This window comes from Glandiceps talaboti, chromosome 8 (genome assembly GCF_964340395.1).
Source record: "Glandiceps talaboti chromosome 8, keGlaTala1.1, whole genome shotgun sequence".
NCBI lineage: Eukaryota > Metazoa > Hemichordata > Enteropneusta > Spengelidae > Glandiceps > Glandiceps talaboti.
Window position 1 is genome coordinate 21,950,223 of NC_135556.1, and position 260,000 is coordinate 22,210,222.

At 35.5% G+C, this 260,000-nt stretch overlaps 11 protein-coding genes and 1 long non-coding RNA gene across 13 annotated transcripts in view; 6 read left to right on the top strand and 6 right to left on the bottom strand.

Moving 5' to 3' along the window:
- The first annotated feature begins 47,179 nt into the window (after positions 1-47,179).
- On the top strand, positions 47,180-48,025 carry LOC144439374 (1-phosphatidylinositol phosphodiesterase-like). The gene has a single exon (XM_078128660.1). It carries the CDS (start codon positions 47,180-47,182, stop codon positions 48,023-48,025), a length of 846 nt encoding a protein of 281 aa, XP_077984786.1.
- A 4,494-nt stretch (positions 48,026-52,519) lies between these two features.
- Positions 52,520-56,451, bottom strand: LOC144439375 (stAR-related lipid transfer protein 5-like). Its single transcript, XM_078128661.1, has 6 exons — positions 56,356-56,451; positions 55,635-55,732; positions 54,971-55,097; positions 54,340-54,466; positions 53,779-53,872; positions 52,520-52,658 (listed from the first exon to the last, which is right to left on the bottom strand). The coding sequence occupies exons 1-6, from the start codon at positions 56,449-56,451 to the stop codon at positions 52,520-52,522; spliced, it is 681 nt and encodes a 226-aa protein (XP_077984787.1).
- Positions 56,452-57,087: 636 nt separating this feature from the next.
- Positions 57,088-68,084, top strand: LOC144438553 (UNC5C-like protein). 2 transcript variants are annotated; one of them, XM_078127632.1, is made up of 11 exons: positions 57,088-57,219; positions 59,626-59,677; positions 60,441-60,533; positions 61,041-61,169; positions 61,313-61,485; positions 61,961-62,047; positions 63,073-63,195; positions 63,862-64,502; positions 65,018-65,161; positions 65,342-65,506; positions 66,053-68,084. In XM_078127632.1, exons 1-11 carry the CDS (start codon positions 57,189-57,191, stop codon positions 66,464-66,466), a joined length of 2,052 nt encoding a protein of 683 aa, XP_077983758.1. In that variant the 5' UTR covers positions 57,088-57,188; the 3' UTR covers positions 66,467-68,084. The 2 variants fall into 2 exon arrangements, with proteins under 2 accessions (XP_077983758.1, XP_077983759.1); XM_078127633.1 differs by having other exon boundaries at positions 63,097-63,195.
- LOC144438555 (uncharacterized) lies at positions 67,177-71,994 on the bottom strand. The gene is made up of 2 exons (XR_013481067.1): positions 71,759-71,994; positions 67,177-67,696 (listed from the first exon to the last, which is right to left on the bottom strand). It is a non-coding gene; the product is annotated as an uncharacterized LOC144438555 (long non-coding RNA).
- A 2,897-nt stretch (positions 71,995-74,891) lies between these two features.
- Positions 74,892-79,157, bottom strand: LOC144438660 (uncharacterized protein y4mH-like). Its single transcript, XM_078127808.1, has 2 exons — positions 79,024-79,157; positions 74,892-78,912 (listed from the first exon to the last, which is right to left on the bottom strand). The coding sequence occupies exon 2, from the start codon at positions 78,862-78,864 to the stop codon at positions 77,923-77,925; it is 942 nt and encodes a 313-aa protein (XP_077983934.1). The 5' UTR covers positions 78,865-78,912; positions 79,024-79,157; the 3' UTR covers positions 74,892-77,922.
- A 1,401-nt stretch (positions 79,158-80,558) lies between these two features.
- On the top strand, positions 80,559-89,334 carry LOC144438450 (dolichyl pyrophosphate Glc1Man9GlcNAc2 alpha-1,3-glucosyltransferase-like). The gene is made up of 13 exons (XM_078127476.1): positions 80,559-80,634; positions 81,250-81,328; positions 82,396-82,589; positions 83,477-83,586; positions 84,484-84,551; positions 85,003-85,129; positions 85,301-85,404; positions 86,168-86,288; positions 86,485-86,606; positions 87,046-87,185; positions 87,432-87,529; positions 87,930-88,002; positions 88,688-89,334. The coding sequence occupies exons 1-13, from the start codon at positions 80,561-80,563 to the stop codon at positions 88,968-88,970; spliced, it is 1,593 nt and encodes a 530-aa protein (XP_077983602.1). The 5' UTR covers positions 80,559-80,560; the 3' UTR covers positions 88,971-89,334.
- Positions 89,335-99,462: 10,128 nt separating this feature from the next.
- On the bottom strand, positions 99,463-100,308 carry LOC144439376 (1-phosphatidylinositol phosphodiesterase-like). The gene has a single exon (XM_078128662.1). The coding sequence runs from the start codon at positions 100,306-100,308 to the stop codon at positions 99,463-99,465; it is 846 nt and encodes a 281-aa protein (XP_077984788.1).
- A 7,199-nt stretch (positions 100,309-107,507) lies between these two features.
- On the top strand, positions 107,508-126,390 carry LOC144439377 (protein mesh-like). The gene is made up of 22 exons (XM_078128664.1): positions 107,508-107,512; positions 108,143-108,528; positions 108,896-109,149; positions 109,615-109,843; positions 111,150-111,245; positions 111,894-112,021; positions 112,334-112,630; positions 113,288-113,425; positions 114,013-114,178; positions 114,744-115,001; positions 115,289-115,595; positions 115,904-116,176; positions 117,615-117,889; positions 118,585-118,728; positions 119,160-119,348; positions 121,155-121,421; positions 122,280-122,522; positions 123,305-123,478; positions 123,851-124,024; positions 125,089-125,242; positions 125,598-125,661; positions 126,180-126,390. The coding sequence occupies exons 1-22, from the start codon at positions 107,508-107,510 to the stop codon at positions 126,201-126,203; spliced, it is 4,245 nt and encodes a 1,414-aa protein (XP_077984790.1). The 3' UTR covers positions 126,204-126,390.
- Positions 126,391-133,554: 7,164 nt separating this feature from the next.
- On the top strand, positions 133,555-135,096 carry LOC144439378 (beta-1,4 N-acetylgalactosaminyltransferase 1-like). The gene has a single exon (XM_078128665.1). The coding sequence runs from the start codon at positions 133,555-133,557 to the stop codon at positions 135,094-135,096; it is 1,542 nt and encodes a 513-aa protein (XP_077984791.1).
- A 3,991-nt stretch (positions 135,097-139,087) lies between these two features.
- LOC144439379 (beta-1,4 N-acetylgalactosaminyltransferase 1-like) lies at positions 139,088-140,596 on the top strand. Its single transcript, XM_078128666.1, has one exon. The coding sequence runs from the start codon at positions 139,088-139,090 to the stop codon at positions 140,594-140,596; it is 1,509 nt and encodes a 502-aa protein (XP_077984792.1).
- An 11,788-nt stretch (positions 140,597-152,384) lies between these two features.
- On the bottom strand, positions 152,385-156,851 carry LOC144439380 (stAR-related lipid transfer protein 5-like). The gene is made up of 6 exons (XM_078128667.1): positions 156,756-156,851; positions 155,893-155,942; positions 155,406-155,532; positions 154,691-154,817; positions 153,185-153,278; positions 152,385-152,529 (listed from the first exon to the last, which is right to left on the bottom strand). The coding sequence occupies exons 1-6, from the start codon at positions 156,849-156,851 to the stop codon at positions 152,385-152,387; spliced, it is 639 nt and encodes a 212-aa protein (XP_077984793.1).
- A 7,099-nt stretch (positions 156,852-163,950) lies between these two features.
- LOC144439381 (uncharacterized) overlaps positions 163,951-260,000 on the bottom strand; it is a 177,060-nt gene continuing 81,010 nt past the window's right edge. Inside the window, exons 8-19 of the mRNA XM_078128668.1 lie at positions 228,528-228,567; positions 225,936-225,988; positions 181,661-181,805; positions 179,969-181,258; positions 173,682-173,812; positions 170,218-170,604; positions 169,728-169,791; positions 169,349-169,485; positions 168,922-168,990; positions 168,507-168,662; positions 167,638-167,924; positions 163,951-166,815 (exon numbers count right to left, since the gene is read on the bottom strand). Of these exons, the coding sequence (XP_077984794.1) occupies positions 166,694-166,815; positions 167,638-167,924; positions 168,507-168,662; positions 168,922-168,990; positions 169,349-169,485; positions 169,728-169,791; positions 170,218-170,604; positions 173,682-173,812; positions 179,969-181,258; positions 181,661-181,805; positions 225,936-225,988; positions 228,528-228,567 (2,881 nt within the window). The 3' untranslated portion in view covers positions 163,951-166,693. The remainder of the gene's footprint in view (positions 166,816-167,637; positions 167,925-168,506; positions 168,663-168,921; positions 168,991-169,348; positions 169,486-169,727; positions 169,792-170,217; positions 170,605-173,681; positions 173,813-179,968; positions 181,259-181,660; positions 181,806-225,935; positions 225,989-228,527; positions 228,568-260,000) is intronic.

Here is a 260,000-nt window from a genome sequence, read left to right on the forward strand (position 1 = left end):
TCTAATTCTTTTTAAATATAGAATTCATGTAAACATATGTTAGAATTAGTTATCAAAGTAATTCGAACACGTGCTCCAGGGAATTGTCGTGAGAAAATGGCCGGGTGCGGACGTGTTATCCGGGTTCCTGTGACACGTACCGAACGTCAATTGATTTTGGAAGCTATGGGTCCGTATGCTAACAATTATCAACTGATAGCAGATCATGTCCGTGCAAATTTATGCATTCTTTCTCGGGATGTGCAAGACATTTACATTATTCGTTCTGCTACTGTAGTAAGACGTAGAATAAGGGATGTTGTCCAACGTCAACAGAACAGGTAATTGTTTGCACAAATAGGAAACGACCAGAATTTATGACAGTGGTGGACTCGGAATATTGTGATCATGTTGAACACGTTACGATTATTAATAGTTTTAAAGGATGTATAGTAGGTTTCATAATGGTGCTGGTCGACCCGGTCGTCGAATACATACGTCATGACTACATCAACATTTGTTAAAGTTTCACAGCTTTTTGCAACACTTTTGGACTAGAGATCGATTATTTACTTGACTGTGCAGACAGGGAAAAAAATAGAAACAAAAATATGATATCCTTATGCAAATAAAATGCGACGTATAAATCGACGAAACTCATTATTTTTTTGACAATATTTAACGTCGACGAAAGTGGACGTATGCAAATTTTAGAACGAAAACAGACGAAAACACACTTTAATACGAAAGCCGACGAAAATATATTGTTATGCAAATACAGTGACTTATAAATCGACTTGGCCGACGAAAAGCTCATTAATCTATTGATAATATTTAACGTCGACGAAAGTGGAGGTATGCAAATTTTAGAACGAAAACACCTTTTAGAACGAAAGCCGACAAAAATCTATTGTTATACAAATACAGAGCGACGTATAAATCGACATGGCCGACGAAAAGCTCATTAATCTGTTGACAATATTTAACGTCGACGAAAGTGGACGTATGCAAATTTTAGAACGAAAACACATTTTATAACGAAAGCCGACGAAAATATATTGTTATGCAAATACAGAGTGACATATAAATCGACATGGCCGACGAAAAGCTCATTGATCTAATAGTTGGTTTTAACCTAAGCACTTATACCGACGGTCAACTACGATCCACTCGTTAATGAGATATTCAGATGCAAATACGGACGTTAACCTGAATGAACACGACCTAAACAACAATACAGACTCATTAGTCTTTTGACAATATTTAACGTCATTGAAACCATCTGTAATTCTATATGCAAATCTTTAGATTCCACCAATCAAAAATTGTAGTATTGCTCATAGCTGGCGGTTTCAGAAACAGGAGTTCTCTCAACTTGAGAACATTGTATCGTCATTGGCTAACGTTGGAAGACGCTGGCATGCAAATTATAATGAGATGTCCATTGAAATATTGAAGTATCAGGTTAAATCATCCTTAACGGAAGACAAACTTTGCACTGTATCTAGACAAAGAGTAGAACTGTGTTGATTGGCAAGGGCATTCAGAGAGTTCTCTCTAAGATCTAATATTTTACTGACTTAATAATTAGAAAGTACGAATCATGAAAATTAAAAGGTCGAAATATTCACGGAAATAAACCGTTAATCCTCATTCTGCATGCGTTCGTAGGTTGTCTAGCCTGGTTGCTTTCAAAGTGGAAGTGAAGAACGGTAATGGTGCTACTTATGTTCTGCTTTAATTCCATGAATTTGACAAGACATTTTTGTGGCAACCTTTATTTGTGGCAACCTTTATTTGTCAGAGGTGAAACTCCAGAGTAAAAGTAGTAAAACATAGTTATAGTTATAGCTCACCAGAGCTTGTTGAATTCCAAGTACATGTATAATATACATGTACTTGGAATTCAACAAGCTCTGGTGATTCTCCCCAGTACGTAGTCGAGCAGCACAGTTACGCAACCATATCATACCATTACTTGTACTTACTCTTTGTCATGTTAATTTCCATACATCAACTTTCGTTGGCGACAAATATGTCAATTGATTATTGACCTTTTCGTTGGACATTTCGATTTATCCGTTGCATGTATTAGCTTAACAATGGATTTTCGTCGGCTTTCGTTCTAAATGTATTCGTTCTGTAAATTTGCATACGTCCACTTTCATCGACGTTAAATATTATCAATAGATTAATGAGCTTTTCGTCGGCCATGTCGATTTATACGTCACTCTGTCTTTGCATAACAATATATTTTCGTCAGCTTTCGCTCTAAAATGTGCTTTCGTTCTAAAATTTGCATACGTCCACTTTCGTCGATGTTAATATTGTCAATAGATTAATGAGCTTTTCGTTGGCCATGTCGATTTATATGTCGCTCTGTATTTGTATAACAATAGATTTTCGTCGGCTTTTGTTCTAAATGTTTTCGTTCTAAAATTTGCATACGTCCACTTTCGTCGACGTTAAATATTATCAATAGATTAATGAGCTTTACGTCGGCCAAGTCGATTTATAAGTCACAGTATTTGCATAACAATATATTTTCGTCGGCTTTCGTTCTAAAATGTGTTTTCGTCTGTTTTCGTTCTAAAATTTGCATACGTCCACTTTCGTCGACGTTAAATATTGTCAAAAGATAATGAGTTTCGTCGTTTATATGTCGCATTTTATTTGCATAAAGATATCCTATTTTTGTTTCTATTTGTTTTCCCTGTCTGCACAGTCAAGTAACTTGTTTTGTGAATGCATGAAGCCAATGAGGCGAAGGAGCCGGGGAACAAATAACCGATCATCAGTCCAAAAGTGTTGCAAAAAGCTGTGAAACTTTAACAAACGTTGATGTAGTCATGACTTATGTATTCGACGATCGGGTTGTTGTGTTATTGTCGACCAGCACCATTATGAAACCCACTATACATCCTTTATAACTGGCTATCAAGGTATCAATAATCATAACGTGTTCAACATGATCACAATATTCCGCGAGTCCACCCTGTCATAAATTCTGGTCGTTTCCTATTTGTGCGAACAATTACTTTTCTGATGACGTTGGACAACATCCCTTATTCTAATTTCTACGTCTTACTACAGTAGCAGAACGAATAATGTAAATGTCCTGCACATCTCGAGAAAGAATGCGTAAATTTGCACGGACATGATCTGCTATCAGTTGCATACTGACCCATAGCTTCCAAAATCGGACGTTCGGTACGTGTCACAGGAACCGGGATAACACGTCCGCACCCGGCCATTTTTTCACAATTCCCTGGAGCACGTGTTCGAATTACTTTGATAACTAATTCTAACATATTACATGAATTCTATATTTAAAAAGAATTAGAAGGAAAGTGAACAGATGGTTCAAATCATGCAAAATCAATACGTTCTCGTCTCAAGCTTGCAATTCCAAGCCCATCAACCAATCGCCATGTTCTTTTAATTCATCAAACAGGTGTACAAGAAATGTATTGACAAATCTGTAAGCTTGTGATAATGAAATGCAAGTTACTTGACAAAGGAAACATTCTCTTTCACCCACTCGAGCTGAAGACGTTAAATATTGTCAATAGATTAATGAGGTTTCAGTCGATTTATATGTGGCATCTATTCATGCTTACGTTCGTATTTGCATATCAATAGTTTGCCGTCTGCATATATCGTTCGTCTACGCTTAGGTGAAAACCCACTAATGATACTGTATTTACCGTCGACGAAAGTGGACGTATGTAAATTTTAGAACGAAAACATTTAGAATGAAAGCCGACGAAAATCCATTGTTCTGCAAATACAGTGAAACGGATAAATCGAAATGACCAACGAAAAGGTCATTAATCAATTGACATATTTGTCTCCAACGGAAGTTGATGTATGACAAAGAGTAAGTACAAATAACGGTAAAGGAAGGTTGAGTAACTGTGCTGCTCGACAACCTACTGGGGGGTGACTCCAAGCTTGTCGAATTCGGTACTTATCCTCTCCAGTTTCACCTGCGGCAAAAAAAAGGTTATCATAAAATGTCCTGTCCAATCCGTTGAACAAACACAAAACCTTGATACTAGTAGCACTCAGTTAAAACAGTTTTTAAGGCTCCATTTGAAAGTAGTCAGGGTAGATAACTGATAAATGCAAGTCAAAATGAGGAATACTCGTTAATTGCCGCAAATATTTCAACATTATAAGGTGAGGGGCAGTACATTCTAATTATTAAAACAGTACAATCACAGGCGTTAGAGAAGTCTCCAGCGTATATAGTAAAATACAGATATTTTGGAAAGTTAAATTAGAAACGAATGCGACGTTTTGACCAGGACCATGATTTCATTTTTAGAAGCTGGGTCGAAATATCGCATTTGTTTCAAAATTAGCCTTTTCAAAATAACTGTATTGTACTGTCCTATTGATTCTCGGAACAATTAACAATACGTTTTTTATTCTAATTATTGTTTTTCGCTTGGCTATTTCATAATTGTAAATGCACCGTGTGTATTCGGCAGTTCTACCAATATATAGCTCTTGTCATATATATAGAAATAATTTTTGGTGAATTCCACCCCAAACATTTCAACTTGTTTTGATAAACTGCATAGTTTCTTTTCCGTTAAAGATGGTTAAACTGGTTAAAAATGACACTTCAATATTTCAACTGACATGACATTAATTTGCATACCAACTTGTACAACGTCAGCTAATGATGTCACAATGTTATCAGGTTGAGAGTTTTATAAAACTATGATAATGCCGTAGAAGTGTATTCACTTGTGATTTAGACTGGGGCAAACATTTTGTAATTATGTTATCGCAAAGCATGCGCTCTTACGAGAAAGTCGTGAGAAGAATGCTCACATTCAGGTGCACACGAGGAAATATTCACTCTTGGCCAAAATTATCACACGCGCTAGATATTTGGCTCACGGCCGCGACTGACTAAAATCTCAACAAAATCTGAGAGGAATTGGCATGGGGAAATTGTCAGCAGTGAAATTTTACTCAACTGATTGTTCTAGTGTGCTCCTGGCTAAATGAGTGCTTTTAAAGGTGAAAACCCACTAAGTAATTTATTGACAATAGTTAACGTCTTCGACGAAAGTCAACTTATGGAAATTAACATGACAAAGAGTGTGGTACGATATCGTTGCATAACTGTGCTGCTCGACTACGTTCTGAGGAGAATCACTAGAGCTATTTGAATTCCAAGTACATGTATAACTATGTTTTACTACTTTTACTCTCGAGTTCACCTCTGACAAATAAAGATTGCCACAAAAATGGCTTGTCAAATCCATGGAATTAATACAGAACATAAGTAGCACCATTACCGTTCTTCACTTTCAAAGCAACCAGGCTAGACAACCTACGAACGCATGTCGAATGATGATTAACGGTTCATTTCCGTGAATATTTTGACCTTTTATTTTTCATGGTTCGTACTTTCTAATTATTAGGTCAGTAAAATATTAGATCTTAGAGAGAAGTCTCTAAACGCCCTTCCCAATCAACACATTTCTACTCTTATCTAGATACAGTGATTTGTCTTCTGTTAAGGATGATTTAACCTGATACTTAATATTTCAATGGACATCTCATTATAATTTGCATGCCAGCGTCTTACAATGTTAGCCAATGACGCTACAATGTTCTCAAATTGAGAGAGAACACCTGTTTCTAAAACCGCCGGCTACTGCTGCAGTGTCTGGGCAATACCACATTTTTTTATTGATGGAATCTAAAGATTTGCATATAGAATTACAGATGGTTTTAATGACGTTAAATATTGTCAAAAGACTAATGAGTCTGTATTGTTGTTTAGGTCGTGTTCATTCAGGTTAACGTCCGTATTTGCATCTGAATATCTCATTAACGAGTGGATCGTAGTTGACCGTCGGTATAAGTGCTTAGGTGAAAACCCACTATTGAGTGGTCAGTTAGTGAAAAATCTTTACCTCGGGGAAAAATGTCAAAATTCCGTACACTTCCGTACTTTTCAAAGAATGGTAGATAACATTATAGAATCTAGAACTTCGTCTTTCTATATTTATTGCCATTTTTAGTATAATTGTGATATAACTGAATCTTAGGCACCTTCAGGCAAGTTTCTATTTAACGCAATGTTTGTGACAATTTCATCAACCTGCGTCACAACTTCTGTTTATTCATAAATGATTTACTTTTTAAGTAAACAAGTATGTTACGAATGGTTAACTTTCAGGTGTCGCGTATATTTGTCGGCATGTTACTCACGACTGACTATTAATGTCAAATGCTGGTATGAGTATGAATTCTATACACTTACCAGATTTATTCTGAATGCCTTCTGCAAGGTTAAAGTCTCTAGATTTTCGTTCCTACACACAATAATTGTTAGAATGCCAACTAAACTACTATATATAATACACCTCTTAGTTGTTTTTGACAAACTCTAAGAAATCTGAAGGTTGTATACTTGTGTATATATAACATTGCCGTATTATTGATTATCATAAATCATGCAAATGAATAATCTAGCTTTATAGGACGTATGCTATTGTTATCATTAACGAGTGCACCATTTATATGGCATTCTAAAATTGTTATTTATGCAAATGACTGATTGCAGTTAAAACCATCATCAGCAACTATATGCATGTACCAAATTATATGAAATATGAAAGTATGCATTCTTTAAATATAATTACTGAAAATGATTTATCATGCAAATGAGTAGTCTTGCTGCTAGACGTTCGGGCTTTCTTTCGATGCTATAACTATAAACGAACGAAGTTCGCATGTGAGGGCTTGCCCGAACACTCGGATGTTCCATCCTCGATAGCGTTGTTCGGCTGTGTGTCGTATTTTATCGGAAGAACATCCGAGGGCTAGCTGATAGACTAGCAAATGAGATATTACAGCTAACCTTACATCAACAACCATTTTAGGACAACAAAATTGGAGCACATATTGATGATAAAAATTGCATGTGTACGTTTTTACAAATTTTAGATTTCTTATAGTTCCAGTCTATTAAATGGTGCACGAATTTTAATATGTTAATGAGATTTACCTTCAAATCCGAGACGCCATGCAGTGCACTGCAGTGACCGTTGGAGAGCCTGACGTGTTTTTTTTTCGCTCAAGAAATAGAGGATTTTATCAGTCGTTACAGCATTTTAGGTTATTGACTGTCGTTTTTATGAAGGTGGGTATGTTGTTATGTAATTAAATTTGATGTGAATAGAGTGTTTTAGTGACCTTTACATGATCTGTTCCGTGTGTGCTAACTCAATTTTCTGTGTTTCAAAATTAGAATTTTTTGAACATTTACATCATATATTTATTGATTTTGTTTGATTTTGGTCGTTTCAAGGCATAATTCCATGAAAACCGGCCAATACAAATCACTATAGTATAGTTCACACTTGTAATAATTAATATGGCCGTCAACCTCGCGTATATTACACTGTGCCACTGACATATTTTCCGGAGGAAAAAAAGAGCTAGATTTTAGCACAGAATCTCATGTAATCAACATCTTATTTTTTGTAAATTTACACGCAATACCAACGACCAAGAATTATATTTTAAAACACCCAAACAAGCCCTGAATGCATGTGTTTGTGAAGTTTCTTATTTGGGCGGGAAAATACAACGTGACTCGTTTACATTACATGCACGCCAATCACTGGATCGGGGCAAAAATGACATCGAAGTTCATGTATCACTGTATTATCTAGTTCGAGAGAAAATACAACATCGTCACTCCACACACACTCGTTTGGCAGTTTTGGTATAAGTTTTTGCTCTTCCTTTTTTCAGGAATGGATACTGTGGGGAGGCTGTGATCCCGTTGTTGACTTACGTTGACTTACTCAAAACACAAAAACAGAAATTACTAAACAGAAGGAAAACACACACCCACGTACACCACAGAAAAAAAAATCAGCGAGTGTATATTGTATGAGTAGTCATATGAAGAGAGAAAATCAAAATCAATAAAAATTAGTTTGACAAGTTCAATACAGTATTTTACGATCCCTTATTGATGCTTACAAATACATTCAAGGCTATGGAAGCCCAACCCATACTATCGTACGTAAGCACACGGTACACTGATACATCATATGGTCTATGGGTTACACCAAAGTCTAAGTAATTTTCTAACTACACGTCAAATTGAAATCCGTACGATTTATGGACCACATAAGGTAAAGACTCCAAATTTGGCACAGATAATGGATATAAACTGAAATTTTTAGTCTTGAAAATTTTGTGTTGTTTCGAGCGTTATGAACCTATTTTGTCAGCCACGGTAAATTCAACACAGACGTACGTATGTACCCACACTCATTAATTTGAGAACTTGCAAGGTCAGATTGAAATCTGTACGAAAATAGACCACACGAGGTAGAGACACCAAATTTGGCACAGATAATGAATATAAACTAAAATTTTAGTCCCGAAACTTTTGTATTGTTTCAAGCATCGCAACGCACCTTGCCGGCAGGACAAAGTTTGACACATACACAACACAGCTACAATCATTAGCATCGACCGCAATTTGACAACTTGCAAATTTCCTGCTATAACATTTATTCAATATAAATACGCATTGTAAGGGTTTATTAATACATAATAAGAAAACTTTATTGGAAATTTAGTGAAAAAATGATTTAGGGGGTTGTAAGCCATGGAAACTTCCGTGTAGTCCTCACACAATGTTGACAAGGCCGCCATCGTGAAAGCGTACGCCAGAAGGAGGATCTGCAGCAAGCCATTCTTGCTACCCAGTCTTTAGACTGGTTCGGCATACCAATTTAGAATTTTGTATACTTAATTTGTCAATTAAAGGGGTAGACCATGTGTGATTGCTATAACTAAGATATTTGCTTATCAACAATTATTGTGTGTAGGAACGAAAATGTAATCTAAAGACTTTGCCCTTTTACATGAGTTGGTCTTCAATGTCTATATAGCTTCCCTCAATATACATTGTAATTGTATTAAGATATAGCCAAAAACCACAATGCTCCCAACACTTCATGCAGAACAATTTTTTATTGTGAGGACGACGAATTGAATTGAATTAAAATACAAATTGTCCGTTCAAATAGCAGTTAAAGTGCTATGTTTACTGATCAATATCCCGTAGTGAATTCAATGAACTTAGGGAGATTGAAAGATGTGTTAACCCTAATAACCAGATATACAACTAGCCATTCTTACATACTATATTCGATATATGATTGACTTCCTTATATATATGGTAATATGAGTGGGGAGAAGGTACGGGAGGGGAATTGAAAGTTGAATATTTTGACAAGTTACAGTTGTTAAGGAATCATTTCACAACACTAAAATGACAAATACACTTACATATCTTGTTGTTTTCCAAAAATGACCCCCCCCCCCTTCAAGTGGTCTTTTAAAAAATGACCTTCCCTCCATTACCACCACTTCAAGTGGTATTCTTTACCCAACCACCAAAATAATTATTTATAAAAAACACCACCCGCAGTATGTAATATTAATAAGCTGTTTCTTTACTCAATAATGTCAGCTTCTAACAACGTTTACAATTGTATAGAAATGACATAGGGACATGCCTCAAAATAAAAATGCCTCAAAGCATCAGTTCGAACTACGTATTATAGTACGTGTGTACGCATTATTTTCAGTTTACGTACTGATCTGAACTGATATGGAGGCTATGCGTGTGCGAAACAAACTGGAAAAAAACAAAAGAGTAACATTGTGAAATAAAATTTTTGTACAAAAAATTGTTTGTGGTAATATCCATTTTCTTGAGGAATTTTCTAATGCAGTTGTGGTGAGACGGGGGATCAAGTGTACTTCTCAGCAACGATAACATTAACGCCATGTTGTGTACACTGGGGTGGAAAGGATACTGGCTACTCAATTGAGAGACTAAGCAGTTGTAGATATATTGTTCAGACTAGTGTAAGACTAGTGAGTGGCATGAAAGCTATGAGTCATCTTGTGCGTACGTGGGTTTTTATCAGTACGCATGCATTAGGGTGACCCATTTTTTTTCTGTTTCTCAGTACCTGACCTACCCAAAGTGTCAGCTCCTACATCAAAAATTTGCGGAACAGCTTCCTCTCTAGCAAAAATAAACGAGTGTCTGGACTGACGACGTCATCTACAGTCATGGCGGTGATGACGACACTTGTTCACAGAGTATTTCTTTCCTGATGGACGTTGTTCAAGTGGGGGGAGTAGGTTGAGAATATGCCAATGTGGGAAATGGGGTTGTTACCAGGAATCCTATTAGAAAAGATAGAAAGGAGGAAAAGGAGAGGCAGAGAAACTTGAAGAAGATGATTTTTTAATTTTTTTTACTTTTAAAACAAATCGGCCGACAGACCCATAGTTGCCATGAAAAAGTAATGAGAAACATAACAAATGAATAGGGTCACCCTCACACGTATATGTATTTCAGATCATGATGTAATTAGTGGTTGCAGATTTTATCTATTGATATCACTGATCTATGAACCACTGGTACTTTATTCTGTCAAAGTCAATCGTCTGATCAGGGTGATCCTATTTTTTTCTGTTTCTCATTACCCGACCGATGCAAATTCTCAACTCCGACATCAAAATCGAAGTAAATTATTTTCACATGCCTCTAATATTTTGTGTAGCAGTACCCTCATTGTCAAGAATTAATTGCAAGAATACGCAAGTTTCTGGAATGTCTTCATCATTTACAGTCATGGTAGTGGCAACGACGTTTGTTCACGAACAGAGCATTTCCTTCATGGTAGTAGTTATTGAAATAGGGGAGAGGGGTTTAGGGCTAGAGGTGAAGCAATGCCAATTGTATAGAGGAGCTGGGAAAGGGCGTGTTATCAGAAATCCAATAAAAAGCAGATAGAGAGGAGGAAAAGGAGAGCCTGAGAAACATGGACAAGATTATTTTTTTAATTTTTCTTTAAATAGATCGACCGACCCATAGTTTCTAAGAAAAAGTGATGAGAAACAAGAAAAATATTAGGGTCACCCTTAAGTACTTCACTCCTAAAAATAAGTTTGACTCAGCCAATTGCAACACTATAGCAAAGTAGATTATTGTTTCAAGTGAAATGTATTGTTTTGGGATTTATGATTATTTAGTAGTGATGGGAGATTTATTAATCGAATTAACAAACAAAAGATATACCGATACACAGACAGACAGACAGACAGACGGACGGACGGACGGACGGACGGACGGACAGACAGACAGACAGACAGACAGACAGACAGACAGACAGACAGACAGACAGACAGACAGACAGACAGACAGACAGACAGACAGATCTCAGATGTAAAAGTGATCAACATACAAGCCTAATATAAATAAGGCTGCCATTGTTACGGTCGTACTATAATCTTGTTGTCCACTTAGAATTTGATGTACACATGCACAATTGATATTTACATTCACAACTCGATCATTCATTGAACTATACAGGTGTGCTATTTGACAAATCAGGAGAACACTTGTAACATTTGCTGCTAAAGTGCGTCGAACCATTTGTGGCAATTAAGAATTCAGCTGAACGTGTCTTACTCAAATAATTATTGACGGTATTTTTTATCACGCCATGTGAATAACACGGTATGCCTGTTCAGAAGTGATAATAAAATTACCAAACTTAGCTAATATTATTTTCTGTTTCGCAATTAGGACAGACCCCCTATTCAAGGAAGTGGGAGAGTGACGGTGTATACTTAAGGTAATTAAGTTAGATTCTTTTGATAATAATATTATCCACAGGATTACTATAGTCACCAAAAGTAGATGTTTTTCTACAAATAAATCAAGACTTTGTAGTGCCCCGAAATTCGTGAATACATTCTTGCTTTAAATCTGATTCCTCAGGTCTTAATCACATCCAAAGGACTAAAGTTGAAAGCCAGAATTTGTTCGAGAATTTTGGTGCAGTACAGAGTTTTTATTTATTTGTAACTATTCACCTACACGTTTGAGTCTTCATCATACTATGTTCCTTATGTTTAATCTATCTACCCATTCTGTGTTAACAATCCACCCGTTTGACGCTTCACACTGCAATATCCCATACTCTCATTTTTTTTACAATACAAAATAACAAGAGATAACATATGCAAAACTTTAGGGATGACTATTACACTGGTCTGATGTTAGCATCCCCGTTCACTATTGAGTTGTTATAACAATTGGCAACTACTTTTAGTATCCAACTTTGGCAAAATCAGTTACTCATGTAGTTGTGCTTGCTAAAGTGCATGTACCACTATGGTTTAGAGTTTTATGTACAGCCAGTAGTGTCATAATTGCTGGCACGTGTGTACAAATCGATTTCGTAATATGGTACCTGGTATAAATTGCTACTATCACACATTCTACTACTTTCATTTTTGACATTATATTGGTGTGTGTATGTGTATGGGGGTAAATGTTGATTTTATCTGTACGAAAATTTATAGTTACACTAATTGGAAGCTGACAGTCCTTATCTTCAGAGTTGCACGGCTAAAACAAACATCATATTATAGATCGTTTCACCATTTTTCTACGAGACAAAGTACATTATCATATTTTCTATAGTCAGTGAGTGTACATATACATATTCATACGAATACATACAATCATGGCACTTGATAGACCTTTCTGTGTTCTAAATGCTCTTCGTCAAGCCATTCAGCTCATCGTGATAAATGTTCAATCTACTATGTGTCTTATTCTGAACCAGTCAAAGTGGGTGAAAGTTCGAAGTTGGGGACTAGTGAATTTCTTCGATGGTGGGGGGTGTGAATCAGTGTATTTTGGATTTATCCATTGGTCATCAAATAGACTCTGAACCTGACACATTTGTAGAAACCAAAACAGGCTGATCCAATCTTTGGCCAGTAGTTGACTATTTTATTCTCCATGGTTGCACAAAATACATTCTAAGATCGGGCTGTCCATGGAGCTTGTACGAAATACATTTATGAGACATATTTAATACTTTTCAATTACTAATTCGCCTGTTAACCAAAACATGTCAAAATAACGAGCAGCCCAAAAGAAAGGCCGAGAATTATATTTTTGATGAGGAGTGCAATGATTAAGATTCCCTTGGGTGTAAAACGGAGAATCAAAACAGAAAGGACAGAAACATATATGACAGCAAGGATTTGTAAAGCAGTGTTTAGGTGTGAGATAGTATTTGGTTAAATTATGTCAATTTTTCGGATCAGAGACACTATCAGATGTTTACTGTTTCTTGATTTGGTTATTGTGCCATAGTGAAAGTTTTTCGAACTATCTCAATTAGGACGATGGTTGTCGTTTTCATAAATTTGTGAAAAAAATCCGGAACGCAGTTCCTCTACATCATAGAGATAGAAGGTCCTTCCTACCTCCATGTCTACATCGAGTGCACTAGCTATAGCTTTGAATTTTTGTAACAATTGTGGTTGATAGAATGCATTTTCAAATCGTGTATCAGCTCGATGTAAAAAGAACATGAATCCTAACAAGCTTCGAAGCTTTCCAGGGAATTAACACCACAGCCTTTTTGGTTAGGATGATTCAAAAATACTGTTTGTCATATCACAGAGTCCCTGTGGTCATATAAACTCTGTAAGATTTACGTGTAAAATGTTCCTCATCTCAATCTTTGTCCCTCTCCCCTCGGATCCCATCCCAATTTTGCGCCACCTGTACTAGTAGTCGTAGTAGTAGTACAATATTTAATTTATTTTCACACGGAAATGTTTTCAAAGCCTTATTAAGTTCCTACGCTGCTAGTGTACACAAAAAGTGGTGTTAACATAGTGTTAATATGCTCTTTGTTTGAATGATAATACAATTCATCAAGTGTCATTATTATAGTATAGCATAGTACATATACACGAATTTCATATGGAAGTTCACTTACACAAGCGAGTCACACTACCCGCTAGGAAAAATACAAACACTTCGACATGCTCATATAAATATATTTCAAATATAAACATATTGAACGTAGTGAATACATTTCAAGTTCCTCGGACGATCACCCGACGGTGCATTCATTTAATGCATTGAATGTATTAAATGTACTTCATCCAAGCTTCCTTCAGAAAAAAATGCAAATTCAAAATGTTCTTTTGGCCTACTAGGCTTGCACGTCATAGTTGATACTCACTCTACAGTTATGAATTAAATGAATGGTACATGTGTGTCTCGAGTAACTAGACTTCAAGTTCTATTTTCGTCCAATGGCTAGCTATCCAATTATTACCAGTGATGATAAACACTCGACACCTAAAAATGTTCAAAAACAAGTTTCTGAAGATAAAACAAGAAAGGGCCTACTAGACCGCCTTGCAATGCATCCGTAAGTATTTAGTTATATCTTTTGATTTTGACTGTTCTTCCGGTACAATATAGTTTTGTTGTGTACCACTTTAGGCTACAAATACGGCGTGTCGAAGACAACATGAATGAAACCTGTATTGGGCATGCTATCAGAGTGATTTCAGGAAAGACGTCTTAGAGATCGGTCAGTTTCCCAAGCCCCTGGGGGAGGTCGGTGGATTCTTCCATTGGGCCCACAAAAAGTCACTGACCCCCCCCCCCCCATCTGTAAAACCGAAAACAGGCTGACCCCAACCCACCCCCATCACTTAATTCTAAAACATAATGACCCCCCCTCCCCCCATATATCATATTCACATGACAGGTATTTTGTAATCGTGACTCAGTATAGACTGCTTGACCGTCTTGCAAATACTTATAAGATCCCGGGATAGGACTATCATATAATTATTGACTACACAGGGTAAATATATTCCAAAAAGAGTTTAAGAGCATCTTGACGGTGAAAGGTAGGAAAAAGCTTGAGAAGGTAATATGTACACCTCTCATGGGGGTCCGAGGGGGGTCTCCCCCTAGAAGACCTGGAAGAATTTTACTCTTAAGAGTCAATTTTGAGACTATTCAGACACTTTCAAACAATAATTTCCAAGCATTCCAAGACAACACCAACACGTATTTTAAAGCAAATATTTATGACTGTAAGAGGTAGTGGGAAGAGCTTGACTGTAAGAGGTAGTGGGAAGAGCTTCAGACTGGCATATGTCCATCTCTTGGGGGGTCCTAGGGATTACCTCCTAGAAGCCCTGGGGTTTTTTTACTCTGAAAAGTCAATTTTGAGACTATTCAGATCCTTTCAGACAATTTCCAAGCTTTACAAGACAACACCAAGATGTATAAACAACTACTTGGGGTTGAAATATATTTGAAATATAGTTTGATAGCATCTTGACAGTAAGAGGTAGGGGGAAGAGCTTGAGACTGGGATATATCGACCTCATGTGGGGTCCGAGGGGGTCTCCCCCATGAAGCCCTGGAGGTCTTTTACTCTTAAAGCCAACTTTAGGCTATTCAGACCCTTCAAGCAATAACCTCCAAGCTTTACAAGACAGCACCATCAACTTACATAGGCTTGAAATATGTTCTTAAAAAGTTAAATGGTCGGCACATCTAATTTGAGTTTTAAAGCAATTTTAGACTTTCTTCGCAGACATTTCCACATCTTTAAAAGACTATCATCTCAAATTAGAATAGGGTGAAAATATTTAAGAAAAGTTTAATACATCATGACAGTGAAAAGGTTGGTGCATCTGATTGTTGGTTGAATGCATGCATGAGTGACCTCTGGGGGTGAGGGAGTCCTTGGGGTTTCCTCCTGGCAGATCTGGAGTTTTTTTGTTTCTATTAAGGCAATTAAGGTTATTCATAGCCTTTGAGGTAATATTTCCAAGCTCTGAAAAGTTAACGTAAATGTAACTTTTAAATTACTTTCCTATGTCACATACATAAAAATGGGCCTGCAACATTGGTATAGGGGCATTAATATTGCATAATAGTAAAGTCACTGGTATGTTAGAGAACCTTAGGTGGTCATACCTGGTGTATAATAGAAACTGGAATCTGATGGGATGTATTGATTTGTATTGTCGATACTATGTAGTGTCCGAAATAGAAAGTGTATTTATCCTTTCTGACAAGTTCATACTGAAGAGTAGAACATTTTAGATTAACTTCTTTTATAAATCATCTATGAAGATTGCCATTACGAAACGTTCAAGTTCACTTTTGCCCCAAAGTGCAATATACATGAAGCACTGATTGTGAAACAACCAAGCATTTACATGACATGTTCTGTAACTAGTGTGGTAGCTAAGTAATACATGTATATGTATAGTTATGTTTGAACTCTTACGTGAATTAATATTAAAGATTTGGTGTAAGAAACAGAGACAAGAAAAAATATTTACATGTACGGCATTTCAGACAAGGCTATATGCCATTGTAGAAAAGGATTTTTTTTTCATCATCACAATCCAAAACACAATAAACCCCCCCCCCGCATCCACAATTTTCAAAACAGCATGAACCCCCCGCCAATTTCAAAAACATGGTGACCCCCCCCCCCCAATCTACCGCCCTCCCACCCCCGGCCGAATAAATTGACCGGTCCCTTAAATCTACTTCTCAACAAGGAAGAATATCAAAGCGTCTTAGTCTATCGAATAAATTTGGTGCAAATTGTAATGCAGCTTTGTGTATATACGTACTGATTCATTCAATTTTAGCATGTTTGTGTTTTTATATATTGTTTTCATTTTTTGGTTGAAAAGATTGTGAAGCGCATGTAACATGAACGGGCGTAGAGCATAAGTGGATCAAAATACTAGTAGATATTAAATGCAATTTAGTAATTTTGAAGACGAGAGATTTTAAGGATGAGAATATAATACATATGTTCAAAGAGGCAGAGCATTAATACACCAGCGATGTCCTCTCATAGTGTAACACAGCGGCAACACCGTTGTCTACGTTGGGTACATAGTCCATTGGTACCAATCTTTTATGAAGTCTGCGACATCTCCTTATCTTCGTGACACTAAGGAAACGTTATGTCCAATTGTTATACAGGTGGTATTTTGGAAAATATAATAAGTCTAAGGCGGAACAAATACTTCGGAGGGAAACTGAAAATGGTTGTTTCATTGTCAGAACTGAAGGAAACGCACACTTTCTGTCGTGGCGAGTTAACAAGTAGGTACTGTAAAACTAAACACAGGGGGCTAGACATAAATTATGCCTTTGGTTCCCTTATTCCGTTCTAACTTCATAAATTAACGAGAGGAGATCGTTCAACGTCATAACACTACTTCTTATGCTTTATCAAATAGTATATATATTGAGTCAGGATGTCTTACCTACTTTCATAAAAACATTTTTTATATCTTGCCTTGGTGTCCTTTGTAAAAGAATATTTATTGAAACGTCGGGACTGCATGTATTGATCAGGTCTGTTATATATATATATATATATATATATATATATATGTTTAATTCTTATGAAATTTACACACTGTTTCATTTTAAACAGGAAAGGGGGACCATTGATACAACATCAACAATTCAGTCAAGGAAACCAGTCCGGCATTCCTCTGGTAGATGACCAATCTAAAGAACGGCATATTTTAGCCCATATGCCTGGACATATAAAAAGGCTGCAGAAAAGTGAGTAGCTCATATAAATTAACGTGTATGACCAATACGCAGTATCACCCTTTTTGGCGCATTAGAAATAATTGCCGAAATTTGCAATAATTTCTAGATCTGTGGACGATGGATGTAACAAAAACTGTAAACATTTGTAATACATTTCATAACAAAACAGGTTACAAATTTAAAATTGCCGAAGGTTTCGGTTACAGATGCAATGTTTTAGATAGTTCTATTTCGTTAATTTATTGTTCGCTCTTCATGATTACCACTCTATTTATTTATTTCATTCATTCATTCAATCCATCAGTCTTTCTGTCAGTCAGTGTGAGAGAAACAGTCGATCAATAATAATAATAATCTTATCTTTCGTTTTACAGGTGGCCAAATATCAACTCCTCCTATGCTTGAAAACTCACCGTTGGTTGCAACTAAATTGGGTTCGTCCATTTTGTGATTTAATGATGATTTAATTGATAGTACACTAAATGTCAGTATAGTGTCGGTGATAGCATGGGAGCGTTAGGTGGGTGGATGAGAGTGAGTGAGTGAGTGAGTGAGTATATATATATATATATATATATATATATATATATATATATATATATATATATATATATATATATATATATATATATATAATTACAAATGATCTCAATGTTCACGTTTCAAATGAACGTAGCGTTGGGGTCGAGACTAGCAGTCAAGGCACATTATGCATAAAGTTGAAATAATATCTAGAGTTACTTGTTGTTCAACTCAAACAAATTGTCGTTGCAAAAGGCATCTCCTAAAATACTTGTTACATGTATGACATCAAGCTCGTTAAATTTGAACAAAGCCACAGAAGTGTCTCTATCAATCAATCAATCAATCAATCAATCAATCAATCAATCAATCAAATCAAAAGAATTTGTATTGAGCCAAAATCCAATACGACAAAATGCTCTATGGCGCTGAACAGGAACAATAGTAGATCAATGTAAAAAGTTGGAGAAAGCTCTTGCAACTATACGCGCCTTGATGTCCTTGAATTTATCGACAGTCATGATAGTTGACGAAGAACGAAGTTCAAGTGGTATACTGTTCCATAAGACTGGTGCTGCTCACGAGAACGCACGTTCACCTTTGAATTACAATGGGGTATATGAAGTAGACTTCTTATTTGAGTGAAATAAACAAGTTGCGGGTGTATTGTTAATCAAGTCTGCGATGTAACCAGGAGTAGTGTTATTGAGTGCCTTGCAGGTGATCAGTAGTACTTTGTTTTGAATCCTGTAATGGACAGGTAGCCAGTGAAGATCAGAAAAGAACCGGTGTGATATGATCTGTTTTCTTTGTGCATGACCCAATCAAAGCTAATGTGTTTAGGACATGTTGAAGGGCATACAGAAGGGCATTGCAGTAGTCAAGTTCTGATGATATACGTGGATGTAGTGCTGCGTCACGTCCTGCATTTCTGACGTCAGCCGTACCGGAAAATAACCAGCATAATCTGTATAATAAACTCTTCATTAGAGTCTCAGGAATATGAAAATCTATGACGACAGAGCCAAAAGCTATTACAAATTAAGTTAGAACGCAATGTGTAACATGGTGTAGGAAGACTAAGACCAACATTTGGAATATAATGAATGTCGATAACAGTCTTTATTTGTGGTTATCACTTTAAATTGTATTTATGAATGCCTGATTGCCTGGTATGTACTTAATGTGAAGTATTTGATGACTGAAGGTATTCGGTAATGTTGTTTGGTGTGAATCCATGAGTCTCTTTATATATTGTCATTAAGTGTGCATTAGTCCGTCAGTCCTAAAGTGATTCGAGTTTGTTCAATATAGCAGTGATACTTGATTCCCTCCTGTAGTCTCCAACAGCAAAACGAGCAGCACGATGATGTATTCTTTCAATTTTAATACATTGTACTATCTGACTTATGATGGGGGTCCCAAATAGCAGAGCAATATTCCAGTCGGGATCTGACCAACGATTTCTAGGCTATGTCTTTGCTATGTGTATTACAATGATAGATGTTTCTCTTCAGGAGACCGAGAGCACTTTATTAGCCTTGGTGGTGATGTTATTATATGAGTAGACCATTTCAGGTCACTAAAACATTGGGATGCGTTGAAAGACATTTGCCAGATTTTTTTCCCATTGAACAAGAGTGTTGGGGCCATTTTAGAGTGTGTCTACATGACATTGAGTAGAAATTACTGTGTATAGAATGCAATCATCAGCGAAAGGTCTAACTTTAGAAGAGATGTTGCAAGGCAAGTCGTTGATATATGCAAGGAAAAGAAGTGGGCCAAGAACGGTGTCTTGTGGTACCCCAGATATTACTCTTGCTTTAGTAGATGACTCTCCCTCAAGGATTATTTGTTGATGCCGATTAGTAAGGAAGGAACTGATTCATTTCAAGGTGTTGCCTCTAATGCTAATGTTGTTAAGCTTCATCAGGAGTCGTTGGTGGGGTCATATGGTCGAATGCCTTACTAATATCCATAATGATAAGATCTACTTGGCTTTTGCTGTCGAGAATCTTAGCAAAGTCATGAACTAAAGCTGCAAGTTGGGTGTCACATGAGCGGCCCTTGCGGAAACCATGTTGTACGTCTACTAATATCAATTTATTGATCGATTGCATTTTACACATTGTGTTATCTTTCATTTGTCTCTTAAAACAAGGTTTGAGTGTTCCCAATTCGAATTTTTCACATATATGTCTCATTATGGGGGTTTTCGTGAAGTTTGTTATAAGATGCAACAATGGACGCCATAGAGTGAGCAAGTCGAAAGAACATATCTGCAAAGTTACAGTAGTAATACACTCTTCACACTCAACAAAATGAAATGTAATGACTGACTGTGAAACTACCAAAGGTGTGCGCCTTGCCCAAGGTGACCTACATTTATGTAGGAAATGCGAAGGCAAGCGTTTTCCACATGAGAAGGTGGACAACAACAAAGACAAGATGGCCGAAGGTGCAACTGGTACATCAAAATTGAAAGAAGACTCGATCCTTTATGTCAGAAAGTGGACCGGTTATCATTGATGGTAGTTATAATAGAACAACTTCAACAATCAGTCACATACATGAATACATTTTTCGAAGATTTTAGAAATCAACTGCAAGACCTCCTGGAAGAAAACAAAGTCCTACATCAGAAATTAGAAGAGACAGACAGACAACTCAAAGATAAAGACAACGAAATAATCTAGAAATACATGGAGTACCAGAATCACGGGACGAAAACACTGATGACATCGTGATAAAGGTGGCAGAAGCTATTGGTGTACCACTATTAGTGAGTGAGATCTACATCAGCCATCGCCTCCCAAAGAAAAAAGATCAAGCTACACCCGCCATAATTGTACGGTTCACTAGAAGAAGTGTTCGTAACAGAATATACAAAACAAAGAAACTCTTTTACAACAAGAAAACATCAGACATGGGATTATCAGCTGCAAGACAGGAAAATCACAGAGTCTACATAAATGACCAGTTAACCATCATGAGTAAGAAGTTATTTCACAGAGCGAACAGAATGCGTAAAGAAGCAAGATGGAAGTATCTATGGACTCAGAATGGTAAAATATTTGTTCGGAAAGAAAATGAGTCGCCGGTCATAAAGATAAATTCTGAAGAAGATATTCACTGCATAAATTAATATGTACTGCTGTAGTTAACGGTCATTTGACATTTATAAACTTTATTTTCCCCATGGACACGAGTTCACAAGGATCTGTCATTGAATCAAATTGTACTTCACTTTCCGTAGATGACTTCAACCAAGGTACATGTGTAAATAGCAATCACCCAGCTTTCTCAGCTTTTCATTTGAACATGAGGTCCATTAACAAGCATTTCGATGTCAGATGACATTCGTCATAAATTTTCCATTATCGCACTTTCAGAAACATGATTGTATGATAGTGTTGATTGCTCTCACTTTGATTTGCCATCGTACCAATTGCACACCTGTAATCGAGAGTATTCAAAGGGTGGTGGTGTTGCTTTGTATGTGAATACGTCATTGCCACATTCCCAAATTAATGATCTAAAGATTGCAAACTGTGAGTCACTGTTTGTAGAAATCGTTGTTGATAAGAAAGCAGTTGTAGTCAGCATCATTTACAGAAAGCCAAACACTTCAATCAATGAATGTCTTGAGAGTTTTGAAATTTGTTTGAATTGCCTTTCATCTAAAAAGAGGAATAATTATTGTGTTATTCTTGGGGATTTAAATATTGATGTCAAGTCTAATTCAAATGTAACTAATTCCTACACAAGTCTTTTGCATTCATCCAACTTTGAACAAACCATCAACATTCCAACAAAGGTCAGTGACGTCACGAGCACTACGATTGACCACCTGCTGCTGCTTACAAATATAACTGATTATTATTTAGAATGTGGTTGCATTGAAACTGATATAACCGAACACTTATCAACATTTGTAATTGTCAAAAATATGAGGCGCATGTCTTTAATGAAAACAGCTCTTTTACCAGTTTAAATTTCTCCACGCTACAATCGTGAATCGTTTCTTACTGATCTGAGTAACGTCTCCTGGCAGAAAGTTTTCGACAGCACAGACCCAAATGGGGCATACAATTTTTTCTATGCTAAATTCCAAAGTATAGCCTCTAAACACGTCCCTCTTAATGCGCAAAATGGTCGAAAATAGTCTTTCCGTAAACCCTGGTTGACAAGGGGAATTCTCATTTCGATAAAAAAGAAACACTCTCTGTTTTCTAAAACGAAACGGTCACCAATGAACACTGATTTATAAGAATACTAAAAAACTTACAGAAACATTTTAACACACGTCATGAGAGCTGCTAAGAAACGTCACTTCTATCATAAATTCACTTCTGTAGCGGGAAATTCTTCTAAAACCTGGAAAGTTATTAATGAAATTGTAAATAGGAATGTGAACAAGAATACTACACCCAATAAGTTACATTTGCAAGACAGGGATGAGATCGAAACAAACCCTACAAAAGTAGCTGACACATTTGTGAGTATTTCACAAGTATTGGTCCTAACTTAGCATCTAAAATATCATCCGATATCGATTTTGAACAATTCGTCACAGGAAACTACAACAACTCCTTCTTTTTTCGACCAGTTGTGGCAGAAGATGTTGCCGAAGAAATAATATCCCTTGACACAAATAAAGCTTTTGGTTACGATCTCATCCATCCCTTGTTGGCCTTTCTCATATTATTAATCTTTTGCTTACCAAATAGAGTGTTCCCTGAGGCACTTAAGTATGCAAAAGGTACACCATTTTGCAAAAAAGGATCCCTTTTGACGTTGGAAATTACAAACCAATTTCAGTACTACCCGTTTTCAGCAAAATCTTCGAAACTAACGTTAATAAGCAAATTGTTTCCTATTTAGACAAATTCAACATTCTGTCAGATATTCACTATGTTTTTCGGAAACGCTACAGCACTAAATTGCCCCTTATCGACATTGTCGCAGAATTAACTAGTATAATGGACAAAGAAAATACAACACTTTGGAATATTCATTGATTTCAAAAAAGCTTTTGACACCATCAACCACGAAATTTTATTGCGTAAGTTACATATCTATGGGATTAGGGGTGAACTGCTAAGCTGGATTCGTAGCTACCTTTATAAACGTCAGCAATCCGTAAATGTTGGCGGAAAATCTTCAAGTCCAAAGCAAATCCAGTGTGGAGTGCCTCAGGGATCAATTCTCGGCCCGACCCTTTTTCTTATTTATATTAATGACATTTGCAACTCCAGTAACTATTTCAATTTCAGACTTTTTGCCGATGATACAAATTTGTTTCAATCATTGAATTCCAAAACTTAACCTCAGTATTATCAATGAAGAGTTCAGACATGTGATTAGATGCTGCATGGCTAACAAACTTACTATTAATGAAGGGAAAACTAATTTCATGTTGATTAAGACGCCACAGAGAAATATAACTTTGGAAGGTAATCTTTATGTTGGTAATATGGCAATAGAGCGCGTTTCATCTGCAAGTTACCTTGGTGTTTCTATTGATCCCTCTCTTTCTTGGAAGTCCCATACAGAAAATGTCATTAAAGTTGTAAACAGAAAAGTAGGAATTTTTTCACGTTTACGCCACTATGTTCCCAGATCGGCCCTAATTATGATTTATAACTCATTTATTCTACAACACTTTACATACTGTTTAGAAATTTGGGGCAATACTTATCAAACTCTTCTAGAACCAGTATTCCGGCTAGAAAAGAAATTTGTCCACTTGATCACATTCACTCACTTCAATGCACACTCTGAACCCCTTTTAAACCAACTTAATGTTCTAAATATCTTTCAACTCAGTAAATTTTACTCCTGTATTTTTGTTTTTGATCTTAGAAATAATCGTTATCCCACAATATAGAACAATATTTTGACCGTCCAATTCATATATATCAAACCGTTCAGCTGCCAGTGGTAACTTCCGTCCACCATCAACAAAATTGAATATCACCCAACATAATTTTAAATATGCAGTGACAAAGCATTAGAATTTTTACCATGCCCCCTTAAAAGTAAAATGTCAAGGCAAAAATTCAAGATGGAACTAAGAAATTATATTTTAAGTATATTTTAAGTATTCCGTGACTTACAAATTCCAACCCTTGCATTCATATGTATCGTTTCTCTTTGGCGTTTTCAGTAACATTTCTTGATTTTGTTGTATTTGTATCGCTTCTCACTTCATCCGTACAATTATGTATATAGAGGTGTATGCATGTGTGTGTGTGTGTGTGTATTTTGATTCACTTTTCTTCTGCGTCCCATTATCGATTTGAAATGTAGAAAAATGTACGGGCCATGGACAAGACTAGTTCCGCTGAACTATTTCCATGGTCCACATCAGATAACAATTGTCAATTTCTTTTGTATTCATTTTGTATATTTGAATCATGTGTTTCTTTGAAAGTGTAGCTTATTTTTGTTATCTGGTGAAATAAATTTCATTCATTCATTCATTCATTCATTCATTCATGCTATAAATCCAGTATACCATATCCTATGTATAAAAAACGAAACAAATGAGACTGGATTCTTAAGAAATATTCATTAATAAGTCATATAATCTGACAAGAAAAGTGATAGAAGACATAATAGTAGTTCAGATGTACATTTCTTATTCTATTTAAATGCCATCTCGCTTCACACTGGGCATGCTGTCGAGTCAAGACCAGGTGATATCTACCCACCAGATAAAGGTATAATCTGTACGATTTCACTTGACCATCGTAAACATTGTGTTAGTGTACCCAGCACAGGTGTCTTGGTTGTAATACCGGAAGGAGCAATTAGCGAAGGTGAAAAGAAAACAATTCATGTCGCAGTTAGTTGGGAAGATACTGATAGACAAACAATCATAAATAAACAGAGGAGAGTCAGCCATGTCGTTACATGCGGACCACCCGGTACCTTGTTCGCCGTCCCAATCATCCTGTCCTTCCCTCACTGTATCTCAACATCAAGGAAAGTACCACAATCTATGTCCGTATTTCGAAGAGAGGATAACCAAACTTCCTGGGCTAAGTGCAGCGACAAAACAACAAAATGCGTTGTTACACATGGACGATGTCTTGTCTTCACAAATCATTTCACGAAATATACATGTGCCTGTTGCAGCATCAAGAGGAAACACCAATGTTTGAGGTTAGCCGTGGCGGCCTATCATACTACGTCCAAATTCGACGCTCAATTATATGGCAAGCCGTTCGGCCAAAAGTATTATGCTTATTTTAGCTGTAGTATTTTGTATTTTTCGGGGTTACAAACTAATTTTAACCATTCATGTGTGGTTTGTCTATGAATCCATACTTTTATTCCATGTTGTTAAAAAATTCCTTTTTATTTTTTCGTCTGAAAAATTGTGGAACCAAATGTATGCGCTCTGGTGACATGTTCGACAAACTGGGTTGAAGCATCATTTAATGTGACCTGTACTTCAGTACAACGTTTTGTGGCTCTAACTCTGAGTGTCGAACACCATCACGATGAGTGTTTTTTCCGACGAATATGTGTGATGCGAACTCTGACACGCTGGTGATTTTATCGAACGTCGTGTTTTTGCAATATTGTCATACTTCCTCAAGAATCAGTGAAGCGGTCATATTATGAGATGACTATCAACTACCTACCTCATCGATTATTTCAATAATTTCTAATTCAGCAAGATGGTTGATAATCATTTTTAACATTTTGTAAATTTGATGAGAAATTCAAGACCCTTGCTAGTGATAAGTGTCAGCCCACAATTCCCACATTAAATATAGTGATGGCGTGAGCCTACACGTCAACAAGTGGTCGTATCAGATGTTCGTTATATATTAAAATGTACAGCTATGTTTATTTGACGACAGAGGCATCAATCAATAATGTAACCAACTGAGTGATAGAAGTAATGTTAAAGGTCATGGCACTACAGTCTCGTGTCAAAGGTTACACACATTCTTGAGTATTGATTAATATTGACCATGGGGACAGGCAACTGCTAAACGGCCCTTTCCAGAATTACCACACATGGTATGAAAGACAGTTGCGACAAACATCTCAATCTGTCAGTATGTTGAATATGTACATGTGTATTGTTTTTTTTAGGATACATTCTGTATTTATCCAAATTACTTCGAGTACTTTTTGACATCACTCAAGTCCTATCTAGTTGAATGAGGAAGGGTCGGGCCTGCATACTTAATACATGTATGCAGTGTTGTTTGTCACTGGGTGGGACATGGACATGCAAAGTGTAGAACAGTTTCACGAAAAATTCTACTCGCCCAAATTCAACGGGTTTCTTAATCTGGCTCATTAAAGAAATGCATTTTCGCAATATAGTACCAGACCGTGTAGCTTGGTGGGATCGCGTATAAAAGCCCATAGACTTGAGAACCTTCCGGACTTCTGGTTGTTTGGTGAGAACAAATGCGAAGCAAAAATTCAGAGCGGTCGCACCACTGGTACTATATTGCGAAAATGGATTTAGACCTAAAGCGCCAAGCAGCTAGTGAAATAGTGACATATTATTCATCAGGCATTGACTGAAGGTGTCAAGCATGTCTTCGACACTCGACTTGAAGGTGTCAATCATGTCTTAGACATGCGACTTGAACTGTCAGTCATGTCAGAGATGTTGGGTGGTGTCAATTTCACAAACATTGTGATCTTTTGTCCCACTTGATCGGTAGTTTATTTAGTCTCTGGGTGGTCATAAGCCATTAATTCGGTAACGCGGAATTTGTCCGCATTCAAGGGATTAGCCCTGATACATGGTTTGTGCCGACCAATCCCGTCGGCGGCTGGGAGTGAGAAATGTCGTACTTGTTGTCGCAGTATAAGTGCGAGACATGTAAGTTTGGTAGGGCAAATATCCCCTCAGGAAAGATCTAGACTTTGGATGGCAAAAGCATATTTTGTAACATGTGTTGACGCCAACTGAAGTTGATGTGTTGTGTCTGTCAATATTGATCAATGCTCAAAGAATGTGTGTAACCTTTGACACGAGACTGTAGTGCCATGACCTTTAACATTACTGCTATAACTCTGTTGGTTACATTATTGATTGATGCCTCTGTCGTCAAATAAACATAGCTGTACATTTTAATATATAACGAACATCTGATACGACCACTTGTTGACGTGTAGGCTCACGCCATCACTATATTTAATGTGCGAATTGTGGGCTGACACTTACCACCAGAAAGGGTCTTGAATTTCTCATCAAATTTACAAAATGTTAAAAAGATTAACAACCATCTTGCTGAATAGGAAATTAATGGAATAATCGATGAGGTAGGTAGTTGATAGTCGTCTCATAATATGACCGTTTAACTGATTCTTGAGGAAGTATGACAATATTGCAAAAACACGACGTTCGATAAAATCACCAGCATGTCAGAGTTCGCATCACACATATTCGTCGGAAAAAACACTCATCGTGTTGGTGTTCGACACTCAGAGTTAGAGCCACAAAACGTTGTACTGAAGTACAGGTCACATTAAATGATGCTTCAACCCAGTTTGTCGAAAATGTCACCAGAGCGCATACATTTGGTTCCACAATTTTTCAGACGAAAAAATAAAAAGGAAATAAAGCCTGTAAAACAACAATAATCTCAAATAAATGAAAACTTGTTTGAATTTTTAACAACATGGAATAAAAGTATGGATTCATAGACAAACCACACATGAATGGTTAAAATTAGTTTGTAACCCCGAAAAATACAAAATACTACAGCTAAAATAAGCATAATACTTTTGGCCGAACGGCTTGCCATGATTGAGCGTCGAATTTGGACGAAGTATGATAGGCCGCCACGGCTAACCTCAAACATTGGTGTTTCCTCTTGATGCTGCAACAGGCACATGTATATTTCGTGAAATGATTTGTGAAGACAAGACATCGTCCATGCGTAACAGCGCATTTTGTTGTTTTGTCGCTGCACTTAGCCCAGGAAGTTTGGTTATCCTCTCTTCGAAATACGGACATAGATTGTGGTACTTTCCTTGATGTTGAGATACAGTGAGGGAAGGACAGGATGATTGGGACGGCGAACAAGGTACCGGGTGGTCCGCATGTAACGACATGGCTGACTCTCCTCTGTTTATTTATGATTGTTTGTCTATCAGTATCTTCCCAACTAACTGCGACATGAATTGTTTTCTTTTCACCTTCGCTAATTGCTCCTTCCGGTATTACAACCAAGACACCTGTGCTGGGTACACTAACACAATGTTTACGATGGTCAAGTGAAATCGTACAGATTATACCTTTATCTGGTGGGTAGATATCACCTGGTCTTGACTCGACAGCATGCCCAGTGTGAAGCGAGATGGCATTTAAATAGAATAAGAAATGTACATCTGAACTACTATTATGTCTTCTATCACTTTTCTTGTCAGATTATATGACTTATTAATGAATATTTCTTAAGAATCCAGTCTCATTTGTTTCGTTTTTTATACATAGGATATGGTATACTGGATTTATAGCATGAATGAATGAATGAATGAATGAATGAATGAAATTTATTTCACCAGATAACAAAAATAAGCTACACTTTCAAAGAAACACATGATTCAAATATACAAAATGAATACAAAAGAAATTGACAATTGTTATCTGATGTGGACCATGGAAATAGTTCAGCGGAACTAGTCTTGTCCATGGCCCGTACATTTTTCTACATTTCAAATCGATAATGGGACGCAGAAGAAAAGTGAATCAAAATACACACACACACACACACATGCATACACCTCTATATACATAATTGTACGGATGAAGTGAGAAGCGATACAAATACAACAAAATCAAGAAATGTTACTGAAAACGCCAAAGAGAAACGATACATATGAATGCAAGGGTTGGAATTTGTAAGTCACGGAATACTTAAAATATACTTAAAATATAATTTCTTAGTTCCATCTTGAATTTTTGCCTTGACATTTTAGTTTTAAGGGGGCATGGTAAAAATTCTAATACTTTGTCACTGCATATGTAAAATTATGTTGGGTAATATTCAATTTTGCTGATGGTGGACGGAAGTTACCACTGGCAGCTGAACGGGTTTGATATATATGAATTGGACGGTCAAAATATTTTTTTCTATATTGTGGGGATAACGATTATTTCTAAGACCAAAAACAAAAATACAGGAGTAAAATTTACTGAGTTGAAAGATATTTAGAACTTTAAGTTGGTTTAAAAGGGGTTCAGAGTGTGCACTGAAGTGAGTGAATGTGATCAAGTGGACACATTTCTTTTCTAGCCGGAATACTGGTTCTAGAAGAGTTTGATAAGTATTGCCCCAAATTTCTAAACAATATGTAAAGTGTTGTAGAATAAATGAGTTATAAATCATAATTAGGGCCGATCTGGGAACATAGTGGCGTAAACGTGAAAAAATTCCTACTTTTCTGCTTACAACTTTAATGACATTTTCTATATGGGACTTCCTAGAAAGAGAGGGATCAATAGAAACACCAAGGTAACTTGCAGATAAAACGCGCTCTATTGCCATATTACCAACATAAAGATTACCTTCCAAAGTTATATTTCTCTGTAGCGTCTTAATCAACATGAAATTAGTTTTCCCTTCATTAATAGTAAGTTTGTTAGCCATGTACCATCTAATCACATGTCTGAACTCTTCATTGATAATACTGAGGTTAAGTTTTGGGGAATTCAATGATCGAAACAAATTTGTATCATCGGCAAAAAGTCTGAAATTGAATAGTTGCTGGCCGGAGTTGCAAATGTCATTGATATAAATAAGAAAAAGGGTCGGGCCGAGAATTGATCCCTGAGGCACTCCACACTGGATTTGCTTTGGACTTGAAGATTTTCCGCCAACATTTACGGATTGCTGACGTTTATAAAGGTAGCTACGAATCCAGTTTAGCAGTTCACCCCTAATCCCATAGATATGTAACTTACGCAATAAAATTTCGTGGTTGATGGTGTCGAAAGCTTTTTTGAAATCAATGAATATTCCAAAGGTTGTATTTCCTTTGTCCATTATATTAGTTAATTCTGCGACAATGTCGATAAGGGGCAATTTAGTGCTGTAGCGTTTCCGAAAAAACATAGTGAATATCTGACAGAATGTTGAATTTGTCTAAATAGGAAACAATTTGCTTATTAACGTTAGTTTCGAAGATTTTGCTGAAAACGGATAGTACTGAAATTGGTTTGTAATTTCCAACGTCAAAGGGGACCCTGTTTTGTACAATGGTGTAACTTTTGCATGCTTAAGTGCCTCGGGGAACATTCCTTTGGTAAGCGAAAGATTAATAATATGAGAAAGGTGACTAGAAATGCAATTAGATGCATGCTTGGCCACCAAAAGCTTTATTTGTGTCAAGGGATATTATTTCTTCGGCAACATCTTCTGCCACAACTGGTCGAAAAAAGAAGGAGTTGTTGTAGTTTCCTGTGACGAATTGTTCAAAATCGATATCGAATGATATTTTAGATGCTAAGTTAGGACCAATACTTGTGAAATACTCACAAATGTGTCAGCTACTTTTGTAGGGTTTGTTTCGATCTCATCCCTGTCTGGCAAATGTAACTTATTGGGTGTAGTATTCTTGTTCACATTCCTATTTACAATTTCATTAATAACTTTCCAGGTTTTAGAAGAATTTCCCGCTACAGAAGTGAATTTATGATAGAAGTGACGTTTCTTAGCAGCTCTCATGACGCGTGTTAAAATGTTTCTGTAAGTTTTATAGTATTCTTATAAATCAGTGTTCATTGGTGACCGTTTCGTTTTAGAAAACAGAGAGTGTTTCTTTTTTATCGAAATGAGAATTCCCCTTGTCAACCAGGGTTTACGGAAAGACTATTTTCGACCATTTTGCGCATTAAGAGGGACGTGTTTAGAGGCTATACTTTGGAATTTAGCATAGAAAAAATTGTATGCCTCATTTGGGTCTGTGCTGTCGAAAACTGTCTGCCAGGAGACGTTACTCAGAACAGTAAGAAACGATTCACGATTGTAGCGGAAGAAATTTAAACTGGTAAAAGAGCTGTTTTCAATCTATCATTCCAGATCCCATTCGCAAAGCTACATCGATCATTAAAGGTGATTCAAAATGCTCACAATCACTAATGCTACTTTCCTAGACGACATGTTTGTGAAACATATTCTGGTTTTAAAACTTTAAAAAAGCGTCTGCAAACACCTTAAAATGACCTTTTTTCAGTCAGTTCCCTTCGGATTTACTTCGAGAGTTTTCGGGTATTTCCGGTCCCACCTAGACCACGGGATTTTATGACGTCATAGAGAGACATCGTTAGCACGTAGCCTATGATGAGCGTAGTCAACAAGTGAATAAAACTCAACAGCATTGTGAAAAAATACATTGCCGGTGGTTGTAATAGACATCAGTAAACAAAAACTACAGTCTACATGTCTTATTAACCAACATTTACTGATATTTACTCACATTTCCTGACTAATTGTCAGTGTCTGTGGGTATAAATGCTAAAATATTATGTTCCCATATTATGGAAAAATAAATCAAAACGGCTAGACTAGATATACATATACATTTATTTATCTCATGTTTTATTATTTGCCAATAAGAAGCATCACAATACCATCAACACACAAGACACATCGACGGCATATTTTAGCCTACTATACTTGTACTCGCTGATGTCGCCTTTTGAACGGCGCATTTAGTAACAAAGTAAACATATTTCATCTTGAATAGATATATTAGCTATTAGAATACCCATATCATCAGCAATAAAAATTGTAAAGAATTACGAAATTTCGTGAGTTTCGTGTTGTCTTTATGACTTTAGCAACTCGTCTGGAAGAAAACTGGTATGGTTTCCCTTGTTGCAATATCACCTGTTGACTACGCTCGTCATATGCTACGTGCTAAATATGTCTCTCTATGACGTCATGCGCGTCTAGGTGGGACCGGAAATACCCGAAAACTCTCGAAGTAAATCCGAAGGGAACTGACTGAAAAAGGGTCATTCTGAGGTGTTTGCCGATGCTTTTTTAAAGTTTTAAAACCAGTATACATTTCACAAACATGTCGTCTAGGAAAATAGCAATAGTGAATGTGAGCATTTTGAATCACCTTTAAGGATCCCAGTCATTCGGCACATACATTGTTTGAACTGCTACCCTCGGTACGAGGTACAGGAGTATCAAAACGAAATCAGAACGTTTTAGAAAGAGCTTGTATCCATCTGTGATTCGCATTTTAAACCAGACCTAGGCTTTTTCACCATTTGTTTTAGTTTCCTGATTTTGTCTCTGCATTTGTATCTTTTTAACATCATGTGTGTTTTAAATCGTTTGATGTGTCAGAATAATTTTATCTCTTGCTTTACTTTCCACTCGCATTTTCTATCCAATGTTTCATTCAATTGTTGTTTTCTTTCCAATCTTCAGTTTTCAATGTATTCACCTTTTTGTATGATTCCACGTGGAAAGCCAATTTCCAATGCATGTTATGCAATGGCAATAAAGTTATATATAATAATAAAGTTATTATATCATGGTTAGGCAAGTGGATAAACGTCTAAAAATTGACTGTACATATGTCTAACAACAAGACCACGCCCATAGCAACAGTGAAATGGTGATGTTTATAGCACAAATAACAACATTGATGGATTAGCATGTCGATAAATAGTTGTAAGAATGTATCACAAACTGTAGTTATGCTACAATACCTGTTGCGCTATTTTTGTATAATTTCATATATATGCTTGTATATAAAGTTTCTTTCGCTTGGTCAATATACCATTGTCCTGATGAAGAGGTGTATTAGGTTTAATAAAAACATTCCATCTCTTTTTATTTTCTTGTTCGTTTACCAGAATCTTTATATCCAATCGGTTTGAGTTATGATGATGATGATGATGATGATGATGGTGATGATGATGATGATGATGATATTTTTACAACAACATCGACCGTTCTTGCAGGTGAGAATATTTGCATATGTGTGTCTCAAGCATTCAAATGCTAAGCCGTTATGACAATGTGTAATTCAATATCAAATATATAAATAATCATTCGTTGTCGGTACTCTTACTTTTTTGTATTTTATTAATATTTAAGTTCACCCAAGGCTATACATTGGAAATTTAAAATTTGAATTACTACGCAGAGAATCTGCAACAGACATCTGCATGAGTTCAAATGCGTTTTATGACTTAAGAAACACACTTTAAACTTTGTCATGTAAAAGTTCTAGGTTATGAATATCTCTTGTAGGGTCATATGACGTTGAGAGTGTATTCAGTAATTTACCGACAGGTTAGTACTTTCTGAGATTGGATTTTCAAATCCAAATTTAGAATAATTAACACATTTACTATGACATTAGTTACCCAAGCCGAGCTGAAATCTTAAATCATCTGGTATTTTTAATTGGGAATATATTTAGAAAATCGGAGCACTATTTTGTCACAATTTTCACTTCTTTTGTCTAAAATTGCGTTTTCCATTTTTTTGAAGTTGAGATGCCTTTCACTTACACTGTCAGCGTGCGTTATGAAAATTATCAGAAATTCGAGTGAAGCATGTGTTTCCGATGACAGAATACACAAGTTTCATATTCCCAAAGTTTTGATGTGACACAGTCACAGTGAACTCTCAGCTATCATGAATTAATGCTTAGAATAAATGTTTGCATTTCGCGAATAGTATTCTGAGATGACAACAATACAAGTTATTATAAGATCAACAGTGTCAAATACTTACTAATTACAAGCAGCTGGAAAAGCAATGGCACCATCAAATTGTTTAGCAGCTTTTCATATTTGTCAATATTATTTGCATTAAATTAAGGCAACAACACTCTGTTTATTCACTTATGGTGTTGATTGATATTGATCAATGCAGAGCCGATTTCACACACAAATACACTCCGGTGGTAGTAGCTAGAAATAACTACATGTAATACCCTTAAAACTTTCAATGTGGTGGCAGCGGTGGGATTAAGTCCTTTAAATCATTGGTTATGGGACACTATCTGACAGCATTCAAACCACGTGTTTTAGGGGAGGGTAATGTTTTGGAGAACAGAAATTGAGGGATTTAAATATTCATGGTAGAGAACTTGAAATTGTCAGTTTTTTCAAATTGCTTGAATTGAATTGCCTACCTTGGCAAACAAATACTGAACATCTTGTAAAGAAAGCACAACAGCGTCTTTATTTTCTGAGACGTTTAAAGAAAGTTGGAATGAGTCATAGTATTTGAGTCAATTTTTACGGGACTGTCATAAAGAGTATTTTAACGTATTCCATCACTATCTGGTTTAACAACATCACCAACTGTGAGTTGAATGCACTTGAGAGAGTCGTCCGGACAGCACAGAGAATCATCGGCACAAAATTACCATCCTTGAAATCAATCTATCATTCCAGATCCCATTCGCAAAGATACATCGATCATTAAGGATCCCAGTCATCCGGCACCTACAATGTCTAAACTGTTACCCTCAGGTACGAGGTACAAGAGTATCAAAACGAAATCAGAACATTTTAGAAAGAGCTTTTTTCCATCTGTGAATAATAAAGGTGAGAATACTTGCATTTTTGTGTCCCAAGCACCCGAATGCTATTATAACAAAGTGTATATCAGTATATATATATATATATATATATATATATATATATATATATATATATATATATATATATATATATATATATATATATATATATATATATATATACACTTTGTTATAATAGCATTCGGGTGCTTGGGATATAGAATCAATCATTCGTTGTCGCTATTTTCATTTTTTGTATTTTAATAGCTTTATTAATAAACAAGACCATGCTTGTGAACGATATTAAGTTTACCCAAGGCTACATATTTGAAATTTTAAAATTTGAACTACTCCGCAGAGCATCTGCAACAGACATCTGCACGAGTTCAAATGCGTTATATGACTTACGAAGCACACTTTAAGATTGTTCATGTAAACGTTTTGTGTTATAAATATCTTTTGTAGGGTCATATGACGTGGAAAGTGCATCCCATAGTTTGCCGACAGGTTAGTACTCTCTGAGAATGGATTATCAAATACAAGTTTAGAATAATGAACATTGTAGTTCCCATATACATTACGGGGATCAGACCTCATTAATTGAAGGTGAGCCTATCTTTTCTCATTAACTGGAACATTATAACCCTTGGCAATAAGTTGCTTAATATGATGGCTGTCATTGCCAGGATGTCACTTTCCAGGGACACTCTCAGATGACATTTTTAAAAATAACTTTGTGAGTAGTTGGAGAAGGAAAACTTTCTTGTTTGTGTGTATTCGAAACAAGTCTTTCATGCGGTAAATACCGAGGTTTCTGTTTTGAGCATGTTTTTACCTCCCGTATGGGTACGGGAGGTATTAAAAGGGGAAGGTGTGTCTGTGTGTCTGTCTGTCTGTCTGTCTGTCTGTCTGTCTGTCTGTGTCATCATTTTCTAAAAATCGGCTGGCTCGATTGTAATGAAATTTGGGATATATAATCTTTAGGGTAATAGCTAGACCTGATTAGGTTTTGAGTCAGATCTGTTAATGTTTAATTAGAGAAATTTGCATATTAATGAAATCAACTAATTACACAATATCTTAAGATCGCATGATTCAATTTCAATATAATTTAGTATATTCATTCAACATAACAACATACATTTGTCCTATAAAATTCGTTGATGTATCTTACATTGTTAATGAATAATTTGCATAATTAATTATTTTTGGTAATTAGGCTTAAGAATACATACTTCAAATTCAACATAATTTAGTACATACGTTAACCATAAGAAAACAAATATGTCCTATCAATTTTGTTGATGCACCATACAGTGTTAATGAATAATTTGCATAATTAATGATTTTCAGTAATTAGGCTATATCGTAAGAATACATACTTCAATTCCAATATAATTCAGTACACACGTTAACCATAACAATCACATGTGTCCTGTAAAGCTTGTTGGTGTACCTTTCAGTGTTAATGAATAATTTGCATAATTAATGATTCTTGATAATTAGGCTATATCTTACGACTGCATACTTCAATTTCAATACAATTCAGTACATACATTAACTATAACAATTGTGTATGTCCTATAAAGTTAGTTGATGTACCTTACAGTGTTAATGAATAATTTGCATAATTAATGATTTTCGGTAATTAGGCTATATCTTAAGACTGCATACTTCAATTTCAATACAATTTAGTACATACGTTAACCATAACAAAGTGGATATGTCCTATAAAATCTTTTATATAGCTTAGTTTTAATGAAAATTTTGCATAATTAATGATTTTAGGTAACTAGGTTGTATCTTAAAAATACAAGCTTCAAATTTCGTATAATATGATACGTACATCATAATAATACGCACCTGTTCTATGAAGTTTGTTGCTACAACTTTTTCTTTAATGAGTATTTTGAATAATGAATGATATTCAGTAATTAAGCAGTATCATACACTCTTACATACATTAACCTAAGAAAGCACGCTTGTCCAAAAAACAAAGCCTGTTACCATAGCTTTTTAGTTTAATGAGTTATTTACATAATTAGTGATTCCCTTACGGGAGGCATTCAGTTTAAATCTGGTTATTTGTTACTTTAAAACCATTGAAACCAATAATACGTGTTTCATTTATTTCTTTATCAACAGATAAAAAACATAACATTATTCCATCTACCAGCTCTGACATTACACTTGTGGGTACGTTTATGTATTTTCAGATTCTTTTAAGATAGTGTTAAATAATGTAAATTACTGTAAATTCTGCATGTGATTGAGCACAACTGAAGTGAGGTTCAGTAGTGCTATGGGCATGGCGAAATATATGTGTGTATGTATGTATGTATGTATGTATGTATGTATGTATGTATGTATGTATGTATGCATGTGTGTGTGTGTATGTGTGTGTGCAGATGGGTGAGTGCACACGTGTGTGTATGTGTGTGGATTAATGCGCAAGTGAATAAATATACAAAAAATGTTTGCAAATATACCAAGCAACAGGACCACGCCATAGCAACAGCCAAAGATCGTGATGGTTAGGCAAGTAGATAAACATCCAAAAACTGAATGCACATTATATATATATATATATATATATATATATATATATATATATATATATATATATATATATATATATATATATATATATATATATATATATATATATATATATTTATATAGCGCCTAGTATCCATCAAATGATGCTCACTGGCGCTTTACAAAAGATGCCATCACAAATAGCCTCCCTCAAAAAGGTATGTCTTTAGTCTTAATTTGAAAGTCATAGTAATCGGTGCCGAGCAGATAGTGTTTGGCAGTTGGCTCCACAGAATTGCAGCAGCGTAGCCGAAAGATCGATCTCCATACGACTTAAGTCTTGTTCCGGGAACCTTGAGTGATGACTCGAGAGTAAAGATCTTATAGGGTTTTTAACTACGATATACGATAAGTAAGTTCAGCAAGATATTGAGGAACGAGACCATTTAATGATTATCGGTGAGAAATAAATATATTATACTGGATTCTGAAACCAATGGAGATGCATCAGGATTGGTGTGACATGATCACGTTTCCTTGACTGTGTTCAAAGTCGGACGGCTGAGTTCTGTGCTCTTTGCAAAAGACTAATGTGCGCATGTAGTAGTCCTAGCAAAATGGCATTGGCAGTCTCGCTGTGAAGAGAAGATAGAGTATACGAGTTTCCTGCAGGTATCGTGAGAGCGGTGTTTCCGAACGAACCCAATACAACGTACATGTAGATACATATTCATACAGGTTCTAATGATGTGTTGCTTAAAATCGTGTGTGATATCGAACGTAAACCCGATGTTGCGAGCGGAGGTGGGTGGTTGATCCAACATGTATACTGTTAATGGTGGAAGGGGAGCGGTCAAATCTTGAACGAATTTGCAGTATTTCAGTTTCCTCGTCTTTCAGCTGTAACTTGTTTTATAGGGTCATCCAATTTTTAATGTCTACCAGACAGTCCTCGATGCTTGAAACTGCAGTTGAGGTGTTGGCCCTATTTGATAGACTTGGTTGTCGTCGGCGTATTGGTGGAATTTAAGATCATGGTCACGTGGTGAATAAGTTGTCCAAGTAGTTCTATGTAAAGAGAGAATAAGAGTGGGCCGAGTACTGAACCTTATCATATCATACCATATCATATCATACCATATCATATCATATCATGTCTTATCATATCATATCATATCATATCATATCATATCATATCATATCATATCATAATAACAGCTGGGTAAGGCTAAGAGCCTAGAAGCTGGTCTGCAAAACAAATTAAATTAAAATAGTGTCAATACATGTCCTTATGGTTGTAGTGAGAAGTCAATGTTCGTAGAATATTTCCAGTGTTCCCAGAGAAAGTCCAGATTGTTCTTAAAACAGTTCAGTGAATTTGATGTGACAAGCGAAACAGGTAAACTATTCCATGTGTTGATGACACTGTTTGCAAAGAAGTGAGCACACATAGATTTGGAAAGTCCAAATTCTTAAGTTTCAATGGATGACCTCTCGTGACCCCAGTAGTGTCAAGTTGGAATAAATGGTGATTTGTATTGTATTTAATTTTCCGTGAGTATATTTCCATAATTCTATCATGTCTCCTCTGGCCCTCATGTATGCCACACTGTGTAAATCAAGGTGTGTAAGGCAGTCTTCATAATCTAAATTCCGTAATTGAGCAAGTAACTTGGTAGCTCTCCTTTGTGCACTTTCAATTAAATTGATGTCTTTGATGAATATGGGCGACCATACTGTGTTAGTATATTCAAGATGTGGACGAGCTAGGGCTATAAACAGTTTTTTCAGTGACTCTTCCTCAAGGTAAGTGAATGACCGACGTATCAGACCTAAGATCTGGTTTGCTTAAATGCGTTGGCCTGTTTCTCCACATGACTTGAGAACTTCAGTTCAGAGTTCACATGCACACCAAGGTCGTTTTCAAGTTATGTTACCTGAAGGTGTTTTTTTACATTATTGCTGTTCATGGTATACCCAGCATTGGTATTTTTATTTCCAATATGCATGATTTTACACTTGGTTGCATCAAATTTCAAATGCTAGAGATCAGACCAGATCAGACCAGACCATGTCTTCCTGTAGTAGTTAACAGTCTTGTACTGATTGCACGGTTCTGTATACTTTGGTGTCATCTGCGACCATTAGTGTTGTGCATAATTGAGTCTGGAAGGTCATTAATGAAGCAGATAGACAATGCTGGACCAAGTACTTGTGAGATTCCACTTAGTACTTGAGACCACCCTGATGGTGATCCCTTGACTATAACCCGTTGTTTTCTGTTTGATAAAAATGAATTTATCAATGTTAGAATCTTGCCATCAATTCCATATGCCTTTAACTTAATATAATGAGCAATCTAGTATGTGGTTCTGTGTCAAACGCCTTGGCAAAGTCCAGGTAAACAACGTCTACTGGTTTATTTTCATCAATTGCTTGTGTCCAATGATCAAGTGCTTCCAGCAGGTTAGTAGAAGAACCTTGAAACACGCCGAACTGACGTGGACTTGGTGATGAAAATTAACCATTAATGGTGACTGAAACCTGTGAGATAGATAAGATAAGAGCCAGTCTAAGACAGTACCTTGTATACCAAGATCTTCCAAACGAGCGAGGAGGATGCGATGGTCAATTGTGTCAAAGGCTGCCGATAGATCTAATAGAACAAGGAAGACATCATGTCCTGTATCAAGTAAGAATGTAATATCATTGTGGACTTCGACAAGTGCAGTCTCAGAACTGTGGAATTTGCGATAGGCAGACTGGAGGGGTTCTACTGGTGAACTGTCTTGCAACAAGACCATGCCCACCTCAACAGTGAAATGGTGATATATATTGCAAAAATTACAACATTGATGGATTAGCATGTCGATAAACATTTTTAAGCATTCATCACAAACGTTACAGTTGTGCTGCAATGCCTGTGGCGCCATTTTTATATATGCTTGCACGTTTCTTTCGCTTGGTCAATGTATCATTATCACGACGACGACGACGACGACGACGATGATGATGATGATGATGATGATGATGTTTGAGTTATGATGATGATTATGATGATGATGATGATGATGGGAATATATTTAGAAAATCGGAGCACTATTTTGTCACAATTATCACCTCTTTTGTCAAAGATTGTGATTTCCATTTTTTTGAAGGTGAGATGCCTTTCACTTCCATTGTCAGCGTGCGTTATGAAATTTATCGGAAATTCGAGTTACGATATTCAACATATAGAATTTACTATTGTATTGTTGCCTATTTGTTTTCATAGTTACTGTAAAGAGATGAGTATGTGTAAATATCAAATATCAAGTTCAATTCTTTTACTTACACAACATTTCAATGTTTTAACTTGCTAGCCATTTGCTTTACATTGTGAACTTGAAATGGAAAACTGACTTTACAAGCATTTTGCCCAAGTGAAACTACTGATATGAAACCTCAACTAAATCGAACTATTGTAGTATAATGATATAGAGGTAGATGCAGGCCTCTATGAAATTACTATTGTTTCCTTGTATTTTCAGCATTTTTATCTAAATGCATAATAGGAATGTCCTTGTGATTATTTACATATATACTAAATTATGTCATCGTTTATAAGTTATATCTTAATACCAGATTTTAGTTCAGTCAATTCCAAGTGATGGTTAATACTTTAGCAAGCATACTCCGATTGCGTATTGAATATGCAGAAAGTGTTACCTCTAAAAACGCATAAACTCAGTTTGTGTTCCTTTAACACCAATGGGTCAGTGTACTTGCCAAGAAAGTTAAAATATATCATGGGTGGTACACTACTCTTTAAATCTTTTTAGCCATGCCCAAGTCAACGGAAAGTAGACCGTTACATGGTATGTAATCCTATAATATTCGTTTCATTTCAGAATTGCCGTTAAATACAACCTATAAGGAGTCCTACGCACACGAGCTCCTACCAGACCAAGCAAAGGGTGTGTATTACATATTTGAGATAGGCAGGGAAAACAAGACCGTGTGCATTCCAAACACTGGTGTAAAAATCATTATACCCGAAGGAGCAATTTCCGAGGAAAAAAAGATCTGCGTTGGAGTCAGCTGGGAAGAAACTGACAGAATGACCTCAATAAAAGGAGAAAGAAGGGTTAGCCCTGTCGTCGCCTGTGGTCCAAATGGTACAAAATTTGATATCCCGGTCGTTCTGTTCATTCCTCATTGTGTAAATACAACCAACAACCGTAATCCACCACCAATAGCTGTAATGAAGAGCGAGAGCTATGTTGGAGAGGAAAACAGTTGGTCACCACATACGGCAACAAACACCATTATCACTGACACACAGTGCATCATATTTACCCAACACTTCACAAAATATACATGCATTTGTAACCTGCAAAAAGCTCAGCACTTGTGCCTACGACTGTTTGTCTCAGTTTACCATACAACAACATCGACTAGTGGAACACTCAGTCTGAGGGTCCACGTTGCAGATGACACCCAAGATAATATCATGGTAAGCATGGATAAATTGCGTCGCGTTAAGTATAATATTTCTAAGTTGGAAAATCAAGATTTGCCGCAGAAATGATAGCCCGTGAGTTTACTACTCCCTACAAGTTTGGATAGTTCAAATATCGACAGAGCAAAATTAAAGACGAACCTTGGGTGTCGTTGATTAAGGTATTCCTAGGATTAGTAAACTAGATATGCCAAATTAGTATACATACATGCATGTATGCACGCGCGCGCACGCACACAAACACACACACACACACACACACACACGTACGTACGTACGTACGTACGTACATGCATACATGCATACATACATACATACATACATACATACATACATACATACACACACACACACACACATACATACATACATACATACATACATACATACATACATACATACATACATACATACATACATACATACATACATACATACATACATACATACCTTCGATCAAGACGACCAATTGAACTCGCTAAGAATGTGAACTGTGTTCCATTTTTATAAGTTGCTCGAGAATATTTAAATGCAGGTCATTCTGAAAAAATGGAGAATACCTCTTTTTAATGACATCGTGAAATGGTCTAATAAACAGTCCAAACTTTACCTAACAACATGTTAGTTTAAGTTGGACGTCCTTGTGGCATTTTTGTGAAAGTAACTTTTAGAAGTGAAGTAAAAAAAGATTCACCCCCTCCTTACAGTCTAAAGTATTCATGCCGTCAATTTTAAGAGGGTGGTATTCTTTTCATTTTTATTTAGTTTATAAAAGGCGAAGAAAGGGAACTTCATGGAAAGTTAAGTGACTCAACAAAACACTTTCTTCTACACGACAATAAACAGGATGTAAAGATATTAGTGGCTTTACTATCTACACCCCGCTGGCAATGTGTTGGTGATAACAAACAGGTAGGAAATGTGGTTTGATAATCAAAGACTATAAGAATAGGAATTACAAGCTATGATGGTGCCCTTGAAGAACTGTGTAAGCGTTTAGATTCTCTAATTGAGACTTTTGCACCAGATTGTCTGGATTTGGTACCCTTTTTGAAAAGTCCCATTTCCGTAAAGGTAATGATTACTCTAATTTTACTGTCACAAACGAATCATTAGATAATTTGACTTGTTTGGTGAGAAGTATTTGTAGCATTTTCGATAGCTCTATTACAAAATTAACGAACGAATTTTAATGACACACACGTACACAACATTGATGTGTTGAGATATACATATAGAAAACAATTCTATATTTTAACACCAAGCAAGCAAATGCATACCTGCCAAAAATATGTTCCTTGCACACACGATTGCATCCTTGCTTTTCTGAGTGATTTAAAGATGCAGAAAAGCTGCACTGTGTTAGGTGTTCGTCCACAACACAAGACCAATTTGATAATGAAATAATGTCACTGGACTACAAACATCGGTGCACAACAACGCAATATTAGGCCAAAAATGAATTGTTTCTGATCAGCGCATCACTTAAATACCCTCGCGTCGGTCTTTTCTTTTCGTGTTTGTCCAGTCCATGCATCTGCAGATCCGGGGGACACAAAAATATCCCTCCCTACTTCAGATAAGACAACTGCAGAACCAATCATGAACAAGCAAATAACATCTGCCCCACATACACATTTGCTCAAAGTACTAAGTAAAAAAAAACAGTAACTTCCATAAATATTAGATTGAGTGACAGGTTTGTTGAATAAAAATCGTGTCGTTGCAAAACTTTAGACAAAATATCCTGACAAGAAACAATTCTTTTTTGGCCAAATATCACAAATGCATAAGACTGTTGTAATACAGTTTACTCTGTTATTTGTTCGTGAGTAGCTCACATCATTTGTTTTTAAGTATTTCACTATTGTTAAATTCCTGTAAGTAATTCATTCAAGCAATTACACTACGTACTGTGACATCACTGATGAGAAACTATGAGGATGGTGTTAACCTGTATTCTTTGTGTTTACTGAAGACATTTTAATTCACTGTCATTCCATTCACAGAAAATAAATTTCAACCTTCTGAAGTTCGAAAAATGCAGAGAAAGTAAAACATTTCTTATTCAAAGGCGAGAGGATGGTGATGGTGACGTGTGTTTGTCTGTCAAAGTGTATCAAGGACAACATAAATTGGCCCAACAAGAGGGAAATCTGGTTGACATGGTGGTAAATATCGACACTTGTATTCAACCACAGGTGAGTAGTCCATACACATGTGTATGGAAATTCCCCAAAACGCCTGAATGGATGCACATCGTTGGATGTTGTAACATTCCCTTTCCATAACTATCACCAGAGCAAATTAGTGTTTATGTTTTCAATCCGAGTCGAATACCAATAACCATGTAATCTCCTTCTTTAAATAGTTCTGCTTGTTTAAACTTCAATGTTAGGAAAGTTCTATACAAACGTGCAACACATTTGTTCTACCAATTTCAGGGTCAAAATATTGGTGCCGACAGCTATATTGATGACAGAGGATCCAGCATAGCAACGGGTGTTCAGGATTCTGAGCCACCTAATGTCTCCGACTTTGTGAATTCTCAAAAACAACACATCTATACCAATGGAATTCTGAATCTCGACCGAAATTATGATTTAGACAGATCAGTTGAACAGAAACTCGCTGATATCCTGGATTGCAGTAATGAAGATGGAAAGCAGTATTGGGAAGAACTGGCGTTAGCTCTCAACAGTCAATTGCTCCCCTCAATTGTTGCGCAGTGTCGCCCTCAATCTTCCAGTAGCAGTTACACAAAAGTTCTATTCCAGGCCATAAAAGGTGATGAAATTAAATTGAATGTGGTCTATGAAAAGCTATTACAAATTAAACAGATAGAAGCTGCCGATGTACTGAAAGACTACTTGCAACAGCATAATGTATTTGAGGACATGTCTCCTCCAGTACAGGTACGTACACAATATATGTGCTTAAAAAGTGATTACATGGAGATTGGGAAAATATTCCTCATGGGACACTTCTTATCTGAGTGTATGGAGTAATAAAACTGGAGCAAGGTTTGAAATCAACAATCAGTACTCGAACTTGGTGAACTGACCAGGTATAAATATCTTGAAAAGGTACAGTTGGCATTTGTAGATCTATCCCTTTACAACAGTGGAGCAATGCATGCCTTACCCCATCGATATCAAAAATGAAGTTGAAATAACCGCCATAGTCAAGAAATACGTTTTTGCATGCTTCGTAATTTGCCATCATAAACTTGATATAGATCTGTAATCCATTGATAACAAATTCAGATTACCTTGTTTGCTGTGACCACTGCTGTAATGCATTTTTTTCTTTTGCAACAGGTTGCTCCTAACAGTAAATAGACGAAAATTTGAACGGGATCGTCATTGTCATCCCACTGAAAGAAATGAGAAGAGCGCCCACAACGGCTGATCATTCAGTCTACGGTGTATACAACTGAGAAGAAACTTGATATTCCATTCAACAATGTCACGCGTTGGCATAAAATGAAAAAGTACTCAATTTTGTCGCTATGCCATATTTTCCAATATTTCGAATACCTCTATAATGTAAATATAACACTAATCTTCATTCATTGGTTCTTCAATTAAGTATAAAAATTGCACATATTGTTTTTATTAATAGAGCTGCTTTTGATAGTGATACATACGTGTCTAATAATTGTTTAAAAAATAGTCAAATAGTTGCAAGTTTGATTATATTTTATGAGCTGGTTCTTCCAGCACCCTGCGTCATTTACCTATGCATAATGATCGATTCATAATGGCATACAGATAGATCCATATATATAGAAATAAAATACGCATACTATACTCGGTTTTATAGAGAGACAAAAATATACAATTAGATGTTATTTCCCAATACTCAATATTTTACTTCGTTAAGCCAAATACGAGTGATCTAAGGGACCTTTGTCACTACAAGTTGCTAGACGAGTAATGACAACCCCTAGGTCACGAGTATTTTCCAGCCGAATAAAGAAACATATTGGAGAATAACATAATTATACCAACGCCAGTAACACCAAAGAAAAATCGGGGGGAATAATGGAAATTTTCAACGTTTTGACTCATATTTCGAACACAACAGAACACTGACGTAGACACGGGGTGTCATGACGTAGAACAGCCAGAGTATATATCCATATTTTTGTTCAACTATAAAAAAATGGCACAGTGGCATAAATATTTTAATTGTGAATAATTATCGGAAATATTACCTACATCACGGGTTTACTTGTATACCAAATTGATATTAGCAATTTGGTGTTTCGGTGTAGATTTGAACAGGTCAAAAATATGTAATCTTGAATTATATTCGCTATATTCATTGATAGGAAGAGACAAATTATCATCACAAATTAGTATTTTATCGTTGGCCCGTTCATACCGGTCTTTCTTAGTGTCTGTGACCAGTAACGAGAAAGAGCGCCACCATAAGCGCAGCTAAGAAAGTTGCAGCTCCAGCTGTACAACTGTCATTATCAAATGCAACAACCTTTCTTTGTTATTGTGTTCATTTCAGTTTAGATAGATAGTACAATTGAAATATGGAATTCATTTTAAAGTGCTGAAAAGATTATATGAAATTGTTCCAATGTGTATGTATGTATTCAATATTTTGAGTATCTAGTTATCAATGACTAAATTAGGTATGATAGGTTATACGTTTTAAAAGTCATTTTCTGCCAGCTCTCAGTTATAATTCCTTTATAAACATTCCACTTTCAAGTTTCATCATATATTGACCCAAATGACCTTTACATACAACAGAGTTTAATATAAATGATAATGTATGTGAGGTAGATGATGAATTTCATTTTATTTTGACATGCCTCTACTCTGAGAAATTACGAACCAAATATAGTTTACCCCATCATCTAGAAAATAGAACCTATTACACTTTTATTAAACTTATGCAGACAAAAGACAGATATGAAACCATTGGACTGGCTAAAATTTATTTTCAAAAGCTTTAAGAAAAGACAAAATAATAGAGAAATATAATTTTTGTTTTGTATTACTACCGATGTGTACAGTGATCTTATTTGTGAAATTTCTTCTTTTTTTTGTAAAGTAACCTTTGAACCTATGAAGCTTATGAGACTGTGAAATGTAACGAAAGGCCAGTGGCCTAGTTTATGCAAATAAACCTTAATTGAAATTGAAAATTGATAATGTATGTGTCATCCAGCTGACTATGTTCACAACCCCTTTGTATAATGGAATGTTCCTGGCATTACACCAGTTTAAATTTATCCATTTTTCACCCCCCCCCCCAAAAAAAAAAAAAAAAAAATTAAAAACCCACAACACCTACACACACACGCGCGCGCGCGTCGAGAAGAGAAGATTGATATTAATATGTAATAAATGTGTAAATACAACAACTGTATAGTTAAACGAAGACAGGAAATCACGATGGCGTTTCTATTTAGTAGTCTGTCACTTTAACGTATTCAAATCCGCAACCGAAGCCATTGTTAATTATTTACTATTTGTGAAACCACAGAGCACCACTTTATGTATGTTTGCTAGCCGCATGTATTTCTAACTTCCTGTTGCAAAATGGGGGCTACTACATCCAGTGAACGCTTTGGTGATATTGATATTCAATTTCCAACAACTAACTGGCCAGATTGGATGGCCCAACTATCAGACGAGTTATCAGTTTCTAACCTGTCCATACCGGGTACCAACGGCTCTATGAACTACTACGGAACTAATGTACAGCGTCAAACATGGCCTCTTTACTGCCAACTTGAAGCCGGGGTGCGATTTCTCGATATCGGCTGTAAACTGCAAGCAGGTAAACTTGAAGTTTACGAAGGTGAATATACCCAGTATGCGAATTTCGAAGATATCTTAGATGAAGTTAGCGAATTCCTAACGAGTTTCCGAAGTGAGGTTGTGCTGCTGCATGTTCGGAACATATCGGAAGGCTCATCAAGTACTTCAGAGTTCGTTGACGTTCTAACAGATAAATATCTAGTACAGTCTAGGTATAAAGATCGTATATATAAAGGAGGTGAGACCTGTGCCCTAAAGCTTGGTGAAGTACGAGGTAAGATTCTTGTTCTCCACAACTTCGGCAAGGCACCCGGTATACCGTACCGTTCTATCGACGTGGTAAATGTCGAATTCGAACTACGAGAGATAATATCAGAAAGGGTAGAAGAACATCTGTCTCGAGCTTCTACTGCGACAACAAGTACGACATTTCTCACACACTTTAGTGGCAAACGTGGCTCTTCAGACCATTCTCTACCATTCAGAATCGCTGAAGAAATCAATGACTGTTTGTACAAATTTATTGGAGAACGGAAAAGTCGATTTGGAATAATTACCATAGACTTCCCTCGATCAGAACTGGTGGAAAGAATAATTGCATCAAATCGCATTAGGAAATATTAGCTCTTACGCAAAATGTCTGTGACATCATAAACCGTTTTTAAGCCAACACTAAATTTTATATGGATCGTGACCCTAATTTATATTGAAATGATTTCTTTATGATGGTGAATATAAATCATGTTTTATTTACAAAGTATTGACATTTGTACTTTGTGTTGTTCTTAAGCCATACGAATGAGAGTGATCTGCTCTATGCATCCAATTTAACTGAAAGTCACTTCACTCGTAATACATCAGGCAAACACTTGCTTCGAAGGATCGATGCTATATATGATAGAATCAATCAATACTTTTTCAAACAAGTCATGCAGTACTTTTGTAAATACCTTTAAAGTGTTATCACTACTTTCATTGCAAGTAGACTAGAGTGGCTAATCCGTGCCAAATTGCGTCCACCCCTTCTGAAACCCCTAACACTCTTACTTAGGGTTTCAAAATGGGTGGACGCAATTTGTCACGGATTGTGACTTATCTCTAAAGGATACGAATTATATCTTGACTTGAGAGAAATACACTGGCATTCAGTGATACTTACCGTTTGAAATCTTCTAGAGCTACCTGAGAAGTGTCCATGTTACATACCAGACTGTGTACTTTTGTTTGTTTTTGTTTGCACAGTGCTTATTTCGGCGTAAGAATTAGACTATTGTTCGCTATGGAATGTATTCACTTTTCTGTAATACTTAGCATGCCTTACCACATCGATATCGATAATAAACTTTAAATAATCGCCTTAGTCAAAAAGAATTACACTTTTGTATGTATGCTTCGTAATTTCCTATGGTAAACTTGATATCGACCTGTAGTCCATTGATAATAAATTCAGAATACCTAGTTTGGTGTGACCACTGCTATAACGCATTTTTTTCTGCAATAGGTTGATCTTGACAGTAAATAGACGAACAATTTAGATACACTCAAGTACAGTGTTTTGAGTGCGAAGTACACCTCCAGGATCGTCATCGTCATCCCTCCGAAAGAAATGAGAAGAGCGCCCACAACGGCTGATCTTTCAGTCTACAGTGTGTACAACTGTTTCATTCAGCAATGTCTAGGGTTGGCATAACATAAAAAGTATTTAATAATGGCTTCAAAATATTTTTCCAACATTTTGAAAACCTCTGTAATGTAAATATAACACTTATCTTCACTGATTAGCCAGTCCTTCAGTTAAGTACAACAATTACACGAACTGTTGTTGTGAAAAGAATCGCCTTTGATAGCAATATATACGTGTTTGATCTATTGTATGTATTCCTATAGGTATGGCCGCTTGATATTACCATCCTCGATACTAGTATATAATTAAACTAGAAAACAATTCCTTTTATCATTCCATTGGTCAAAATTAGAAAATATTTCGACAAAGTAGTTATTCCGTATATTGTGCCTTGATGATGTTTAATTTACTCTCAGTAATTTCAGTACATGGTGCAAATGTTGAATATATTTCGACGTTTTCTATTCACCATGATGGATAACGCTCCAGATATTTTCAATAGCAAGTTACGAATTCGTCTGCAAAACCTCCATAATGTAACTTCCAGGTAAATGAGGTCGCAGGTCATAATCTGACACAAAATGTTGATAAAATCTGACACTAATATCAGCCAGTCGTCAAAATCACCATGGGGCAGTGGCCCAGTGCAGTTAGACTCTCAAATGTACCACAATATACACATCACAGGCTACAGTTTGCGAGAAATGGTCATGAACAGACAGAGATACAAGGTAAGCTCCATTTTAACCAGTGAATGTCCCATACAAATTATGTTGTTGTGGTGGTGGTGGTGGTGGTGGTGGTGGTGGTGGTGGTAAAAGTTGACGCAAACTAAAAAGGCGTATCTGAGAGCAAAGTTATTATAATATAGAAATTGATCATGAAATCAGATGATTTGTCGCGATGATTTCTATATTGTATGTAAACTGGTTTGTTTTTTGGCGATTGTAGTGATCATGGAAACTTGACAATAGGTCATACTTAAAACATTGACTAAGAAGCTATATATAACGTGGGTTTATTCAAACAATCACAGATATCAGCCTGAGTGTGTGCACAAAGTCTAATGTCCGCTTTAGTAGATTCCAACACATATAACTTATATAATTGTGTGTGTGTGTGTGTGTGTGTGTGTGTGTGTGTGTGTCTACGTATTTAATAGCTTGGATATCTTTTCGCAAAGGTTAACTTAAAAATGATGGACAACATATGTTATAGTACATAGACTCTGGATGTCGACCAGAATGTTACTCTGTGAGTGACGTCGGTCAGGCTGTCAACATGTTGTACTTGATTTCTTTTTGTAAACTATATCAGTCAGTTAGACAGGCGACGAGTTCCCAGAGTATATAAATACAGTGAGATACTGATAGCTAATATTGTAACCGGTTCGTTTGTTTTTTGCCTGCCTGTTTACCTGGAAATGTATGTTTGCATGGCTATCTGTATGCATGTGTGTTATTTGCGAGTACTTGCCATTGAGTAAGTTGTTGTTGTTGTTGTTGTTGTTGTTGTTGTTGTTGTGGTGGTGGTGGTGGTGGTGGTGGTGGTGGTGGTGGTGGTGGTGGTGGTGGTGGTGGTGGTGGTGGTGGTGGTGGTGGTGGTGGTGGTGGTGGTGGTGGTGATGTTCTTTCTTCCTCCTTAAGGAAAGGGGGTATGTTGAAATAGCATTAGCAGTAATCATAATTACCAGGAAGATGGAGTTACAATAATGGAGTAGATGTGCATATGTCCTCATTGTCTGTTTTGTGTTCCTACTTGTCATGATTGTTTCTTTATCCCCTTTCCTTTGTGTCACCTTAATATCAACATATACATGTCATTTTGATCTCTCCTTCCGCATATGTAATAGAAACCGTCATTCAAGAGTGGTCCATACAAGCTACTGAGATAGAAGAACATAATGCTGCGGTAGGATTGATTTACTACAATAGCTAGGCTAGCAATATTTTATTATTATATGGGTATCGCTCGGCCACCATTGGGAATGTGTGAGGGGATACCGAAGTAGCTGTACACGGGAAGTAAACTATTTGCCGTGCATCATGACACAGTCTGAAGACGACAAAGTTTGCCATAGTATCACTATAAAAAATAATTGAATGTGATCGCCAGCAAATTCAAATCGGTTGGTTATTATCACAGACCACTTTTCAATAACGTATCTAAACTCTATTTCATCTATATATGTTTTGATATTCTGCTAAAAACAGACAGACGTACAAGCAAGGCCTCCGTCGAACTTAACCTTAAACTTGTCGGTGGAGATTAAATTTGAGTCTACTAGGCTAATTATTTACTATAAAACATCTCTCCGTTGAGGGCGGTATTCATTGAATACTACTACACGAATTTCGTAGTGTATAATTTTGTCTTTTCCGCGTTGAAATTCGTGTAATATTGGGGAAGGAATAAGCCTTAATCTTCGTAACTGTTGTGATATCATAACTGAAATGATTTGCTAAACCCCAGATAACATGATGATGGAGCATCTCTCTCTCTCTCTCTCTCTCTCTCTCTCTCTCTCTCTCTCTCTCTCTCTCTCTCTCTCTCTCTCTCTCTCTCTCTCTCTCTCTCTCTCTCTCTCTCTCTCTCTCTCTCTCTCTCTCTCTCTCTCTCTCTCTCTCTCTCTCTCTCTCTCTCTCTCTCTCTCTCTCTCTCTCTCTCTCTCTCTCTCTCTCTCTCTCTCTCTCTCTCTCTCTCTCTCTCTCTCTCTCTCTCTCTCTCTCTCCCATGTGTTGTCACTGCAAATGATATGGCTAATTAACATATCTTGGTACAAATATGCTAAAATGAATTTCTTATTTCATTAATTTATATTGTTATTTGAAATCAGTTGACTAATATGGCTGTCTTCTAAATCAAAACAGCTGTTATGTTTGAAAATGAATGTAAACAGTTCATATTTTTATTTTTATTGAAAGCGGGTACGAACACTTCCAGGATCGTGGTCTGCAACAACATTAACATTCGGCGAGATGAAGATGACGGAGAACCCAAAATACACAACGAACGACAGGACGGTGGACCCTGTGTCTTATCAGCCATTGCATGTCATACAACAATCAAAAATTCACAATTTTCTCTTACACTCAAGGAGTGAAAAACATAGAAATAGACGTGCTACCAGACATATAATAGAAACGGTTGACTTATGAATTTTAGCAACCATTGCCATGGAAACGAAACATTTAGTAAGCATAGCCCTGCTATGAGATATACACGAGAGATAATATAATGAGCGAGGTATATTTAAATAATCCACGGGGTATAAGTAAACTTGTTGGTTGTTTGGGAGACTTCTACCACTGACAATATAGAAGGACTACTTTTAAATTTATCATCGTCTGCGGATGGAGGCTGACAACTGTTTCTTTCCAAAAGCTTAGAGCAATTGGTGCCAAACTTTGGTTTGAAAATATATAATGTCATTTTATTTTTCACGAATTTGAGTGTCCCTCTTGTTAACATAACTTGTTGTGGTGTGGTCGATATTACTCTTCAGACATCAAGTTAATGCTCGTCTTGATGTGGGATACAATTGTCTTCGGTGTTAGTTTCTCCACCAGCGTCTGAGGAAACAGTTTGACGTCACTTTGTGATATTCCAATGACAGAACTTTTGTTTGGCTCTCTAGTAAGAAAAGAGAAATATTGTTAATATCTATTTGCACAAAATTATCTTGCACGTGTTTACAAAGTATATGAAACTTAAATAAATATATTCAGACAGTAGCGGTAGTGCACTTCATGATGATGGAATTATGTACTGTAGAGTATGTTGATTTAAAACAGACATTCAGGAGGAAAAACAGACGGATGACAGACGGACGGACGGACAGACAGACAGACAGACAGACAGACAGACAGACAGACATACATACACAGACATACACAGACAGACAGACAGACAGACAGACCGACAGACAGACAGACAGACAGACAGACAGACAGACAGACAGACAGACAGACAGACAGACAGACAGACAGACAGACAGACAGACAGACCCAAACACAAAGATGATATTAATTGGTGTCTAGAATAAAATCGTACACTTAGCTGAAAACCCGGGGCTGGCAATCTAATAGGATTGAAATATGTGAAATCTATTGTACATTACTTTATTAACTAATATTATCTACTCACAACAGACGTTTTGTAACATGATGACCTGGTCATTGACTTTATGACAGGAGAATTTAGACGTAAACTATCCATAGTATATTGATACATGAGACAAAATCAATCTGACTAGACAGATGTTGTCAGCTTATAAGAATTGCAGACACTTTTAATTAATGGCCTCTGATGAAACTAAAATCCATTTTTTTAAAACTATAATTTGAAGAAGGTGGTCATTTTGACAACAATAGACTGGCATCGGTCCTCGTTAGATTTGTGTATGTATGTAACATATTCTTCAAATGTTTGGAGTTTGTTACTCATTTCTAGTTTTGTAAAGGGAAATATCCTCAACTGTTTTTTTCCAAATTACTAGAAGTCTCCCAGTGTTGTTCACCTAACTGTCTCACTGTCACTCAGTCAGGTTGAGTTATCATATGCATTTCACACAGTCACATCGTTTTTGTTTTAGTGTTGTTGTCTTTTCAGTTTTTTTTTTTAATATAAAGAATAAAACCAGCTGGAGACTTGAGTAAGTCAAACAAATACGTAGACATTCCTGATATCTGAGTTAAGATAGCTGTGAAATTTCAGGTATCTTACATTACCCCTTACCAAGTAAAACACTCACCCTTCTACTGGGTAGATAAATCGACCTGACGGATACGGAATACCCCGGATGTACTCATCTACGACGGGGCATTTAGGATGGTCGACGTGCCCATCTGATTAGGAATTATAAATGTATACAATATTCAAAAGTTGAAGGCAAAATGCACAATTAATGAATAATATTAGTATAAAAGTGTATAAATTTTCGTAAAACGGTGTTGAACTTTACTGGGTTCGTTAGTACAAAAAGCTAATGGGGATTATTCCGACCACGGAATTTGATCATTTCTATAAAGTCCACTCAAAACATATCAGCTGACATTCTTCCGTAACCACGAAAATAACTTTTAATAGCGACATACGAACACAGTTCGAAAAGCAAACGTATATTTTGCGTATACAAAATAATTTACAACATTATGGTATGTACACCATCAAAGTTCACGAAGTCTGTCTGTCCTGTCGATGACCTCTGGAGAAATGGAAAAACATTAATTTAATATGTTTCGCTTATGATACCAGTCTGTGTTACGTCTAACACTCATATTTCGTAATATTGTTCAAAAACATGTATACTTACGATATATGAGGTAGTAGTAATTGTTTGAATCCGAAATTTGGGTACACCGCAGGATGGTAATGAGTTCTCTAGGAGAGATGAGACCCATCATTAAGTTCTTTGATATGGTTTGAAATACCCTAGTATTCTGTTGACGAAAGGGGGAAATACCAGAGATGTAAATTGTCTTGAATGTACGCAACCGAAAGTGTGTATGCTGTATGAAGTATACAAGATATAGTCTTTTTTAGTTCCGTGAATGGAAGGAACGCCAATAAAGGATATTCAAATTTATAACCATTACGTGTAGACTCCTTGTCACAAAAAGCTCAGTATTTCAGAGTTCGGTTCGAGGAGTGTAGCTGTTTTGGTCACTCAGGTGTGTGTGTTAAAGAGAGTGTACAATTAATTTGTCATTCAATTTAAGCCCTGCAACACAATACCGTGACATTTTCGACAAACTGGGTCGAGGCATCATTTGACTCGGGTGTCGAACACCAAACGATGTGTTTTTACGACGAATATATGTGATGCGAACTCTTACCCGCTGGGGGTTTTATCGAACGTCGTGTGTAAACTTGCAATAATATTGTCATACTTCCTCAAGAATCAGTGAAGCGGTCATATTATGAGACGACTATTAACTACCTACCTCATCGATTACTTCAATAATTTCTAATTCTGCAAGATGGTTGTTAATCCTTTTAACATGTTCTAAATTTGATGAGAAATTGAAAACCCTTTCTGGCGATGCATTCACTGTGTATTCAGACCGATATCTGAAATCATAACGTTAAATTATTTCAATAGGACTCTCGGATCACGTAAGGTCATTTTCTTATATACACGGAAAAAGAAATATTTGATGCGAAAAAACGTGTACATGGCATACTATACTGTGACCTTCATTGTCCACGTTGATTTTCACCTGCAACAAGATATTCGAGGAAAAAAATTGAAATACAAAGTTCACTAAAATCGAAAAAGTGAATGGCTGGTGACTTCTTTGAATTTCAAAAAGGACGTAATTGACTAGAATACACTGTCAAGTTCAAATAAGTATACTTACACCATTCCATCGAATTCTCGTGATTGCTTACAGAATAACTTTACTCCATCCTAATAAGGTAAAACAGGTCATTCTATATTTACATATATACTAAACTAATATAGCCTGCTTCATACGACACTGATGTGTGACTCCGTTTTATAGCTCTCATATTGGGGAATAAGGGGGGGGGGGCTAACATGAGTAACAGCGCCGTCAACGGGCTAAAGCTAATATGGAATATGGATTAATCTGATAGCTTTTCAACGCTCGCCATTTGGGGGATGTTTGCGCATTGAGTTCCAGTACTTTTACTGAGGTGGCTCTTTCACGAGATGCTTCATAGAAACGCTTTCCTGTGTATAACTATATGATGAATCAACCAAACCAACACATTCAATTTTTTTGTATAAATTTAATGTATCTATTGAAGCGTTTATCTATCTATCAACCTGTCTATCTTATCCATCCTTCCTTCCTTCTATCTATCTATATATCTATACAACCCTCTGTATGTATGTGTCAGACTGTCTATCCATCCGTCTATAAAGGTATATATCAATATTTTTATTGATTGATCAATCCATTGAGTGATCTATACCTAACTAATATATATCCAACCATCTATTCGTACCCCGTCTTCAAGTTTCTTCCGTCAAAACATTATTTTATCTTATTGGATCTACATGTGTATGGGTGTGTTAATGTACCAGGACGGTGTTGAATAATTTAGATAACATGTACATGTAGTTGGCCGGCCTTGATGTAGCACTTTACTGTCAGCTACAATCGTGTGTGTGTGTGTGTGTGTGTGTGAGTGTTTGTGTGTGTGTCTGTCTGTCTGTCTGTCTGTCTGTCTGTCTGTCTGTCTTATCCCTCTGTCTAGTCTGTCTGTCTGTTTGTTTGTCTGTATCTGTTAAAGTACATGTAAATAACAGTACGTCGTCATGATTGGCAAGTCTGATAAAAGATCATGTCAGAATACTAACCGACTCTATACTCAGCTTCCAATCATTGTCATTTCTATACACCAGGACCTTTTCTAGACAGTCGTCCAGGATGGCCTGGTAGTCTATGTCTGCCATTGTTCTCTGACCTGTAACGAATAAACGAACGACGATGGACATCTGATCACATATAGATGATTTTGCCACCAGCACATTTCAATGGAAACTTAGTGATATCGAGAAAACTTGGGTAGACTTGAATAACACTTTATCTCTTGGTGATACGATATGTCGAACTTCACGACCCCATGAGAAAATAACACAGATCGGATGGTCGTACCGTTGTCTTACCTGTATCACGGCATGTGTACTTCGATCTACGTTTTAATATATTACATAATTAATTATCTACCGAGCTTTGGCTTTAATCGTAACGATAACATTGTGTACATACTGTCGATTAAATCTTGTTCAGATCAAAGCTAAATTTCAAGATCATATATTGATATGCTGTGAGTTTCTTCTGCTATAAAATTGACTAAGGATTCGATATGTTTTGAAGTATGTGATTTTCGTCAAATATCTGACCGACATATATAGCTGGTCATTAAAATGTAAAATCTTGAAAACTTCTTTTCTGTGAGATAACCAGTACAAGTATACTTGTGTCATTATGACTCAATAATCAGGTTTGATTTGGAGGTGACGTCGTACACTACCTGTCTTTCACAACAACTGAAAGTCAACCACGCCCTATCAGATCAAAGCAGTGCATCATTGTACTTACTTACATTTGTACGTAGTTGGGGTTCCCGGATGACGAAGTTTAAAAGAGTATACACATAATAAGGTCACTCTAGGTCACTGGTTGTAAAATGGCAGACACAGAGGAAGTAGAAGAGTTTGGTAAGCCATTTTTTATTTCATTTAGTCATGAACTAAGAGTATTATTCTTAATCAGTAGCCATGTACTCTACATGAATTAGAACAGTTTCAGTTATTCGAATTAATATAGTTAAAGAAACCACTCTCATACAACTAGTAGTTCCTATAGTAAGCGGGAGGTACAGGCCTAAGGCCTAGGCATACTGGCATTGTGCGAATGCTGCTCACATTCAAATACTACATACTACATAGATCATAGTAACTTTGTTATAACAGTTTTCGTTCGATGTTTATCCTCGTAATGGCCAACATATATTCATGTACTTGTGTCATGGTTCACAGTAATCGGACCATGGTTTCAAAAGTGACTAAAGCTAGTACTGTTTAGTTACGTAAAACCTAGCGAAAAACTACAACCGATTTCCGTTTAGGTCAACGCCCCTGTTTCTTGACTTCTCTCGTAGTAGCGAAATTGTCGTCAAAATACGTCGTATCTGTCACTGTTTTTGGTGCTACATCTTCTTATTCGATGGACAGTGCTTTTACAGCTGAAACAGGTTTCTTCAATAGTCTGGAATGTTGCAGCAACTCTTCAATTTACAAGTCCCACACCATGTATGTTCTTTATAAGTGTCTCGGCTCTCTGCAATAAGTATTAAACCTCATATACATGTATTTACATTCCCTTGACAAGTATTTAAATTTCATCGACAAGTTTGTTTGTTTGGGTTTTCGGGGGGTTTATTGTGTTTCACGCAACTTTCACAACCTGAATACGACAGTTTCCTTGTTCACCCTTGACCCTTGATCCAGGGGCCATGTAAAAGGCATTGTATTGTCACACGGTTTTGCGAAAAATACTCGAGTGATTTAGTGCTTTGCTCTGTGATTCAAAACATATTTTCTCTTAACTTAATTCATAAATCAAAAGAAGTTTACGTATTTCATTCCACAACAAGCCTATTTCAACAGTTGGTACATATTTATATATTGGTCATAACAACAAATGTGGGTTTCACTAAATTTCCACATTCCAATAGCAATCAGTAACGTCTTTATTTCGTAACATGCATAGAGTAAAATCTGCAATAATTCATAGAAAATGTATTATGTGTATTTATGTCCTTAGTTGCGGTTTTAAATTCATAACATTATTTTCAATGACAACTTCATACATTTGTCTACATGTAGCACACCTTGAATGCATTCTTGCTATGACCAAAACCAAAACCTCTAAACTTGCCCGTATCTGAATCCATGAATTGAGAAACTACAGATTTATTTTGGATATTTTGATTTTCCATGAGATAAACAGTATATAAGACCTGAACAAAAAATTGTGTGGTTCCGATTACGCTCAATTTTAGAATAGGTGGGGTAGGTAGATTTTTTATTTTTTATTTTTATATCTATATTTTTTTTTCATAGTTATGTTTTCCGTTGTTTTCCATATGGTGTCTGTGTTATTGGTTTCTTCTCATTAGATGTACAGCCATTACAGATTGGAAGACCCCTTTTAAATTTGTATTCTCTTTTTAAGCTGATGTCAGTTTCCGCATCCACTAATTCTTGCGAGACTTCACACAATGTTCGCAATTTTATTATTTTTTATTCTCGAATACGTTAAAAAAAGTTTAGAGTCGGCGTGAAAAACTATTTTGGGTCGGGTAACCTGAACCAAATATTGTTAGGCCTTTAAATGAACATATTTAAGAATATATAGATTCAGGATTCCAAATAAATTTTAAGTTAGTTCCTCTATCAATTTCCTTATATATATCTCTTTTATCATACTTTTGTTGTCGTGGTGTGTCAATGAGACACATGTCTTTCACCTCAATAGAGTTGAGTTGAGTTTGTACATGTGTATCAAGTTATTAGTATTATATGACATGTTCGTTTGACAAGTAAGTCTAATTTATTGCTAGTTAATAATAATAATAATAATTATAATAATAATTAATGGTTTATTGTTCGTAGCAGTCAGTCATTTAAAATATAGCAAACATTAAAACCTTTACATTTCATGTTAAGACAGAATCAAAATAACTTTACACAATTACAACAAACAAAAGGGCACGGCAACGGACACACACGAAGACACTAACCACTGAACCATTTAAAATGCTTCTAACAAGTGTGTTTGTCATCATTCCATAGTTTAATCATGTAAGGAATTGCACTTTTAGCATATCTCTGTGTACGTATCCTAGGTAGAGATAGTTGACGAGAATTACGTAATTCAAGGCTGATTTCATCGCTACGTTCCTTAGTAAGCCAGTCACTGTGTAATCTAGACTTTTTGAGTGATTTCGCAAAGTTTAAACATATATATAATCGCGTCTCTGTTTTAAATCAAAAGTTTAGAAGTTCGTATTTTTCTGTCTTTGATATCCGTACCCTGACAAGTATAATTTCACCCATTAGGAATCCGTGGCTATAGAAGTATATCAGTTACACGTAGAAGTTTCAGGAGAAGGTAAGGAGACTGTATACAGTTACTGGTAAAGATATGCTTTGCTCATAATACTTTGACCCTACCTTTGAATATTTCAACAATTGTCGAATAGCCCAATTTAGAAGTAGGTAAATACATCACTGACAAAGGTATGCTGTTCCATTGTAAATCATACAGTATACATTGTCCCTTAGTTGTTGAAAACTGTCACGTTTAGTTGCTATTGTTGCTTTAATCAGTGCAAAGATATGTTTATTCCGTATATTTTTAAGATTTACATATCACCAATTTCCCGGTTTTTTGTGTTTCATTTTCATGTTTGTTTTGTATTGCTCAGTCTGCATATACTTATGCCTAGACTGTAAGACACAATATGTTGTTCACCCCTCAGGCTATTCACAGCCCTAATCGGACGTCTCCCAACCCTGATAGGACTTCTCCCAGCCCTAATCAGATTTCTCCCAGCCCTAATCGGACTTCTCCCAGCCCTAATCAGATTTCTCCCAGCCCTAATCAGATTTCTCCCAGCCCCAATCGGACATCTCCCAGCCCTGCTCGGACTTCTTCCAGCCGAAATAGGGCTTGTCTTGAATGCTGGTCGATAGGATGGCAAAACGTGCCCAGACTGCATAAATCTGTATTGTTGTCGAATAAACCTGTCTGTGTATTGTAAAACGCTAATCATGCATGAACACCATACACCGTTATGTCGACATTGCAACGACCTATGTTGTGTCTAAAAACAACTTTCTCTTTCGTCTCTACCATATTCTATCTTTTATAGGGCAAGGTCAGTCCCTACGAGTCTAGCTTTTGGACTGAAAGGGAGAAGGGCAGATGAATCAAAAGATGAATTACCTTCGATTGAAAATTTTAGGCAAGTAGTTCCTCTGATCATTCTGATTTTCCTAGATATAATTCATTCTTATTTTAACACCTTTGTTGAGTGATTTGATATATGACTATTGGTTGGTTGGTTGGTTGGTTGGTTGGTTGGTTGGTTGGTTGGTTGGTTGGTTGGTTGGTTGGTTGGTTGGTTGGTTGGTTGGTTGGTCGGCTGGCTGGCTGGCTGGCTTGGATGGATGGATGGTTGGTGGGTGGGTGGGTGGGTTGTTTATTTGGGTGGTCTGGCTGGCTGGCTGGCTGGCTGACTGGCTGGCTGGCTGGTTGGCTGATTGATTGATTGATTGATTGATTGATTGATTGCTTGCTTGATTGATTGATTGATTGATTGATTGATTGATTGATTGATTGATTGATTGATTGATTGATTGATTGATTGATTGATTGATTGATTGATTGATTGATTGATTGATTGATTGATTGATTGATTGATTGATTGATTGATTGATTGATTGATTGATTGATCGTTTACTCCTAACAGTTGGTATGTTGGATACTGTCCTGCTAGTGAAGCTGAAGAATTACTAAACCTTGAAAACAAAAATGGGTGTTTTATCGTCCGGAAAGAGAAACAGAACTATGTCTTGTCTGTTTTTCGGAAGCCTAAGGGGTAAGTTAATTCCTTATTTGTCATGGCACACCTATGTCCATGTCTAATGTCAATCTTATCCCACTTTGTCATCATGTGTTAATTGTTTTTATGTATTAAGTAATGTATGCTGTTTGACCAATGTGTTGCATTCATATCTGTAGACATAGAACGCTTTTACGAAAAAGTGTTGGGAAAACTAAGAAGCCGAAAATCGAACACTACATCCTAAACATAGACTGCAAAGAAACACCGATGCGACATTCCATGTACGTGAACGAAGAGCTTAACATTGGCCTGTATATCAAGGAACTACAGAGCCGTGGAGATAAAGCAGGTAAGGGAATCCATTTTTACCACAAAATTGTCAAAGTAAGGGTAAATGTCGGTGTGACGGGGATACTTGAAAACACATGACTTTATGATTCTCATTAAAATTGTCCCTTGTGTTGTTTTTCAAGTATGGGTGGGTTTGTTGTTATAAATATTCTCGTCCATTGTCAGACTGGGGAGTCAGTAAATAGTGAAATTAAAATTGAACGTGACAGTCCTGAATTGCTGTATGGTGGCGATAAAAGTTATGTTTGACAGTGTATGCCCTGTGACACCAGTCGTATCATATTAGACAGACAGTGTGATGATGGCCAGTCATCATGAACTTACTAGGGCGACGATGTCTTGAATTCCGTAGATCATTAATTCATATATTCTATTTATTTTTTTTTAATCATCTAAAACTTGATGTTGCAATTAGTTACTTTAATTTTGATATAAAATGTAAACTGACACTGTTTTTTTAATCTTATTTACAGCTAATGTTAAAAAGTTATCGCGGTCACCAAACGAACAATTACTAAAAGAACTGAAACAGAAACTAAACGCTATCAGCTTGGATGAAGGTAGAAACAACACTTTCCAGATCTTATCTGCTTAACACACACTGGTTACACTTGTAAAGTATTTGTAGTCTCAAATGTGGTCTGCGGTAATTAGTCAAATCTATGAAATCTTGTCGAATGCGTCCAGCATCATCAGATATGTGAGGAAATATTTGAAATGTTTAAATTGAAACAATATATAATAGATAAAGCTAGTGAAAACGCATCAGGGTAATTACCCTATTTCTTTTATGTTTCTCATTATTTTTTCATGACAAGTATGCGTCGGTCGGTCGATTTTTTTTAATTGAAAAATAAAAAAAACACCTTCTTCACGTTTCTCTGCCGCTTTTTCTCCTCTCTATCTTCTTTTTTATTGGATTCCTAGTAACAAACCCTTTCCCAGCTTCTCTACACAATTGGCATGTTCTCAGCCATCCTACTTTACTTGAATAACTTCGTCATGAAAGAAATGCGCTGTTCGTGAACAAGTGTCGTTGTCGCCGCCATGACTGTAGATGACCGGACACTTGCTTCTTCCTGCCAGAGAGGGCACTTTCCTGCAAGATATTAAGGGCGGGCGAAAATAAAAAAAAATTCTTCTTTTGATGTCAGAGCTGAAAAGCTTGGTCGGTCGGGTAATGAGAAACAGAAAAAAATAGGGTCACCCTCGGCCTCAAAATATTTCATTGCGAAAGAGTTTCAGTGATCAACTCGAAGACTTGATGATCAAATGAGACACTTTTTTGATACAAAAGTAACAAGATTACGCGGAAGAACGTTATAATAGTATGAGATAGCACTGTATCTGCTGTACACAAAAGGCAACATTTTACATGTAATTTGTACGACAATTGGACAAATTTAAATCTCATTTTAAACCTTTCATCAGTCGCAAGGGGAGATGCATGCATAGTATGTCAGAGCCACTTTGAACTGAGTTTTAACCCTATAGCAATGTGCCACCGCAAAGGAAAATAGGCAAATTTTAACCTTACTTGCCTAGCGCCTGACGCCAACCCTTAAACTTTTGCGACTTTTCTCAGGATTTGAATCGATATCGCAAACAGAAATGGTTATGCTTCGACCAGATCGATTGAGACCAACGGTACCGGTATATTCAGAAATTATGGAAAGTGAAAAAAGAGGCATAGATATACAGAAAATAGGTAGGTAGTGGTGTCAGGTCATATTGTGAAGACACCATAGTGACCAAAGTGAAGCAATATCTGTAAGGGAGCACTGTTGTATATTTATTACACATACGACTTACAATTATGAAAAACTGATAATAACATGCAGTATTATGACGCAACCGGACTACAAGATGTCAAAGAATAGTATTAAGTTACAGATGACTGGTTAAAGATTAAAGATGGCGGGATGTTGGTTGGTTGGTTGGTTGGTTGGTTGGTTGGTTGGTCGATCGGTCGGTCAGTTGGTGGGTGTTTGGATGGATGGGTGAGTGAGTGAGTGAGTGAGTGAGTGAGTGAGTGAGTGAGTGAGTGAGTGAGTGAGTGAGTGAGTGAGTTGTTGTTGTTGTTGTTGTTGTTGTTGTTGTTTCTGCATTCCTCCTCAAAGAGAAGAGTTACAACACAGTTAACAAATATACAAATAAACCAATGAATAAGTAAGTATAGAGAGCATGACTTCATAAGTCATTCAAACGATAAATTTAAAGGTTTTATCTTGAATATTTCCTATTTCTGAAATACATACTATCTTCTAAAATATTCATAGTAAAATCGACTTCATAGGTGACAATTGAATTTAATGAAATTAAAATCCAATTTTAACAGTATACTCAAAACAATCATCTGATTTCCTGTATGCAGGTGATGAGTTGTTACTGAACCGAAAAGACAAGATGGAAATTCAGAAAGACGTCATGTTGCCAAATAAGGGAGTCTTCTCCATCATTACTCTTGATCATCACGGTACTTCAATAGAAGTTCCTAACACTGGCGTAACGCTAGTTGTACCACAAAATGCCGTGAATGAAGGCCAAACCAAGACAGTGTACATCGGTGTCAGCTGGCAAGAGAAAGACAGAGAGGTGTGGACTGACTACGGACGTAAAATTAGTCCAACAGTAGCATGCGGTCCCGTTGATACCTTATTTAATGTTCCGGTTGTGATATCTTTCCCGCACTGCATACGTGGTTGTCAAGGCAAAGTCGATGAATTCTTTACTGTCCTTAAGAGTGAGACAGGCATAGATGAGCGTACCGAATGGGAGAAAGCTCCAATCACTGACAAGGATCATCCCGACAAGGATATTTACGCCAATGTGGTTGAAAACAGATGCTTGATTTTTACACGGCACTTCACCAAATTTACCTGTACATGTAACTTACTCAATGGAAGTCACGAATTCATGTCTCTATGTGTAATGTCATATCATTCAAAATTAATCCCAGGTGGGGATTTAAAATTAAGAATCTACATTGGAGATAATAACCAAGACAACACAGCAGTAAGTACCCATAGGGTCCGATGTAAAGTAACGTAGGGGAGGGGCAACAACGATCTTTTTAACGATTTTATTTTTACAATTAAATCACCCTTTAATCAGATTTTGTTGGGAAAGATTGTTGAGCTGTAGTAAGGTATAATTTCATTCCTTCATCGATATTTTCATAGAATTGTACAGGCGATTGATCTGAGCTGTACAAAAAATGGCATCACGACAAAGGTTGACCATCGGTAGGGAGGAAGCCGTGTGTGTGTGGGTGGGTGTGTGTGTGTGTGTGTGTGTGAATTGTTGTTTGAGTCTCAGTCATTTTAGTGGTCTGAGTTTTGAGTGTACAACACCTGAATATTAATATATAACAGAACATCGTGCACTTAAGGGGGCAGTGTGGCACACTCGCACTAGTGTTTGCGCTAGCTTTTCTCTGCGACCATTCTTTCAAGAGTGGGGCTAATAATAGAAAAGTGTTTCATTTTATGAGAAATGACTTGGTTCTTTCTGTTCTAATACTGTAACAGTACATTAAGCAGGAGGAAAGTACACTTGATGGAATACAATGCGATTCCAAGAAATTGATCCGACTTCATGGGAATGCAGAGAATGTGAATATCGTCCTCAGTAATATCAGCGAAGGATGGGGTTGTTTGGGAGCAAGACACAAGGTAAACAATATAGTGGGATATAGATCGTATCAAAGATAAAATCGAACGATTCTTCGATGTTCTGGAGATGACTTTTGTCGCTCGAATGTTGGTTATATGGATAGTCACTTTACAATTATCCAGACAGATACTTGATTTAGTTTAATTTAATTTCTTTTTCTTCTGTCCGTTTTATTACAGGTCATGAGTTATTATTCGTTGTGGTCAGAAAACTGTATAGACAGTAAATCTTTTCTTCTTGAGCCAAAAGACAGCCATCAATCCAAGTGTCACTGCATCATTAATGTTTGCCAGGGAAACTTTGAGCAAGATAAAGAAGCCGAGATATGTTTATCCGTCATGCTGGTAAATATGGTGGCGTAGTTTTCATTCTATATCTACTCTCCTCTTACTACTCCAATCATCCCCTGTCTTTTCTCCTTCTGCACTTTAATTGTGCTGCTGTTTGATCATAGTACCGTTGTTGTTGTTGTTGTTGTTGTTGTTGTTGTTGTTGTTGTTGTTGTTGTTGTTACGGAGATGTGTGGCGGAGCAATTAACCCATAGTATTAGAAGACAGCTGAAGATAGACATTAGAAATAAAATGCAGTCAACAGTTAATAATCGAACGTAGAAGTGGCAAAAAATTGGGCAAATCTTCACATGTATACCTCTTACTCTCTGTGACATTGTTGTTGTCGGTGGTGGTGGTGGTGGTGGTGGTGGTGGTGATGATGATGATGATGATGATGATGATGACGATGATGATGATGATGATGATGATGATGATGATGATGATGATGATGATGATGATGATGATGATGATGATGATGATGATGATGATGAGTAAATATTTGATTTTGGGTATTCATTATTGACTTTTGAGTATGCGTTTCTGTATCATCTTGACAGAATCAACATAACAACAACACTGGATGTGGCGTCGCAGAAGCAGACGTAACGAGTACAAGTACAACACTGCCAAAACAAAACAACAAGACGACAAGACAGATTCTTGAACCTTCCAAACTTGACCAAAGTTATGAAGTGAACAGAGAACTAGAAGTTCAGTTACTATTGTTACTGGACCCGCCCCATCCAACACACGTAGACTGGAAGATGCTGGCGAGTAAGATGGAACTATCATCGACTGACATTAACTATATTGGCAAGTCAGACAGTCCAACAACGGCGCTATTACAAATTTTCAGATCCAGGAAAATTCCAGTGTCAGCTTGGTGTGCTAAATTGAGGGAAATGGGGCGGTTCGATGCTGTTAGTTTGTTGGAAAAACATTACGGTGATTTCAATGCTAACACTGCGTGACAAAGTAATGGCGAACGAAATAGCACCATCTAAAGGCTATTAATACTTCAAGAAAGACAGTCATATAAACAGAATAGTTTGACAAAACTAAAAAAGAAATGAAGCCGAAGCCCTCCAAGTTAGACACATTTACTAGTAATAATGTTTTCCTCACTTTTTCAAGATTTGAGTGGAGTGAATGTGGTCAATGTGACCTAAGACAGTTTGGTTTTAGCGACTTTATGTAATTTCGGACTCCGAATTGTTCTACGTAGTAAGTAGTCCAAGTAGTAAAAGGTTAATTTTTAAAAAGTACACTTTGTTGGATTCCTACTGATCAGTATGCTCAGGTTAAGTCGAAATTATGGTAGCAAACCAATTAACTAATTCAGTGCTATCGAATGATTCAACTTAATATATTTCACTTTTTATTTGCATCGGATCCAGATATGCATTTAGTTGTCAATGAACAATAGTTCATTGAACCATGTAATTAAAATGAAATGATTCACATAGTGAATAAATTAGATTAACCAAATTTTATGCTGTGCCATAAAAAGTAACGAAAAGCCTGACATTACTGTGGATTCAGTAGAAATACTTTCAACATCCTAATGAAACAGTTTAATTAATAAGTGATTCGTTGCAACGCTACACACGCGAGAATTCAAAATGGTTTCACCATTCTAGATACAATTATCATATATTTTATCTTTTTGATGAGCATCATTGATTTTTATCAACTTTCTGTGATATTTTTTTCGTGACTTCTCATGAAACATAACATTCAATGTAGTATAACGGCATCGAATCGGTAACCATGGGTACTTAAGTAAAACGAATATTTCGATACTTGTTTACTAACGCTTCCCATATTTATTTCATTATTGGTACATATATTTTCGGGATTAAATTGAATGCTATTCTTTCAAATATATATAAAATTCGGAAAAAAAGACAGTGCAGGCTTGGGTCGATGTTATAATTCTATAAATTGAGACAACGAATAATCTCTAAATACTGCTCAAAGAAGCTCAAGAAGTTGGTTTCCATGTCGACTCAGCCATATGTGAAGACATCAAGTCCGCCACCTGGAGCCCGACAGTACATGTTGATACAACGTTCGTTTTCGTCACAATGTTCGTCTTTGCCACATGAGTTGGACTTGAAGGAAGACTCGCAATAGAATCCCATACACACACCTCCAAACTTGTCACAATCCCTGTCGTTGTAACAAGGTACTCTAAAGAACTGACAACAAAAAATAAGAACAGTTTAGTCTTGCAAGAAAAGTCACAGTATGAGATTGTAAATAGAAATATGCACGTAAGCAGTTAGGTAACAAACACACACACACACACACACACACATACTCCTGTGATGTTTTTTATAGTAATTATGATGCAATATCATGCCATGACGTATCGTGTCGTGGTCGTATCATGTCATGTGACATCGTGTCATGTCATGCCATGTCATGTCATGTCATATCATACCATGTCATGTTATGCCATGTCATGTCATGTTATGTAATACCATATCATGTCATGTCATGTCATATCATGTCATGTCATGTCATGTCGTGTCGTGCAAATTCTGGTTTATGAAATTGAACCGTCTTCACGGGACAACTTATTTTACTTGCCATCTTAAAGTTTTCTGTTTGTAACCTCACAGGGTTCCAATAAAATTGCAATTTTTCATGCCAGTTAAGGCTAGTTCATTTATGACTTTAAGAGCTTTGATCAAATTTGTTTTACCACGAGATTTAAAGGGGAACACGGGTGAAGTGGGTTTTATCCTACCTACACTTAGGAGACACAGAAAAAAAAACATCTACCATCGTGCATAGCGCGGCCTCTCTAAAATAGAAATGTGAATCATATAATTCTAAAATTTTCTGCCGGTAGATATTTAGGACCTAATATTTTGGTCACTGCTATCACTGCTCGCCTATCGATTCGTAGTGACAAGGCCCTTTAGAACGGAGAAAAATATTGCTCAACTTAGTCCCCTTTAATGAATGACGTAAGAAGTGTGATTTTCTGTTCTTTGGAGACTTCAACACAAGTACTCCGGTTGGACTGACGGTTCTTGCTTTACGATATCCCTTTAATGTGTTTCGTTTTAGCACTGAATTTATCTTGTCCCTTTGATAAATCGATAAAAACGTTTACAGCAGCTCAATTACAGATAGCTTGTACTTTTATTATCTCCATTTCGTTATCATTTGTACAGCCCACAGTAAATAATGCAGAAAACGTGTTCAAAATGTCAAGATCTGATTTGAATTTTTTTTTTGAAAGCAGGAATAAGCTCTGATAAATGATAGAAAGTGTATAGAGTAGCAAATAAAGTCATTTACATAGATGTGACAGTGATGCAGTAATGTCCATTCAGTTGGTGACCTAACTTCATAAGAAGCCGTATCCGGGAGTTGCATAAAAAGCAGGAAAGCAGGTATTTTTACGTCGACTCCTGGGTAGTTTTCTTTGTCGTAGAGTTCACAGGTCATGTCGACTACTCACCTAACGTGTACGTCAAGCAGTTGATTAGAATGCAAAATGCTGCGTTTTGATTTTACTGGGTGCTCTCAGAAATCCCAATTTCATTGATCGGATACAATTCATTAAATTGGTCTCGAATGAAGGATTTCAACGATTCCATTAGATTACAAAATGTAATTGATGACTACAGTGTGGAAATACACTCAAGTAGATAGTTAGGGTCAAAAGGTCAACCATTAATAAAGATTACAGTGGCCGGGTTTTCAAGTCCTAAGTGGGGGTTATCTCGAGATCCTGTTCTCTCTAATTGGAAGTATTTCATTGATGAAAAGCTAGGAAACGGGAACGAAGCAGAAAATCAAAAGTAATTCACTCTTGTTATGTATGGCGTGACCTTCGTATAGTTACGACGCTAATAAACTAAACGGGCTCGTACTAAGTGGTCGATATACTATCTGCAAATTACAAACTGAAGACTTGGGTAAGTAACATATTCATTTAGATTTGATGTGACTTTCCTATCGATCTCTGAGATAAGAATAAAAATGTTAGGTGAATTGTACACAAGTAGCCATGGTGACCGTTTCTTCATTTAAATTCCACGACATTAGATCTACATGTTTGTTTACTTATTGCACAAGCTGAGTGTATAGGCTTTTTTTACTTGAAGGAAATATGTACGTAAAACCTTGATTAAACTATTCCCGTGTAATGGGGGGGGGTCTTCGACATACGGTATACACAACTCTGTCCCCGGATGTTTATGTATTATAATACCAGCTTTGAGGTCTATCAGTAGCAAGTGATGGTTAAGTACACTTCAGTAAGTAGAATATTACAAGTGCATTTTACTACCCTGCAAAAATTACCCCCTACAACGTGTAAACTCAAGTTATACTGCTGCTTAACAGTTTTCAAAAATGAGAACGGAAAGACGTACGTGAATGTAATGCATAAGACAGATGGAAACGACAAACTGCTGAAATATGCATTGAACATTCCGGCAAGGTGTAATGGTTGAAGGGAAAATGATATTTTATTGAAAGTACTGTGATTACAAAACGTTCCCACTGGAAATCTTTGAATGTTAGTTTGTAACTGAAGAAATATGGCAACAAATAACCTTTAAATACATGCAAGAAAAGTGTGCAAACATGTAGATACGGAAAGCTTAACTGTGCGACTGCCGATCCATTAAAAAATTGTTTAGTTCAGAATGTACCTATCTATACCTAATTCATTTTGATTCCTTTTTGTTGCATTTCTGTAAGTTCTCTGTCACGTTTCCCGAATATTCTGATCGCTAGTGATTTTCTGCTTTTTAAAATTTCACATAAACTTTGACATGAAGATGTCCTTTATCTTAAGCACAGACAAGGTGTCTTCAAGTCTGTGTTTTAAAAATAGTTTCGCTAACGAGTATCGATATCAAGCCTTATTTTAATGAAAACCGTTGTCGCAATTGGAAGTTTTGTACTTTGAAGGGTGAAAACTTTAATTTTGAAGAAATTCGACGACAGTGATTCAAATTTGCCAATTGCATCACATTTCTACAAAGCTTTTCGTGTTCACATTCACACCTTTACATAATAAGGTCCAGTCATATGGACATGTGGTGATGGAAAGGAATGGAGTTGGTGGAAAGTCCATCATCAAATAATTTTTTCAAATGTTAAAATTGGGCATCATAAATTTCGGGGGGGGTTCAGAAAAACCTTAAAAATACACCTTTCCGGGTCATAAAAATATGGTGTACCTTCGTAACGAAAATACACAAAGTTAAATAGCTCTAAATTGTAACGTAGATTCAGTTACATACGATGTTGGAAACAGCTTAGCTACTGGTTGCATATCATCGAACGTGTCTAAACATTGCACAGCTAGAAATTATACAGTTTGTAAGTACAGAAAGGCATCTTAACTATCTACAGTGTAGAAGCTATTTTCTGAGTCAAAACCAATATGATAGAGGCTTGGACACAGTGACTGGGGTGTTATTTTTACAATTTAAATGTCATGAAATGACACCATAATGAATGTAATATCATCAAAAAAATTAGAATTCTACCAAATGAAAAAAATTAGCATTCTGCCAAATCAAAGAATTTAGAGTTCTACCAAATGAAAGAATTTAGAGTTCTACCAAATAAAAGAATTTGGAATTCTACCAAATTCTATATACGTTTCGACATGTCAAAGTATTTACTATAGATAGAATAACATAAATCTGTTTCACTCTGAAGCAAAAATACCCACCCAAGACCATAACGTTACAGACTGTGTCCCTTTAAATACGTTCAATTAGGTGAGTGCGTACATATCAACAGCCAGAGTTGAGATTGGGGAATGTTCTAACTGGTTGGTTTTGATTCCAATGCACATGCCAATAAAATGCAACATGTAAGATCATAACACACCACGGTGACAGTAGCGACTTATAGTTTCCATTCAAAAATCAACACACACTTCATCGGAGACTATACACAGTCTTTCAATTTTACTCTTTTGATTTTGTTAACTATTTATAATAACGATGACAGACAGGTCTTGGAAATATACTTGTCCAGGCTCCACCTCGTATTCAATGTATCCCAAGCTATCAACTTGATTTTGAATTTCACGTGACAAAAACAAAACTGATTTACATGTAACATCAAAGTGATGACATACATCATTGTCTACCAAGCAATCGCACCTGCTGTGACAAAACTAGCTGATAATAAATAAAAGTGTACAACGAACATTCTTCAAAAAGGAAAGGGAAATCCTGTATCCTTCCAAATTACAAATGAAAAAGGATCCTTACCGGAAATGATAGAGTACTAGAAATGAGACACGTTAAGAGCAAAACAGGAACTATTGCTTTCATTTTGCTTTCTTCAAATAGTGGTGATTCTTCTTGATGACAAGGTGCGTCAAAGTTGTAACTTGGTATCGCTGATTTACTTGTAACCCGAACCGGGTGTAGTCGTTCTGCTGTGTACACACCGAAGATCGAACACTCTCCCTTCCTAAGCAATCATCAATGATGCTCTCTCAAAGGACAAGTGTGCATGTGATGACACTTTTAACTTATCACTTCATCTGACCATGAATTTACTTCTGTTCGCATGCGCGTTGAGATAATGAGTTAACTTACTAATATCCGTGGATCACATGGGGATATGGGTAATGGCATTACTAATACTAGATATAAAGACAAAAAGAAAACTTGCAGAAATATTAATTATTAGACTATTAGATGTCAGAGTTTCAATGATACGCATATATGAATTATGCATAAATTAATCATAGCATGTAATTGAAAATAATTACGAAGGGATAAATTAGGGTCATTCTGTTTCTCCGTTTAATTCATCATTTTGATTCATCCTCTAATACACTATATAGTCTTGTCTATCAAATTACATCTCAACGCGTTATATGTTTTCCTCGTGGTGTTCTGCGTGAGTTTGTATAATGCACTACAGGCAGATCACTTTTCCATTTAACATAAATGCAACGTATCTAATTTTCTTTAAATTTCAAATAAATTTTAAAAAACATAACCGGATTTGTGGCCTGATCAAAGTTCCATATACCATATTCTAAAATATTTTGCTTGGTAGCAGTATATATGCGCTCGAATATATTATAAAATTTCAAGATTTCCACATTCACATACACTAAATGCACCAGTCCCTAACCTATACATCTAATTCCCGTGGTATGGTTTGTCGTTTGTCGCCAATTACTACTCTTACATGTTGTTTTAAATAGCTTAGGCCGATGTAGCGGATACTTTTTTATTGTAGCTAGATATTCCTGCTTTCAACAATAACATACCTTTACAATACTTACCTGGTTCTTATATTGTTGCTTCTGATTACAACTTCAAAGGCTGTCGTTAATTTTTTCCTTTGAAACTAACTTTGAGACTTAAAGGGAATCACCCCTCCAGGAAATAAAGGAATTTCCATAAACTATGGGTTCTGGAGAGTCATTTCATGATTTTACATCGCCTACAATTACTTGCAATTTCAGAGACAGATCAAGTTGATCTTGTGCCTTTATAGGATATCTTTGCTGTGGCAAAATGCAACATGGGAGTCAGCAGAAATAATATATTCATGGTTGCACTATGAATATTCATGAAGATATTTTACACTGAAGGTAGTGAGCACTCGGGAGTCATGAATATTCATTGTGCAACAATAAAGCTTTGATGACGTCATTGCATGAAAGCAAAACAATTTAAGTCATCACATTATTTTACAAGAGTTTAAAATTTGATCAGTGGGTAATGATGAGAAGGCCTGCTTCAAGATGGTTGAATAATTAAAATGATAAGTTTAGTCAAGCCTCGCCACTGTTTATAGATCATAGCTAAATAAAGTCGTTCGGTAAAATTTTAGCGGAATGTCGAACGTGGTGTATCAACGAAATTAGATGAAGGAAGAAAAACAGTGCTATCGAGAATTTGTCCCATTTTATGTTGTGATGTAAATACCTCGAGTTAGTTTCATCTCGTTCTGTGAGTCAGAACAAGTTAGTTATAACTGGTTATAATTTAATCAGTTTCTGAAATGAAATTTGTAATGATATTTGGTGTACTGAGAATGAATAATTAATTATAGCAGAATATGTAGACTGATATATCGAATAATCAATGTCTTGATTACATTTGTTGTCACACTCCTGTCATTCCCAGTTGAGCATCATGTACGTCTTGGTCGCTATATCGCCCTCTGTCGACAGCGTGTTGTGTGTATCAATTCTGTATCTGCCTAGCCGATGTATCAGTCTTTCTAAGACTTAGTTTTCGTTAAAATGAAAACAATTTTTAGAAATTTTTCAGTTTGTCCTGGTTCTAGATCTATCGACACTTTTTTAAATATTGGGTTTGATAACACACATTGATAACACACAACCTTAAACAGACTTGAATATACTCGCCTTCATACATGTATCTACTCTGTAGTACTCTGAGATATATCCATTTTCAACTGAAATAACGACTAGTAATTGGTGATTATGTCACTAACCCTCGACGACATTATTGTAATCTAAGTATGCACTAGGCGACTGATCTCCTGATTAGAGGTCAAGTGTCATATTGAGGTGATGCACGTGATATATCATATGACATGCACATTTCTGAAACGTCACTATCTATCATTATTAATTTCATAAGTACAATTTTCTTTTAATATCATATTGAAATGAAAACATATTATCTATTTTAAATTAAGCTTATAGGCCTACCTATAGGAGATTTTTTTTAAAAAATGCGTGACAAGCGAGCGAATCACTGGATGGTCTCGACAAAAATCAAGTCAAGCTTCTATTCCAAATAAATCTGACTAACTTTCACCCAGTTAAGAGTGCATCATCAGGAGATCAGAATATATAAGTGTTTCTGGCCAAGACGTTTCGCCCAAGCTTTGCTGAGCTGCATCAGTAAGCCCAATCCATCACACTAATTTGTTGTGTTTGTTATACATCTTTGTTCACATTTTAGCCTCAGGGGTTCAGGGGTTTGGAAATAATTCCACACGCCATTCGATTTGGTGAAACAGACATATTGTGCCTTATCATATAACAGTAAAATTAAATAACATTCCAATACATTGCATCACACCACGTATCACATCTCGTGTCATATGACTAAAGGCGTCAAATTCATCAAACGGAGAGAGTTCGTAGCAGGGAGCCTTCCAACCATTCATCATACGTGAATAAATGTCACACAGCAAAGCAGTGTTTAATCTAGTCATAGTTCGAAATATTGGTGTAAAGGTCGTTGTTGAGATTAAACCGGGACATTCAAATTACATATTCTCATCGATGGATGGCGCTGTTCATTTGAAATATGCCATCAGCATCAATAACGGTCAGATATCACAACAAATGTATATAATACAGTATTTGGAAAAGATTTTATTACGCAGCTAGGCATAACTGTATTTATAAGTGAATATTTAGTCGCGGAATAAACCCAGTCGATGAAAAAAGAAATTTAAGTTCTTGGGCATTTTCAAATATTGTAAGAACGGATTCGTATACAACGTAATATCTCACTCAAGACTTGGTGCTGGAAATCAATGACATTTACATTTCAGTGTACATGTTCCACTGTCAAAAAATTGGAACTTTTATCGATGTATTTTCAAATAACGATTTTGAAGTAATCGAAACGTTGTGAGAAAGAAACTTTATATGGTGCAGAGTCATGTAGTAATGCTAATGGCAATTTAGGCAATGTGCAGCATAGAATTCATATAACACTGTAAAATGCCATCCCATATCTGTAGCAGCTAAACGTCTGTAGTAAGAGATACTGATGAATGATAGATCGATGTAATGAAATAAGAAACTCTATGTGAACCCTATTGAAATCTCTTAAAGGAAGGTTTCATGCGGACAACCGTTTTATAATCTTCTTCATATTCGATTGAAAATTGAAAATAAATTAGACACAAGATATACCTACTGATTTTTTTAATGCAGAACATGAGCAGAACGCGTTGGACATGAAAAGGTTCCACGTTCTGATTACATTAATTACGTACCCATTCTTGCAAACCTGGGCATATTTTACGTTAGCACAACCACAGACAAGTAAGAAACTTGTCTGTGGCACAACAAGGCTAGAGTTAGTTTGGTACTTGTCTAGAATTCTTCATTAATATTAAGCCTTGGCGTGCATACAATACGTATACGTTTAGATTACAAGCAACTTGACGCTAAATTGCCCAGGGTAGAAATGATAACACTCATAACATAAGTATGGCCTTGTTATATAGCCCTATTCTAGGTTCGTGGTACTACTACACTGTATACTGGGTTCATCGGCATGTAATGACCTCAGCTTACACTATTGTCTCGTACATGTAATAACATGCTCTAACTATTGCCACCAACTCTCTTAGGACCCAAAGTTATTACACTTACAAATCAATTGATGTAATACGTAAATACAAAGCAGTAAAATTGTTATCGAAAGAAGGAAAAGAGATGTATTTCAGGTAAAGTAAGGATATAGATTCAATTTGATAGGAAAAAAACATGTTAATAGAATAGAATACAAATACTACAAGAATATGTTTACTACAAACTAAATTATCACACATTAGAATAATCATAAATTTCAATAAAGTTAAAATCACGCTGTGTTTTCATGGCACGTGGCGCTTTATATCGTTCGGGTATCAAATTATGTAACATAAAACCCAACTATTTCACAGTCCTTGTTCATCACATGTCGTTCATAATAATGAAACCAGACTTGGTAATAAATCAGGCAATAGTAATTGTGTCGTTCACGCGACGTTGCGTACACTGTGTCCCTTTAATAATCCCAACATTTCGGACATTATTCGCATTTCAGATTTGCATTCCAGTCACTCGAGCGTTCAAACTATGGCGAACACGTGTTCTCAAGTTGTCTATTGATATATGTGTACAATAATTAACATGCTTACACTTTAAAGCACGATTCGAAGGCAACATAGTATGCTGTATTTTCCATCCTGTTCTTCTCAACTTGTAGTTATGTGCGTACAAACAAATACCCGTCAGGTACAGAGAGGGCCAAGTTCTCGTTTATTGCTGCGATGATCTTTGGATGAGATACGAACGCGATGAGATAGTTCTACTATTTCTTTTTCTGAACTTTTAGCCCATCAATTCCATTTTTAAACCATAAATCTAAATATTACTGTCATTTTAGTATGATAAAGTTAACAAAGAGATGAAACAGTTCATCGAAATCTTGCACTCTGAAATGGATATTACAGTTTCCAAAGATAGTACACGTCGCCCTTTATAATGACCCCAATGCAGTGTGTCCTACGTTCTTTGCATAATTGCATAACATAGCTTTGTCATAGCATAGCTTCTAGTACATCATTTTCAAAAACAGCTTGAATTTCTAGATTTTAATGCTAAGAATATTTCCAAATGTAAAAAAAACACACAAGGTGATTCCAAGGGGTTGTATCGATAGACGTGCCATGAATTGGCCGAACTCAGGGCTAGGATAAATACATGTAAACATGGTAAAGTCTATGTTCCGGTTCAAGCAACATATATCGTCTCGTATGCAGTTTATCATTCCACTACAAGTCTTGATGTTCAGATAGATTTGATAGACCTACGTTCAATCCAGGGTCTATGGTTTCTATTACACCCCTTGTCAGGAATGCTTAGTACTTGGGTGTCTGAGACATACAAACTTCTGGTCAAAACTACTATACCATTTGAGGGTTTTATGCAACAATTTATTCCAAAAGGAAGATTTTTACTATAATATCGATAAGAGCCAAGACAAGACAGTCAGCCTTGAAGACATGTGGTTTGAGTTAGGAACCAAATCAATTAAAACAGCCTTGTGTTTTGTATACAAGGACACACCTCAATGCATACGTGATATATGGTCATACTTGACAAGCAATGGGGAAGTGCTGACTAAATGTGTATAAGTAAGCAATTAAATAAAATATATCACTGTACTGAAGTGTCATAAACTATTAGTTTCTCGCCACTCTTTGGATATCTAGGTTATCTTTGTGTTGATAAGTCTGTAAAAAAATATTTTGGGTTTCGAAACTCCGTGCCATTTTCTTTTCAAAACGCGTACAGTACAAATACACTATCATGCGACTGCGCGTTATGATCTTCTTTCCCTGATGTAATTTGAAAACTGGATTTCGCAGGAACCCAAGGTATAAACGGTCCTGAATAACGAAGCTCTGTTTGTTGGCAATCAAGATCAACCACTTTGTCAATCAGGAAGTGAGAGAAGCCACTAAAAATAAAATATGGAGAAATACTCCAATTTTTTCATTGCTTTAATAGTATCCTGCTTTTCATAGTGATATTCAGTTAATATTTTTTCTGATTCAGCTAACGTCTGTAACAATGTTAGTGACACTTGATGTTTCGGGCAGTGTCTCTCTGTCGATTTTACTTCTGTTCTTCTGTTCATGATCATGGCGTGCCAAATTCTCCGAACTTATAAAATCTAGCCGCGGTCCCATAGAAAAGGTCCTCTTGACTCTTCTCATCAAGGTCAGACACAAATTCTCGGTACGTGTCATAGAGTTCAGCCATACAGTAGCCTGCACATTTTTCAACGGGGAAGTTTGAGGCAAACATGCACCTATCAGCACCGAACAATTCGATCACTTCTCTAACGTAACCACGTAATTCTTGACGCGCGTTGTCATCCGTATTCCATTTAGGTATCACTCGATCCAGTGCGGATATTTTGACGTAAACCTGGGGTTGTTTAGCCAGAGCTTGCATGCCACTTCGCCAGGTTTCTACCGTGGATGGATCACTGGTCGTTAGGCTACCCATGTGATTAATGACTACATTCGTCAAAGGGCGTCGGTGTACCACCTTTGCAAATTCTTCTAATTGATGAGGGTTGACGTCCAGGTCAAAGCTCAAAGCAATGTCGCCTAAGGTCCCATAACCATGTAGCCAGTCTTCGTCTTCGATGTAGTCGCCACGTTCGACTGTTGGGTCAGTTAGTTTCTGGTCAGTTGGGTGATGCTTCAACACATGGCGTATACCCACAAGGTCTGAAACTATATTCATACGCCGCAAACGCTTTTTAACATCCTCATCGGACAGATCACACCTTGCAACCACTCTGAATTCGTCAATCGAGCTGCCTCCTAGCAGTTTCAAACACTCGCCAGAGGCCCATGAAGCTTCGGCTAAGGGAATAGCAGAGCGACATTCCATCCAGACGCAGCCTTTACATGACATGTTTTTGATCGTGCACAGATCTTCCAGATACTCTTCTATAGTGTACACAGGGATGGTTTCACCTATAACTTGAGCGATAACTTCTTGAGACTGACCTGTTCTTGCGGCGTCCGTGAAGTCCCAAACGTGGAAGTGGGGATCGATAAAATCCATCCTGCTTGAATTGTGTCCAAAGAGAGAATACGGGCGTGATAATCGCAGCTGTTGATATAAAGATAAAAAACCAAGCAGTCAAATATTACGAGTTTTGTGCAGGTGTATACACGCATTGCAAATTATTGATAAATAAATCAAACATATATGCCTCCATACCTGCCAACTTTACTTGACTGTGTTGGGTTATTTGGTCATACAACTGTATACTAAATCGATGACTAATTGAAGAGACCTTCATACAGTATTCAAATACCGTTGGACAGATAGCGCATGGGATAGGCAGCTGTGGTATCAAAGTGTGCCACCATAAGTCATGCACACCATACGATCAGTCAATGACTTGATATGTCACATGCCTTAACATTGTATATTTTTTCATTATGGTCATGCGCTATGCAGGCCCGTCATGTGAAATATTCGTTAGAATTAGCATATTATAAACATCTCTACTTAAAATGTATATTTTGCTTTTGATTTGCATATACTGGGTGCTCATTTTAATATTGACGAGTGTCAAATTAAGACTGATGCAACTGTACGTTATAAATAAATAAAAAAAAAGTCTTGTACAGCGCCGTAGACGGCGTATGGTACATGTAGATTTCATCATTGACCTCTGATTGACCATGGAACTTAAAAGGGTCTGTCATTCCTCAGAACACAGTTGACAGTACATATTGTGTCAAAGTGCAGACTACTTTGAAGTTTTGCACTCAAATGTCTCTTTTGTGTGTCAATCCTCAACAAATACACTGTTGACCTCATCTGAGTCGACACCAACATACATATCACAGTCCTCTTTCAAACGCTGTTCAATAGTAAAGCTCTCGAGTAGATGATGAATGATTCGATATACATCAGCACAACGTCCGCAATGCGCTGAAGAAGTTCATCCAAACATATTTATGCCTTTCAATTATTCAACTGGGTGGGTGAGTCACCGAAACAATGCACCCCTTTGATGAAAAAATCCTCTGGGCTCCTGGAAGCTAAAAATGTATACGCCCTTATACTAAGATTTACCAAGACATTCGAGTTCTTTCAGAGACAAGAAACAGCAGCAATGATTGTCTGTTGTTATTTATGTTTGCACTATTTTTAGTTTAGTATACTCGAATTCAAATGAAGATCTAAATAACCGTGGCTCGTGAAATAATAAGACAGTCATTTACATGTCTTCTCACAGGGGCATAGGTTCACACCCAGTGTTACAAGTTTTTTGACACCTGACACCTGAGACACCGATCGTCTCATTTGAAAGGCGCCCTCTGTGCCGAAGGTTTGTAGAGTCTTATGACACATGTAAAATTGTCGCGGTGTCTTCAATTCGACTTTGTTTTTCGATATTAGATAGATTCTTTACACTTTTTCTATTCAACTTACACGTATAAAAGTTATCGCTCATTTCATCGCAATGTTACACTTTTTAAGTTTTAGCTATCACAATTTCACTCCCCAGGGGTTTCACTTTTATATTTTGAAAGATGCGGTACGTAAGAGTGAAGCACAATTACAGATCCGTGACGTAGACAGCCCCGGTTCACTGAACAGACGAAAAAGATATTGAAGTATGGCTCAAAAAAAGCATAGTTAAGCTCTTGCAAGTTGTAGCGTTTATGAAAAAAAAAAGTAAAAATAGAACAAATATGTTGAGGGCGCTAACAAGGTCAAAGGGCGTTTAGCAGATTACAAGATGGCTGCGCCCATCGGATTTTGGGGTATCGTGGCATTAGTCACGATAATCAAGCTTTTACTCATTCCATCCTAGTAAGTAATGTCATTCACACTGTTTCAGAACTAAGTAATATCTGTACGTTTTATATATGTCGCTGACAATAGTGTGACGCCATTGAAACTATAGTTTCATAGCTAACATCCCAGTCACGTCTGGTGACAAGTACACTGACTTAGTTTGTGCATGGTGTGATATTTTTTGATAAGGCGGCACTGATGATGTGTGTACATTCTGTCGGGGATATCCGAATAGGGAGACCGATTTTGTTGGTTGCAGATATTCAAATATGGCAACGAGATGTGGTAACCTAATCCGAAAGTTTGTATTTCTGCTGAGTGTACCAAAAGTAGCAAACAGCATCGGGCATTTAAATGTGAAGCAGAAAGTTGAAATATGATTTGAAGAGTAACTGTGCAAGTTCTTTTGACATCTATTGGGATAGGTTACTTTTGAAAAAAAGTGAAAACTGTCAGTTGACCCTTGATTGGATCCTGCCACTGAATCCCCAATCATGTAACGGTATAAACCAGTCATGACCCTAAGTGTAATAGACCGAGGTGCTCACTCAAGTCCACCCCGTGACGTAACCACAAGTTAGCATAACATATATATTTAGCGTATCAATATCAATCTTGTTTTCCATGCAGTCGTTCCACAGATTTTGAAGTACACAGAAATTGGTTGGCACTAACTCACAGCCTACCAGTATCAGAGTGGTATTATGAGGTAAGGTTTTCAGAAGGCATAAATTTCACTGATTTACACTAATTATTGAAAAGTACAATAATCTTTTGAATAATTCCCACTCAGGTTGTGAAACAAGAGTACAAACAAGGGTGAAATTGACACCAAATGTTTGAGAACCCAGTAACAGAAAGGGGGAAAGGGGTAAAAAAAAATGACAGTGTTTCCCCATAGAGTCTATGGTAATTTTATTTGGGAACCCAGGTAGATTTTACCTACTTACCATCCGTAACAAAAACACTGAAAAATATTGTCATTCACATGCCACAATACACATAGTTTCAACTAGTACCAAATTTCAAATATCATAAAATTCAATCCATTTGAGACATGTGAAAACTTAGACAGAAAGATTCACTGTTGTTGATGCTCCCACTATTTTGAATCTTTAAGTCTACTGTAAACAGTCACCAAGTTACATATTAAAGGGGAATAGTCTGTAATATATATTGTCTTGTAATGTTATGTATATGGTGTCTTGTGGTATGTTGTTGTTCTTCTCTGGACTATGGGTCCGTAATTAAGTTTAAATAATAATAATAATATGAAACTCCTCTTAAAACATATCAAGTCATGTCTCTTACTGGTACTGATTTCACAAGGTATCAGGTATGATGCAAAAGTTACCATGAGTCAATGACATAATTGTTTGGGGTACTAGAAATTTGACAAACATCAGTTTCTAAGCCTCTTTGTGCACCTCTACTTGACTGTGTTAATGCCCACTCCAGGAAATACAGCCATTTTCATAAATTACATGGGTTCTGACAAGTCATTTCATGGGTTCTGGCGAGTCATTTCATAATTTTATACTTGATGTTTCTCTGAAATCACAAGTACTTAAAGGTGATGTACGTGCAATTTCAGAGAAACATCAAGTATAATCAAGTAAGGACTCTCCAGAACCCATAGTTTATGAAAATGTCTCCATTTCCTGGAATGGCGTTTCCCTTTAACACCCATGCTACCATTTTTACACAGGACACTGCCATAATATGGACTTCTTAATAGATATCTAAATAACCTTTATATTTTATTTGTATCAACAGGAAACATCAGAATGGACTCTGGACTACCCACCTTTCTTTGCATGGTTTGAATGTATCATGTCCTACTTTGCCTGGTTCTTTGATTCTCAAATGTTGGTGGTGACAAACTTGAACTATGCCAGCAAAGCTACTGTAGTCTTCCAAAGATTGTCTGTTATTGTGACAGATTTCCTGTTTATCTATGCAGTAAAACAGTAAGTTTAATAATGCCTCTAATGCAGACTTAGCTGCTGACAATGTTTGTTGTTTGCGAACAAACCTTGACTAGTCAGTGAACAGCATATTAGCCTGATAGACATGTCTCTGGGTTATCATTTCCTCTGGAGCAAACTCACTCAACAGTGTATATATGTAGGGAGGTCATTTTACATCTGTTGTTAGTTTTTTGTTTGCATCTATAGGTAATAAGTTATTTCACAGATTTGTTATAAGTATATGATGATCATGTATACTTATCACTTTTGGCGCTTGTTTACTTCCCTCTTTGTAAACCTAATAATGATATCACATTAAGTTATATTGGATTTTGGCACTATACAAATTATTTTGACTGACTGACTGATTGACTGATTGATTGATTGATTGATTGATAACTCAAGGATATTGCCTATTGTTGAGGCTTATTCTGAGTAAATAATTAAACAACACATGTCTTTGGAGTTGGATGGGTGGGTAACTTGCATCATAGTTAGGGCTATAATCTATATTGCTTTACCTGCCACTCCTGCCCCTCTGTATTACAAGAGAGCCACATTTGCCACATTAGCACAGTCAAAATTGGAAATGTCATAGAACTATAAACTCAAATTTGTGATTTTTTAGTGTCTCAGTTTTCCAGAATTTGATCACATTTGACTGATCAGTGTACTTGTCTATGTACACATGTAGTATAGCGTTGACCAATAATATCGACGTCATTTCTCCCATCATACATGTATATTCCATGAGTACACCAAGTTTAAAGTTTCAAAAGGTCTTTGCATAGAAATGCTCAATACTAACCTCATACATGCAGGAAACAAATACCTTAATATTGATATTTCAAGTAATAGAATTTGTATTTTTTATATCTCCTTCACAGATTCTGTAGTACCTTACCAGTCAGGAAAGACAAAGAGGATTTGATGGCACAACCAAAATTTATTATCACTGTCTGTCTGGTTGCAAACCTAGGACTTTTACTGGTAGATCGTATCCTTTGAAAATTCAACAACTATTATAGTTGAAGTGTAATTGTGTACAATGCCAACCAGTGAAAACTTTGCTAGTACCTATTGGTAATAATAATAATAATATAAGATACTTGCTCTTAGATAATACGTCCATGGAAAAAAGTCAATGATTTTTACATTTTTAAGTTTCATGCTGCATTTTTGGCATGATTAAAAACCTAAAAGCCAAGGAAAATACTCCTGACCTAAGGGGTCTTGTCACTACTCATCTACTGACTCATAGTGACATAAGTATTTTCCAGCTACATGCAGAAAAATGTTAGGGAATTATATAATTATACCTCCTCAAGCATAAAAGCAAAATAATAGTGCTTTGGAATGTATTGACTCATATTTGAAACACTGCAGAAGTAGTGATGTAGACATGGGTAGTCGTGACATAGAACAACCAGGATATATTATCCATATTTTCTGTTCAAAGACAATAACTTGGCTTGTGCATGGTAGTTCTAATCCAATATTATCATCAAAGGGATTTGTTTTTGCAGTTAATGTGGGAAAACAATGCAAGCACTGAGTACTAAAATTTCAACAAATGCACTCAACATCATTTTATAAGCTGAGAAATTTCAACTGCAGACTGTCAGTCTTGTTCACTCTATGATAGACGATGCTGTCAAGTGATATGATCATGAAGAATGCTTCCATAGATCGTAGGGAGAAAATACAAGTGATGTTTTCACCCTACAGTCTGTAGATAACTTACACACCAAACAAAGAATGATCACCCTAGGCCAAATAATTGGATGATATTTTTCAGCATGCCCATTTTACTGCATACAAATGTGTCTTCACTTTTCACTTGGATATGTGATGAATGTTGTTTCAATGACATCCTTTACTCAACAAACAACAGATATACATTTCCAGTACAATGGATTTATGTTTGGTATTATGTTATTGTCTATAACAAGGATAATACAGGTAAGATACCATGGCAACAAAGAAATTTCTAAATAATGAAGGGTGCCCTCTTGGAGACCAGATAGAAAATGTTTTGTGACCATAGATACTTCTATGTATGCCATATTCTGATTATCACAAAAACAAAAGATTGAATAGTTTGACCACTAGGAGTGCAGTTTGGAAACTTTATTTTAAGTTAGAGTCACAATAGCTGAGAACAGCTGCCTTTCAAAAATTAATAGTGCATATTTCTTATTTCATTTAGATATTTCATATTTAAAATTGTTGGCATTCTCAGCCAGTTCAAATTGTACTGTTCATTTTGTTGAACCTGGCTCATGCATGGCATAATAAATATCAAGTCATGAACACAAAAGCAGCTGTGGTATTAGTAGGATATACAACTAGGCACTCATGCACCATGTTGTATATCCTTGAATAATGTACTGTCTTTGCTATTATGTTACAGGGCCGTAACGTAGAAGGAGCATTTTGGTTTGCAGTTCTGCTGAATTATAAACACATCTATCTGTACATAGCACCAGCTTATTTCATATACTTACTCAGATGTTACTGTTTCACTGAGTCTAACCAAGGTAAGTCAAACCAGTTTACTGAAAAAAGCAAGATATATGAAGACTGCAAGAAATCACAATCTTCACTAAAGTTCTTTGTACATGTGTAACTCAAAAGCTAATATGGTTCCACAGTAAGTGATGTATTACCATTGATTGATCTACATTGTTTGTATCTTTTATTTTTCACAGATAAAAGTGTTAAGTGGTCCAGTCTAAAGCCTGAGAGGTTGACAATACTTGGTTTGATAGTAATAACTGTGTGTACTGTATCATTTGGACCATTTATTATAATGGTAAAGTACTGTTTATATAATTATATGTATTATTTATCCCTGAATAACATCATGATAGAAAGATAGAGCTGTTACTGCTGCCGTTACATTGTAATAGACTTATCATTCTATGTTATGTATGTGTATGTACATAGTTGACAGACATACTAAAATGATTCTCCAGAACAGTTTTGCTACATTGTGTTATTACAGCATTTTAGCGCCAACATCAACATAATTAGATGGGTACATATTTGCATGACGTGTGTGAATTTCAATGTCAGGGTACACATCTAAAGCTAGATCATTTCACAGGCATCATTTGATCCCAAAATATATTACTTGATTTCTCACAAATTCATTTATTGCTTGGATGTATTCCCTTTGTTAACTTGACATGTTACCTGGTCAACAAACTGAGCAATGATAAGATATTAGGTCTGCTGGAATGAATATTGGGAAGTATACTCCTCATCAGTATCAAATTCTGCTAATCAGAGTTTAACTTTAATATTATTTTGCTACAATTCAGACTACATCAAATGGTGTGCCAACTTTAGTGAATTTGAATAAAGAAAGTCTACAATCAATCTGTCACAAACCCTGTCTTTTTTTTTCTACACAAACTGCTAAATCCTTCAACATAGTCTGTATTGCAGTAAAATGTACCTTGGTACTGAAAATTCTAACATCAACAAATCTAAACCTGTGTATATCAAACTCTGAAATGTTAAGAGGTTAATCTATGGAATGTAATTCCAAGCTGTGTTCTTTTTGTTTTCAGGGACAATTAGGCCAAGTTCTGTCCAGATTATTTCCATTCAAACGTGGTCTGTGTCATGCTTACTGGGCTCCTAATTTCTGGGTTTTCTACAACATGGTAGATAAAGTCCTGACAACAGCTGGTGAGTTTATGTCATTGAATCCTAAGAAGTGATCTATATTATAATAATATATTCTATGGTTCAGTCAACTAATTTGTGTTGAATTCAAAAATGTAAACCTTATCTGGCAAATGTTATAAGTAAGTATTTTGACATATGAATAACTTGATAATTAATTCCTGTTATTTGTTTATTGCAACATCAATGTTATGTCTAGTGTCCAGAGACTCAGTCAATCAAGCCTCAATGACAGGTGGATTGGTACAAGAATTCAGCCATACAGTCCTGCCATCTGTACCACCTATAGCTACTATGCTGTGTACATTGATATCAATACTGGTAAATATCTTATCTAACAATTTCTGTACAAATGATGCAATGGGAGGTGTCAGAGAAATGCAGTATTAATATTATGTTATGTATATGTAAGATGTAAGATGTGGCAATATCTGATTTTATATCCTTACATATGGTCTGAATTGTTGTGAAATGCTATATGGTTCACACAATACACACACAGTTATTGTCATTGTGAAAAGTTATCATTACAGATTTCAACACACAGAGAAAGCATCACTCAATGTTTTACAACAATTCAGATGTTATATGCAGCAGTAGAATGTTGAAGAATGCACTTGTAGAGTGAAATATTCATTAACTATTTGATTATACATTTTAATTAGTACATAGTTTGGGGGAAATTGGTGTACTCTCTGAACATTGAAACTTGTCTTCCATGAAAACTTCATAAGTCATAATGTCCTGTATTCCATCACAGCCTGCCATGTATTGTCTATGGAGATATCCCAGTGGACCAAGGAGTTTCATTCGATGTCTGGTACTTTGTGCATATGGTTCATTTATGTTTGGTTGGCACGTACATGAAAAGGCCATCCTACTCATAATTATACCTCTATGGTAAGTAATAAATGTACTTGATACAAATGTGTTGTAACTGTTTTAGCGAGCACAGAATATAGCTTCTATTGTACTGGAACTTTATATTTTGATATATTCCCCATATTTTTCGGTCATGGTAAAATTATAACATTTAGAAACAAGTCATTAGGGTTTATTTATTTTTCGATAGCAGACAATATATGTCTAAATTATTGCAGTGTTAAATTAGATGTATCTAAATGGAATGATTTCATTTATTTGTAGCTTACTGGCCGTGGACAATAAAAAAGATGCTCAAACATTTTTGATGTTATCAACAGTTGGCCATTACTCACTGTTTCCACTTCTGTATAAACCAGCAGGTAGGTAGACTGTAGATATATGTTGCGTCGTTCCAGCCTCCTCTCTCCCAACTGAGGCATGAGAGGGTGACCAATGTGTGAGGGGCGCCCCATCATGGTGTACCTTACAGACTGCACCAAAGGGTGTATGTAAAGTAATGTGTGCATTTCCTAATTTTGAAAATGCATAGTTATTGTGAAATATGGTGATCCTAGAATGGCAGGAACAGTCATTCTGAACAGTTGAGAGAAAAGTTCGGTAGAAAGGGGGTGAGTCAGGTTTTTTATCTGTCCTGTTGACATCACACGGGTGAAGATTTGCCCACATGTATGTAATGAATATACACATCACAAATGATATCCGTGTAATCATGTCCACAAATGTTATTTAATTTTCTATACTGTATGTCTCTCTATCTAGAAACACCTACCAAAGTTTGTCTGATGTTGATGTACACTGTTTTGTCCTTCTCTTGTCTTGGTAAACTGCACAGGTAGGAAAAATTAATCAAGCTAAGTACATATTGGATATGTAAATATAATGTTATATGCGCATGGTGCATACATGTATGTGGTATACTGACTGACACACACAAAGGTAGGCTACATTAGGCAACAAGTTGGAAGAAACAGATGCAATAAAACTTTGTGTGTCCACACACACACACATGCACAGACTAACAGACAGATTGACATATACATGCACACAGACTTACCAACAGATTGGCATGCATATACACACAGACATTCAAACCTACGAACACATAGACAAATTAACAAACTGACTGATTAAAACACACATGCACCTACCAAATGACTAACAGACTGACACACAGATACACATATACACCCATCCAGACTTCCAAATATGTAGTCAGACTAACAGACAGATTGACATATGAACGCACAGACACCCCAACCTATAAATATGTAACAGACAGACAGACTAACAGAGAATCTAACTGACATACAGATTGACACCACAATTTACCCTTTACTTGAAGAATCTTTTGAAGTTCATTTTGATCCTCTAACAGTGGGATCCTTCATAAAGTTTACAAGATGCAGATTCATAGTTGGAGGGAGTTCAGAGATTACAATATTAATTCAATAAGTGACTTCATGTTTGTTGGTCTTTAGATGTGATACATAGTTCAATTTTCATTTGTTTTTATACAGCACTACAAAACGAGAGGGTGAACAAGACACCAAAGGGGAAAATAAAGTATCCAGTGCATCACCAATACTACCACTTCCAGAAACTCTTTATTTGTTGGGTCTGATTCCACTCTATGCCTTCTGTAATATTCTACTCCCACTGTTTAGTTTCACCAGTAAATATGAGTTTTTACCTCTCATGTTGACATCATTTTACTGCGCCGTTGGTGTTTCCTGGTCATGGCTTAAATTTTATAAAGATACGATATTCTTATGTTTTAAAAGTCATGAAAAAGAGAGCTAAGCATTTGTCTGCATTACTTTTTTGTGTGTTATTGACAAACTGTAGATCAGTATTATCATGAACAATTTATCATTGACCAACTCTATAAATTATAGTACCTGAGGTAATTCAAACTTTGAAATATAAATTATAAGAAATTACATTTTATAGATAGACGCTATATGTAAGAGGAGAGATAGTTTGCACAACTTCCTTAGTTCCCTAGCAGGTGAGATTACATTTTTGGATCATAGGTACTGACTTAATAGGCCTTGATATCTGCTAAAGATGGCATTTTGATAATAAATCTGGTGTAACAATGACGATGATAATATTTTCAATTCACTGCCATAAGTGGTTACTGACTCTGAAAGAGTTTAAGTATGCAAAGTGCTAATTCTTGTGGAAATTATATTTTCTGAAATAAAATATATGATCAAATGAATTGCTTGTACATGGGTGAGTATGTGTAAATGGAAGCTAACATTTGAAGTGGCCATTCCCACATCTTATTTTGTGGTAGCAATGAACACTCTCTAATGGTTACCTATTGTAGCCACATGAAATCTTTGAATTCTGGTATATAAGTATAAACTGTTTACATGTGTTAATACCAGACTTCAATGACTGCAGTTGTAACAACATATTACATTAATTGTATTTTGTTTTCAATTGTAACCAGTCAACATGTCCGGCATATTGTCCTTAACTACCCACATTGTAACATCAGGTAAAGAATGTGTGACACAGTTTCAACGATATCTCGTGTAATTGTCTAAGTAACTGAACAAAGACAACTATAAAGCCTTTTTTAATATTTTCACGATTTCTTTAATCATACACAATATACATGTGAGTAAGTGGATCAGCAAGAGCTTTCCAACAGACAATATGCATACACATAAAATCTAACATTGAATGTTTGGCATAATCATCACTTTGCAAAACATCTTCACCATAACATTAGTTTATCTAACTGCATTTTATAAAGTCCATGAAACCAGACTGCTACTTAACTAGTTTACTACAATGTTGCTAAATACGCACAGTAACTTTATGGATTTTACATTGGAAATGTATGTATAAATCCTCTAAAAACATGTCATTTATATTATATACAATTTATATGTATAAATTCTCTAAAAACATGTCATTTAGCAAGAGATAGAGCTCTAATCAGATGTCCAGATATGGTATAGAAATTACACCATGACAAAATTTGTTGGTTCCGAAATTTTCACAAGCTCTGTAGATCACATACGAAAAACTATTATATGTAATACACAGTCAAGTACCTCTATCACACTTTGTCTATGACGATTTATTTCTAAAGATGTGTTTGGGTATATTAGCTTTATATTGTGAATGAACAGTTTTCACAGTGACGATGAACCTAGGTTGCAGACTGTGTCAGCTTAATTACACAATATAATACAATAACACATTACAATGGTGGAGTTTACTCTATATGATACATTTCTTCATCTGTTGTTCTCTGGGTAATGCATGGGAAAATTTTGACCAGTACATTCTGTTTTTATGTACAAACAATGAGTGACCATTTCATGTGTAGATGCCAAATGTTACATAGCAATCTTTAACTTTTATAGCGATAGTAAGGGGCACTATCGTGTCATGGGGAGCACCGTTATCAGACACGAATTTATTTTTCGAGTTTTCAAATCTTTCATTTTACTTGTAACCGAACTGTGTGTCTCTCGTCGCTCATGTAGGAGCAATAGAAATCATATGACCATGTGATGTTAGGATTGGCTTGGGTAGTTGTAACAGACTTTACGTATTTTTTCAACTCTCCGCCCTCGTCGCGACAAATTGCATCTACACAAATCGACCTAACAGTGGAAGCTTCATTCATCAACTTACTTAGGGGAAAGAGCAATTTTTCAACGGCTACCCTAATGCTTTCATCCTGACGACCATTATTTATCAAACGGTTGTAGAAGTCCCTGTTGACTACTCTTATTGTGATATTCCTAATGCTCGCACTTTTCACAAGTGCTGACCTCAAACTATCAAAATCAAACCGCTCTACCATGAAGCCGCCAAGAATCAAAATCAGAGATTCCAGTTTCTTTGACGAGGTGATGATAGAACAAATTTCGTCGATATCACCTGCAATGGTTACTGAGGGGAAAGCTTCTTGTTGAGCCACCGCCTCGAAAATTGGCTCACGCGGCTGTACTCTTAAATTGCTCGTGGACATTAAAGACAAAACCCAGGTAACCATGCCGAAATGTTCAAATTTGGGACTTGCTTCTACTATGGCTCTGCTAAGCTCGTAGGGAACATTATCCGGGTGTTCAACATCGTTAAACATGTAAAAACTGGCTCTTGTTGTAACGTTAGGTTCCTTTACGAAATCGCGGATACCGCGGACGTGTTCACTTTGGTCTCCGAATACATGAAGGAAAAACGAAACTTCCTTGAATTTCTTACGTTGAAACTCTTCGAACGGAACATGCTGTACTGAAGATCGCAGTTGCAATAAAGCGAGCCCGAACTTACTGACATTTTGCTGATCTGCGGTGTCAATTAGTGTTTGCAAGACCGTTCCAAATCTCTCTTTCTGACCGCCCGATTTGAAATTGTATAATCTATTCGCCGGAGGTATTCTGTACCGGGGTAAACATCCTATGAAAACATCATCTAACGCTTCGAGCTTAGGAATACACGTATTCGCTGTATCTATCAGTTTGATAGCGTCGTCGATATCTGGTTCGATGCTACAAATTGCGAGGGTCGCTAAAGTACAGTTTCTATTAAGCTGTACCAGTAACTTTGACAAGGGGGTTTCTCCTTCGATTTTAGGGTCGAACTTTCCTCGGCCTTTCAACAAGAACACCAGACTTGTGATACACTTTTCGGGAATTCGGTCGTCTTTCTCACTCTGGTAATTTATGAGATTCGCGATTTCGTGAAGGATATTTACCTTACAACTGATGACAAATGGATGTTCATCAATATTTGCGGCTCTTTCAAAAAGGAAAGAATAATCCTGCCAAAACAAAGGACATGTTTCCAGAATTTCCAAACCAAGGCATTTGGGCATTACTTCAGAGAATATTGAAACTAACTCGCTGCTGTGTTCACATTCTCGGAGACATTCAAAACAAAATGCAACAAAAAATGACATTTTTTGCATAGTCTCGTGATCTTTTAAGGCTGCCAGACATGGTACTGCGGTCAGTATATCAACGTATGATTTAAACGCTATCCCGGCTTTGTCTTTCAGTATACCACAGACAAATCGTAAGATTTGGGAGTTACTTTCCGGAGACTCCAGAAGCTGCTTGAAAAACGTGTCAACATTGGTGTCTTCCCCTATGTTTTCACTTATATGTTTTGCTAAAAAGTATTCTTGCCACGTTCGATGGAAAAAATAGTAAATATCTGTCGCGCTGTTGCTAGCCACATTATCTCTCACAAGGAAACCGATCTCTATTGATTTGGGATCAGATATTTCCGAATATTTGAGAATCAAATGACTCTCAGACAATTTTCTAGCATTGTAAGCACGGTATACATCAGAAGCCAGTGATCGCGCATGCGTTAAAGCTTCATCATTTGTAAGGTCATTTTTTGCATAATGTCGTTTTAAAATGCAACTGTAAGTTTGGGAGTAAAGATCAGTGATGAGTTGTGGAAAACTAGGCACCTCTTTCACCTCTTTGTAGTCTTGCCAGAGAACACAAAGAAAGGACACATACAGAGGATTACAAAGGAAACTCTCATCAAACTCAAACTTTGATTTATGTATTGCTTCCAATAGGCCTGAAACCATACTAGGATCTTCGTAATCAGAAAAGTATTTACCTACATATTCTGTGTAAGTAGCTTCACTAAATCCCTTGACAACAAACCAAAGATTCGTCTGAATCAATTCGTGATCACGCTCATGTGGCCGTGTCGTAGTTATGGAAGTGCAATTTTCAAACATTCTGTTCCACATAATGTGGCAAGCTTCATTTTCATTTCTATTCATGTTTGAGGTTATCTCATCATATCCATCAAATATGAATAAAATGTCTTTACTGTTACATTTGATGTACCGGTAAAGCTGAACTCTCGACATCTTTGCATCATCGGGTAGAAGCTGATCAAATATAGCATCAACAATACTGTCATGTTGCTTCATGTGCTTTAAAGCAATGAGAAAGACTAACTTATATTTGGACAACTTTTCCTCATCACAAGACCAATCATAAGCTAACTTTCTAGCAAATACAGACTTGCCTATGGCAGGGGACCCCTTTACTACTATTCGTTTAACTTCACTGTCCTGTAATCGATCAAATACATCATGTTCCCGTTCCAGTTTTTCCCCCGTTCGGAAAGCTGATCTTCGATCTGCCTTTTCGACGACAAGTTGCGTGTAGACATCCTTCAGGTGTAGAACGAATTTTGGGTTCCATGGCAGGGGTTCAAATTGGGCGAAATCTGTATCATACTTTCCTTTGAGGTGACTGGCGAGCCATTCAACAGTTTTCTCAGATGGATCTTTAAAAAACAAAGTTAGTAACAATCATTCGGTTTGTTGGGAAATGATATGAAAATAATTATGATGAGATAATATTAGGCCTGATAAAAAAATGTGTGAACAGTTCCGATTACACTCAATTTTACCTTAGAAAAGGTGGGGTAGGTAGATTAATTATTGTTTTTTGTTTTTTCAGTCGTGAGTTTCTAGTTCAGGTATTTGTGCGTTTTCCAAATGGTCTCTGTGTTACTGGCGTCTTCCCATCACATGTACAGCCATTACACAGTACTAGTTTTATATAGTCCTTTTAAGTTGATGTCAGTTTCCGCGTCCACTATTTCTGGCGAACTTCACAATTTTCACGATTTTATTATTCTTTTCTCCAATATATAAAGGTTTTAGGATCGGCAGTGAAAAATTAACTAGATGGGGTTGGGTAACCGGAACCAAATAATTATTGCTTTAATGACGTCATGTTCAGTTGCTACAATGTCAATCTTGCCATGTACCCATACCGCCTTTGATATATTCATATTCCGATGCACTAGCATGACACATTACTAGTATTGGAGGTAATAGTTTCACAAGATATAACGACCATTATACATCGGTTTCTGACCTCCATTACAATCCAAATCGTGATTAATGACTCCAATGCTCTTGAAACTGGTGTAATGCGCATAAAGATACACTTTGACCACGTGAACACCTGGCCTTATCATTGTGATGTGCACATGCGTACTTAAAACATGTTTAGTATGAGTGTGCGTATAGCACCATGTACATATCCCTGTATAGAGGTAGGAACTTGTATATTTCCAGTCAGAAAACCAAACATTTCCTATAAATTCGACACGTACTAAATCTAGATTTCTCACCTGAATCATACATCAATACACACCAATCGGTATCCGACTAACCTGTTTACTTTGCTGTCGAGATACGTCGTTATTTGATCGTACCTCCTAGCCCTCGTATTCTCAGAATAGGAGGGCTAATTTTCTTTGTTGTAATCATCAAGATTGTCTGTTCTTGTTAACGCTTAGAGCGACATGACATTATTTAATGTGTACATGTATTCAGGTAACACATCCTATGACAGCCATTATGTACCGTAATCAACTTTGTGTCAGATTTGATTGAAATCGAATATTGCATGTCAGACAAATGACGTATTACGGACGGGCACACGAAGGGATGGACGGAGCCAGTTGTAACTAAAAGGCAAGTAAAAAAGAATTTGCACCACAGTGACTTGTTTTTCCGACCCCAAACTGCCAGGCTTGCACTTTGCATCACCAATTTCCCATTGACTGCTCTAAATCTGGTACTAGCGTACATATTATTTGTGGAAACACCTTTATCTTATTTGTGTCCTTGGGATTCTAAGAATACTCACCTACAAAGTCCATCAATTTGTTCACTAAATCTTGACGTCCAATTTTTGTCAGTGAAGTCTCAAGAAAGGTCGTATCGTCTACGGAAAACAGCTGGTGAGTGGACAAGATCGCCAGCAAAATATGTGGGTCAATATTAATGCATCCTTCTGTGTCTTCGCTTAGTGCCTCCTTCAAGGAACGCGTAGTTTCTACATTGTCTATTTTCAGACACAAATCCAAGAGGTCCGTTCTGTTTGCTATAATATAATAGACAGTATAATTTATTAATATTATTTACAAATGATTTCACATTCAAAATGAAGTTTAAAATGAAAACTGATGACACTGTCATTCTCAGATTGCAATCAAAGAGTGTTTTGATTTTGTTGAAAAGTACAACTAATTAAAGTGATAATACATATCAACGAAAATTTACACTAATGTGTATAGAATAGGATCGAGCTGAACATTTCACAAAGTAAATACACTGGAACACATTTTTTCTCTGTATGACAAATGTATTTTTCACGCTTTTTAAACTTTTGCATATAGGCCTGAGGCCTACTAAGAAAGCAATAAACATATCCTCACTAGAATTCATACAAAATGTTGTTATGATTATTCTTTTTACAATCACCGTCATCCTGATGATCACAACCTCATAAACAAGCTCATAAAAATTTACCATAATATAGGATGCAAAAAACAACAATCACTACAAAATGTACAACATTTGGCATATCGGAAGATTTTTCAATTCTCATTCAAAATGAAACTCGAATTTTAATTTACTAGTATAATATAATGATTCGAATTATTCAAAGTAGTGCTCAAAAAGTTACTGACCGGATTTTTTTTTGTAACTCATTCAAAAATGGTGTTCAAAAAATAACAAGTAAAGATGAATTTATACTGTTTAGAAAAGTCACGAACTTACTGATAAGGTGAACAATGGTAGCATATAGTCGGCCATTTCAGAATAGCATTTGATGCGTATACACGTGGCAGAAAGGCTATGGTAAATGTTCAACAACCATACAGTTGCCAAATGATACATGGATAAAGGAATATGCTTATTTTTGTAGTTTAGACCTCAATTTGCGCCCATTCTTATCGATTTTAAGTTTCAACCAAACTTATTTTGGTGTGATTGCCTTATAATCTATTTTAGGGTATTATGTTTGGGTCATTAGATGTTATTCCGTATTATGTTTGGGACATTAGATGTCATTCCGTATTATGTTTGGGACATTAGATGTCATTCCGTATAATGTTTGGGACATTAGATGTCATTCCCGTATGAAGATCCCTAATCATTTACGCCACTGCCATAGAATGGACAGCTATATTTGCGACACAGAAATACGAATTAGCTTAGTAAAGGTTTGAATGCACTTAATTGTTTTCGCGTTCATTTTGTCCAAATACAGTCCTATCAATGATAAGGGACTATGGTCCAAACTATACCATTCCACACTGATTGCAGAATATGTCTTATTAAATAGGAACTGTAGCTTGTAGGGTCTATGGTAGAATGAGCGCGAGACGAGCTAGGAATACACATTCGCGTACACCTACCTTTTGAAAGCTCGTCCGCTATGTGAGAGAGAATTGTCTTCAACGACTCTGGGTATCGGAGTCCAGACATGGTCCTACGTTACTTTAGTACAGCAACTAGGGACAAAATGTGTCCAGTGGACGTATATATACGGCGCGTTGACTGATATAACAAGGTGCATTCCCTCACATCACAAAATAGTTATATATTTGTTAAATTTCAGTTCATTAGTAGACCTTTAGGTCACAACCGTAATGATTGTAAATATTGATTGAAGAACATAGTACGGAAGGTCGCGAGTCTTGGGGAACAGTCATAAACTGGGGTAAATCAGACGATAAATCACTAAGATATATTTGTTTCAGAAGTGTGATAGACTCGGTGTCGCCATGAACAGATAAATGCCAGACAAAGTGTGTCACCTTGTTCCAGACACCTGGTTTTACACATCAAAAATACATCTAATGTCATACAAAATGGGTGACCTATTTAATGTTCAATTTTTTACTAGAAAGATAACATCAAGATTAAACAATTTTTTAGTACAACTGAGAATCAGTTTTGCGTTATTGTAAATTGCGCTTGTGTATGTCTGAGTGTGTGAACGACTTAAAGTCATCAAAAACCATCACACTGATTGCCGTAATATTTAAGTTAAAGTGATCAGATTAGTGATTTTCAAGTTACGTTCAAAAAAAGATATTTTTCCATTAAATCCTTCAATTGTATTCAGAGTACGTGTGTTACATGTACTGCTAATTCGACAATGTTCAGTCATGCTATAGGCATTGTAAAAGTGTTTTTCTGATTGTCTGTCTGTCTGTCTGTGTGTGTGTGTGTGTGTGTGTGTGTGTGTGTGTGCACACCTTAAAGTCAAAAACAGCTGGGCCGATTGTAATATATAATTTGGTAGTAATGTTACTTTGGGTGACCGCCTCCAAGGTGTGTGATTTTGGTCAAAAGGTGATTTTGCTGGATTTTGTTAAAATAATTAAGCCCAAAAACTACTTGGCAGATTGGTCCGAAACTTAGTGAGATGTGCAGATGAAGAATTGTTCATGACGTGATGTCCCCATGAGTGATATGTAAATCAGGTTTTTTACAATGTTCTATGGTTGGGGCTGAAATTGCCTTTTGGAAGTGGTATTCTGCAGAGTTTGTTCAAGACATTTTGACACACTTGGCCCCATCAACAATGACCACGCTCTTAGCAGCAGCCAACTATAGCTAGATAACAACATTATTGGACAGGCAAGTGAATAAACATTCAAAAGATGTATGAAAACATAACTAACCACAAGCGCAAGACCACGAGAATACCAACAGTCAAATGAATGCAACTCGGAACTGGAAAATTGTCCACGAACTTAATATGTGACATATTGAGATTATAAAGTATCAATAAAGTCTGTGTATATAAATTCCGAATAACTGACACGATATATCAATAACCAATGTTGTTGAGAAGTTAAAATTCGCATCGCATGCTCAGTATGACTGCTACGTTATTTGTACAAAGTTAAAATGCAAACTCAAGGAAGGGAGCTGAAATTGAAATTGCCAAAGACAAAAAACTAGTATATGAGTAGTTATACAACTTTTTGGCTCGTCTCTATTGTTCAAACCATGCTCTCTTTTTCTGTTACCGTACACTTTTCACTCATTAATTATAAATTCAAGTTAATCGGACTGCTTTCAACAAAGAAAAAGGCCGCTACAAGTTAACTCAAACAAAGAAAGAGTCCACACCAAGTTAACCCAAAGAAAGAAAGAGTCCGCAGTTTAGTTATTCTCAACAATTGGGAATATATCAATGTTAACGAGGTAATACAAAAAGAAACAATCTGACAGGTGTACACAACCAATGAAAACAAAGAAGCTCGAAACCGGTGAAGTGCATTTAATTCCAGTCATAATGAAAATACAATACACAATTCAAAATGTAATTTGAATATTCGTGTTCTCTTTGACGACATTTATTGTAACTGGTGACGATTCAACAATCGAATCCTTCGATGCAGTGTTACATTCAACAGTCTCACTGGAACCGCTTTCAGAAAGACGTAGGGTAGATCCTACCTGCACTTCTTTCCATACAGTAACACCCCATCGTGTCGCCTTGCGAGTGGCTGGTGGAACACGTGCTTTCTGGTATTCCTCCACTTTGATGTTATCAACCGGAGGTAGAAACCGAAATTCTTTTTGTATATCAGTTAACTTAAAATCTTCAGCATCATCTACGTCGACCTGGGATAGAAAATATTCCCTATCCCAATTGACTACAGACTTTTGGAGCGACATAATACGAGACGAGGGAACCAACACTTCGACGACGGTTCGACTGTGGTGTCTGACTACGAGACACAATGCTGCCACACCCGAATACACACGCGTATCTAATTATAATACTACCACCTGTTAAACTAAAATGTTCTATTTTTGATTGGCTAAACTCAGTTTCTCAATTCAGGCAAATGACAACGTGTTGTAAAACAGTCCCATCAATTGTAATTTACATAACGTGCTGCTGCGTTCATTGCCAGGGAGTAAGTCGCTTGAAAACTACAAAACTCGCCAAATTCGCAGTATAACTTCGTTATAGTACGTGTCCTCGGACATTTATTGTTTTTATTCGGACAGTTTTGGTTAACCCATCAGTTATTTTGTCCTCGGCTGCGCCTCGGACAAAATAACAGACGGGTTAACCAAAACTGTCCGAATAAAAACAGTAAATGTCCTCTGACACGTACTATAACTATCAGTTACAATAATTGAATTACTGTCAGTAATTGTTTCGCTCTTTGTTACTCCTTAAATAAAAACAAGGAGACAAATGGTCAATTCTAATTATCGAAAACCTAGAATCCATGCAAATACATTCCACATAAACTACAAACTACCGTGACATGACTTCTATTTATTGCCATTAATGTATCATATACATGAGACTGCTATACAGAAGATATCAACCAAACACTAGAGTTAGCGTATCCTCTAAATATGTCCTTAATTGTGTGAATTATGATATTATGTGTCATAATTTAGTGTTATACGACTAAAATAACGACTCGTAGGAATTTAAATTCCATTGGTTTTAATGATAGATTTTACCACGTCTTCAGTTGGGAAATCCATTGCTACGATGCCAAGTCTCTGTCCCTCTTTCTCTGAGAATCCCCCGATAAACTTTAGAAGATGTTCGTTGATTTTGCTGGCAACGGCGAATGGACTAGGTTGTGAATGGAAACCACAACTGCCACCCAAAAAAGTAAGAAACGTTGTGGTAGGTTCTCCGCTAGTTGCCTTATAGAGATGGGTTTTAATATCGTCCCATTTCTTTCCAACATCGACATCAGATAAACTACGCAGTCGGCTTCTTTTACCAAAAGCACTTATGGAAGGATCTTTCTTAGTTTCTTCAAAATCAAGGAGAAGGATCATCTTTCCACGAACCTCACCAAGCTGCACTGCACACGAGGTATGCTTTCTGAAGTTGTGCACTTGTGCCCCTGAATCGGTAATATATTCATCTAGTGTGTCTTCTACAGATCGGGTATTTAGTTGCCAAATTGCCTCCTCTCTGAGGTGGACAACTATCGTTTCACTGTTATAACGCTTTAGATGTGCTACGACTTCACGAAACACTCTGGACAAGGTAGCATACTGGAAGTTTGTAACTTCGTGAATAGGAAGGCCATTCTTATAGTGTCTACACCCTATGTCGATGAATCGAATACCCGCTTCCAGTTGGGATTGCAGAGGCCAATGTTGACACTCAATGTTCATGCCGTAACAACTAATAGATGCATGGGTACCTGGAATTGATAGGTTTGAGACCAGTGTATCATCGGGAACCCCCTTCATCCAGTCCGGCCACCTTTCCTTTGGATATCGTGCTGTTGTCCCATCAAGTTTGTTTCCCATGTTGTTCAGTCTAAGTTTAGTGTCTGACAGAGTCGATAGCACGTTGACTGCATGAAGGGCAAAAGTTCACGAATGGAACACGTGGTACTTTGTTGGTGGAACATTGATTTGAAATGTGTTTCGGTACGACTAGGGTCTGCAAGCTAGGAAGGGTCATGTATATTTACAGGAACGTTCTGCAATCACAATCATATTGCTTGCTTAATTAACATTCATCGGTCGTCATACTACTGTCAAATTACAAAACTTGACTTTTTCATGTCAGTTCACATTAAAAAACATATCAGGCCAACTGTTCATCACAATGTTTTAATTAATGTTTGGTATAATTATGTTATTGGACGGAAACATTTTTTAAATCAATATCAAATTTTGATAAATTTTGTCCTTAGATAATATGTCTAGGCCTCAAAATTATATAAGGTTAGGCAGACAAAATAAACACAATGATAATACCACAGCAGATGATAATCCGCCTGTCATTCGTTTACTACATTAGGTAATTTGATGTAAGTACACTTGTTGCTTATTTTCTATTAAGTTTTGAAGTTGCGCATTTTCTCATAAATTTCAGTATCTTTCTCTATTAGTTGTTTTAATTCAGGTATCTGGTCTTCTGTGGCATGCTGGTTTGCTGGTTTTACAAAGCTCTCACTGTCGAGAGCAGTTTCGTACACTTTGCTTTCCGCCACTTTCGGCATTTTGAATACTGAAGGCCAATGGTGATTATTCCAACTTTCCCAATTAAGCATACTCTCGCAGAAAGTAATTCCGGTAGCTTCACAAAATTTCAACAGCGTTTCGCGAGGATGATTTACCAGATCACCTGAGTCGATGACGATGGGCTTATGGCCTTTCTCCTTCAGGTGGTTGTATAAAGAATAGAGATGTGAAATGCTAAGGAATTGCATTATCAGACCTATCAAATCCTCTTGAAATATGCCGAACGACTCATTCACATCGTGGATGGTTTCATGCGCCGATCGAATCGCTTCACTTGGTTCTCGTATCAAGAAGACATGCTGATATCCTTCAGGTATATACTCCAGTTTGTGAAGAGCCGGTAATGCTGTGTGATCCATGGCAAAAATAGCTTCTTTGCCAGGGTAATCTTCTTCTAATTTCTTTTTGACATCCTTATACTTGTAACCTTCAATTTTACCTATCTGGTTCGGAATAAAGAAAACCCTTTCTTCACCGAAAAGTGCAGCCATGGTAAAGAGATCGTGGAATACCTTGAAAGTTGATACAGATGCCATCGACAACTCAAATGCCACAGCTCTACTCCTGAATTGAGCCCACAACATTACTCTCGGAACTTGCTTCTGTTCTGCCATAGTTTCTAGTTTGTATCGAAAGAAAATGAAAATTAAATGTTTAGAGGTTCCATCCTTTATTTATCTACATAAAACTTATAACGTGCGTGGAAGACATTTAGCTTTCAAAGAAATGCGTATGTTTTGTTTCTGTTGCTCGGTGTGTTTTGCATTCTGACTACGTGTGTGTGTGTGTGTGTGTGCTCGCGCGTGTATGTGTGCTCGCGCGTATATTTGTGTCGTCACTTTTATTACAGAACCACATATATATATATGTATTTATTTTATTCATTTATTCATTTATGTATGTATTTATTTATTTATTTATATAATCACCCGTGCATATTCCAAATTGGTGTAGAATCCGAAAGTACTGCTATCTTCGTTAGAAATGTTATATATTTTTTATGTTTTCGTTATATTTTACTAGTCTAAGACACAAAAGTATATTGTGGTATTCTTTTGAGTGATGTAATTTATATGGCGTGACATTTTATATCAAAAAAGGTCTGGTTTGCTAATCTCAAAAGTGCGTTCCTATTCTGTATTCTGTTGTTCAGACTACTCCCCATTGTCACCATGCGCCATTCCTCCTGTTGCCAAGTAGCGTTCAGATGCCTAGCAAATTCCGTTCTTACTATTTTGGCACTAACTCAGAGTCAGATAAAAATGCTAACCTCTGGTCAAACCATAATCAAATCTCTTCGTTTGCTGAGCCAAATATCAGATAAGGGGAGATATAATACACAAACAACGTCTGACTCAATTAATGATTGACCACAAACGTTATAGCCCTAGCACTGAATTCAGCTGAGATTGTCAGTGTGTTAAAGTTTATACGTATCTTGCACGGAATACTGATAAGGAAGCAATGAATAGGTAACCTGTACCTATATAGCTTTAGAGACATTGCATCTCGCTGATAGAGTAATCTCATAAACCTGGGGAAATATTCTATCATACACCTTGTATAATGAATTTATGTAATGTGTGTGTGTGTGTGTGTGTGTGTGTGTGTGTGTTTGTGTGTGTGTGTGTGTTTGTGTGTGTGTTTGTGTGTGTGTGTGTGTTTGTGTGTGTTTGTGCGCGCGCGCGTGTGTATGTGCGTACGTGCGAATGTATGTATGTATGTATGTATGTATGTGTGTGTATGTGTGTATATGTGTGTGTACGTGTGTGTGTGTGTGTGTGTGTGTGTGTGTGTGTGTGTGTGTGTGTTTGACGACGATACACATAGTTTTCATTTTTATTTGGTTTGCGTACACTCCTACACGTACATGTGTGTATATGTGTGTGTATGGTTTCGTCTGTGCATATATCGTGGTGTATTATCGTAATTGCTAGACCCTTACATGTTTGATTTTACTTTTATTTAGAGACAATGGGGATTACTAGTTGGTTTGTTGGTTGGTTAGCTGGTTAGCTGGTTGGTTGGTTGGTTGGTTAGCTGGCTGACTGGCTGTCAGTTCGTTCGTTAGTTGGTCAGTGCGTCAGTTGTACATAATTATAGAAACCGAAAATGATTATTCACAAATGGATGGTCTTTATCTCATGACACTTTACTATAAATTCAGAGAAATAAACTTTGAAGTCATGAGCAGCCATAATAAATGATGTATCCTTAGTAGTACGTTCATTGATTTGTGTGTTGAGATTTTTCGTCATTTATTAGAAGTCTTCGAGAAAATGTAACGGCTAAAACAACAAAACAAGAATATTGAAAGCCACATATGGATCTGTGCAAGTCCGAAGTACATGTATATAACGTAAAACTATTTGATTGCTTACCTATGTTCTTAAAATGCCCAAGAGCTGTTTTGATGGAATGACTGCAATATTTGTTGTGCATTGGTAATATTCGACTTTTACCATCCGAACGACTTCCTGCGTCCGATATGTTACATTTGTCCAGAGAGGGCGGTATTTAGGTCTGTCGGTGCTTTTAATTATTTTATGAAAAGACTGATATATTGATGTTGTGCCAAGCGCCTACCAAGACACCATTTTCCAGAATCAACAAATGTGGGTCTAGATATAAAGCTCTTTCGTCCATGCCTTTCAGAGTTTTTGTTCCATATCGACTACAGAATTATTTTGGAACCGACATATTGTAATCAAAACAAAGTGCAAGATATTTGTTACTCTACATAAAACAAATTCGATATTGTATGGAACGCAGTCTCATCTTGACGACACGTCACTGTAAGATGCACGGACTTTGGACGAGTACCTACACCTGCTTTATCCATAGATTGTATGATGCGGTTGGTACTGGAATGAAGATTTCCACATGTTTATTTGGTCTACATTCTACATTTAGGTTAAGTGACCATACTTTAGAAATAGAATTAGATAGAAGGAGATCCCCAAGAGTTCCTGTTGATTTAAGATTTTGTAAAAGATGTCATTTAAATTTAGTTGATGATGAAATACATTTTATTTTAGATTGTCCAATTGTCAGTTTACAAAGGAAAAAAATTGTTTACAGAATGTGATGTAACAATTAGTAGTATCAATAGAAATTTATCATCTTCCGCTTGCCAAATTTTTGAAAAACTTGTAGATATAGTTATTTCGTATTTGACCGAGTCTCAAGCATGTCATGAAGCGATGTATTAATATAAATGATGACATAGGAAATATTCCAGATTCCAACAAGACAAGGTATCACATGAAGTCTGTGTCATCTTCCTCTCAGTGGGAGATGTTCAAAACATGGCGGTTATTAAAATTGTATTTTGAAGTATCGATATCTGCTACTGGTAACATTAATGGACTCAGTGGTATGCATAGCTTTCAGCCCTTTCGCGTTTCTTCGTTCGTGTACGTACTGTGCCGAAGGCTGAATACATTAATTCTTAGTCACAACAGTGGCGGTACGTGTCGATTAACCTCTGCATCTAAGCCACAGGTTCACATCAAACGGGTCACCTTGTTGTGTGTCATGACACGTGGAGAAACACACAAAAGCTACAAACAAGGATTGTAATGCTATCGATTTTTTCTGGTCAACTTGTAACCGAATACTTTACACTAATGCAATATCCAATGTCGCACAGATTCGAGCTAGATGACAACACCCTAAATGCTAATCGTTTAAGTCTGAAATAAGACACGAATTCATGCTGTGATGACCATGGTTTCTACATACGTTGTACTGTGATACCGTCTTGTCCTGTCGTCTACGTTATTCACGTTATTCGAATACATAAAACATCGCCGATCTTCTTGGCTATGAAAAATACAAAGGTGCTACCCAATTAATACAGAAGCTGGTGTTAGCTGGATGATGTTAAAGATTACACCAGAAGAAGAACATAGACTCTCTGAAATCATCATTCATGGAATATGAATAATTTAGAAAATTTGTATCAATTTAAATCGTATTTACTTATGAAACCATTTTTCGTAATGTATACTTAAGGAAGGTCGATATTATGTAACATTAAAAGTACATGTAATGATAATTTGATCAAATGTGATTTTTTTTAACAAACGACATTTCTTATACTCTATGAAATTGAAAAGAAAATATGAGGTTGCCATGGTTGTTTTTGCGCTTATAAATTACCCTGCTGTCATCCCAGAGACCCATTCTCAACCCTCTCTCAATCTCACCATGTGAGGGCGCCATATCACAGTAAAGCAACTGCCTCCTTTTCTCGCACCCTAGTCTAAGTAAAGTTATCAATAACTCATGCACTTTTACCCATGACTATTGTGATATATTTTATGTCACTTTCACTGTAGTCGGGTTCTGCACATAAGAATGGTCCAGTTATCATTGAACACATTATCTAGCTTGGTTGGATGTTGCCCATGGCGTTTACATTAACCTTTTAACCTTTATCCGTCTCGCACTCTCTTGCCTTGTTTTAAAACGACCACTGTTTTTACAAAACGACGATATTTTGAAGAATGTAGTACTAAATCACTGTGGCAACATCGCAAAAAAGCGCGATAACGTAAAACGTTGTGCACTGCGCAACCGTATGCGCAGTTGCGTTTTTTATATCTATCGCTTGATAAATTGATAAATTTAATTCTCCATTTACCGCATTCTTTTCAACGATGTATGAATGTTTTGAAATGTACATCGAATTGGTGAAAGCAGACACAATACGGAATGCAATGCACGTACTATATATAATAGATACATGTCTCCGTTTTTTACGGCGTATACGAATGTACATACGTTAAAGTTGTATTTTTAAAACTGATACCTGTGCTTATAACTATAATGACGTCATACAACTTATTATACATGTCATAGTACATTATTGTTGTTGTAGTTGTTGTTACTGTAACATTTACTTAGTATTACCCTTCCTAAGGATTAATTCACAAACTTATCTTAAGTGCATATAACGGCAAATTTCGATAATATTTCGACGGAAAACTGCAATTAGTACATCTACCAGCACCAACAGCAATGCTATTTTGAATAAAAACTATATTAATTGGGTAGCGCCTGTAACGTAGCGCCCTATGTCATTTTACTTCCTCGTTCCGTTATTGTGAGTCACATTTACCAAGTACTTTCTCCAACACCGGTTCCAGAATTATGGAGCGGTTTAGTTTGCTCGTCGTTACGATTTTATTTTCTATATTGACTCTGTTATTACCAAGGTCACTTGAAGGTAAGTTCCTAGTTTTGGTTCAAATTTTTTTTTTTGAATAGAAGATAAAATGGTTTGACTATCACATTTTGTAAATACACTGTTGGCTTCACATTCAGGTACGATATTCTACTTCAATACCTTCCTTGACTTCCGTGATTGCCATGTACTGTAATCTGATTCACGTTATCGCTATAGTTACCAATACAGTATTGAGAGGGGGTGACTTTTGAAATGAAACATTTCAACAAGTAAATACAACTTGGAAGATTTGAACGAAAACGTGACGTATAAATCAGACGTAATTGAATGTACGATGTGTGTTTCATGTACTTAGACAATCGTCTTGCTGACGTTCTATTCAGAAACGTTTCAAGAGGTCAGTCCTTTTGAATTGTGAGATGTGACTTTGGGTCAAAAGATTGATTGTATTGAACTCACACACTGTATTGTGATTTGTAAGAATTCAAAGTACAAAAATGTATACACAACTGTAATTGACATTTGATAGTTACATATCCGAACACTATGTTCATTTTTTACTAATTACTCCTACGTCTGACATTCATTGAAACTAGTTTGTCATCAAACGCGTAACTATATTCCTGCAACTGTTGAAAATATTGCCTGGGGTAGCCATGTACTTTTACTATATCCCATCCTTTTCCACGCTGCCTTGATTCCTTCCTCTCAATCACCCATTCTATCTCACGATTCTTGACTTTTCTATCTCTGCCTGTCCGTCTCTCTCTCTCTCTCTCTCTCTCTCTCTCTCTCTCTCTCTCTCTCTCTCTCTCTCTCTCTCTCTCTCTCTCTCTCTCTCTCTCTCTCTCTCTCTCTCTCTCTCTCTCCTCCCGCACACATCATTTTCACACGCCGGGTTGACTAGTTGATAGATAGCATGTTTATTAAGAAGAATGATATAAATATACCAATATATACTACTAAAATCATCAACACATGGTTATCACTACATTTAGTAACACGTCCTATGCAGAAATGCAACATGTCATGCACGAAATTATACCAACGAACTCCCCTAATAATACTATACAATGTAGATATTCCATCACAATGCGAGTTTAGTACCTTGCACCAAATACGCCTACCCACAGACACTGACTTGGTTTCATGAGCAGTGTTTTGTTCGTTATAAGCCATGCTGAACAATAGAGTTGGCATGAAACCAGATCACGTGATAATAGGTCAGCCTAACCCAGAGTATCAATCAAACAAGTGATTAGGGTTTCACTAGCATAACAACATGAGGTGTGATACTAAACATAGAATAGAATATGAGACACGTCCACTGGATCGTTGGTTGACACAGTGGCTTAGCAAATCATGCAGTCAGTTTGTGTTGTATTAATCTTGATAACTCCCCAAAACGGATGCTTTTGTTTTCTTCGTGTTATGTTTTGTATCGTGTTTGTATGCATATTTATTTATTTATTTTATTTTATTGCTTATCTATGTATCTATTTGTTTATTTATTTATTATTTATTTATCTATTTATTTATTTATGCACGCGTTCACTCGATTTATTGATTGATTGGATTTATTGATTCACTCATTTATTATTACAAAAAATATACTGGGAGCCATATACATCAGTCCTAAAAATGGAAGATATATACTAGTAAGCAAAAATAGGACCCAATTTATATGCATGACCTGCAGCTGTACACTGTTCGTCCGGTTCATTGAATTGCAAGTATAAACCGTATATGTATATGTCTGAAGTAATATGATAATCTAGCTGACTGGAATGCAAGTTGTATAGAATATACTGACTGCTTAGACATATAGAAACTGTGTTGATATAAAACGGTATTAGATGAATAATATCAGGGTGTATTGTGTACAGTTTATATGAATTGGCAATTTGATGTATGTAGGTGTAGGAAAATAATAGGACACCATTGTTATGTTGTTGTCATTGATGTGGTGGAGTATGCAGATAGTAGTGGTGGTGGTGGTGGTGTATGCAGTGAAGGTGGTGGTGTATGCAGTGGAGGTTGTTGTGGTGGTGGTGGTGGATGTGGTGTATGCGGTGGTGGTGGTGTATGCAGTGGAGGTTGTGGTGATGGTGGTGGTTGCGTATGCAATGGAGGTGGTGGTGGTGGTGGTGTATGCAGTGGAGGTTGTGGTGGTGATGGTGGTGGTTGCTTATGCAGTGGAGGTTGTGGTGATGGTGCTGGTGCTGGTGGTGGTGTATGCAGTGGAGGTTGTGGTGGTGGTGGTGGTGGTTGCGTATGTAGTGCTGATGCTGGTGCTGGTGCTGGTGCTAGTCTTGCTGCTGCGTCTGGGTTTTAAGTTGGGGGTTGTTGTTTTCTTGTTTGATTGTTGTGTTACTTTCTTGTTTAATAATTGTTTCTTGAGGAGCTGCTATTGTTTACTCTTCACCAATACATATTTACTCACAGGGAGAATTACCACAATTATGAAACCGAGGCCGTAAAACCATAATTATACTAAGGCTGCAAGGCTTGTACTATCGCCTTATCCGTAAAATTTGCAATTATAATATGACTATGTTGTTTTATTTCACTTACCCAGGGTAGGTATGATACTTTCACAAATATAGTCGATCAATTTATAAACATCTATCAATTTAAAGTAACATTTGTCTTGTATTTGATTATTCTCAGACACCACAGATCTACCAGAAAATGAATTCCATTACATAAGAGACTACATTGCACAGTATGAAACGAAATACCTACGCGTTACGATGATGTCCATTGGTGGCAGTCAAAAGCGTGTTATTGGTATTAGATTTGATCTTGAGAGGTCAAATGCAGCTACGATCTTCACCAGTGTTTTCGGTCAAACTGTAAGTTTTACAGACGTAATAAGTGGCGTAGCATCACTACAGGAAAGTCAAGTTGACCAACTATTCGAAGTAAGTAGACATTACTGTATTGTATTTGAAACAGAAAAGTAATCACCTTTTGTTCTTTTAATTTAAATATATAAAGTTACTCAGTATGTAGTAAACGTTTAGCTTTTTAGCTTTAGTGTGTGTGTCAGTCTGTCTGTCTGTGTGTCTGTCTGTCTGCCTGTCTGTGTGTGTCTATTTGTTTGTGGATACGACGTTTAGATCAATCCTGTTGACTGAAACTTGATATCCACCTTCCTACATCAGAAGATGTTGCGCGACAACTTAAGGAGCAACAGTCAACAGTCTTGTTATTCTGTCCTTATGGACTGCAATTGGTTTACATATTGTAAAGGATAAGCAAACTCATTTGAATTATATTGCTGAAGTGTAATTGTGATGCTGTGGAGACTGAGGGTAAATTATGTGTTGTTTAGGAATAAAATGAGCAATGTCATTCGTCACAATTTATTCTATTGACTTTTATAGGCAGATTTACCATACTACATCGACGAAACAAGAAGTCTCGTTGACAACTTTGATTCCTATCCGATGGAAGTGAAGGCTGTCCTAGTAGACTCACATTTCATTAAGTACCCTTCTGAAGAAAACCAAGTGTATCCAATTTGGAATGCCATCAATGATCCTGCTAAGAACTGGGTACAGAAATGTATGACGTATACACGAGATCCAAATTACGCAGAAACCAATGACGAAGGCAAGTTTTATATCACACACTAATGCACGGTAAAACTCATGAGAGCTAAATTCGATACTCAAATCTTCGATTAATAAAAAATTCTACCATTGACACTTAGCTGTTCTGTTCTACCGCAAGCTTACCAACCAAATATCCCACTACAGGAAAACGGTTTTCGGTTTTATGTATACATTTAGGACCATTACATCTCAGACCACTATATAGTGGTTTGAGAATTACATGTAATAGTCCTAGCACAGCTCCCAAACTTTCCACAATAGGAAAATATTTGTTGATATACAGAATAACTTTTTTTAAAGGTTTTAGGGGCCTAATGTCTTCTACACTTCATTCCCCCATTTAAATTAAAACATATAAAAAAGAGATCGAAGAAAACTAAACTTGTAGAAAATAATAGACACATATTGTAAATACATAAATGAACAACAAATAAGGAAGTAAACTAATCGGTAATGTTTCCTGTTGGGCGTAACTGTATGAGACAGACGTAGCCAGGGATATCCTTTCAGGACTGGTAAACTAATACGTGCATGTGTTAACTTGATATCAATAATGAATAATCAATAATGGTGCTGTCTTACCATAACAGAGCAGTTACCAATATCAGCTAATAGACAAACACCAACGTATTACAAAACGTATTGAGGCTACCTTAGTTTTGCCAAAGATTGATTGATTGATTGAGTTTTGTCTTTATTGAGCTTAGTGACCAACATGTATTTACACAACTATGAACATATACTGACAGACACGCATTGCCACAATCGAATTGATTTAGTGTACATGTTTTGGTTGTCATACTGAGTAACCGGTCAAACCACTTCTTTAAACATCAAAGAACAGGTGTTACCATGGTTACAATGATTGTTTGTTGTTTGATATACATAACAAGACAAATCACTTTGCACCTGTTGTGTTGACGTAATTACATGTAATACAAGTTATGAACCGCTATCAAATACTACTCTTTGACTGGTAATACAGGCAAACGGTTTTTAAAAAACTATTGTATCCTTAGTAAAATCTCAAACCATCTCGTGATACCTAGGGGGGCAGGGCCCTATTTTTGGCATACCAGACACGATGTACTGTAAAACGTTGTTGCCCATAATTCACTTCTTTGGACATCATAGCGTAGTCCTCAGGTGGGGTAACATGCAGTATATATATATATATTTCCTAATGTTGATAAATCCTCTGTGTTATGTTATGTATTGTGTTTTCGTGTTATTTTAAATTCCAAATCAGGATGTAATATGGTTTGGTTTTTGCATTTGTGTAATATCAGTATTGTAATTTTCAGATTTTAGGACCAGACTTCGAAGGAGCTGTGGTCTTCTTATGGATTATGCAAGAACAATAGGAGATTCGAATTCTACGTACGATCCATGTACTAATGGTAAGTTATACATTTTTATCACTCACAGTCAGCTGCTCACAGTTAAAGTTTGTCAGCTAGAATTGGTATTGATTCCCACAGTACACTATTTTCTGATTGATTGACTGATTGACTGATTGATTGATTGATTGATTGATTGATTGATTGATTGATTGATTGATTGATTGATTGATTGATTGATTGATTGATTGATTGATTGATTGATTGATTGATTGATTGATTGATTGATTGATTGATTGACTGATTGATTGACTGATTGCCTGACTGACTGACTGACTGACTGACTGACTGACTGACTGACTGATTAATTAATTGATTGACTGACATTTTCATGAATGTATTATGGATGGATGGATGGATGGATGGATGGATCGATGGATGGATGGATGCATGCAGGCAAGCAGGGTGAGTGGGTGGGTGGGTGGGTGGGTGGATGGAGGGAGGGAGGGGTGGAGGGGTGGATAGAAGGATGGAGGGATTGAGAAATTAATTACTGTGTATATTGCATGTATGAATGAATCGCTTGACAGGGTGATTGAATGGCGGAAGATATCACTAGAGCTAGTAGAAAGAGCGGATACCAAGTGTGCAATGCATAGGTTATGCTGTACTTCAGATTTCAATATTCTGTTTTTACACCCTTTATAGACCTTATGTATCCATACGGAGTCGAAGTTGGGGATTTCTTGACCGAAAGAAGCGACGATGGTAGTTCCGGAGAGATTCTTCTATCAATCCCGTTCCCGTTTTTTGATTATAATCACCACTCACTTTGGGTAAGAGTTTGATTGATATTATCTTGACCTTTGACATTATTGTGTATGAGTTCATTCCTAGTCGAGAATTACAGTCTATGTTTTGAGGATGTAGCCATACTTGCGATTGTTCAAAATATAACTCTGAATACACGTCTTCTCCTTACAGAAACAGTTAAGTATAAAATGTACACATGTGCAAAAAATCTAATTAAAAAAATATGATTTAGTCTGACCAATAACCATGGGCACTTTTAAAATTCAAAATATTGAAGGACATACACAGCAGGTATATACCTTTAGGCTGGTGTTTGACATGTCGTTTATATGCAGGTGAATACGAACGGTGTAATATCATTTCTGACGAATGTATGGCATTTTCAACCTGCTGCATTTCCACTGGCTAACGATATACGATTGGTGGCGCCCTTCTGGGCAGACGTTGATACACGGAATGGTGGTGAAGTATACTACAGGGAAATCACAAACCCAGAAGATGTATTGTTGGAGAGAGCTACCATGGAAATTCAAGACATTTTTCCGGAAAAATTTTCAGCAATATGGTTGTTGGTGGCAACATGGGATAATGTTGCATTTTATGGAGCAGCCCCGACGACGGGTGTACAAAAGGTAAACTTAAGAGCCGGTATATTGTCGAATGAGAAACACTGTAGCTATGCGGAACAGATACCTTGTGTATAGGAATGTTGTATTCTTTCATAAAATGTACTCAAAAGGACAAGATTAAGTTTCTGCCATGGCTTTGCATGTACAACTTGATATCGAAACCTCAGGTGTCAGAAATTGCAATATTGAAGATCTATTAGATTTGACATAAACACGAGATAAGATGTTTCTACATATCGTATCTTTAATTTATACATTTATTTAATTTTTTTTTTTATTTATTTATTTATTTATTTTTTTATTTATTTATTTATTTATTTATTTATTTATTTATTTATTTATTTATAGTCAGAAATTGAATACTCCAGCTTTAATACTGTACAGATAATCGGATGATTTTCCTTTTGACGTCTTCCACTTTAGGTGGTGATGGAGTTCTTTCTTTTTTCTGACCATGGTCAATTTTCGACTTGACTTTCTTGGGTTCAGCAGGTTTGGATTTCAGGAATCCAGTCTTTGTGGTTTGCTCTTAAAAATATCCCGAAGTCGTAGTCTCCACTTCAAATAAGTATGAATATCATTTACTCGGTGATATATGATCCATAACGCCTTACTTTGGAAAGTGTAATCAATTCTTTTGATCTGATTCATTTCATACAGCGAAATACATTCCAGTGCATATTGGCAACCAATGGCAAACACTCTTTTGCTATCTTCAATTACCACAATATAACTTGGACGACCGGTACAACAGCTGCGGGTGATGAGGATACAGGACTTGGAGGAATACCAGCACAGGTAAAAATGATACGAATACTCATAACAGGTTTTGGTACTTGATAAGTGTTTGAAAATGGTTCGCCTTTAAAACATGTAGACAGACAGACAGACAGACAGACAGACAGACAGACAGACAGACAGACAGACAGACAGACAGGCAGGCAGGCAGGCAGACGTTGGTGAACTATTATGCAAATTTACGTCAACACGTGACAACATTATCACAGTCAGAAGATTAACAGAAAACTTAAGTTATAAAATTCACTTTTCAAATCTTATTAGGTGAGTTTCAAAATGTACTGTTGGAAAGGTTTGGTTCTGACAAAGTTTACTGAGACTATTGCTAAAAATTAAGAAATAAACCATGGAACATATTTATGGTTCGTTTATACTACTATCAAACATAATTTCTCTAATTCATGGTAAAGGTACATTTTCCTATACATTTTAACTTACACTCAGACTCTCTGGGTTTCGACCTAGGGTCAGGTTGTTTGATGTACAACTTTGGATTTCATGGACATTGATACCATACCATAACTCCATGTTCATTGTCACACCATAACTTCAAATACTTATTTCCATATTAAATCTAATTTAACCAGGTAGGTTTTAATGCCGGAGATGGTGTCACATTTAAAGTTGTCAATAACTCAAGAACAGACGCCATTGTTGATATCGACACGTGGACAGACGGTGGAACTGCGGTTGGTAGATTCGTCTTTCGGATTGACAATAAGCAGGTCACATCTGGTGGTTGTAATAACGTAGGTACGTCATGTCAGACAATAATGTAACTACTTCACCGTGCGTCGTGAATGTTGTCATAAAATTGCTAGTAGTTTTACGAACATTAGAACATTCCAAGAACTTAGTATACACCTGCTACTTAAGTCTAGCTTTAATTATGTTGTAATTTTCGACTGGAGAGAAATGATATTGCGTCTTTGAGTACATATCTATACTTGTTAGCATCCATCACGAATGTCCAGTAAAATCAACTTCCACGTCAGTTGATTGAAAAGCAAGGACTTCAGATCTCGCACTATCTTTTATGTTAAAAGAGTTTTTCGGTACACTTTTAGAGCTTCGGTTTCAGTTCGGCAGTTACTTTTAGAATGTATCCCTTATTGTACATTAACATGTGGTTTAGATGGTGTACAGATGGTACTAAGAGATGTGAGCTAGAGATAATTCGATCGATCACGGATTCGAAAGTTTTCAAATGACTCAACATCGATCGACTGACGTAAACAACAAATGTGTCCTTTGGGACTTTTAATGTTACGGTTTGATGTCTGAGATATCCCTATCATTACTTTGATTATAATTGCAGGAGTTTTAAGTGTCTATCCTACCTTTGGCTACATGCTTGGAGGACAAACCATTAAAGTTTCTGGACCTTGCTTCGATGACATCAACAACCCCAAAATATATTGTAGATTTGGAGAACACGAAGTGAGAGGCACCAAAGAAAGTTCCTTTACCGCTAGCTGTAACACACCCATTTTTTACGAAGTCGGGAGACTGGCTTTCGAAATTTCTATAGACAATAGACAGACTTATGATGACTTCACCGGAATATTTACAGTTGGTACGTTGTTATTATTTTAGTGTGTTTATACGTTTCACTGTACCTTTACAACTGGTATCGCATTTATGTATTTAAGTTTTACCGAATGTTTCAAACAATTTCACAAGGAGATATATATGAAAGTATTTGAGATTCTTTTCAAACAAATAAACAAGTGCTTCGAGCAACCAAACGTTTGGAGTTGGTTCGGTTTATTTGATTTGTATTGGGTTCTAAAATTTAAACGGCAAGTTTTGATTTACCTTATAATACTTTACAATAAACATGTGATGTTATTTTGTTTTCAGTGAGCGAAGAATACAGAAAGCCAAACATCAGAAGAGTAGATGCTGACAATTGGATAGAAAATGATGACGTCACCATTGAATGGACCCCAGGAGATATTGCGGATTCGTCGCAGTCTGATTTGAGAGTTTCGCTATATGCTTACGTCGAGAATTCGAATACTGTAGAAGCAAGCTTGCAGTGGATAGACGATCTCAGTAGCGGCACAAAGAATACGGGAACAATGACATTCAACAGATTGCAAGTTAACAGTGACGATTACCATGTCGGGGTTATTCGTATTTCTGATGCTGAGACGGATTTTGATGAGTATGTAGAATCCTATGGTTCAGCCCCACACCCACACCCCCACCCCCCCCCCTCTCTCTCTCTCTCTCTCTCTCTCTCTCTCTCTCTCTCTCTCTCTCTCTCTCTCTCTCTCTCTCTTTGCATATCAAACGAATTTGAAATTAAAAGCAATGCAATGGCAGTGTGTGTATGTGTGTGTGTGTGTGTGTGTGTGTGTGTGTGTGTCATCCGTTATGTCATGTTATGTACGTTGTCCCTGAGTGTGTTATGCCGTCTGAGATGACAAAATCTTACACTTTATATCTTGTTTATTTTACATCTTTTTCAAGTCACCCTAAGTCAATATGGAGTGACATACATTCACTAAAGTGGAAATACAACGTCGATGCCTACTCCTTTTGCAAGGATTGGTCAAATTCAGCAAAGGAACGCGACATAACATTTCTAACAGACCTTGAAGCTTGTCCATGCACCCTACGACAGGCCAGGGTCGACACTGGGAGATTTACGGCTCATCCAACTTGCAACGAAAGATCCGACCATGCAGATAACTGTAACAGGAACCCATCGGCCAAACATTGTGTGAGAGTGAACCAACCGAGGTAAGCTGATTTTTTATTCCTATTCTCAGTGATCAACAATATTGCTGGACAACTCTCTTGCTACGACAACGAAGAAAATTGGTTGATGAACTGGTTCCAGCATAGACGTCGACGTCACAGGGGAGAGGAGAGAGCGCCCTCTCTCTCCAATGTCTATGATTCTACACTGACTAAATAACTCTGATCGCGATTAAAGTATTTGTGTTATTAAACAAATGGAGAATGGAGAATGGTGCTTTAAGCGACCGGTCAGTTTCTCCAGCCTGGGGGGGGGGGGGTTGGGGGGGGGTGGATTCTTAAATCGGGCCGACAAAAAGTCACTGATCCCCCCATCTGTAAAACCAAAAACAGGCTGACCCTCTAGCACTTAATTCTAAAACATGATGACCCCCCCCCCCTCATATATAATATTCGCATGACAGGTATGTTTTATCGTGACTCATTTCAAATGTGGACTGCTTGACTGTCTTGCATCTACTTTATGAGATTTAGCACTATGAGGGTTAGCACTATCATAATTTTATGATTATTGACTACACCAGGGTAAATCTATTCGAAAAGGGGTTTAATAGCATCTTGGCAGTGAAAGGTAGGGGGAAAGCTTGAGAAGGGAATATGTACAGTATGGGGGTCCTAGGGGTCTCCCCCTAGAAGCTCAGGAGGTTTTTAACACTGAAAAGTCAATTTTGAGACTATTCAGACCCTTTTAGACAATAATTTACAAGCTTTACAAGACAGCACCAACATGTAAAAAGCAACTACATAGGGTTGAAATACTTTTGAAATATACTTTGATAGCATCTTGACAGTAAGAGGGGAAGAGCTTGAGACTGGGATATGTCCACCTCATGTGGGGGTCCGAGGGGGTCTCCCTCTAGAAGCCCTGGAGGATTTTTACTCTTGAAGCCAATATTTAGGCTATTCAGACCCTTTCAAGCAATAACTTAATCCATGCTTTACAAGACAGCAAGTATCAGAAATTATTCTTTATAACTTACACCAAGGGTTGAAATATGTTTTTTTTAAAAATTAAATGGCATCATTATATACATGTAGTAAAGGTCAGCACATCTAATGGTAGTATCATTGGTTGGGGAGATTTGGAGATTAAGGCAATTTTAGACTATCTTGGCAAACATTTTATATCTTGAAAAGACAATATCATCTCAAATTAGAATAGGGTGACAAGGCATTTCAGACAAGGCTATATGCTATTGTAGAAAAGGATTTTTTTCTTCCATCACAATCTAAAACACAACGCCCCCCCCCCCCCCATCCACAATTTTCAAAACAGCATGGCCCCACTGCCAATTTCAAAAACAGGGTGAGCCCTACAAATCCACCGCCCCCCCCCCGGCCGAAGAAACTGACCGGTCCCTAAACTGAACTTTGAATTTTTATAATATCTAAAGTCGCATTCTTTTCATAATGCTTTCAGTGACAATGGCGCTGGGCAACAATGTTGCTATGACAACGACGGAAACTTGATTAACGGTCCCGATAATGATAACAGCGGTGGCACATCTCATCGTCGACATCACGGTGGTGTCCCGCCATTCAAATCACCCGGAAAAGTACCTTATTTATCTCACTATCTATATGACATCTTACCTTGGGAACACTGCTGTGTGTATTCATCAATAGATCTGTGTTATTTGTACTACAAGAAAAGACCATCTGATGATTGCAGGGACTATGTGCCACCAAGACCAGGTGAATACACGACTATCTTTCTCACCATCGTCAATCCATCGTCCATGCTGTTCAAAGTAGCTATGTTTTCTAATGTCGATACCCTGACTCAATTGACGTAGCTTGTCCAACCTTAGTGTAGTCTAGATCTACCCATGGAATCATCTCTTCACCACAGGGGCGTGTAATATTTCATATATTGTTGTTTTCTTATTGCTTAGAATGTCGTTTTCTTAGGAAAATATCGTACGAATCTTGCTGCTACAAATGTATCAATCTCTATACTACGAAGAAATATTACATGTAGGAATATATATTAATCAAAAGGTTGTTATATTTAGTCTGTAGACCTGGAAAACAACAATCTATGGAATATTACACGCCCCTGTGCTCTTCACCACGTCTAGCACAATGAGAAATCATGAACCAAACGTTGTCCATGCAAATGAGTATTAGAATGATGTTAACAATGTATAAGTAACACCCACAGCTGATCAATACCATATTTAGACATTACGGTAAAGAGAGATCTCGATATGCCATACTATGGATAACACAAGACCAGTCCAATTTCATTGCAAATCGTTTTTCCTTGATTTCACGAAAACAAGGTCATACTCAATATTTTCTTAGAACAGGTCCACAAGTGCATGCCCACTTAAATGTAAATCTAACCGTTTATTAATATGTTACATTGTGTTCTTTTAATTTTGTAGGTGGAGGAGTGGGTGATCCTCACCTCATTACATTTGATGGTTTCAAATACACATTTAATGGTCATGGCGAATTCCATCTGATACAGACTTTAAACAATACATTCTCTATGCAAGGAAGAATGCAAACATTCAAGGTGTTATCAGGTAGGCTACGTCATAATGCAAATATAGCACCTCATAAGCAGTGACAGAGAAAAGGAAAGAAAGGTTACTTTTAGTACACAAAGAACATGGGCAATTGGCGTCTGCACCAAGGAGTGTAAGTTTATTTTTTAACTTCCTGTGAAGGGGGTGGAGTAATTTCAGTGAGGCATAACATTTTCACAACGAAAAATATGGGACATCAAAAGTATTGATGTTTCATTAGGTGCCATTAAAAAACAATAAGCTCTTTTATGAATACAAGTTTTATTGGAAATGAAATGAGTCGCAACTCTGCCACCTCTCAACGAAACCTGACCGAGTATACAAGTGTATACGTGTCTGTGAAGTTGATGCAAGGCATGTGTTGTCTATAGGTAAACGGTCACTGCTGAAAGAGTATGCAAATACAGGTTGTTTGTTGTTAATTGAAGGTACAACTGTCGAAGAAGCAACCGCCTTTACAGCTATTGCGATGCAAGGTGGGACAAGTGACGCAGTTCAAATTGAAGTCAACGAGAGACGGCGATTGGATGCCTGGGTAAGACCCACAGGCCTACACGACAATTCAACTAATTGGGAATTTGTAGACTTCGAAGAATACGACTTCTGGACATATAAAGGTAATAATTTGTAATTAAGACAAAAAGGCGAAATCACAGGAAACAAAAGTTATGTTGTGAAAAAAAATCTCAAAAGTTTAAATGATTTCAGTGATTTACAATGTTATAATGTTGATTCCATGTATGTTTCTACATGATAAATGAGGAGCATATGCTGAGTTTATGCGTAACTTTTGTTGTACATTCAAAGGGTACTCGCAGTATTCTACTTACTGAAGCTTACCTAACCACTATTTGCTATAGACCGAACTCTGTCCTGGTATTAAAAGATAACCTAAAAACGATCCGATGACGTAATTTATCATACGTTGCGGTATCAAAATATCAAGACAATCCCTACTGTAGAATCAACAGTTCTAACAGTGTCAGAAGACACTTTAGTGTCTTACAAGGCATGCACTGACATATATCAGAAGACACTTTAGTGTCTTACAAGGCATGCACTGACATATATCAGAAGACACTTTAGTGTGTTACAAGGCATGCCCTGACATATATCAGAGAGAAGACATTTTAGTGTCTTACAAGGCATGCACTGACATATATCAGAAGACACTTAAGTGTCTTACAAGGCATGCCCTGACATATATCAGAAGACACTTTAGTGTCTTACAAGGCATGCCCTGACATATATCAGAAGACACTTTAGTGTCTTACAAGGCATGCACTGACATATATCAGAAGACATTTTAGTGTCTTACAAGGCATGCACTGACATATATCAGAAGACACTTTAGTATCTTACAAGGCATGCACTGACATATATCAGAAGACACTTTAGTATCTTACAAGGCATGCACTGACATATATCAGAAGACATTTTAGTGTCTTACAAGGCATGCACTGACATATATCAGAAGACATTTTAGTGTCTTACAAGGCATGCACTGACATATATCAGAAGACACTTTAGTGTCTTACAAGGCATGCACTGACATATATCAGAAGACACTTTAGTATCTTACAAGGCATGCACTGACATATATCAGAAGACATTTTAGTGTCTTACAAGGCATGCACTGACATATATCAGAAGACACTTTAGTGTCTTACAAGGCATGCAGTGACATATATCAGAAGACACTTTAGTGTCTTACAAGGCATGCACTGACATATATCAGAGAGAAGACATTTTAGTGTCTTACAAGGCATGCACTGACATATATCAGAAGACACTTTAGTGTCTTACAAGGCATGCACTGACATATATCAGAAGACACTTTAGTGTCTTACAAGGCATGCACTGACATATATCAGAAGACACTTTAGTATCTTACAAGGCATGCACTGACATATATCAGAAGACATTTTAGTGTCTTACAAGGCATGCACTGACATATATCAGAAGACACTTTAGTATCTTACAAGGCATGCACTGACATATATCAGAAGACACTTCAGTGTCTTACAAGGCATGCACTGACATATATCAGAAGACACTTTAGTGTCTTACAAGGCATGCACTGACATATATCAGAAGACACTTTAGTGTCTTACAAGGCATGCACTGACATATATTAATTTTGAAGTAGAGTAGTTTAATCAAGGTTTTGTGTATTTTCACTTGAGGAAAAGGTTTATGAAACCCAGTTTGTGCCACTTTAATATTTTAATTCCAATGTCACATTTATGGGCATATTTTCAGTATCTTGTTGTTTAGCTGAAAAAAAAAACGTCTTTCATTTGCAAAAGTTCACTAAAAAATAAAATAGTCTTTATAAATCTTGAAATTCCATGTTTTAACACTCCATTACGCCTGAAGTGTTACTTCAGAAATACTAATTGTAACTTTCTTTTCTTCCACAGACGTTTCTCTTATCAAGGATAATATTGGAAACTCGTCGATTTTAACAGTTATCTTTAAAAACGGTGTATCTGTCCAAGCTACGGCAACGGAGGGTTTACTTATGATGTCATTCATGTTCTTTGGGACACCACAATTGAAGAACACGACAAGTGGACTCATGGGAACGTGGAATGATGACCCGGATGATGACCTAATGACACCTGAATGGACATTCCTGTCGTTGAACTCTTCACTCCGGGATATTCACTATTCATATGGCCTAACCTGTAAGAACAATGCAAGAAAGTTGTTTGTATGTATGTATGTATGTATGTATGTATGTATGTATGTATGTATGTATGTATGTGGGTGTGTGTGTGTGTGTGTATGTATGTATGTATGTATGTATGTATGTATGTATGTATGTATGTATGTATGTATGCATGTATGTGCATACGTATGTACGTGTGCGTGTGTGTATGTATGTATGTATGTATGCATGTATGTGCGTACGTACGTACGTGTGCGTGTGTGTATGTATGTATGTATGTATGTATGGATGTATGTATGTATGTGTGTATGTATGTATGCATGTATGTATGTATGTATGTATGTATGTATGTTTGTATGTATATGTATGTATGTATGTATGTATGTATGTATGTATGTGCGTACGTACGTGTGCGTGTGTGTATGTATGTATGTATGTATGTATGTATGTGTGTGTATGTGTGTATGTATGTATGTATGTATGTATGTATGTATGTATATATGTATGTGCGTACGTATGTGTGCGTGTGTGTGTGTGTATGAATGTATGTATGTATGTATGTATGTATGATCGTGTGTGTGTACTATTAAATGAGTGTGACATGATCGATTTCTATTATAACTACTTCATCATTTGATTCCGGTTGGGTTTTTCATTAAACAGATTTTTTTTCAGATTTCAAATCAAACCAGAATTAATCTACATATCACCATCTTAGTATATGTAAAAGGTCTTCATGTAATATTAACACGACTTATTTTTTAGATCTCATTTAACAAGTTATTACCATATATCTGATCAACTTTATTACTATCACTGGAGACTGACAGGTGGTACATAACACTTAATACAATATCTTGGTTTAATGTTACAGGGAATGTGTCTGAAGACAGGTCGTTATTTCGCTATGACATTGCAGAGAGCTACACATCAATTAATCAGTACGATTACATACCAATACTTGACCTACCTGATGTACCTGATGACGTAGTTGACATGTGTGATGGTAACGACCAATGTATATTTGACTATCAAATGACCGGAAGTGACGAAATAGCACTTGTTTCGAAAGGAGCTGTAGCTATGTATGAGACGTTGATTGAAGACACCGTCAAAGGTATAATATCTAATATTGCTGTTACACTGGCAAATTTAGTTCTTCTTATGTCATAAGTATTTGTAGCTAGAATTGTTAATGATGTTTTGTATAAATATTCCAATATAAACTCAATTTCGAGTCGATTCCTTTACCCTGTAAACATCCACAACTTTCTTAATCATAAATGTCTAATCATAGTGTTTAATCTTAATCATAGTGTTTAATCTAATCATAGTGTTTAAACTAATCATAGTGTTTAATCTCAATCATAGCGTTTAATCTAATCATAGTGTTTAATCTAATCATAGCGTTTAATCTCAATCATAGTATTTGATCTAATCATAGTGTTTAATCTAATCATAGTGTTTAATCTTAATCACAGTGCTTTATCTTAATCATAGTGTTTAATCTAATCATAGTGCTTTAATCTTAATCATAATGTTTAATCAAAGTTTAATCTAATCAAAGTGTTTAATCTAATCAAAGTGTTTAATCTAATCACAGTGTTTAATCTAATCATAGTGTTTAATCTAATCATAGTGTTTAATCTTAATCACAGTGCTTTATCTTAATCATAGTGTTTAATCTAATCACAGTGCTTTATCTTTATGTTTAATCAAGTCATAGTGTTTAATCTTAATCTCAGTGTTTAATCTACTCGTACTGGGTTTAATCTTTAATTATAATGTTTAATCATAGTGTTTTATCTTAATCTTAGGGTTTAATCTAATCATAGTGTGTTTTATAATCTAATCATAGTGATTAATTTTAATCCATTCTTACATTATTGTTACTTTTAGTCGTCAGTTGTGGATTCCATCCTTCATTATCAAATGGTAGTAAAACAGTTAGCAGATATACAGAGGGTGGAATTATTACATTTACATGTAATGATGGCTATGGATTGTATGGATCAAAGGAGAGGACTTGTCAAAGTGATGGTACATGGAGTGGTGTACAACCTTCTTGCAGTAGTAAGTAGTACACAATTCTCCTCTTTGCAATATTATTAATGTCTTCCTTTTTACCTGTCTATTATGGAAAAAAGTATTAGAAGTGTTAGTCTGCAATGTTTTGGTCTTTGGTGGTTACTTTTGGCTGGTGTTGAAATGATTTCCTTATATTATACTAAGTGTTTGAACATATCATGTCAAATCATGTACTGATACAATTATCACCACTGGAATTAGTACACCATGTTGTTCACATTTGACTTATTAAAGGGGACTTAGTGTGAATTCAAACTGAATTGTGTTCACTTATAGACTGTCACTTTATCAAAATCATTAAAAGTTTTATATCACCAAAAGACATTCTAGAGACCCAGTATTTCAATTTTCTTTCAGTTAGTGATTGTGGACTGCCTGGTACCATAGAGGGCGGCATTACAAATTTGTCATGCACAGAATATCTGTGTACTGTTGATTACTATTGCCAGACGGGGTATACCTTTGACGGCCGTAAAACAAGAACATGTCAGAGAAACGGTGTTTGGGATGGAGAATCGCCCACATGTACGGGTAAGTTATGGGGTAACTGAGTCCAAAATACATTGACCTTTTCCAAAGCATAATGATCCACCTTAAAAGTTAATAGGTTTTTGACAGATTTGTTCTCATTTTCACCAGAGATGGTTCATAAGTGTCTGATGTTGGCTGGAATTTCCAGCCACAAACCAGAGATGGTTCATAGGTCTCTGTGGTTGGCTTAAATTTCAAGCCACAAACCAGAGATGGTTCATAAGTGTCTGATGTTGGCTGGAATTTCCAGCCACGAACTATCGCTGGTTCATAGGTCTCTGTGGTTGGCTGGAATTTCAAGCCACAAACCAGAGATGGTTCATAGGTCTCTGTGGTTGGCTGGAATTTCCAGCCACAGACCTTAAAAATCACCCATATTATGCACAAAGTGGTGAAGAAAAATAGCCTATTTCCACTTTTTTTATGCATATAATGACCATGAAATTGACCATTTGGAATGGTCAATGTATTTTGGACTCAGTTGGGTGGAGAATCGCCCACTTGTACAGGTAAGTTATGGGGTGGCGAATCGTCCACGTGTACGGGTAAGTTATCGGATGGAGAATCACCTACTTGTGAGGGTAAATTATTGGATGGAGAATCGTCTACTTGCATGGGTAAGTTATTATATGGGGTGGAGAATCACCTACGTGTATGGGTAAGTTGTTGGATGGAGAATCGCCTACGTGTACGGGTAAGATATGGGATGGAGAATCGCCCACGTGAACGGGTAAGTTATGGGGTGAAGAATCGCCTACGTGTACGTACGTGTAATTTATGGGATGGACAATCGCCTATGTGTATGGATAAGTTATTGGATGAAGAATCGCTAAGTTATGGGATGGAGAATTGTCCGCGGGGTAAGTTATGGGGTGGAGAATCGCCCATTTTGTACAGGTGTCTCGCCATATATGGCAACAATACGCTACTTTCCCCTTCTTGATAGCTGGTACAACATAATATCTTAAGTTGCATAGTCATCATTTAGATTGCTATACATTTTCAGTAAGTGTTTATGTGACTCGTTTATGAGCATTCATTTCATTTTTTTTACGATTTGAAAGGTGGAGATGCTAAACTAGAGATGTGGATGTTTGTCGTCGTTATTGGTGGTGTTGGTCTTGCTGTACTTGTGACCATTATTCTAGCTTTGATATGGATAATTATGGGCTGTTTTAACAAGAGGCGTAAACGATGTCAAATGGAAAGGCAAACCCAGTAAGTCTCTAGTCCCTCTTTTGGAACGTTTTTGGTAATACATGAAATATAGAATCACAATTTCGATGTGAAAACATAACCATTAACATAGGTTGGTGGCCTTGAAATGATCAAAAATGGTTGTTTAAATAGCTTGGATTCTTTGATGATGCAATAAATAAATTAAGGCGCCTTATCGCATCGGTTGTCGATATATCAGAGCAGGCTGGATACAAGCTACTTGGTAGTCGAGGCTCTGTAAAATACAAACAAAATCTATTTTATAATCACAATACTGCAATTTGATCTGTAAAATCTTAGTTAATATACACCATTCGAGAGAAAGGAGGTGAAGACAGTTCTTATTCTTTTGCAGATATCGAACACATGACACAGTAAACATAAATAGAGGTTTCGAACCGGAAACTCCATTGCCAGAGGTGGGTTTTATCATAGACCCTCCACCAACGTTGGTGGAGGGTTTGTGGTTTTATGTATACAGTACACGGTTGCTCATCACCTAAATTCTAATTCTATCTGCATGTGTGCCTATATCATTATATACATTATTATCATTAATACATTTGCATATACATGTGCTATTACAAAGATTTATATATATATATATATATATATATATATATATATATATATATATATATATATATATATATATATATATATATATATATATATATATATATATATATATATATATATATATATATATATATATACATTACTTGCGTAGCTATACCAGCCGAATATTTACCAATGTGACACCTCCAAGTACCTCGTTTTTGTAGAGTCGTTACCACTATGTATCATGTACAAATGTTGAAAACTGGTGCTCGTGATTTTAAGGGAAATTGTGATGCATGTTGTATTTTCTACGTCAATATGTAGCTTCAACTCTTATTGTTTAAGCACCTTATCTACTCTTCCCCATTTATTACAGTCAGAATATTCAATAGTGAAGTAGACGCAAGAACCGAAAAATGGAAATTGTGAAGGGGAAAAGAACAGCGTCACCATCATGTTCTCCCACATCCAGAATGTTTATTATTTCTTACATAACTACGGACAACAGTATTCTGCCCCTTCAAATTTCAATGGGTTTTATTTCACTACCGATAACAGTATTCAAATTTCAATGTATTTTATTTCACTACGGACAACAATATTCAAATTTCAATGGGTTTTATTTCACTACGGACAACAATATTCAAATTGCAATGGGTTTTATTTCACTACAGACAACAATATTCAAATTTCAGTGGGTTTTATTTCACTACGGACAACAATATTCAAATTGCAATGGGTTTTATTTCACTACAGACAACAGTATTCAAATTTCAGTGGATTTTATTTCACTACAGACAACAATATTCAAATTTCAGTGGGTTTTATTTCACTACAGACAACAATATTCAAATTTCAGTGGGTTTTATTTCACTACGGACAACACTATTCAAATTTCAGTGGGTTTTATTTCACTACGGACAACAATATTCAAAGTTAAATGGGTTTTATTTCACTACGGACAACAATATTCAAATTTCAGTGGGTTTTATTTCACTACGGACAACACTATTCAAATTTCAGTGGGTTTTATTTCACTACCGATAACAATATTCAAATTTCAGTGGGTTTTATTTCACTACAGACAACAATATTCAAATTTCAGTGGGTTTTATTTCACTACGGACAACAATATTCAAATTTCAGTGGGTTTTATTTCACTACGGACAACAATATTCAAAGTTAAATGGGTTTTATTTCACTACAGACAACAATATTCAAATTTCAGTGGGTTTTATTTCACTACGGACAACACTATTCAAATTTCAGTGGGTTTTATTTCACTACGGACAACAATATTCAAAGTTAAATGGGTTTTATTTCACTACAGACAACAATATTCAAATTTCAGTGGGTTTTATTTCACTACGGACAACACTATTCAAATTTCAGTGGGTTTTATTTCACTACGGACAACAATATTCAAAGTTAAATGGGTTTTATTTCACTACGGACAACAATATTCAAATTTCAGTGGGTTTTATTTCACTACGGACAACACTATTCAAATTTCAGTGGGTTTTATTTCACTACCGATAACAATATTCAAATTTCAGTGGGTTTTATTTCACTACGGACAACAATATTCAAATTGCAATGGGTTTTATTTCACTACAGACAACAATATTCAAATTTCAATGGGTTTTATTTCACTACAGACAACAGTATTCAAATTGCAATGGGTTTTATTTCACTACAGACAACAATATTCAAATTTCAATGGGTTTTATTTCACTACAGACAACAGTATTCAAATTTCAGTGGGTTTTATTTCACTACAGACAACAATATTCAAATTGCAATGGGTTTTATTTCACTACAGACAACAATATTCAAATTTCAATGGGTTTTATTTCACTACAGACAACAATATTCAAATTTCAGTGGGTTTTATTTCACTACAGACAACAGTATTCAAATTTCAATGGGTTTTATTTCACTACAGACAACAATATTCAAATTGCAATGGGTTTTATTTCACTACAGACAACAGTATTCAAATTTCAATGGGTTTTATTTCACTACAGACAACAGTATTCAAATTTCAATGGGTTTTATTTCACTACAGACAACAGTATTCAAATTTCAATGGGTTTTATTTCACTACAGACAACAGTATTCAAATTGCAATGGGTTTTATTTCACTACAGACAACAGTATTCAAATTTCAATGGGTTTTATTTCACTACAGACAACAATATTCAAATTTCAGTGGGTTTTATTTCACTACAGACAACAGTATTCAAATTTCAGTGGGTTTTATTTTACTACAGACAACAGTATTCAAATTTCAATGGGTTTTATTTCACTACAGACAACAATATTCAAATTTCAGTGGGTTTTATTTCACTACAGACAACAGTATTCAAAGTTAAATAGGTTTTATTTCACTACAGACAACAGTATTCAAATTTCAGTGGGTTTTATTTCACTACAGACAACAATATTCAAATTGCAATGGGTTTTATTTCACTACAGACAACAGTATTCAAAGTTAAATGGGTTTTATTTCACTACAGACAACAATATTCAAATTGCAATGGGTTTTATTTCACTACAGACAACAATATTCAAAGTTAAATAGGTTTTATTTCACTACAGACAACAATATTCAAATTTCAATGGGTTTTATTTCACTACAGACAACAATATTCAAATTTCAGTGGGTTTTATTTCACTACGGACAGCAATATTCAAATTTCAGTGGGTTTTATTTCACTACAGACAACAATATTCAAATTTCAATGGATTTTATTTCACTACAGACAACAATATTCAAATTTCAATGGATTTTATTTCACTACAGACAACAGTATTCAAATTTCAGTGGGTTTTATTTCACTACAGACAACAATATTCAAATTTCAATGGGTTTTATTTCACTACAGACAACAATATTCAAATTTCAGTGGGTTTTATTTCACTACAGACAACAATATTCAAATTTCAATGGGTTTTATTTCACTACAGACAACAATATTCAAATTTCAGTGGGTTTTATTTCACTACAGACAACAATATTCAAATTTCAATGGGTTTTATTTCACTACGGACAACAATATTCAAATTTCAATGGGTTTTATTTCACTACAGGCAACAGTATTCAAATTTCTATGGATTTTATTTCACTACAGACAACAGTATTCAAATTTCAATGGATCTTATTTCACTACAGACAACAGTATTCAAATTTCAGTGGGTTTTATTTCACTACGGACAACAATATTCAAATTTCAATGGGTTTTATTTCACTACGGACAACAATATTCAAATTTCAATGGGTTTTATTTCACTACGGACAACAATATTCAAATTTCAATGGATTGTATTTCACTACCGATAACGGTATTCAAATTTCAATGGATTTTATTTCACTACGGACAACAATATTCAAATTTCAATGGATCTTATTTCACAACGGACAACAGTATTCAAATTTCAAAGGATTGTATTTCACTACGGACAACAGTATTCAAATTTCAATGGATTGTATTTCACTACGGACAACAATATTCAAATTTCAATGGATTTTATTTCACTACCGATAACAGTATTCAAATTTCAAAGGATTTTATTTCACCACGGACAACAATATTCAAATTTCAAAGGATTTTTCACTACAGATAACAGTATTCAAATTTCAATGGGTTTTATTTCACTACATACAACAGTATTCAAATTTCAATGGGTTTTATTTCACTACCGATAACAATATTAAAATTTCGATGGATTTTATTTCACTACGGACAACAATATTCAAATTTCAATGGGTTTTATTTCACTACGGACAACAGTATTCAAATTTCAGTGGGTTTTATTTCACTACATACAACAGTATTCAAATTTCAATGGGTTTTATTTCACTACAGACAACAATATTCAAATTTCAATGGATTTTATTTCACTACGGACAACAGTATTCAAATTTCAGTGGGTTTTATTTCACTACCGATAACAGTATTCAAAGTTCAATGGGTTTTATTTCACTACGGACAACAGTATTCAAATTTCAGTTGATGTTATTTACATAAACGTGTGTGAATATTTAATATATCATATACTCCAATGGCAACGAGAAATAATTTGGAAAACATAAGTAAGGAATTCAAATCTCAAACCGAAGTTTTGGAAATCATGCAATGGTGCCATATTATTTTGTCTGAAACCCTACAGTGTAAGTCTATGATGAGTATTTGAGGTATAGGCTGAAAGACAAGATACAAAGAGTATCCTCAAATGCTTTATAGACAATATCTAGTATTGACATTCTTTTTATTTCAAGAATTAATGTCAAAATAGTGTCTGAGACAAGAGTCTATGATCACTTATGATTCATTATTACAAAGTCTTCTTGTAAATGTATAAGGATTTTTTTATTCAGAATTACAACATCTTGTTATTAATTGTGTAAAATGGTTTCTTGTTTGTAAATTATGATAGACATTAATAATGTTGATTATTTTTTTAAAGCTACACGAGCTGCAATTGGGACGGTTTTTTGAAAATGTTTGGTTAGCTACAATGGCTTACATGTAATATTGTACACTGTGAACAGTATTCCATCACATGAGGGTAAACGTTGTGTTTGCAGCTGTACACATGAAATCAAAATCAAATTGATTTTTCGTCCTCATCCAAAAATCAGCGCCCTCAACGACGATCACGATTTCAACCTGTGTCTGTACTGCTTATGGATAATATCGACAATTGAAGCTTGAAAAAATAATGTCTACTTGGTATTTTGACAATTTTCAATGAATATATTGTGGTTGTCTGATCGAAAAGTGATATGCCAGTTACAACTAGTAGCTCACAAATTCAAATTTGAGATTTCGCTCACGATTTAAACTTGTCAATATTGACAACGAATTAACAGATACAGTGTCTTTTTATAAATCATTAATTGACCAAGTTTTAGTCGATACTCTTTGGTTATTTGATAAAAAATGTCCTAGTTGCAGCGAATGCAGCTTTAATACATACATTCGTGTACATGTAACATGAATATCAAAACCAAGAGAATATTTTGGGGGTGTTCTTCATCAAAATTATAGGATATCAAATTGTTTTATTAATTAACAGTATCACCAGTTGTTTCATTTATGACTTAAAGTGGCCATGTGAATAAGAAAATTAATGGATATTTGTCTTGGATTGTTCGTAAATAAAATAAGTTTAATGTTTTCCACATGTAAAATAAAGTAAAACAACATGGCTTAAGTCCTCCTTTGTAAATTATCAATTCCAAAAAAAAAATATGTTAAAGAAATTGTTATTATATGTTCCTTAAAGTGATATGTAAGCCAACTTTCACATTTATACAGATTTCTGCTATTATTGCGTTACTAACGTCAACTTGGTCTATGTTGTTTCACATTCAAAATTAAAAATAGATCCCCATTTCTCACCCGTATGGCCACAATTACTGTTTGGAATTTAAATAATTGTTTTATGGGGTATTTTCGCCAACAACAAGTTTTGAATTTTAATATGATGAAGTATTTAAAACAAAAATAAACCAACTACCAGCTAGTTGTACATGTAGATATTATTTCAGAGAACATACTAAAAGAAGTGCGAAGCAATAATCTCACGACTGTTATGTATAAACGGGTCTCGGTCACCGCTGAGGGCTCACCTCTTCCATCAACATCAGAGATGCCGATTCATGTAAGTACTTTTCGTGGAATAATAATTATGTAAATACTAGTACACCTGACACACTTAGTATTCCACCAACCTATGTGCACATTTATCTATACAACTATATATGGTTGTTCATATCTTTCTGAAATACCTTTATTTTGTCACCTTTACATGTATCAACAATCTTAATCTGTACACTAGGTTTAGATGACTGGATGCAAATGATTTTGAATATTTAAATATGTTACATGATATGTATGCGCAGAGTATACATGACGTCTGATGTTAACTGCAATACAATGATAATCCAGACAACATCTGCTCTTAATAATTTTCGACTCATGTTTCTGTCAACGTAATATGGTATTATCAGTGACTGTGTTCATTCATTAGCATACCCATTATACCATTCCATTTATCATATATTTATATATACCATATACTAAATCACAAGGCAAAATGTAAAAGAAATGTTTGTTTCCGATAACATGACACCAGAAAATAGAGTAGGTAGGTCGGAAATTTCTTTTCTTTTTCAGTGAAATTTTTAAACAATTACTTCAAGCCCAAGATAAGATACTCGTCGGTCACAATACGTGTGTGTGAATTTGATGAGAGGTAAAAGCAAGTAGTCGAGACAATTATAGTTAAGTAGACAAACACGTTATGTAGACTGTACTGTTATAGTCTAAAACGACATAATTTCTTTCTGGAATACGACTTCTTCTTTTTTAAATTGACCACGGATGAGGCAAAGGCCTGAAGATGTACACGGAAATAGAAGTAATAAATTGTTACCATTTTACATTTGTGCATGCAAAGGGGCGGGGCTTAAACTAGAACAGATACGGTTATTGAAAACACCATTTTTTTCAATTTGGCCTAAGGCAACAGTATTAAAATATCTATTTATAAAACTTTCAATACATGACTAAGTGTAATTGGCATATATGACAATACATACATACCATACGTATTTCATTATGACATGTCACGTATCAAACTCTTTGTTATTTATTTTTAAAAAGACCAATTATATTCAGATAACTGATCACTATTTACGAACACGACTTGCTTGTTAATAGCACTGTAACACATGTTGTGCTTGGTTGCTCTTCGTCACTCACAAAAAGAAGGAAAAATCATGTTTTTTTCATTCTTGCTGTTATCAATGGTGTATATGTATTATGGTTTGCGATAAACCACCCGGCCCTGATTAATTATTTATTATGGGATATTATCTGGGATATAAGTGATAGTCGTTTAACATATGTCACAGATGCCATGAAGTGTTACAATGCATGTAACAAAAGGACACAGTGGCGTAAATTACATTTGATGGCGGCCTGTCCATGATTTTTACACGAATTAATTAATTAATTCATTATGTGTATCCTTCTTTGAAATGCATAACCGCCAATAGACAGATAGACAAGCATTTGTCTTATTATTAATTAAAAAATCGACATGGTGAATTGTTGATGTAAGTGTGTAAGGGAGCCTTCAGTATTTACAAGAGGGGGGCGAATTAGTGGGGTCACTTTTTACAAATCAGCTCTCAGGGGAGGGCCATATCTTAGAAAATGGGATGAGGGTCACATAAATACATTAATATATTGTCTAACATTAATCATTTCTCATTTATTTATTCATTTATCAGATAACCAACAGGAGCTAGCCAGTCCCATTTATAGGCTCCTTTGGTTCAGTGTCAGTGTAGGATGAAACTGGAGTACCAGGGGAAAACCTGTGTTGTACGGTAGAGTCAAACTGCATTGCATTATTTGGGGGTCTTTGTCATCCCATCGCTGCCACTGGTTCTAGATATAAGGGTCACATTTCACGCAACAACCAGAGCCTGAATTCCCCGGCCCTCCCCTTGCAATTACTGAAGGCTCCCTAATACTACCCTGTCGGCGAAGAGGACGAAAATCGAATACTATGGTATCAACTTGTCGGGCTGCTAACAATCAGATACTACACTGTTGCCCAAGAGTTGTTTATGTATGTAAACTTGAACAGAATCGGATATATAACGTGAGTGCTTCTGAAGGCGTTGCTAAATATTGTACATGATTCCAAGTCAAATATTGGATGTATCCATCATGGCACTCGGAATACCAAAAAGGTTGTACATACCAGTGATCATTCTGAGCATAACCAGCTTTATCCTCTCACTCGTGATCGTCATTTATGAACCATCACGAGGTGTAATAGTCGCTAGTGAAAAATCACAGAACGGTCATAAGAACATCTATACTCAGACAACTCATTCTAATCAAGAGAAACCTCATTCAACATGCAAGTGTCAAAAACATAATAGTGGTCATTACCCAGTGGTGCAGTTGAACAAACCTACTCAAGAGCGACGACAACGTGAACTAGCCGATTGGAAACGACAGCACGAACATTCTCGTACCCCATTGTCTATGTGTGAGGCTTTTACTCCGTTCAGGTATCCAGCCAGTGGCATTTCGGTACCCCCACTACAATCAACATATCTACATGGTTTAGCTTTACACGACGCTGCAGCTGACATTCTACAACACCATGAACGGTTTAGGATAAAACTGAGATGTCGACATGCGCGTGGAATGTTAGCAATAGACATGGTTAAGTCTGGATCAGAAGTCACTGTCATTGGCGACGGTTCAGATGAAATCACTATCGAGAGTAATAATACAGATATCAAAACTATTAATTCTGCGTTGTCAAGGTTACAATACAGGAGTACAGTCTACGATATCGAGACCAGAGATGTAGTCGATGTTACTATGTTGGATTTTGCTATCTCGATACACATCCATATTAAAAGACCAATTTTACCCATCTTATACGATCCTGGTCCGTCGGCTGATATCAATACTAAGGTGACCATTATAACCAAAACCTTTGAACGGTATAACGCTCTCAGAAGACTGATTTCAAGTATCCATAAGTTTTACCCAAACATGACAATCATTGTTGCCGACGATTCCGAATATCCGCAGAAAATTAACAACCCATATGTTAAGCAATACTTCATGCCTTTTGCGGAAGGGTGGTTTGCAGGTAGAAATTTAGCACTCAGTCAGGTTAGAACAAAATACTTTGTTTGGGTAGACGACGACTTTGATTTCACAGCTAAAACACGACTTGAAAACTTCCTTGAAAAGTTTGAACACCCGCATTTTGCGATCGATCTCATTGGGGGAAGTTTCATCGATGAGAACGGGAAACCAAAATCCACGTCAAAATGTTTTGGCTGTCGCACAGTGAATGTTACTTACAACGATGATGATGACGGTGAAGGCGTCTGTTTGGATATCAGTGTAGAGAAGACATATCATCGGGTAGAAGAGTTCCCCAATTGTTTCTACGCTGATGGCACTACTAATTTCTTTATGGCCAGGACCAGCACGATCAAAACAATTGGGTTTGATCCATTTTATGAAAGAATTGGTCATCCAGAATTTTTTCTCGATGGTTTGGGAAAAATGCGTGTAATGGGCTGTACAGACGTGTATGTGCATCATTTATCCGATAGAAGTAACGAGAAATACAACTTATTTCGGAAGGAGTATGGTAATCGAGAACGTAATCGTACGGCTTATCACACTCTGTTTAAGAACAATTTGAAATGTATTCATTACAGCTTGTATAGGTAGTTAATGGCAATAACCAATACCGTGGTGTAATAACATTGGGTTTCAGTGATCTGGCATTTTACCTCAAGAGTCACAACCAACCAAGTAAATATCAGTAAACAAGCAAGTTTTGGGGCGATCAAGAAATAGCGTATGCAGGTTTTCATATGATGTCATTTTCATTTGCACAATTAATGATTTTTGATAAGTAGGCAATATTTTAATGCATTTATCAAATTTCATATGCCTTGGCGCATACATTGACGACGACAAAGCACATGTCTTAACACCTCTCAAAATGAAAATCGTAAAAGAAACTACAATTATTGCAGCTAAAATAGGTTGAAACACATTCCGTTGAATATGTTGAAACTCTCTCTGTAGAGCAAAATGTCCTAAGCAAAATGGAGGGCGTCCTGGTCAGTCTGTCATACACTTTTCTCAAAAGAACAACACAACACAGTATCACGTTTTATATTGTCGGCTTCCCCTTCCTAATGAAAGTTGACAACATCCTTTTGGTTAAATGATGAAGTTTTTAGGCACGGAAATCGATTTAGAAACATCATCATATCTGACATCATGAAACTACACATACATCGTATTTTGCATTATGCAATTGTTTTTGACGTTGTGCATGCTTCCATGTTATTGTATTTAGTGTTCACATGTTTTTGCCTTAGACTATGTACAAGTACAGGTAATTATGAGTGAGAAAATATACTCTACGATACTCTAGCATAGTATATGATCAAATGGCATGAAGTCGGATGGCTACTACTTACGTTACTGTCTACAAGGATACATGATATTATTTATATATAAATATATGAGGATTAATAATGGATATATTTGAGAACTACTAATAGTACCTATAATATATGTTATACATAAACCATATATTTCTAACTCAAACATTTCGAAGGGACTCAGCTCCTCTTCATCGGTGAGTCTCCAATTCTGTTAAAGAAATCAAGTTCTGTCACACTTTAAATACTCACGACAGTAGCTATTGTCATGCAAAATAGTGTTAATGTACTGGGGGAATGGTATGAATATTACACTCAGTAAGCTGTTGCATACTGGTTACTACTGGTTGCTATGTTACTGTTTCCCTATTAATACTATTGGTGACTGAATCTATCTTTTTAATATTCGGTTTTCCAATTCCCATAATCGTTAAGTGTTTGATTGAGTGAGCTAACCCATTGAAGTGAATTGGTACGGGTAGGGTGTCTTTTATTAAAATGCAAATATTGTTGTCAGGGAGTGGCCTTCATAATATATTACTGCCAGTGTGTCAATTGTTAAACCTGACAAACAAATTGACACGTACCACTGTTGGCAGAGCTGTCAAATATATGCCACAATGGGACAGTTGTCCAGTACAGTTCGACATTCAAATATATCTCAGTCCACAAATGACAGAACAAAGTGTATTACAAATGGTCAGGAACGGACAGCAAGGAAAGGTAAGCTCTCCAACATCAGATATTCCTTACAAAATTAGAAATATAGTTATCACCCAACGTTCATATAGAACTGTCGATTTAATGGATATTTCTAAATCCTAAATATCTTGTCTAAATATATATTTTTACCTTTATGGATTAGTTACAAAAATCGTTAACATTTTACACTTTTTGTCATAAAACCTTAGCATTTGGGTGTTTGAGACACACACAATTCTTGTTCGAAACACACACAATCCTCGTTCGAAACACACACAATCCTGGTCATAAGACCTTAGCATTTGCCGTTTTGTGCAACAATTTACTCTAAAACAGGACACATCAAAAGATGCGTCAGTTCCAGGCGACAAAACAAACACTCCAGTCGAAACCACACCAACTTGTGTCTGCATCAACTCTCATTGATGGAACCCTTGATGTCTTCTGTTTTAGAGTAAATTTTTGCAGAAAACAACCAAATGCTAAGGTCTTATACCAGAATTGAGGTGTTCGAAACACACTGAATCCTGGTCATAAGAGTTTAGCATTTGGGCATTTTCTGCAACAATTTACTCTAAAACAGCACATATCAAAGGGCCATCAACACGGATTGACAGTTCGGGTAGTCTACAGGACGGGTGTTTTCGGTGACCAACACCCCGTACAATTCTGACTCTCCGACGCGTCGCGACGCCCCAGCAGTGGCAGTCGCTAGATCATGGATTTGTGGGTACCCCGGCTTGTTAGCGAAATTTCATATGTACCCCTTTTCCAGTTAATATTTCAATGAAAAAGAACCCCCCTTTTTATATAGTGAATCTGGGAGAAAATCACTTCAAAAACCCCATTCTTTCCGAAATCCGAGAAGCTTTACCTTCAACTAGCTCTGGATTTCTATGCTACGGGGTTTCGATGTCAAAACCCCGTAACGTATAAATCCAGAGCTATACCTTCAACGAGAGAGAGAGAGAGAGAGAGAGAGAGAGAGAGAGAGAGAGAGAGAGAGAGAGAGAGAGAGAGAGAGAGAGAGAGAGAGAGAGAGAGAGAGAGAGAGAGAGAGAGAGAGAGAGAGAGAGAGAGAGAGAGAGAGAGAAATGGGGCATCGTATTCTCGGAGGGTGATCTGAAAAAGTACCACCTTTTTTACGATTCCATGGACCTAGATGGCCGACGAGATGCCAAACATCCATTGGACCGCGACCAAGAAAACAGGTCGTAAATTGTGATATTGCGATTCTGAAGAGTCACTTTCACGGTAGTCATGCTCGAAGACGGTGTACGCGTTTCGCTCAAGAGACGACTTACTCCGTATGCAAGCAGGACTACTATCACGGCAGAGTACCATCTAATTTGGATGAAGAATCATTGAAGTTTGAGCGTATCATACACCACTTTTTAAAATTTGATGTAGACACTGGACGTACGTACTCTACGAAAAGACACAGCGAGAGAGGGGTGAAAAAGGAGACACGAGAAATTTCAGTGGAAAGCGGGATGGTCACCGAAAACACTGGACATCGCGCAGTAGACGTCCACTGACTGCTCGAGCGCTCTCTTCAACGTTGAAAGCGGCATTTGAGAGTTAATGTCAGCAATTTACTCTGTTCGACAGACCAGAAGTTGGTGTGTCTTAGACACCACACGAAATTGTAACAGTGCAGTGTGTAAAGCAGGATGCTTTGAAGAAGTCACCTCCGACTAACGCATCTTTTGATGTGTTCTGTGTTAGAGTAAATTGTAGCATAAAACGTCAAATGCTAAGGTCTTATGACCAGGATTCAGTGTGTCTCAAACAAGGATTGTGTTTGTCTCAAACAAGAATTGTGTGTGTCTCAAACACCCAAATGCTAAGGTTATATGACAAAAAGTGTATTTAGCAGTATAAAACCCAATTTGAATACGTTGTAGCCAATGACCATACCATGTCGTGCCTTAGAGTCATATAGAAAACACTTCACAAACAGTGTTAATATAACGTATATTCAAACATTCGCAGATGTCATATTCAACGGTGCACAAAAGTCTAAGATCTGCTATTCTCTATTGATTATCTCAATACCTGTTATGAGTTGTCCATCTACTATTTTGATAAAGGTCAAGTAAGGTCAACATATGTCTAGCCTGTTTACTGTGTTGTTGAGATGCATCCTATATAGCTGGTTTTACATCCAAGGCTAGCCCCCGCATTCTCATGAGAATATATATGGGTGGCTGGATAAGTGAATGAGTGAGTGAGTGAGTGAGTGAGTGTGTGAGTGAGTGAGTGAGTGAGTGAGTGAGTGACAATTACTGCTAACATCAATGTAATGCATTAATTTTCAGTTGTGGTGTGAGAGTCACATTTCACGCAACAGCCGCTAGCCCAAGCCTGAATTCCCCGGCCCTCCTCTTGTAATTACTGAAGGCTCCCTAATACTACCCTGTCGGCGAAGAGGACGAAAATCAAATACTTGTGAGTGCACAAATTGTAGTTACTAGCACGGATATATATAACGTCAGTGTTTCTGGAGGCGTTGCTAAATATTGTACATGATTCCCAGTCAAATATTGGATGTATCCATCATGGCACTCGGAATACCAAAAAGGTTGTACATACCAGTGATCATTCTGAGCATAACCAGCTTTATCCTCTCACTCGTGATCGTCATTTATGAACCATCACGAGGTGTAATAGTCGCTAGTGAAAAATCACAGAACGGTCGTAAGAACATCTATACTCAGACAACTCATTCGACTCAAGAGAAACCCCATTCAAAACATAATAGTGGCCATCACCCAGAGGTGCAGTTGAATAAACCTACTCAAGAGCTCGAGCGACGACAACGTGAATTAGCCGATTGGAAACGACAGCACGAACATTCTCGTACCCCATTGTCTATGTGTGAGGCTTTTACTCCGTTCAGGTATCCAGCCAGCGGCATTTCGGTACCCCCACTACAATCAACATATCTACATGGTTTAGCTTTACACGACGCTGCAGCTGACATTCTACAACACCATGAACGGGTTAGGATAAAACTGAGATGTCGACATGCGCGTGGAATGTTAGCAATGGACATGGTTAAGTCTGGATCAGAAGTCACTGTCATTGGCGACGGTTCAGATGAAATCACTATCGAGAGTAATAAGACAGAAATCAAAACTATTAATTCTGCGTTATCAAGGTTACAATCCAAGAGTACAGTTTACGATATCGAGACCAGAGATGTAGTCGATGTTACTATGTTGGATTTTGCTATCTCGATGCACATCCATATCAAAAGACCAATTTTACCCATCTTATACGATCCTGGTCCGTCGGCTGATATCAATACTAAGGTAACCATTATAACCAAAACCTTTGAACGGTATAACGCTCTCAGAAGACTGATTTCAAGTATCCATAAGTTTTACCCAAACATGACAATCATTTTTGCCGACGATTCAGAATTTCCGGAGAAAATTAACAAGCCATATGTTAAGCAATACTTCATGCCTTTTGCGGAAGGATGGTTTGCAGGTAGAAATTTAGCACTCAGTCAGGTTAGAACAAAATATTTTGTTTGGGTAGACGACGACTTTGTTTTCACAGCTAAAACACGACTTGAAAACTTCCTTGAAAAGTTTGAACACCCGCATTTGGCGATCGATCTCATTGGGGGAAGTTTCATCGATGAGCATGGGAAACCAAAAACCAAGTCAAATTGTTTCGGCTGTCGCACAGTGAATGTTACTTACACAGATGATGATGGTGAAGGCGTCTGTTTGCATATCAGTGTAGAGAAGAAATATCATCGGGTAGAAGAGTTCCCCAATTGTTTCTACGCTGATGGCACTACTAATTTCTTTATGGCCAGGACCAGTACGATCAAAACAATTGGGTTTGATCCATTTTATGAAAGAATTGGTCATCGAGAATTTATTCTCGATGGTTTGGGGAAAATGCGAGTAATGGGATGTACAGACGTTTACGTACATCATTTATCCGATAGAAGTAACAAGAAATACAACTTATTTCGGAACAGTAATCGAGAAAGTAGTCGTACGGCTTATCACACTCTGTTTAAGAACAATTTGAAATGTATTCATTAAAGCTTGTATAGGTAGTTAATGACAATAACCAATAAGACATACTGATGTGTTGGGTTTCAGTGATCAGGCACTTTATGTCAAGAGACACAATCAATCATGTAAATATCAGTAAACAAGCAAGTTTTGGGGTAATTAAGATATAGCGTGGTACATGTATCGATCTCAACAAAACCACACTTGATTATATGGTTTTCAATTGCATTGAGTCATTTGCATGAGTAATTATTTTTAGCAAGAAGGCAATATCTTAATGCAAGTTTCAAATTTCATATGACTTGGTGCATACATTGATGATGACAAAGCACATGTCTTAAGGGGGAGGTGTCAAATTCAAAAAAGTCGATAGATTTTTCTTATACTTTGCATACCTAAGCAGTGATATCTGAATATGTAAAAAAATGCAAAGAAAAAACTATGTCACCACCTTTGCTTTCAAGATAATGACCGTTTCTTGTATCTACACATATTGTTTTGGGTCAAAATAAGTAGATTTACAACAATTAACTACATCATAATTTTTGACAGTTAAAGATTATCCCTGGAGCACTTAATAAACTTACATATTTTAGTGCGTGTATTATGTCCAGACATATTTGTTTGTAATTTCTTTTCATTATTTCATAAAATACTATCTTATTTTATCCCCAGCTGCTTTACGATTTTTAAAGAAAAATGTAAGAAAATTGCAAAAAAAGGATAAAAGTCTGTGATAGATAATTTTTATGCTGTATGTGTGTACAATGTATTATTCCAGCTATTTATAAATGACAAAATAATAGTGGGTCACCACGTTTAAATTCTACAATTGAAATTGTAACCCCACACCCCATTTTTGACAGAAATCTTTTATGAAATATTGTTGAATTTGACAAAAATTAAAATGAGCTTGTTTAACTTTGCACATATGTATAATGTACCAATGCCTCTTCATAATTATACAACAAAAAAACATTGTGTGTGTGCTAACTTTAAAATGTCAGTAAAAAATGTGACCCCCCCCCACCCCCACCCCATCAAAATTTCAACATTTTGAACAAATATCACTTGACATTTTATAATATTGGAACACACAGGCACCAAAGTATATTTCTGTCAGTTCATATGTATGATAAATCAACTGAACTATTCATGTGTAGAGTTTATGTATTTCTGCCAAAGCCAAAGTGGTCATAATATTATGACACCCCCCCCCTTCCAAATTTCAACATTTTTGGACAAAATTCACGTGAAATATTCATAATGTTGGAACACATGGGCACCAAGGGATAGTTCTGTCAGTACATAATTATGTATGATAAATCAACACATTAGGGATGAGGTCAATAGTTCAATGTAGGACAAAAAGCTAAAAACATTTAGTCCCCCCCCCTAACTTAATTGGCCAAAATCTAAAATGTCCATCCAATTTCAAATCAGTATGTAGTAATACTATGAATACAAATCCAGTATGTAGTGAGGAAAAATAGTTCTTTTGTTTACACTTTACGTTAGTGCTGTGCTATAGTGAAAATTCTTCCATTCCTAAATTTAGGGATATTTAAAAAAATATATATATAATTGCATGTTTAGGGGTACAAACAGACCCATTAAAAAGTAAAATCGTTTCTGTAGGATGAGAACTAGACAACTAAAAAAACACCCCAAAAGTAAAAGAATTTAATTTTTTCATCCTACATTGATTTGAAATATATATTGATCTCGCACCTTATATCTCATTCTCGCATTGTTGAAACAGTTAAATGTTGATTTCATGTAAGGAAATTGCTAGTGTTGTATTGAGGGGTGTGGTCACTATGAAATAGGAAATAACTCATATCAGTACCTGTTGATCCACTGAACACGGCATGCAGTATACGTACCTAGCCCACATGATAAATTGCACACTGTCATCATTTCGAGCAGTGTACACACACACTGCACTGTGAGGCCCAAACGTTATGCTACTAGATGTATTTATTGATTTTGGGTACAATATTTAGAACCCCTCATTGATATCTTATTAATGTTACCATGGATGCTTCTTTCATGGGGAGACAATATAGATAGTTCTTATACAACTTGTATAATTTGTTGCAATTTGAACTGTAGGCTTTATAGTACGTAAACACTCAATAGAGTCAGTGACTAGTGACTAATACTATAAATTATAATACTTGGCCCAGTGAAGAAGAAGTATTTTTTCACTGTCTATTGTCTATTATCTTTTCACTTTCTCTTCTCCACGATCGGTCGTACGGTTTCTAGTAATTATCATTGTTGTTTTTCTTGTAATGACAAACATGGTTTTAGGATGGATAAGACATCAATGGTTTGAGAAAATACGCACAAACAACCAAATGATTGACCTAGCGCTTTGACCCCATCAATCGCCCTCGAGCTCTGGTGACACTGCTGACCTATAGAGCGATATGCTTCCAAAACGACGTATAGCAAATCTCATTACCATAGTAACAAAGCAAAAACCCAAACAAAGTACTTCATTTAATGGCGATATGGAATTATGGTCAGTATGTAAATTTCATGTGAATACCATACGAGTCATTGTTTTGAAATAATGCAATTAAGTTTTCAAGTGTCATGTCAGTTTCATTTCGAGCAGTCGAAATCAAAGCAACTAAGGCCAGAAAAAAAAGCTGTTCAAGGGCCCTACCTACCCATATTTTTGGCATTTCAATTTTTTTTTTGGTTATGGGCAAAATATCCTCATGCTGGCTTTGCATGTCAGTGAAATGCACACTTTGTTTCAAAATTAAGGGAATTTCTTTATATTTTCTGAATAGTACATGTAACAATATACATTTGAGGTCAATTCCAAATTATGTACTATCAGTGGTTTACTTGGCTCTGATGATGCATACAAGCATGAATTGAGATAAAATTAAACTGTTGCATATCCAATATTCACTAAACGGAATGAACAAAACTTTATGACCATGGGAAGGGCAGTCATTGGGCCATCAAAAGTCTGATAGTCTGAAAGTCTTCAAATGTTTTACACTTTCTTTATTCATGATCTTTTTGGAATCAAATTAAAGTTCAGGAGAAGTCATTTACCACATCTGCAAAATATCTTTCAGCTTTGCCACAACAAAATACACTTCATAGCCAGATAAAATGTACTGCATGTCATAATTGTCTCTCAATTCTGGTATTTTAAAACCACATTCAAGCTTTGTAAGACTTTATAATTATGTTTTTTGTTTGATATTTTATGCCTCTAAATGGCCTCCTATATTGTCTTATTTTCAAAAAAGTTTTCATTTTTGAGGATGTATCCTTCCAATCAGTAGCAATCACGGTAATAATTGTCTTTCTCCCAAAACAAATGGAAGGTGGCTGACTAAGTCCCTCCCTTCATAGGTCAGAGCTAATGATGAGACATCTCCTTACAAGTATCCATGTGAAATGCACATCCTTTGTCAAGTAATATCATTTGGACTGTTATTGTAGTTGATTATCACTTATTTTTAATGCATCATTGTACCTGTGCTACCATATATAATTTTATATCTCCTCTATAGTGTAGGTGACAGAAGGAGTGGCTAAAATAATTCTGGAGTTTCATTTAGCGGGTCTTAACATATTTTGAGAGGAGCTACGAAATTTGTTTAACCGTAAATTGTGCACATTTCCTAACTAGAGCTGATGGAAATCAATTGCCATACAGACAAATTGCAAGAGATAAAATCAAAATGAATGAATAAGTACAATGTAAACTCAACTTCAAATGTTTTGCCATCATTACATGTGGTTTGTTTTTACATCCTTTGTAAAAAATAAAAAATAAAAAAAAATCGACCTACCTACCCAATGTGTCGAGTTATGTTGCCAGTTGAATAGCTTCTTTTTTTCCTGGCCTAAGGAGAAAATTAAAAGAACATGTTTTTGCTTGTTTGTGGGGGGGTACTCAACTTGGATGACTTATGTAGAAGCAGACATTTATGACCTGGGGGTATCTCAGGTAGAAAGTCTTGGATGTATTCAGACGTTACGGTTAATCATGCAATGGTTCGCAAACTCGCGTAAGCAGCCTTTTTATGGCCTCGATGTAGTTTAGAAGTTCCGACTCAAGTATTTTTTTATCACTGTCTTTTCTCCACGACCAGTCGCACGGTCATGGCCCAATGAAGAAGAAGTATTTGTTCACTGTCTATTGTCCGCAACTGGTCATACAGTTGAAACTCCATTTTTGAATACGAGAAGTAGCTTTTCACTTTTTCTCTCCACGATCGGTCGTACGGTTTCTAATAATCATCATTGTTGTTTTTCTTGTAATGACAAACATGGTTTTAGCACCGATGGGACATCAATGGTTTGAGAAAACGAGCACAGACAATCAAATGATTGACCTAGAGCTACTTTGACCTCATCAAATCATAGAATCAATCTGTATAGCAAATCTGGTTACCATAGTAACAACGCAAAAACCAAAACAAAGTACTTCATTTAATGGCGATATGGAATTATGGTCAGTATGTAAATTTCATGTGAATACCATATGAGTTCATTGTTTTGGAATAATGCAATTAAAGTTTCCAAGTGTCATGTCAGTTTCATTTCGAGCAGTCGAAATAAAAGCAACTAATAAGGAGAAGATTATTAGAAAATGGTTTTGCTTGTTTGTCGGGGGGAGGGGTGTACTCAACTTGGATGACTTGTGTAAAAGCAGACATTTATGACCTGGGGTATCTCAGGTAGAAAGTCTTGGATGTATTCAGACGTTACGGTTAATCGTGCAATAGTTCGTGAACTCGTGTAATTCTAGCGTCAGACACTGGGCGTGGTGTTATCTTTTTAATATGGCTGACTCCAACTTTTCTGTTTCGCACGTCAATGTTTTTGCTTGACCGGCGATATAGGGAGTGTGGTTGTTGATAGTTTTCAACAAGTCTAAATTTTATAAGACAGTTCCTTTTTTCGCAAGGACTTCTGAAACTCATGCGAAATTACCTTCCGTTCACCCTAAATCTTCAATTCAAGAGTACGTACAGCGATCGAAAAACGTATAACACTTCACTTCACTTCCAGACACGGGTTTGTTTCGCGTTCGAATGTTGACAAACTGAGAGCGCCCGTTTCAGTCTGCGCCGAAGGTTGCGTCGTTGACGTAATTTGAATTTGACACCTCCTACCTTAACACATGTCTCAAAATGAAAATCAAAAACGAAACTACAATTATTGCAGCTAAGATAGGTTGAAACACACTCAGTTGAAATTCTCTATGTAGAGTAAAGCTGTTGAATACTGGTAACTACTGGTTGCTATGCTACTGTTTTCTATTGATGCCATTGGTGAGTGTAACTATTTTTTTTAAATCCACATTGATTCACGTAGTTGACGGTAGGTTTTATCTGGTGCGTACAGTTTTCCAATTCCTATAATCCTGAAGTGTTTGACTGAGTGAGATATCCCATACTTTTTTTTATTATCTCTATCACTCTATCTCTGTCTCTTTCGCGGCATTTCGCGTATCGGGGATTACAGTAGATTGCGTCATTGAAAATCTCATTCACTCTATCTCTGTCTCTTTCGCGGCATTTCGCGTGTCGGAGATTACAGTAGATTGCGTCATTGACAATTAAAATGTTATAGCACTAAAAAAAGTGTAATTACACTCTGTACTCATAAAGTAACTATACAGTCCTAAAGATACCGTGAGAACTATAAGAAAAGGCGGGGAAATGCTATGGATGGCGAAGAGTCTTTGGTTTACATGGACATTCGGGAACTTAAGTTGTAGAAATGTCTTTTATCCAGTTCAGAAAGGTCACCATCAATTCTGAAAAACTAATCTTTAATCAGAGATATTGAAGTTTTAAAATAAAATTTAAAACTTTATCTGCTATTCATGCGATCTATATATCATTTTTGGCATATACATTATCCGCTGTTTAGCCTATCCGTATTTGTGACAAAAATAACTATGAAATATCATGTACGTGAAAGTTGCTTAAATTCTTTTCTTCATCTTGCCGTGTTGTTCATGTTATTCGTCACCTCAAAATCATGATTTGTGAATGCCTTTTTTAACTCGAGAGGGCGGGCTACAATTGGTCCTCCTAGGACTTTTGACCTCGACGAAAATCAGTCCAACCATTCATGAATCTTGATATTCAGTTTCATACCTATCTGAATTTTAAGTTTTTTTAAGTATCTGTACTTGACTAAATTATTAACACAGCAATCATATCGAATACCTTGCAATATCTTATTGTCAAGTAATATTAGAACAGCAAAGAAAACTATCGAATTATAGATGACTGAACTCAAACTTGGTGTTTGCATCCTTGTTCGTTTATAAAAAGGAGAGTGTTTTTTATTAAAATGCAAATATTGTTGTCGGTATGTTCAAGCACCACGGGGAGGGGCCTTCATAGCACTGCCAGTGGGTCAAAGGTTACATCTGACAAACAAATTGACATCACTGTTGGCAGAGCTGTCAGATATATGCCACAATGGGACAGTTGTCCAGTACAGTTCGCCATTCAAATATATCTCAGTCAACAAATGACAGAACAAAGTGTACTAGAAATGGTCAGGAACGGACAGCAAGGAAAGGTAAGCTCTCCAACATCAAATATTCCTTACAAAATTAGAAATATGGTTATCACCCAACGTTCATATAGAAATGTCGATTTAATGGATATTTCTAATTACGTAATCTAAAATATATATTTATACATTTATGGGTTAGTTACAAAAATTATGTATTAGCACTACAAAACCCAATTTGAATAGGTTGTAGCCAATGACCATACCACGTCGTGCCTTTGAGTCATATAGAAAACACTTCACAAACAGTGTTAATATATAACGTATATTCAAACATTTACAGATGTCATATTTCACGGTGCACAAAAGTCTAAGGTCTGCTACTCACTATTCTATATCTCAATACCTGTTATAAGGTGTCTATGTTATTGAAATGACTACTACTTTAATAAAAGGTCAAGTAAGGTCACCCCAACATATGTCTAGCCTGTTTACTACGCTGTTGAGAAGCATCCTAATAGCTGGTGTTACATCCTAGTCATTGCACATACTCACATATATATACTCACACACACACACACACACACACACACACACACACACACACACACACACACACTATATATATATACATATATATATATATATATATATATATATATATATATATATATACATACATATGTATATATATACACACACACAGATATATATATATATACAATGTTTATATATGAGTGAGTGAGTGAGTGAGTGAGTGTTGTTACGTAAGAAACCACCAAACGACAAGATGTGTTTTAATCGTTCAAATTCTCGTACTTTTTTCGTATCTTTAATTTACTTTAAACACTCTCCTTACATTCAATACGTAATTTTTTTATACCACATCGTATTTGTCGAATGATAGAAACCAAGCAGAGGTGGTCTATTGTAACTACCCAGCAAGACGAGAACGGAGTGTCAACAGGATTCAACAATGGCGAGTTCACAATTCAACCCAAATTAGAAATATTTTCCAGCATGGACGTCGATCATCGCGGAATATGCAAAGAAGTACCGGATACTGGAATCAAAGTCTTCATACCTCCTGGCGCAGTGCCTAAAGACGAAACAATGAATATTATCGTCGGGGTGTCATTGGAAGAGCAAGAAGAGGTGTTCATGCATTTCGAAGAAGGCCTGACTCGAAAATCTGTTCTAAGCGGTCGAAGAATCAGCCCCGTAGTCACGTGCACCTTTGAGGGATCTTTGGACAAACCCTTACACATACGCTTCCCTCACTGTATCGCAAATGGTTCGTTTCTAAGGGGACTTGCACTGATTCAAAGCGTTTTCGCAGCCTCTATCACTGAAGGTGAGAATATCTGGAAGATGATAGCTATAAGTAACGAGATTTCTAACTGGGATTTCGAAAACCAGTCATCGGGAATTGTATTTCAGGATAATTGTTTAGTATTCACTCGTTTTCCCGGCAAACTGACCTGCGTTTGTACGAATCTGAATGACTCACATGTAGCGATGAAGCTTTGTGTGCTTACCTACTACGAAAGGACATCGAATGGTGATAGCACGATACGGATTTACGTTGGAGACAGCAATGAAGACAACATTGAAGTGAGTCCGATTATAACTTTCACTAGAACCACACCCTCAGTGGCCAAGCTGGCAAATACTATCGTTTATCTCCATGACTCAGGGTGATCTATTCAGGATGAGTAATATATGTATATACTCAGGCATCGCATCACACAAGCTCCTACGGAGCATGAGACATCATTGTAAAATACAATATACATCTAGTTTTAGGAAAAAAACGTATACAATTTTAATAATCTAAATTCAGCTCAAACAAGATTAAAATATATCCAAAAAATATCACAATAAAATATATGTATGATTGAGTAAACAACTGCCTTACTTTAAGCTTTCGAAAAGGAGCTTGAGTACGAAACAAGCTTCAATAAATCAGGACAATATCATATAGTCGATTGACAAGCGTTGTACGCGTTTGTCTTTTTCTATGAGTATAAAAAAATAAATACAAAAAAAAAGAACTTTATATGGCTTTATTTGTTGAAAGGTTCTAAAGTATATATATGTGTACATGCATGCATACATACATACATACATACATACATACATACATACATACATACATACACATACACACACACACACACACACACACACATACATACATACATACATACATACATACATACATACATACATACATACATACATACATACATACACACACACACACACACATACATGCATACATACATACATACATACATACATACATACATACATACACATACACACACACACACACATACATACATACATACATACATACATACATACATACATACATACATACATACATACATACATACATACATACATACATACATACATACATACATACATACATATATATCATACCTTGGTTAGATAACATTCTTGTCATCTCAAATAATAACGGCATACTCTGTTACAGTTTATTTACAGACAAGAAGCAAGGAGAGGGGGAATTTTGTGTTTTGAGAACAGACAGTTCAAATTTGTCAAAAACGAACTAGATATAACAATCGATGTGGAAGATGTTGGTACTGGTTGGAAATGTAATGGACAAGTTTTGCAGGTGAGATGTGTCCTAAGTGTTTTTAAGTGAGTTCATATATATAATACTGTGTTGTAACTAGTTTATGATGATCTGTATTTATACTTGTACTGCATTGAACTGCAATATACTGACACAGTATTATACTGTAGTGTAATGTTTTACTTCTCAGTTCATCTCACCTTACCTCTCTCATACCTTCTCTTATCTTCTCCCCTCTTTTCCTCTCCTCTCCTCCCTTCTCATCTCCTCCCTTCCCTTCCCGTCCCTTCCCGTCCCTTCCCGCCCCTTCCCTTCCCCTCTCCTCTCCTCTCCTCTCCTCTCCCCTTCTCCTCTCCTCTCCTCTCCTCTCCTCTCCTCTCCTCTCCTCTCCTCTCCTCTCCTCTCCTCCTCTCCTCTCCTCTCCTCTCCTCTCTTCTCTTCTCTTCTCTTCTCTTCTCTTCTCTTCTCTTCTCTCTAGTTTGGCATCACGTCACGTCTCCCTCCCACCTCTCTCAGTTTCACATTTCCCTTTCCTTCCCCATCTTCCTCTGAAATTCGTTGTTGTTGTTGTTGTTGTTGTTGTTCTTCTTCTTCTTCTTCTTCTTCTTCTTCTTCTTCTTCTTCTTCTTCTTCTTCTTCTTCTTCTTCTTCTTCTTCTTCTTCTTCTTCTTCTTCTTCTTCTTCTTCTTCTTCTTCTTCTTCTTCTTCTTCTTCTTCTTCTTCTTCTTCTTCTTCTTCTTCTTCTTCTTCTTCTTCTTCTTCTTCTTCTTCTTCTTCTTCTTCTTCTTCTTCTTCTTCTTCTTCTTCTTCTTCTTCTTCTTCTTCTTCTTCTTCTTCTTCTTCTTCTTCTTCTTCTTCTTCTTCTTCTTCTTCTTCTTCAAGTCACTACCTTGATTTAGTATTAGATGTATCGATGCCATTTAGTGTTTTAATTCTGTTTTCAGACGATTGACTTCTTTGCGTTATGGCTCGACACGTGCAGAGATTGTAGTACATTTACATTTGAGAAAGAAGAAGGATGCTGCAGTATTTTTACGGCGACATTTTTGATATCTCAAGGAAAATCTGTTTCCAACTGTAGATTTGACGTAGATATTGCAACTGTTGAATATGGGTCTACACACCATTCCTTATCGGTATGTATATACATGTATACATTGTGTTTAGCTGTACGTTATTTGAATTCGAATAGGAATCGAAAGTCTTCGACTATTATCTGACATATTCCATATTAACATAGCAAACATAAGTCACCTCACACTTGTCTGTCTGTCTGTCTGTCTGTCTGTCTGTCTGTCTGTCTGAGGTGTCTTGATACTGGACTCAGGTCGTATTTATCGACATTTGACGTCTACTGTGCTTGTCCTTGGCGTTCTCTTCCGGGGTTCTCTCTTGTACACGTGTGCACACTTTCTCCATGAGTACCAAAACGTATATATGCTGGTAGTAAAACTGGAGAACGAAATTAGTACAGTAGACATGAAATACGATAAATTATACAAATTGATCCTCTTCCTTGATCAGACATTAATCAGACCGTGTCAGTATACAATTATAGAGTCTATCTCTCTCTATAATAAAATGTGATTGCTTCTTCTTTTTATTAACTTTCTGAAATTTTACAATTGAATTCAAATTTTTATGTAATTCGTATGATAACATTCTATTTTTATTGGAACTATACTATGCATAGTACGTATGTTGTACAGATTAAGAGAACAAGTCAGTTCATTTCTTCAAACAGGTTCGAGAATCTGACGGTTTGCAAGATTATGCTGATGCAAAAGCATCTACAATAGGAAACTTTGGCGCTACGACTGCTATGGAACTCTCAGAAGATTCCATTGAAGATGGGGAAGCAGATCTAGAGTTGATGTTACATAAACCATTGCATGTTATAGACAATTCCAAAATTCATAACTATCCACCCCTCTTCGGAAGTGCAACACGCAGAAAGAGGCGAGTTAAACGTGTGATAGAAATGGTGGATTTTACGTCAAAATAGCCAAAAATAAGAGTTTTGGCAGTTAATTCCATGACATATATTTTGGGAGTTATTCCTCAAAATCATTTATATGGTAACTAAAGTATTATTTATATTTTATGTCAATAAACTTTTTTTGGAAGAAATGACACGGGAAAACTGCAGTGGTTATGAGATAAAGAATTTTTTAAGTAGCAGAACAGTGAAGGTCATTCGGTAAAACAATATACTTTGAATAGAACAATCTCTGATTTCAGCAATATTGTACGTACACACATTGTGAACCCTTACACATCAAATAACTCATTCAAACATTATTCTAATATGTGAGCAAATTATTGGATCAAAGGTCACCAACTTGAACTTAGTGAAAAAATCTCATCTATAAAAAATTATGAATGAGGAGAAGCATAATTATCTTCACATCGATTGCATGCTTCGTACATTTACATTTGCTAACCCGTCCACTTTCTGTAAATTTGTATCTACGATGTTTTTTTTTTCAAAGATTAAGAAATAATCATATACGTAATAATGAAATGTCTTCCAATTGTGAATCATTCAGTTTTAAGAATTAAAATATCAAACTTAATATTTATATGTGTCCTATCTATGCTATATTTCATACACTTTCTTGCATTTTTTAGCTTTCGACATGTGACAGTCACATGACGTACACTCACACGACGGTTCACATAACATTAAAACTTTCCAGCGTTGATAAGCTTCATAGTCGTCTTGACGTGGTTTACTATCGTCTTAGGTGTCACTTGTTCAACCAGTGTCTGAGGGAATAGTTTAATGTCACTCTGTGTCAAACCAATGACATGGGTTTTGTTTGGATCCCTGGCAATATTGACAGAAAAAAATTATGTTAGATTACAATGCAAATATTAATCAAGCTGCAAGAAGAGAATGAGATGAACTGAGGTCTAGGAGATGTCTAGATGTTGGTAGTAGTATCAACATTTTCTCATAGTACTAGAGTCTAACTAAACAACTAATAAACCATGTGTGACAGACATCACAGTCGAAATGATCACAAGATGTGATGAGATACCACACATGGTTTTGAATCTTAATTTTGAATCGTAACGACTTACACACTCAGGCTGTAGGGTGGACTGTAGTGATAAGTGGTTCTCATCAACAATGTCAATATTGAAAAAAAAATGGTGCACCTAATCACTTTTTGCAGATTGATATATTCTTATCATGAGAACTGAGGCATTTAGAATTGTCCTGTAAATACCACGACACTTAAAGTTTTGGAGACAGAGAGACAGAATACTTTATCAAAGACAGATAATTTTCGCACCCCCCCCCCTTCGCCTTCGCGCTCTCAGAAAATTCCATGTGCCCCCTAAATGAATCCAAGAATTTTCGTAGCCACTCCCCAGGCTATGCAGATATTTGTAATGCTGTATCCCCATCCCCTCCCCAACACATTCTGGAGATGTATAATTGTCTTGAGTAAGAAAATGTTACCCAACATACTAACCCTTCCACTGGAAAGATGAATCGACCAGAAGGGTACGGAATACCCCGGACATATCCATCCAAGACAGGACACTTTGGATGATCGACGTGCCCATCTGGAAATAAAATAGATACATATAACATACGAAGAGTTAGTTGGAGAAGACATTGGACACGATAGTGCATACATTTTAGATCAATTCACAAAGCTGAACGCCACAGTTACATGTCAAACACAAAAGTGAAGTCTTCAAACCTGTAATGAAGTAGTGTTTACTGACATGATTCCTAAGTTTATCTAAAAAGTAGACAGTTTTATAGAGTTTAGAAGGGCACTCCACTTTTCTTAATAACAGTTGGTGTAATTATAAATAGAGATATTTAGCGAAAGCTTAGTAACCCCATCGAGTAGTATGCATAGTCAACACAGCGCGCACTTACATCAGTTGATTAGTCAAAGGTACCAACCCGCCGTAGAGGGCATATATGTCAGTTAATTTGGTAAGAAGTTCAGGCAGCGCCTAGTCTCGCTGCCAGACTCGCATGACTCGTGACTATCGTCCCTAAGCGTTGTATGTTGAGCGGCTCAGCCGCGAGAAGAGAGGGACTTATCCCGAGTCTAGCTGGAAGCGTTTGGATAAAAAAAAATACCCGCCAAGTCCCTCACTTCTCGCGGCGAAGCCGCTCGGCATACATAAAAAGATTAGGGACGATAGTCAAGAATCTGGCAGTGCGACTAGGCAACGCCCTGCAAGGGTACAGTCACTGCTTAGGAAAGAAAATTTATAATTTAGGCAACTAATACAAAAGATTTGTTTGATTTTAAACATTATCCAGATTTTCATTTGATTTTGCCAAAATCTACTGACAGAACAGACTTAGATGTAATAATTGTAGCGTTATGTTTTGATTTTGAGCTTTGGAGCTTTGTTTTCTTAGTATTTTATAGTTTGAAGTTTGAAGTACGTTTGCTGGTTTTGCACTACTTTTGAGTGCAACTTGAACCCGGAATGATAAAAAAAAATCAAAGCCAAAAATAAAAAACTAACGCTATAATTATTGCACCTAGAGCACACCGAAATTCATTGAGTTGTTAATACGTTATTTTCGTCAAGAGAACTACAACCATTATCTACTGTTCTTTGTATCCCATGGCACCCCCCCCCCCCACCACGTAAAGTTGAACAAGACCACTGATCAGTGGAAACCGTAGTCTCGGTTACCCAGACTGTTGCCGCTAGGGGTGAAGCCCTCAACGACTAGAGTCTGGGTAACTAAGACTATGGAAAGCATTGAGCAAAGTGAGGAACGTTTATAAAGCTGTAGTCAAATTGTGATCAATTGGTGATCTGCAACATACATTATACCACAGACAAGGAAAAAACACAGTTGTGTTGAAGGGAACACACTTTTATGGTTTAGACTTTTAAACGATTTACTGACTATCATAAATGCTTTATGAATGATATGATGAAGATTGCAATCTCACAATTTTCGCAATAAATATCTCAATTTAATTTCTACTTACGATATACACAGTAATAGTCTTTGTCTGAATCAGACATCTTGGCGCATCGTACGACGTTGATCAATTCTCTTGGAGAGATAAGACCTAGCATTACACTTTTTGACAGTGTTCGAAATACTTTGGTATTCTGTTTCAAACGTAGTACAAAAAAATACAATTATAAAGTCATATTGTTTAAATTTGGGATATGATAACGTGAATCAGATGAAGAATTGCAATTCTCTAAGAGTCTGACTGTAACACAATGAAGAGTATTCGGTTGACTACCTGCAGAAATCTGCTCGAAACGACAACATCATGAATTTATAGTGCCACTAAACATTTACAATTTTATAATTTAAAACATTTGTGGGTTGACAGGCAGCGAAAAATTTACGAATCCCCAAGGTCTGTTAAATTGCTGTTTTAGAAATAATGGTGACAGTTCCGGGTTTTTTGTTTGATTGTTTGTTTGTTTGTTTGTTTGTTTGTTTGTTTGTTTGTTTGTTTGTTTGTTTGTTTGTTTGTTTGCTAGTTTTTAGAATAGGGTTCTATCAAGTTTAGTTTAGTAGCGAAAAAAGTTACAACATCCATTCCTCCTCTCCACTCCTTGGGCTATTGAATCACTAATATTAAAACAGGAAATATATTTTTTACAAATCGATAGTCCATTGCAATGTGACTAGCTATGGCACCTGTCAGTGATTTGATATTGGTACAGTATATCCATGCCTACCTCGTCAATCACTTCTGTTATATCGACCACTTCAAGAAGTTCATTGATTCTCTTCAAATTATCTAGATTAGAGGTGAAACTATAAACCGATTCTGGCGACGCATTGACTGTAAACTCACTCCGATATCTGAAAGAAACAAAGTGTAAAATTTCGGAAGGCTGGTAATTCTTTTCTAGAAAAAAATTAATCATACTTTTTGCGCAAGGTGCACGCTCTGAGAAAAAATCGTGTGGATTTATCCCAGGCGATTTATTCCCTGTCTGAAAAGTTGGACACGAGATATATCAAACGAAAGAATTCAACGAGTTCCGGCTGGGGTTGAGGTGAGGGGTAAAGCTATAACCCTTTATTTCGTTTAAACACAAACAAGTCTTGTATCAGTTCATTTGAAGGGTAACGTACCCAAGGCTGTCGCCAATGTTTCACGGACAATAATATGCGACTTTGACCTTAAACATTTATATAAAGCATTTTCAAGTGACTTACATCACTCCATCGAATTCTCTTGACGGTTTGCAGAATAACTTGACTCCATCCTACAAAGCAACAAGACTGCGTGTCAGTGAAGAAACATCTTGGTTAACAGAGAGATTTGCGAACAAGTGAGCTATCTGTTATCTCCATGGCAACATGAGTCTAAGTGTACACGTATGATAAATATCTTTAATATATATACGACTTAATTTTCAAATTTTTCTGAAATTTGTCGAAAACATAGTTTCCAGGTTGTCGATTTTCAAGTTTTTCTGAGGCTTATATTAAACTCCTATTTTCAGGCAAAATGTAGACATTTGACCCTTAGTTTTTGGTTGAAATGTAGAATTTGACCCCTACTTTAGCGTTTGTGCTTGTAATCAGAACTCGCCTGAGTAAACTTCACGCATTACGTACCAAACAGAATACCTCCCCCCCCCCCCATCATATCCTGCCAGCAGATCCTGATATACATGTAATACAGTTAACATAGCTAAAGTGTGTGTGTGGATTCATAATACATGTTCCTTGGCCATACAACATTTGTTATTCGTATGTGTTGGTACAGGGTTGTAATTACAGAATACAACCATTTTGAAATCCGTTCGAAGTCTTCGATTGACTTCCTCGCTTCATTAAAAAAATTAACTTCTACTGCATATTTCAAAGATTCATGTAGTGAAACAGAAATACTGCAGAGCAATACCAATCGATGATAGAGGACGGGTTGACATTGAGTCCCGTTACATTAATTGAATGTCACTGAGTTTGTATAAGCAATAATGAATGCATAAAATATGATATTCTTTAAAGGGGTAAATAAAATATGACACCCATCATTCTAATGTCATTGGGCAATATACCAGAATACTTACTGAGTTTGACTTCAGTTTCCAGTCAGTGTCACTAATATAAACTTGAAGCTTTGTCAGGATGTTGTCCAGGATAGCCTCGTAGTCTATATCTGCCATTGTTGCATGTTCTGCATAGTGATAAGGAGACGATCACAGGTCAATAGTGCGACTGACCCCCAGTCCCTACAGGGACATTGACCCGACTATCTCTAGAGCTTAGCCAGCAATAACTTCATTAAGGAAGGAGTGATACTGAAGAATTATTGTCGTGTATAATGAATATATACATAGTATACTGATATAATAGAATTACATTATATTAATATAGGTAAAGTTTAAGGTGACACGGTAATCTAAACAAAATAAACATTTTAACTTTATCATACCTGATCACCATGTGTGTACTTTGGTCTACAGGATTAGATTAGGGAGGCTTCAGTAAATATGGGACGATGGGAGGGGGGGGGGCTTATTGTTGTAACCGTCCTCTATATCTCCCATTCCGTTTTCTATAAAATGCCATTCACTCAATCTCCTTTCTCAAAAAAGTGACCCTCTTCTGTTCAAATTTTGCCAGATGTGAAGAGGGACACGAGTCTTGGAATCAATGGTAAGGATTCTATCCCACCACATTGGTGTTTAATAAACTTACTTTAAATCTATTTTTTTGTATGTGTACATTGTATTTCATTTTTATCAAATTCATGTATATGTACTGCGTGAATAAACAATTAAGTAATAAATAGATAGTAAATAATAAAAGATAAATAAATACAAGATAAATAAATATTAAAAAACTCACATTGATGGACAGCGCCCTCTACGGGAGACTCCGTTATACTTATAAAGTACGATTTATGGCCATGTACTGGGGTGGGGGCATTAAACTTACACAAAAGAAGAGATAAAAACAAAATAGATATGCACGCATCCAAACATCCATGTATAGGACAGTACATTCACATATACAAATGCTGGTAATGAAGATCAACTAAGGTTGAAGGAGGAAGTTCTTTTCCACCACCTCAGAACATTAGGGCTCACTAAAATGAATAAATAATAAAAGTAATTTCCTGCCATCTAACTGTGTCTATTCTATCTTATAGGGTGTCTGTTTCAGCTTGTTTTTTGGTGCTTGATTCTTTACATCTGTCTGCATTATATTGAAACTTTCCATGTGGTATAATTTTATTTTCTAATTGTTTGTTTGGATGTGTACTCCTGATTATCTTGCCTCCACAGTGCTAAAGGATTCAATTAAATGTAAGTGAGAATGTATTACCTATACATTTTGCTTTCCTCTATATAATTCACTAATCCATCCATCCATCCATCCATCCATCATAGCATGCATGCATGGATAAATACATATATCTATCCATCCACCCACTTCCAATCCATGCATACACCTGTACACACGCACATGCTCACATACACAACACACACGACATACATGCATCTATCTATCCATACATACATATGTACACACACACACACACACACACACATATACATATATACACATTCATACATACATACATACATACATACATACATACATACATACATACATACATACAAACATACATACATACATACATACATACATACATACATACATACATACATACATACATACAAACATACATACATACATACATACATACATACATACATACATACATACATACATACAAACATACATACATACATACATACATACATACATACATACATACATACATACATACATACATACAGAATACAAAATCAAAAGCAACATAACCCTGTAACCACTCAAATGACTGACACTAACTTCAAAAACCATTATGAAAACTCGCACACTTTGAGGTGTTCTGTTTAATAACCATAATAATGAACAGATGTCTGTGGAGATCAGTATTTTTCGACAATTTATATTCATATTGCATTTATATTAAACCTAAGCCTTCTCAAAAGAACACAAGATAGATAGAGAAGGAAAACTGTTTACAATCCAAGTATCTAAAGGTTCTGTACATGAAATGGGAAAATATACTTGGTATGGTCATGTGTATGTAAGAATACAAAACAAGCACAACTTTTTCATTTTGTGTGCTGATTTGAACACATACATATTGTTTTGTCATTTACAACAGCTTTTGACAAAATAAAACAAAACAATGTCATAAAAATATACAAATGAGAACACAGAATCCTGCTACCAACATATACACAATTATTTCCTTGTTTTGTATCACTGGCAACAAATTCATTAGAAAACAATACCTCATTATGCTATACATCTTAAATAGCATAAATTATTTGCAGTTGCTTTTTTTTATTTCATTTTTTTAATAGCTGAAAACACAAGTTAATTTCAGAGATTTTTTTTAGTCAGCTTCTTAAAAGGGGCAGCATGTGGTACAAGTTTTACTCTGAAATGTCCCATTGGCAGCTTGTGCTAGAAACTTATTTATTCATTTTTTTTGGCAGGATTCCATTACAATTGTGTTTCTCTCTCTCTCTCTCAAATACTTTGTTCAAATGTACATGAAAAAGTACACAGTTAGAAACATTAAATTAACACACGAAATGTTATTACCACATAATTTTGAATGTTTTAAGTTTGAAAAATGAATAATTTCACAAGTTATGGAAATCATTGTTTGTGAAGCATATGACTGCAGGAAGATAATTTCAATTAACTGTAAATTCATCCAATGGCTATGATCCTACAAAAGAGTACTTCAACATTTTCTTATATGATTGCAGTATCATTGAATGTTGGTTACGTTGAGTAAAGTGATTTGTACATATCACATACTAGTTACATTAAGTTAAGTGATGTGTACAGATCACATACTAGTTACATTAAGTTAAGTGATGTGTACAGATTACATGTTAAGACTGCTTACTGATTGGATAACCAAACTTGGCAGATTCTAAAACAATGCACTCAATTGGCCGTTTTTGACATTTTGGTTTCAGTGGCTAGCAAGTTATTGATACTGAGTTGAAAGGTCATGTTATGGAGTTGAAAGGTCATGCTACAACAATGTGTTTCTATATCTAGTAGAGAACAGTTTGTATTTTTCTCACCACCAGAAAACACAAAAACTAAAGGTTAAAATTTTTGTAAAAATGGGTTTTACAAGGTCATCAATAAATTGTTGCAATCTTTGCATGATACTGTTTTTTCAATTTTGTTGCCTGTTTTTTTATCAATTGTTATGCAAGGTGTTTGTTTCCACTGAGTTCGGTCTCTATAATATGGGACGAGTAAAAATACTTTCTGGATCAGAAAACATGAACCTATCCAATCATCAAGTTCAACAAGATCATAATGTCTAATCATAACCATTGATAGTAGTAGTCAATATATATCTTTTTCAAGTTCACATTCACATCGTTTTGTTTTGTAGGCAAGTCTGACGTATTTTGTCAAAAGTTCAATGATTTGAAATGGTGAAATGACAGTAATGTCCGTACCAGTATGTAGAATTATATGGAACATCTCTGATGTATTTCAGTCAGGTTCAAACCTGGTTGCAAAATTAAGGCTTTACAAACAACTTACAATTCATACACATATATTAATAAAATAAATACTTTTTTTTTATCTCTGTCTTCAATTGTGAAATAGGTTCCATCAGATTATATTTCATTCGAGTTAAATCCTGAGGTACACACTTTTAAACCGTTCTATTTATCTACATATGGCATGATAATCCTCTAAAAAGTGCCTACATGGGTAGTTATATTAGCTGAAGAATTTAAATTAAGTAGTATACAGATTCACTGCAAGTGATACTTGCTTCAAGAAGTACTTTAGACAAAACTTTAACTTGATGACAGAATGGGTACATCTGATCCGTGATATTTTGGGACGTTAATGATAATAATAAAAATGAACTCTGAAAAAAAAAACTGTCTAGGTGGGAATCTTTGAATAGTACACTTCAGATTAACTGTTTGATATCTTGATTTTTGCATAGTAATATCATACACTAAGAGTTCACTTTCTGGACGTTTGTTGTAGCATGACTTGTACAACAGAGGTTTCAAAACACCATATTCTAGTTATCATAAAGACAAAAGATTATACAGTTAAGCCACTGAGGGCACTGTTCAGAAACTGAAAATGTAGGCGCCAACTAGTACTGTAGTGTACCTTGAAAATTGTCTTTTCGTGTCTTTTCATGGTATAAGTCTACTTTTAACCAATTTCAAAGAAACAGCTTTGACAAACTTTTCTTACTCAGTGACTGATTCTTGTTCTGTCAAGTGATTGGCCTCCTCCATCGTGAAAATCTTTACTTTTCACAATCTGGGACACCCCACACTTCCAATGAAAATGGCTGCAAAGTGGGTGTAACCAGAATATGGTGCATTTTCAAATGTACAGACATTATGTTAGGAGACAAGGTACCATGAATGACTGAACAAAACTACTATGTGTGATAAAGGCAGTTGATACAACTGCAGAAAAAAATACCAGTGCATTTGCTTGAATGAAGTGATCTAAGAGAAGACTTCATGCAAAGACAAAATTAGGTAAAAACAACAAGATAACTGATACTAAATAGAAGGTTCCTGTGATGTAGATTAATGTGACACTTTTATCAGTTTGTCTATATCTGTAGAAGCTATAATCTTGTTGTGAAATAAACTTTCATATAAGTTAATAACCTTAACAGTCACACTCACACTTAATTGTTATAATGTACAGGTTCTAATCAGTAAACAGGGTTATAATATCCAGGATCCCATGATGTCTATACTTTGACAAGTTACTGACACTAATTATATTGCATGTCTTTGCATAAACCTTATCTCATTCCTGATTGCCATGAGCAAGCAAATGCACCGGTGTTATTTTGCGAGTTGTAAGTTGGCAGTTTACTAAGGAATAGTGATACAAGATTTGGTTTGGTTAATAAAAGGTACACTCCCTAATGAGTCTTCTACGATCTCTTCCAGCTATTACTTTTAAAAGTAATTGATAACTTCTTGCAAAATAGTGATTCTGTGGTTTATTTACTTTTGTGACAAACCAAACAAAGTCTTTCTCAGTTATGATTAGGGCTGGTAATCTGCAGTCATAAAACAAAAAATGGAATATTTGTCAAAAATGTAAAAATCAAGTTGTGAGAAACAATGTGCCAAATGTACTTTCCCATCATTTTAATTGTGTTCTCAGTGCCTTGTCTAAGGCTAGTACTTTGCAATATCTAAATTTAAGAAGTTTAGCAACTACAGAAGCTGAAAAAATTGTACATATGTACACCAAAGAAATAGAAATTCTCTTTTCTCATTCTGACATAAATAGTTCTGTATAATAAAGACAATACCATACAAAAAGACCTTCTCACAAAATTCACAATCAAATACACAACTTCTTTATATATATAACTACAAAAATCATTTTAAGTGTACACATCTAAGTTCTGTTCACTTCTTATAACCTCTCAAGGAATGTTGTCTAGCATTTTTTATGGATTCTTTCCTTCCAATTCTGTGACAAATTCTCCTGTCAATTTTTATAATACTTTGAAGTTACCATCATAATGATATTCGTGATCTGTGAAGCACAAACCAATCAGCACAAAGCACTACAGCTGACACTGGCATTTCATTGGTCTGCATAGTTATGCAAATAAGACACCATGATGTTGGCCAATCTGACCAACTGATTATTAACTATTGTACACATTTTTTCCCCCAGATGTGATGATAGGGAATATTCAAATTTTGTTAAAGACACATTTTCTATGATAAATTTGCAATTTGTCACAAAACATGACTAGGCTTCTGACTAGGTAAGTGATTACTTATTGTGTAAATATGTTTTCTGTTGTGTGTGTGTCTTTCAATTCAAACACACTAAAACAACTGTGTCACAGAATCACAAGAAAATGAAACAAAGCTTTTTTGTGGACCCAGTTCCTGAAAACATGTGATGTGTATGGGTTGTGAAACTCTCCAGAATTCTACAAATTTCTACAGTATCTGATTGAAACCTATTTTTCATAGAATCCTAGTCTTAAGATGCTTCTAGTGTCCACCTCAAAACTCTGTTACCAGCCTACTTACATATTTCTACACATCAACAGAATAGCATACTTGAATTGACAACTTCAGTTCTCTCAAGATTTCATTACATTTGCAAAATAAAGAGTGTCTGCTTGTTCCCCTTCAGATCAAAATTATGGCAAATAAAAGTGATAGATAGTTCCAGCCTTTTTAAGTAAAATAGATCATGTAAATTGTCAAAGTATAGCATTATATTAAAGAGAGACATGATATGAGATATGATTCATAGTTTTTGAAGACTTAGTCTAGAAGTTGCATGATTGTGAAATGTTGTCAGATAACTGACTTGATTTTTTTTTTAACCTCTTGGGTTTAAAATGACATGTCAAAATGTAAATGTCTGTTGAAAGTATTTCATGATAAGGGAAGTAAGAATTGAGATCTGGTGTTAAAAGCAGATGACACTCTTTAAATTTACACTTTTTTGTATCTGTTTTAAAGTTTGCTAGTTGGACAAATAGGTGGGTAGAGTTCTGGAGTTATGGTAGATAAGGTCAGAGGTCATAGGCCATGATGAGGTCAGATTTGGACTGATAGTCACTTATATCAATGGAATCACAAATTTACATGGAAATTTACTTTGGTAAACTTATTTCTTATAAACAAGTACAATATATGATATACTGTAACAGTAATATATTAACATGGAATCTCAGTACTAAGACTTAGACTCATCAATAGTTTAATGTGTTGTTTTTCACAATCAGATACAACTACTTGACATAGGTTTTATTTTTGTTTTAATTCTGTAAAGAATCCAAATCTGGCCTCACCCTTCTGAAGTGAAGCATGAATAACATCAGGCAATATCTGTGTGTGTGTGTGTGTGTGTGTGTGTGTGTGCATACATGCATGTAATAGTATGTATATATGTATATATGTATGTATGTATGTATGTATGTATGTATGTATGTATGTATGTATGTATGTATGTATGTATGTATGTATGTATGTATGTATGTATGTATGTATGTATGTATGTATGTGTGTGTATGTATGTATATGTGTGTGTGTGTGTGTGTGTGTGTGTGTGTGTATGTATGTATGTATGTACGTACGTACGTACGTACGTACGTACATACATACATACATACATACATACATACATACATATGTATGTCTGTAATTGTATACACACACACATATGTATAGGAATTAGGTCCTCAGAAACGCCTTGTTTTTTTAGTCTACTCAATCTTATTATAACCCTATGAAATTTTAGCCCAGCTTCTTGGCTTTGTTCCAAGGCAGTCAGTCAGTCAGTTAATCTATACTCCTGGTACAAATATAAACTTCAAATATTAAGTTCTCTAAATACATATTTCTTTTCTGCAAATTTGTCATAATTTGGATCTGTATGGACCCTCAAACATGGCACTTGGTTCACCTATCATGTGTTATTTAACAAACATAATTTACAAGGTGTTCACTTTAATTCCTCTCGCTATCCTCTGTGTTTTGTAATTATCAATTCATTGACTTTTTGAGTAAATACTTTGCGATACAGCATTTGAAAAAGAAACAAATTTCTGAGGACACAAGTATTGCAGTGATGGGACAAGGGAAGACTAAATTTATATATTTGATTTATGCAGCTTTGAAAACATTGAAAATCATCAATTTGGTTTTTTTTTTTCTTTCAAATTTGAACATCTTGTTCATTTGATCAATGGTTATGAAACATGCCACTTTTTTGGTATGTGTCACAATTTATATGAGTGTACAGCATGAAGGTTGTCATGGCAACTCATTCAAGAATAACACACCCATTGGGGCTTGTGCACATGTTAACGAAAACCAGAAGAGAGAGTGGTCTGTGATAACCTTCATGCTGTGGTGTGTATTTCTTTGGCCCTATATAATTTGACTGTGAAATACTACATTTTCGTTTGGGATTTATTTTCTGTTCTCTGCTGGTGAAACAAAACCAATCTCAAAGTACTTGTGACTCCATTTGCATCACATGTTCCTTCCCAAGTACGGTCTAGTGACAGCCAATTTCTTTTCTCTTTAGAGTGAAAATGAAATCCCTTCAGACAATAGTGTTTCACGTTTGGGTATCTTGCAATCCACCTAAACGCATATCTGGCTGAATCTGTGTGTATCTCCGTAGCAACTAGTGTTAGCCAAAAATACAGTACTGTGATTTGCCACACTTTAGGCTCAACATAAGTTGTATGGAATTCACATCTGTACTGCCAGATTCACAATAGGTGTATATAATAGCTAGGTTTTCATAACAGAAGCTGTGCTGTAAAATATATATTATAAATATAAAATAACTATAAATTAATGTACAAGTCAGATTCTGTACCTCATACACCGGAAAACCTTACATATTACACATGATGGAGCCATTTGATTGGTACACATCAAATGATGGAGACATTTGACTGGTACGCATCAAATGACAAAAGACGTTTGACCGGTAAACATCAAATGACGGAGCCCTTTGATTGGTACACATCAAATGACGAACCTGTTTAATTGGTACACATTTTTTTACAATAATCAAGAGAAAATACTTTTTGGGCTTATGCATATTTTTGACTGAATTCAAACACTTCTTGTAAATTACCATTTCTTTGCCAATTTATTTTGAATGCATATTGTTAGTACTACTGTTGTCATAGTAACATATTAGTCTATCAACCATTTACAAGCTTGCTGCTGTACAGGTACAATAAATAATTTGAAAACATCCATAAACCAGAAAGAGCACAGCTATACTAAGTACTCTTACATAAAGCTCAATAACTGGGCTCTTTTAAAACTTTCCTTATACTTAGAAACAAATATCACTGTTTTTCTTTGAAAAGTTCAAATTTTTTATATTAAGCAAATCTCTTAAAAAATATATTCACTCTCTCTACCTTTGCTTGAATGTCTCTAACAATTAATAAATATTAAAATTGACCTTTGACATTTTTTTGGAACTCTAACCTTGGCAATCTTTCTTGGCTTGTCTGATTATGATGTGCATACTTTGCTTCCAAACCAAAGGGAGGGTTACAACAAAGTACAGATGCAGTAAAATGAAAGCATAACAAAATTTATCAATCAATCAATCAATCAATCAATCAATCAATCAATCAATCAATCAATCAATCAATCAATCAATCAATCAATCAATCGACCGACCGAGCAATCGATCAATCAATCAATAATATATATCTCTCTCTCTGTCTCTCTCTCTCTCTCTCACACAAAAATACAGAGTCATATCAAGACCAATTGAACAAGTATTTTCTGCTACACTTCTAACACTGGAAGAGTAATCACATGAAATATATTATGCAAATATGGATACAACTGCTCTGTGCATATAAGGAATATAATATATATTTCGAAGTGATGTCTATTTCAAAATCTTTTAGACAAATCTGCCGTACACTGTAGGCGATATATTCACACTTGATAAGGGCACTGAAATATACCACCTGTCAATCACTCTTATGACCTGTCAATCAACCTGACTGACACCTGTCACTCAAACAAATTGCCAGTCATATTGTAACTGAGCAATCTGTAATTGTTTCATTGTGTTTGTATAGATATATAGCATCTATGCTTCAATTGGCAAAATCAAATATTTTCTCTTGTTGCATAAAAAATACTGATGGTGGTGATTATTTCATCATTTCAAATAGCCTGTGTTTCATATTTCAAATTCAATCGTAAAACTGTCTTACTATCTGATGTTATGCTTGGATCCTGCCTGCTAATTGGCTAATTACAACCATGTGACCTATTGTGCATATTAAATGATTTGTTTACTGATAGGTGTCAGTCACTGATTGACATCCCTGATGAGGTCCTCCTATTCTGTCTGGGAGTACTGACAAGTTAGTCAGGTGGTGCATTTCACCAGGTAAACACACATGTCATGAGAATGAGGCACTAGATTTGAGCCGATGAAGTCCGTGGCGTACGTATTTGACGAGATCTAGAATACTGCTATGAAAGGTGAGTTGGCTGACTTCACAATCTAAACCTCTGAAGAAATCTGAAATGAAAGAGGAAAGTAAATATTATGTTGTTTTTTTATATTTGTTATTTGAATATATTTTTAAGTAAAAATTGAAGTTTGAAAATACATCAAATTTATCCATCATATAAAAGTTTGTCATTGTTGCACAGCTGACTATGTAAGAACTTCTAGTAAATTTTACTAACAGTTTAAACATGTATACATTTGGAAAGTAAGCTGACCAATCATAACATGTGTATACTTTCATAGCTTAATCTTGAGACTTTGACCAAAAGTGAATTACCCGGTATTCAAAAAAGGTGTTCAAAGTGTAAATAAAACATGTAGGCAAATGAATACTTGAAATGAACAATTAAAAAAACATTGGACTGACTGAAAGAAATTTCTGTGTCTGTTCCATTTTCATATTCATATTCAAGGTAATGTGATTTGATGTTTGTAATATTGACTTCACAGTCAGTAAAAGTCAGTCACCTAATAAACCATGAACTATTACAAAAACATAAGGTCTAATGATAAAAATTGTGTGGTTTCAATTACGCTCAATTTTAGAATAGGTGGGGTAGGTAGATTTTTTATCTTATTTTATCATATTTTTTTTTTCTGTGCAAGTGTCTAGTTCAGGTTTTCCATTGTTTTCTAAATTGTCTCTGTGTTGTTTATTTCTTCTGCATCCACTGTTTCTCACGAGACTTCACAATTTTTGCGATTTTATTATTTTTTCTTGAATGCGTAAACAAAGTTTAGGGTCAGCAATGAAAAGCTAGGTGGGGTTGGGTAACCGGAACCAAACAATTTTTTTTTTTTAGGCCTAAACAAAGGTTAGCGTTCACCTACCTTGACTTTCCTGCTGTAACACATCGGCTTGTTCCCACAAATCATGGGCATATAATAAATAATTTGTAATAGTTATGTGCTCATACATAATGCTTTGTATCCTGTGTGGAATGCTGACTGTGGCTGGGGAGGCAGAAGGTGTAGCCAAACCATTAGGAAGTTTGCCCTGTGATGAGCCTGGGGTTGTTAGGTAGTGATCTCCATTGTTACTTCCTAGACTACCACAAGATCCAATACTTCCTGCGGGTGATGGGGTGGGAGACATAGGCGAAGGTGTTCCTGTGTACCTGAAATTCAATTTGTGAACGTGATTAGGAATAGTACAATTTAAAAACAACAAGGGGACAATTATCCTCATTTATCATTTTTAAAAGTGGTGCCATCTTGGCCAACTTGATCTGTTATTTCAAATGTACTTACGTAAAAATCTACTGTAAAAGTGTTACTATCAATATATAGGTATAAATACATGTGAAAAATCATCTAGGAGTGCAAAAGTTAAACCTATCTGTCTGGAACCCAGTCTTGGATTAGTACAATCCTATTACTGGAGCCACAAGTAACAGATATAATCATTCTTTTCTTCAGAACACATTTTTTCTTCATGTCTACCAGAACCTTTTTTTCAAACAAATTCTAATCTTAACTTGACAGTGGTCTTAAAAGTAGTGCTCAATTTGAATTACAATTAACCCCAAAGTCAAAAGATTGACAGCCTGTGTCTAGATAACATGGACTCCTAACAGTAATACTGTATTGTATTGATGAATCATACCATGGGTCACAGAGAGATTTATTATCTGTGACTGACAGAGTGTCTACTGTATAAAACTTTAATGTTGTAATTGATGTTACTACATCATACTTACTTTGTGTTCCAGTTGGCATGATATGGTGAGGGTGCTTGGGTATTTGTAAGCTTTGAAGGCGTCTTGAAATGCTCAGATAAAATCTTGGAGAACTTCTGCGCGTGGTCCTTCTTGAGTTTGAACAATCTCATGTAAAGAAGTGACTGACATCTCATACTGCAAGACAAACACATCAGGTTACATTTCGATTCCACATGAAATAATGTGCCATGTATACTGTTGTATGCATGGTACAAATTTGTCAACAGCTAGGGTAAGAACATCTAGTCACACACACATACATGCATACAAAGCTCACACACATACACATTCATAGTACCATATTAAGATTGAATTTCAAGTCAGTCAGTCAGTTACACACATCCACCCCCCCCCCCCCTTTACACACACACACACACACACTTATAATACTTACCATAAGACCGTAAGTTTCTTGTCAACCCCTCCTGAATCTGGTCCGTGACCTTTGAACTTTAAGATATACCTGTAGTGACAAGGTAAAGACTGATTAGTGATACATAAAATATACCTGTAGTGACAAGGTAAAGACCGATTAGCGATACGTAACAACTAACAGTAACACACAAGATATACCTGTAGTGACAAGGTAAAGACTGATTAGCGATACGTAACAACTAACAGTAACACACATAACTCGTCTTACAGCAAACTACCTGTCTGAGTCTTGCAGTACATGCCCATTTCATCTTATCAACTCATTTACATGAAACGACATCACATGTATGATCTTTAGGACTAATTGTTAAAAAGCCAATCTGTGCCTCTGTAAATTGCAGAACACCATAATTAGTAGTATATATAATTATCAATGGAATTCTTACTTGATGAGGTCTGAAGTCTGTGAGTACATAGTGAAGGGAGAGGACTTGGTCTCTGAGTCACTTTCAATGGCATTACCACACTGGATAAATGATAGGACAGCATCTACATACATCAATGCTTTAGCTGTCTTGTCAGTCTGTAAACAACAAATCAAGATATACACACAGTGATCAGTTTATTGAACTAACACTATACACAACGTACTAAGTACACTGCATGATTAATGTTCCACCAGGTACAAGTAGCATACACATATGTTATCACTTTGCAAGATTTTAGCTGAAGTTTGTAATAAACACTATTAAAACTGTATATTCTAGATGACATGTCACTTCCGCTTTCAGATTTCATATTGAATATATAAAACTATAAACCTACCATTGCATCAGCCTGGTGTTTCAGATCTTTAGCCTCTACTAAGTAATGGTTTGGAGGATATTGCCTGTGGAGGAATATAACATCACATATTAATTTGAAATTAGAGAAAACTGAATAGTTTCCATGGATACAGAGTGTATTTCTCATTGATCTTCTGTCTAGCAAGTTAGGCAAGTATATGGAAACACAAATTTTGTTGCTGGAAATGTGTAAGTGCACACACACACATATATAGACATAGTTGGATAGACTGACCCTGCATCTATGGCATCCTCAGGTAGGATCATTTGGGGCAGTAATACTTACAGATGGCATCACAAACTATGACTCTGCATGCATGAAGAAATTGACAGACCCCATTTCTGTACACAAAACTGAAGCTGAAAACTTTAAGACCTCTATCAGCCAAGAAGATGTCATAACACACGATACAGACAATTGCTGTCACAGATGCAGCTTTCACTTTGACTAGTTGATACTAATACATTACCTGTCCTCAAAATCCATTTTAATGCGTGGTGGTGGTGGTCTCCGGTCCAAATGCCTCCTATCTGGACATTCTAACTGTACACTGCTAGCCAAGCTACCCCAGTCATTGCCGGCTTTATGGCCATTACTGTGATTAGTACTAGTTTCACTCAAGAATGTTCTATCGTTACAGTCACTGGGTGCATCCCAGTCTTTCATTTTGCGTTTGCTATTATCATGTTTAAGGTCACTGTTATGTTCCTTTTTCACTTTTTTCCTTGGTGGACTGTCTTTGTCATTTTTACGACTACTTGTGCTTTGTATACTGGAGTTACTGGTTCTCCTCTCTGATAACCTCCTTGGGTGTTTACGGTCCCATTCATGGTTGTCTTCTTGCTTAACACCAATTCTACAACCAAAAGTCAATAAATTTGTGTCATTGTGTATTACATATCGATATTCTTGATTAGCTAGGTAAATCATACCATTATTAATGTAGTTACACACAACCCCCCCCCCCCCCCCCCACCGACTGGGCATGAATGGTGGGGGAAGCTACTAACATCAGATGGTCTCACATGCTATCACCATAATTTCAACATATATGGGGGCATCAAACTATCTAATATGTACATTGGCTGATTTCACTGGTTAGTTGTCACGTGTGAACATTGCCACAGAGTGGTCGATTGTAATGTGAAATTCACCACCGTGTAGTCGAATGTAACTAGTAAGGAATCAATCTAAAGAGGTTGATGGCCTATATTACTGGATAGAGTAATCAACATCAAAAGTTGAATGGTATACATTGTACTTCGATGTTGTAACATTAGAACTCATTCGGTTATAAACATTGCTAGAATTTACAAGCGACCTATCGGTCAGAATAGCTCCGCTGTTTTTTTTTTTATTTAATTTTTTATTTTGGTGACATGTAGAAGTGGTTCAGGTCTTCACTATGCAGTTTTGTTTTAGCGATGCAATAAAGTGGTTAGTGGTTTCATATGATGTCTCACTATAAAACACATTTTACACAGAAGTTGGTAATGTATTTATACCATAGTCACCATTTTATAACAAAAATCTACTGTTATGAAAAATTGCACAAAATCTCAGAAAAAAATGACTGGGAAATGCACACAAGAAAAAGAAAAAAAGAGGATTTTGAGGTTGGCTATAAATAATTCCAGTGTCTTACAGCTGTAACCCTGGAAAATTTTAATGATGAATGAAATAAACTAGGGATCTAAAATAATTTTGAGGCAATTTGAATTTCAATTTTCTAACAAATTTACAAAGTCAACAACATTCAACTTGTACTAGTTGTGGTAGATATATATAGGGAAGAAATGTATTAATCGCCATCTTAGTTTCCGTACGGCGACAATCTCAAGTACCCGGAAGAGAGTCATTCTCAGCCATACGTTACAGTGGTAACACTCGTTCATGTTCGGTTACCTTTCACAAAGAAAACACAACGAAATGGTTGAAATGATCTTTTTTTTAATTTCTTTTCATCACAACAACAAAATCTGCGTGATTGATCAAAAGTGTTGTAAACTAAACCAGAAAGAATTATCGGACTGGCTAAGGTCCTACTACTTCCAAGTAAGCCTCGATAGTACTATAGTACGTGAGAAAATCGTCTCAAACTAGCGATACAACTTTCAAAATATAACTTGACATGTCTTCATTTGTTAGAGTTATACAATTCAAGACGGGTTTTCACTCGAAAACAACAATTCTGTGAATAATGACACTCTGAACGCAGCGATTTCTCGGACGATGTTACCACTGTAACGTATGGCTGACAACGACTTGCTTCCGGGTTAGTCCCTCGTGCATACGGGTGGATTGTCGGCGATTAATACATACATCGTCTGATATTTTAATTCACAGTGTTTCTTGTGACCGGCGCCTGTCAGCAGACTCTGCCATTTTTTTCATCATTCCATTGTATTTAAACCTTGTACTTGACATTTCGCAATATTTATAATTCTCAACAAAATACCTCAACATGCCTCACTTCGCTCGTACTCAAAGCAGCCCCGCGCGGTATATGATCACTGACACTGATGATGACATGATGAGAGAGAACCTTTTCGGATTTACATGTAAAACGGGGAAAGATACGCAAAACATAATGCAAAGTCTGAAGCCAAATTAAAGTTGTAATTATTTTAATTATTTTTACTTGCCAAATATTTGCATTTTGGAAAGGCAAGACACGTTCATGTCGTTTAACTTTACATGTGAACTGTCGGCCATAACTTCAACCGCATGTCTGGCATGCCCTTCCTTACGCAAGTTGTCTGAATTCTGGTTCACTGTCATTCCAAATTGCACGACAATATAGAATTAACCACAAGTTACATGTTATCTGAAAACATCACACTTTTATAGTGGGTCTGAAGTGTGATTTTAGTGAGTACCAAGAACGTCCTGTGTTGATACTCAAGATACTTGCTGTGGAAAATCGCTCGGTCAAATGAGGTCACCTTCAGCTTCTGGTCGAATCGGGATAGAGTATGCAAATGAGGATGTTGCGGACTGATTTGAAGTTTACAACCCTGTTTCGAACAAACGCGTGTCATTTGGGCGCCCAATGCGTAGAATTATGACTATAGCACATATTACATTGCTTGTTTGACGTCAATAGTGTCTTTTGAAAAGTGGCAGTTTACTTAAAGTCTCGTCGACTGATTTCCAATATGGCGTCGGTCATTATGCTCATTAACATATTCATTTTTTTTTCTAATTACAAAAAAAAAATCATAAAAAATAAAAATGAGGATGTGCTGACTTGAAATTAACAAATCTGAGTAAGCTACCCCCTGCGCATCAACACGCCAGATATCAAAGCAATCTAATAAGAGGTTTTCAAGGAGTTGATGAAAATGACATTTTATGAAAAAAAATCATAAAAAATTGAAAATGTCACAGATCAACTTGGCATGAACAAATCTGAATAGCCTCCCCCCAGGGAACATGCACACCAAATATCGAAGAATTCCGACTGTCACTTCCGGAGTAGATAGTAAAAATATAAAAGTTTGACGGACACCTATGATTCACTCTACTCTCTATACCTCAATACCCACCTATACCTAAAGCTACGCTTTCAGCTTTCGCTGACAGCGGAGCTAAAAATACTTTTTCCCAAAAATATTTTTCTACGCTTTGGCCATGGAAATTGAGTGATAAAAGGGGCTTTGTTTCTACAAGTCAATGACATCGTGACAAAACCCTTACTTCACAAGCATTTTTCCAGCTGAAGAATATTGGACAAATGATATAATCATAACTAGCAAAAACTGAATCCTTATATTTTCTGCTCAAGCAAGTAAAACTTGTTCATGCATATCTAAACTGAATTCTCTTGTTTCAAAAACATTGAAAAATAACCTTTGCAAAGAAGTAACACAGTTATTCAGTTCATTCCCAATACAGTCTTGTATTTGTCAAAATTTGTTGATATAAACTTACTCTTTGTGTTCTGGTTCAGGTTTTTCAGTCTTTTCCTGTTTTGGAGATTTATGTACAAATTCATTTTGTTCCTTTTTAATCTTCTTGCATTCAATTGGTGCAGGTTCTGTCTTCTCCTCCTTCTTCTCCTTCTAAACAAATGAAACGTGAGAAACATAAATGGTAACATGATGGACAATGAGCCTACACTTGTCTAAAGAGGGCACTATTCACAAATTTTTCATCCTCAATTAATATTTTGTAGAACGGGAACATTTCAGGTATGACCACAGAGGGCGCCATCACAAAACATTCTTTGACTTGGCCACTTTACATCAGCCCCCTCACTTTCATTCAAGTCATACAGTAATCATGTGATTATGAGGATGATGATGAGTCAAGAAACTGGGAATATGTCCATAAATCTAAATAATCATGGCGTCCCACATGTTTGATTAGCAATCTATATTCTTGTTACCTTTTGTACTGTTAACTATATGTTCCTGTAACCGTTTCACATCTCAATATCCACATGTGTATAACAATTTAATCACCTGTGACAGTATCAACTTTACAACAATTTTATTGTTTGCACTTTCCAATGAGTCATTCTTGTCTTTAGATAAAGCATTCCTTTCATTGCTGTCCCTCCCCTGTAAAGTGTATACTCTGCCAGCTAACCCAGTTTCTAATCTAACAAGTATTCTTCATGTTAGTAACACTTTTGAATGCACTGTTTTCAATTAGCCCCAAACTCCTAACACCATGGCAACTATATCACATTACTTACGATAACATCAATCAAAAAGAGAGATGACAGATAAGTCTAAAAATACTTCATGAATTTGTCTACCCCAATGTAACTATGACGTCAGGGTTACAAAATCACCATGAATAATATATCGGGTATATGCATTTATCTACCAAATTTCAGACATTATTCTTGTCATCTAGTCTAGTGTCTACTGTTTATTGTAAGTGATATTTTCCATGCAGTAACAGATATTACAGTCTTCCTAAGTACACTATTACAATTTTTCTCAAATTTCAGTCTTGAAGCTATCAAAATGTTTACAATAAATTATTAATATCCTGTATATTACTAACAAATTTAAAGACAATATTCTTCCAAGATTTGTTTTCCATTGAGAGGGTTTTATTGATGACTAACTCTTCTGCAGCAGGTAGTTGGTGACCCGGGAGAGTGTTTTCCTGCTCCTACCCCTACCTCCCTCCCAACCCCAATCACATCTAAAATTACACTTCCTCTTATCTCTTATCATGAATTTCAACCAAGTAAAAAACCCAGGAAATTCTGCTGAGAAAAGTCATGCAAGAACAGTAAACTATTAAACGGCTGCCTGGGGGTGTATGTAAAGTCTGAATGTGGGTGCATTAGTACATATATCATACGTGTGTGTGTGAGCGTGATTGTATATTTTCTTCACTGCAATTACGACAAGCCTTCTGCCATCTCTCATGTACGCTACAACCCACCTGCTTTGTCTGTGTTTTTTTTAAGGGCAGGTGTAACTGATCATCAACAACTACATACCCCATGTCAACCCGTCAACACATACATCGCCATCATCATCCTAACATCACTCTCACCACAAAAAAACATTAATTTGACAAGTATACGACAAAGAAAACATTTACTGTGTTGTTTTTGAGATGTACATTATGTTGCCTACCGGTACACCATATATAATGCATTAACTGGTTTTTACTTTACTACCACATGCTGACTGTGTTTACGTATTCTTGTCATCTATAGACAAGATTTATCCATCAGCTGAACTCTTTAACCCCCCCCCCATACTTGTAACCTTACAGCACAGTATGTTTGTTTTATTAAATATATTCCACCATAAATGTTATTACAATATTTATATGCCCTTGGCTACAAAAATTACAAGAATATTACAAGATTTATCAAATTTCATTTTGAGCTGATTTTTTGGTAACATAACTGCAGGACATTGTTTCCTATTTTTACTGTTGAGTGAGTGAGTGAGTAAGTGGGTGGGTGTGTATGTGTGTGTGGGTGGGGTGGAGGTAGGGAAGCCTCTTTATCAAAATGACTTCATATAAATACAGACTTTGAAACAGTTACCTAAACACCTGACGGCAACTACAGCACTAGAAAACATGGTGATTTATCTTGTAATCTAGTCAAGGAAAACATTGCAGTCAACTTTGGTGATCAAATTTTAAAAGAGAGCTCAATAAATTGTATCTCTGAATGACAGACAAGATTAGACTGTCTATGATCAACTTCGATTTACAGTATCTGTAGTTACAATGGATACTGTTATAGTACTAATTTTCTTGCTACTTTGGGAAATGATCTAAGTTGAATTGTCAACAGGCAGTATCTCATCATAATGACAGTCACACATAGCAAACATTGTCCATGTCCTACCCGCTAACATTCTTGTAAGTATTAATATCTGATAATTATAGACAAAGCCTGAATTTCACATAAAAATTAACTGGTTCCTACAATATATGCGTATATGACCTTTGAACTTGACCTACTTTGTTTTATTCACATTCAGAATACAATGGCTGAAAGCATCTACAATGTGATAGGAGTATGGGTTGTGGTGGTGGCACGGTGGGTGGGGGTACGCGGTTAGAAATTATATGAGGATGGCATAAAAAAATGTGGAATTTTTTTTTGACAAATATAAAATATAAAACTTTTTCAATTGAAATAAATCAACATGTGCTATGTCATTATTTGGTGTGTGTGTGTGTGTGTGTGTGTGTGTGTGTGTGTGTGTGTTCTGCACTAATACTCTCCGGCTATCAAAGTGTAATTTTTTTCCCAATGCTTTGAAAACCTGCCTCGTATTATTTTACGACTACCGCATAAGAGCAGCCTTTACTGTGTTGTACACCGACACTGCTGTAGGCAATATGTTGTGAATGAAAAGACAATGTACTAATGCAGGTAGACCTATTTTAAATACAAACTGTCCTTTTAGACAAACATATAACATAAAACCCCCGTCATGTTCCATCCATACACTTCAACTTATATAGCATTGATTATATTTTATAGTGATAAGTGAATTACAACTCTCAGTATAACACTACAAATATATGATTGATCCAATATTAGCATTTCACTAGCTAAGGTAATGGTTCTCTGAGGACAGCGTTTCGGTTACAGTTGTGACGTCTGGCGTTTAGTTGCGCCAGAAGCAATATGATTTACGTACATATCATACTGATGATCTGTCAAAGTAGAAGCACATTTTAAAAAATAAATTAAAAAAAACCCAATTAATCTGTGGAGTTCTCTGTCTACTTTATTTCCTCTTTAACTGAATTCTAAGACTTACTAAATCATAAATGCATTACATGTGTCACAGACAAATACAGGATTAGTATTAGCTAGACAATTTTGACAATTTTTAGGTGGGATCACAAATTGTTTATCTGGATCCTAGGGCCATTTTGAGGTATTTAAATAAACTGTAACAGAAAAGCATGAATTCTGCACTAAATTTGTTCAAATTACAGATAAATTTGTCAAGTATGAACATAACGATATAAAGCACTACATTTTTATCTTGGGTCATCACATTAGTGTTATCTTATCAGTGGAGCCATACAGATTACATGGGATCATTCTTTTATTCTGGACCAACTTTTTCTATAGTTCCATATTTCATACAACCATTTCAAAAGACCATTTTAAACACCTACATATAATAAATTGAGATCTGAACTAGGCCTTTAAAGGGCTATATTTCAATCCCAGGTTATTGCATCAATATTATCTTAAGCAGGATTAACATGAGATCATTGCTTCTATAAGAACCAACTTTTTCTCACAGCTCTGTCAAATGTTCATCTTTCACACCTACATTGAATCCAACTATGAAGTAGGCCTTTAAAAAAATGAGCGTTACTATAATGCAAATTGACAGCCAAAAGTCATGAGGCTTTACAAAAATAATGTTAGTGTAATAATGTATTGATGATTGTGATGGTAGTTGTAGTGTAATGAGGCAATGCAGGATGGTTACTAATATATAAAGTACATTGATGAATACAATCATATAACTAATGCCATCGTTGCAATATGTCCACACATACTTGTATATGGTGATACTGTATACCACAGTAATAATGACTATAAATAACAAACACGTATGAAAGCCCTGGCTAAAGTACATCTGCAGGTACCTGCTGGTTGATTTGTCTGTTTCCAAAATAGTAATTTTATTTTTAAGCTAACAAACAGGAATGGATGGTGAAGCAACCTGTCCTCATTCACCAACTTTCATGTACAATATTCAAGGCTAAAACCATTTACATGTGAGGTCACAGTCTACTAACAGTGAGCATGTGGTTTGATTCCTCATGAAAATCTAACCTTTTTTCCTCTTAGGATATCCCCCCCCCAAAAAAAAAAAAAAAAAAAAAAAAAAAAAATTAAAATAAATATGAATGTGTACATTATGAATAATTTTGCACAGGTAGATAAAACTCAAGTTCTGACTGTGTCACTATATCGTGTAAAAGTTACTTGATTTTTCTCTCAATCTTTGGCACAAAATACATTCAAGATGAAATGCCTTTTGAAAGCAAGGGACATGTCTGGAATGTGGATTTGTTTTTAAAGTTTGTTTTGGATCCTCTAAACTCTTCATGGCAATGTAAGACTGTACATCTAAAGACTGTACATAGTGTAAGTAAGACACTGGTAATGGGTGACCCACTGTACATAGTGTAAGTAAGACACTGGTAACAGATGACCCACTGTACTTATTGTGAGATGAACTTATTGAAGAATATCATAAATTGATGTTGACACAGTATGACCGATGACCTGTACAGTACATTCATACTGGGTCAGTGACTATTTTATATACTAAATACTTGTACTATGCTATTGACTGTACCATGTCAGGTCAATATGGTTACATACAGGTATGACAGTGAATTCTGACCAAATGTCATTTATACTACAGACTTAGACTTTAGTATATAGTACACTTTTATTGTAATTTCTCATATCATAAAATGCAAATTGGAAAGTTTCTGTTTTCCATACTTTGAATTGTTGTAGATGAAAATTTTTAGTTTATATCATGGAAGACAGAAGAGCCCAGAAAAAAAGTTGACATTATTTCATGTGTTATGTTAACCAAATTGTACACAATAATGGGCAAAATTTAGTATTTGGAGAAACCAAGTTGCCGATCAAAATTGAAGAGAAAAGCTGACCCGACTACATATGGATGAAAATGAAAGTAGAACAAGATCAGACTATCAATAATAAAACAAAAACTCACTTTCACCTTATTCAGATGATTTTATCATACATAAAATGGCTGTCACAGAATTTTCCAGTAGGAAAAATAGAATGGTTACCAAGGTTATCATTCCCAAATTTGAGGTACTGCTTTTCAGCTACAACAATGAAATTACTCTTATTTAAGTGTACACATCGATTTTGACATCAGTGACATTGATTAGTAATAGTTGGTTACTCATTATAAGTAATATTACAACCCTTGAATCTAAATGCACTATAATATCTTTAATGACATCTGACCAAGTAATCATTCTACTGATTTTAAAAAACAAATATCCATGACCCATGTTTGTCTTGTGATGTATACCCACTGCCTCAGGACACTATATGTTATCAAGGTTTCCACTGACCCCATTACATCAATATGTATACCAGGCACTGCCTCATAAAACTTGATGCGTTTTGTAAGATGGCTATCAACTTTTCAAAATGTAATCATCACTGGAATACGATAATGTTGGAGATAAGGGTGATTCATTGTTGTAATAACTGTGTAGTCAAAATACTACTTTTTGAATATGGGCTGATATAACGTGAGATCAGGAGATCATTTGTACCGTGTCGGAGGGCAAACAGCCAGCTGTCTTGTATATCCTACCCATTACCATCACAAAGGCATTTATAAAGTATTTATAAAAGTTATACCTAGTGTGTGTAGATGTTGACACTTCTCGACTAAAAAATGTGAACCTGTATTTTATGGAGTGTTTGCTATATTAAGTTCATCAAGTCTTCCAAAAGATTGTATGATACATCATGTTGCTCAGCCCTATCAATAGATGTCATATCATACGAACTAGTCTTCCAACAGATATTAATCAATATACACGATAGGGAACTATTCACAAACCTGTTTTAAAATAAGTCTAAATGTTATATATGTTAGCATGAAACTGAATGAACACCTTAATACTTACTATAGATAGATAAAGATCAAAATATAATGGATCCACATCAATTCCTTACTTACCATATCAATTTTTCTTTTCGGAATCTTCATAAGTTTTGGTGGTTTGTCATCAGAGGCATTAAAAGTAGCAGAAGTGACATTTGTAAGTCTAGTTTCCTCTTGCTCCTTTTTAACTTTCTCCTTAGATGGTACTTTCTCAATGAGAGAGAGGTCCAGTTTCACCACCAGAGTGGGGTTTCCGTTCACATACTGTATTTTTGACATAGTTTCCCCTCGCACTGGCACTGGTTTGAACGGCTCGGCTTGTGACAAAGTTGGCATACTCTGAATCGGTGACAACAAAGGTTCCGGTGGTGAAATATCAGTTGGTTTACCTATTTCACTGAATACGTCTTTAAATCCATTACTCACATCAGCTTTGGATTTGTCAGCATTTTTCTTGGAACTGCTTTTGCCCTCTTTAGATTTTGATTTACCTGGAGTTGTTTTTGTTGATTTTGTATGGCTTGGAGTTGAAGTCCTACTTGACGCATTAAATGAGGAGCTGGATTTTGAGTTTGTACTTAGTGTGGCTATGCCTTGTGATGATTTGTCAGGAGAACCCATATTTACAACATCTATACTCCTATTAGAGTCGTCGGAATCATCGCTATCACTAGAGATGTATTCCTTAGACTTGATTTTTTTACTGTTAATAGTATTTGGCGGTTTCTTGCCCTTCTTTTCACTTGACTTTGGAGTTGATGACTTTTCATGTTTAGGAGTCAATTGTTTTGAAGATTTGGGTTTCCCATCATGTTTGACTTCTGACTTGCTAGTTTGCTTGCTAGGCTTGTGTTTGGAGTCCTTAGATTTCTCCTTAGGTAGTTCACTCTTTGCCACAGTCACAATATTTGTGGTATTAGGTTTACCAGCACTGTGTTTTTTACCTCCACTTTTCTTCTTAGTGGTGTGTTTGGCAGACATTTTTCCGACACCATCACTTGCACTATTTTTCAAAGGAGATTTTCCTTTAGATTCAGGCCTCTTCTCTGCAGCTCTAACTTTGACCGATATCCCATTTTCCATTCCACACCTGTTCATTTTATGGATATGATTGTCACCACCACCACCACCACCACCTGGATCAAATCCTTGTGGAGAATCATTAAGACTGATGTTATCGAATCCATTACTTGTATCCCCCAAGTCGGATAGCATTGCAGAGGGTTTCCAGGCGGCAGTGTCTTGAGACGGGAAACTTGAAGTCCCCAACTTAGGATGTTTGTTGCTCTGAGATGGTCCACTTGAATTTTTTACTTTTGGAGTATTATGGATGAAGTTTGAGAGAGCCCAGGACTTTGGCTTGGTCTGTGTGAAATAGAAAATGAAGATACTTGTATTAGCAAACTTTATGTATGAGGCAGTTCCTTGTAGGAAGACACTATGTATAAATGTGACATGCCATTATTCAATTTTGTGTGTGCTGTGTCTTATAAGCCTGTCGGGTTAAATGTGATCTTTTCTCTTTTCTATCCCCTGTATTTAATATATATTGAAAAGTTCATGTAGGACAGTCAACCAACCCACCCACCCATCCACACACCCACCCACCCATCCACACACCCACCCACCCCATTCACCCACCCACCCATCCATCAATCCATCCACCTTCCATTAGGTGGATTTGAGTTATTGTGGCAATGATTAAGGATATGGGAGAGGTTAAATATCATGCAATTTGAGCAAACTTGTAATTCTAGTACAGTTTACCTCAGCTGGTGATGGAGAGGCAGGAGGGCTAGCTTCACTAGAGCTGGTTTCTGAGTCGGATTCAGAACCTGATTCATCTTCAGATTCACTGGATGAACTGCCACTGCTACTTGAAGATGGGCTATGTGGTCTTGACGGTGTGTGCCTACAAATGGAAGACAAATAAACAGTCATTATTACTGTGGAGATTTTGGTCTTAAATCAACATGGTCTTCTGCATGGGTACTACCATTTGGGAGCATCAGTCTATGACAACAACATATACATGAGTTGATTGCACAGAGTGAAATGAATGCATCATTCAAACAGCTGTTAGAACTCAATGAAATGTACAACCTTGAGATTTTGATTTGAGGTCAGAGTGGAGAGTGGTCTGGTAGATATGTGGGACAGGGATGGCCTTATGTGAAGAAACAAAGCTGTTAGAGGAAGAGGAAGAGGGGTTGTTGAGAGAAAGATTTACATATTTCAAATCCCTGTTTATGTTACCCTGAGAAAGTAACATAAAATCTACCACATTTTCTATGTATTGTTTTTTCTTTCAAATTTCTAAAAAAAAAATTGTAAATTGTAAAATTCTCAGATTTTCTCACTTTATCTCTTTAGCCTAGTATCCAACTAGGTATTTCTATTTTTTATTATACCTTTAGGAAGATCTTTTCCCTATCTTCCACAGAGATTGCTGACTGGTTACTGAATCCCATAATATTATAATATGGTCTATACAGTTAACACAACCATTCACACAACTATGCCAACACTCTTCATACATGCATTTACAATGATCTGGGTAATATTTACATCAATATATCATCAAAAAACATTCACTTAGTTTTCAGATTTATTTTATTATCTCAATGTTTACACATTTAATATAGCCTAAACAATAACACATTATGACCAAAATACATCTATATCCTACAAAAACCTGCTGTGAAAACAACCAATTTGTGACGTGATTTTTTCAACTGTTGTCACTTAATGTCTTACATTTGTGTACATTTTGGCATTAATGTTTGTTTTTACTCTTACCTTTGTGTAAAAACCATAACTTCCCATTAAACAAATCAGAGTACAAAACCCACCATGTTACGGTATTGTCTAATACATCTCTATGAAAACACTGAACGCATACAAATATACGTTTTGAGAAAACATTAAATTAACACTGAGCGTCGGTCGTCCGCCTCATGTCTACAACAAAATGTATGCATGCCTGAATGAAGGCTATGACTTCCAATATAACAGGAAGCTGTGAGGACTGTTCAGACATGCCTTAGTAACTATATGCCGACACACTCCATTTGCTGACACCTGCCATTTGTACAACTATACCCAGCAAGGTGACACATGCATGTTTACTCCGGTCGCTTTCTTTTATTTACAATAAATGTGACGCACATGCAAAGTTTTGAAAATTGAATGAATGGCATTAATAACATCTATTGTGTTGACAGCATTGATTTTTCTCTGTGACAGATTAACGCATATACACACACAAAGAGAGTAGAACATCAATTTCTTTAATGATTAAATGGTAGTAATAGTTCCTTTAAAAACTTCACAATTAATTTAGTTTTTAATCTGTCAACTAATGGGGTTTGTATAAAAGTATGTCACTTGCTGGGCAAGGACACTATGATCCTATCGATAGTTACAGGGGTTCTTGAATACATCTTAGTTATCATGCTATCCTAGCTGGCTATTAATAGAATCAAAATCAGATACATCAGTCATCTAGATAACGCCCAACAACCTTGTTTTGTTGTTGTACAACTATCAGTTCTATTGCACTGAATTTTTATACAAACATTTTGCAATAAAAATGTTTCTATACAAGTTATAGCTATTTCATCAAAATAAACCATAGTAGTTATCCTATTTGATTTCATCTTTGTCAACTGATAGCTGCCTACCATAACATTGGCAGACCTTTGTGTGTTGGTATGACACCATGAATGTGGCATGTGATCTAACCAGTCAATACTGGCCATGCCTTGGTGAAAGGTAACAGTCTACACGTATATCACGTGTCTTTAATTTGTCAACAACACCCACACATATCATTAACATTACAGCCAATATAAGTCAAAAACAACTCAACATATCATTGCCACATTGCCAATGGGATAGGCCAATGACCTTCAACTCTAGCATAAATGGCCTGCATCATAGTATATTTACAGTTCCTCACACTAACTTCATCTACCTAGCCAACAACCACTGACAGAGTAAGGCACATAGAGAGACAGACAGACAGACTGATTGGCGGACATCTTCCCACCCAGCCAATAAAGACCAAGAGAGACACACTGTCATGCACACACTACCACATAGTCACATGCAAAAAACAAAAACAAACAGCGCATCAAATAAAAGCACTGCCACTAGAAAGTATAATTTTTTCCTCTTCTTAATTTTCAATTCAGATCCATACATAATCAATATATAATCATGTGTTTGCCAGTTTTAATGTCTACAATCTACTTGTTTTCAGCTGACCAGACAAAATATGAAAGTAATTTGTAAACTTAGAAAAGAACAGCGTCAGACATGTCTTGCCTGGCCTTGTAACAGACTTCCTTTCACATACACGTCTACTATCAATACACACTTGGTTCTCATCTTTGTATGACATGATTAAAGAGACCAGGGGGCAGAGAATGGGCTGTGACTTGTTTTGTGGTGTGATATAACATGAAACTGTTGGGGACAAGAGATTGTAGTAGCGCAAGTGGAGCGCCTATAGCTATGCCACACCGAGGTCATTCACACTCTTTGACCTGACCACAAGGACTTTACATGTAAGCTATGCAAACAATGACAGGCTTGAACCTCATACAAAAACACATGGCTACCAATGGAGGAGTACCATACACAATAGAAAATATTCAAATGTTCAATAATATTTTGTGTGCATTATATATGAGTCTATTAAATCATTCATAACATGTACACCTTTATCTTGCATTTATTTCCTTCTTTATGCAGACATACATAAGTAATACCATCTCTGAGGACAGTGCATGGGTTGAGTTTTCAAATTAAGTAATCCACAGTTCTTTTCCTGAAGACTCAGCTTACTAAGTCTACAAAATGTGTTGTGTCTTGTCCCTCAGGTGCAACTGACAAAAGCTTCAATTCTGTACAAATGCAAACATGTAGTGATCCCTATTCCCACTTAGGACAGCATACAAACAGTGAATTACAAACAAGCTTGTATTATCCCCAAATGTGAAGGCAGACCTGTTGATCTTAGCACAGCCTAGAGTTGTAAATATACATTGTCAAAGTGTCTTGTGTACCAGTATATTGTACATACGATCATATGATCCTACTGTTATCTCACACAACTTATATAGTTATTCTACCTCTGTGGTATCTTACCACTTTATTAAGGTTCCATACCAAGATACTGTTTGAATATAAATGAACCATTGCAAAATTTCTGAGCTCTCTTTAATATGGTAGTATTAAAGGCCATGGATTTGATCCCAGATTTTTACATTAGACAAAAATAAAATAAAACCTTTGTTTTCGATAACATGACTTCAAAAAATAGGGTAGGCAGAGTTTTATTTTGATTTTTTTTTCTTCAATTTTTTGCTGTTGGTAAATTGCATCGACCCATAGACAAGATACTGATTGGTCACAATACTTGTGTGATAGTTTGACGAGGTGTAAAAGAAGTAAATGAAGACAATTATATGTGAAGTAGAAGACCACACAATATACAGACTGTATTGTATGAATTCAACCTACATTTCTGAAAGACTCCATTACTCTGGAATAGGATTTTAAAACGGAACTGACCAAAGATACTTTGGCAAGAAAATTTACGTAGAAATAGATGTAATTTTCACTTTTGTTATCAGTCAGGTTACTGGAAACACACATTTTTTAAATTTGGCGGAGCCAATAAAGATTACATGGGATCATTCTTTTATTTTGGACCATAACATCTGTTTTTCACACCTTAATACTGAAAGTCCTCAGAAAATCATATCTCTAAACTGATATCACAAATTTTATTGGACCCAGCAAGTTAAACTTTTTCACTTCTTCTTTTTACCAATGTGACACAGTCTAAGGACAATGTAATGTTATGGCATGTTTAGGCATATGACAACTGTCCACTGTTACTAAGTACACCTCTGATGATGGCGGTCAACAAAACTTTGGGATTGTTAACATATTTTTTCAATAACAGAAGGTACAAAGTGCAACCTAACTTATTCCCGAAAAATATTTTCAGTTTGATTTTTTTTATCGTGATTTTATACCAAATCTTCGATGAAGTATGAGAAAGTGTCAAATTTACCAAATTCCTACAAAGCTGTATTGGATCATCAATGTTTATATATATGGCACAATCATTGTCATCAGGGTTCTAAAAACATGGCATACATCACTTTACCCTTTCTATTAAAACCTGTTATAGCTGTTCTACCCACCATAGATAGTAAAATACAAGCACACAATATACAGTATATACCTCCTATACTGTACAGTAGCATACATCCCATGCACTAAAGTCACATACCTCCACAGTACATTTTACATTTACTGTAACACAAAAGAACCTACAAACACTGCATACATAGCGTAAAAGCTGACAAGAAAGATACGACTAGTATATCCGTACCAGGTGTACTAACCAATTTAGTACACAAAAGGTAATATATAATCCTCTACAAAAGGAATGAATTGAGTCTTAAATGAAAACCCCCTAGGGTATCTTGGAGTGACAAACACAGCACTCCGGGAGCTTTTTCCACTTATTGATTTTCTTTGGCTGTAATTTTAATGATACAAATCGGGAACTGTGTGACCTCCTCCCTTTCAATTTATCGACTGTCAATATTGCACTCCTCAATCATCATACACCTAAGTGACAGGTTCTTGATGGTTTAGTCCCTTCAAATCAAACTAACTCTTGGATTTCAATACCTGAACTCAATCTACAACAGCTGACCTGTCACCGATACAAGTTGTTTACAACTGTGAACAATTTGTGAGGAGAAAAAATTGATAACTACTTCCCCTCCCACACACACACAGACACACACATCCACACACACACACACAGACACACACATCCACACACACACACACACACACACACACACACACACACACACACACACACACACAAAGGGTGAAAATCCTTGTACATGTATACTGTGGTGGAAAAATGATGCAACCTACACACACTAAACATCTATTCAACTTACAAGTTACAGTATCAATTGCCGAGACAAATTTTTAAAGGCCCAAGATTCCATCCCAGGTTTTTGCAACAGTATGCCATAAGGATTACTTAGGATTATTCCTTTGTTCAGAAAAGACTTTTTCTATAATTTTATCAAACAATTTTTTTTCACCCATAGTTTATTTCTAATTCCACAAGGACCTCTAAGTACTACAAACTAAGCTTCTTTTTGCTATGTTTCATTATTAATCTAGTCTCCATTCAGAGTTCTCCATTTTTTTTATCTTTGATAATACTGTCATGATATCAATAACATGCCTGAAGCAAGGCACACAAGGTATCAAGTTACAGATATAAACCAACCCTATGATCAGAAACCAAATATCAACACTTGAATTAGTGATTAAAGTTAGTAAATCTATATTAAATATATTTAAGACTTCTAGGCAAGCTTTGAGAACAGATCTATTGGAACAGTATTTTGTCTGCAAACAGACATCAGTTCTTTGAAATTCTGATCTTGATAGTGCACCGGCAATCAAGGTTTCCGCTTACTAAGATAGGCACAAACTAAAACTATTGATGTTCAATGTGGTAGATAATACACAAGTAGGTGACAGCATTGTTTCTGTTGTACAGATGTTATCACCCTGTAATCAAGATTGTGTAAACTCTGGATGTCCCCTAAATGTACACTAGATCATGGAAGTCATCAGAAATGCAACCATACAGTGTACATAATTAAACCAAAGCCCATTCCATACCTTTGGTCTACATGTCTCTACCATGGTTTTAGTATGTGTTTGTCTTTAATAGTTAACCAAAACTTTGATTGCCAGTGTTGTATGTTAGCTTGAATAACTTAATATAAATTTGTTTGAGTTCTGTGCAATTTAAAGAGGTCATATGGATGAACATTTGGTATTTACTTTGGATTTTTAATTTCCAAAACAATATTATCATGGCTCCCTCCTTGAAATATGAATGTGAAATACGGAAGACTAAGTCTGTATATGTAACTAAATACATTGCAAAAAGCAAAAAAAAAAGTGTAATAAGTTTGTTATTGTCCATATAATAACAAACATTTTATACATTTATTAATCTTATTGAGTTATAATCAAGGAATTTAATAGCATATGTTGTTTCACATTGATTTTTCAAGTAGGAAGCCATGATAAAATTAGTTTATAAATTAAAACTCCAGAATAAATATCTAATCCTCATCCATACAGCCACTTTAAGAAAGAGTAATCAAAAAGTTGTAAAGACAACAATAAAGAGTAGGAGTCAACACTTTTCTTCCTTTTTCATGTTTTAAATTGACATGGAAATCATCGACCTGAGTTTGTAGATCTAATGGTGGCTGTAGAATCACAAGCATGCATCCAGCATTGATTAACACAAAGTGAATGGTGCATCGTAAGCAGACGGAGCATGTAATTTCAACTTGCCCAGTCTAACTTGTAGGGCAAAGATCAGGAGTAGAGAGGGCAGTCTTGTAATTCAACACTGATTTACATCCCAAGAATGTACATTGCTCTGTAAATACGACAGGCGTTTCATGCCTAATCTCTTTCATATTGGCAAGAGCCAATCACTCTCTGTATATCTGCTTGGACAGTGGCTGCATTAATCAGGCGTTAGTATCAGTCTCACTGTCTCCAACATACACAAAACAGGAGCCGCAAAAGAATCCATTTTGTTAGCCACTTCTTTTTTTCAGTGAAATTTTCCTGTTCATATTGGGCATCCATTCATCTGATACAGCTGGATAAAGTGCGCCCCATTATGAGCAAATCGCAGAAGATCTGCGCTACTCATGCATAAAGTATAGAATTACGTAAATGGCACCGCATTAAAGTGTGTTCACAACCCATCCCATCTGACAGTATATATAATTTTACATTCTGGGTGACTACGATCAGATTACTGAGGCAGGAACATTTGGCTTAGATTAAATCTCTATGACAATTTACAGACTTTCAGCACAATACAGAAGTCACATCCGCTAATATTTACTTCACACTAATTCTTACATTGTGTGCCATGTATCATACACTATTACATACAAATACAACAATCTACTCACTCTTACCATATCACTTTTGCAAACACAATTTAAATTCTAGTACACCATCAAAGAATTATTTTCTCATTCACAATCTCTCTGGTAGGCCTTTCTATCTATCCACAGGGATTCATCATATTTTCACTATCTATTGTACTATTTTCGTTTTTGAGTAATGGATGACAATTGAAAATGCAGACATAAGTGCTATGTGGTCATAATATGGTATTCATTGTCATCATCATTACCAATCTACTAAATGGTTTTTATGAAGATTTAAAAGAAGCTTACAAAAATTTTACTCTCTCAATGTTTTCTTCTTCAAATATACACCAAGGTACATGAACCATCAAAATTGTATAATTTCCCTTTTTAATTCCTAATTCCCCGTTTCTTTTCCTCTCTTCACATGAACTTTTGAAAGCAATTTTTTAAAGAATCAATTTTGTAGTAGGAGTCAAACAGGATTCATCATAATTCAGAATGAATGTACATAAAAATACTGACGATTCCACATTTTTATCTTAAAAATTTACTTAATGTTCCACAGGAATGAAATGTATGTAGATACATGTAACGTAGCTTTATGGGGCAGATACATGAGTTGATTACATTGAGGTGTGATAAATACTTGGTTAACACAACTATTCAAGTAACATGTCAGAAGTGATCTCATAATCCCCTACAATTCTCTTATCACCTCACAAATCAACGTCATCCAACAATTTCTATCTTCCACCTGTAAAAATAAACATCCCATAATTTCTAACTTGCCCCTTTAAAAACCAAACGTCATCCAACAATTTCCAACTTGCCCCAACAAAAAATAAACATCACCCACAAGTTATAACTCGCAATTTTAAAACAAACAATATGAAAAGACATCCATCCATTTTTCCTTAATTATCAACCTGTGCTCGGTACTGCATGTATGTGATGTGAGATCTGTCATGCTTAGTAAACTTTCTAATACTATTAATAGAACTGATAAATATATATACATACATACAAGAAATATGCAATTGCATTAGGGTGTGTACATAGAGGCAACATGAGGTGACATTTGTCAACTGTCATAACCTATTCAACAGTCAAGCTTGGCTGATCAGACAAAACAAAAATAATTTGAGATTCTAGAAGACCTAATTATCACAAAATGTCTAAAATCATGCTAAAATATCAACCTAAAGAATATTCTAGAGAAAATATAATTAATACAAAATCTCACTAGTTTATGAAAATTTTCAAAGTGATTTATATTCAAATTTCAAAATTGAATCTGTAATTTTGGTATCTGTCCAAATTTCTCTCAGCCATGACAAACCTTATTATCGTACGCTATCATTCCAATGACACTGATACAACTGCTTGGGGGATTATTTGGAGTCTTGAAAACAAGATAATTATTACAAACAAAATAAGTCAGCAAACTTGTCAAAATATCAACATTAGATACGGGTGATTATGATATCGTCACATATGTTCATTTCAGATTTTTGAAAAAACAATAACACAACATTTCAATATCACTGAGAAATATGGATTGGTATATGTACGATAACTTGTACTGCCCTCAACTTTACTGCTTGTTACTAACTATAACATGATAAATTGATCCGATAACCATACGGAGAGAATCAGGTTTCATCTCTATGAAGTGCTATGAAGATGATATTATTACCAGGATCCCTAGAGTTATTTTCCATTAAAATTTGTGTCTTAATAATTATGACTACACTTTGGACTGATAATTGATAGTTAGATGTGTTCTTAACATCTGATGTGTTGACATTTCAAAAAATCTATTTAAAGTGTGTATTTTAACCTCAGTTTTTGTCAGAATAAAAATACTAGATGTGTGGGCTGTCCCATTGGAGTATAACATAGAATACATACAACTTGAAAATTTTGAAAAAAGCAAAAAGTATACAGCACTTCAATTTCAAAACATTGCTTCTGCAGTACTCTATGTCATACAAATGCAGGATCACAGAAATAGTTAAAATGGAGTACGCTTTCTTTCTTTTTTTCAAAGAGCCGACTTTACAAATTAGAAGTCTTGTAATTACATATAATTGAAAGTTCTACACAGAGTACAAGGCACCATATCAAGGAAACTGCTAAAATTGTTTTCTTTCTTTCTTTCTAAATTTTCAAAGTGCCGACCATAACAAATTATTGCAACTCCTGTAATTACATCATTAAGATGGCCATGACTTTTGGTGACATCTAAAATCCATACTTGATTGTTTTGTCAGTAAGTACAAAGATCACCATGGTAGCATCAACCACTGTAATGCCCCTAGACATTGGTATCAAAGCCATTCAACTGCTTCCCTATTACAAATTATCAATCACCTATCAATCATGCCCAACTTGCGTGTAAAAATTTCTCTTGCAAACACCGACATTGTCAACAGATGTTGTAGGGTTTTTATCCGGGTGAAATGACTGATCCTCCAAACACATACAGAGAACATACTGTTGTCACATCAGACTACATTTATGTGGAGATATTTATAGACTAACAGGCCAGTGGTACATAGTAGGAATACTGATAAACTGTGAGCACTGACAACATATGTACAAGTACAATATGCAGTTATGCGATTTATTTATATACATAACATAATACATACAGTACGTATGTCTGGGGTTTGTATAGTATAAAAAGGTCTAGCTAGGAAATGTCATTTCCTAGAATCTGACCCAACATGCTGTGCAGACCGGCTGGCTACTATAATGAAAACTAATTACTTCACTGGTTTTCCATTTTTACTTCACAACTCCACACAAATTTTTTGTTTGTTGAAAATGTCCTGATGCATGCATGCCTTCTGTTTGAATATATAACATTAAAAAAAAACCCAACCATATGTGTTTGGTGTTGGCTTGGCTTTGACAAAAATATACATATTTAACAAATCTTAATAGATAGTTTCTGTTTCATATATTGAGAGATTTGAAAATGTATTTCATGCTGGCTTGTCTCTGACAGGAGTGGATCATTATTTTTAATAGTTTCCATTCCATAAATTGACAGATTGAGTATTCTGAATGTGTACTTATGGCTTCTTTGACTTTTACTAGAATACATAATTTTCAATTAATTTAATAGCTAGTTTTCAATCATTCCTGAGAGATTTACCGAGCCATTTCAACATAAATTTTGCAGCTTTCTTTAATGTTTGACATAATTTCTAATTGGCAAGACTTATTATCATAATCTGAAAATAAGCTTACTTGAAGACATATCTTTGTTCTTTCTGTGTGGTTGTTAGTATACGTATACAGCATCAACGACAACACTTGTCTGATGTACTGTTTTCATTAAACGTTAATCTTACATTACATTAGATTTCCTGCAACTGTTTGGTAAGGTGGATTGGTTGGTTATTTTTAGCCTCGTTGTAAATTATCGCAAGAAAGTGGCAATCAGAGAAACTAATCAGTTTACACAATCTACTTGTAGTCAACCTAAGTATACATCCAGAATTGGATCAAAGGTTTTAACTGCTCAACTAAATTAACATGTCTGGTTGCACTCCTCACAATTTTTTTTACAGTTCTTTATTCATATATGAACAAGATCTGTTATTGTTCAAAAAAAAAAAAAAATTCTTGAGAAAAGAATTTTGACATCGCTACCTGTAAATATGCACCAAATTAACAATCAATGCGGTTATTTATATCTTAACAAATAAATGATAAATTATGTAACTTATCAAGTACTTTGTAACTAACGGTAATGTTACTGATAAGACAGCTAATGTCCTGGAATGTATGGATGGCCATGAATGTATTGTATTTAAGTTTTGATACTTTGCTGCACAACTGTAACATGTCTCACACTTTATAATAAAGGTCAGTTAGCTTAGAAGGTTGTGAGGCATAACAAAAATCTGTAATACATTTGTCACATTTTATCATCTTTTAAAATCTTAATAAACATTGCTACATACATGCATGATTGACTCATCAAAATTGCTACAATCAAACCCTTTTAAGGATTCAAAGTATCAAAAGGTAGCTGACACATGGAAAATGCAACAATGTTGGCAACATTTTTGTTGCACCAGAAGATGAAATGTAATGACATTCTGTTTGAGATTAAACGGCTTACATTGTATGTATCACTGACTTTGTCTTGTAATAAACTATTAAAATTCATTGAAAAAATGCACACCGAATCAAATGTATGAATATTTATTTGTGTAAATTCATACTGGAACTTTAGTCATAATTACAATAAAAAAACCGACAACAATGTACGATTAAATATGGCATTGACAAAATTGTGAATTTCAAATATATAAAAATTTATGACCATATACTGAAATTTACAGCGGAACTTTTGTCAGATTACAAGTACAGAATGATGACAACGACGACAATTGATACAACATGGTGACGGTGTTCATATCAGTGATCAAAAGATCCTGCTGGCTTATCTTAATATTTATACATCTAGCCTCTCCGTGCACACTTACAGACATAACAATATGAAATTATAACTTCGTATATTTATTACAATATGTGGTATCATATCCCCTCTAGTATATAACTTCAGGATGCTACATGTATCCATGTATCATGCATCTCGGTGACTACATTCAGAGCTGCCTGGTTCCACCTTCTTGGTTTTCACAAGTGGTAAGGTAATACATGACTAATGACACATTAGTTTTTGACACGAATGATAAATAATTGTAAGAGAGTGCAACAGAGACTGTTTTTTCTATGATGAATGCTATACTTTACCAAAAATTTGTAATAAATCAGAAAATGTTGTCAGATATTTCTAATTTAGCACTTTGAAGGTTTTCTTTTTTACCATATTAAGGGTTGTTGTGGCAGCCGTGAAAGGACTACAGTTTCACAAGGACCGACTGATGGTATTTTCACATTGTGGAATAATCAGAAAACTACGCAATATGACTAAATGCTCTGAATTATCAACATATTTTTCCTGTACGGTGAGGAAAATGTATACGATTGTTTGTCTTCAGTGTTATTTCATCATCTTTATTTTCTAATACACCCTCCCCATTCATGATGACGTAAACATAGCAGCTCACCTGGACAACAAAGCAACACAAAATCCACAGACACAGACACATACAAAGCTATTGATACTGATGCAGACACAGGTACAGACATGCACATACTGATAAACAAACATGGACACATACATACATACATACATACATACATACATACATACAAACACAGACATACATGTATGTATATACACAAATGCTGACACAGACAGTCACATACATGCTGACATGAATACACACATTCAGCAGCAAATACACAGACACATAGCACACAGTATGTTGACACAGTCATGCAACACTTGAAACCGACACCCACTGACACAAATGCTGACATGCACACACAAATGCTGACAGACACAATATTAACATAGACATGCTGATATACTAAGACAGAAACACTGACACACAGATACACAAACTCTTGACACACTCAGGCACATAAATGTGAACAGACAGACATATCTTTAGATAACAGTCTGGGGGGATATTACATCAAGAGTGATTAGAAAAATACACAACTATTGTGGTGGGATGTCCGGGCATAGTGCATTCAAGCAATGTGTTGAATAATGGACATTGAAGGTCTAAAAATAGCTAATTGTAAAGTGTCTCCATTAGATATTAAACTTACTAATCAGTACCATTAATGACACTGCTTTACTCAGCTTTTAATCATGACACTACTGATATAACAGCACAGTTAATTTCATATGATCTAATTAACATTAACATATCAGTCTCAATACTATCATTTCTTTCTCCCTATTTGAACAGTTGATGTTTACACAAAGGTAATGACACACATACAAACATGTATATGTGCAGAGATAGTGACATGATTGATAGATTGATTGAAATCTAAATAATATCATTTCATATCAGCTAAACGACATGTACAGATCCTGCCAATATTATTATGCTATCCTGTTTTCAATGGTTATTATATACACACACACTCACAGCTACGCCTACACACATGTATGCATAGAGATATTACACTGACAGTCTGTATAGTATAAGGCCCCATTTTTGGCAAACAAAATACATATACACTCTAATACTTGAAGATGCAAATCGGAGGTAACACAATGTCATAGAAGTCATTAAGTATGTGATAAGAGGGTTGGAAATGGACACATTTATATAGTTTTTTTTTTAAATCTATGTACCCAAATTTATGTCATAATATTAATTTTTTTTATACCTTGGTCAAATTTCTGGTGAGAACTCTACCAATTGCTACATTGTACATATTATTATAACAAGTTTTAGTAGTTTTTCGAAAACGCAACAATATTATAAACGATATAGCGGTATGCACATATATAGATTATAAAAATATAGATCAAGCATGGCAATAATGATAATTGATTTCATAATTTTATAACATATATGTCTGCTTCCTACTATTCTGTGTGTATCTGATTACTCTATATTGTCATTGGAAATGATGCGTTTGCAATAGATACATACAGGCAAGTACACATAAATTAATGACCTCCCCTTTATTTCATGCTAATAAATATTATAAACAATTAGACATTTCCAATCTAATTTCTTTCTATTTTTCATTTAAACGTTCATCCATAATTAGTTTCTTGAAATTGACAAGTACACACTATAATTGCTTATTAACAGACATGGGAACAATAAGAATATTATTAAATTTATTAAATATTAATAACATCTCTATTCTTCATGTTGATTGACAGTTCTAAGAATAGAGAAATTGTTATCTGTATTTTCGTGAATTAATACTTTCATGTTTGTTTATATAGTCTTGTACAGAAATGAATTTCTAAAAGAAAGTAGAAACTTGATCATCGTAAATGCTTTTTTGTGGGAAAACCTTAAAGAACTAATCAGAAAATACAAAAAAATAGATTGGCAAGAAAACAATTTGATAATTGAAGAATGTCACATGTCTAACAAAAATAAAGATGACGTGCACAAGTCGATCATGTTGCTTCAAAGGAGATAACTAAGTATTAAAAATTTTTGCACAATATTTCTTGTACTGGCTTCATTTTACAGTCCATAATTGGAAATAAGTGTTTTTATGTGTTATCCTTGGTGATTTTTCATACCTTATATTTCAATATGTACTTGTACAAATTTTTACCAAATAATTTTAAATTCAAATCCATAGTATGTAGGTTTACAATTTTGGACTGTAAGAATACATGCCTGAAACAGTTCTAAAATAAAATAAACTGTTGTTTGTTTGTTTGTGTTTTTTTTTTTTTGGCGGGGGGGGGGGGGGGTGAATGAAAATAAATATCAGCAAATAAGTAAAGTAATCAAAGGACACATACAAAACATACTAGTAACTGTAGTGTACATTTTTTTGACAATCTGGTTTATATTGTAGCTTTGATAGAACAGTAACTGTATTTATATCGTAGTCATAATTCTGATAGATACCAACTATTTATTAGTAGTAAATACCACCACATCAAGCTAACCCCATCAACTAAATTAGGTCAGACAATATCCTTTTCAGTAATGGTTGATTGGATTTTTAGATAAATAATGAAATGGTTATGTATCACTGATAAATGATAAACAGATAGTACCGGTGCCCCTATTCTTGTTGTGACACTTTAGTTTCCTGTGTTTTGACATAATTACCATTTGGTTCTCTTTTACCGATAACACTCTCCTTGGCTACAAATGTAGGAAATACCACTTTAAGCATGTCCTGCCTCTATTTTCACTTACTACACAACTTGAGTACTTAGATGTTATTCTCCAATATAGTGCTTCGTTCAGCCAAGGAAAATATGAGTGACCTTAAAGAGAACTTTGTCACTACTAGTCACTAGTCTTGTAGTGCAATCCTTAGGTCATGAGTATTTTCCAGCTGAATGAAGAAAAATATTGGAGAATAACATAATTATACCGGTGCTAGTAATATCGAAGACAAATTGGGGAAAGTAGTGGCAATTTTGAACGTTTTGACTAATATTTCAAACACAGCAGAACCAGTGACATAGAACACATTGTTGTGATGTAGAATGACCAGAGAATATATTCCATCTTTTTTGTTCAACATGGCTTGTGCATGGTATACTAGTAAGAGCTTATATGCAAGGTGAAGGAACTTTATCCAAATACACTACTCATTGTCACAATGTTGAGATGTAAATAAAGTCAAGTATGTAGCATAGACAATGGTTAAACTCTCTTCAAGAGTTTCCCTATTAAAATGTCAATGTTATTGTTCAACTTAAAGTCACAGGCAAATATGTCAGAATTTAGCTGGCTTAATTTGCAGACAGGGAGGTATCATTTTAGTTTAGTTTCTTTGTACAAACTGGTAATTTTGTTAAATCTAAGATGAGTTTGCATAGACATTGTAGTTAGTAGCAGTTTCCCTCCCTAAATTTGCACAAACATACAGAAAACATAAAGTCCTTTTTTTTTTTGTAACAAGAAACCCAGAATCAAGGTATTCTACAATTTTGTTCTACCAAAATTTGACAAAAATAGTAGTAGTAGTAGTAGTAGTCGTCGTCGTCGTCGTCGTCGTCGTCGTCGTCGTCGTCGTCGTCATCATCGTCATCGTTGTAGTTATAGTAGTAGGAGTAGGAATAGTACATTGTAGTACTAGTAGTAAAATTTATTTAAAAACAAGGTAGAACAGAAACAACAAAAGCTGATTTCCAACTGGCCCCTATTATCACTCATAAAAACTTATGTTCCAAATATATGTAGGATAAACATTTTTTGTGATGAGAAGCTCAGAATTAAAGGTATATCATGATTTCAACCAAAAGTATAGTACAATTCCGAACCAGGTCAAGGAACTTTACAACTCACGTGTCTAACTTATCATCCATAAATATATCCGTAACCTCTGACATATTGAAATTTCGCTACTTCAATACAGTAACCTTCATATTGTAGTGCCATGGCTACAACACCATGGTAACATAACCAGGAAAACTACTAAAAATTACATACTTCCTTTTAGTCTCGACATCCATTTACAACATATTCAAGTTTAGTGAGGGAACTCTTTTAAAATAATTCAGAACCATACGAGTCACTGGGAAAGCATAGTGAAAATTTTGACTTCATTTTTTTTAAGGGGGGTGGGGGAGGGAAGAGTCCAAATCAACACGTGTATTATACTGTAACATGTGATATTAGTCTAGGGTATGTCAACATGACACTCTGAGAATTGCTTTACAATAGCAAAATCTACCCAGTCAAAAAAGAATGTCAATAACAGTAATTATGTAATTACAATGACAAAGGCAAAAGGGAAGTATGGCCCTGTGCCAGTCTATTTTTAACGGTGTCATCTGGCTGTTTTCAAAAGTAACCATCTTTAACAACTCCGTTCTTAGACTCTACCGATACAAAAGAACCAACAATATTTTCAACACAGAAAACATTCCCCGGCAGCTTTGTCATCATTGAAAAATTCCGCACTAATTATCCCGTTATTCTTGCTTCAGTGAGGAATATCCGACATGTTCCTTGGGGCAGACCAACACTTATTTTTCTAAGCCATACATTTGCTTGGTTAGGGCCTGACATGCTTACATACCAGAAATAACACGCAGGGTTGGTGCACAAATCTCAACTACTACTACTTTCTAAAAGAGGTTACCACTCTGTTTACATTACATCAACTCACCAAGGTCACGTCATGTCAAAGGCAAGCCTAAAATAGCCCACCCAGGAAAAAAACACGACCAAGTTTATAAAATTGCAACATTCCAAATGAATATAGTGTAGAGATTTGTCACAGCACCACACAGTTAAAATATTAAGTAAATTGCAACATGGCCACACACATTGCACCGAATACACTATTCAATAACAATATGATGTGACCTCTACGCTCACTTTCCAAGCACCTATATTTGCTGGGTTTTTTAAACCCGTCACTGCCACAATAGACTAAGTTCACGGACTTCATAGCTGCAGGCATTGAATTAAACTGCACACATCAGTGTCATTTGTCATAGCTTAAATCGAACCCAATGACTTCACTTGCGTGACTGACATCGGCAATCCATACTATCAATGCAGACCAGTGAAGACATTTACTGTAACGAAAGAGATCCATGTACACTTGTCAGCTAGTATAGTGCCGATCGACTTGTGTTGCTTTCTAAACAGTCTCCTTCACAGCTTTAAACTTGGGATTAAAAACACAAAAATGAAACTTACAGATAATGTAAAAATGTCTCCAGATACTGGGAAACTGGTTTGTATGACTTCTTGCTCATTGTATCCATGAATAGTCCAGCCTTGGATGAAATATACACAATAAACAAGACGGCATTCTCTCTACTTAACTCGTTTTCCCTCACATAGAAATACATTATAATGCAAGCTGTGGGGCATGCTCAGTACACCGTGATTCTCACAAACGGCATTCTGGGAGACTAATGGCCAACCTTTCACAGTGTCTGTCACCATGATTTATGATCACACCCCTAAAGAGCCGACGGTTCCCTTGGCAACCACACCTGGTTGTCCGGGAAATGAAATTAGTCAAACTGAATTTTTTCCCTTGTTAATGTACTGAACTCTGACCCGGAGATCCTTGTGCAGGGAAATTTTGGGGTCCAGGTATTAATTTTTAGTGGAGCAGGTATAATATGTTACAGCTTACTATACATACATAAACAGGGAATATGACCTTCCTGGACTATTGTATGCTTTCAGAAAGACATTTCTATCAAACGGAAGGAAATAACATACGGAAACAGTGATCATACTTAGAAACTAATGGTGGAATTAAAACGAAACATTTCATCTGTGAAAGATTTGATACTTTTCCTTGCACAGTACAAAAACAGGGAAAATAATAATAGTTATAATTATAATATAAATAAATTTCACAAATAAAATATGTTTCCAAATTTTTAGGAAAAAAAATTGGGTTATCATGCAATGTTGTAAAATTATGACACATATAATCTCATTAATTTGAGACAATAAAAAAATGAATTTGACCTTTTAAGCTACAAATACAATTAAAATGTAGTCTTTTTTGCAGCTGATTTATAAGTTTGAAAAAACAGCTGTAGGATTGACTGTAAAATCTCATCAAAATTCATGAGTGGTGGGAGTTCTGACATGAACAGGAAGCCATAGTCAGCTCTGCAAAGAGTTCAAATCCCTCAACTATAATGATCTGTGTAGAGGGATTTCTTTTATCACATTGGCACAACTCAAGCTGTATAGAGGTTTTAAGCACGTCAGTGAGGACACTACGACAAGTTCAAGACAACCACAAAAATGACGATATATGGAGACGACAGGCGATAAAATAAATACAAAGTAACTAGTTTTTCAGTTGGTAACTAATTAAGAATCTTTTGTCAGGTGGTCTTCTTTATTCACACAGTGGTAGGCAAACAACCCTGAAGGCAAGTAAGCATTCACCATGACCTGTACAGTACTGTGTATATGATGTATGTACTAAGTATTTACGCTGTGTATAAGCTATGACTGATCAAATCCCAGTGGTCACCGACAACCTTGTCTAATTCCACACAATTCCAGAGGGGACAGTTTCTGATAATAGCCTCTTTCAAAGTACATGTAGGGCTTCTTTAGCCACAACTTGACACTACATGCTTTGATAGTTTACTTTTTTGAACTCCCATGCAGATGTTTCATATCTCAAATTTAGCGTTTTCTTATTGTGTAAAAAAAGATACCCTTGCTGTCATCTTGTATTATTTGCATATTTATAAGGTAATTGTTTTTGTTTTTTATATATTACAAATATTCCACTCTGTAAACAAAAAGGTATAAAGTTTGAGGACATTTTCCGTTTATTTGATAAATTTTCATTAGTGAATTGTAAGTAACTTAAATCTGCAATACAATAGTTGCAACTGGAGCATTTTTTGAAACTTAGATGTAATGACTTATTGATAATATTGTATACCCTGAATAGTATTGAATCACCTGTGGGTAAATGTATTTATTTGTGTCATATAGTGTAATATAACTAATCAAATTTATTTTTGGGTCCGTACCTAAAAATCAACATCCCAATAAATCTTAATTTCAACCTATTTCTAGATAAAATAGACCTCCAATTTACATGTACAATCACTGGTATTTTAACAATTTTCAGTGAATGACTTTTCAACTCAGTTCTTCTCTAAAGTATCTCATAAAATTCAATGTGAATTTAACAAAATTAAATACACAAATTTTACGAAAACCTCTTTTTCTTCCCAGGGTTACAATAATTTTGCAATAGCACTGACGTTTGTATATCAACCAAATTTACCATCAGGGGCTCAAATTAAAGGCACAGTATTTAGTAATAAGGGGAAAAAAAGATGAAAATAAATCGGCACGACAGCCAACCATATAGGATGTAAGAGTGGAAATATGTAATCAAGCTAGAGTTAATGGATGCTGGATATAAGTAAAGAGTGACTGATTGATTGTACTCTGTATTTAAGTTGTCTAAATGTGTTGATTAACGAGGACATCAGATGATAGGTGCATGCAAGAGTTAATGTCTACCATAGCACAGTTAGAGAGAGAGCAAGGCATAAAAGCTATCAACATTGTCAGCGATCAAATGCAACCTTGATATGATTTGAATAACATACTGATCTCTTAATGCAGAGGTGGACTTTCTCTCTGATCCTGCTACAACACAACAATTATTTTGAAGATGCTGAACTCCTTGTGAGATGTCAAAGGTCAATGCTGCCTTCAGTTACAGTACACAGTGACTGAACATTCAACACTGATTCTTTCTGCTAGTTGGATTGCTACAGGGTATATACAGTCCGCAATTTATCTTACATATGCATGGATATTTCATCTCGGAATTTGAACAAGGGGCAGTTATTTTGAGATTGATGTCAAAGAGGCACTAGGGGTCAAGCCTGATTGTTATTAAACACTACTGGTAAAGTAAGTCTGCTGTGTCATGAATGATGAAACATACAGCAAATAGAGTAGATCGGGGAGTGGAAATATATGAGAGGGCACTGGTAACATTGACAACGTACCCTGGAGGGCAAGTTTGTTATGCAGACTGTCTACTCATTTCTTATTTGATTTATACAGCTTGAATGAAGATGCTACACAATTTATCTCTTTCTTTATTCTATTACATGTTACACTTTAGTATAGTGTCAAAACAACACCCCCCCCCCCCAGCTTGTTATATTTACATAATTAACAAATGACAACCCCCATCCTCCAAACCCTGCTCCCAGGCTGTTACATAGACGTCAACAAAAAGAGCACGACTAAACCCCCCACCCCACCCCACCCCACCCCATCCCCCCAGTCTTCAGTTCCTTCAGTTTTCTTCTTTTTTTAGTATCGGTGCTCTAAAATTCTATAAATATATCTTGCTCATCATATTAATATACACAAATCTACATTTCATTATATATAGGCTCAAGAGAAATGATGCATTCAAACAAGAAAGAGACATCGAACCCAACCTAACCTAACCTCATGTCAATATATTAACAGATAAACTGACATATCAATTTCCTCCCCACCCTTCCTCACCACCTCCACCCTACCTCATCCACGTTAACATTAATTTCAACAAGTAAAGACACCCATCCCCACCCCATCCGTCTTAAAACTGGATGTATTCAATAAAATTTCATGAGAATTTACAGTATATAGTCTGGCCAATTTTCCTTGCTTTGAGGCTAAAAACATTAACAGGGTATGTCCAAACAAGCTAGTGCTGTAATGGAAATACATTATTTACCCCTGGGGCATCAACATGAAATCAAGCCATAATAGGAACAAAAATACATCTAAAAGCAGACTATAGCATTAAAAAAATGGTAATATGATTTTTATTTGATGACGATATCATTCCATTTCTTGTATTTATTTGATTAGCAAGATGATACATGTGATTCCGATTACTAAAAGACTATTAATAGATCTTGCTGGAAGATTTTCTATCATGTGGTGGATCGGATTTTACCATCTCAGAAATCATCTCAATGCATTGCATTTACTGAAACCACACATCTGATAAAGGAAGACATAATATTTCAAATGTCAGCGTGTAAGATAAGTATTCAATCAATCTCAAAGCTTTCCCCTGATACATAAGATAACATTCCACACTGGAATTTGGTTTTATTTTTGTATAATCATTCAAGGCAATTATAATATGGGATCCAATGTCGGGCCTCACTTATAGTTGTTCACAACATCCACCAACTGGGATATTTAATATGTCAGGCACAATCGAGGATATTTTAAATACTTTGAACAAATAATTTTTCTAAAGTGCTACATGTACACACGTTATTTTTTCCTTCATTTTTTCAGAAATATATATATGCAAATGTGTTGTTGAGATGGTAATGATTAGTCAGTTCATACTGTAATTTGTTTAATTGACAAGTATCAATGCAATAATCAATCAATTGCTCAATCAATCAATAAATCAATTGGTCTATCAATCAATCAATTGCTCAATCAATCAATCACGATCAATCAGTCAATCAATCAATTCAAATAAACCCGCAACATATCAATCGCTTTTGTTGTATTAACACTTGACTTGCTATCTGAGATTCTGTGAGGATTTCTAATATAGAATTGTAACTGTGTCTAACAATGTACTAGGTATGAAACTAATGTGTTGTAAATCAAGAGAGAGAAAAAAACCCCAGTATGTGTAGTTTGTATGAATGTGTATATAATCACTGAACTATTGGCATCTATCAACATTAATGACTAAATACTAGAAGTAGCTTACAGAAAGAAGATTAACTCGTAACTCTCATCTAAACACCTTCTATTTACCTTTACAGTATTAGCACTACATGTTAAAATATTGTTTTCTGATGAAATATGGACAAATTGTCAGCTTTTATTGTTAGTATGAATGTATACAGTGGTAAAGTAAATTGACTAAGTTATGGTCTTGTAGTAATCTAAATCTTGAGAGGGTTGTAAGCAATTTTTTTTTAGGTAATGGGAAAATAGTTATAAATATGTATATTGAATATCTGATATTCACTTCAGATACACTGCATAAGTATTACTTGATAGGAGTCGAGTCATTTTTTTTGTAGGTGTTTGTTGTGAGGTAATGAAGAAACTTTTTTTGCTGTTTGTAGATGCATATTTCTGATTTTCAGTTGGGTATAAACTGCACAATTTTTTAATTATATTTATCAGTTTTTTTGTAACTTTGTTTTCAGGTAAAGAAATTAATTTTATTGTAATTGTGAATATTTTATTGTCATTTGGGATAAGCTGCATTGAGTTTTTCAAAACATAAGCTTTTTTGCTGTAGGAAAAATGCCACTATGCTGATTTTCATCCGCAGGAGTTTTAATAGTTACAGGATGAATAACAGTGAGGTGACTGGGAGGGGTCATAGGTCAACTGAAGATCATGTCATTCACTTTAATCTCTGCTGTAGGTCTTCAGGTATAGTTTTATAGCTCTTACAAGGTTTTTTTACTCGCACTACATCCATGTGGTTTCTTTGAAGCGGAAACAGCTCACTTTACACTTCACGTACACAGTGCTGAAGGGAAGGAAAGGCATGGCAGGACAGAGTAATGCTTTGCTAGCTACTTATTTGTGCTTGGTTAACGCAAGTTGACTTTTTGTGGAACAGCTCAGTTACGGAGTTTGGAAACCCTGACTTAAGTTAGTGTTGTGTCTGTGGAGTGCCACACAAGGACTATGTTTGCACGCATCACTGACACCAATTCAGTTATATTACCAGTGCTGTAAAAGTGTCTGGCTAAGTACACATTTACCTTTCAATTTGCAGAGGAGCATGCTAAAGAAAAGAAGCAGGAGCCACCCCTTAATTCACCCACAGTTATTCTCTCCAATGTTACTATAATCTCTATTCAGCTTAAGTTGTACCTGAAAAGAAACTATTGTGTCACCTGCATTCAAAATTGGATCTCTCAGCGCCACCAAACTTTATTCCAGATTTGATTTAATTTGATTTGATTAGAATGATTTGGTCTGGCATATGATTGATATATGATATGATATGATATGATTTCATTTTCATAAGGGAGTAACAGGTGTAAGATTACCATTAATCATGGTTACAAATATGACATATATGAAATCTTACAGGAAAGTGAGATTGATTGTACAGTATTACATAAAACCTTGGATATAATATGCCACTTGTAAATCTCCAGAATTACCTCACGTTATGCTGACACCTGGATTGACTAATGGCCTCTCTTGTTTGAATAACTTACCATTAATCTTGGCTGAACGACTGCTGTAAGTTTCCCAGGGCGGGGTATAAAACATGCCGAGAGATAGAGTGCGGGCTTTGCCAGGGACAAGTACTAATTATGTAACATAGTTGTAGTATTGTGGCTAAAGCTTTACTAGCATTGTTAGTCTTGCTCTTAGGGCCAACAATACACTGAATGTGACCATAGACCTTACACAAAGGTCCATGACTGGATTCCAAATCTCCTTGGCAAATAGTCTATGTGCAAGTATTCAACACCCATAACAACACACAAATAGACCAAATGGTTTGCTTAATTTGCCGACACCCTTCTAAGTCAACTAATAACAGCACTGATTTCCCACCCTGTTTTTTTCAAGTGTTCACAAGACCCTTGTCACGTTTTTGTATCTCATTCACGGCTTTTATCCGACTCTTCATTTCGCATCTCAACTCTAAATCGTTAAACACCATCTGTTTGATTGTTTGCACGTACAATGTCAATTTCACCCACTGTTTAATAACTATACACCTTAAGTATCTTCAACATACAATTCAGTATTTACATTTATTTACTTTCTCCCGATGAATTTCAATGAATTTTTTTTTCCTTTATTTTTTTCTTTTATCTACTATTTCGCCTTCAAATTATACAGCTATTAAGATCTAAAAATAAGATGGATAGGAGAAAAAGTAATTTTGATGAATGATCTAATGACAATAATTTAGTTTATAATACAAATCAGATGAGGTGTCACCTCTGTATATATTTCATTGCCGATGATGACGGGCGTGATAGAGTAAGTGCACAATGAACTAAGTTGAAGGTCATGCATTTGTATCCTAATAAGACAAGACCGCTGTAGACGGCAATTATATTAATATTACAGTAACTGCACAGCATTTTCAACTTTCCAAGGATTGCCTTTTTTTTTCAATTTAACTCATTACTTTGAGGTATGGCCTCTTGTAAGGACTTTGATTAATGATAGCATCTTTTACTCATTCTTTAGTCCCTGTGTCTCCTAACATCATTGTAACCATGGTAACGTCATGTTCAGAGTACTAGTAGTTGGCATGCCCCCGGGGCATTCAATCACAAATTCTGTTCGCCATTTCAATCACTTCCATTTTCTACTCCTTTTATATTCAAGTCATTTTATATATATATATATACATTTAGATCTGATTTCTTGCTAATCAGCTAATACAAGTTACAACTCGCAGACAATCGTCTTTTCTTCTTTTTATAATACCTTGTAGTTTGCAATCTTAGAATAACATTAGGTTTGGGGGATCACTGTAATTCCTAGATGTCAGATCTATAAATTATGATACTATGTGTGGTATGTGCTTGTGTTACATTCCTATTAGGCCTAACAAAAAAAAATTGTGTTGTTCCAATTACGATTAATTTTAGAATAGATGATGTAGGTAGATTTTTTATTTTATTTTTTTAATATTTGTTTTCCATATGTTTATGTATAGTTCAGGTAGTTATGTTTTCAGTTGTTTTTCATATATGGTCTCTGTGTTATTGGTTTCTTCTCATCAGATGTACAGCCATTACAGATTGGAAGCACAGTTTTATATTGTTTTTTTTAAGTTGATGTCAGTTTCCGGATCCACTATTCCTTGTGAGACTTCACAATTATTGCAATTTTATCACTTTTTTCTTGAATACGTAAAAAAAGTTTAGGGTCAGTAGTGAAAACTGGGTAGGGTTGAGTAACCGGAACCAAACAATTTTTTTTAGGCCTTGCATAGTCGACTTCAACCTATTCCCTGTCTAGACATTTTTCACTGCAGTGATGGGTTTTATGAACAGAAATATCTCATTGATTGGGGACAAAAAACTGCACAGTCACGAACTAAAGTTCTAACTGACAGAAAACTTTTGACGAACGATTTGCTCTAGGCAACCAAATTTTCACACAAATAGTTGGTTTTATGAAGAACACGAATAGGATCAAAATATATCAATAAAAAATAACACCACAACAAAGTCACAACTCCACACTTTTCAAAGTAAAATGTTTAACTGTGATAAAAAAATTCACATGAAAAGTCACCACTGCATATTTTAAACAGTTTTTTAAAAGCTGGACTACCTGACACTGAAATGTTTTTTGAAACTGTTCTGTCAGTGTTAATGAATTACTCAATATTGTACACCCTGCATGTAATGAAACAACTGTGTTCAAAATGCATTTGTGTAGTATAGTGCAATATATCCAATCACATTGGTTTTTTGGGTCCATACCCTAAAATCAGCACCCCAATGAATCACAATTTCAACTTATTACTATACTACTTACAGATAAAACAGACCTCTAATTAACATGTACAGTGACTAATCATTGGTATTTTAACAATTTTCAGTGACTATATTTTTGGGTGTCGGATCCAAAAAAGTATCACCCCAATTACAGCTAGTGCAGCTTTCAAAACAGCAGTAAAAAGATATTTTGTATAGAGTGATAAGACAAGTAGCTCGAAGCCATACCTTCAGTTCACACTTTGATTAACAAATATTACTACTGCATGGAAATACTAGCCTTCAACAGACCATGAAATAATAATGTTACAAGTATATAGTACATCATTATTACTACATACATTTGTATTAACCAATAAATCTTTATTTTCATGTGATTTTCTGTCCACATTAAATTATGATGTAGCTGTCTTCATGCTTAGATTTTATATTCACCGTAAGGATGAATGCATTTTCGGTTCAAATACGCAAGATTTCACTTGATGTAATTTGAAGAGAGTATTATCACTTCGGCTTACACTGAATTTGAAAATAATACATCCTACAATATTTGTAAAGAACAGAATTCTACCTAAATACACAAAACCCACTAAAATCCTATGATCACCAGAATGTAACTGTGTTTAATACCCTTATCTGGTTCATTTTCCAATATTTATTCAAAACACACAAACAAAACGTGTGTGGTTACCATGTGGTAATCAGAATGTAACAATGTTTTTACATCTCCTTACCTGGTTCATTTTCCAATATCTACTCACAAAACACAAACAAAACTTGTTTATAACATTTCTTTTCAAGTTTAACGTCCTGCATTCACAGCAGTCATTACCTAATTGTCAAACTGAATGTACCAATGTGTTTGTAACTGAATGTGGACACTATTAACTCTAATTGCATTCCCCTCCTTTATACAATTTAACACTATTGTTTTCCCTGTCTGCAATAACAACACCATTGGGTGTACCACAGAATTGCTGATTATGCAACCACCCTGGGACATCATTGTTACACTTCTACAAGTCAAATTACACAATGTCTACCTATCACATCACTGAAAGCCACAGTCTATAGGTTCTAGTATCTGCCCGACTCCTTACGTTCTTTGCTACCTATCTACACCCACTAGAATGTAGATTCTAGTAATCTAAATCAGATTAAGTGAAAATGTAATAGACTTTGGAGATTTCGACTTGGCTGTGCTATACAGCAGTTTTTTAGAGGCTTATATGCCTTTCAGTGCAATGATAAACCGATTACACAGATTAGGCAATGGCATCACTATGTAGCTATCCAATTAAGACTATGGCTTCTAAGTACAAGGGAGGGGCCAAGACATGTGTGAATGAAATATTAGCAGACAGACATCAAAATAATTTACTCAATCAATTACATACACAAAATAATACATTGAAATATATAACCACATAAAAGCAATAACTACCCATTATAAATAATTGAATATTTAGGGTAAATTTTACTATCTTGGACTCCTGGGTTTCTTTTTATTTTGTTGAATATACTCTTTTTCTATGGTCTCTTTTCATTTTCCTACATGGTATCAGTTTCAATTTCATTAATTCCGACCTCTAGAATTTTAACTAGGTTTTATTTTCATCAAGCTGATTTTTCGCAAATCAGTTTCACTGATTAATTAATTAATTAATTAATTAATTAATTAAGCTTACATGCCACTAACTGGTAGATTACGATTAAACATTGTGAACAGTTTATGGTTCCACATCACATCACATCAATACTATTTTAAAACAGGAAGAAATAAATATTGGTAAAAGCTTGTAGACTGTCACCAAAGTTTGTTTTTTAAAAATAAAAACGAGTACAAAATGACTTATACATTGGTTTATGATTGTTGATAATTGTTAATGTAAACTCTATAAGTTAGATTAACTTTTTGAAATAAATGCATTGATCATACACAAATGAAAGGGCAAACTTTCGTTTTGGAAGAAAAATATCAACTGGGAAATCAAACGAAATATTGATCATATTATATACAAGACAACCATCTGACAGGAAGCAAAGGGGACTTAGATATGTTTGTTAACTGATATCACATGTATATTTGTCCATCTGAGATGATTGACATTACATACATGTGTATCCTATAGTATAACCTGTCATGGCTTAAAACAAGAAAAATATGGATTTTTATCATTCAGAGAAAAAAATTCATGTTCACTAAAATTTGTCTCTGTAATTCAAAACCTGACTTAACTGCTAACAACTGAACAATAATGAAATATGAGCTTAATTATGTAGCAATCATTTCAGATAAGTGCATTACAAAATATAATGGATATCTTCAGATAACTGTCAGTTACGCTTCTCACTACAAAAAAATGACAAATATATAGAAACATAATCTATACTAGTGATTCTTGTCAGATCGGATGACTGATAGCGTAGAGGCATATAAAATTCACATCAGCCATCATATTATACAAGTACATTGTGACAGCATACAGGTTATTACTACTAGCCACTGCTAATAAATATGGAAATAGAGTTTTCTAATACATGATTGAGTTATTATCTGATAGTAAAATGAGATTTGATCGAGAGATACGGCATGATATCATATTCTCTACTATTTAGTATTCAGGCTCATAATGACTATGTAAGTGCCAATAAAGGCTACAAGTACTACTAGCAGTTCTGATAACTTGTTACAGTAATGTGTTTTTCTCATAATAAATTAGTTTCATGACTCATTCGTCCATTCATATGGTGATATTTTTCACACAAATCCATGGGGTCCATTTTTAATATCGTGTTCATTTTGTAACTAACATGTCAGAATTGCATTTGTGTGAGTCACTGTGTGTTAGTGTATTAGTGTGTGTGTGTGTGTCTCACTGTGTGTATGTGTATGTTTCTATATATATATATATATATATATATATATATAATTATATATATATAATTATATATATATATATATATATATATATATATATATATATATATATATATATATATATATATATATATATATATATATATATATATATATATATATATATATATGTATATATATATATATATGTATATATATTCATATGAATGTAAGTGTCTCACTGGAGAGAACAGTGCTCAATGCAAATATTAATAGCAGAGCATTATAGACTTAATTCAAAAGAATAAGTAACGACTCATTAGATCCTTATTCTTTTGAATTAAGTCTATATATATATATTAAATTTCAAATTGAGAAATCAAAGTTCTGCTGAGATTTTTGGTGTGAGAAATAGAAATACATGGAGCTTGTAGAAATACCTACAGTATTTCTGAACACATTACACTTTTACGGACTAAACAAACGAGACTTATTTAATATTCATTTTTTTTTATAAAAGATTTTAAACCACTGGTAACTGAGAAGTAGAATTCTGGTATAACAATAAATGGTTACTTACATGTAAATCTTACAACACAAAGTTCTGAAACCTTAAACAGATATCTGTTAATTATGGAGAATTTTGGTTTACAGTACCTACTGCTTACTGTTAGCTCTATAAATACTTTCAGAGCACATGTGGTGTTATCAGTTCACAATCAGAAAGGTAGCTGATGCAAATGAAACAAGGACATGACAGAAATAACCCCACCTACATTGCAGCATGCAAGGAGCTATCAAGGAGTACCTACTTCACAAGGGAAACAGAAGTGAGCTGGTGAGCACTGAGTGCAACCACAATTCATATAACTATACTGATATGATCAAAAAGCCATGAAAGTGTACAAGACATGATCATTAATGTATGGACACGACATCACTAAAAGTACACCTATTACAGTTATAGTATAGTTGTTACCTGACTGGGTTGACTAATGTAGTGTTGATATCTTTACAATTATATGAACTTTACAATGAGGATATATCACAGGGATAACTATTAAACCCGGAGTATAATAAACAGGTATAAACTAGTTTGTAAAAGGCCTGTAATGTTCATTATTTTTTATGTTTTTGACATCAGTTGACATATAAAACGGTGACTTGTAAGACGAGAAAGAGAGCTATGTGATTTGTCAGACCGCAATTATTTATCAAATATCCTGAATTGAAATTAGCAGCTGAAAATGTTCAAACATAGGCACTGCTTCCAATGTAAACACTGCATTGGTATATTTTCTTTTCTTTTATAATGGTGACAACTGTACATGGATCTATACTCATAACACATGGTGAACTCTTCATCAAATATTAAACATTTATACATGTACAATACATTATTGACAAAACTATGTCTATCTTTGGTTTAATAGTCAAAATATCAGGGGGTCACTGAACCCAATTCATACCAACAGTAATATTAACATGATAATATCAAACTATAAAATTTGTTTTAACGATTTAACTAATATTGAGACATATAAAATCAAATAAAATATTTATACTCGAGGACTTTTTTCTTTCATTCTGAGGTGACCATATTTTATCAAGGGAGGTTTGTGTGATAATCTCAAAGGTCTACTTGTCTGTTGTTGAATTGTAACACAAGTAATATAATCTCAATGCTATATGATAATTGTTGACACAATAATATTGTTTTTAGTCAGTTCTTCAGAGAGGGGAATTATAAATTCATCACACTGTACTGTGTACATTCATGGAAGGGTGTGTGGTAAAGTTAGAAGAAAGAGGCATGACGAGAATAGAACTGACAAATTGGAAAGAATTCTGGATATATGGGGAAATCCTTAGTATCATTACTACTGAACTGCTAGTAATAGGTGTGTGTGTGTGTGGTAGATCTATATCATGTCCTCCATTTTTGTGGTAACCGTGGTAACATGCCACCGAACCCAAGCAGTACATTCCATATATTCATGGATTGTAACTAAAAGACTATTTCTACATGGTTAATGATGTGTATCATGTACATCTACATCATTCTGTTTGTCTGTCTTTCCCTTCCCAACACCCCTCTCATGTTAGACCCCCATCCCCACCCCTTACTATTTCATGTTATATTACACATTTACGAACCTCTTAAATAAACTGGACACACATGGGTTCTTTCTCTACACCTGTTTGGCAGTAAAAACATGTCCATATGATGTTTGAAAAATAAATTCTGTTTCCAAAATTGACAATATATGCATTATCTACCACACGTTATCTCTATTCTCTATTTCCCTTGTTGATATCTATCTACTTTAGTGTGGCTGTACAGTGATGGAAATACCAGACATTAAAATGAAGTACACATCATGGCTCCTGAAACTCCACAGCAATAATAGGTATTTCTCTTGTACAGACACTCAGAGAATAAAATGAGATTTTCCACTTTTTTATGATTTCATGTGCTACTCTACTCTTAGGATTAGTGCGTGTAATATTAATGGTACTCATTCTATTATGATGACTGTATATCTGTCACATTATTTCCAGACATCATGTTTTATTATCTATGGCACCAGTTAACTCAATGTCACTGTAATAACCCTAACGGTTTCATTTATAAATAAGTAATGAAAAATTAAATTAGGAAGGCTTTTTACTGAATAATTCAGTGGCTATGTGGCCAAGGCAAGGAAAGTGGTGTAATGATTGCATAGTTAATGGGTCTATAGGGAACTTAAAGGTATTGTGTAGGTCTGTCTTTTAGGATGCTTTGTACTCGGCTATGAACTCTGTGAGTGTGTGTGTATGTATGTATGTATGTATGTATGTGTGTGTGTGTGTGTGTGTGTGTGTGTGTGTGTGTGTGTGTGTATGTATGTATGTATGTATGTATGTAATGTATGTATGTATGTATGTATGTATGTATGTATGTGCGTGCGTGCGTGCGTGCGTGCGTGCGTGTGTGTTTGCATGTGTGAGTGTTTTCAGGGTAGGAATCATTTTGTATATCTTCACATAACCTTAAGCTTCTCACAAATACTTTTATTTATTTTTTTACAACAATGTTGCAATTGTCAGACCATTCAGCCAAAAAACCCCTCAACCACCAATCTTTTCTATTTCATTTTCCATCATTTTTGTGTTTTCATGTCGGGTGAACAAATCAAAACTGTTTGTGTCATTATAAACAAACACACAAAAACAACTTTCTTTATTTTCAAATTCTGTTTTTATGTTATTATTCTTATCAAGATATTCATCACACAGGTCCTCCAGACTTTTTTTCAAAATTCCACTCTAAATATATTTTAAATTCAAATGAAAACAATTAAAATATTTGCCCTATCTTTTACTTGATTCTATTCCTTAGGAGGCACAGTACACCTGTATTTCAGAATCTGTTTCTAGTTAATCATGTTTATTTAGGAGATTGAACTGTCATTATACATGGTGATACAAATATTTAGAGCACCAAAGGTGTTACACTATGTGTATAACAGACTGAATTTGACAAATGTAGTGGGTCAGAGGACACAAGTGAAATATTAGTAATTTACAACTGTCAAATGTTTAAGTTTTATGTTGTCAGCCGTAACGTACCTCAGGTATGTCTACAGCCCACAATTTAGTTGTACATAAATACTTTTTAGATATAATTTTCAACCTGTGTTTCTTTTTGAAGTACAAGACCGTTTCTTTGTATTTGTAAAACATTTCTGTAAAAAGATTCAATATATTTTCATGACCTTCTAAATGTCACTAAGTAAGTTTGGTGTCTATGGGTTGACAGTGAAAGTGACGTTCCTCTGTTGTCGTCTGAAAAATCTGAAAATACATTTTCAGATTTTATAAATTTTTTTGTAAAGAAAACAATTTGGTATATCCTCCCTACTGGAAAGAATTCTATAAATTCTTATTGACCTTCAAAATACTTTGGTTGAAATGAGTTGGTGTATATCATAGACATGAGGGTGAACGCACACATGGACTAATGTAATAGCCCCCTCCAGGCAATGCCTATTGGGAACTAAAAACTTATGCAAATCAAATGAAACATATTTTGATGAGTGTTAAAATATGAAAATTGTGAACTTACAATGGCAGTGTCACATGTCAAATTATTAAGACATTTTTATGAGTGTTCAAATATACAATATGAAAGTGAAATATAAGAACAACATAACAGTTTATGGTGTCAAACATAAAATATGAAAATACAACACAGGCAAAATAATCAACACATTTTTTGATGTGTGTTAATTCCTATGGGAAATCCAAGACTAGCAAAGTAATTTGGTCAACACATTATTGTCTAATTATGAAGGACAGTGACTGTGTTCATCTGGCCTTGCCCTTGTAACTTGAGGTCAGATGAGTATTATATAAGAATCACATAGCAGGAATGTGATACTACCAAGTTTGGAAATCCCGACATCCTGACAGTGGTATGTGGTATATGTGGCATACTGTCAGTAATGTTTATGGTGTGCATGAACTGTCAACATTACTGTAAGACTACACCAACACCATACTGATGTTGTCACAATACACATGTACAGTGTAATGATTATACACTATACACAAATCTAATGTTTTTGTTCTGATTTCCCTGATTATTGCATAATCTTTACAATTGAATCTCTTCTAATGTGGCTTTGTAGTAATAAATAAAAGATTGCCTGTAAAGTGTTTCAAGTTAATCTAGTGCTATCCATGGCATTCAATTTCAACATCTTCTTTGGGGGTAAAGAGTTCATTCAGAACTATGGGTAGATCTTGACTAATTTCACAAAATCTACTTTCTGGGAGTGCATAAACAAGGGTTACCCTCTAGATATATGAATTTGCAATTTATAGGAAATAACATATTTGATATAGCTTTCATATCTTGTACTGGGAATACCTACACACCATTTGTGAGGGAAAATTTGAGGAAATGACAAACATGATAAGTTTTCCCTGTCTCTCATCTCATGTACAAAGGTTTCTGAAACCAGTAAGGGATCACACCTGTTTGTCAGAAAGTGACAGGTTGGGTTGATACTACTACATTACAATAAAGCACACCAAAACAGTATGGTACTTCCATTGTAGCAGTGACATGACATGGCCACTTCCTGTGTGGTTTATTTATAGATGCTAAACTACATCTACTGGTTGGCCCCTTGTCAAGGAGATTTGTGAATACAATTTTACAGTGTGGGAGTAGATGTTATGTTATGAATGAATAGTAATAACACCAAATGGTGCTATCATACATTGTAAAATCGACTTTGTACTCTATATTATGAAATATTATGTATATGAAATCTAGTCTGATATCTCTCTATATCTTATGCTTTATTTTGTCAAGGAGTTTGTGAGGATCAAAGTAGACATTATGATAGTATATCACAAATATGATTATGTGTGTGTGTGTGTGTGTCTGTCTGTCTGTACATACGTACGTACGTACGTACGTACGTACGTACGTACGTACGTACGTACGTATTGATGTATGCATGAATGTGTGTAGTTACAAACTGTGGGTAGATGAGTAGGTGTACAGATAGATGAATATATTGATTAACTGTCATATCCATGCACATATTTGATGGATGTTGAAATGATGAATGAATGAGCAATAACTATGAAAAGATAAGATTGATAAATAGATGGATAGAGACAAGACAGGCTGACAGGTGAAATAATTGATGTATGGGTGGATGGATAAACAAACAAATTTCTCTAAAAATTACGCAAGATCACGAACCAATCAATGCAATTTAAATAGATAGTTGAATTATTGATCATTCTATAAATAATTGTACTGTGAATAATAGCTAAATAAAGATTAAAGGTCACAAATTTCAAAATATTGAAACAAACAACATTGAGCACAGGTCTGACGTATCATTAATACACAGAGTATTACACAGGTAATGCCCTCAAATTGAAACTGACGCATGGACAGATAAATTTGTAGCAGATATGGTGTTATCACAGACATACTTCATTAACTGTCATCTCACACACATTAGACAATGTCATTTTATCATGTTGTAATGATGTACACAATCTATATAGTCAGGTATCACATCAAATTGATAACTGATTATTGCTAATTATCACATCAAATTGATAATTGACTATTGCTAATTATCACATCAAATTGATAATTGACTACTGCTAATTATCACGTCAAATTGATAATTGACTATTGCTAATTATCACATCAAATTGATAACTGATTATTGCTACTGATCACACCAAATTGATAATTGACCATTGCTAATTATCACATCAAATTGATAATTGACTATTGCTAATTATCACATGAGATTGATAATTGACTATTGCTAATTATCACATGAGATTGATAATTGACTATTGCTAATTATCACATCAAATTGATAATTGACTACTGCTAATTATCACATCAAATTGATAATTGACCATTGCTAATTATCACATCAAATTGATAATTGACTACTGCTAATTATCACATCATATTGATAATTGACTATTGCTAATTATCACATGAGATTGATAATTGACTACTGCTAATTATCACATGAGATTGATAATTGACTATTGCTAATTATCACATGAGATTGATAATTGACTATTGCTAATTATCACATCAAATTGATAATTGACTATTGCTAATTATCATGAGATTGATAATTGACTATTGCTAATTATCACATCAAATTGATAATTGACTACTGCTAATTCTCACGTCAAATTGATAATTGATTATTGCTAATTATCACATGAGATTGATAATTGACTATTGCTAATTATCACATCAAATTGATAATTGACTATTGCTAATTATCATGAGATTGATAATTGACTATTGCTAATTATCACATCAAATTGATAATTGACTACTGCTAATTCTCACGTCAAATTGATAATTGATTATTGCTAATTATCACATCAGATTGATAATTGACTATTGCTAATTATCACATCAAATTGATAATTGACTACTGCTAATTATCACATCAAATTGATAACTGATTATTGCTACTGATCACACCAAATTGATAATTGACTATTGCTAATTATCACATCAAATTGATAATTGACTATTGCTAATTATCACATCAAGTTGATAATTGACTATTGCTAATTATCATATCAAATTGATAATTGACTACTGCTAACTATCACATCAAATTGATAATTGACTACTGCTAACTATCACATCAAATTGATGATTGACTATTGCTAATTATCACTTCTAATTGATTACTGACTTGCTAATTATCTGAAAACCTTGATAAACTGCATTTTGTATACATATTAAACTGTGTTAATATTATATCACGTTCACTACTGAGTATTGCAGTTCCAGTAATTTGCCAAAGTTATTTTCTGGCTTCAAAAAGCAAAAGGTCATACTTTAATTCTAAAAAAGTTGAGCCATTTATTTAAAAAATGTGATATAAATTTCAAATTTCAAATTGAATTACCTTGCACATGTTATTATCTGGCACATGCCATTTCCTGCAATTCCCCTGTCTTTCCTAACCTTTCGGCATTTAAAATATCAAACAATTGATCTTCTACTATCTGACAAACGTTACAATTTCAATTGAAACAATAAATTATTCTCATTCAGAATAGAATTAGCATTACCAATGATGTAGAGTGAAGGATAATTGGTTTTGATGTGGTGTTACAATGCCGGTTACAATAATACCACCTATCAATGGTAATGTAAGACACAATATGCTGGCATTTAGATAACCCCAAATCATTGTATATTCAATGAAAGGAATAACAGTATATGTCTGTCTGTCTGTCTCTCGTTTTTCTTAGATGTATATACATATATATAAACTCAGTATATGTAAAATGTATGTAGAGTGATATATATATATATATATATATATATATATATATATATATATATATATATATATATATATATATATATGTTGAGGGTAGAAGAGAATCAAGTCGGGTTTTTCGTCTCTACAAGCCTGTTTCGTGAGTAAATCACTCGTCAGGAGATGTTGATGTACATATATATATATATATATATATATATATATATATATATATATATATATATATATATATATATATATATATATATATATATATATATATATATATATATATATATATATATATATATATATATATATATATATATATATATATACACACGCACACACACACACACACACACACAAACACACACATATATATACATTATACATACACATATACACATATATATACATTATACATACATGGGTGTGTGAGAGTTAACAATGAATTTTCCGCAACTGTCATCATCAAATGCTGGAATCAGCTTTTAGTAGCCTGATGATCATTATAACATGAAAGTCATAGTCGCCACTCCTTATTACCTCTCACTTCATCTATGTAGCTCTATATATTGCATTGACCACTGTCCTCCCAAATGAGATGCTTTGAGATGTATTTGTGTGTGTGTGTGTGTGTGTGTGTGTGTGTGTGTGTGTGTGTGTGTGTGTGTGTATGTTGTTGTGTGTTGATATGTACATACACACACACATACACACACTTATACGAGGCCTACTTGGAGATTTGAAGGACTAGTGCTGCTACGCTGTTTGCTATCCTAACTGACATTTTGATTTTGAATTTTGTTGTCCTTGATTTTGAATTTCGTTGTCCTTTCCTCGTCTACGATGACAGCTGTTTTCCACTGGTCAAGAAGGCCCGCCCTGCCACACATATAACTTGATATGTGCAAAATATTAGCGTCCATGTGAATAGAAGATGACACACACAATTAGAGTGAGGTCGCATTTCCATGACTGACACCTTCTTGTGGATTCAACATGTGAGCTGATGGCATGATTTAAATATGTCTTATTATGCATTCGACCAATAACAGTCTATACAGGAATGCCATTCAAGACAAGTGGAACACAGCTATCATGTGAAGGATAATGAAATTCAAAATAAAAAATGTTAGTTAAGACAGAAAATTGTGTGGTAGCGCTATTCCTCATTTAGGCTAACTTATATGCACATGTATCTTGCATTTCCATATGTATATGTATGTCCATATAAAGTCACTGCACTGCCACATGACAGTACTATCACTATTAAAGCCAAAAACTTTTTCTTAGCAGGAAGACTGACTATAACATGTATAGACTAGAGAATGGACATCAAAGTGTTGGGAATAGAGGGAAGACTGACCATACCATGTATGGACCACAGAATGGACATCAAAGTATTACTATCAGGCATAGAGGGAAGACTGACTATAACATGTATGGACTAGAGAATGGACATCAAAGTGTTAGGCATAGAGGGGAGACTGACTATGACATGTATGGACTAGAGAATGGACATCAAAGTGTTAGGCATAGATGGAAGACTGACCATAACATGTATGGACCACAGAATGGACATCAAAGTGTTAGGCATAGAGGGGAGACTGACTATAACATGTATGGACCACAGAATGGACATCAAAGTGTTAGGCATAGAGGGAAGACTGACTATAACATGTATGGACCACAGAATGGACATCAAAGTGTTAGGCATAGATGGAAGACTGACTATAACATGTATGGACCACAGAATGGACATCAAAGTGTTAGGCATAGAGGGGAGACTGACTATAATATGTATGGACCACAGAATGGACATCAAAGTGTTAGGCATAGAGGGAAGACTGACCATAACATGTATGGACCACAGAATGGACATCAAAGTGTTGGGAATAGAGGACTGACCATACCATGTATGGACCACAGAATGGACATCAAAGTGTTGGGAATAGAGGACTGACCATACCATGTATGGACCACAGAATGGACATCAAAGTGTTAGGCATAGAAGGAAGACTGACCATAACATGTATGGACATCAACAAGGAATACCACATGTTCAGCTACATGTTCCTACTTGATACCATATTTACCAACCAATGAAAGATACTGACATCATATTGACAAAGGTCTACTGAACAATGACCATGTTTACCAGAAAGATTGGACAAGTGAATAGCCTATAAGTTAGTGCATAGTCCCTGTTCTATGGTTTGTGTGAGCTCACCTAACACCAAGTACTAGCCCACAACTTAAGTACAAAATCTGCTAGTTGCTAAAACATATACGATTGCCAATTATCTTATTTTAGTATTAATATTGCTTTCAAATTGCTCATTAAACGTGTATATGACCTACCCTTTTTAAGATTGTAAATATGTAAAGTGTTAAATTAATATTTATCACAACTGATGTACTCTAGTGTAAGTATTACATGGTGTAATGTATCATTACTATATTTAGATAGGGTGGGAAATGTTATATTGTTTAGATCAGATTCTTTTGCTTGATTCCTGTGAATTACTTGTAGTTTGGGGAGGGTGGGATTTTGGTTGTGGTGGAAGGATCGAGGTGATCATTATGTTATCACAGGAAGGGGCGGGGAGGGGGAGGGGGGATGGGGGATGGGGCATATATTTTTCTTGCTATATTTGCTTCTTTATGATGTCCTTGAATATAAACTCCACTGGACTTAATCACTAGATCTGGTTAAAACTACAACAACATCAATAATATGCCAAAGAGGAAAGGGCAATGAACCTAAACCTAACAAATTAAGTGCTTTTTGAGACAAACAGGAAAGGGCAGTTTCAAGCTAGGTGTGGACAATCAATGCTTTGAACAATGTGTGAGTGAATTCATGCATTTTTAGTTGGTGCAAACAGCTGAGACAAACAAGTTATTTATATACTCTGGGTAAAGGAACACTAATTACCAAGCAGGCATTTCACTTGTTTGTTTGAGAGAAATTAAGCTACCTGTGAAAATTAAAAAACACATCATGTGCTACAACTACTACTACTACTACTGCTGCTGCTGCTGCTGCTACTACTACTACTACTACTACTACTACTACTACTACTACTACTACTACTACTACTACTACTACTACTACTACTACTACTACTACTACTAGTACTTCTTGTTGTTTTTGTTTCCATGGTAAATGTAGCTACTACTAATTCTTATTTTGGTTTCCATGGTAACTAACTACTACTACCTCTGCTTGTTTTGGTTTCCATGGTAACTGTTAACATGTTTGTTTCACAAATCAGTGTTTTACTACTCTGACTTCATTAAAATCACATTAGTAGTATAATTTATTTTTCATACCTTAACACTATCATCCATAACTTATTTACATTCATTTCTGTTTACCTTACTCTCACAACAATATTAAATCACTACCTCATAATCTAGCATTTCATTTATATATGTTGAATTTTTTTGGTCAACGATAAAATGCCAACACTGGATTAATTCCCAGGAAATAATCTGCTCTTTGTGTGTGTGGGAGGACCAATATGATTAAAATCTGATGGAAGAATCAGCTTTTTTGAAACCGTTCAATTGAAAACATCATCATCAAATATATATCATATAGTGTATAGAGGATATATACATAAATAAATGAAATCTCACTAACTCTTTATATCAAATCTAATCTGATTTGTTGGAGGGTACATTTACTATGTGAATAGTTTACAGACAGAAATACGACAGGATACCTCAAAGAATTATGTTAATTTGACAAATCAGACATGAACCTCAAAGAGGAAGTCAACAGGACCACAGCAGTGAACTAAATATAATTTAGGGAAACCAACATGGCCACAGCAGTGAACTAATTGTGAAGCCAGCTTGGCCGCGGAAGTGAACTGAATGATGAAGTCAATGTGACCACACCAGTGAACTAAATATTTAGGGAAGACAACATGACCACAGCAGTTTAATATATGTGAAGCCAACATGACCACAGAAGCCATACACAGTGAACTATATAACATGTGTACTACATGTCAACTGACCCGAGGGCCTACTTTTATAACTGTATTTGAATGCCACCTGTACTACATAAAGTTGTAAACAGTTCAAATCTTGATATCATAAAATCATCAGATGAACAATTTACTACAGTTGATATTATAGCTATAAATACTGATGACAATTCCCCTCTAGGACCCAGAAAAACTTCCGTCATCACTTCATCTTATATCATCTTGACATCTGTAGAATTCCCTACAAGTATAACAGCGATTGTACAATGTCTTAATTATGAACTTTTTATTTTTCATAAATTCTATTTTCTATGTCTTCTTTGGTGAACATATTCATTATTTACTTTATGATGCCATTACTATGGCATTTTTTGATCGACATTTTTTTTTTCAATTTTCATAAAATCAAAATGTTTCATTTATCATGCTATCATCACACACAATCACAAATCTTGTACATGCCATCTTTTCCTTTTTTTTTGGTTTCCTACATTTATTTTCTTTCACTCTGTTACCAACATGATTATTTTCATAACTTTTTGTACCCTTCCCTTTATTTAATGAATATCATCAAGGCATCATCACAAAAAGAGCTGTGGTATTAGTAGGTTTTACAACTCAACATTTGCACACCTTGTTATATATCATTTGTTTATAATGGTAACTAGGTTGGACAAGTGACATAAACACTGAATGGGTAAAGACACAAATACAACAATAACTAGTCAGTTTTTGAACTAATTTATTTTAACTGGTCAGTTTTTATACTAATTTATTTCAACTGGTTGTTTTTTATACTAATTTATTTCAACTGGTTGTTTTTTATATTAATTTATTTCAACTGGTTGGTTTTTATACTAATTTATTTCAACTGGTTGTTTTTTTATACTAATTTATTTCAACTGGTTGGTTTTTATACTAATTTATTTCAACTGGTTGTTTTTTTATACTAATTTATTTCAACTGGTTGTTTTTTATACTAATTTATTTCAACTGGTCAGTTTTTTTATACTAATTTATTTCAACTGGTTGTTTTTTTATACTAATTTATTTCAACTGGTTAGTTTTCATACTAATTTATTTCAACTGGTTGTTTTTTTATACTAATTTATTTCAACTGGTTGTTTTTTTTATACTAATTTATTTCAACTGGTTGTTTTTTATACTAATTTATTTCAACTGGTTGTTTTTTTATACTAATTTATTTCAACTGGTTAGTTTTCATACTAATTTATTTCAACTGGTTGTTTTTTTATACTAATTTATTTTAACTGGTTGTTTTTTATACTAATTTATTTCAACTGGTTGTTTTTTTATACTAATTTATTTCAACTGGTTGTTTTTTTATACTAATTTATTTCAACTGGTTGTTTTTTTATACTAATTTATTTCAACTGGTTGTTTTTTTATACTAATTTATTTCAACTGGTCAGTAGAAAAAACACACATATGCAAACAACTACAAATCTTCATTATGTAATTATAGGATATGATTTGTACTTCTATGAACTTTGACTTCATATGTGTTCCAGTCTGTATTTCTCATTCCATCTTAACATATACCAGTGTGTTGTTGTGTGAAACCATACATATTATTGACTGTTTGTCATTAGTTTCGCTGTCTTGGAAGTTTCTGACCAAGCAATGTTTTCAGGGGTAGGAAAAATCTAACATGATCTGAATCCTGACTTTGAGTTTGTTCCAGAGTTCCTCATAACTATGATAGAAGGGGTATAGAAATCTATGCCAATTTTACAAGATCTGCCACCTCTGTTACCGGGGTAACCCAAACCTATGCAAAAACACTGTGAAGCCATACTTCACTGTGAAAGCTGGTTTGACATACAGACAAGTCTTTTAAAATAAATGGGTTGCACTCGTATGTACATGTACATGTAGGTATGTACTAAACAAGTAGACAGAAGTCTCCTGGTTGCAAGTCTATTGAGACCCGGAATCAGATGGTGTGAAGGAGTGACTGAATCTAACTGACAAGTCTATAATCTGTTCATTAATATTTTAAACTGGCTGAGTATTTTCAGAACCAGTCAAGTGAACATGACATAAGTGGACAGCCTGGCAATCTATTTTGTACCTATATGCAGACGAAAGCGTTGTCATACTGTGTCTTCATCGGCTTGTGGTTGCTGTTTTCCCGTGTGTACGTCATTTATTTCTAGTACAGTCACAGTAGACTACATGTACTATAGTTTTCAGTTTTCAGAGGAAAGGCTAAAGAGTTTTAACACCCTCACAAAAGCCTTGGTGAGTGAAACACAATGGGGCAATTGAATAGAGACTGGCTAAAAGCTGGCACAGGAAAAATGGCTCCACAATGCAGCCAGCGATGTGATTTGCATGTGAAATGAAGCGAGTTGTGTGACACAGGTCTGCATTTAGACAGCCTGAAAACCCTACCCCCTCTTGATAACAGATTGCTTTACACTGAACCAAAGGAAAGTAAAGAAAGCATGGACATCACACCTATTGTACACAGCAATGCTCAAGTTCTTTCAAAATGAAAGGAAACCCAGTAAGGCGGTACATGACAACAGAAACTACACCGTTCACCACAATTGCGGGTGAAAAAAAAAAGGCCTTTATTAGTGCAGTGCTGTATTCCATAATGTAGTAATGAAAGAAATAGTGCTTCAGTAATGTATTTAGTGTAATAGCCACTCTTTCTACTCGCTGTGTTATGTTGGCTTCCACTGTCTGTGGTCATTCACCATCATTGATACAATCAATAATAGAGCTGGCTGACTGGGAAACCCCTTCCTTTGTTATCCTCTTTCCATAGGCCTTTATGACTATTATCTTCAATGGTCACATAAATAACATAATAAAAAAAACACACACTGAACCACATGCACATAACTGTTGGCAGTACTCCTTAAACATACAAGTTTCCTCAATTTGATATATTGGGTATATAAATATTTAGAGCACATACACAAGTGTGTGTGTGTGTGTGTGTGTGTGTGTGTGTGTGTGTGTGTGTGTGTGTGTGTGTGTGTGTGTGTGTGTGTGTACAAATCATTAGTAAATTATTGAATAAATTGAAACCATTTGTGTCAGCAGGGTATTACATCAAATTTGCGATGACTTACTTACTACACAATCATGTGTTAACACATGAGTGAATAAAATAGATTACTGAAATAGTGGTCTGCCTCACACATGTACACACATACACACAGACATATACTTACACGCACGCACACACACACGCACGCACACACACACACACACACACACACACACACACACACACACACACACACTATAAACGCAGACAGCTAGCTATTAACTACAGTGTTTGCATAACCACAACACACAGGACTATGCTAAGAATTCATAGCAAATATTTGAGTAACCATAGTAGGACAGTGCATACAGATAACTTTAGTAGAGATATCCAAAACTGAAACTCTACTATATAAATGCAATGGTGTTATCAGTGGTGACCTCAAGGCCATCCCTTCTGTGTATGGATAGGCATACAGATAAACACCCTACCAGACCACTGCACTCCACACATTAACACCTCAGATCATACAATTTTTCTTCTTCTAAAAATGATCAGCCGTGTTTACAATTACATCACTGTTGTACATTTAAATACAAGTGAATTAATTGCATGCTGTGATCAGTCTGTTCAAGTGATTCGGTTTCCAAGATCATGTGAAATATTAGTCACCGTACATAATATGTAAAGATATAACACATCACATTACCTTACTGTCTGGAGAGGGTTCTTGTTTGCCAAGTGACGTCCTTCAGGAGCCTCCTGAGTTAAAGAAAGAAGACATACAAATGTTAGGTTATAGTACGGTAGTAATAATGGCCCTGACAGTGACATCAAGTAGAATGATAACAGAGCGTAGCAATTCTCTAGTCAACTAATTTGTCAGTGTTGAATGGCTACGACACTTACCAGCATCATTGTAATGCTACATGTGTTCCTTTAGCTTGATCGTTCATCAACACAGTTAGTAATGTTGCCAATGTTTAGGCAGACAAACTGTTACAACTAGTTAATTCCGATTTTTTGTTCCAATGTTGTTTTATGCATAACAAAGCTTTATTGAGGGATCGGATTACCCTACAATGCAAATCAATGCATTCTGATTTGTCAACCAATTGAAGAGAACCTCGACCGGAACATTCCACCCCATGCAAACTATGTGGGGGTGGGCAGCACAAGTCCATCCCTAGTAATAGTAATATTCATTTGCCAAAAAACACCACTCAAATAAAGGTAAATTTGTGAGAGAGAAAATTGAACTGCAGAAGCTGAATTTTTCTGGCACATTATTGATGTCTTTTCGGGGTGATGTTGCTGTACTACTAAGTTGTACAAGATGTACAATATAAAGTACAGCTCGTTTAAAATGTTTAATGGAGGTCTGATTCTTGTAGGGTCCATAAACAAGCTATAGAATTTCTGGAGTAATTGGCCTGTGGTGCCCTCTTGGATTGAACTGACATCAAGCTGTTCAGTAAGAAATGTAATACTTTACTTTGTAGCATTAATGTGTCTCAGATAGCCAGAATGGCTTACCTAAAAATACCTTTCTCTAAATCATTGGCAATATAGTGGTCAATAAACACATTTACTATATCCGTGATAAAACTTTTTACACTCCTAAAGTGGTTTTTAGGACTATCCTGGAGGTGAAAAAAAAGTGTCTTCCGAATGTGCAGAAAGTTGAAAAAATGTCTTTGCAAATTTAGTGGGGGGCAGATGTTTTTCCAATGTCATATGTGTATTCTTACGTGGATGTTTCATTTGCTTTTCTGCAAAATAATACTTCCATACAAAAGATTTTAAAAAACAGTTCTTTCCAGAATTTTAATTCAACTAAGTTGAAATCATCATTTAATGGCACACTTTCCCTAAAACCCTCTATTCTTTTCTCTAGGGGAAGGGATGAAATTTTGTATTTCTATTACCAACACTTTGTAAAACATTAATAAACTGTGCACAGTCCATACAGGAAATTCAGTCTATTAGCTTAGGTGAACAATTTCAACTTTGCCACTTGGCATGTAAACTGATGACACTACACACATAGCTTCCTGTTATAATCTAAACATCATATCCATAAATCAATTCATCTATTTTTACCAAAACATTGATATCACCCAAGTAAATCAATACAACATATCTTTCTCTACTATAATACAATGTAACCATCTAAATAAATTATTCACATATCTGTTCAACCAAAGTTTATTTTTATTATTTTTTTTTACCAAAAGTACCTGCACATTTATGACCTTCTGACCTCTTGAGTTCCATAGTTTAGGGTAGTTTCAAACAATGGTAATATTGAGGCGGGTGTATGCATTTTAAGCTGGTGTTTTAGGACCATCATTTTTGGCAAAAAAAAAACTACATTCGAGTTTTAGTCAATCCTGTGGATTTGTTTAACAAGTACAACTGAACTGTATAACAGTCAATAATGCAAGTCATTATTACAGAAATTATGTTTGTAATTTGCATAATGATATATTGACATTATATAAACAATAACAATAATTGTGTAACAATTGTTAACAACCTTTTTAATTGACACTACCATTTTAATGACAGCTATAATAACGCTAGATCATAACTTATATTGATTTTTATACAATGTATTAATAACATAACGACAATACCACCAGGACATTTCTACATGGGGAGGAGGTGAGAGTATTTCTTTGTTATACTCTGTTACTGAATAACACACATTCAAACTAGAAATCAATGTGAATTAGTAAACTAAGGCTAATATTTCAATAAATATATGAATGAATGAATGAATGAATAAATGAATGAATGAATGAATTAATGAATTAACGAATAAGAGTATTATTAAATAAGAGAGCAAATGACACTAAAATGAACGACTGACTGACTACATATGAACAAAGTGACTCCATAAAAAAACAACAACACATGAATGAATAAGAACAAATGAAAACATATGTTACCAAGAGGATTGAACACATGACAAATGTATGAACAAACGTGTGCCAATAAATTGACAATCGTCAAACAGCAGTGTCTTATCACCCTCAGCCTTTATATTATCCAATGATTAACAAAGTGGTTACTTTGGTCTACATAAGTATGGTATGAGTACTGAGCTCCACAGGTTTTTTGGGGGGCTTCTTAATGGTATCCAGGCATTGTTTGGTTGAAAACTGTCAACACAGACCATAAGGTTACAGGCAGTATTATTATATTGTCAATGGTTTATGTGATTTATTACTAGAGTTAGTATCAACAAAGGTGCTATCACCAAAAGAGATAAACTAACTATCTTGTCACTTCTTACCTGCTCATCTTCACTGTCACCAGCTGTAGCAGTATTCATTCTGCAATGACAAAAAAAGAAAAAATATATGAACATTTGAAAAAAAATGTACAAACCATGTTTTTCCTCTAATTTGAAGAATCATCGCACAAAAGGACAGCCAAGAATATTACATTTGTATACATTTATTTAACCAATTTTCTTTTTTATTATTTTTCGGGGGTGTGGGGGGGGGGTGTGTGTGTGTAAAAAGGGTTACTTTCATTTCTTCCTTGCCGGTCCATAAAGCATGTTTGTCTAATACAACATACAAGTATAACTCCCAAGAGAAATAACATTATAATGTAGAGTCATAGCTGTATAATTTCTCAAGAAGACAGGTAGATAAATATGATTATCCATTAACTGAGTTAGTGATTTATTAAAAGGTACACATAACCATAACCCTGTGAGAGGGCAATGCTATTTTTAACACTGTTTCTGATGAGCAGTCTGACCCAAATTTCTTGATCTGACAAGACTGACAGACAGAAAATAATTTCTCTGAAACAGTTGGCCAGACTACAAGAAGACTGTATTGAGCTTATAAATCAAATTCAAATACTTGCTTGCACGACATTTCTTCTTTTTTTTTCTTTTTTCTTAGACAAAATGAGTTCTTTTTAAATATCTTTTTTGGACCTGTACAAGTCTTCTTTTGAGACACAAAATGCAGGACAGTTGCCCTGAAGATGTCAAAGGTGTCCCTGAAAGTAGTACACTTGGAAGGCATGTTATACACTGACATGAATAATGCCAGCTTCAATATTTAGGCAAATATTGTATGGGTTTCGATTACATAACTTAAAAAAATATGTGAGTATGGTATGAGTGGTATTTTTATTAAAGTGCCTGCCTTTCAAAGTTTCACACTCTTTTAAAGGAATTTTCCCCAAACACCATAAAAAAGTTGCTAGTCCATACAGCTAGCAAACTCCAGGTACCAGGCAATTGTAAACATTGATTTTTATGACCTTGGACAAAATCTGTGGTATTTAGTCAGGAAACATCATATTTACATAATGTACACTATGAGTTTTGTGGTTGCTGTGATCTGATACATGACACTACTGGTATCTCATTAGACAGACCATGAAGATAATGATCACAAGAGACAGACATCACCAAACACTGTTATCTCATGGGGGTCAGAGGTCAACTTGACAGATTATCTTCAGTCTAGTAGTAGAGGTTAGCTGATTTGATATTGAAGGCAGTCATTTACTTGCTTGTTTTATTTTATTTATCTTGCTGTCTGGAAATTGCTGATTATCCAGATATCAGAAGTAGCAACGGCAACACTTGTTCAAGATATCATGTTTTAAACCTTTTCCTTATGTCATGCCTGTTATGACAGTTACAGAGGGGACATAACTAACTTGATGGAAAAGCGTGGTGTGTGTTACCATAGCAATGGATGCAATGTTGCTTCTTTACTACCCCATACAAAAAACTTGCCCCCTACCAAACCACAAATTGCGCAAAATTTGAAAACAATTATCATTTCTGGTTTAGGAGATGACTAAACAAGTCTACCTGTATTAAAGAGGCCCTTTTTATTTACCGATAATTCCTTACGCCAAATCATTGCTAGATTTACATTATATTTATACAGACAATACAACAAAATTTCCTACTTATTCTTTCCAGAGTTCTAAAAAAAAATACCAATTACACAAACACTGATTGTTGTACATTTTTACCAGGTTCCTTGTCTTATAGTAACTACACATCTGGGCTTGTTTTCTACAATCTCTCTCTCTACCGTATAGTCAAATGTCTTTTCTGAGCATGGCATTCTGATTACACCAACAACAGCTGCACTTTTAATGTTATTGGAGAATTGATATAAACATGGTGATGTTGTAGTTTTCTCACATGATATACTTCAAGACTGGAGGTTGAGTTTGTACTAAACTGAACAAAGTAACCAATTACAACATGCTTGTTAGTGTGTGATGAATTACTACTGAAGTGCTGTTCACTCTTTCCCCAGCAGGAGATATAGCTAGATTTTCAGTAGAATTTGTGCACTTTACTATACATGAAGAGAGAGATCGTACAAAAAATAAGCCCACAGTATAATGCTTAACTAGCTACCAGGTTCTCTATACACATCATTGACTTCAGATATAGATAATTACAATAATCAATTGTAAACACACACAGATTTCACTGCCAGCATACAGGGTAGAATGCATCCAAACTGATGGATCACTAACTATCTATTGACGATGACAAACACACTACATCTCGAGTTATTCTGGTGTTTGTCAGTTTAACACGGTCTAGTCTCATTCAAATGCATGAGAGCAGAACACTATAGAAAAGTGAAGAGATTGCAATAACAAACCGATGAATAAAAGGAAAATTAGCCAGAGACATAACAGAAATGTCTGTTTGCTTTTCCCCTATGGCTGTTTTTCCCCAATTTACAAATTGTCAAGCCATTCATGAGGAAATAGCTGCACTGTGTATTTATAGTTACACAGCCCGTCTATCCTATGATATGCTCACTTAAACAGTCAATTGGAAACACAGACACTATTCAATAACAATGCCATGTAATACGTTCAATGTATATCACAACAACACAGGATAACATTCGCAGATGAAGGAGGATATATTACATATGCAACATTTGAAAAGTGGACACCTCAATTTTTTAGTCTGCACTCAATACTGAATTGTTGTATAACATGACTTTAGGAACTGAAATGATCTAGAGACTGCACTGATTCTGAACGGGTATTTATTTCACGATTTAAGAAAAATATTGAAAATATATAGAGCATTATGGAAAACATACAAAACATCGCTGTACTAAATCAAAATTAAAACTGATCATACAAGAGTGATAAATTCTGAATCTTACTGACTCACTTTTATATTAATGTAACTAGGAATTCAGACTGATTTTAATCTCAATTTGGCAAACAAATGTTGAAATTCACACTAATATATACAAAATGCATGCCATCACCTTGTACATTTCATTATTCAAAAACATTGTATAGCATAGAATACTTTCTTCTGGAAAAGGGAATCTATCAAACATTATGTGGATTACCCAGCAGCATTTATATCCAAAACAAACACAGAATTCAAAACCTATATCTATCTATTACTGATTGTTAGATGTAAGATAATGGCATTAACAAGCCCTGCTTGCTTCTATGTCGTGTTCATTAATTCTTGAGATGTGACTACTTACAATGATAACCAAGTGTGACAAATGTCCACTTGAGTCATCATATTAACCTCTGAGTCTCTACAAGTCAGCGTTGTATCACCTCCTGATACAAAACTGAGATGTCATACAAGAGTTCATCTTAAATTTTGAAGTCAAATTTTGTTTTGGGCATGTGCTTTAAAACAGCTGGGTGGGTAAAGGTAAAGGAGTGTTTCGGAAATATTTCATTGCATTTTCATTCCAGTCAGTTCAAAGTGCTGTTATAGAAATAGCATCACTGAAATGACTATCTGAATATTCCATGACTAAACTAAACGTTCTACATACTAATAGTCTTAACTCGTTAATACCTGACATTCTTACATTTGGCTGTAATTACATAGACTTACTATGCAGAGCACTCACAGGGTCAATACTACATGGATAAATGTTAACAACAACCCTTGCCATTCTGTGACCTATCATTATCGTAGCTGTCATATCATGATTACTAGAAACAATAACCTTATATTTATATCTCTAACCCAAAGACAGGTAAAATTACATATGCCATGTATTAAAGCAGTGTGTAGTCTATATTTACACTGCCGAGATGTGATCAGTTCCTTTGCACCAAATATATTCTACAATTCATCTTAGTGACAACTATATCCAACTAAACAAACATTGTGGCTTGATCAACCACATTCAATTTCCACTGTAAAAGTCTTCTGGTATAGATTATTTTCAGACAGCTTAACCCTGATGGTCCATTAGAAATAAACAAAGCTTTCCAGTACTACTTTCATTATGACCTAACACAGTGACTTGCCATATTGGTGTCGTCACCTGGCTGCCAACTCTATAACTGCTATGCATTCTTTAATGTACTGGGTGGTCTCTCTCTCTCGCTCGCTCTCTCTCTCTCAAGTCAAGTGTTTAGACGGTCTCCAATGCTATGACCTCAATGTGATTTGACTACTACTCACGGAACAAAACTAAGGCAATGGTTGGTAGTTTTGGTAACAGAAACTATACATGGTATGTGGTGCCACATCATAGCAGTACAGTTTAGAGTGAAGGGAGGTGGTGACATTCTTCAAGTTTGTTACACAAAAGCTATCACTGTACGTTATCAATTGAATGTATCGGTATATAAACGAAAAACAAGGGCACACATCCTATCAATTTGTTGTACAGAACAAAAAACTTATAACAATCTGTAGTGGTAGTTATAACTAGAGTTCAGTTTAACTATCAGACAACACATCAAAACTTTGGATCATTACTTCTCAATTTTTACCAAATTTTTATTTTAGGAAATCTATGACCTCCAGGATGAGGTTTTTATTTATTTTAAAATGGCCTTCAATTTTTAGACAGGGAATACAAGATGTGTAAGAATTTGGAAAACGTGTGATTTGAAACGTTTTTTTTTTCCATGCCTTTCCCAAATTCATACCAGAGCACCAAGGCCAAGAGATTGTGATTAAAACTAAATATGACTATTATTTTTATTTTGATAATCAATTACTTCAATATAGATAATGTAATAAAACAAACTGAGAAGGAATTTAGTAAGAGAGTGCAAGTTTTAAAGCAGACATAAACAGTTAGTGTTTACACTACTTGGGACATGTAGACACCTGAGTGCCATGACAGGAAATGCTATACATGATTGGTATGCCATACACAGAAGGCAGGTTACTCTATATCACATTCCGCCATTGACATACACTTCACAATTTTGCTAAGTATGGCTTCATTTCTATACACACGGCCTTGAATCAACCGCTTAAAAGCCTCAAAATTGCTTTCCTTTCTCAATTATTTTGGCAATGACAATAGAGGTGATAGGTAGGTGGGGGACGGAGGTAGGAGGGACTGAGTGAGATAGGTACACAGGGAAGGAGGAACTGACTAGGATAAGTTGGCAGGCAGGAAGGGAGGGAGAGAGAGAGACTGGTGGAGAGAAGGAAGGGAGGGAGGGAGGGAAGGAGACTGGTTGACAGAGGTAAGCAGAAACGGGGGGGGGGGGAGGCTGACAGAGGGGAATAGACATCTGATTTCTATTGTGACTTGCTAGAACCTTGTGAATGGAAACAATAACAATATTTTATTCCATTCTTTTAAACACACACATAGATAGCAGAACCATATTTTTGTGCAATATAAGATCAGAAGTTTTTGAAAGTTTGTTTTTGAGTTGAAATGCCTTGTTAGAGGATTGGTATGGTATGGCACTCATACTGATAAAACAACAAGGAAGCACATGGCAATGTTGTTATAAGAATTAACACTCAGAATTCAGAAAATCTAAATATCTTCCTAACATTACCCTAACACTTTGAGATTTATTTGTCATTTCTACCAGCTAAAATACATGTAGTCCTTATATTACAAGCATATGGGTTCTTGTTTCATGATATTTAGTCATTTTTATTTCCCTGGTTTCTTAGTTGAGGGCAGTCATTCAGAAGTTATGCATTGACTGAAGGGTGAATTCAAGAGGGTCACATGTCACACAGGGGTCATGGGTCAGATTTTATAGTAACCACTAAAGACTGCTTACAACGAAACTCTCAAGAGTTGTTTTAATGACACATATCTCAAGTATATGAACAACCAGGATAACACAATCCATTAATGTTTCATTGTGCAGTATTATTTTTTAGAAGTTTAGTATTATCATCTTCATTAATTTATTTTATTTCTCATACATGGATTTGCTTCTTTACTGAAATGAGCACAATTTTGCAAATATGTACAAGGAGCTTGTAAAAACATAACATGGCCACAGAAGTCACTCTACAGGACCAGAGGAGATTCAATTATTTCATAGCGCTAACCTTAATTTGTTCACACACTGCTATGGGGTTCTACCCAAATCCCCATCCTTAATCTACCCCTAACCTAGCCTAGAATCCAGGTGATTGGGGATTTTGAATTTTGATTTCGAGAGGGGAAATCAGAATTCAAAATCCCCAATTCCCTGGATTCTAAGTTACCCCTAACCCCCTAGTTTGAATACCATGTGCATATATATATATATATATCATACAAGTGGCCCCTGTATTATGTTCTTATGATGATACAAATCAGTACTATGTTAAGGGGTATTTACCATACTTCAATCCATAATCTACTCCCTAACTTAACTATAATGTGCATCTATTGTACAACTGGTCCACTGTTTTACATTCTAGCTGCTACATCAGTATCATATTTACTGTTCACTCTATATCAAGATCACACGTCAAAAAGGTGATGGATTCAGTAACAATTGCTGTACATCATATGATCCTTTGGTATTTAAAGACCAACCTCCCGCAGGTCTCTGCATCATCAAGTTGTCTTATCTGTTAGCAGAGAGTGTTAAGATAATGCCAACTCCATTAGGAAAACATCTGTTAGCTGTAAAGCCCTCTAATTTGAGTAGCATTGGCCTCGTTAATTTGTCAGGTCACGTAGTTGAAAACACCGACAGAAAATAGCAAGGCGTTAAGTTATTGATTTCCTTTAGTGTACGGATATCAATCAAGTACTCATCCAATAACCCTATTAGGAAGACTCAAACACAAACTTATTTAATGGTATACTGAAATGCCAAGTGGTGAAACTGCTTAATAAAACTGTATGTGTTTTGGTTAAATCACACAGTCTGATAAAAGTATATGTGATAAAAAATTCCACTACATTGTATTTTTACCTTCATTTTGCAGTCCCAAACGGCTACTTAAGGTTTAATGATTCACAGAAATACAGACCAGGTCTCAAAATGTTAATATATACCCACTGAGAAATATTAAGTTATCACACAAACTTACAAAGAAATAAACAGAGAAATACTCAATACCATAACCACAAAAACTTACAAACTACACCTACTAAGAAATATTGAATTATCACAAATTCTACCCACACCAAGATATTATCACAAATTCTATCCACACCAAGATATTGAATTATCACAAATTCTACCCACACCAAGATATTAGATTATCACAAATTCTACCCACACCAAGATATTATCACAAATTCTATCCACACCAAGATATTAGATTATCACAAATTCTACCCACACCAAGATATTAGATTATCACAAATTCTACCCACACCAAGATATTAAATTATCACAAATTCTACCCACACCAATATATTATCACAAATTCTACCCACACCAAGATATTAAATCACCACAAGATACTACAAACTCCAAACCTGCAGACAGAGACTTTTACTGCATTTGCAGTACAAGCTAGCAGCTTGATTCAATTGAACCATTACAGCAATTTATTTGATTACGTAAAAGATGTAGTGATTGCACGCAAGATAATCAGTTTTACCATCAACAATATCTGGGGTGACATTTTGGATACCTACATAAATTGCAAAGTAATACGGGAGATGTTGTTATCATACATCCTATTCCCATAAGGGAAAGACTAACTACCTGACACCCAGTGAATACTTTATGTATTTGATGATGATGCATTATTCATGAACATTTAGACTGGTTGGATAGTTGAACACTCCAGTGGAAGAGACAGGGATAGTGACATTACAATCAGTGGATATCTATACATAATTATTGAACTCTAAGACAACAACGATGGCATTGGGTCAACTCATCACAACTAATTGCATCAATTAACATTTTCAAATTACCCAGACACGACTTCATTAAACTCACTTAAACTCTACATTCTGAATATATCCATAGTGATGCACATCAACTAAAAATACAAATATACATTCTATTTACAATTACTTTCCTCATTTCAAACCGTATACTACAAAATCACAGACTTATACCCATTATCTAACTGAAATACTAATTACGACCAAAGTGCACAAATTACTTTCTGCAATTTAAGTCATATCATGAAATCACAATTTAAAGCTGTACTAGCTGCAACTGGAAAGTTTTTGTTTTTTTAAAGAAAAAAGTTTTCTTTGGTACAGTAACTTACTCGTAATATTGTACACAGTGAACAGTATCGCATTACCTGTGGGTAAACATAATTTTCTAGCTGTACACACAGTAAAATAAAATAAAATTTATTTTTAGGTCCATACCAAAAAATCAGCGCCCTCAACTGCGATAACAATTTGTTTCTGTACTGCTTATAGATAATATTGCCCACTGATTAACATATATAATGTCTAAATAAATAAATACTAGTATTTTAAAAATTTTGAGGGGTTGTCTGATCAACTCTAGTCACAACTAGTAAAGTTTAACACACTGATTGAAAACTGAGATTTTGCTCAAGATTTAAACTTACCAATAAATACACTACCTACAGATAATACTGACCATTAATTACCAGCTACAATATCTGTTTATAAGTAACTTACCAAATTTTAGTGAATATATCTTTGGCTATTTGATGACAAAAAATGTCCTAGTTGCAGCTAGTGCAGGTTTAATGTTAACAAAACGCTATCAAAATAACGAGGTTTGGTATTATCTTTATCAATCTTATTCACTCAAGTTATATTTTTGGATCCTACTTTTAAATTGATTTTCTAATGCATCAAACATTGGCATTTTGACATCTACAAAATCAGAATCCTTATTTACCTTCATTTATTTTATTTGGGTTGATTACAAATAAACTAATGTTGACAAGAGACAAAATATATGTCTCTGTGTTCAAAACCATCAAAGTTAAATTGATAAGACACTCAGACATTACAAAATATATGTCGCTGTAAATAGATATGTTCAAAGACATCGTTAAATTGATAAGGTATTGAGATGTTATGAGGGAAGACCTGAGGAAGTTGAAACTATCAAAGTAATGAAATGAATTTTGAATGATGTCAACGCTGACAATCAGACGCAATAAAAGAATGACCTTTCAGACCTGCCAGCTTTCCTTTCAGTGACGTATCTACCTATGACATTCTTCAATACTACAATTACAGAACCTTTCATTCCGAGCTCATCTCCTCTCTGTCTCCTTTTCATCATTTGCTCAGTTGCCACGGCAACCACCAGCAATCTGCCATAATCATTTCCATCCTGTTGGCTCTTAGAGCAGGAAAATGGTTCTGCTGGAAAGGCTTATTGAATCGGTGTATTACAGCGCTATAACTACCTACGTCACATTATGCGTACATGCTATTGCTTACAACCATGTATTATTTGCCAAAACATGCAAACTTGCTTGAAACCAAGTCATTTATTTTCTTCATATCTCGCTTCATTAGAGTAATTCTTCCACCAGACAGGTTTGGGAAACACATGAATTAACAAACGACCATCAGAATTGCACCGTTTGGAATAAATGCATCATCAGTTAGTTCGCTTGGCTCGACTTGATGAGGCACAAGGAAACAATCATTTACATGGAAAAGAAGAACGTTTGGCTGTAAAGAGCACCAATTCAAACGGCAATCAAGCCTTCTTCACTTTGATTTCATCTCTTATTTACTTATCAGTGCTATCGAGATCCTGTCAATAGCTGGATTTTTTGACACAGATCACAATCAATACTTTATCGCATCAAGCTGATCAAAACATCGATGTTATTTTTATCGGCCTTTAAAAGCATTGAAAGTAGCCTCTGTAATAATGTAATTATCGGTGCATTATTGTCTGACAAGACTGCTGTATATAGTTCAATTACGGTGAACGCAAATTTGGATGATTTCATTTGCAATGTGTAGACACACTTCAGTCATTTGTAAGGCTGGCCAATGAAAACAAATCTTCCTGACTTCCGCAGGATATTTTACCAGGGTTACGTATCAAAAAATTAAAAACGACTGTTTTCTTCTTTCCTCTTATTAGAGTTCTTAAATCTGAACGACTTACTATGATTAGTTACTCCTATCTCAACTACTATGCACGTGGGAAAATTTAAAAAAAATACTTTTATTACTAACTTTTTCTAATAGAAATATTCAGAAATGTTCAGATTGGTCCTCATGGACATGACTAGATGATGCCAGTAAGCTGTACTACATTTTATGATTGACATATTACAGTCATCTGGAATAATAATGCATCCTAAACTAAAAGGAAATCATATGTCAAACATGATCAAATTTGTAATTGAATGCTAAGAACTATATTTACATTGCATCGACCCTATACATCAATGTCCAAGACCTAATTCCATATTTTATTGTTTAAGAGCAACTTTTCACTGCAATCTGGTCTACATACATATATTGTCACGGAACCGTTAATTTGTAACTCAAATATTTTGAGAGGACTCAGCCCTTCTTGTCCAGAGAGTCAATTTATTTATTCATTTATTTTATTTATTTATTTATTTATTTATTTATTTATTATTTTTTTTAGGGGGGGGGTGACATGGTGAGGAAGCAGTTATGAGTTATGTGTTGTACAGATATTAACAAAAGGTCACAGTTTAGAAATTTGTATAAAGGTGAACATCTGTGAAATTCAGTCAAAAAAGTAGACTGTGCAGTCAATTTCCATTTTTACGGTGTATTGACAAATGAAACATTGGTTCTTAATATGGATTTATAACACTCAGAAGTAAGCTGGTCTCACAAAGTACAGCACTGCCTCAGGTTACCAGCATTTCACCGGAGATATGTTCATTATATATATTTCCCTTGATGCAACTTCTGAATGTTGATGTGGCGCTTTCACCCAACTGTTGCCCCGGGGCTTTGCAAGATACAAATCAAAATATCTATAGAACTGGAATTTTTTTTCTTGCAAAGAACAGTATATATGGAAGGTTTTCTTGGAACATATCAATAAAATTAATGACTGCCATGTACTCTCTGATTGTGTTCACTTTATACACAGTTTACATGTTATTTCAAGAATCACACACTAAAACCAAGATGGCGGGAACTCAAATATAAAGGAAATCATCTTAACTAATTTGCATACTGCTATACCTCATCTGCATAATGCAGTCAGCAGATTTAAATATTACAAAACTTCAAATACAAGAAAATGGATGCAACGAGCACGAACATTATTTCACTAATATCTCAACTATGTCCATTTGTTCAGATAGATACTCATCATAGCCCCAGTCAGAGCGATCATTCCTGAAGCAATTACTTTTTTATTGCACCTAATATATCTTAACACTTGAGTGAACAAACTTCTAATATGACTGCTTCAACTAAGTAGGCATATATATGTCACTGCTGTGTTATTGACACAGTAGCATCTCATTTCATATGGACTTCATTACTGTGTACATAACAGATAATTAAAAGTTGCCATCATAATCACTTGTCTACTAATATGTTTGTTCAAGCAATAATTAGTTGTACAACAATCTTACTAATATCATTCTCTGAAGCCAAAGCAAATTTTTTCTCTGACAAAATGAAAAATGAAGCATGCATACATACCATTCTCGCAAGCCAAAGGCATATTTTCTGCTGACGCAATGAAAAATGAAGCACGCATACATACAATTCTCACAAGCCAGAGAATGTATTTTCTGCTGACGCAATGAAAAATGAAGCACGAAGACATACCATTCTCACAAGCCAAAGGCATATTTTCTGCTGACGCAATGAAAAATGAAGCATGGCATTTGGATTGGGAGTCTGTTAATCCTATTTCTCCCAACTTGTACTCATTTTTGTACAAAGAAATGCACATTGGGAGAAAGAGGATTTTAAGCACTGCTATAAAAAGGCTAGTGGTTTATGACAATGACTAACAATAACATTGATATTAACAGTATGTTTGCATTATAAGCAAGTACAGATATACTTATATTGGTGTGATGTACAAAATGTTCAAAAACATAGTTTTAGTAATGCCACTGTTCGTTTATAGTTATTTATACCAAGCTTAAGCCAAGCTGAACAAAAAATATGGAATATATACCCTTTCTCCAGCAGGAGATTTAGATAAATTTCCAGTAGAACTTGTCAATTTGACTATACGTGGAAAGAGAGATTATAGAAAACGAGTCTACACGTAGAATTACTAGACTACAACATTATTGCTATCAGGAGTTAAATATGACTACGGGTCATAAAATATCACCATGGTAACTTACTCAACTCTGACATCTTTGTAAAGGAGCAGTATAGCACATGACAAGTGTTCGGCCATTTTGAAGATTTCCAACAAGGGTTTATGGGAAGACGTCAAATACCCTAATGTTTTTCTCTGGATACTCTTTGTCAACAAGACATATTATTTTGGATTGCTATTACTATTGTATAGAATCCTTTCCTGACATCACTGGTGTAAACTACTTGTGACAAGTGTACAATTTATCGAGTTCTAATATCAACTATTATAGTATGACAGAATACAATGTTTGAAAACAGTCAATAGTGATAACAATCCTTATCAATAAACATCTCAGCTACCCCTTCACACTTTCATCAGCAACCTCCCTGACCTATTGTAGATGTACTTTTTAAGCCTTTTTTTTTCAAAAGCTGACAGGTTTCCAATAATCACCAACCTCATCATAAAACTAAAGAACAGATTTAACTTTCTTTTCACACATACTCATTTTGCTTTTTTTTTCAGATGTTGACAGTTTTCCAATAACCATCAGTCTCATCATAAACTGAGCAATTCAACTACCTTCCTGTACATGTTGTTGGCCACTCTCACTAATAACTGTCGCTTATCTCGGACAAGGGATTTTAACAGGCCTACTCATCGTATCGTGCTGTGCTCCTAATAGTGTCCGATTGATAAAATATGCACTTATTACACTGTCATGAATGATAACATCTCACAGTACTACGTCTTAACTCTCCTGAATATAGATGTGTCCTTTTGTCATGATAGATTTATGTTATGAGGCTGAATGGGGCAGAGGCAATGTAAATGGAAAACAAAGTGATATATACGTCTGACCTAACCTGACACCATCCTTATTGCACACCTGAATATGTTACATTAGAGTTACTTTAAGATAGCAATCTTCTCTCAGTTCTAAGCCATAAATTATGACTATAATATTGCTTATAAATGGATACATTTTTTTGTTTATCTTACAGATATGCCATTAGTAAGTATCGAGCTGATCATGAATACCAGGAGACAAAAATTCATCATCATCAAAACTTAGATCTACACACACACAAAAAGGGAGCTCATTAGATGGATGACATTGATTTTGCAATGAAAACATTTCTAGATCAACTCTGACCTACAGCTGATGGACAAATGCAAGGTCTTTATTTGTCTTGGTGGAATGTGATCTTAATCAATAATTACAAACCCCAGTAATATGGAATACATGTATAGTAATCAGGGTGTTCAAATGACCATCAAGTACCAGGTTTCTAAAACTTGACTAACTTTTTTTTAAAGCCAGTATTAATGGTATACCAACTAAGTAATTTCAATGTGTATATGCCTATGGTATGATAATTAGAATCAAGTACCAGGTTTCTACAACTTGACTAACTTTTTTTTCAATGCCAATATTAATTGTGATATACCAACTAAGTAATTTCAATGTGTGCATACATGCCCATGACTTCTAAAGTTCAACTTGACAACTACAAGGTCAAGTATATGTAATATGATAATCTGTTATCATAAAGTACATCTACTCATTGCTAATGGCAATCATATTTATTTCACTATCATCTTAAACTGATTAATAAAACATCAAGTGATATGGAAATAATGCCATCAGTTATCACTATGGTAATCTATTTCCCTTTATGCTATTATCAAGCCTTGTTTCATTTCGTACAAGGTCAAACTGTTCACCAAGTTAAATAGATTAGGTGTTTGTGTTCATATCAAATATCTAGTCTCCTAATCTACATCAATACAAAAACAGTTACTGCTATACATGGCTGAAATTTGATACCAATATTGGATAAATTTGATGATAATAGAGAAACTAAGTATGCATAAAAATAATATTACCTGTCTGAAACATTTGACCTGTTGTTGTTGACAGTTTTTGTCAACTACTATGTTTGCTTGTATTTTGTTTTACATGTTCATGTTGACATTATTTGTAATTTGTATGTTTGGTTGTTAGTTGTGCCATGAATCAGTGTTTCACCTTGTTCACATTATAGCCATTTGACAAATTGTAGTGAAAGGCCAGGGTTATAATCCCAGCTTCTGGACATTAGTGTGATAGATGTATTTTACATGTATCAGGGGAGTAATAAGCATTGGTTCAATCTTTTGTTCCAGACCAACTTTTCTACAGCTCTAGCAGACAACTATTTTGACACATAGATTTTAAAACCTGATCCGAACTGGAAAGGACTTAATCAATGTATTAACACAACACTTTCAAATTCACATCATACAGGTTTTTTTCTATCATTTGTAATTTGCTCTCCATCTACTTTGTAATGAAGAAATAAACATGTTGTTTGTGATGTTGTTTCAGTAATCTTCATATCCTTGTCAGTCAGTCTCCACAAGGTTTCCAATGCGTTGACAAATTTAAAATGGATGCCAAGATACTTGCAATTAACCATAACATTTCATTTTGATAGTCTAGTTCTTATACATATGCATTTGATACAAAACTGTTAATCTGGCTAAACCCCCTGCTGGGCCAAGAGTAAACAATGCATGTCAGTAGTAATCCATCACAAACAGACAGGCAGTTGTTATTGGTTACTTCCTTCCCACGATTGCTAATTGCAATAATATTTACTACGGAACTCTACCTCCAGCCTGTAACTAAATCATGCGGGAACGCAATAACGTCATCATGTTTTAATGAATGCTGTGGTGGGTGGGTGGGGGGGTGAGCACAGATTTCTGTGCTAGAATAACGACTTTGACTATACATGAATGGAGATGATCGTAGCAATCATAATGTGTCTGTATAGGAACTAGACTAGGTCATGGAGACATAGCAACATCCTGAAAGGATCGTGACAAGTAGCTCTAACCAAGCCAAGTGTCAACTTCCTCCTTACACATTCTACTGACCAACCTATTTCCTTTTGATCTACAGAACACATTTGTTTGTTGCCTCTCCCCTCCACAATCACATCACAAATGTTAATCACAGACTTTCTATCTCGGGACTGCACACTCCCTCTGTGTGATACTGAGAGAGGGATTGTATGTAGGTTTAATTTTGTATGCTCTGTGCCTTATAAGTCTGTAGGACTGGATGTGGTTCTTTTCTCTGTACTGCATTTTACTAGAAAATAGGACAAGTAAATAAACAAACAAACAAACAAACAACAACAACTAGGTTAAATCAGAACATCATTTCATCGTGGGGACAATAAATACTAGATTTGAAGAAGTCATAAAATCTTCTAATTAATTCTGTTGTTATTAATTTGGTGAAGAGATCAAACACGTTCTCACACATAAACTATCTAAAAGTATCCTTTTAATACTCTGATCTGACAAACTGATTAGTAACACATCTCACAACCTGCAGCTCTACTTTGTAGTTTTTCACACTTCATCGCTCCCAGTCCTATTTTCTTCTTTTGAAGTTTGATCAACATCTAGCTGATAAAAAGAATAAATTGCTTCTAGTCCTGTGAGGCTTTCTTCTAAATTTACACTGTAATTAATCATATGAGGTCACTGCATACTGCTCCGCCATATTTATACAAATTTAGTCCTCCGTAATAAATTACCTGTAGGATATCTATCGGGATGTAATTAAGTTTAGTAATGAATTATGCATGTTTGTATTTCACTTTTCTCCAGTCTCCTCACAATCTTTCTAGTACAATAATTACATTTCCAGAAATCATCAATCTTTTAAAGGAATCCGATTATCTGCTTTCCTTTTTCCCAGAAAACCGACAAAATGATGTACTCGGAACGCTTCATTATCGTTCAATGTTATTCTTTGTATAAACCTGCTCATTAAATTATGTCGTCTCTCTCTCAAAATTTGATCATATTATTGTTCCTGTTATCACTAAAACTCCATATTATCTGTTTCTGTTCCCATGACAACTACAGGGTATTGAACCATTCCTAAACTGTGCCTTCTCTAGTCAATTGTTAACACCCCTTTCTAGTGTTTTATTTGTCTATCACTGCATGGGTAACTGCTAAGTTAAAGCCCTAAGTAGCTGCCACTGGATTCATTGTTTTTCATATTTTTTGTTTATTTTAATATTGTTGTACTTCATGAAGTATGTATGATCACCTCTTGATCCAACCTCATCAGCATCCCAAATTTTTAAAATTCGTTGATAACAAATATATGATTCATATATCATTAATAATATATCTATTGGTCTTATATATCTGAAATGAAATAAATTGTTCATGAATTTTAGTCTGTCGATACATTCTAACAACTAAAATGACAATAAATCTATCTGAAAACTGTCACAAGGTTATTCAAATACTTTTCACAGCAGCTCAGTTTGAAAGGGAAACCTATTTTTGACTATATTAATGATACAAAATATAAATAAAGAATACATTCTACAAGTTATAGAGAAGTAAGTCTGAGGAGAGATGTAGTCAAAAATGCAAAACAAACTTGGAGACTGAGGTAGTAGTGAATCAGAGTCAGAATCAGAATCAGAATCAGAATCAGAATCAGAATCAAAATCAGAATTAGAATTAGAATTAGAATCAGAATCAATTGAAGGAACCAATACTAGTAAATAATCAACAGAAGAGGAAGGTGTTTGCTGAAATTATTGGTACCAACGTAATTGTAATAATGTAATTTTATATCATGTGCTAATTTTCCGACCTTAGTCAACACTGTTTAAAATGTTGGAATAATATAAATATATTTAAATGACACTAAACTAATCCCCAAAGACTGAAAGATGACAGAGTTACAGACTATGTCCCATTAATGACACCAAGATCAAAGGACAGGGTTCTATTTCCTATTATGTTATTAATACTTGATACTGTGTGTCATGTATGTACACCACTCTGGGTAGCGGTAATCTCCTTTCTGACAACAGCTGTTCTACTATACCAGGCTATCATATCCATTATACCTCATACATACAGTTTAACAAATTGCATGTATATCTTTCAATGCTTAAGTTATTCAGTTACCTCATAGGTATACGTATCAGGACTTTATTGTGCATAGTTCTGTGGACAGGTGAATAACGTTGAGACAATATTTCCATAGAACAAGTTGCCTTGACATTTCTTTTAGCTATCAGAATCATTACTTACGTGGTGTTATCAACCCTTTACGGGTATACCACTACTACCTATCAGAATCATTACTTACGTGGTGTTATCAACCCTTTATGGGTATACCACTACTACCTATCAGAATCATTACTTACGTGGTGTTATCAACCCTTTACGGGTATACCACTACTACCTAAATCATTACTTGTATGAAAATTATGATTAAATTGAAAAATAAGTCTTAGTTTGTAAATGTTTGTGTGTGTGTGTGTGTGTGTGTGTGTGTGTGTGTGTATGTGTGTGTGTGTGTGTGTGTGTGTGTGTGTGTGTGTGTGTGTGTGTATAACATATGGGAATCTAACAAAATGTGTATACTGTATACACACTATGTAATGTAGATACATAAATTATAACCTTCCCATGATGCATTTGACATAACAGGTTATTGAACTACTGTATACTTTTAATTAGCCGTCTGACACTGTGAATAAGACACTAACAAATAAACAACAACAAAACAGATATGAATCAAACTGTTTTGATTTGTGATCAGCAGTGGCAATAAAGAGACACCCAAGACAATCAATTTTTGTTATTTCATATATAGACACTGAACTATTACAGTGTTACAGGAATGAGGATATTTCAACAGTTCTTCCTGACCAAATGAGATTCAAGATTTGTACCAAGTGGCTTTCAATGGCTATAATAGCTCAATCATTTCTCTACTAGAGAGAATGAGTTGCCATGGCAACCATACCCATGACGACCTACAGAATTGCACATCGTGGGGGCGCTGTTTGCATAAGCCAACTCTACACTGTCTATGGATCAAACCTCTATCTTTGGAATACAAATGGTTGGGATTTGAATAAATATAATATTTGCAGAATAATTCATAATTATATAATGATGATAACGCAGTCTATTATATTCATCACAAAACGTTCTCTCTTTTTTTGGAACAATATCTCATCAGATAATCTGTAACATCTTGCATAACAATCCAATCATGTTGACATTATTTTATTTCTCTACACATTGACGTCAAAATAATTCAGGTGGTAATCAATCAAAAGACTGACAACTCCATTTAGCAAGCCATTTACAACTGATACTTACTGCAAACATGTAGTATATCCTGAATACTAGAGATCAGTGAATGCTACAACCTAACAATGGGCACACATGTTGGCAATTTTATGTTTACTTTTTATGCCGCATAATCAGAATGAGAAGTGACAGCTTTGCGTGCCAAATTGAAAAGATAAGAGTTGCAATGCAGGATGAACGATATTGGAATGATGTGATACAATACAGACTATCTCTTCAACATTTCTTGTCTGCTGTCCTCCCAATTACTAAGTCACCTCACATTTTAGTGGCATGGAACGATGTAATTAGGAAGCATTCCTCTGTGACTAAGGGATATAGAAGGCAGACAGAGGGGGTCATTTAACACTATACAAAACTCCTGTGTAGCAATTAACCTATAGATGAAATAGTCATACCTGCGTCAATCATATCAGGTCTATTTAATGCAGTGTACGTCAATGTAAGAAATCAGATCACAGATATAGAATGTGTGATTGCAACAACGTAACATACTAAACCTACACTGTATCAATTTTAAATGTCCCTGTAATTAACCAGGTTACAAATGAAGCAACACATGTTAACACTTTGGGAGGGTTGTGTAACAACTAGTCTGGCTGCCAACATGGTTTATAACTAAACCACGTCTAGTCAAAGTCCCTCAATCACCACAAAAAGTTGTTCATCCAATCAGTGAACTCCAACTGTTATAGTGATGTAAACAGTGTATAAGTAGCATCCTGAGCTGACAAATATACCATATTTGGACATTATGTCACTGCTCCTATAAACACTAACTTTATGCGGGACCGAGTTATTGGTTAGAATTTTGAGATTGATGAACAAGACATGATGTTAATGACTGTGTGGGTGGTTGCGGATGAATTTTAATTGCATCTCATGACTTCTAGAGTAACGACTTTGACTATACTGTGAATGGCGGTGTAGATGGTAACGATACTGTATAGGAACTAGACTATGAAACAACAACATGGGGTGTTACTAATCACTTGCAAAGTGAAATGGTCTTTTTGTATTTCGAATGACATAAACAATATTATTTTTAAATGTGTCTCAGTCCTTGTTATAACCATTAAAGTTTACTGCAAATTTCAGGGCCTCAAGCCGTAGGTGATTTTATACTATCCATGTCATGTGAGCCATAGAAAGAGACATAAACATCGGATGAGAGACTTTTCATTTTGTGGTCTCTAGGTAAGGAATCATAAAAAATCCAATGAATATATTTTATTGAGTTATTTCATCTTTCTTTCGATGTTGTCCACCCCCAGTCATAGTAACTTATTCATTGAAAAATTCCTATAATCTTCACCAGAAAAAGTTCACTCCTTCTCATTTAATAGCTAAGTTACCGCTAGACTTCAGACTATTTGTTGCTTTTTTTAATCCAACAACTGGAATGATGTGTTATTTTACACACAAACCATTAGTTTAGTTCATATATAGTGTTCTTATGATTTACACCTCCACTCACAACCATGTTGGCATCCAGACTAACAAACCATGTACACACAGCAGAGTAGTTAACAATACTGCATACAGTAGTAATCCATCTGACATTGACATGCACTTATAATTGGTCATTTCATTCATGCAATATATCATTTTTATGTCAATTCTTAGTCCAGTTCTTGAGAGGGACTGTATTCCGTACTACAATGTACTTTATCACTACCCCAGTCTAGCCAAGGCCGTGACGATTGCACAGCTTTCTGTGCTCCCTCCTACAGCATTCACATAAACACGATTATGTTGTTGTGTCCCCACGTGATTTTAGTTTAAACAGGCTGGAAGTGGAGTCCTGGTTGAACATTGGACATCATCAAAACAGCTGTACCAAATTAATGTTAATGAGCAGTGACGACAGCCCATCAATTTGTGATGACATGCACCATTTGTGCTTCGCTCACTATGGGGTTGAACCATAATTTATGCCTTTCGTCAGGGCCTTGACTAGTTACAGTTACTGAAATTGACATTGCTATATAGTTGCTGGAATTGACATTGCTACATAGTTGCTGAAATTGACATTGCTACATAGTTGCTGAAATTGACATTGCTACAGTTACTGCAATTGACATTGCTATGTAGTTGCTGGAATTGACATTGTTATACATAGTTACTGAAATTGACAATGCTACATAGTTGACAACTTCATCACAGCCTGCTAAAATCTAATTAGGAGGGGTAAATAGATGAACATATGGTTGAGAAAGTTAAACATGTTTTAACGGCGGAAGCAATTTCTACATTTCTATACCACCAATCATTTTCCTCTTAGTGAACATGGCTGAAATGATTGTATTATAACTCTCACAATTCACAAAATGAAATTTCCGTTCACTTATAACATTCAATACATAATATTTTTATATATGTGCTCAAACATATTCCTATACTCATAGTGTACGTGTCCACATATGCATTTTATCTCTTGACAACTATCATAAATAAATGATTACATCTCTTTCCTTTTGTTTTTTGAACTAAACTTATTTAATTAACTTGGTAGCAAGTCAATTTCAGGCAGTTTTCTGTAATTGAAATATATCTCACTATTAAGCATTTAGTATGTAAAAGCAATGTCACACATTATTGATTAGGTGTGCATTGTGTGGTTCTCAGTAAGGACAAAGTTAAGTCTTTTCACTCATATACCTACCAGAGTAGGAAATTGCCAATACATGTACATTGCGTGCACACCGCTCCCTTTCTTGGTAGGACACCAGAAATGATCTCTCTCAAATTAACAAAGTGATGATACATGTAAATAATTGTGATTAATCTCCATGGCAACCCTCATCATCACCAAATGCACTTCATATAATTTTATATGAAATGGTAGTACCACTGCAAGCATAGAGAGCTAAGTAGGATTTTTGACCCATTTGCTGTATTTGCCTAATTATTGAACATCAGTAGTTATGCAAATAATACAGTATCATTTGGGTAAACATTTGAAATTATATTTTTAATCTATCTACAATATTGTGTGCTAAAAATGAAATTTTCTGTAATATATGATCACAATATATGTTCTGTGCTTATATTACAAGTTATATTATATGCAAGCAACATCAACTTCATCTGAGCAACAATTGATACTATACCAATTACCATGTAATTGGTCAATCAAATTTGAAAATCTTGCCTGTCAACTTTAAACCCTGCCACTGCTAACCCCCCCCCCCCCCCCCCCATATTTATGCACTAAGGTTTGCTATATTCAATTTTGAATTGAATTTTATTTCATTCATACCAGGGGGAAAATTCAACACTGTCAACTTTAAAGCCAACGTAGTTGGAATTGGAAGTTTTTTTTTTCACAAATAAATGTTGTCTTTGTTACAGCTAGAGGGGGTTTATTGTTGGATGTATGAGTCATTTATAGCAATGCAGTTTTAATGATTACCTGGGCAACCCTCAACATGGATTTTCAAGCAAGATTTACAGGGATTATAACGAGGTAATAAACACACACGACAAGATATTGAAGTAGCTGTCGTCGTCTGGCCACTAGTGAGTAGTTACGCTTGTCTAAACCACGCTACAGCTAGTTTATCACAATCTAGTCACTGTGATCTGCATGTAATGAGCACATGTATCAGGCAATGTATAATCTCTAGACAAGATATCCTTTACAGCTTTTACATTACCTTCTTAGTTTCTATACGAGTGACGCCAGTTTAGGAAAGATGATATGGTTCAAAAGTACATACTTGGCATTTATGGGTAGGATTTACTGAAAATGGGCCAACTGCCGACATGCAGAGCAAAGTATGCCCTCTCTAGGTGATACATTTGGGGGAGTTCGTTGAAATGCATAGAAGTCTATAATGTAAGACACCCTCCAGTGGTGAAGTACAGAAATGAAGCAGCCGATCTAGTATTTTATGCCCTCTAGAAATGTATACGATGATGAAAATAGATATAATGTTGCCAAACTTTTTGTGAATACTACTAGTTTTATCTCCCGACAATGATTAATAATACTAAAAGAACACTCACTACCCTTTTTCGACATAAGCTAACCATATAAACATGGTCAAGAGTGGTCCTGCTTACAATCGGTGTACGGGACATGCTTTTGACATTATCCCTCAACACCTGAGAAGGGAAAAGGACAATGTCAGAATTGAGCCCCGACTTACTCCGTATGCAAGCAGGACTATGTCAAGAGAGTGTTCAAAATAACACCCGACATTGGTGAAGTGTAACCATCATGTTGACAAGAGACCTTTTCCAGTAAATCACGCCCTCAACTGACAACAAAAGGATAGACAGACAAATGCAGAGACAACAAATTGCAGACACCTAATTGCACACTAACTGTAATATCAGACGGATATACAAACAGTAATATGATCCTGTGAATTTAAAGCAGTTTGTTTCACTTGAACATTTCACGCATATAAATCACACAGGTTATTAAGATCCATTTAAGTTATTTCTCCTTCAGTGTAATACAGTCATCTCAGTTCTCTACCTAGACAGAAATTCGTGACTTGCACATAACACACGGCCACCAGGTTGTCGTTGTACAATCATTTAGGTAGGTAGCACCCGGCAAATCATATATTCATTTATTACAATGTTTCCCCAAGGGCACAACTAGGCAATTATTTTGAGCATATTTGCTACATAGTAAAGACTATAATAATGCTCTTGTCAATAACTAATGTTACTTCATCAACTGCCAAACCCTAACCACTAAATTAAATTTATTAAGCATGTATCATGAGAAAAAATCTGCTAAAATTTCCATATCATTTATTAGCATGGCTATATTTATCTCTGAAAAGTTCTCTTTCTTGAAAGTACAATAATTATAAATCACGTCTTGCCTCAAGAATCTGTTTTCATTGACTCGTGACTTTATGGATCCTTTCCAAGTCAACAAGATTACTCATGGAGTCACTACTCAAGACATCTTTTAGTGTGTTCAGTTCTATTTTGATTCTTCACATACTTTCTAAAGTCTAAGAGACACTCTACTCAGATGACTATATTCATTCTAGAGACTGAAGATTAAGTAGTCTAGATGCTATCCATGGCTTCAAATCTCTTCTCAAGTCTAGCTCAATGAGATCTTGAGAGGAAATGTCAAATTCTAAGAAAGCTATCCACACAGTCATTAACACCATGTCTTTGTTAATGTTAATCAATCACAGAATGCTGCCCAATGATAAGTTAGTGTTTATTAAGGCAGTTATACAATGTTCAAATATGGTATATTTGTCAGATCAGGATAATACTTATACACTCTTTACATCATTCTAAGTTGGGGATTAACTAATTTGCATGAGCAACTTTTGGTTCATGATTTCTTAATGAACTAGATGGTGTGAAGAGAGATCTTGAGATTTGAAGGCATAGATAGCATCTAGACTAGAAGACTGGTAAGTTCATTACTTCTATACAACCCCCCCCCCCCCCACCCAACCCAACCTACAATAATTTCCTTGAGACAAAAAACAAAGATGTAGCAGATAAAAAGAGTCACATGAAATCAATCCCACAATTCCATGTTATCAGATATTAACCACAATCTGTGAATGTTAATCTCTAAATTCTGAGTTGTCCATAAACGTATCTCTTCCACTAGAGGTTGATGAATTCATAGTTATTGTATTGATCTCAGGTAGCAGCTGCTGTATCAACTTGTGATCTTGTCAACTTTCAAACATTTGATTGTCATGGAGATATTAAGTCAAATGGGTTATTGAACATGTGGCTTTCACTATAAGATTTCACGAGATCATGTATCATCAGATTTCATGAGATTATGTGACCATCATGAGATTTCATGAGATGACATAACCATGCTGAGATTTCATGAGATCACATGACCATCATGAGATTTCAAGATCATGCGACTATCATGAGATTTCATGAGATCATGTGACCACCGTGAGATTTCATGAGATTATGTGACCACTGAGAATTCATGAAATGGTTTTCTAAACATGTGATGACTGTGAGAGTTCATTGGTTCATATGACTGTCACTGTCAGATTTCATGAGATCACCTGACCATTACCCCAAGATTTACCGAGGCTCGTGTTCTAATGTGTGACATTCAGATTTTGATGAGATCAATTTTGTGAAATGGCGTTTCAGTTACAGATTGTCATTTTTCATAGCATACAAGTATAATGCTGTTCAACTTGAACAAGTACATATTGCTTGCAGATAACACAACTCTGGATCATGTCATCAAAATTTGATTAAACTGCAAATTAAAGTGTTGCAGAGTATGGTGGCATGATAAAGATGTGCTGAATGGTCATTACCCCTGACCTGTTAAACGTACAACTCAATTCATTAGACAGCATTTTAGCCTGAAGTCTGTCAAATGAAGTTAATTTCACTTTCTCTGATATCTATATATATCTTGAACTTTTTGATTAGTATCCCTCGTTTCTTAAATCAAACGATGACTGCCTCCAGCTGCTTCCTGGTCACGGTTCACATTATCTCTATAATTTGATATGATCACCAGATACATGCTAATAAACCTCTGATATCAAAGTTTTATGTGCCCTACACACTACAGATTTACAATCAAATTTACATTATCCTGGCATTGCGGACTATGACATCTTTTCTTTACAAGGATGATGACAGCCAATTGAAATTTTATTTGATATTCAAACACTATTAAGTAACTATTCTTTCCAGGATCAGGTTTTGTTTCACTAAACATAATACTAAGAACTAACTCATCTGCTTGTGTTATCAGAACCCCTACTCCACCCCTCCCCCACCCTCTGCATCCCCCACCCTCTGCTTCTGCTATTATTCAAAGATTATGCTCCATGAATGATGGTTTAGTTCATATAGAAAACAATCTTTAACTTGTTGGTTTTTTTTGCCTTAACTTCAACATAAATGAATATATTTATTTTTAAAGAACTAGTCACTATTTGAAAGTGAAGTTTAGTGCTCAGTGATGCATGACATAACATACACCATCTATAAAAATTTGATTAAAAAAATGCAAAGTCTGAGAGTAAAATAGAAAGATTAAGCCTCAATTTGTCCATCTTATATAATCTGACCCAAGAAAAATGTTAAATCAACTATGATTGCAAGCTTGAGAAGTGTTTCCATCTTGTTAGTTTGTCAGAACGATTTTCACCCAGTTGTCAAAGTTAATGTACACCATTAAAAACCGACTTCAACAAAAGCCTCTCATGAGTAAACTCAAGAACAGGTCTCCCAAAAGAGAAATGGTGAGTCTCTGTGGTATTTAACCCTACTACAGAGTCTGACAGAGCTAAACACTCCGCTTTTCCCTACAGCCCAATGTTCTTCAAGCATACAAAATGAACTGAGGAACAGGCCTAATTGCCAGTGGAAAATTACTGATCTAATTTGATAAAATTGGACGCACTTAGCCAGGATCTAAGTAGCTGTAACGGTTGTGTAATTGAATTGCCAAATCCTCGATTCTAGCTTGCCAGCTTGCCAGAAGCGGGAATATTTTATATATATAAGATTCCTATGAATGTTCAATTGAATTATAGGCTTTCTATGTGTTGTAACACACTGCAGGCGTACAGAACACGACAGCTTTTTGCTCTCATTTTTATCGCATTGAGAAATCAAAATTAACAGCCGGTGGTGCGTGCCACAGCATTACCATAAAGGAAATTTAGAAGTTGATTATATTGTGTGGGTGTGTTTATGTATAGAGCTGAGGTCTGGCAATAATGACAAAGTTTGGTCTAAACAGCTAGACTTTTCATAACATATTTATGTCATCAATATCATTAAAAAAGAGATGGATGAGCAACTTAGTGAATATCTAATATATACACAGATGTACTTTAATTGAACTGCAAAATGATGTCTAAAAATGAGAAATTATTCCGTAAAGACTAAAAAATTTATCAAAATATTTTTTGCATCATGAACAAAATGAGTGGGTTGGTACAAAACTTACAGCCTGAAGTGCTGGCAGACTTGCATTCAAAATGAGCCTAAAAATGGTTAATGTAATGTCTGGTTGGGAATTGTGGCTAGGACTTTATTGTTGTTGAAAGGAAACCATTAGATTCACTCAGTCGTGAACACAATCATTTCAATGCTTAAAACCAATGTTGATTACGTCCAACAATTCTTGTCATTAAAGCCTCCTAACTGACAATCTGAATACTGCTCTTTCAGGACTAATTTTACGATGACAATAGAACCATAGGGTGTCACAGACCTGCAGCCAGTTTTTACAACAACTAATTTTATTCCTATAACCATAGATTCTGATTACGACCAGTTACCACGCTACTTTGATTTCTACTACTACTACTACTACTACTACATACATACATACATACATAGATCTCATCAACAGCGACATTTGTACAATGCATTTGTTATCAGTTTTGATACGGGGGAAAATCATTTATTCATAGCTGTGAAATATCTCTGAGCTATTTCCTGCTATAGTACTTTGAAATGATAAATCTTTAAATTCAATCACATTCAAATACGCTAAGAGGATTACTAATGGCCGGTTTAAAATGTTACTGTTTTGATGTTTTTTAATTCTTATTTTGAATTTCAGTTCAGGAAAGAATGAATTTGGTACCCTCACTTTAAAATTTGTATCAGTATTAATAAAATTCATTTGTTGTCAGAAAAAAAATGAAACAAATTTGTTCTGTGTATAACTTGAATAAGCAAAAATGTAATGAATAAAAAATAACCACTATGGGAAAATTTGTCAACTTACAGTTTTTATCTATTTCAGATTTCTTATTTGGTTGAAACAGCAAATTAATTCAACTTTCATATTTATTTTTATACCTGTACATAAAAATTACCATATTTGCATACTACTGATCAAAAGTAATTTAAAAGAAAATGTTTTGTGACAAATTTTTAAAAAAATATTTCACCAAGACTATTCATGATTTGTTTAATAGCTTGAATATATAAATCAGAGATCACATGACCTGTGTGAGCAAGCGCATGATCTCAGTGTAAGTAAACCGATGTGAATTTTTATGCATGGAAGGTGAACAGTGATAAATGGTTTCAAGAACTCTCTGCACTTCTGTAATCAATCACCACAAAATACTTCAACCTGTCAGATAGTATCCAAAAGTCGCCTCCTGAGTCCAGTTATTTTAAAATTTTATTTCTAAACCTAGTAAGGAAATCCTTGCAAAGCAAAGGGAAGTGAAGCCTTTAATCACTGTCAACTGTATATGTATAAGAGAAACAGGAAGAGATAGAGTGATGGAGTCATTAGTATTTCCCTGATAGTCATAGTAGATACGTTGCAATGCGGAATACTACACCTCTAGGCTACTGCATTATGCACGTAATGTTCAGATTGCCCAAATGATAGCCCACAAGTCATCTGCCATTTTTTTTATTCATCATCATCATCTTCTTCTCTTGCATTGCGATCAATCTGATAACATCGATTGAAATATCATCTTCGCTCAGATTTGCGTAATATGAGACATCTTGGAGAGTAAGCCATATATGTTTTCGGTGCTAATATACTTTGGGGCGTATTAGAATTGAGTATTATGTGATCTAATGCCAAGAGATGTTTTCACTGAAGTCCTACTTGTATTGACCTGAATGTCTTAATCCACAGAATGTGTTAAAGACAAATTTAGCAAACAAAACATCATCTAATCATACTTGGATCATCCTTAATCATTAGAGGTAATCTTTAGCGTGACACCTCTCCCATCTGGCTAGATTGGGTAATCTTCAGTGTGCAAAATTCCCATCTGGCTAGATTTACTTCAATACTACCTAAATGTGCTTGTTGAAATCAAACCTCCTCTACTTCCAACAAGACGTCAATTACAAGAGATGGTAAATTGTTTTTAAAGCTTTTCAAAAGTTTGGGACAAAAAAGCTAAACCCATTTGTCAGTTGTCATGGAAACACATGACAGGTCAGAGAGTTTGACCTTTGAGTACCCTGAGCTTTCTCGTCGGATTCGTTTGCCTTGTTAGACTAATGGAACAGTTCATCAGATGTATTGAACTACGTAAGCCTAATCTCCCGTCTCTCTCAACATCCCAATTGAAAACGCATTCTTTTTATCTTTTCATAAAATGCCATACTATTGTTTGTGTTATCTTTCTTCTGATGTAGTCATTTCATATATCTCGCTTTACTGTTTACAATCATCTTCAGACAAAAATAGGAAACGGAGAAATTCAAAGTATGTTGTCATGGCAACCATAATGTGAATCATGTTTCTTTTCTTCAACTGCCTGACAATACAATTGTATGTTACATGAAACATCTCTTTTTACACGAAAAGAAGAGGACATTAATATGCTTTTACTGCACAAAAGGCCATTACCACCATCATCTAGTGTATCTAGTGAGTTACTGCTTTGAATTACAAGTCCCTTGCCTTTGTCATTTCACTTATTACAAAACCAATAAATAGATAACACCGCAAGTGGGATTACACAACAAATGTTTAATGTGTAGAGAAAACTCACTCCATCTCTCTATTTGACTTTTACTTTGTCATCAATTGTTGCTAGCCTCAACATGGATAAATAAATAAATATTGTTTTAGTCGAAAAAAAATCATTGCGTTGAGGGTGATAGCAACATTGAGTACTACACAAACCTGGCACAATGATGATAGCCATATTGAATGCTACATAAACCTGGCACATAGCAATATTGAATGCTACACAAACCTGGCCCATAGCAACATTTGAATACTACACAAACCTGGTACAATGATGACAGCCATATTAAATGCTACATAAATCTGGCCCATAGCAACATTAAATGCTACATAAACCTGGCCAATAGCAATGTTAAATACTACAAATACCTGGCACAATGGTGATAGCAACATTAGATACTACATAAACCTGGCCCATAGCAACACTGAGTACTACACAAACCTGGCACAATGATGACAGCCATATTGGATGATACATAAACCTAACAAATAGCAACATTACATACTACATACATAAACCTGGCCCATATAGCAACATTAAATGCTACATAAACCTGGCACATAGCAACGTTAAATACTATATATATCTGGCCGATGCCAAACATTAGACACTACACATACCTGGCCCATAGCAAATTAAATACTGTTGTGTTGTCCTGGTGTGTGGTGTTTCTGTTATTGTTAGTCTTGAGTTGACATATCTATCTTTATGTTATAAACATTGTGTCCATGAGTGAAATGCCAAAGCAACCCTGTTTTTGCTGTAGTATCTAAGCCTGGCATACTTCTTTAGGTTTATGAATACGAGAAGGTTTCACGAGTTTCCATGGAGACAGTGATGTCAGTCCAGTGTTGTACACCTCTGATGCTGGCCAAAATTTTAGCAATGAATCTGCGAGTAACAGCATTTCATCTTTAACCATGAACCAGGTCTCTGAAGAAAACTCACTCCCCAAGAGAATAAATGCTATACCATCCTATATACACATTTAAATTAAACATGCACATGCCCGTAAGGACTGACGTACATACATACATACATACATACATACATACATACATACATACATACATACATACATACATACATACACACACACACACACACACACACACACACACACATATACATACATACATACATACATACATACATACATACATACACACACACACACATACACACACACACATATATACATACGTACGTACGTACGTACGTACGTACATACATACGTACGTACATACATACATACAGACAGACAGACAGACAGACAGACAGACAGACAGACAGACGTACGTACGTACGTACGTACGTACGTACGTACGTACTTACATGCATGCATGCATACATACATACATACATACATACATACATACATACAAACATGCATGCATGCATACATACGTACGTACGTACGTACGTACGTACGTACATACATACATACATACAGACAGACAGACAGACGTACATACGTACGTACTTACATGCATGCATGCATACATACATACATACATACATACATACATACATACATACATACATACATACATACATACATACATACAAACGTACGCACGCACGCACGCACGCACGCACGCACGCACGTACGCACGCACGCACGCACGCACGCACGCACGCACGCACGCACACACACACACACACACACACACACACACACACACACATACATACATACATACATACATACATACATACATACATACTAACAAGCCAATCCCTTAAACCCCTTTTCGGTGTTTGTAGGAAATAAAAACTTTAAGAATGTGAGCCTCTCAATATATGAAGAATTTTATCATATCTACAAACACAAAATAAAAATACCATGTCTACTCTGACTTGACTCATCTGACTATCTTACTATCTGATCATGTCTTTCTCATCTTGAATAATAACATTACAACTGCTGACATAAGATCGTGGATGAAAGGAAACTGTTACAAACAGGGAAAGAAACAACAACTCTTAATAACACTTGGCACAGCATGTTGAAAGTACAGAGACTTGTGTATTACATTCCCTCATTTGATAAGAACAGTTTTATGGCCTCTTTTCATATGTAATAGTTCATGTATTTGGCATTTCATGTACATGTAAAGAGGCCATACATCTGTTCTTATCAAAGGATGAAATGTAATACAAGTCTCTGCTGTTCCAACATACTGTGCCAAGTGCTATTAATCCAATTCAATCGTTTACTTACCCTGTTTGTAACAGATTCTGTTTATCGGCAGCCTTGTTATACCATGTTGCCCCTGACAACCGATCACTGTGACCCAGTTTGTGTGAATGTCAGTGTATATGAAAATAAGAGATGGGGATGCAGTTGTATAATGAATATCACGTCATCACCACGACGTGGTATTAGTAGGATAAACAACTCAGCACTCACACACCATTTTATATATCCTTTACTTCTCACAGTAGAGAGCTAAGGATGGTTTAGTACCTAACTAGACTGTGTGGGTGGCTGAGACATATTTCACTGTAATATGTCATCTCTATCCACTGTGACATTCAACAACCAGTCAATGTTTTTTGAAAACTGATTAAATGAAATGTCACATTTTATAGAGAATTGCTTGTCGACAATTACTAGCTTTTCAGAG

Coding starts and splice junctions, on each gene's coding strand:
- LOC144438553 (XM_078127632.1), top strand. CDS start 57,189: ATGGCAGACACAGAGGAAGTAGAAGAGTTTG. Junction 63,196..63,861: donor CATAGATATACAGAAAATAG/GTAGGTAGTGGT, acceptor TCCTGTATGCAG/GTGATGAGTTGTTACTGAAC. Junction 65,162..65,341: donor GTTTGGGAGCAAGACACAAG/GTAAACAATATA, acceptor GTTTTATTACAG/GTCATGAGTTATTATTCGTT.
- LOC144439380 (XM_078128667.1), bottom strand. CDS start 156,851: ATGGCAGATATAGACTACGAGGCTATCCTGGACAACATCCTGACAAAG. Junction 155,533..155,892: donor AGAGAATTCGATGGAGTGAT/GTAAGTCACTTG, acceptor TGTTTCTTTCAG/ATATCGGAGTGAGTTTACAG. Junction 154,818..155,405: donor TAACAGAAGTGATTGACGAG/GTAGGCATGGAT, acceptor CGTTTGAAACAG/AATACCAAAGTATTTCGAAC.
- LOC144438450 (XM_078127476.1), top strand. CDS start 80,561: ATGGCTGCGCCCATCGGATTTTGGGGTATCGTGGCATTAGTCACGATA. Junction 86,289..86,484: donor TAAAGTCCTGACAACAGCTG/GTGAGTTTATGT, acceptor TGTTATGTCTAG/TGTCCAGAGACTCAGTCAAT. Junction 87,186..87,431: donor CTCATAATTATACCTCTATG/GTAAGTAATAAA, acceptor ATTTATTTGTAG/CTTACTGGCCGTGGACAATA.
- LOC144439374 (XM_078128660.1), top strand. CDS start 47,180: ATGGGGGCTACTACATCCAGTGAACGCTTTGGTGATATTGATATTCAA.
- LOC144439378 (XM_078128665.1), top strand. CDS start 133,555: ATGGCACTCGGAATACCAAAAAGGTTGTACATACCAGTGATCATTCTG.
- LOC144439379 (XM_078128666.1), top strand. CDS start 139,088: ATGGCACTCGGAATACCAAAAAGGTTGTACATACCAGTGATCATTCTG.
- LOC144439377 (XM_078128664.1), top strand. Junction 115,596..115,903: donor GCTGAGACGGATTTTGATGA/GTATGTAGAATC, acceptor ATCTTTTTCAAG/TCACCCTAAGTCAATATGGA. Junction 117,890..118,584: donor CTATGTGCCACCAAGACCAG/GTGAATACACGA, acceptor TTAATTTTGTAG/GTGGAGGAGTGGGTGATCCT.
- LOC144439376 (XM_078128662.1), bottom strand. CDS start 100,308: ATGGGAAACAAACTTGATGGGACAACAGCACGATATCCAAAGGAAAGG.
- LOC144439375 (XM_078128661.1), bottom strand. CDS start 56,451: ATGGCAGACATAGACTACCAGGCCATCCTGGACGACTGTCTAGAAAAG. Junction 54,467..54,970: donor TTATTGAAGTAATCGATGAG/GTAGGTAGTTAA, acceptor TTTCGTCAACAG/AATACTAGGGTATTTCAAAC. Junction 53,873..54,339: donor TTACTACTACCTCATATATC/GTAAGTATACAT, acceptor ATTCCTAATCAG/ATGGGCACGTCGACCATCCT.
- LOC144438660 (XM_078127808.1), bottom strand. CDS start 78,864: ATGGATTTTATCGATCCCCACTTCCACGTTTGGGACTTCACGGACGCC.